Source organism: Falco cherrug, chromosome 4 (genome assembly GCF_023634085.1).
Source record: "Falco cherrug isolate bFalChe1 chromosome 4, bFalChe1.pri, whole genome shotgun sequence".
NCBI classification, from domain to species: Eukaryota; Metazoa; Chordata; class Aves; order Falconiformes; family Falconidae; genus Falco; species Falco cherrug.
Genome location: NC_073700.1, coordinates 111,339,921 through 111,628,278, shown reverse-complemented (window position 1 = coordinate 111,628,278; position 288,358 = coordinate 111,339,921). Strand labels below are relative to the sequence as shown.

The following is a 288,358-nucleotide window of genomic DNA, read 5'->3' as shown; positions in this document are numbered from 1 at the left end:
TCATGCATTTCTTGACAGCAAAGCACGACAAGAAAATCATCAGCACTTAAACCAAAGGAGCAGAACGCAGCCGCCAGCGCTGCCCGCAGATGCTCTCCTAGTCCCATGCTGGGTTATTCCAGCGTTCTCTCCTGTACCGCCCCTGTGGCAGTGCCAGCACTCAGGTGCCTCTCCAAGCAGGCAGAGGCACGAGTTTTCGGCAGCAGGAGGGAAGGGGCAGAACACTGTGGCACAAGCCCTGCCTGACAGACCCTGCCCTCGCAGTGGGGTGGGAGCCCCAGGAGCAGCGGTCACCTCCAAAAGCTCCCCCCTCCCCTCCCCCCCAGTAAGCTCTGGGCTGTGTGCCCCTCTCATTTTGTGCAGCTTCTTCATTCATTCAAAACTGCCTGTGGAGACGGGCAGAGGGGAAGCCCACCAGACATCTCGAACTGCTTTTAAGCTGCTGGTTTAGCCTCCCCTTCACCTCCTTTCCCACAGCTCGGCACAAAGTGTGCTTTCTGTGACGTGTTCCTCCTTTCAAGCAAGAAACAAAACTACCCCTCAGCACTTGTGCTGCGCGGTGCCTGCTCTTATTGGAGTAGGAATAATTACAGGGATTATGAATGTGGTACTGAATGTCAAAGAGTACTAGAGCTGTCCAATATGTCAAGACTGAATAAAGATTCTTCCAAGGCATTGCTTTTCTGCCTGAAATTCAGTTATGGCATCAAATACCTTATAAGTGGATCTATCTAGTAACCAATTTTATCAGCATATTTAAGACGTTACTCATCTCACCATTACCAGAATGAATCAAAACCCTTTGTGCTCGCAAGCATCACAGAGTTTTTTATCCAATACTGCTCCCAAGGTACAAAAACACCCTGTCATTCATCGAGAACGGAGCACACGTATCATGTGCAGCATGTATCACGCACGCCATGCTTTATGAGAAAGATGGATTATGCAGTGTGGGATCTCAGAGAAATGTATCGCTCAGTATTTTCTTCTTCAAGTTATTTCTCCACAAACACATTTTATTTTAGGTAACAATGCCAAAGCAGTAAACTAATCCATTTAGAAGCTGGACGAGAGGGTTTCAGGGGACGGGCAGCTGAAGCACTGCTTGGGCTCAACAAGGCCCAGTGTGAGCCTTCTGAAATTGCCTCTCCGGCCGGCCCTCTGGCCATGGACAGCCTCCTGCTATTCCACGCCACGGGAGGCTGCCCACGCAGGGGCAGAGACCCCAACAGCCCTCCGGCCGGTGGTCGCGCTTGCCCCTGCCCTCACCCCTACAGCTGCACCAGGAGCCAGCTGGCACAAGGCTGGTAGCGCTGCAGCAGATCTGGTGCCCGTCAGCAAACCTGGGCGACACCTGGGCAGGTGGTGGAAACATCTCCTCAGCCCTTCACCGAGCTGGGGTGGTGAAGGTGCAGCTGCTGAAACACATGCAGGTTCATGCTAGGTTCAAGGGCAATGCTTTCGTAGCACAGCTCCCTCCACTGACAGTGGGAAAAAGCAAGTTCTCCTGGAGAACCACAGCAGATTCAAGTTCTGATTTTCACGCAGCGTGCGAGGCAGCTGGGAAGCTCCTTCCCAGGCTGAACAGTTTTGCCTCAGATTTGTCAAGAGTATTCAGCTAGAGCCGAACAGATACTATCCAGTTGTAAAGAAGCTTTAAACAGCCTTGCCACTATTCTACCCTTAAATTCCAAAGCTGATAAAGCTATTACATACTTCTAAGTGCGACCCTGAAGCAAGGATGTCAGAAGCAGGAATGGTATCGGTATTTGTGCTCCAGTTCTTTCCTCCTTCCCCGCTTTAGACATTTAGAAATGCAACTACTTCATGATTACTCAAATAATCCAAACAGATGCAGTTTGAATCTTAAGTCCCAGCATCTGTCCACAGTATTTCAAGCTGATCTTCACATCCTGGCCAGCAGAACTACTAAACCAGATCTATTCTTCCCAGACATCTGCCTGCTTGTAAGGCCTTTAGTAAAAACAGGACAGCTGCTGACATTTAGAGCTATGCTGAAGCGACTGCTGCTATAGCTAAAGCTTATTTTGGCTTTACGCAGCAAGAAGGGGGATGTTCAGCAGGAAGCAGTAACGAAGCAGCAACGCTAATGCAGCTCAGGATGAGAAGGAAGCAAGAGATGGGATGAACACTTTTCAGGTATCAAAGAGGATATGCTGAACTGACAGAGCGCGTATCTGTCTCCAGTCAATACTGTGAGAGCCAAAATTAGCTGAATAGAAGTTGGATTCGTTTTCTTTAATGGCTGAAATGAGGAATATAAATCCCCATGATTTAACAAGTGAACACTCTTCTGGGGAATATTAATGATGTTACCTTGCAAAAGTCTTTCCACTTCGTGATTTATTATAGCAGATTTCTCAAACACCAACATTTTAGGGCAGGACAGTTGGCTGAAAGCTGACATTTGGTACGACAGTTGGCTTGCACTTGATTCCAAAACGTTATCATATATAATGTTATCTCAATTCAATTATTCAATCCAAATTACTAGCAAAGTCTGTAGGTTCTTAACAACAATGAAACCACAATGCATTTAAAAAAAAATAAAATATGAGCACTGATTTTTTTAAACATATTTAAGGAATAAGTGCAAGATCTTTTACCATTTATATTCAAATCCATTTACTCTTAGCAGATAACACCCCTAGGAAAACACAACAGTGACAGTACAACTTTTTAGGGCCTAGCTATGATTATTTTAGATGCTATCATAGGTTACTGACATCAGTGCTACTCGAGGTCTTTGCCAGCTCGAAGTCTCCCCAAGAGTTCTACAACCTCCATACCTTGACTAGCTGAAGAGGACACCATATATACGTGTGTATATATGTATAACATATATACATGCACACATATAACAGATACGGTTTTATATGTATGTTTTAAATGTGCCATTGTACTGTTCCTACTTTGATAAGAACCAAAGATGATATTCGGGTTTCACGCAAGACCCAAGTATCTTTTCAGAGAAAGCACCGAGCGTTTGTTCATTGTTTTGTTTTGGCAATACAAATAGTGAACTATCAGAAAAATCACACCCACACCGAGGACTCCTGGCAGTACTGGACACTCCATTTACTTTGTTGTGTGTTGTGAGGGCCAAACCTCCTCTGAAATCTATCCTCTCACACTGGAAGTCCAAACCAAGAAACTCTGTACTGAGGACTGCCAATATTAGCATCAATGATGAGAACAACTAGGTAGCTTGTCAGAAGTACGGTGCGACTCACACCAACTTCCTCAAGTCTTTCCGCACCATTACATTTCAGTATTGTCCCAACACATTTAGAGTAACGGATGATTAACCACCACCTCATTTTAGGAATCAAGTTAATGAAGCGAGCACCATGCAATGTAAAGGCTTGTTTCACAAAGGTTTCTTGAGTTACAGTGACGTTTTTCCCCACTATCCTTAATTAGCAGATGTATTTATTACCTGGCAGCTGTGGGCTGGGAGAAAACCCCCATACTGAAGTCATCTTTAATACCGAGCTAGATTAACATAGAACACGAAAAATAATTATCACAAGCTCAATGCAGGCAACCAGCTATAAAGTCCGTAGAAACAAATGTAATTTCTGTAACTCATTACTAATTGCTTGTAGTACCTTCAGACGTTCCTCCTGCGGTGAATAGTCCAGCAGGTTCCCAGACACTCCCGTGCTTCTGTAAGGGCTGTATTTTGGAGTACCATGCCTTTCTTTTGTACCCTTCCCTACTACATTTTGGGAAGAGAGGAGGTATTCAAATTCATGTTTTCTTTCACAAATCCAACAATTCCAACCTGAAAGGACGTAAGATCCCGTTCGAAGCACTGCTTTTCACCCGCAAATCTTAACACACTCACAGGACATCAAGTCTAATTTGTACCTTTTGGAAAAGGAAGATTTTAGCCTGTTCAAGTGAAATGTTAGGAATCTACAATCTCCTTTCTCACCCATTTGTATGAAGGGAAATTGAGTTTTGCACATCCAAAAGAACAGGTTAAAGATTGACATTTGAAAAAAATTTACAAATGCACAGTGAGATCTCCCACTGCTGCCATCTCCTACAGCTCTTCCATTCACTCAGGTTTCTGTACAGCATTGCGTCGGAAACTACATTTCAAGGGAAAAGGAAAGAAACGTTGAACAAAATGCAGGATCACAACCTGGCCGTACACAACAGAACTTGCTTTGTGCAGGGAATCTGCTCAGTAGAGCCCATGGCAGACCATCCTAGAGAGAAGGGCCCAGGAGATCCGGTTGACGTTCAAGAACCATCTCCTCCAGGCTCACGAATGGTCCATCCCAACACAGACACACAAACAAAACAAAACACAGAGGCAGAAGAACTGGACCCATGAATAAGGAGCTCTTTTGAACCTTGATATGAAAAAGCAGCATACAAGAGGTGGAAGCAAGAGCAGGGGACCTAGGGGGTTACAGATGCACTGTCCAAGCACACACAGATGGCGTTAGGAAAGCCAAAGCCCAAATGAAATGGAATTTGGCAAGGGCGGTGAAGGGTAACAAGAAAAACTTTGGCAGAGTTATCAGCATCAGGAAGACAAGGGAAAAACAGGGCTCCCCAGCTGAGTGGGGAAGAGGACCTGCTGGCAGGAGATACGGAAAAGGCCACGGTACTCGCTACCCGCCGTTGCTTCTCCCGTCTCCAGCAAGAGCAGCCCCCAGGAACCCACCCTCAGGAACCCCAGGCCTCCAGGCACAGAAAACTGCCACAGCTGCCAGGCCCAAAGGGCTGGGACCAGCGGCACGCGGCCCAGCTGGAGACCGGGCCTTACCCGTGCGCACCGGGAGGACGTACCCGCGCCGGGACGGTTTAAAATCTTCATGAATGGAGGCGGGTGAGGGGACAGAGCTCACCCTCAGCACGTTCGCAGGTAACGCAAGGCCGGGAGAGGTGGGTACCCCAGCGGGTGCGCTGCCACTCACAGGCCACCAACAGGCAGGGGACAGGAGCCCACACGCGACCCTCGGAAGTTCAAAGGGCAACGCCAGGTCCGGCTTCTGGGGCCAACCCACCCCAGGCACCAGCACACACAGGGGCCAGACAGCTGCCAGGCAGCTTTGCCAAAAAAGCCCGGCGGGTCTCCATGAGCAAGGGGAGCACGAGCCCGCCACGCCAGCCCCGCAGCAGATGCCAACAGCCCCAGATCACCACAGGTCACAGGAACACCGTGAAGCTTGCTGGACAGATGATCTAACAATAAAGACACGTAGAAAATAATGACTGTTACAAAGCACTGTTACATTAAGACCACCAAAACGACCAAGTTGCCCAAGCAATGCTACATTACTAACAGGACAGTCACCTGCTGCCATCAACCAGTTTACAACTCATCTGCTTGAACTCACCTGTCAGCGTTTCCCAGCAGAGCTGCACTTGAGAGCCTGCACTCTTTAAAATGGGTATTCAGCACATTTTAAGTAATGTGCTTAACCTTACTGCAGCTTCTAGATGCATGTAATGACAACTGAACAGATGTACTGCTACCCAATGTGTATTTCAACAAAGAGGTGGCAAAATCTTCTGCCGTACAAAGTATTTACAAAAGCACACAGCTTCAAAAAAAACCACAGTTTATTTCACTACTTAAATTATTAAACGCTAAACAAGACAACCTTGTAGTTTATACATTAGGAATGTAAGTTTTCACATATAATTAAGAGAACACTTTACTGTAAAAAAGGTGAAACACTGCATTACTAAAACACGGTGTCACACAAACTGAAGAGTATGAGAAGGTGTGGCACATTCATTTAAACTCAGGCTTTTAGGTGAAGACAGACATCTATAGACCGAGGCAGCTATTCCACAGACTTTGGTGAATATTAAAAAGTGTACACATTTAGTACTAGAAGTAGAATTATACAAATACAAAAGGCAATATATTACATACCTATATACAGCACTGTAAGCCTCAAACACTGACAAAAGAGATCCGACATAGTAATTGTTAGAAATTTCTATAATCCTTATAGAAATCAGGAGACCTCCTTAGAGAAGCGTGGCTAAAATAGCTACATATTTCTGTACCTGTCAAATCTGCCAGGTATTCAAGGCAATTCAAGCACATTTCACTCCCTTCAGAAAAGTCACTGCAGCTCTACAGAAAGTGGTTAGAGGCCATACACTTTTTGCACAAATGTTACAGTTTCTCACAACAGAAAGAATTCTCAGCTTCAACAGTTTTGAAAGTGTTGCTGTTCAAAGCTATCGTTGGGAACAGTGTGCTTTGATTTAAAACAGTAAGGTCAGTTATAAATGTCAGCATTAAAACAACTTCTCTTATTATAATTTGAGATGATTCACTCCTACATAACGTTTTTTCCTGCAGAACATTGCAGCCGTGTATGATGTATTCATCAGAACTACCCACTCCTGGGCAGACTACAATATGGGATGTCTTAATAGGCTTTCCTTACACTGTTAGAAGTCCTATACTTCTTTAATATACATTTTTCATTCATCAATCTAAACTGACCAGATAATGCTCAAAATCCGAGCCCTTGACAGTTTTAGAAATATTCCGAAAGAATTAATTTATCTGCTTCCTGCCCTACTTCCCCCTTTCCTCTCCTTCCGCCAAGTCCCACATCATGGATATTTGGACAACAAATAATTCTGTCCCATCTCTCCCCTATCTTGCCTTTTTTTTCTTTTTTTTTTCCATTTTCAAGAAAAGGAAGAAGCACAACTGACAGTTTTATTACTCACATCAGGAAAGAAATTCTTTAGTCTCGATCAGTGTCAAGATGTGATGTCAGTTCACAAAAACATGCTCATTGGGTAAGTTGCTCCAGAGACCCATACATACATACTCACCAGCAGATGTATAGAAACATATGTATGAACCCGCATATGTATAGAAACAGCAGCCTTTAGTATCAAGAACCTTTCCTTTTATCATTTTCTAAAAAAAGTACAAAGCTTTATATAATTTCAGTTGTACCAATACGAGCCTGTCTTGGGTTTAAACCGGAGCACAGTTAGAATAATCAGCTAAATAAAAGGATAAGCTAACTTTACTCAGTGTTAAAACTTGTAGCCAACAGTATTGTAAACATTATGTGACATATCCACATTTTATGGCATTTTCGATCCTTCTAATTTTAAATATTTATAGCTCACGTGACTAAATCTTCCCAGTATAACAAACAACTCTTACACCAAGACCAAGCTTGCAAGAGTGTCTACTGTGGAGATAATTACGAACTAAACGAAACAGAAAAAACCCAGCTGAATTACTTGAAAATTCTAGTCCCTTAACACAAACTCACAACTAAATACTGTCACAACAAACATTTGTCAATTGCAATTTTATTTATCTATTCTAGTTTATGTTTCAATTAAATTACTGTAAAGTGTTTCCAAAGCATATGTAAATGCTACACTGCAAGAGCAGAGCAGGAGGCAGCTCTACGTTCTCCAGGTTATTTCTTTGTAACATCTAGAACACATTTCAAGGAAAGGAAGAGCTCTGCCTTCCGTGTGTGTAGTGCCAGCCCATGTCTGCTACCAGCTGCCTAAACCCCTTCTAGCGCTTGTGGTTGTGCATGCTCCAGCCGCCACATGTATTAGTCAATCTGAAACAAATGTGCTGTCTAATGTGTATTGCGGAAAAACCTATAAAAAAGACAAAATTTTCTGCTGTACAAAGTATTCACAAAAACATACAACTTCAAAGAACCAGTTTATTTCACTGGCTAAAGTATTAAACACTGCACAGGACAAACTTGCAGTTCATACTTTAGGAATGTAAGTTTTCATGTACAATTAAGAAAACACTTCACGGTAAAAAGGTGAAATACTGCATTACTAGAACAGAACAGTGTCACACAACAAACAAGAATATGAGAAAGCGCAGCACGTTCATTTAAACTCAGGCTTTTAGGTGAAGACAAATATTTACAGACTGATGCAGCTACTCCACAGAGCTTGGTGAACATTAAGAAATTACACATGTAGCCTACAGTCTTAGAAGTAGAATTACACAACTTACTTGTCCCTATCAGCTATGTCTCCTCATCTCTTTTCATTAAATACCCAGCTTATTAATTGCTATAAACCTGAATAACATTAGCTGCTTACAAGTTATTTCTGCTTCAGTTTAAGTCAAAAATAGGCATGTAAACTCATCTCGGGGCAAACAGGGAAGTTACCAAAATTTTAGTGTTTGTTTCATTACAAGGTTCTTGGCAGTAAGGGAACACTAGCTGCAGAAATCTGGACAGGTGGGAATCACTACACCTTAGATCTTCATCCTATTTCTCCATCAATTATATCATCTGTTTATCAGCTAATCACTACTACTGGAGTGGTTTTGTCAGCTATTGCTTCTCCAAATTTCTGCACAAGAAGTTTGAACATCCCTTTTTAATTAAAAACTTAGCATTATAAAAGTTAGTATCAAACAAGGTCACGAAACTAACTGAAGGTTAAACGTTAGGTAACCTTGACCAGGCTGCTGTTTTAGAATTTCAAACTAGAAAAATAATAGATATCAAAGACTAGAAATTACAGTTCTAGTTATATTTACATTATAATTTCCCTTTGTGCTTGCAAGTTACTGGAAGTACGCATCCTTTGGTAGTATTCTTTTAGTCTCAAGTAAGAAGTTCATGTTAAATACATTTACACTCCTGATTTGCTTAAGTCAGTGCAAAGGGCTCATACCTTATTTCCTACATGACATTGTTACATAAGCGTATCTCTTCCCCATAAATAATAATACAGATGACAGCGACTTTTCAATGAGTAGCTTTGCGCCCTATATTTAAGGATCTGAAAGAAAGTCTATCACACAATTTCTAAGTCTAAAAAGTGACTACTATAGGAACTGGTAAGAACTCCCATCTACAAGGACTGCCGCTGTATGACTTCTGACCCAGTTTCAAAGACTTAAAGAAAAACCAAAACGCATCTGTAATTCAGACTCATATAGGCATGAGGAAGTACGAACACTGCAACGGGTACAACCGTTACAAAAACCACCGTAACATCGAACACTGAACAGATGCTTCTAGTCTGAGTCTTACATGTAAGCACAGCTGTCTCATGGCAAACGTAAGAGGATGCTTGTTGTTACAGTGCAGTTCCAAAATTTTATGCCGATACTGTGGGACTCCTCCTAAACAAAATAGGTACTTCCAGTTTCACCTATGCCAACCGGCAGTGAACAAGACTATGGGAAAGAGGCTCTATTTACTCCCATACTTTGCATTTGTAAAAAGCCACACATCTTGGTCAGTGGCTAACCAACCAATCCATGCTTATTAAATTGGTGAAGATGTAAGTCAGTAATCAGGTGTATAAACACAGTAAGTCAAAGAGGAACTTTTCAAGCTGCTAGAAGTTGACACAACATAATTAGAACTGTTGTCTACTCACTATTACTGTCAAATGAGAGTCAAACAAGAATTTATGGGGTTGAGGTTTAAGAAAGTAATGTACAGCATACTGAAGACCTTAATGCACCAACATCAGCATAAACCCTCAATATTTTGTTTTTCATACTTGCCAATTTAATATCAATCTGTTGACAAAGTTATGCTAATACTAGGGGGTCGCTGCTGATTAGGTTGTTTGCTTAAAACGGGAAGATCTGTTCTTTCTGTTCCATATATCAGTTTTTCCTCCTGAAGACTGCAAGCTGAAAACCTGTTTGCCTCTGTACCAGATACGCCACCACGATTATTTGTAACTGTGACACCACTGACCTGTTCAAAGGATTTACTAAACACAGTAGTGGTTGTTCTGGCTAGACTATGGCTGCCAGGCTTAGGCAGGGACTGGCTAGTTGTCAATGTCAGTCTCTTCAGAGAGACAAGCTCTAGATTCTCACTCATGGCTCTCTGAGTTTGTTTTCGTGACAAGTGTTCTCTGCAGCTTTCTCCTTCTTTTTCTTTTCCTCCAGCTTTGCTTCCTCCAGACCTTCGTTGGCTCTTCCCTAAAAGGTTCTTACTGCTCATGTTGTTGCTGTTAGATAGGGCAGACTGACTTGTACTAGAAGTAGCCCTAGAGTGAAACCCTTCATCAGTTTCAGATACTTCTATCAGTTCTTCTTGAATTGCTAAGTCAGTATTACCTGCATGGTAGAAAAAGAAATAAGGAATTAGCAATTTACTTTCTCACATTTCCTGATCTTTATGTATTGCTAGATTTTGATATTTAAAAGCATGAAGCCATTCAGCAACAGAACAGAGAACAGAAGACAACACACTTACCTATTCCATTACATTTTTGGAATTAAGGTTCATTAGGATATAAAGTTACAGCAAATAATGCTGCATTAACCAGATCAAAAAGCATGCCCACAATCTCATTTTGTAGTGATTTTGGAAAAATAAATGAAATGCAGTCTTGTTAATTCATGCAGGAGATTAGAAATTTATAGATTAGAAGATATCACACAGAACAAAAGCGTAAATCTTACTTTGAACAAGTGCTCCAATACATGATTTTGCAAAGTTTATTAATTATAAAGGTACGTGATCAATGCCCCAGGACACTCAACACGGCACCTGCACATTTAGCAACCCAAGAATGCTTTAGGACTGAAAGGTCACCTTCTGCATCACAGGTCTGGTGGTATGAGTTGGAAACTCAAGCACAACATGAGATCTCCAGTATACCGTGAAAAGTGGAATTTGGGAAATCTGAGGTACATAACGAGATACTTTTCACATCCATTTTGATGGATTCTTCATACCATTGATCACCAGATTTTGTAAACCCAATAAGTATGCTTAATAACTCAAAGGTAGGTTGAGCCTCACAGTGTATTTTCTCCAGATTAAATAAATCTACTAGTAAAGTATGTCAACGTTGTCTGTGGCACAGACAAAGCTGTGTGAAATACATGCATTTGTGTTATTACACATGCAAATATATTAACTGCATACTTTAATTCTCCAAACATGCAGCAGTGACCCTTTCAATCAACAGTGGTACCTTAGAGTGCAGCTACAAGTGCTCTGCTAAAACTGCACTCTGCCAGATGAGTTTATTCCATCCTCCATCATTTTTCTTACAGATTTTTGTCTCCTGATTTCTGGCATGCCTTTGCTGTCAGTTCTAGGATCTGTAGCTGTTTCCTGTACTCCCTGTAAATGCTGAACATCATTCTCTGCTAGTGCTCTGCTCTTTTCCCCATTCCCGGTCCTCTCTCCAGCCACACTTGTGACACTAATCTCAGGTATGATAAAGTTGCCCAATTCAGTAGCATCATTACCATTCTCTGGTTGTTCTAGAATTAAAGATGGATAAGAAAAAAAACAAAAAAAAAGTCTGAAACAAAACATGAAACAGAAGCCATAGATACAGATGACTAAAGCATTGTAAATTAAAGCAAGATGTTCACATATTAACCTCTTGTTAATTAGCAACATTAGCAAGTATGGAATTTTGCTTTATTTCTAAATTGCAGGTTTCAATCTTCCATTACTGGCCTGTACCCCCATACTGGAAAGCCCCATGCTTGATTTTTCAAAATTGAAATTTCTGCAAATCATGAAACAAATATTGAGAGATAATCAGAAGACAAAGAACTCTCCATATTTCACTTTTATGACTATACCTGTGTCACCAGGCTGAAGAGAAACATTTTTACAATGAAATGGCACATCAACTTCATGTGTTATCATGTAAGACTAGAAATCCTACACGTACATATCATGATGCTGCACAGTGGTCAGCCTGAAAACTAACAGTGAAACAACTAAACCAACTCAAACGCACTTTGACTTCCATTTCTTTCTTCATTTCAAAAAACTATTTTCAACTACAAAGATATTTACAAGTAGAAAAATTCTCCAGTTTCTAAAATCAAATTAATTCAGATAAAATCCATGGAGTTTTACTGCAATTTTTGCCATCTACTAATAATATAACATAAATGTTGATCTCCTCAGCCTTTTTAAGCTTCTTATATGAGCTTAAAACTGAATTAGTTTGCAATAAACTTATTTGTGTCACAAGTCAGTTACTAAGTACAATTGAGAAAACAGGGATTAAACTGAGGGGAGGGAAAACACACCTTTCTGCAGGTGGGGGAGCAGAAATTAAGGTAAAAACCAATGCAGCCTGGTTCTAAGATTACTACTTTTCATCTGGATGTCGCATCAACAGCAGGTACATGCACAAGTGTTCAGCCTGGCCAAAAAATTATTTCAAGATAGTCAAAGATTCCTGCAGATACAGCCAAATATCTCCAAGCAAACAGAAAATGCCACTGCTACTCGGAAGCGTGAGAATGATGGTTGTGTGTAAGCACTGGAGATTTATTAACGTTTTACTATTAATAATGATATTTAGTGATAAGAATGGAATAGCTCACACAAGGTCTTGGGAAAACAAATCCTAACTCAGAAGATGTCTGTCTACATTAAATGAAGACAGGTTTGAGAAGGATGAACTCTTGAAAGGAAAAAAAAAGTGAACAAACAAGTGGGAGTTGAAACTTTATGGATATTCCAAGTATATGCAACTAACAAGTTACAATCCTACAATCCTAGCAACCTGCCAGCTCCACAGTGTTTGAAGTATTCTCACTATCTGAAGGTCTTTTAAAGTATTCAGAATTGCTTATCAGCACTAGCTATACAACCAAAACCCTGCATTTAGATGACCTGGAGAAGGAAGAAAAATAAATAAATAAATAAAAAAAGAGAGAAGCCATCTACTACAGATAGTCACGTCACACCTTCCATGAAGATGTGCACACGGAAACACAAGTGAAGAAGAGCAAGAGCTACACTAAATGCTATGTAGTTATATATTCTACATGTGTTATATATGTATATTATATGCAAACACTATGTCCACAAACTTGACAAGACTAAATTGCACTACAAGCACAGCTCAGAATAAAGCTCAAGTGAATCCATATGTTTTATTCATAATGCAGATTTTCCAGAGCTAAGGATTAAGGAACACCCAGACTATACTGCCAGTTTGCTGCTGCACGTGACAGAAGCTGGCAGTACAGACATTGATGAAGCCCCAAACCTGAGGAATTTACAATGAGATGATTTCTCACAGCAGCAGCTCTAATGCTTTTTGGCTGGAGGGGATCCCCTCTTCCCCCCTGTCCCCACACTGGGGGCTCTTGTGCAGGCACAGTGTACGTCTAGGTGAAGCAGGCTATAGCACTGGGCTTTTTGCCAGCATTTGTGCTGCCTGCACTTCTAACAATGAAATAAAACCTCCAGAGCGAGAAGGTTATTCTGGCAGGAATGGACATCACTGACCCCAGGTATAAGAGCTATCCCTGATTTTACCTGCAAATGCTAAGTATCATGAGTCTTTCTAACTAGTCAACTACTAGTGAAAGTATATGCTTAACAAGTTGCACTATTAATAGGAAATGTCATTAATAATTGCTGCGATTAGCCACTACCTTCCTGATATTTGGCAGAAGTTAGAACTGTTTTCAAGTGTTACTCCCCCTAACAGCACTTTCTGCAAGTCTTGTATTGTCAGTAACAAAGATAACTGAGCACAGTGAACTGCAACAATAATAATAAATCACAATAATGATGATAATCAAGATGATGATAATAATACCACCATCATCAAATACAGCCTTTTTAATAAAAAGATAGGAGCAGAAAGGTTAGTGAGGGGCGAAGATCACCACTCTGAGTGGCCTCATTGCTCTGATTTTACTAGGGGGTGAGGTATCCGTGCCTCTCCTACGGCAATCTCCAAACTCCTTCCTGCTACTCCATCAGTGCAGCTCCAGGCACATTATTTCAGCAGAACTTTTTCTCAGGAGCCACTGATCTCCATGTGAAGAAATTGATTCTGCTATAAACTTCGGTTAGAGCCAGGACACGAAAGAGGAGAGGGCGGAACAGAGCTTACTGTCCATCCCTTCCCCACCAGCGGCAGAGAAGCACTGGTCAGCAGCATCCAGCTCCTAAGAAAGGAGACTCAGAGTAGACAGCAGAAATCAGAGGAGAGAGGAAGAATTTTTTTTGTTACAGGTTTTGTATAACAGCGCTACATGGTTATTGTTGTTTGGTAGTGTGCATTTCTAAATGTATTATCAGCACTTTACCCATCATTGCTGCATTCCCACAGCTGTGTACCCATTACCACAATGAACTGGGAAAAAAACGAAACCCATATTTTACTCAACATAATTATGACTGATCTTTTAGTTAAATGCTATTAACTGCTTTCAATGAAAGGGAATATACCTTTCTCAAAGTTTAACATTGAACTACAGGAGAAAATTAACAAAAAAAATGGGATACTGGTATCTCAACTCCTGTTAACACTGCCTACTGTAGCACCTACAGTCTTGTGGCAGGGGTAAGACTACACAACCCATATCCTTCATAGTAGCATCCCCTCCTTACTTTAAAAATTTTAAAACCACATAAAACAAACCTTTAGCTTTATAGTGCTTGGTTTTAAAGAAAATACTGCTTCAATCTGGACAGCTCTGGGGGGGTTCTACCCTTTGAGAAAGAGATATTAATACTCAGCGCACAAGGCAATGCAGCAAAAGAGAAAAAGCCCACTGCTAAGCAGTGTAGAGAGAAAACTGAGTAAGTATGCCCGTTTGAAAGGTATCACAATGCATACGCATAGCATATGAAGGAAAATGCATTTGGAGACATGTTTCTGACTGCTTTGAGTAGTACAGCCAATAAATTGATAAAATACATTTCATGGTTACTTGCTGCTAAGAATTAGTTTTTAAAATATTTCAATCACTGTCTACCTTACTATTACAGTTGCCCACATCATTTACCTCAGATTGCACAGGGAAACTGTCCATTTGGATTGTAATTCAATTTTAACCACCACAAGCTCAAGCTGCACTTCCTGCACAACAATGTTAGCATTTTGAATTATTCACAAAAGCATCAAGCTTATACCCCAAAATTAACATTCACTCTAGATTCCTAAAAGTTCTAACTCTTTCAGGAATTAATATTGTTTCAAAAAAAGTAAGAAAGTTCTCTCCACAGAGGTTCAAAGACTTCTAAGGATTTCTAAACCTTTTGTACCACATGAAAATCAATTTCTGCCATGGTAAAAAACCCCAACATCTTGCCTTTCACCTCTAGCTGATGCCTTTAGTTTTGTGTTATGTTGTATCTTACCAACATCTACTTATCTCTTCTTCCTCTGTCTGTTACATTAGATTATCTCTCTCACATGCATTCCCTTTACATACAGGAGTTTTTTCCTGAGCAACCCTTTTTTTTGTAGGACAGCTTAGCAGATTTTACATTAGCAAGGAAAGTGTTGCTAGGGCTTGCTTTATTTTTTTTCCTAGCTTCCATAAACGCTTAAATGAACAGTTGTTTATTTCCCTTACACACTGTATGATTTTTCTGGTTTTCCTCTATTTACGAATGGAAACAAAGATGCCACTCACTGTTTGTTTTTAAAACATGAATACTACAAAAACTATTGCTAGACAGAGGAGCTAATGCTCCTTTTCTTTAGGCTTTATGATTATATACAATCCAATTAAACAGAGCTAAATAATTTTTGACAAGTGATGGCTAGTTCAATTGACTCTGTAAATACTATCCATTTATGATTAGATGGATCCATTCTGCAAATGACCTTCACCTTTGGTACCTCTAAAGTATTTACCTTAGAAGTTCAAATTCACAATAGAAATTTGATTTTTTAAAAGTCCTTTTAAGTAACAGGTTTAATGGGTAAGTTGCAGGGTTGAGTATCACAGTAAGATGAAATGCTAAGTCTACTTTTTTTCAAAACTGTCTCCAATCTAGAGTTCTAGCAAAGGCTAGCAAGATACAATGTCTGAAAACTTTTAGGAGTAAACTGAATTTTTTAAGAGATAAAAAAAATAAAGCCCATGCTTCTCAGCTGGAAATGTGATTGGCTGTAACTCTTTTACTCAAATAGCTAGTGACTGAAAATTGCTGCCCTTGCTTCCTCCAAGGGATGCTTTGCTTCATCAGGTCTTCTGGTCTACGTAATGTATAAGGCCAAAGTATCTCTCAACTGTCTCCTCTAGCTTCCTAATCCATTTGTACAGCTCATTTTTATTATACTGAAACACAAAAATAAAACCGCTGAATATATTTTTTCCCCTTTTACACTGTGGGAGAAAGAATAATGGTCAGGAGGTATCAGGTTTGTCATCTGATTTCTGCCAATTCAGTCTTTAGTTTAATTCAAACAAGCATCTGTAAGCACAAGCCTTGTTATTCTTTCTGCATGCTGACCCTGAGGATCTATTCTGTATCTTTCTTTCATCAGGAATTGTGGGAAACCAAATTACACTCTTAGGAATTTTGAAATCAGGCAACTACCCACTCTGACTTAAAAAAAAAAACACCTTTAAGTCACAAACAACAGTTTTCTTAGTGTTTTATAATGAAAATTTGAGATCAGCTGAAGTCATATATGCATGGATCATATACCATTTAAAACAATCAGACAGTCAAAGATACCATAGACTCAGTTTTGGCCTTTAAACTAACTTCATGTTTACACTGTCTTCAAATTTACAACTACTCCCACAACCTGCTAGACAAGTTCCCCTCCACACCCGCCCTACCCTAAGTGATTTTCTTCCTCTTCATTAAATCCTGTACCATCAAGGCAAATTTGAAGTTTTCCCAATAATCCACATAAAATGTTGACAAGAGCTTTTTTGTAAAAAGTTCTTAGTCTTTATCCCTAAATGCTGACTGCTCCTCACTTGGGTCATACTAACTAGATTACCACTGTTTCTCTCAACTTTTCCTGCTTTATGAGACTCCCACAAAACACAGCATTCCTTCCCATTTCTGTGAGTCCTATTCTCATTTCCCTTTCACCTTACTGTTATCAGCTGCAGGGCACACTTGTCCCACCCATTTTTCCTTGAACTTCACTAAGCATCACCCCTGCAAGAAGGCAACTGTAAAAACTTCTGGATCTCTGTATTTGCTGAAAAATCTGCATTCTTATAAGGATGGTTCAAATACTGATTCTGTAACATTTTTATTTGATTTTTTGTGTAAACACAAAGCCAAAGGGAACGTTCATTTTAATACACTTCCAATTCCACTGAATGAACTAGCACTCAGTATCCCTATGTGCGTTCCCCTGCACCACCTCAACTGAACAAGCATCAGAACTACTAAAAGTAATAGCTAACAAAATTGCCAAGCTTCAGAGGGCATCTGTCTATTTATAAAGCTGAGCTATCATACAGTTTTCTTGCACCTGGTCAATAATCCCTGCTTAAGAACTGTAAGCCTGAAGAAAGGAAAATAAATAATAAAACTAAAATGGTTCTTAGCAGTCTTGACATTTCAGTTATGAATTGCTACTGGACTGCGCTCAAGGTAAAGACAGTAAAGATTTGCTCCTCAGCTTTGAGGGTTTTAAGCAGTTTTTGATCAACTGAAGTTTGGTCATTTCACCCTTCTTTGCCCCTCACCCCCTCTGGCAGCTTACTATTGGTACTAATACCACCAATGTGTACCATAAAGATAGGGCTTTCTGAGCAGTAATTTTTAAGTCATTTTCCACCAGCATATTTATATTTCAACACTTAGCTGAATTATCTCTCAATCCTTTATGACAAGTAACTTGGCAAATTTTTTTTCCTAACCAAACTGTCCTTATACTACAAAAGCTCGTAGAGTACACATCATACAGAAATTTTTGATACTACTTCAAAATCTTTACTGAACCTACTAAAAGAGCATTCTTATCTACACTCACTTGCTTAGCCTGTCATCAGAATTACAAGCCCAGCAGAATAAGCCATTGCCAATTTTGATTGCTGGTCCAGCTACTCTTCCCTCATCTGAGGATGGTAGAAGAATGCTTCTCCTTTTGCAATATGTTCAGCACCATTTTTTCTACTTCTCAGCCCAGATCTGTGCTTTACTTTATGGAAGCCTTTATATTAGTTTGCCCAAATGTGCCAACTTTAGCTGGGATAGAGTTAATTTTCTTCCTAGTGGCTTGTATGGGGCTATGCTTTGGAGTTGTGCTGAAAACAGTGTTGATAATTCAGGGATGTTTTTCTTACGGCCGAGCAGTGCTTACATGGAGCCAAGGCCTTTGCTGCTTCTCATACCATCCCGGCAGTGAGCAGGCTGGGGATGCACAAGAAGGTGGGAGGGGACATGGCCGGGACAGCTAACCCCAACTGACCAAAGGGATATCCCATACCATATGATGTCATGCTTGGTATATAAAGCTGGGGGAAGGAGGAAGTGGGGGCACATTCAGAGCGATGGCATCTGTCTTCCCAAGTAACTGTCATGAATGATGGAGCCCTGCTTTCCTGGAGTTGACTGAACACCTGCCTGCCGATGGGATGTGAACGAATTCCTTATTTTGCATTGCTTGCCTCTGCAGCTTTTGCTTCGTCTGGCTAATTGCCTATCTCAACCCATTATTTTTCTCACTTCTCCTCTTTCAATCCTCCCCCCATCTTACTGCAGGGGAGTGAGTAAGTGGCTGTGTGGTGCTTACTTGCAAGCCAGAGTTAAACCACAACACCAGAACTTAATAATTTATCCCTCTGTCCTTAAACCTGATTTTTATTTAATTAATTTAAAACAGATGAAGTTCTGCAGTTAAATACTTGCTTTGCTTCAGGTGCTATAAACCACTTTCCAAAAGAAACCAGACACTGGCCTCTTTAAAAGAGCAAATAACTTTGTCCAGCTCCCTTTAACAAGTTTTTTGGTTTGGTTTTTTTTTAAGCATGATTAAGGAAATAGAGAATATATTTCATGCGAACTGCATTAAGATTCCCATTCACCAGTCAAAAAACAGAAAACCTCCAAAATGCTGCTTGCTTACTAGCAATGAAGATATGCAATAACAAAATTTTCAGTATTATTTTAAACACATGTAAAAAGTTGAGAATTCATTATAAAATGTGTTTCTTACCATGCCTTTTCCACCTATGCCCTCTGATAGACATGCTAGTCACAGCATTTCTGGATATTCTGGATGAAGTAGGTGTAATTTCAACCTGAATGCATCTTGTACCTTCTTTACTAGATTTCATAGCACCCTGAGGCAGTGAAGCTTTTATTGCATTAGCAACCTAGAACAGAAAAGATGCAGTTAAACTCTTAACATGAAGATCCAAGTTTTGGAAGAATTCTGTCAGAGGATTCTTATTCCCAGTTTAAGGTCAAAGCAGCACACTGGCTTTTTGCAGAAATTGTAAAGAATGCTGTTTGCATTTATCTCTCAGAAGTAATACTTGCTACTTTTTAAGACGTAGTTTGCAGTTTAAAGATGGGGCTATTACTTCAGAGCGCTTCTGTGCCATCATCTAAGCTTTTAAAATGTGAAAGTGTTCAAATGACAATAGCTTGTTCACCAGGGAAGATGACAATATAACTAAGTACACTGAAAATACCTGTGCATGTGTGCATATACTTACAGGTGTAGCTATTCACACAAGCACAGCCACACAGACCTTGTGGGATTTGGGTTCCTGGTGTAATGTTCCATCAGAAGTGTTCACAGGAAGGCTTTCCTAGACTAAAAATTCTACTTAAAAAGATGTTGAAATACAATACCTACCAGCAGAGGTTCCGGATACAGCTCCAGCTGTGCTCTATACAAAATGTCATCCATAGCTTTACGAGCCAGATCCCATTCTCCATTATAACTACAAAGGTAAATATATACATAATGATAAGCATCTATATCAATAGATGAACCTTCTTGGGTCACATAACCTTCACCGATGTAGCGTTCCTTGAGAGCTCCATTTAGGAAAGTTGAACTATTTGTGTTCTCTAGCAGTAAGCCTGCTTATTTAGATAATTTGTTCTGGAGTAGCATCTACGGATACGAAGTTTTATTTTCATTGGCCACCCTGAGCAGTTTACAAATTATGTAATTAGGTACTTATCAGCTAGTCATGAAATATTCTGAAATTCAAACAGGATTGTTTTAATATTCCTCCACCTTTTGAGTATTCCTGTGTTACTAGTCTCTAATTACTTCAGTTAATGAGGCAGCTTCACACACTAACATGACTATTAAAGAACAGATGACATCAGCATTTCACTGAAAAAAACCCACTTTTTTCCTCAACTAGACTGATGTCAAACTTAAGCATGCAAAAATGCAGACAGCAGACGACAGTTAGAAAAGGCTTTTTAAAAAGATTTTTTCACATCAGCAGTTACACCTATTAAGTGCTATTCTAGCCCTCACTCCCCAATATGACATGGGTAACTTCAGCCACCTAGCTGGAGAATTATTTTCTCTTCCTGAGGAACCTACTGCTAGACACAGCATCTGTCCACTAGAAAACAAAACGTTTAAAAACTAGTATGCTGAAACAAGTGTAGAAATTAAGCTGACATTTCTTTATTTTGTACACATATTAAAAAAAACTCATGAAACTTACAAGGCATAATAAATCCCTGTCAGCATTTGCACCATGAATTCAGATGAAACTGGAATCCTACTGTTGACTCCCTTGTACTTTCTCACTTGTTGGCGAGGATATCCACAGACACAAATTCTAAAGAAATCATACATTTGTCATTAGCAAATAATCTACACCTTTCTATAGAACACTACAAAGCTAGGTGTTTAGTATGCATTTTAATTATACTAGACCCAAAGGAAGGTACCCATCAACAACCCTGTGCTGAAGCAGACTGTCTCAGTATGGAAGGGCTTGCCCTCTGCCGGCACAGTTCAAATCCTTCAAACAGAAACGTCCAAATCACTCCTGTTACATTTATACTACAACGCAACATGAAAGAAAACGGCCAGTGAAATCCATTCTGAACCCACACATTTGCTGCAAAACAAGTGAAAAATAAGTTAATAGCATTTAAACAAAGCAGCATAGCAACCATTGATATTAGAGACAAACATAAGCGTCATTGCACATAATATGGAAGCTGCACACAAGCTGTCAAAGAAGAAGACTAGAAATGTCACATTCATAAAATTATTTTAAAATCCAGTAAAAGTCAGCTTTAGAATTTAGTTCTGAACTAAATTTCACATCAGGTTCTGCAGTTAAAACATTTTTTAAATCAAAGATATTGGGTAGTTAAATATTCAATTAATTGGCTATTACTGGACTTCTGGAATGACCTTTAATGACATTAATCAAAGTATTTCATTCTTCAAAGCAGACACTAGAAGGTTTAGTCTCAAAAAGCTTCAATTCTTCCGCTTCAACAGTGGAAAGCTTGTAATCTACTTAAATCTCTTAAATCTACTTTTTTCCAGGAAAAAAATATTGAGTTAAGATTGTATTGTAGTACCTTTCAAATTACATCTGTAATAGAGATCTCAGGAGCTTTGTTATATTAATACTAACTTTACCACTAACCTACTGCACTTTTTTCCCCCTCTCCTTTATGCCACAACTCTTTGGCTACTAAAAAAACCCAAACACCTCACTCAAAAAAGCAGACAGCACCCCTAAGTTCTCTATGGTTCAGCAACTCTCCCAGTATATACTTCATACCCACTATGATCTAAATGTGACTCTTCACATCATTATCACCGTATCTCCAAATAAAAACAACAACAAAAAAAGATTTTATACACTTCATCAGGAAAGACAGGAAGCCACACTAGTGAGAACATGCAAAGAAACAAAAACATTGAGATGTTTATAAAGGAAGATTCATAGAACAGTTTGGGTTGGAAGGGACCTTTAAAGACCAACAATTTCTACCCCACCTGCCATGGGCAGGGACATCTCCCACTAGATGAGTTTGTTCAAAGCCCTGTCCAACCTGACCTTGAACAACTCCAAAGATGTGGCATCCACATCATCTCTGGACAACCTGCTCCAGTACCTCACCACTCTCATTGTAAAAAAACCTTCTTCCTCATGTCCAATCTAAACCAACTCCCTTTCAGTTTACAACTGTTGCCCCTTGTCCTGTCACTACAGATCCTGCTAAAAAGCCCCTCTCATCTTTTTTGTAAGCTTCCCTTACATTGAAGGGCTGCAATAAGGCCTCCCTGGAACCTTTTCTCCTCCAGCCTGAACCACCCCAACACTCTCAGCCTGTCTTTACAGCAGCAATGTTCCAGCCCCATGACCGATTGTTTTTGAGGCGCTCTGCTGGACCCGGAGGTCCACAGAACAGGTCCATGTCTGTCTTTTACTGGGGACCTCAGAACTGGATGCAGTACTCCAGGTGCGGTCTCACAAGAGATGAGTAGGGAGGTGATTCTCCCCCTCCCAGCCTGCTGGCCACACTCATTTTACGCAATCTAGGATACGATCAGCTTTCCGGGCTGCAAGTACACATTGCACTGCATCCCCAAGCCCTTCTCCACAGGGCTGCTCTCAATCCATTCATCCCTCAGTCTGTACTGATGTAGGATATCACCCCAACACAGGTGTAGGGTCTTGCACTTGGTCTTGCTGAACATCACAAGGTTAAGATACCTATAGGTAAGGTATAAGATACCCCCCCTCTATGCACTCCTCGAGTATTCCATAAAGCCTAGGCTTGTGCTGCCGCTTCATAGAACTGGTCAGCTGCTGCTCTGAGCACCAGTATTTAGTCATAATTCTCACTGAAATCTGCAACCCTAAATACAACCTTCTCAGACTGGCCTAAACCAAGATTTAAGTGACTGAATTCAACAACTCAAAATCATATTTCTAAAAAAAGAATTCATTTTGCTTAGCTTTGAATTTTGATTTTCAAGAGTAGCCAAACGTTAATTGTTAGCCAACTGCAAGTTTTCTCCTAAATTTGATATTGTTGTTGGCAAGAAGCACAGACTATTTAAGTATTGCCTGCTTATTCATTCAGATTCTAACTCTGATTTTATTGATAGGACTGTATTACTTCAGATTGCATTGTGATTTGTGTCTCACTATTCAAATTGCTTAAAACTCTAGATTTTTAGAAACCAGAATGCAAATAAATTTCTCTTAAAATACAGAGTTCACCTGTAAAATATATACATAGCTAGCTAAAACAAAAACCTTACTTCCAGTTAAGTGAATCAAATTGACTCTTCCATTAACTATGCTGAAGATGCTGGAACCAAACAAGTCCATCCTCTCATATTTCACTTTGTCCATACATGGTAAAAGTTAAAGCATGAAAGCTGTTTTTCTGACTCTTACCTAGTTCTAAACCACAAGAGCCAGTTACTGAAACTAAGTTGCATAACTCCCCCACAAAATTTCCATCCTATTTTCCCCTTCTTTATTCCCCACAAGAAGTTTTATTATGCAACTTGGGCAACAGTTCAGTTCCAGATAGTCCACAACTTCTACTAATGGTTTTGCTCAAAAATGACACATAATCCACTAATAAGCATTTCAGTCTTGTATATAAAGCCTGTGGGTGGTGCAGCAGCAGCAAGTGTCCAGTTTAAACAAAAATCCTAGTTTACATAAAACCCATCTAACCAGGTCAATTTTATGCTAATATATATGTTTAAGCATTTACTAGATACTACTGTATAGGAATACAGTAAGTATTTTTTTTTTTAAGTCGTGAACTCTCAGTAGGAATGTGATCAGTTAACACAGTTATATAGAGAAGACCTTAACAGCGACACTTAATTAATGCCTATACTGATTAGTTTTAAGAAGCCTTTACCCTAGTCCATGTTACTTCCTCTAAAAGGCTAGAATAACATCAGCAGAACTGCTTTGTTTTACATCAAAGTTATTAGCCTTGTGAGAAGAGACTTAGTAACTGAAGATGCCCAAATGTAAAAAAATCAGGGTTTACAACACTTGAGACAAGCACTTGAGACTGTCACATTTACAGTTCATGTTTGTAAGTAAGTAGTACTAGAAGCTTCTGCTTCTTTAGAAGTCATAAAAATTGAATTAAGACTTACTAGAAGAAAACACATTCATTGTAGAGTGCTTTCACATAGACCTTCCAAAACAAACCTAAATTCAACACTGCCCAAACTAATTAAAGGAGTTATTCTAGAGACTCTTCTGGGAATTTTGTCAGCACCACATCCAAACAGGATACTGAAAGATGTTCTGGTCTTCTGACACGTATTCCCTTGAATCCCTAAAATGCTGTCAGGGCAAGATTTCCAGTAAGCAATGAAACATGGATGCCAAAGCTAATAGGCAATTAAGAACTAAGACAAAAGTTGAATTGTATAGATTCAAATAATTTGGTATCCAAACGTTCAACATATTGAAGTAGGAAGACTTGCTTGCATCTGCTTGTAATTTGCTTGGGGTTTTTTGCTGGCCTCTTAAAAAAATATTTATCCCAAATACAAGCAGAATCTTATCAACCAAAATAAGCAACATCAGTCTCCTGTCCACAATCCTTAGCTTCTAAATATGTTCCACCTTCAGTTTTAGACCAGCATATCTATCAAAGATCTTGTAAAGACTCTTGTAAATACTGCCTAGTGCTCCAATGCTCGTTCTCCTCCTCTGGAGAAAGGATCTTACAGTCATCTATTACCACAGATGCTTGTTTGTGTGAGGAATCTTGGAACTCTGACTAGTAAATTACTGTAGTTGACTTGTAGGTCTCTCTCAGGTTTCCTGGGTTAACAAGAGCATTCTGATTTTTTCCTTAACCCAAAGTCTACTTTCAAAAAAATCTAGAGATAGACACATTTACAACCAGTTCTTCCTCTTTCAAAAAAGAAATGGATCAAAAATAGACACTAATAAAAGCTTATGTGTGTTTTGGGTTTGGGGTTTTTTTAGTTTCGTTTTTGAAGTAACAGCAGATGTTGGAAATACCCAAAGTATCTGTAAGAATGGATGTACAAGATCTACTATAATTTCAAGAAAATTTTAACTTGCACAGCATTTAAATACATTTAGTAAGCTTGCAGTACAAAATTTACTGAGATTTTCTCATTCTATTTAGTTAACACACCTACAACTACTTTGATTAAAAAACAAACAGGTCCCCCGATCTGATTTCTCCGCTTAACAGCGCTGTATATACACCAGGTCACTGCCTACCCATTTTGAGACCTCAGCCAAAGTTATGGAAGAGATACCTGAAAAGCAAATAAGGGAGCTGTAAATACTTACGAAAAGTAGTCAAGCTTACGAGAATAATTTGGGAACCTGAAGCTTTTAAAAAGAAAAGTTCAAACTGATTGCATTTCAAGTTGAAAACGCCATTTTAAGTGTAAATAACCTACAGAAATTACCTTGAACAAATCTGACACAACGACTGTAGAGAAACTGCAGGCATGTAGCTTAAGGCAGCATTGTAACAGAGAAGAAGGAAAGTCAGCACTTCAAACCTGGGTTTTACAAGAAACATTAGAATTACATTACCAATTTTGTTTTTGAAAAGACATTTACACAGAAATTTGCAAGTTATTTGAACTGATTTAGTATTTCGTTTCAATAAAATTGACAACTGAGTAGTTTGGTTCTGTAAGCTTTTCCTCTTCATTAATAATATGGATGGCTAGTCTTTCTGCATCTACATTTACACATTTAAAAACAAAAAAACCCACAAAACACAGCATACACTCACATCCACCTGCAGTCTGTAACTATATTAAAAATTATAAGAATTTAACATTCATCAGTGATTCTCAAATAAAATCTTATTACACAATGTCACCTGTTCTGTGCTGTTAACATCTCCCTCTGAGGATGAGGTCCACTGTACACAACCCTGGACAAACCATGCTGCGATAAAGCTCCTTCAGTGAGAGCCATGGAGCCAATGCTGGAAGGCTAAAGGAAAAAAAGGCCATTCAGAACCTGTTCACCTGAAGTCTTGCTATGATGCAAATGAAAATAGACAACGCCAGCATCACCGTATTTGTACAGAAATTTTCAGCAGGCTTAAGGTTATCTGACTGCTTAGCTGTCCTCGATTTGAGAAGTTATTTTACACCAGATATATGGCTTCAGAAAAGAAAAAAAAAAAGATATAGCTGGTGCAAGGATATTATAAAGTTATGACTATTCAGTCTTGAAGAGGCCTCAGAGACCAGTCAGTAGTACTCAGAAGACTGAGAAATATATTCCTATGTCATCATGCAACACATTAAAACTAGTTTTCATTTTTATTCTTAACAAACAAGTCTCCAAAGCATATTGCCTTTCTTGAGCAGTAACAACTTTACACTGTAGATGTCACTTACTTCATGATAGACTGAAGGTTTGGACAAAGATGGAATTGTGAAACTCAGCACTTTACTATGACCCTCTTTGTCAACTATCTCCTGAGAAAGACAAAAGATACCAATGGTTACACTGTACCACAGAAACCAGACATTCAAAAATGTTAAGTACTGGGTGGGGGTGAATGGATAAAGCAAGCCAACAAATTATTACAGGGACAATATAACAATCTGAGCCACAAGCTAGAAATTACCTCTGTGTTTGCCTTTTATCACAGTGCATTTGCTTTGTTTCTGAAAACTAGTCAAATGACTTAACAAAGGGCACACATATTTGTATACACAGCCCACCTTAAAAACACTAACTGGAAATCTCAATATGTTTAAACAGTGTTTTGTTTTTTTAATTATATACTATTTGCTAATTGTGAAGGTTAACACACTAATTCTGTTCTGAAAACTGAAAACTATCAAGTAATGACTCTACAAGTAATTTGGTTTGGAAATATTACAGCTCTGGAACGACTGCAGCTTCAAATGGTTTGATAGTAACAGACATCATAGTATTTGCAAAAGCCCAAGTCCGATAATTCCATAGAGAGAGTTAAAAGAAGCACAGATGCAAAGCTTTAGAGAAGCTACTTTCCTGCAAGATACCACCGCAGCAGTATGCTGGTAGACTTCTCACTCCTGTAAGTTAATGGAAGACTAATGGGCAAGGCAAAAAAAGATGTGCGTATGTATCACAGAAGAGCACTGAAGTACTTCAGATAAAAAGCTTCAGAAGTTCCAAAGCATACCTGACTGATAACCAACACCACACACACACAAAGTACTTCCCCTGCTCCTCCCCAAATTTCAGCAGATTTCATATATCCAGAGGTAGAAATCAGAAAAGAGCTTCAGTGCCTCTTCACATCCATACCTTGGAAGGCTGAAGGACTAACTTCACATAGTAATTATTAAAAGTCATTTCTTAAAGTAGAATAGGAAGTGGTAAAGGAAGACTGAGAAGCATCAAAAAGGCATACAGAGCTGTTTTGTCTGAAGTTACACAGCTCCTCCACTCTCCACATAAACCACTGGTATTTTTTTCAATATTGCTTCTGCATCAATGCGGAAAACAGTTTCCTCAATATATGGGAGGATAAGGGAATAAAGAAAATCTGGCTACATCCAAACTTTTAAAAACGAAAACCACCAGTATTTTGACTCTTCATTCTAATCAAATTTACAAGTAATTTTCAGGAATGCATTTCAAGATCTGAAGCATATTAGAACAAGCTGGTACCTACTGCCAGGAAAGCCAAAAATATCAACTGCATGCACCACCACTGTATGTCTTCAAGCTGAAGGTAGAACAAACCGATTCATGACCTCAAGTTCAGTCACAATAATTGCATACCCCCCAACAACACAGGGTATTCAAAATTACTCTGGGCAATACTTACTTTTTCAATTTCCTTCAGTAAGAGACTGAAGGATTCTGTTGAACATCTTAATTCCCTCAAGTTCCAAGACACCATCATACATATTTACAGAAGTATTTTACTATTTGTGTTAGTCTACGTCCCTCCCCTTGATTTTGAAAACAAAGTAGCTGGTTAAAGAGAAAATGAGTATCTAAGCAGGTCACCTACTACCTTTTCAGCCCTGTATACTGAAGAACAGTACCATCTTGATTGTTTAAGCTACAAATTTTATGACAACAGAGGGGAAGAAGTCAGTATCAGTAACATGCATTACTTTACCATAAGCAGTCATTGTGTCTTAAATCAAAAGGTGGGGAAAAAAGGCTTCCAAAAATCATATTGATCTACAGCTTCCTACAGAAGCTTGCTGTAAAATTCTTGTGACCCCAAGCAGCTGGAGATGGATGGCTACGTTACTAACTGAAGAAACTGTTCATAGCTAAAAGAACACATTACTGGACTGTTTTCAGGCGTAACTAATCTCTTCTAGGAGAATGACCAGTGATCATAGCCACAGCTGTCAACCGTTTTGGATGACTTCATCATGGAAATAAAGGAGTGAACTGATTTAAGGCAAAAGATACACCAAATGTTTTCCAGGAATGTTTTTCTTCTCAGATACAACTAAGCACACAGAATTCTAACACATGAAAGCTGTACTCTGCTTAAAGAGTTGAATATAAGGGCTCAGGTCCTTTTAAGTACACTCCTTGGTGAAAAAAAAGTTTTCAGTTGCTTAAGACACTTGACATTCTTTTTAGAGGAAGGATGGGAGATGCCTTCTCCAGATTTTCAGAATGGGAAGAGAAGACTTGAAGTTAATCGCCGTTTCACTTCCAGAAAGGCCTTTCTAAAACATCAAGAATGTACAAACTACACTGAAGAGAATCCCAATGGACATTAAGCTTTTTAGAACAGCCATAGAAAGACTAAAAGTATAACTAAAATATGGTACTCTTAAAGGTTCCTTCATAAATCTGTTCTTCAAGCAGTGACTTCATAACAAACAGTATCATTTAATACAAAATATGAAAAAAAAATGTCAAGGTTATTGCAAATGAAAAGAGACCTTTAATTTCTCAAAGCTAAGCAATCTGTTCAGCTTAGTACTCTGTCAAGTACTAAGAATTTGTTGAAAGTGATCTTTTGTGTTTTCTAGTCAGAATACCCCAGAAAATACATGCAAACACCTCAAAAATATTGCCTCTAAAAGCTCTCAAGCAGAATGTACGTTTAATCACCAAACCAAGAATTAAGTAACAAAAGAAACAAAGATGACTCCTTTGGCTCCTTCAGCCGTTGGTGCATTAACACTTTCCAGGAACCACAAAAAGAGCAGAGAAAATATTCACCAAAATAAAAGAAGTTCATGTTGTAGATTTCTTAACATGAACACTAAGTTGAAGAGTCAAAATTCAGACATTCAATCACCTCAATTTTGAAACAAAATTGTCAATTATTCCCCAGTAAAATATTCTATAGTACCCGCAAAAGCACATTTAATACTTTTAGGCCTGAGTAATTACATGTGAATACAAACCAAGTTATAAACTCCTAGGAGAAGAGCTTCTATGCATCCACTGCTCTGCAAATCTCTGCTGGCTGAGACAGCAAGATAGCACCACATCAATTCCGGTAGAAACTGCAGTGTAAATCGTAGCAACTGTTCCTCACCACTCCGATAAAACTCAAAGAGCTGATGGCAGACTGGCTCCAGAAGCTGAAATATAATTACAATTGTGAATGAATAGAACATTACAAGAGACCGCAGCTTTCTGTGGATCAATAATTTGGACAAAACTGTAAACTGGTAAGTGTTACATTTTAGTTATTAGGGAGTGACTGATGGAATAACAGCCCAAGTCACCTTACTTTTCATCCCTTATAACATACTTTCAGATGATAAAAGCAGAGGCTTCCATCCCGTGTGAAGAAAAAATTCCGATGGCTCCTTTCTCTCATTTTTTGCTCACCTCCTCCAGCCTCAAAGGCATAAACAGAGGACACTTGTTATCACCACACCTCGTACCATGCCCTCAATATTTTTAATCTACAGGAAAAGTACCTGAACAAAAGGTCTTGCTATTCTAGAGCTCCAAGAGTATACACACAAATTGCTAGAAGCCTTTACCCACCAAGTGAGAACAGCTGCAAAACACTCAAATTCAAAGCATTACAATAACTTAGTATACAGTAGAATTAGTTTACTTTTCCAATCATTAAAATCTTCTAGATAACTGATATATTCATAGGTTTGAGACAGAAATGGGAAGCTTCAAGACTACTTTTACAATCAAATTTGTTAAGCTGATATAAATTGAGGTAATATATCAAACTGAAAGTAATACATAGAAAAAGTTTTTTAAAAGACTTTAAACCAATTAAGCTAATCAGTTTGCACTGTGTTTCTGGATTTAATGTGCATTCTTGTGCTACCTCTGCTAGACGATGAAACAGTGTCAGCCATCATGTCAATGTACAAAATTACTTTTTTTTGTCACCTACATAGATTTCCTAAGCCAAGTGGAAAATACTGTCAAAACCAGCAGGCACCTTCAAAGCCAGCTGGAACTGGACACTGAACTCAAGCAAAACTCAAAAACAACTTTTTCGCAACAAACACAGCAAACTACTGAAAAAGAGTTTGGAACTGTAAAAGGATTTCTTCTAAATAAAAAAAAAAAGGAGTGGGGGAGGGAAAGGGGAAATGTGATTTTAAATTAAATCTTCTAAATCATTTATTTGCAAGTAACAAATAGGAGGATCCTATCACTTAAGAAACTACTCCCTGAAAAAGAATCCAGGCAGTTGATTGCTTTATAGTAGCAAACTTTACAAATTAAAATCCAAGATTCCAGTTATTTAGAATTAATTTTGTCAGCTCCAGCTATAATATAAAAAAGCATTACATAAAATGTGACATTCTCCAATTGCAAATCTCAAAGACAGGATTCAAATGTAACTTACCTAAAAGACTAGTTTTGCTACCTTGTTTCTTAGCTCCAAGATTTAGTTCTGAACAGTTCATCTACATGATTCACAGAAATAAGACTCTAAATTCATTTCAAAATCAGGAATGTTGAGGATAGTATTAAACCTTCACTGAAATGTATTCCTGCACAAAATCCCCCAAACCAGACATGCATTTTAGAGATCACACTGACAAAAGATACCATAATCATTACAATTGCCACTACACTTCAGTTCAGAAAGCAAAGTGTTATTCAACACCTTTGTGAAAATCCTTACAAGCTGGAATATAGATACATACTTTACTGTTCATAACAAGCAAATTATGTTTTCCATTTCATTCTAATTACAACACTCTTGTTCTTGTACTATTTGTCTAGGTTACACCTTCAGGTTTTTGATGGAGCAAGCTTTCAAAAAGGTAAGAAACCCATTCTTCTATATTTACCTCCCTTTATTGCAGCAAAGGAGGCACCACCACCAGAAGGCCATGCTAGAAAAAAATCTGCTTGCTTTCTTAAGTTTTTCCTCCTGAATACAGAGAAAGCTGAATCAACCTTTCTCACCTACCAAAGTTACTTCTCAACGCAGAAGATCTTAGCATGTTTTGGTTCTTTCTTAGTAGTAATTTGGAACAATCTACTCCATTCAAAAAAAAAAAAAAAAAAGAAGAATTTTTAACTTCTGACAGATACAGCTTTTCTTTGGAAAAATCTGTGAAAAATCTACAGCAAAGGCAAAATAAAAAAAAAAAAATCATGCCAAGCTAAACTAGTCATCAGTTTTAAGAGCAAGAATATCAAAGATCCTTCTAGAAAACTTTACCAGCACAAGTCCTTTCGATCTTCAGCTTACATATTTCACACAATTTGTGCGCTTCCTTCAATGAAGTATCGGTTCAGAATTACGCATCTGAACTTTAAAAGGCACATAAATAGCTATGACAGGTATACATGTTCACATCGTTATCTCAGTCGAGACAGCTTTGTATCTGCACACTTAAATGCATAACCAATACAAAACCAGACTTTCTTCCTCAAAATGCCACATCAAGACTGTTCTGAAAAATGTCTAGACTGAAACAATTTTTTAAACTGGAACAGAAGAAAGTCCAAGCAATTTGATCCCTCTTCCAAGTTGTATCCAAGTGTGTTAGACAATCCAAACACCTTCTATTTCCTAATGCAAATGCCTACATTGCTACTGTCTAAAGGGACAGCAATAGTATTTTAGATAGAAAGCAAAAACAAATATTGAATTTGTGAAGAAGCAAACCTCTTTTTTTTATGGTTGGATTCTTGAGTCAATTAAAAGTCCTTTAAATCTTCACATCTACTGAATATACTCCTTGTAATGAATTATATTTTTCATCTGTCAGTGGCCCAGGGAACACCAAAAGTAACTAACAAAGTCTCTATTAAGAAAGCTACTATGAATTGGGTATTTCTTTGCTATAGCAAAGAAGTAGTCCCTTTACCTCACATACTGATTATTAAGTTTTTGGAAAAGTTAACAGAAAACCCTTATGAAAAGCAAACACGAACCAGCACGAAAACGCAGTCACAGATGCAAATACACATGATCACTTTTCAAATGCTTAAAAAAAGAACACATCCATCTCTCAAAATGAGATTAATCACAGTTATAAGGTACAGTTAAATATTGTATTAGAAGTACATGTATTCAAAAGTATACAGATGGGGTGGTTTGTTTTTAATTTCAGCAGTATTTGTAGTGTTTACACATTAATCATTCCCCTTCGCATTACTTACATGAGATAAAGGACAGCACACATCCTACACTGTAAAACAAGTTGTCATTACACAATGCAGCTAACAGATTGCAAATAACAGTTGAAAGAAATTACTTGTCTTTTGAACTGCTAGTTTATAAGTATTTTCATAACATGGAAAGCTCCAAGTAGCCCTTTCCACATGACAGGCACTCAAAGAACGGTTCAAATAAAGATTTTAAGACTATTCTCCCAAGGCAGGACCACACTCAGTGTCAGCACTGGATTTTCATTTCAATTCAAAGTCTCACAGGGAAATCTTCAATACCTTGCCCCCAGAATTATCCCAACCACCAAGCAGAATTTTCAGGGCCTTGACCACCCTGCTACTAAGGTCCCTGAAAAACCTAGTGATAGCCAGAAGTAGTAAGAAATCAAAGAATATATTAAAGTATTAAATTGCCTATCAACAGCAAGACTCATCAGATTAACTTACATGTTGATATGCATTTGGGAGACCAGACAGGCTTGACTCAGTAGCTGGAATGACTCAGAATGCCTTTCTGAGTAGCTAAGTAAAATTACATTTCTTCTTTTCTGGACAACCTGGGAATTTCTCTATCAGAATTCTCTCTAAAAATGTATATACTGAAAGCACTTTATCCTCTGGCCACTACTCGCGTCATCTCTAACTTTGGAAAGGCTCCTTAAGCTGGGTCTTTTCAGAAAAGGAATTAAGGACTTGGTGCAATTTTAAAATAATACACACAAGATTTGCTGGACAGTAGAAAGCAAGACAATGCAATTAGAGACACAATTAAAACCAGCTCAGTGTGTTCCAAACTCACCTGGACACTTCAAAACAAGTGCAGCCACAGGGTATGGAACCATTCCTGGCACAGGTTCAGAGCTAGCTTACACCCCCTGCCCCCCAGGTTTGTTGGGGGTTTTTTTGCCATCATTTCAGCAAGGGTACATCCACTGTATAAATGCATGTATTTATAGTGCGTGTATTTAGAACAGGAACAAAAAAAATTCCAAAGCCTAAGCAATAACTTAAAAGGATTGCAAACCTATCTAACATTGCTCTCTTGGGTTGTAATAGACAAGCTTCTGATTGCTATATATTCTCATCTGAGTGATACTGAATTACAGAAAGAATTTTGTCAGTCTCAAACATCTTTCTATTCCTTAATATATTTCTCAATTCTATACCCAAGTCCTGAAGCCCATGAGTATGATCTGCAAGTTTAGTTATGATCAGTAGGTTACAAAACTTCCGAATTGTTTCCACGGTAGTATGCAATTGCTAAGAACAAGTATTTTGACTGAGACTCTTCAATGTAGTTCTGTGGTTCACATAGTTAGAACACAATTAACTAGCACACAAGGTCTTATTTTATTTTGTCAGTGTTATGTCAGACATTTTGTGCAAGTGATCCGATATACTCACTTCACTCTGTGGCTCCTGAATTACTTTGTAAAGAGATGAAATCAAAGCACTCTTGTCTTTCAAGTTTGTAGCATAACTAGATATGGATGCTTCTGGCAGTGTCTGAAATAAAAATATTTTAACGACTACAAAAAGCTATTTTTATCATTAAACTGTAACAGTTATTTCAACGATTTTCCATTACAAGCTACTGTCTATCGGAGTTTACTATAAAGTAAAACTTGTTTCACAAAGAAATCCTTACTGCAGAAATGAGCATGTTTTCAGGACAACAAAATTGCCAGAAGACACAGTGGATTTTATCATTTTGCAGACAGTTTGATACAGGATATGACAGCGGACGGAAATAGATAAAAGCCAAGAATTTCACAGGTGAAACCCCACTGAAATTTCAGTACTGTGAAACTTCGAAGCTTGCAGATCCATGCTTTAAGGAGTTCTCAAGACTGACTGTACACAGCTAATGAACATAGCATAAAGCATATACTCTGAAAGAACATATCAACTGGAATTTGTGAACAGTTCTTCTTTAACATTAAACGGATTTTCTGTCAGTACTTGAGCGTAAAAAATCCAATCTTTTTAACGAGCCTTTGGAAGCTGTACATTTAAACTTGTTATTCATAGCTCTTACAGTACTGCTTGTCTACAGTCCTTCAAAGGAGATCATACTCTGCTATACAGATAGGAAAACACATTCCCATTATATCTAAGTAGACCAGGAGTAAATCCTACAGTCTAGTCCGTACTCAAACCAACAAGACCATTCATCCCTGATAAACGTTTCACCGCTCTGTATCAGGAAGTACGTAGTCCCAAAGAGGACAAGGAAAAAAATCCTTTCAAGCAGACATTTGTATATAACACACTATCGCAGCAAAACCCAAATTTACTATTTTTCTTCATTTCTACAGCAATCAAGCACTCCCACATACTGCTCCAAGCAGTGATTCAACTACTACTGGCTAAATATCTGAGAGTATATTACCTTGAACTCTGATAACCACTCCTCCACAACCCCAGTATCCACAGCTAACATCTTCCAACATCCGTTCCAAAACCTTCAGCCTGAAAGAACAAGCAAACAGTTTGTGAAAACTGTGTAGTCACTGCACTAAACAGATGATGAAAATCAAGTCCCTGTGAATATTTAAAGAATCTTATGCTTTTACTTGTTAACATTTCACATGCTGACACTACTTTGAACTTTTATTCTACCTCACTTATGCAAGCTGCTGGGAGCATTAAGCATGGGAGTCTTCACATACTTGGAATTTATTAAACTGCTGTATGTATTGCGTGGGAAGCTAAGTCAAAGATCTGCAGAAATGGCATTTTGAAAACAGAAAATATTACCTTCTCAATTTAAATTTATTTTTCAGCTTACAGAACTCAAGAGAAAACTGTATGGGCTCACTAAAGAGAAATGACTGTTTAGGTTTTTTCCTAGTCAACTGCTATTCCTAACTTGGAAAAGGTCACTGAAACAAAGGCGGACTGAAAACCTTTCGGTCCTCCCCGATGGCAGCAACTGCAGGACAACGAGCCTGCTGCCTCTGCGTGTAGCCTGAGATGGACTCCCCTGACCAACATCCTGCACCATCTCAGACAGAGCAAGATCAACACAAGAGATGCAGAGTGGCCTTTGAAATCTCTGATTTCTCTTAATTTCTGAGAAAATGCTTAAAACCAACTGTCCCTTGGAACAACATACTCTGAAACAATGAGCAACATAGTATCTGTTAAGATACAGAACTATTAAAAAAGCATGCTGTGTGGGATACCCTAGGCATAGGTAAACTATTCAACAATACACATTAACTTATCAAAATTGTGACCATGGATTTCACATTTGGAAACAAGGAGGAAAGTACCTAAGTACGGTTTTACCTAAAGAGAAAGTGACCAAAATCTTTCAATGCATAGGAGGACATGGCTGTGACAAATGACTATTCAAACATGAATGGCAAAAGAAATAAAATTTAACAGTCTGTCCAGCAACTTCTTGGATCATTTCCATACACAATAGCAGCATAAACAACTAGAGATTCCCTCCCCTCCCCCCCAGCACTATCAACAAATAAATGACCTGGTCAGATGAAATCATGGGGAACCAGCTAAGGCAATCTCCTCTTACAACCCCAGAAAGACAAGCAAGTCTGCACAAAGCATACAAGAATAACCCTTTCTGGGGACAAAAGGGGAATTAAGAAGGGTGCTAAGGAATTATAAGCCACACAGGGCAAGACTTAATTTCTTGAGAAAACAGCAATACTACAGCTGTAAACACCTAGGAGGTACAGTGCAGCAGCAGTTCCACTAAAACGATTCCCCTGGCAGGTAGAAGGTTGGGGCAGCCCATAAGGATACCAGCAACATCGGGGGAGGCAGATGACAACCCAAAGCCAAGGGAGGAAGTGGCAGACTGAGCTGGCAAGCAAAGGATAAAGCGATACAGGCAAGAGACCTTGCAGAGCTAGCCAGGGACACACCTCAAACATAAGCACATACATAAAGCACTGCCTGCAGGACAGCACGACGAGGGAAGCTCTAATACCTTTTCTAGCAAATCAGCCCGACGGGGTGCCTCTGTGAAGTGCCCATACACCATCACACACACAGCATGGCAACCAAGCAGGAGGAATGAGTGGTCTGGGTGCAGCTGCAGGGCTGTGATCTCAACAAGATCACCGAGACACAGCAGCAGAGCTCATGTGACCAGACTGCTGCCATGGCTGGATACAGGCTTTTTAAGGACAGTCTGGGATAGTGAGGAAGGAAAGCTGCCCTTTATTTGGGAGAGCAGCAAGGATGCATGGAGCTCTGCCCTGTGATGGAGGATCAAACAGCTGAGAGCTTACGGGTCACAGATGAGAAGGCAGATCCACACGAGTAACATTGTAGCAGGTGTCTGCTACTCATCACCTGGCCAAGATGAAATGTATGAGACCCTGTTCCTACAACTGAAGAAGCCTCACATTTACAGGTACAAAGATCTCACACAGAACACAAACTATCCTGTTATCACCTGGAAAAGCAACACAGAAGGGAACAAGCAGCCCAGAAGGTTTTTGGAGTACACTGATCGTAACCTCTTTCAGGAATTATAGAGGAGCCAACAAGGGAAGGCATCATAGTTACAAACACGGAAAAACTCAGCAGTGATGTGAAGGTCAGGGCAGCCACAGTGGACCATGACAGCAGAGCATAGGATCCCAAGAGGAAGAAGGATCAAAGCAAGAAGGATCAGGAATGCTCCAGAACGGAAAATAACATCAGCATCAGGAAGACAAGGGAAAAACAGGGCTCCCCAGCTGAGTGGGGAAGAGGACCTGCTGGCAGGAGATACGGAAAAGGCCATGGTACTCGCTACCGCCGTTGCTTCTCCCGTCTCCAGCAAGAGCAGCCCCCAGGAACCCACCCTCAGGAACCCCAGGCCTCCAGGCACAGAAAACTGCCACAGCTGCCAGGCCCAAAGGGCTGGGACCAGCGGCACGCGGCCCAGCTGGAGACCGGGCCTTACCGGTGCGCACCGGGAGGACGTACCCGCGCCGGGACGGTTTAAAATCTTCATGAATGGAGGCGGGTGAGGGGACAGAGCTCACCCTCAGCACGTTCGCAGGTAACGCAAGGCCGGGAGAGGTGGGTACCCCAGCGGGTGCGCTGCCACTCACAGGCCACCAACAGGCAGGGGACAGGAGCCCACACGCGACCCTCGGAAGTTCAAAGGGCAACGCCAGGTCCGGCTTCTGGGGCCAACCCACCCCAGGCACCAGCACACACAGGGGCCAGACAGCTGCCAGGCAGCTTTGCCAAAAAAGCCTGGCGGGTCTCCATGAGCAAGGGGAGCACGAGCCCACCACGCCAGCCCCGCAGCAGACGCCAACAGCCCCAGATCACCACAGGTCGAGGTGATCCTTCCCTGTGCTTGGTGCCAGCGAGACACGTTTGGAGTGCTGAGCTCCCCAGCACAACAGACACATGGACATACTAGAATGAGTCTAGGAAAGGGCCACAAAACTGGTGGACAAACATCTTTCACAGAGTCCGAGAGAGCTGGGACCGTTAGGCCTAAAGAAAAGGCTCACAGGGATTTTATGAATGTAGATAATTACTTGAAGGGAGGAAGCAAAGATGACAGAGCCAGGCTCTTCTCATTGGTGTCCTGTGACAAGACAAGGGGCAAGGGGCACAAACTGAAGTACTCTAAAAAAGGGTTTAAGTGTAATTTCACATAAGGACTATTGAACACTGCAACAGGTTGCCCAGATTGGCTGAGGAGTCAATGGACAAGTTGGTTTCTGACTTGGAGATACTAAAGACTCAGTTGGACAAGATCCTGAGCAACCTGTTCCAATTTTCACTGCTTTGAGCAAAGGAGGTTAGACTTGATGATCTCCAAATGCCCATTCAAACCTCATCCATTCTGTCATGCTATATCAACAAAGAAATAGGAAGAACTGCCACGAAGGAAACTCATCCAGCTAAATACCAACTCTGACAACACTGATAGTCTCTAAATGTATAATGATGACACTATGGATTAGTGGCCTCTGAATGGTATAGGTTGTGTGTCAAAACCTGCTGTGAAGTGAGGCTTTTAAGGATAATATTGTGTGATAACAAACACAAAGGCTTCTACAATTATTAAAGCAACGATAGTTCCTACAGAACCACACAGTTCACTAGCTCTATTTTCATTCCTGTGAAGGTGGACAAAGGCTTTGGTGATGTCTCATGCTTCAGCAGTGTCAACAATAGTAACCATTCCCTACTGAGCCCCACTAATAACACAAATGCCTGCACTAATACTGCCTGTTCAAAGCAAGAAACCCGTGCTTTAGAAGTGTCCAGAAGAGTCCTGGATACTCCAAGTCCATAGTTGATACCACATTTATCCAAAGGATGCATTTTTTTTTTCACCTATTTCTACTGATCCATCAAGCACTATTTTCAGATTAGAGACTCCCAGAGAACACAGGATTCATTTGACCAGTAAAAACAGCAAGAGCATCCGTGGCTGGCATTATCATTTGGACTAAGGACAATACTTCAAGATTTTATGGCCGAGCATTTGAAGGCAGGTCTTTTTTTTTTTTTTTGGCAAATGCATGAATTCTGTAATCAAATCTATAAAAAGCTGAACTAAAAGAAATAGGACAAAGCTTTTGCTGATCAAGCCTTTAATTTTATAAGTAGCAGAGTCATTCCATTGAGAGTTAAGGCAGTTGAGATGCTCAGAAGGTAGACTGTCCTTACTTCACCTTCCCACGTTAAAAAAATGCATATACCCTTCTGAGCATACTGTTTAACCTCAGGCACATATGCATGCACCCACAGCGACACATATTTGAGTGTCACAAATAAGAAATCTGATTTCATAATTATTTTCCTTGAAGACAAAGATTATCTGTTAGACTGATGTCTCCCTAGAAGGAAAAAGCACCTCAACTCCACACATCAGGTGTGGGGAATCTCTGAAAACAGGCAAATGACCTACTATTTTGCTGACAGTTGCCACATTTTGTGCTAGTTCAAGAACAGGCCAAGTTGAGGTGCAACAATGTGTTCAACAATGAGCCGGCAAACCCAAAACTGTTCTAAAGGAAAGATTAACAAATTTCACTTAATACAATTTTTTTCTGAAGCCCACAGAAAGTTTACCAAATGTAACTCTCAAATGGAATATCTAACACAAAGTGGGCCAAAGTAAGGCCTAACTTGGAGCATCTGTTAACCTTTTACAGAAAAAATCCCAAAAGGAGTAAGAAAGTATGGCTTTATTACAGCTCCATTTCAGTGGATTCAACTGCAAGACACAGGGCATTGCGAGCATTAGATGCTCCAGTCACTATGGAATTAAAGCAACATAAAGTGGATAAAGTAAATACATTTTTTTAAATACATTATTTTAAAAAATGCTGTAAAATTCTATTGAGAATGTACTTTATAAATACCAAAACTGTAACAAAAATTCAAACAATACAGCAAGCACTACACAGCATTTCTCCCAAAAGAAGTCTTAAGGTACATCAGTGTGTAATTCCCTTTAAATAGATTTTTTTTTTTCCCTTGGTCTCTTCCTCTTAAGTCCCTGCAAAGAGTTTGGATGAGTGGAGTTTGATAATTCCTTTAAAAACAAATTGCTTTTGTCCTCACAAATCAAACAACACTTTGACTAAAACCAACAAGCAGCTTCAAATGTCCCCATGCTCCTCATCCCAAAAGATTTGGCAGTCATTTGGATGTCCTGATGGCAGATAGTTGCCGGAAAGAGGAAGAAGTCTCAAGGATTCAAATGATATCATAAAATCATTCGTGATACATCTCAGTAACAGTCAGGTTGCCCATCTCTGTGGAACTTTTATTAGTCACATGTATATCCTTAACTTACATCATGCATGAAGCAAAGCAACTTTAGGTGACACGCTTCCATTGCGGGTCTTTGCACCTTACTTCACATTTGCCACACGATGAAAGCATGCATAGCTACTGCAGCACAGCTAACACATGGCAAATTTAATGGTGTGTTTACGCCTTGTGAGTTAAAAGCACTTTGGAGCACTTTCCACAAGACTCTCAACTTGGATTAGCAGCAAGAAATAGGATTTACACCAAACAATTAACAAACTAGCTTTTCTTAATAAATATCCGTTTAAAGCAAGCATACATAAAGCCATAGAGTCCTTACTAATCCCTAACATTGGAACCTTAGGACATACGCAACTTGAGCTCAAATATCAACAAGAGGAGAGTAACTTCAATTTACATTCTATTCAAAATCTGCAATCCTTTTTGCTATAGCTTGACTGGTAAGGTAAGATCCAGAAGTAAGACTGTCATCTGGATCTGTTCCTAAGTAATAAGCAGCCTCCAAGAGCTGTAAATTGATCTTGATCTAACACTGTAATAACACTCCCCTTACATAGGCAGTACCAATTTTTGTTTTGTTTCGAATAGTGCAACTGCAATAAGACATCAAGCAAGTTTATCTGACAAAAGCAAGTCTTGTTTTGATACTTCTACAAAGTCTCTACAAAGACCATTCTTTTTTCCATTACAGCATAAATACACCAGAAACTTATTGAATTTACTATTTTAATTGAGGGAGGAGAAAAAGTTGCTATGGACTGAGCTTGTGGAGGGTGAGCCAAGATGAATTAATATGCAATGTGCATTCTCTGGCAAACTTACCAGTGAATTCATCTACTTAAACAGCTTCAGTTTTTCATACCTGTCACTTAAGGCTTTAATACAGTAATATCAAATTATAGCCTTGAATGAGATCACTGACAACGCATGCACAGGTTGTTCTTTAAAAAGAAATCCTCATAATAGGTGGCTTTCCTATTCTTTAAAGCTACACAGCCTTTGTAAACTTCATCCACAGATGGCATGCGTGAAAATGACATCTGGATTAAGCACAAGGAGAATGTACTTGGATGAAGAATGAACTTGAGTTCTGCAGAACTGACCTTCTGGAACCACAGTATTAGCTATTTGCTAGTGGAAGTCACAGAGCTGGAAAAAACAAAACCAGGAGCCAAAAACTGCTCAAGCCCCGTCCTCTGGGAATTGCTGGAAGAAGAGGGAAAGCATATGCTGCATCCTTACCTAATCTGAGAAGTATCTGCTTGGAATATTGTACTATTTGCTATGAAATAGAAATGAAAAAAGCCTAAGGGGAACAGAGCAGAAAGTTAAGGTTTTTATGAACCATCAGCCAAATCTGTCAACTCATCCCAGAAAAGGAACGAAGTAAATTTGTGAGCATTCTGTTAGCATGTACGAGACCCATAAGAGATCAAGTCCCCAGTACGTGTTGACCTTGTATTCTGTAGTAGTTTATACACAAAAGTAGGGAAAGGCAAATTAGGACTCAACTCTTCTTACCCTTTGAAGTGGCAGATTCAGTGGTAATGTTATTAAAAAGTTTTTAAATCAGCTCTACATCATTCATCAGGTTCACTTAAGAATTACAGTCTACACTTCACATTCGTGTTGCTGAACCCTCTTCTCTCCCGATTTGTTTCAGAGACAAAGAGAATCCTTGGTAAGCCTCAGAACAGGTAACAGCATGCGCTCAAGGGTACTCTTGAATAAACTGCCAAAGAAGAGAATGTGTTTTCCTGATGTTAATGTACAACTCACTCTAGTGATACAGGTATCTGTTCATTTACTATACAACTTCGAATACGGTCAAGCTATCCCGTTCCAACAAATACTTGTAGGTGCAGTAATGGGTAGAAAATCATTCAAAGTCTCTTGAGAAAACAAACTGATACTACTGTAGACTCCAAAAATCACCCTGGCAAGTTTCAGAAACCATAAAGGCCAGGTCTGATTTCTTGACATTTTTCGAACTTGCACAAAAGAACAAAAACTGCATTGCACTAAGCCTGAAACAGTCACATGCTCTATTCAAATACACAACGCAAGCAGTGCTCAAACACTCAGTATCAAATATTCTCTGATAATTGCCACCTTCAGTGTAAAGTCAGGCAGTGTCAACAACCATCAGTGACTCAGGCTCAAGCAAATTCCTAAAATGACAAGAGATGGCTGTTCAGCATCTTCTAGCTGAAGAGCTAACAAGTATTAGGTGAAACTATAGGTTCAGAAAGTTGAAGTCAGAAGTTGCTTCCCCAGAACGTTCTTCCAGCTTCCCCTATCAGTTCCTCTCTAGGCCTCTGTTAACAGCCACTTTTAGACAACAAGGTTTCAGAAATTCTGATCCGATTCAGTATGGTCATAACTACAGTCTTCTTCACAATATAATACTGAACCTACATAAAGATAACTGTTTCGAGCATGTTTGTTCGCAGTGGTTTGTAAAGGTTACTGAACCTTAGGAACTGAAATTGCAGTCAATTTGAATTTCATATTGCCAAGGGCATTTTTCAGTTTTGCTGCTTTCCCCTCCCCAGCCTTGCCAGCGCTAGATGCAATCACTTTATTTGGAGCTTACACTTTTGATCATGATGTGAAACATCAGCCTTGAAAAGTCAGGGGTCAACGGACTTTTCCACGATACAGATTTAAGTAAGATTCCCTGATCTTGGGCACATATGCTTCTTGAACAGCTTACACCTGGGATATGACAAAGTGATAGGTATTTGCCCATTAAATGGAAAAGTCCTCCTGAATGTTATCCATTACAACTTTTTTAACATCATAAGCCTAGTAATATTTGGTCACAGACAAGAGATTTCAACTAAGCTTTGCTGACAGCAAACAAGGAAAAAGAACAGTTACTCTAAAGAAAGAAAGCATACATTAACTAGACTGTATAGAAACTATAAATAACTGTCTTAAATGCAATTGTTTCTTGTGCAAAAGATCCAGCACCTGAGAATATTGATGCTTTTCAGCCCAGAAACCTACACATGAATACTTGGCATATCAAACTACAACTCAGCCTTCTACAACCTTTCAATTCTATCAACAGGAAAAAAAACCAAACCAAAGCCAAAACACCCCACACCTACAGCTGAGGCCATAAAATCATTTACAATGCTGGAAAACAGCCATATGAGCACACATGACCTAAAACATTCACAATGAAAGCTTTCTAAGAAGTCTTGAGCGGAAAGTAGGATCCCTTAGGCTTTTGAAGGTTTTAACCCCGATGTTTGACTCCTGGCGACTATATTTGCTCAACTTCAGATCAGCAAATAATTACAAACCACCTTTGTATGCAACTAATCTCCTACTTGCCCTTCACCAGCAAAGGGATAACTCTTTCAAGACAACTGAATGTCTCATGCCAGCTAAACAACTCACCAAGATAGAGGTAGGAGATTACACATGGATATACTTACTTGAATTTATACAAGCCATAGTAAGTCAGATTTATATTGTAAAAGCAGTCCTAGCAGTACAGTGCCAAACAAGTAAGATCAAGTAACTTCCACAGCTTCAATTATTCTTTTTTTTAAAAAAGATTTTAACAAAATCTTAATTTACTATTTCTTCCTTGCTGCCTTCTGCACAAAAATATGCTAAGTGCGACGGCCATACTGGTAACTGCAGTCAGTCAAAACTGACCATCTGTAAAACAACTTACTCTGGTTACATCTCATTCTCCAGCTTGCAGAAGCTGTACTCTCTTTCAGGCTATTTCATTTGCAGTGTATCTTCAAGTGTTCGCTTTTCTGTCATCTGTAATATACTGATACTTACATCTGTTATAGGAAAATAAGAGCTATTACTTTCTAAAGTTTTTCTTAGCAGCTGAAATATACTCACTTCCTCTTTTGTTTTACTCCATGCAAACACTATTGTTTACATCTTATTAAACCTTTAAAAAAGGATAGATATAAACAGTCTAGTCTTAGATAAGATATATGTAATTGAAAAAATCTTGTCTTCAAGTATGTTCTTACTCATTCTGGATTAATACAGTTACCAGTTTAACATACACAAAGAAAAATCAAGGTAGTAATGATATGCACCATAAGGATATAGAATTTAACATTAAAGTGAGTACGACAAGCTTAACCGAACATAACTGAAACAAAAACAAATCTGTAAAAGGGAACAGTGTGCTAATATTACAAAAGTGACCTAATCCACAAAAGTTTTCCAGTTTTTGCTTTAGCCACAGGAATTCCACAGTATTAAGGTATCTTTTTATGCTCTGATAAGAACTAACTAGAAAACTTCACAAACTATCTGTTCTCTATGTATCAGCACTCCTGTAACTTGTGTCAAGAGCATCTATGAGTAGGCAGTAGTGCAGCAGGTGACACAGTGCTCTTATAACTTCTGTAAGGGAAAGCAGTGCTGCCAAAGTTACCCACTTACAAGAAATATTCTCTACAGAATCCCAAGTACAGTAAACTTACTGTTCCCATGCGCCCTAGTTTCCCTAAGCCCAAAGCTACATCCCTGTGAAGTCAGGAAGTTTCCCCGAAACCCAAAATAATTTAAAATAGTGAAGCAGAATAACGGATGAAGAGAGAATAATTATGTTACAGATCTTGTTTCAGTGTTGCATACAAGTCTTGAACCAACCAGTAGTCTTTCCAAGAGCACAGAGCATTATTTTGGTAGCAGTGCTGCGACATCTAGTTCCTTACCTCCTCAAACTTCAGTGCTATTGTAGTGTACCTTTACTATCAGTGATTAGTCTAATCTAGCTGTTTGTGAAGTCTGCTGCAAGCCAATTTTCAAAACAAGTCTTCCCTCCTATGTGAAAATTGCAAGTCATCTCAAGTTAGAGTTCAGTTAGCCACGTATCAAAAAGGTGTCAGGTAATTCAGCTGTCACGAAGACTCTGTGTAAAGCATGCATAAGCAGATGCTACACAATAGCTTGAGTATGACCTAAAAAGCATGCAGAGAATGGAGCAGAGTCTGTACTTCATCTCTAGCATCAACTGTTAATGGCATAATTCCAACACCTCCTACCATTACAGCATGTAGTTCCAGCTAAAGCAATTGGAGCAGCATTCGTCTGACAAGCAGTTTAGCAGTGACATATCAGAAGGAAAAAGACTCAGCTCAGAGCAGGGACAGAAGTTTGAGCAGGCTCTTCACCTTCTGCTTTCTAGTAGCGACATTAAGAATGCAACACTTTTGGCCAAAACTTCCAAACTCCACTGGCTGGGAATGAGATTTCTGGAGATCTTATTTCTAACCTCGTTCTAGGTATCTGCACCTCATTTAATTTGAAAGGCAAAGATGCCCAACTGCAAGCCGGAGACTAACTTCAAAAGATAACTACAAAAGCCCCGAGGAAGAAATTTTGTAGCAGCTCTTGGGACTGCATTTCAGCTGAACCTTTCTTCTACCTCCACAAAATGCAAGGAGCTCCACAAACTGAGAATTAGGTTGCAGAACTTACATGTACTTCAGAAGTGACTTATTATTTGCCAAAAATTACTTGTTGTAAGTTCTAAAAACTTGTAAAAATAGTATTACTAGCATGAAAACCATTTAAAGAGAATTCTGTCTGCTTTGAATTCATACCCTCCTTCACCAGACAGTTGCACATGTCCTGTTAGAACTCCTCTCTACAACCTGGACTCCTACTCCGCAAACATTCCTAAGTTTTCATGTATGCACAAATATGAACTATCCTTTCAAAGCATTTCCACTCCTATCTAAGAAAGTCCAACACACTGCATTTGAAAAAAGCATGAAACTATGCTTTTGGCATAAATCCTAGGATAAGTCTGGATGTCCCAGAAATATTCTTTTAAGAGCATAATACACTGCAAGAGTAGCCATTATGGTGTGTCTACCCAGGCTGGATCTACAATATAGTGTAGTAACATCAGATGTGATCAAATATAACTGCAATGGAAGGGTTTGATTTTACTTTCACTCTAGAGCATTTATTTCAAATGAGTTCTGTGATAAATCCCATCATCCTAACTCTACCAACACAACAGCATTAGCATTCACGATAGCTTAATATTTGCACAATATTATCTCCAATATACCATTCTACCATTCCTCCACAGATCACAAGAGAAAAGCAGGAACCTTGCTATTAGAAATTCACCACAGATTTTGTGGGAAAAAGATGTTTATGGTGGCCTACTGATACATGTTTCAGTAGCTCACTGACAGAAAGAAGCTGTACAAAGGTGCATTTTGCACAGGAGGGGTACATCAATACTGAAAATAATCTCAGGATTTAGCTTGCTTGGAGTGGTTGATGATTGCTCTGTTAGGTTACAGAATTAAAATGATCCATCAATACATGCAGATAATGCTGTGTTAGACAGCTTCAGGAAAAACATGCTTTATCTCTCCATGTCAGTTTTCTCATTCTTCCTCATCCCTTCCCGCCCAGTCCCCGCCCCACCACACAACAGCCCTCTTGGCACAAGCCTGTTACTCTCACAAGACTGGACATGTTCAGTTGAAAAAAAATTCAGAGCACCTAAGAACAACTTTGTGGTTTTTTACTACTTTATAAGCAACAGAAGAAGATGATTCCTTTAACTTCTCATTCAGAAAAAGTTACATCCAACACATGAAACACTCTATTGCCACATATAATTCATATGCTGTAGTACAAAGGGTGCGCAACCTGAAGACTCAGGCAACTTACTACCCTGTATGTCTTGCTCTGTAATGTAATTAAAAAAAAAAAGTCAAATCCTAAAAGCATAATACTGGTAAAGCAGAAAAGAAAGGTATTAATTGTCTTACATTGTAGGGCATATTAATTTAGGCTGAATTAATATTAGATGAAAAAACTCCTCAAGTAAAAAGTTCCCACATCAGGAAAGTATCTAAAGCTCAGAATACTAGTCAAAGAAAAGAAATATAAATCTAATGAAACTCAAGTTAAAGAGGGTCTGGAGGGACTCTTATCTGAGCAACTCACATACAGATATCCAGGGTAAATGGTATCGCCTAGTTATCTGCCGTTATTCCAAAGCCGTAACAACAGAAAGTTTCTAATGAATTGATACGGAAATCACTTAGGTAGCAGAAAGCAGTTTAAGATTAAAAATAACAGAGCATGCATTCATTTTCCCTTCCTCTTTCTTTTATTTGCACTCTTATTAAATCTCAAGATGTCTTCTGCTCAAGACAGGCCTGGTTTCTAAGTGCATTCTTTAAGACCTACATACCTAGTATTTCTGGCATAAGCGAGCCATACTTCAATATTCAGTTACAAATTCACAGTCCTGGTTTAGAGCACAGACTTCATGATTTAGAGCCTGCCAAATATTTCTGTAGCCTAACAACAAAGTAGCCAAAATTTGTTTCTATAATAATCTGAAGTTTATGAATTTGGAACTTGATTTGGTGTATTCTGCTTACAAGCAGCAACTGAAAAGTCACTTGAATAGCAGATGCAATTATGACAGTACATGGAAACTGGTCATTGACTACACATGTATTTGGGACACAGTGGACTCAAACGAACCAAAGCTGAACAGTATCAATACAGCTTAATGACCCTAGGAAGCAACAGGTTATGTTTGTAAAAACTGTCATATCCATAGGGAAGAGGAGTGACAATGAACCAAGAACAAAGAAAGCTATTACCATATGAGAGGAAAAGACAAATATGACCTCAGTGAATAGCCACTTTTCAAAGGGTATGACGTTTGGGGGGTGGAGGTTCATTGCACAACACAAAGATCATACATCTATCATTTAAAATCAGGAGACACATTTAAGGAACCTCTTGAAGGGTAAATGTGGCATGATTTGGTTCCTGTTTCATCACTCAGTAAACTTCCTATTCACACTTTTGTCAGTTCCTCTGTTTACTGTACAAGCAGGGACCTTCTTTAAAGTGTTTCTTCTTCCCTTGACATCAAGTATACCCACATCCTACTGCTGCTGCTACTGAACTTATACAAGACTTGTGCTACCATACCGAAAGCAGCTGTAAATGGTTAAGGAAGTTAGTTAGCCCTCGTCACCATTTCACTGGACTGCTGCAACTCTGTGAACACAGAACTATCATCTGCTTCTTTGTGAGAATAGCGCAAAACATGTAAGATGCCTTTGAAACCACTAAAATGAGAACAAATCAAAGATTTTTCATTACTTAAGGACTGAATGAATGTATGCATTATACATGCAAAGAAACTGCATAATTTAGAGATCTTACTCTGATTATGTTAAGTTTCAGGTGGAAAATCCTTATCAGTTTTTCCTGTGCAGCCACAGCTTGCCAATAACAGTTTGGGATAAAGTATCACCGCACAAATAACCATTGCAGTCTAGTAAGAACTGCTGGTAACCAGTACAAATGCACATGCCCCAACCAGTCTTAAATTTTAGCGTAAGAAAGAGAATAATATTGAAAATACACATGCCAAGCAAAAGTTACTAAGGCAGCAAAAGTAGCAGAGACCACAAACTACTCTGCCAATCTCTAACACGATGCAGAAGTGCTGCAAGAGTAGCTCTGCTCTATTTGCACACATTACTAAAAATTCAACAAAACTTTAACCAATTCTAGCTGAAACAACAGAACCCTGATACTTCAAGCTACACAACAAGATACATATCACTAAGTACTCCGCATTCTCATGGTTGTGTTTCACTAAGTAACATGACAAATCTGATTTAGTGTCTCATCATTACACCACTGTGGTGAACATACTCATCATTTACAGTACTGACACAAAATGCTGCTGAGGAAATGGGGGGGGGGGGGGGGGGGAAGGGATAGAAACTTGAATGTTTTTCCCCAGCTTTACAATTAAATGTAAATCACATTCTTTCAAGACAGGCAGCAATTGGTAAGTACTATACCAGCACCGGGAAAGCTGCAGAACGCACATGTAAGTGGATGTGCAAAATTACTGTCAAAAGCCTCTCACCTGCTCCTCTGGCTGCTGCACTGGGAATTTATTTCAAAGCAGGACAAAAAAATGCAGGAGCCTATTAGTCTTTCTAGACCTGACATATGGAGTCAATATAATTAGTGAGAGAGTGGAAAGACTACAGCTTACTGAGCCTAAAAGCTGTAACTGAGTAAAAGCAGTAGCATGTCCACGCGTGTGACATGAAGCAAGGAGGTATTTTGGCACAACCTGAAGAAAATCAGTAAGAAAGGTGCTATTTTAACTGAGTAGGTAGTAATTTGTTCAGCCAGATGTGCCACTAAGAACAAACTGTAGAACACTCAATTTCACTGGCAAAACCCAGTGTAAAGTTACTGTAAGGAACATAAAATTGGTGCTTTAACACAAAGCACCAAGAGCTAAGTAATTTCCTAAAATCACTCTTCCCCATGTTTTCAAAAAAATTTCCTTTCATCAGCCTAACACAAAATATATGACATTGCAGTCTGACTTTGCAATCTACTTCAACTCTGGAAGAGTAACACAATTTCCTTCAGCCAGCAGACAGTGAGAAGCAGTGTTACTGGGGAAAAGGTCTTATTTTTGTACCTGAAGATCCTATAACCTGCTTCCTACTACACCCAACACATCTTACATGACAGACTGTTTGAACATATTCACAGTATCCCAAGTTTCAGATGGTAGCTGGTATTAAGAACCTCTTAAATGATTTTTTTTTCAGATTTATTAGGTCAACATAATGCTTTTATACATATTCCAGTCACTTCCTTTAATATAGCTCATACTGTAGGATTAAAATGCATTAAAAATACAAAACAACTGTCTTAACATATGAGAATGGGATTCAGGTACTGAAAAAAAACCCCACAATGATATAGTACAGCCTTGTCCATTAACCAGACACTCAGGAAGACCTTATATTATCCAGCAATAGCTTCTGTACAATACCCAGACTGCTAGACAGCTTAATTATTGAGTATTAGATTTAATTCTCTGTCACATATGTAAAGTGTAACGGGCTGCTTCTCCTCTTTCTACAAAAAAAAAAAGAAAAAAGAAAAAAGTATTGCAATAAAATATAGTAATAGTCCTGAATCGTGTTTAGTGTTAACAAAATCATTAAAGTTGTATGCGCTGTTCATCAGGTTGAAGGTAATGCCTTGCTGAAGCATAAATATTTATCCAGTGCAAACAGCAGGAAACCTTAGGAGACAGCATGGCTTTAACCACTGAAATGAGTTAATTAGCATCCAGCGCAGCTTCAGAGCATACTATGCTATTTTTAATTAAATGTTAGTTTTCAAATAGAAAAGAGTAACAAGATAGAAAGGATATCTTATCTCTTACCTAGGAGAGCTGTCTTTAAGAGCTATTGAAAGTGCCCAAACTATACAGTTTCTGTCACAAAGTTTATCAGCAGAGAATACACATAATTCGTGACTTCTGCTTCAGCAATAGGTGTTTTGCTACTTGGCTAGTATTGCTTTTATCTAAATTTCTTTGTTATGCTTTGATTGCTACACAGCATTTCAAATCATCAGAGGTTAGAGATGGAGGAATACAAACATACATCTGTTTTGGAAAGATAACCCATTTCCAGTCTTCCTCTCAAGAATCAGATGACTCTTCATCAATGCTGGTCATTAAAAATAAACTAAGAAGTATTTTCATGCACGCCCTCGCTTCTCATGACATTCTCCATACAGAAGAGTGATTAAGTATCTGTCCAAATTCCACATGCTTTATTGATTCCAGTTTGAATAAACACTCCTCCTAGTAACAACTGTTTATCGAACCCACTTGTATTAAATTTGTACGCCATTTAGAAGTTACACTGAAGCCTTATAAACAGAGCCCTTAACTCATCACACAAACAGATACACCAACATCCTCCCATTTCTAGAACTGCAATGACAAGAAAGGGTCACATTCAATTTCAGTACTCACTTGGGCTTTAAGTTACAGTGCTTTCGTTCACCTTTCCAGTTGTTACCAAAGCATGTAAGTTCATGTGGGGATGAGTCTAAAGAAATCACTGTAAATAACAGTCACCCTCCCAGACTAAGCTGACATTCTATTTTTATTCTGCTGCTCTTGAACATGGCCCTAATTAGGACAAAGGCTTCACAACAGTTTCATCAGAAGTACAAGAAAACACTTCATATCCTGCATTATTTTAGATGTGCTGTAAATTGAAAACTATTATAGTTGCTGGATCTTTTGGATGTTGTTTGTTTGTTTTTTAAATCTAATCCAGGAGTATTTGAGTTTTCATGCTAACGTTCCCGCACAAATTCTGTTAGAAATCTGATGATTTACAACAAGAACCAATACAGAAGCATTTCACCCCTCAGCCTCATGGGAAACTTTTTAAATTTCACCAATGTCTTCAAATAACTTCACATATTCTATGTGTCAGTTACTTATAAAGAAAATCTTGAGAGCAGGCAGAAGTACTTCAGCTTAAAAGTGTGTGCATACACTTACAGAGTATTGGAAAGATTCTGGTCAATGCAGGAACTAATAAAACATTTTAACAGCACGCAGAGCTTGAGCAGCCTACAAGCTTTAAACACAGCCTCACAGCAATATGTAGTTGCTACACATTCAAAACATTTTCATACTTTGGTGGTGCTTGTCTTTAACGACAATGATCTGACACAGATTTCAGTCCTTATCCTGACATCACTTTGTTACTGCCTTCCGAGATTACCTCAAGAAGCATTTCAAATCAATTAATCCAATTTAAGTTCCTAATTAACTGATGCTAATAAAAAAAATGCTTTAAATCCAACATACTCTCCGCTCCCAAATGTGTATTTAATATGCCACCATTTCAATTCTGGCAACTGAAGACAGCAAACTGCCAAAAGTGCCATTTTTTCTGGAAAAGAAAGAAAATGGATTTAAAGAAAAGATTTCATGCCTACAATTCTAATTAAGAGGGGGGTGTGGAGGTGGGCTGTTGTTGTGTTATACTTGCAGGAAAACTATCAGATTCCAGTAAACCACCAAATACTGTCAAGTACATTCTACCAATTACAAACCAACACACTGAAAACCCCTGCATATAAAATGCAGCTTTTAAGCACACTATTTTCATAATACCATGGAAGAAGTCAGAGAGATTATAGAGTCACTTCAGTCATCAAGCTATTATACCTCAGAAGATAACTACAAATTTGTAGTCTTCTGTTTTTCTAAAGTATAAGAGATTTGGACTCTAGTTCTCCCAACTTCGTAGAAGACAGCATTCTTATTTCCTATACAGCATGATAGGTTCTCCTGCTTAAACTTCACGCATATTGCTCCTGGAAGACTGGCTGGTAACACTGGACGTAACACACAAGTTCAGTGATTCATACATGTAATCTCCATTTATGCCCACAAAACTACCTGCACGAATCCTACGGCAGAATCAAGTATAAACTTTGTACCCAGGCTTGTATTTATGAGACAAAACGTACCAGGTTATGCAGAGAGCACATTTGCTTAAGTGAAGGCTCGGGAATGAAATCTGACCTGGTGATCCATCTAACGGATTTAAGTCTAAGCTGTTCCCAACGCAGGCTTTATAGGTTTGCAGAGCGCCCAGGTGATCTTTGTCAAGAGTCCAAGTGCACTGCATTTTAATATTCTCATCAACATAAACATTTAAGCCTCATGAAAGTTTCATTTGAAAGCCTCAAATATAGAAGTATTCCACAGGCTCTTAGTTCCAAAGAAAAGCCTGGGAACTGTGACCTTCCTCTTACAAATTATGCAGATTTCTCAAACTATGCATCTTCCACACAACCTGAAACAAAATGGTGTCATGTCAGGCCATAAAATAGATGTTTATTTTCTAATTAAGAGAGGCAGACATTAACCAACATTTGATAACTCATATATGAGTTTCCAGAATGAACAAGGTGATTTTCACGTCGCATGTGTTACAGTCAGTGACAGGTTAAGAGGGAGCCTAATACCTACCTTAAGGCAGGATTTAATTAAAGTGCATTTCCTGACATGAACACACAAAGAAGGTTCAAAATACCGGGGTTTTACACTAACATGTACTAAGAATTAGACTTGAACTCAGCGACTGTTAGGTTTGATACAGTCATACCATATGCATCAGTAAATGGGCTCTTCTCCCAGCTTACAGTCAGCCCCATTGTACTAAGTGAAATACAGATGACACATACCATTTGCAGTGCCTAGCCTTGCAATATCTCACGCATACACTTGTTCACAACACAAGTCCTTGCAAAATTAGAATCCAAGTGACTTAACTACCCAGCTATGCCTGTAGATGTCTACCATGAACACTCTCAAGCGAAAGAAAATCCTCCCATTCAGGAGGCTACAGCAGAAGTTCTGCCTGTGGAAAGCCTTTTTCCTTGTAAGAAGCATTCTGAATAAATTTAACTCCTACTTTTAAAACAGCTCAACACTGAATGGAAGTGAATTGCTACAGTTAATATGTCATCCAAAGTAATACTGAACTTCCAAAATTGCCACCTCTCTGATAACAGGCCTGTTAGAAGTACCTTGTCTCACAAAAAGATTATCACAGAAGAGAAGCAGACACGTTTTGCATTTCAAAAGCAGTATTTTCATATTGTCTTCTTACTCTGGAGGAAAAAAATATGTCCAAGAACAGTGCCAGATGGACCTAAAACTCAGCTTCAAAGTACATTACTCTTACCAAAAGTATTCCACTGACGAATTGGAAATTGGAAATTAATTTTACTAAGCTTTACAACACCACTTAATTTTCACAACATAAAAGAACTTGTTGGAAAGCAGAGAGAACAACAAAAGCAAGGCACAGAGTCATAGAAGAAGGCATTCTGTGAAAAGCACAAACTTCTGAAGAGACACTGTATTATCTAGCTACATTATTAGAGGGAAAAACTGCAGAAAAGCGTTTTAGACGCCATGAAAAGCAATTGCCAATGCCAGTCTACACTCTGCTACAGAAAAGTGCTTTTTGCTTCTTTGGAGTGTCGTTTGTTCAAGTTGCCTTTAAAAAAAAAGCAAACAAACCCACAACTAATCACCAAATCTGGATTTGCAGCTAACGAACAAAAGAGCAATCACTTCTTAGAAACTTCCATATTTTGCTCTTCTATAGTCATCTTCTCATGCACTAGTGGTGTATTATTAAAAATTATGAAAGACCAATGTTATCAAGACTTAAACCTTGAGTACACAAATCTTTTCCTTGTGAGCATAAGATTTCAGAAGCTTATTCAGGATAAAGTTCGAATTCAGCTGGATGGGAAACAAACGTGATGGCTTCCGGGATTACAGGGAACAAGCCATGTCCACGGCATTACTTCTGTTTTTACTATTACCTTTAAAACACAAACCACATGGAAGGTTACTTCAGTTCAACGCGTGTGAAGTTAAATCCCGAAGCCTACACAAGCACAGTCCCCTGCAGTCCACGGGTCTCCCTACTCGCGAACCTCAACCACAAACTCAGCAGCTGCAACTGTTGCTGCCCGCTCTCGCATCCCTACCCGCGGGCACCTCGGCCACCGCGACAGGGGTCAAAGCACCCACAAGGGACGGTCAGAATTACTGCATTTCACAGCGGGCCACTACCCGACGTCCCAAACCTCGCCAGGAGCCGGCGGGCACACGCGGAGCCGCTGCCAGGCGCGACGGGGCCGGCCCCGCTCCGGGGACACGGGCGGGCGCAGCTCTTTGTCTCGCCCGCAGCCGCCCGCCCGCACCCCCGGCTGCCTCCGCCGGGCCACACGAGTAACCTCTGCCCCGCCAGCCCCGGCCGGGCCGCCGCTGCCCCGCTCCGCCCTCCCCGGTCACCGCCCGGGAGCCGAGCGAGAGACGGGGCGCGGGAGGACCGCGGCGGGCGGGCGGGCGCGGCCGGGATGCCGGCGGCGCCCCGGGGGGACCCGCGGGAAGGGGGGAGGCGGCAGCCGGTGCCCGCAGCCGCCCCCCCAGCCCGCCCCGCGCCGGGGGCAGAGAGCGGCTCTACCCCGCCAGGCGGGAGGGGGCCCGCCGAGCCCGTCACAGCCCCCCGCCCTGCCCGTCCGCCGCCCGCCCCCTCCCGCGCACCGGCGCTTCCCCCGGCCCCGACGCGGCAACTCCGCCAGCCGCCCCCCGCGCCTCCACCCACCGCCGCCCCCTCCCTCCCGCGCGCGAGCCCGGCGGGTAACGGCCGCCCCAGCCGCGCGCCGCCGGTTGCCCCAGGGCACGGCAGGGCAGGGCGGGGCGGGGGAGCCCGCCACGGAGCCGCCGCGCCGCAGCCGCAGCCGGAGAGGCTCTCCTCAAGCCGGCCGTTAGTTGCCCAACGGCCGCAACCGTCCCGCCGGCGCAGGGGGCTGCCCCAACCCCGCGCGGGAAAAGTTGGCTCCGCGAGAACGACCGTTAGCCAGACTCACTCCTCCCGCCCGGCGGCTCCTCCGCCGCCTCGGCCGCTCACGGACTTACTCGCCCGCCGGGAGCCACAGCGGCGAGGGCGGGCAGCAACGGGCTGGCACCGCCCGACCCCGCCGCTGCCTGGCGGCGGCCGCAGCCAATGAGAGAGCGAAGCGCGGTCACGCCGGCCAATAGAGCGGCAGAGCGGACCGTGCGGCGCCCGCGCCCTCCTCTCCCCCAATGGGTGGTGCTGCCCCGCTCCGAGGGCGGGCGGCGGCGGCGCTGGGCGGGTGGCGGCCGGCGGGCTGTGAGGGCGCCCCGGGGGTGGCCAGCGCCGCGTCCCGCCGCCGCGGGCCCGGCAACGCGAGAGGCGGTGGCAGCCCCGCGGGGGAGCGCAAGTCATTGTTTCGCCGCCGGGGCTGGATCGGGAGCGCGACTCCTGCGCCGGGCAGCACCCCGCCGCGCCGCGGGGGGAGCCGACGCCGAGCGGGGCGCCGGGAGGGTCGTGCCCCGCGGGGAGATGCTCCCCCCGGGCGGCGGGCGGCGGCCGCTCCCGGAGGCGCCCCGCGAGCGCTGGCGGGAGCTGCCGCGCAGGGCGGGACGGGTGCGAGGGGCCGGTGTGGTGCCGCTGTCCGAGCCCCCTCCCCGCCGCCGCCCCCCCCGCCGCCGCCCGCGGCTACCGCCGCGTAGAGATAAACACGGGGCTGGCGATGGGCTGGCTGATGCACGGCGGTAACGCGAAATAAAGCCTTTAACTTCGCAGCCCTAACAAAGAGACGATTATACTGGCTGACAGCTCCACAAGGGATGTTTCCAGGCACATTAATGGGAATGCCTCATAATTGAACGCCTCTTAATTTTTATCAGGCGTGTCTTTATTATTATTTAGCTACCAGATTCTTATCAGCCTTCCCAAAGCAGAGCAATCACGACAACTCTTATTTCACAGCACTCTAAGGCCTTTTTCAATTACAAGTACTTTTTTCCCCGTTTTTTTTTTCCTGTCGGCCACATCATTGGATTGCTCCGAAGAATGATCTTGAAATAAAACCACATACCACCTAAGTAGCTACTTTTTGTTTTAATTAAATTTCAGTTTACATTACTTGTTAGGACCAGAGTTTCTTTGCAAGTATGCTTTGAGGATTAAGTTTTAATCCTCAGAAGCACATGCTTAAGGTAATCTTCAGGATTAATGAAGATTTAATTAATCAGTAATCTAATTGCTGCGTGGTGAAACCGGGGCAAGGAGGTGGTGATTTGGTCGGTGTCAAACACCACCTAATGATGACAAAGCCCGAATTAGGGCCACCAACGCCTGCTGTCACAAAGTGGTGTCCTGTACGATATCTCGCTAAAAAGCCATGCTTTTCTATACCTTACCAGTCTTAATTTCCTAGATGACTCTGTACAGGTAGATAACGTGTTCACAACTGTTTATTGACTGCCCCGGAGCCTTCAGCCTGAGAAAATGGCAGGTTCTGTGCATTCCTTCAAGATCTCCTGGCCATCCTGTGTACATATATTGTATCTTTCTGTCTCAGCTGTATCTAGACTTGCGCTACCGTACCATTCATTTCCATAGATATCTAGTATACCTTTTTAACTTATTGACAATAAAATGTATTTGTTATTTTCAAGGATCTTTTATAATACAAATTATAGTACATCAAACCTGCTTTTAGAATACAAATGTCTGTCTTACTAAGCCATTTGTCTTTAGAATACTCCCACTGTGTTATGGTCTAAATTCATTCCAGCATCAGTTTCTATGACACTGGATAAAATAGGTCTGTTTTCCTGAAAAGAAAGATTATATTAGTTCCAACAAAGGTGTAAAAGAGCTTTATGATTTGACTAAGATGAAGAAAGATAATCAAATGCCATAAACTTAGGAACAACCAAATGGAACTTTATGAGTGAGATAATAAATTTCTGCCTTAGAAACAACATACATCTGAATCACAGCCAGAACACTTAATGGTTTGGGGGGTTTTTAAGCTCTTTATCTGAATTTCTCTGCATTCCTGCCAACAGCAGTGCAGACATACATAGCTCCCATCACAATGTCTTTCCCACCTGCTGCCTTGTCCGTATTCCTGAAACCCTTCTGGGTTTTGTGACCCAAAACATGAAATCAATTCAGTTTGAAGAGAACTAAGTAGAAAAAACAAGGGTTTTTTAAAGACAATTCCGTTCCCTGAGCTGGTTTACTGCTTAGTCCTGCAGTTCTGAGAACAGCATGGACCGAAGAACAAGTGACAGAAGCAAAGATAAAGCAGTGCAGGAGGAGTTTGTTAGCCTGCATCCTCAGACCCAGTGTAAGGAGGGAGACTGGGTACCGATCTGGCTTGCAACACAGATCACATACAAAGTGACCCCAGTGATTGCGAAGAGATGTACTGAAATCATACTGTCATTAGTTATTAATTTTACTGTTATTAATGTATTATGACTTTAATGATTAGAAAAAGTAATGAATCATCCACAAACAAAAGGCAGGCGAATTCTTCACAAGCGGCGTATGACATGCATTAACAGTTCTGCAATGTCAGGTCACATTATCAAAAGAAAATAGTTCACCTTACATTACTTGCACAGATTTTAATAACCCCTGAAATATTCTAGTGTTTCAGGCATTCTTACCACATTAGCCTTAAATATTCTAAATGCACAAAACTGTATTCAATATATTTTATTTTTACTGCGTTTAAATTTCGGTGCATAGATGTGCCCTTCGCTTAAATGCCTTTTAGCCTTGTGTTTATGGCAGGGGTTTTGCTATTAGCAATCCATTTCAAATTGCTGTCTGAGAGGAGGGCTACAAAGAATCACAACTTTTGTTCCACTTCCCCAGCAGTCAGGGCTGGCCAGTGTTGTTTCAGAAACAATACTTCCAGAAGTTTCCTTCGGATTTCATAAAACATTCTTATTGCTCAGGAACATAATCTGGAACCTACAGATTCTGTCTACTTCATTATATTTGTTCGGTGCCTTTTCATTATAAGTTCTTATATTTAGATTGCGGACTATAATGGAGCTGTAAGCTTCTTTAAAAATAGAAATCCTTGATAAATAAATACGTAACAACCCTAATCTCTGTCATATGACCATGTTCTTAAAGCTCAATTCAACACACAGTCCATTTTTAAAAGACAGTACATCTGGACCTTTGGAAAAAAATTGCAGTTATTTCCAGTCATCTGATCTCATACCAAATCCGTAGCCTGTAAGACACTGAGAAGGGCACTGTTTAGGGAAAGAGACAGAACTCTAGAAGTGACATTTTGTTGGTCCTCTGTCCCAGTGCCAGCCTAGGCCAGGCTGGTTGTGACCGTAACTGCGCATGCTGCTAGATGGACAGTAACACCACTGTGGAGCAGTCCTCCTGTTTTTGTTAGGATGGAGTAACACTCACTGCAGAATTAAAAGCTGCCTGTAGTCTTGATTAGAAATTCAGCTAGCATTTTCAAAGACGCCCAGAATTCACATTGCTCTCTTACAGAGCCTTTGATAACTCCACTAATTGGGACTACGAAGAAGCATCCAGTCCTTCTTCAAGTCATCAGAGTTCCAAGAGCTTTGTTATCAAATGCAGAGGGCTCTGGAGACTTCTGGTCTGACATCCTCCATGAAAACAGTTTCAGTAACCAAAGCATGCAAAAACTCAGGGGCAAAAAAAGTAAGAAAGTCATGCTGACCTAGAAACAAAAACCAGATATTCTGAAATTTCCTTTCAAATAGAAATAAGTCAGCACTTTCTGCAAAAAACACAAATTCTGCAATTTTTATTTTGGGAGCACTGAAATGCCCAACAAGTAAAATATTGACAGTGTCAGATGTTTAGTTTTGACTTATGGTTTTCCTCTTAATATTCTAGTTTCAACCACAAATAAAATATTTTGCTAGCTTTCTCTTGAAAACATACATGAAACTGATGTTTTCCTACAAAAAGTTGTTTTATCAAATCCATGTTTTGACAGAAAATTGCTCTAACAGAAAGCTCTTGACCAGATCCTCCAGGAATGTGAGAAATGACCAACATCTGTTTGACTCTGAAACACCAGAGATCTCAGAGTCTCAGATTTCTCACATTATCACAAAACACATTTAAAGAAAATGTTCAAGAAAGGCGGCCTCTATAAACATTTTGTCAATTGATTGAATAAAGTCCTTTTAATAGAACTTCAAAATAAAGAAGAAATCGTACATTGGCATAGAACTATAAAAAACAAACATTTCCTTTACCTCATACTTTATGATAAATTTTATTTAATCTAAATATAGCTTTTATCTTATGCTTTTTACTGACCTGGAGATCTCCTGGCAACCTGGAAGAGCTCTCCTTACTTAGTTTTTCTTGGTAAAACTTACACAGAAGCATAACACCACTAGGCCTTGATTTGCCCATATTGCAAAGAAATATTTATTACAAAAATACTACAGTAGAATTAAAAACAAAACAGTTGATTTATCCTACTACTCAAAGGCTTTCCAAAAGTTTAAATTCACATAACTCAAATTTAAAACCAAGTTAGACTTGCTGTTGAAGGCCAGTTCTCTGAACAATAAGTTCCATATCAGTATTTTGCACTATGGGATGACGCTTGCAAGACTAGAAAATAAAATGTAATAGCTCCTGATTTTGAATAAATTCTAAGGAGAAGCTACTACGAGGCTTTGATAACAGAAAAAGCTTTTTCTTACTGTACCACTAATGTAAGGCAAAATTTAAAAAACGTAGCAACCAAATCATAATAAACATAGATCATGTGTAAGCTATCCTTACTACACGAGAGCTAGGAAATCCATTACTTCTTCCTCACACTTTAAAAGCACACGCGTAGGTTTGTGAGTGCGGCAGTTCACAAGATTAATTTGTTTGAGTGGAAAGACACAAACATTGCATCAAAGCCCATGCAGCCCAGGGTCCTGGAAACAAGCCCCCGAGGTGAGGGAGGGGGAAAGGAGAGCTACATGTAAGAAGTACAGTCAAACACAATATCGTGACAGAAACGGGAGCAGGAAAGGCAGTATTTGTTAGGGGGAGCTGGAAGAAGGTGACAGGGGTCTACCCCACCCCAGCACCTCCTGGGAGCCCTGTGGCACGCTCCCCCTGCAGCACTACAGCCCTCCCCGCTCAGTGAAGTACCAAAAGAAAAGCTGCTAACCACCAGGCCTTTTATGCAACATCCTTGCGCCGGTATTAGCAGCTCAATTAAAGTGTCACAGCTCTTTTAATTATCACAGCTGAGCTAGATTTCCTCTCCCTAACCACAACTGCTTGTGGTGCCTGACTGGGGGCTCCTCCTTCCTGTACAAACAAGGAGGAGCGGGGAGGGCCGGCGGGGTTGCTGTGAAAGTAAAAGGGAGAAAGATGAGGGGAAAAATTTATGTAAAGCCAATCTTTACATGTTTTTTACATTTCATGGTTCTCCAGATGCTCACTAATTGTTATCCCTCTCCTAGCCCACACGTGCCATGGACTGCAGGCGCCGAGCGGCCCAGCCTGCCCCAGAGCTGCAGGGTCTGTTCAGGAGATGCTTGGAGTGGCCAGCTGCCACTGTGAGCGGGCTACCCGGTGTCCCACCCTGGCTCCCAGGGCACCTGGGGGCTCCTGTCAGAAGCCCTGGGCTAGCAGCTGTGGCCAGGCTGAGCCGCTCGCTCAGCAGCCCCGGCGTGCTGGGCGTGCAGGAGGCTGAGCGTCGCGTCCTCCCTCAGCTGGTGACAGGGTGCGGCTGGGCGCAGAGCTACCAGCTGACGTGTCATCGCTGCTCACTCTGGGGTCAAGCTTGTCAGCTTTTCCTTGGAATCACCAGAGCTCGAAGCAGACGCACACGCTTTTATAGGGGAAGCCCTCCCTTCGGGTGTAATCCCATTAGCCCCCCAAAACCAGGGCATTAGATCCAAGCCTGCAAAGTGCATGTGTCTTCTGCTAGCCCAGAGGAGACACTTGATGTCCTGCTTGGACACCCCGACGGCCGGCCTGTGCTAGTAAGCCCTCAGCACATGTACCGTGGTTGGCTCCATACAGAACTGGTGGAAGCAGCTCTGAAAAGCAGCATCGGTGTGCCTTACAGCAACATCTTACTGGTCTGACCCAGCTGAACTGCCGTGGCCCCATCCTACTCCCAGCTGTAGTTCTGCCAGGGTATAGGAACCAGCACTGGTCTGAAGACTCCACATTTCAAGCAGTTCCCCTGGGGAAAATTAAGGCTTCAGCTGCATTACCAAGTCTCATAACACTGAGAGAGGATAATGTTTATTTTAAAGCAGATAGGGTGACAAATCACAGGGCTAAGCCGCAAGGGAGACAGAAAGTAAGCATTAGGAAGTACAGCTGTAACTGTACAGATAGCAGTACAACTGGAGCAGATCACTGGAAGAAAATGTGGAATTACCATCAACTCAGGGGTTTTAGGCATATTTGACCCTGCTTCAAGACAGATACAGAGAACTGAGTGATCTCTCTTCATGATTATCTTCTGGTATTCTGGGCTTTTATCAGCCGTGCTTACTCTCCCCTCTCAAAGTAATGAATTACAGACTGAGTATTTTAACACTTAACTGAAGTCAGAGTGCTAAATTACAGTGTTATGAAATGCTTTTAGAAGAAGTATGGGAACACTGTCAATGGCAACAGAAGTATTCTTAAATAGGAATATATGTGTAACAAAAAACCTCACGTATTTGAAGCAGAATCCAAAGCAAACACAAAGTAGGTAGTTATCTTTGTTACCTTTTCTGATAGATTATAGCTAAGTTTGTCTTCTGCTTTTACAGTTGACAGCTACATCTTCCCAATTCTTAAAACGTTACTGTGGGTTTTTTCAGTTTGTTTTAATTATTAACTTTAATAATATATAACACCCTAAATTTCCTGAGGGTAAAGACATGCTTTTTTCCCCTGTTTCTGTACTACTATGACAGTGCCCAGATGAGATGATAACTTGTAAACAAGTGCATTCTTAGCACCACTCTCATTACCCCATTTATTTTAACAGAATTTTAGGGGGGGGTTGATATTTTATCTAAGATGGTTTTGTTTACTCAGAACAGACAGACAGATGTCTGTTCTTGCTCTGACAAGAACATCAGCTGCTTTGTTTCGATTAAATACTTTGTTTTCCTGCCAGCAGAGAGCCTTTCTACGTAGTCAAGGACAAAACTTCAGCCATCTTTCTTTTAAGAATGTGAACAATGAAAGAAGTCTTGCCAATAAGACTTGCGTTCCTCTTAGTGTGGGAGGTCACAAATTTGGTCTAATCATTTGGCCGTTTTCCCTAAAACTTACCATGTTGATCGCAGAGACCGGCTCCAGTCTCAAGGACTGGACTAAGGAGGAGAAGCTGATTCTCAAGTTAATCAGGCCATTAGTGCTCTGCTTTCTTGCTATCTACTTCCCCAAAGCCTGACATTTTAAAGAAGAAAAACTTATTATTCATAGGGCTATTATCTAGACAAAAGAGAACACTCAAATTATGGACTTATTATTTGATATAGCTGCACCCCGTTGATTTTTAGAAAGTCACATTTCAGCTCAGCAGCTTGCTTCACTTGGCTCAGCTTGTGCTCTATTTTATCTGATGACAACTTACGTATCTTTCTATCATGAAGAACACAGGTGTAACACTAGCTGAATTAAAAAAGGACAACACGCGCTAGATATGTATCACATATTCGATCAAAGCTGTTGGGATTTCCAAGGTGGGAAAAGGTGTCTCATTTTTTTTTCCTAAACCAGAGCTTCATGATCTTGCCTGAGAAACTCAGATCAGATATTTAACTACAGTTAAACACATTTTCAACATGTTTTTCAAATACTTTTGTAGATGTGTATGTTGCAGCCTTGCAGCCCTTGTGCATGGCAAACTGCCAGTGACTGACTTGTCTCTTGCCTTCTCTGGGGGTTTGTTCTCTGAGAGATTAAGATTATACCTAGAAATAATGTAGAGTTGTGGATTTACTCACTACTCAATAACCATTGCTCACTCAGGCAGCTATGAGCCTTAAAACTGACTGGCTGCCCAGCAGCTCGGGTGCTGACAGGTGTGGAGAGATTCATTCTTGGTAAAAATGAAGTAGGAGGAGAAATTGGGAGAAATTACTTATGAAGGGGATTGGGGTGGGGGGGGGGAAGTATAACAGGAGGCGATGGCTTTGAGTAAGGGATGTCATACAAATGAAAACATATAGTTGGAAAAAAGAAAAAAAGCAGTTGACAAACCGAGTATTGCACATGCACATCTGTCCATATATACCTATATATTTATGGCTACCTTCAGAACATATTGACACCACTGCCATGGACCACAGCCCTTCACCTGGCTGGTAACTGTGTTTTAATAGTCACCATGTCTTTAAAAGCATTACAGAAATGAAAAGCTCTCTATAAAGGCTAAGCATTGAGGGAACTACCTTGTTTTGACAGAAACAAAGTCTATTACAGCAAAGCTTTTTTCCTGCCTTGGCACAGGAGGTCTCATCACCAATATCCCCAGCAGTATTCTCCATTGTCATGATGACATCTACTGGAGTAGTGTTGAACACAGATTTCTCTGTCCAAGCGTTAATGCTTCTAGTATCAGCAGGGTTGGTGCAAAATCACACACTGAGAACTACTACAGTATTGAAACGTGTGGAAAACAACGTGACACTGTTAGGGTTCTAGATACTTTAAATTACAACTCCCTCAAGAGACACATGATAAAAAGGATTAGAGGAAATGATTCAAACCTCACCTATTATGTGTAAGTAAAAAAGGGCCAGCCAGATAATTCAAATTGCATGAAAAGGAAAACTTGTTAAATATCTCTTGAAAGACACAAATAAGCATTAACTTTAGAAAAATAGGTATTATTGTGGCACTCCAAAGATACTCAAATCTGAAACACAGGTTTGTTAAAACAAATGAGATATTAGAAATCAGTTATGCAGAAGAGTGGAAACCAAAAAGAAAATATATGTAATGCTTCACATGCAAGGTTTTAAATTTTCTCCACAATAAAAATACCATATGCTTGCATGAAAAAATAGTGTACACTCTTGATACATTCTCACTTCATATTCGTAAATGCAAAGAGATCTTCACAATACCTGCAGAAAATGCTAAAATTAGTACGTTTGTTAAAGCACCACATCTACCTTCTTTTGTTGGAAATAAGTTTCTGCAATTTGCTCAAATTAAAATGGAGCCACCAACCATTTGAGATGCTTTCTCAAAACAAAATTTTGCAGGGAAGTACGTTTATTTTCCTTTAAGCCCATTCATCACTGCTAGACTATGGGCACACCTTGGCAGCCTCCTCCCAGCCTGAGGAGGTCCACTATGCCAACTCTATCTATCACCCTCCTGTTCACGCTGTTCCTTTTCAATGGGGAGGAGCAAAGAATAATGATGTAGGGCAAATGTTGCATGCTAGCAGATGATACCTACAGGCTTGGCCTGTCTGGGATGGAGAAGGTGCATAAGGCTGTTGCTTCTGAGTAAGTTTGTAGCAGTATTTTCCGGGAAAGAAATGCACACACCGGGACAGATTTTGCTATGAAAACAAACCAAACAAAACTCGTCCTGGTCAAGTAAACTTGCAGCTTAACATTGCACAAACCCAGACTCACCAGAAAAACCCAACAAAAAAAGGCTTTAATTTAACAGAAGGTTTGACTCCTGGTTGTTTGCCTCTTTCTTTCTTGTGCAGGAAAAGAAAGAACAACAGGTGCCTGCAGATGAACAGGTGGTCTGAAATTAATGAATTTCTTAGGAAAACGACAATATATGAAATCAAGAAATTTTTCCACACAAAGGAAATTCACTTGAATAACAGCGAAAGGTGAGGACAGAAGAATAACATGAATGAATCATTGCAGTTGGCTGGCATCAATGGTGTGATAAAGGTGGTGGAAATCAAGAGGAGAAGAAATGAGACTAGTGTGGGTATCACAGGGGTCTTCAATAGCAAGGCCCTGGATCTTAAACTTGGCAACAAGCAAAGATACACTGAAGGATTCAAACGGCAAAAAAAAGCTCTTGCTACTGACAGTGATGGGCGTTGATGCAGGACCAACTGGAAAGCAGCAACGTGGGAGGCCAACAAGGAAGAGCACCATGCATGATGTGCTGATCAGCTGTTCAGCCTACGAATGGGTAGGAAGCCTGATGTGCCTTTTGTCAAACTTCCTGAGCACACCTGACCTGGATTTCAAGCTGTCCAGAAATCAGAAAGGTATTGGCAAAACAATTTGGCAGCAGATGACTGCTGCTAAAAGCAGCCATCTACTGCCCAAGGTGTTAGGGTTGGCAGACTAGAAACATGCTGTCAGTGCCTGGCAGCTTAGAAACGTGCTGAAAGGTTCTAGTCACACCCCTGAAAGAAAACCACCACACCCCCCAGTAAGTAGCATGCCTCTATTAAAAAGAAAAAAAGATGCTTCAAAAGAATTTTACAAAAGGCTTCTTCAAACAACCTCACTTAGCCAACAATTAAGTTAAATCACACTTCTAGGAAATATTAGTGCCTTTTCTTTGAAGGACATCCCCCACACAGCTGGAGTAGTTACAAGAACTACTACTACATGCAACTATTTAACATCCCCATACATAAAATACTACCCTTAAGAGGATTGTATGTATCAAAAATGAGGAGACAGGAAAAGGTAGAATCAGAGATATTAAGTAGGAAGAAGACATGAAGGGAAAAACATACTCTTTTTTTTTTTTTTTTTTTTTTAAGGGCAGAAAGCTGCTTATTAGCGTTGCTATACTTGAAAAATACCTCTGACCTCGGTCTGAACAAGTTTGTTGCCACATCCCAAGCCTATAGCTATCATCTTTTTCTCTGTGTGTGATGCAATATCAAGATGCTTCTGCTTTCTGCTGGGGCCCTGTCTGCACTTTCCAGACTATTAATTATGATTCCCCAAGTCCTCCATACATAACTGTACTTCTGTCTTCTCTGGCATCACTGACAGACGTAATGAACGGCCAGCTTAAATCCTATTATGTTACTTGCATATGAAACATAAAGATATCTCTAAAAGCATGAAACTGTCCACACATACAGCTGTTAGACTTGCCATCCTCCTGGTCTAGCAAGGCTGGATGTATTTGAATTCTCTTTGCAATCTCTCTCCTGCCATCTCTACCAGCTTGTCTCCTCAGGGAGCTTCTGAAAGGTGATCTTCCCCTCCTGTGTCTTCTCGAAGGGTTTATAAGTGTTTTGACTCCTTTTGATCTTCAGGGTCTCAGACTGAAGTTTGTTTCTCCTTGGAGACTGCATGACAGGTCCCTGAATCCTGGTAGTTTCACTCACATTATCTTTTCAATGAACGCTTGTCCGTTCTTGTGGGGGAACAATTACATGTTCTTTGTTTGCTCTTCCCACAGCCTCAGGCTAAGGAAGACAAAGATGGGACACTCAAAATTCATCCTGTGCATAAAGTGTTTTCCCCTGGAGATTCAGACACATATCTTTCATCAAATTGTTGCATCTCAGTCCTAAGAATTTTATTACATCTCCTCATTTTTGTCAGTTACACACTGTAAGCATTCCAAATCGCTTTCATCCACACTGCTGGGATGAAAGATCAGCTTAAACATGACTGCACAAAGAATAGCATCAACAGATCCTGATTGCTGATGTTGTATTATACTCATATCAGCCTTAGAAAGTCCACCTTAGTAATCTGTAAATACTTCATTGTATAACTTAAACGAAGATTAGAACTGTGAACATTCTTACGCTATCAGAATTTCTTATTTACACAGCTGTCCATACAGAAACTTGTTTTGAGTAAACTAAAAGAAGCAACACGTTTTTTTCTCCTGAGAGATCCTGTTTACTAATCTACCATTTCAACATGGAGAATGCAAACTCCTGAGGCAGACACAACTTCAATAGGAGGAACTGGATGCAACTCCCATGCAGCTGCCCTGATTAGGGAGTAGGGTCAATACAGCCTGTTGTAGAAATAGTCTATCAGTAGTAATTTCTTGTGCCAAAGGTGAAGCAACTTGCTTAACTGTACTTTAGGCACAGCAGCGTTGGTATGCAAGCTGATGCTGAAGCCACTGGAGATCATTATGGCCTCCCAGCACTTTCTCCATTCCCATTTACTTCCCCTTCTTCTCAGAACAGAAAAAAAAAAAAGAGTCCTTGCAATCAGCAGTGACTGTCCTTAAGCTTGAACCTTGAACTTCTGCAGCGCTGGTTCTCTGCTTCACTTAGATCTCTAGTTCTATGTCAATGGGACTAATGTTTTTAGCCACTTTGCAAGATCAAGCCAGAGTGGACTGCATCTTGTAAGGTTAAGACTATTTTGAGCAGCCCTTTGAGCATTATAGTCATGCTTCTTGCTGGCAACGTAGGGCCTGCACCTCTCTACTATACTTCACAGTTCCTGCATTGTGGGATGTCATGTTTATTTGTATTTGAGATATAAAGCTTTATTCCTCTTTTTACAGTCTCATACATTTCCATGATGCTGCTATTTCATCCAGCCAGACTCAAATCTGCTTCATAAGGTAGAGCGCTGCAAGCATCACTTGTGTGGCACAAGCAGCTACTTGACAGCACACTTCAGCACTACAAAGGACAGGGGGAAACCCAGCCACCTAAAGAAAAACTAAGGAGAATTTTATATAGTTAGGATGCAATTGTTCCACTGAAATTCATCCAAAAAAACCACCACAAGCTCGATTCACTGTTTTCCTAAGTGGTTACAGCTCTGCTGACATTAGTGGATTTGCAGTTGTTCACAACATGAATTTGGCCTTGGGTCTAGCAATCTTGTTGTTTGCAGTGGGGGAAGAAAGAAGGGTTGTTTGTTTCAGATAGAAGTGGGTTGGTGATTGTGTCACATACTCACGGCCCAGTGGAAACCAATAAAGCCCCTATTATATCCCAGTTGCACATGTATTATTGGGGAGATACCAACACATTGCCACAGCTGAAGAAGTGAGGTATCGTAGGTCACTATGTAACAGGCACTTTGTTGTTAAAAAAAACCCAAAAAACAAAAACGAAAAACTGACCTTCACATACTTATAAAGACTTTCATTAATTTGGTTGAATTTCAGATTATTTTCTAAAGGGATAATACAATACGCTATTGAAAGCAGCCATACTATTTCCAGCATCCCTGCAACATGTACTCAGCACCCTCTGGGCTTGGACCCAGACAGATCTACTGCATCTCATAACCTCCTATCTAGTGCGTCTTTCAGCCCTCTCTCGGTCACACCCTCTGTCACCAGCCCTGGTATTCAGCTGTCTGTGCCAAGGTTCCGATCCGATCCGGCCCAGCTGCATAGCCTTGGCTCATACTTCCGAGAGAATCACTAGGTTGTGACCAAAAGCCATGAGAAAGTCCAGGCAAAATAAAGGAAGGGAAAATTACAGAGGTAGAATTGTTGAACAAGGGTAGTTAAGAGCTCCAAGAGGATCCAACAGGAAAAATACTAAAAAGGAAAGACATAAAATATTACAGGTAGGGAGATGCCACTGTCACTGGAGGACTCAGTGATAAGACAGCAATCCAGCAACCCTCATGACCTGCTCCAGAAAGCAGTTGCAATTGACTGCAGAACAGCTTCCTTTAATCATCATTAATTGTTTCTTTCAAAACCAGCTTCTTCCGACCCACAAAACAAATATGCAGTCAAACAGCATGACAAGTACATCAGTGTCATTCCAAGATGATTTCTCAAAGCTAGGTACTCCCTATAACACACACGTTACTAACACCAGTGATCACTACTACTTCAGCAGTTGTTCTGACTCCAGGCTGCTCCCAGTCTCAAGGTCTCCTACCTCTGTGCTAGAAAAAAACCTCCAGAAAGCTCAGCCTGGTGGGTGACTGGGGAGAGAATAGTTAGAGGGGCCAGGTATTTTATTTTATTCAAGTAAATGTGAAAAAGACAGAGCTTGTCTGTGTAGTACCTTTACATTTTTAACCAAACTGTTTTCTGGGTTCCTTATTTCTACCGCCCTTATTATTCACCCCAGGTCCTGTCAATTCTCTAGAGAGTGGGTGAAGTTTGGCTTATCATTTACTCTTGTGCTAGTTCCATATGGCATGTGCATGCTATCCCAGGAATGAAGACAGCAACAGGACTGATTCTAGTAGTAGAATGGAACAGCGGCAGTAACAGAGAAGTATTACAGCTAAGCAAGGAGACTGCTGGCCAGACGTATGGATTCCATACTCCCTGAATTTCATGCATCAGGTCACAAAAAATTATTTTGCTCCTCCTAAATAAGCCATACCATTTGTTTATAATTTGTGAGACTCTAGACTCGCCCCTGCAATGAGTAGGCTCTAACATATATTTAACTCTTCCCAAACCTTTCTCTCCTTGCATTAGTTCTCCCATCCCTCTCAGAGTGGAGAACTGAAAACTAGAGCCTAGGGCTTGAGAAACACAGCCAGCATTAAGCCCATATATGGCTGGAAATTTGTGAAAATCTATAATAGTATTTTCGTAATACAGAAGGGTACACAGAAAAAAACAATCCACACAAGTTTGTGAGTGCTGCTGTCTTATCCACCAAAATCCATAGTGAGTTCTCCATCCACCCTGAGGTTCCCATGAGAATTAACCTCAGAAAGTACCTTTTACATTCAGACATTCAAGTAAGTGTTTAACAAGGAGTAAAAGTTTTATGAGTCTTAAATGATCACAGGCTCATACTTCTTTTCTTAACATAATCCAGAACAAACTATCATTGAAATGGCATTTAAATCTTCATATGATGTTATTCTAACTCTTAACATCAACAACTCAACATTAATTCTTACTGTCATAAAAAAAACCAGTTTGCTTCTAAGGCCATGGGGCAATTATGTTAGTAACATAATACTGTTTATAATTGGATATTTTAGCTGGATGTACATGACTCTGTTCCAAAGGAGGTGCCCCAAATGCATGTCTCTTGAGGATGACTCATACACTGTTTCCTTGAAGGCATCCCATTCCAGGCAGCGTTTGGAATGGAAAAATATTATTTGTTTAAAAATGTATATATAGAACTATCACCATGTGTCTTGGCAGGGCACAGAGGCTACGAGTTCCTTTAAATGACAGTAGAATCCAGTATCACTATGAAGACAGTTCTGCTATTTCCTAGTGTGCTGCTACAACAAATTTAAAATTGTGCCCTGCTGAGGGTTTTCCCTACATGAGGGCAATGCTTTCTTCTCCTTTTATTTTGCCTTTGAACAAGAAGCAATTTATTGGCTTATTCAAGCAAAGGGTCTCAGGAATATCCCTTGTCCACCCTGGGAAATCAGTAAAAAGTTGTGAATCTGAACTGCTGATACCAACTTTTTCTGCTGATGAAATCCAACATTTGTGAGCCTTCATCAGTAGATGAGATGTCATACATTTTGCTCAACTGTTACTATTTTGCTCTTTTTCTGTACCTCAGTTTAGCTGTGGGTAAAGCTCACAGTGACACAGGTAATTCAGATAAACTCAGTCCCTAGCTTCACTATTCCTATGTTGTCCTATATATTCCTACTTAAAAAAAATAAAATGTAAAGCTACTAAGTTAAAAATTCATCTGGAAAATAGTCACATTCAAAGTGTTCAAATTCAGATTTTTACTGCAAGATCAGATAATGCTTATTATTTGGCTGAAAATAAATCTCTCAGCTGCTGAAACCTTAGTTGTAGAGAGACTGACGCTCTCCGTAACACAAGGCAGCAGTTTTACCCATCGATTTAGACTTTCGCACAGCCAGCTCTACTACTCGCTGGTCTTGTTTCCAGTTTGGAGGCTAACCTACTGTAAGCTTAAAAAAGTTCAGACACTTAAAGCACATACTGCCTGAATTCCCCTACTTAGCAAGTAGTATTAACAGAGAGCCATCCCCATAAGAGCTATTTAGCTGTAGGTAATAATTTTTCTGCTAGGTTTCTCCCAAGAAAATACTAGTTCTCAAGAGGAGAGGACAGCCATTGGAGGTGGCAGTGGTTGCTAAAACCCACAGAAGGGCAGAACATGCTGGAAGAAGACAGGCAATATCCTATTGTATGTTGTCACTTTAAGGTTATAGTATTTCAAACTCACTAAAAAAAACATGTTTTAAGATTTCAACAAGTTGATGCCTGGTAACTTTAAGCAATAAAAGAGGGATACTTTTTTTTTTTTTCCCCCAATTCATTCCCTTGTGGACTGAATTTTTTTAATCCTATGGTTATTATGACCCTGCTAAAAATCTCCCTTGCTAGGGCCGCTGCTCTTCCCTCCCACGGGCAAGGAAGCCTAGGGCTTTCACAGTATCCAGAAACTTGGCAGTAGGTTCAGGCTCCACCGGCCCAGCCCCTGGCAAGCTGCCACAGGTCAGCTCTGGAGGGCTGCAGCCTGTGCTCCTGGCAGACTGCGAAGCAGCCCCACATCCTTATCCTTCAGACCGGCTTGCTACGTTCGCCTGCTCTACTGCTATGTTGTTACAACCCATGCTATAGCAATTACTGAACTGGCTTGAAGACTTGTCAAATATTATTTTTTTTCCTTGAGGAAGGGGAAGAGAAGTGGGTTGGACTAGAAGTATTGTTAGACAGCCTAAATATCTATCATTCTTCAGGGCAGAAAAGCTAAATGAAGGAAAAGGTCTAGAACTAGTTCCAAAAAGTACCAAACCCCAGGAGATGTATTCAGCCTACAGCAGATGTTAATGACTTTGTGCAAGGCCTCCTGAAGCAAAATTAACTTCATCTGACCCACTGGCTGGGGTCAGCCAAACAGGGATGCAGGAAGTCATCTGCTTTCCTTGTCGTTTGCTTCATCTGTTCCTGAAAGGAGATTGTTTTCAGAGTATTTACATGCTTTATTTGTCACAGTTGCCTCCTTTGGCTGGCTCTGGTGATAAATCATTCCAAATAAAACTAAAATGGAACTGCCGGTGTGAAAAAGGACCACCGCCTGACAACAGACACGTACCAAACTGGGCTGCCAGGACAAAGCTGTACTTGCTTCTTAACCCATCATGTCCCAAGCCTCATCACTGAAATACAGATGAGTTCTATTACAACAAGAGTGCAATTAAACAACATGAAATTCGGTGTGGGAGAATGCAAGAGGTACACTTTCAAAATCAAATACATTAGGTGGTGTCTCGCTGGAAGAACCTCCCTAATCCAAACTGTTGGGGCCTTGAGTGCACAGGCAGACTGCAGTGTCCTGCCCACCCTTGCCCAGGCCCCCTGCCCACCGCCCAGGGGCCAGATCTCCTTGTCACCTCACCTCCTCTGATGGCCACTGGACCATCAGCAGGTCCTGTCGCATCCCCAGCCCTGTTCTGATGCGGGGGCCGGCACTCTACCCACAAGGGCACTGCCCTGCCAGGCTGGGGTCTCCTTGCAGCCAGCTCCCTCTGGGGCAGCTCCGCTCTTCCTGCTCCCCAGCACAAATGTGCTGTTTTCAGATAAGCATTACTGCTTGGGAGAACAAGCTGTAAAAATCAAACAGTGCACACAGCAGTTACACAGTGTGAAAAAGAATGACTTTGCCAGCTGGGGCTTCACTTGTAAATTATTTTGTGGTCTAGGGTTTCAAAGGTGACCTTAATCTTTAATGCAAAAAGCAAAAAACCTCCAAACTTACTTACATCATGAATAAGCAAATGAAGTGTAAATCCATTTTAGTTTCTCTTCCCTCTGCCTTTAAAGCTTTACTATAACTGACACATCCGTCAGAACAGAAAATTTGGGATGCCAGGGGATGCTCTAAGCCACAGTATCGTAAGAAAATGAGTCTCTCCTCCATTAGTACTGAAAGTCCAAGTCTAAAACATGAAAGGAAAAAAAAAAAAAGGAACAATTTCATTAGGAAAAAAGAAATCAAGCATGTGAAAAGGGTACTTGGACTCTAGAAACAAGCATTGAGAAAGCCTTAATTCAATGCATTAAAACAACTCTCCAAGCCAAAAAATCAGAAGGACCACTAGTATACTGTACAGGAGGGAGTATCTTGGAAATACTTCAAACACGAGGAAACTGTTCAAACCAGATTCCCCTCATGCTCTGGCACAGCTTAAAATGTACCAGTCAAAACCAGAATATTGATTTCAGGAAGTCAAAGTTCTCCCACTGCTCTTGAGAATACAAGGAAATAAACAGTTGTTAATGCATACACTGAGGCACCCTGGCTAACATGGTGATAAGCCCATTTTCTCCTTGAAGTTTATGCCTCCTGTGAGCATCAATGCTATGGCTTGTCCTAGAACTCCTTACATAACATGGGTAACATTTCTGTATGTAGCTGTATGGCAAAAAAAGGACTGGTCTGGGATAAATGAAGAACAGTCTTGAGGCCATTTTTTTAAAAGATTTTTAAAAAAAGGTGGGTTAAGAAGAAAAGAATCAGAAATATTACAATTTGGAAAGTATTCTGTCACTTTGTCAGATAATATACCCAAGACCCACACAGAGTCCACTTTAAAAAGTCAAACCTGCTGACAATTCCTGGTTTAATACTATCCCCAACTAAGCGTCTGTTTTCATCTTTGATGTCATATGTCCACTAATTCAGTAGTGTTTGATCTGAGTGCTTGTCATTGATCTTTTTGCCCTCTGCTGTGACACATTGGCTCATTTCTCTAATCCACTGAATATTAACTGACCACAAACTCAAGAGGAGAACTGGTTTTAAAAGCAGTGTCTGTTAAATATATAATAAGGGCCTCATCTGGGCCATCTTTAACGCTGAATGTGCCAACTCCTCTTCAGTCAATATTCACTGAACAAAGCCTGTTACCAATTCCAAGTCACAGGTTTCTGTTTGATTTCATTGCTTCACCTGGGTTGTCGGCTCTACTTGTGACAGCAGCACTGCTTGCACCTGTCAGTCATCCACGTCAGTGCAAGTGGAGGGCACCTGGCCTGCCACAGCAGCTGACCCAAGGCATTTGACTCTTCCACTATAGTACTGCCAGAAATAGGACTAAAATACCGCTTCATGTCACAATAACATTATATCTTTCTAAGAGGATCACTGTGCTTTTAAAGGGAGGTGACTTGGTGTGGGAAGGAGGGATTTCTCCTGATCTCTGTGGGAAGAGCACACGACTCCCTTGGGAGCCTTCCTTTCATGGCAAAAGCTGAACTGCAAGTTGGCATGAGATGTTCTCCAGAGTCCAGCACGACCCTCCCTTTCCACCTCATGTTCCTACTAGGACCCAGAACTCTCCTCAGCTTCCCCATCTTCCCAAACATGCACATGCTGCCTGCAAAAAGGCAGAGGCATTGCTGGCAAGAGGATGGGAAAGGAAAGAAGGGAGAGGCCTTGCGAGCAGCATTGCTTCATCTGAATGAAGAAGAGGCATGGTGAGATGGGTGAGTAGACCCAGGCTCAGGAGAACAAGACACAAAACTAGAATAACAGATGTATCCATATTGTGGCAGCAGTTTCCATACTGAGTTCATATCAATGCGACATAATGAGATAGCGCATATATTCACATTCAGAACTTCTGCTTTTTGTCTCACCTTGGAATCAGAAAAAACAAGACACAGGTGAACTCTTAACATTTATAGACAAAAGGGAATTAACCTCAGCCCAATGCCAAAGTAACTGAGGAGCATTCGTCCTGCCCAAAGAAACACATGCACCCCTGAGAGAAAAGGATGCTGTAAATATTCTGATCTTCGGTCCCAGGCCAGCATAAAGCGCTGGGCATGACCGGTACTCTGTGTCATTCTGAATGTGATTCTGAACCTGTACTGCAAAGCCAGGCCTTGCTAATCTTCTAAATTTCAGCATGCTACACTTATTACTTCATCTTCTTGATGGAAGCATCTCTACCACACACACTATGGATTAGAGATTATTGGATGAAGCAAACAATGTTCACTAAAATATTTCAGGATATCCAGCTGTCCTGCACCAGCCTGTTTAGCAGCTTTAGCCGATCACTCAAAATGTAATTTGATACACTTTCAAAACCACACTGGATATGATACTGTTTGTGCCAGACCAACGGTTCTGTCAAACTCAGAAACAAAATGAGCTTTAGAGAAGAAGATAATCCTTTTCTATTTTTAATTTTAACCTGTTTGTGAATTGAGGGATAAGATATCATTAAACTATTAATGTTTGTAGAGTGCTTTAAGAATAACATGTTTAGAAGAGACACAGCACATTACAATGCTTTCTTTTCTATTAAATCTATTACAATCTGCCCATTCATTTAAATAATTTGATTTTCTCAGATTGCACAAGGAGCTGACTCTTCTTTTCAATCATCATCTGAACATTTTGAGCAAGAGATTTTTGTCCCTGAGATTACAGTGTTTTCTGCCATCCCTCCAGGATTCTGATATCTTAGACCTGAAATCTAGGACTTTATATGTTTGGGTTTTTTTTTCATCTTGACATGTTCTTCCTGTGTGGCTTTGCTTAATTACACATGGCTGTGCATGTACACACACACATACATACACACATAAATGATAGCTGGTTTTCATCAAGAAGGAATATAGAATCTTAGCTAAAATGACATTTAATCTTAAAAGCATTAAAAATTAAAGTAAACCTAGAACTCTCTTACATAGCACACCAGCAGTTTGTTGGTGAGGCAACTGCTGCTCCCACCCGCCTTGGCATCACTCTGCTCTCGGCTCACCATCCCTTTCGGAGCAGCCAGCCCTCGCTGCTCCCCCACAAGCTGTTATTCTCCTACTGTGGCCTGAAGCAGTGAAAACTTCCTGAAAGAAACTGGCCTTGTGGTATGTTGCCCCTTACTAAGTACTGAGGTTCCCTGCATCACAGGTTACCCTCAGTCTGCAATCCCACTGAAACTGCTGGCAGGATTTGGGTATGTCTTGGCCCCTCATTTGAGCCTGCTCTGGATATGGACAACGTGTTAGCTGCCTGCCTGTGTTACAGGCACCTCCCTGGACATGTCCTCTAACGCTATGACTAATGCTACTATGCTATATGACTATGCTGTATGACTAATGCCTTACAATAATGCTAATCATTAGGTTAAGTAACCCTGCCCACCCCAGGGACAGTGCAGTACACAGGCAGGTAACACGAGCGGTATCAGTGTACTGAAGTGCTCCTGTGGTATCTGTCGGTGTAACAGGAGCCAGCGGTAAATTTTCTGCTTAAAAGCAGCTCCCCAGGAAAAGAAGGCACAGGACGTTGCTTCTAGCTTTCCTCAGCACACCTCTTATCAGCAAAGGAGCCGATCTTCGACTCAGCAAGCTGAACTCCTTAACTCGGCTGACTAAACTCCCAGAACAAGAGAATGCACTCAGGAGCTCAACACAGCTATTTTTGTGTATCCCATACACAAAGCAGGCATCTTATGATCCCTTTCAACCTGAAATTAAAACTCTACAGGTAAATTCCTTACATCATTGTGAAATCTGAAATTGGCCAGATGTACATTCCAGTTTTCTCAGGCTTTTATGGTGGCAAGACAGTTGTAGATTTCTAGTTTTTATGGTTATATAATAAAATATGGAAAGTAAAGCTGTAGCTGGGTGAGTGTTTCAACCACAGAATATCCAACAAAGTCCACCTTATTAAGGCTTATAAGGTACATGATATTAGAAACAAAGCTGCTCATTCCTTTAACAAAGCAAAACCTCACTTTATGTCATGCATGCATCTCTCTTCCTTCAAGTCACTGCATTAATCTGTTCAACACCTTGTACCTGCAGAATTAAAATTGGAAACACCACACAAATGTGCAAATGGCAAACTTCCACTAAACCGCAGCTTTGACTGTCACAACCCTGTTCAAAAAACAGGGACTGAGGCACCAAGTATCTTGGCCAATGTGTTATTTCTGGAAGAGATGCCACCGAGAAGGAAGCGGTTTCCCCTTAACCCACGTCAGGCTGGGCCCTGCTGCCACCTTGTCAAGGTAGGCCGAGGCCCTCCAGGCAGGAGCTGGTGGGGCCTGGCCGCCCCCTCCTCACGTACAAGGGCGGTGAAGGCCCCGCTTCCCCAGGGGCTGCCGGGCCCCGCCCCCCAGACCCCGCAGGATCTCTAAAAGCCTGCCCAGGCCTGCGCCTCGGGGCGCCCCTCCGGGGACAGGGCCCAGCGCTCCCCCAAAGGGCCCGCACAGGGTAGCGCGGGGGGGGGGGCGGGGCGGGGCGGGGCCGGCCCGGCCCCGCCAGCGCGCGCGCGCGCACACACACACACTCGCGCCCCCCCGCCCGCCCTGTGACGCGCCCAGGCCCCTCCGCTCTTTGTTTATCCCGCGTGGGGGCCGCGCGCCGGCCGATGGCGTCAGCGCGCCTCGCCCCGCCCCTCGCCCCAAGGCGGCTTCCGCCGCGGAGAGCGTCGCTGCGGTGTCGGCGGGGCGGCAGGGGCAGCGCCGGAGCGGGGCACGTCCCGGTCCCGCTAGCCCGCGCGCTACCCGGTGCCTAGCGGCGGGAGGTGCTGGTCGCCGCCCGGCAGCTGGCGGGCGTCGCCTCGGCGGCGCATGTGCCCCGCCAGGGGTGGCGGGCGGCCGCTGTCCGCGGCGGTGAGGGCAGGGGAGCATGGCCACCCCCGGGTCGGAGAAGAGCAGCAAGAAGAAAACGGAGAAGAAGCTCGCCGCACGCGAGGAGGCGAAGCTGCTGGCCAGCTTCATGGGAGTGATGAACACCATGCGCAAGCAGGTACGGCGGCGGCGGCTTCCCCCCGGCCCGGCGGCTCCATCGCGGGCCGCGGCGGGGGGCCCGGGGCTTGCGGCGGCCACCCGGCTCCGCCGCCTCGCAGGGCGCCCGCAGACACCGGTGTGAGCCCCGAGCCCCACCGTGCCGCCCGCCGGCAGGGTCAGCGCTGCCCTGCGGGCAGGGCCCGCCTGCCGAGCGAGGCTTTGCCCGGGGCTTCCGTCTGTCGGGCCTGGCTGCGGTGGGCAGCCCCGCCCCGGGCGCCCGGCGGGCCGGTGCCGCCGCGTCAGGCCGGCTGCGGGCCGGAGCCCCGGCCGACATGGCAGGCGTAACAAGTTCAGGTTTTACTTGCAGCAGCTTGTCGGTGCTGAAGGCGGCAGGCGCGGCGGATCGGCTGCCTTATCCTGTAGTATCTTGCCTGCAGTCGGGCAGAAGTTAAGCTGCAGTTGACGGCTGAGTTTCCCCACTCAGAGTATTCGCATAGCCCTTTCCAAACAGAAACCACAGAAACCTGAGGGGAGTTTGGTTTTTAAGCGTGGTGATCCAGCATTTTAACCAGGAGCTGTAAACAAATGGACTGTGTACCCCTGTGCGGAGTATGGGTGTAGTGAAGCTGCAGCCTGAGGAGAGGGATGGATGGAGCCATGGTTTGGTCTCGCAGGTAGCGCTTCTTGTGCTTCATGCTGAACACCAGGCAGCCAGTGGCACTGTAGGGGGCTGCTGGCCTCATCTTTACAAATTCTGAACTTCTGGGCTGATTGGCTTCTAGGTCAATAGTCAATGATTGTTAAAATATCACGCTTCCACTTACCAATAAAGCAAGAGTGGTAACTAAAATTACAATCATGCAAGTGTGTTTCAGTTAAGCTGTTCAAACTGAAAGAAGTGCTTTTTTTTCTTAAAAAGCTTCTGGTACAAGAGCAGAAAGATGATCCGTGTAGCTCCTTTCATACGAGGAAATCTTTCTCCTTGGAGGAGGAACTGGCTTGACTGTGGTACTGTGGTTCATTTAAAAACAGTGATGTGGAGCCAGAATTAAAGCTGACCCTGAAGCTAGGTGCTCGAGAACATTTGGGGGCTTTGTACTTGGCACTGTTGTGTGTTGGATCTTCTGGGGTTTAGCAGCTTGTCTCCCAGTGTTAGTCTTGCCAAAGGCTCAGTCCAGCTTTTAGTGCTTTGTTTATCAGCAGTCAGGGTCCTGGCCTAGCAAGTGATACCAGAGTGTTGATTCTGCTTCTCTAGCACTTCGGCCCTCTTCTTCTCTCACTAGTACGCCATCAGGTGTGTTGTCTGCATAAACCATTTCATGCATCTAAGCTCCTATGTTTAAAAAAACAAATCGGTTTCAGTGGCTTCAGGTAGGGAAAGGCTATGATCTGCTATTTCAGTGTAGGCTTTGTTTCTATTCTGATTGGGTAAACATATTCCAAAGTGTAGCTGAGATCAGAACTCTGCTCGTGACAGTTTAGCTCATACCTCTCTCTCCCCTTGTTACCAAGGGGATGCCAGATACAGTTACGGTTTGTAAGTAGGCAGAGGAAATATCGCCCTCCCTTACATATATGTACAGCCCCTTAGCACAGGCAAAAATAGCAGTGCTTTACTATGTCACTACTCCAGTGTAGCATCATATTGCTGGTCTGTGTAAGTACGTCGTCTTTCAGTATAGTATAGTGCCAACTATCATCTAGTTATAAGTTACTCTAAATAGGGAGAGGGAGGATCAGGATTAAATGCTGTGAAATCTGCGTGTGCGCTTCCAATTCAAATTTCAAAATCTGTTATGCCTGGGGAGGTACAACTGAGTTTTGCCTGCTGTCAAGAGTTCCTAGAAACATCTAATCTGACTGCAGGTGGTGGCTTTGCATATCCCAGCCAGTGCTGACTGGTCGAGAAATTCTTGTGTAATTCATGACACTCATGCTTTTTTAGGAGTTTGTAAGAGGAGGTTACCTATTACTGGGGGAGTGGTGTGGGGTGTGTGTGATTATGTAGGATAAAATTAGGAAGTCAGCAGGGGCCAGAGGAAAATGTACTAGTTCAGCTGATTAGTTGTGCTAAAGTTTAAGAGGATTTACAGGCAGCTCTTTCTTCTTTTATTTTGATAAGAACTATGCTGTGGTTATAAAACCTAAATACGATGAGAGTTAAGAATTTCTTGTGAGGGAACTAGCAAGATGCACGTGGAGCACTAGCTATTTATCTGCATTAGTTTAGTGTTGTAGGAAAATGGGCTGACTGGAAGGTACAGCCAATGTTAGAGGCTGCTTTGTGTGTGTGCTGGGATCTAGAGGCAGCATCTATAAAATCTATAGAGTTTAAACTATGGACACACCTGCATTTAGTACTGGTAAGACGTTGGGGGCAGGTGTGTTTAGTGTGTGGAGGACTTGCTCATCTCCAACACGAGATGGCCTACATCTTTTGGGGTTTTACAGAGCTATTCAACAGCATGTGCATAAATCCTTTGTTGAAACTTTGCAGCCGAGTGGAGGTTAGCCAAGAGTGAAATAATTGAGAATGAAGCTGGGACGGAGTTGCAAGGTCTTGGTGAACCTGTTATTTGGAAGATGAAGAGTCCTCATGCAAGCTTATGTTCGGGTGTGTCCTCTGGTTGGTGTGACACCAGTCATCTATTGCCTCATTGAGGTGACTCAGTGACACCTTCTGGAAAGAAGTACAGAAATCCTCAGAAGAGCATTAGTTGAAATGGAACAGTCACACCTAGAAACATCTGAGGGAAAGGAATTAAAATAATGGTCTGTTTTGGTTAACAAATATTTCTTCCTGCACCCAGAGAGGCTGTAGAATATCAGAGATGCTTCAGATGCTGAGCTGAGGCACTGAATGATTCTTAAAAATGCAATATGGAATTCAAGCAACAGTTGCAAGTCTTAGCATAAAATCCTGTGGCCAAGCTTTGCTATCTTGTACTGCTAGTTTCCAATGCTTGTTTTGAACCAGATGTACTAGGAATGACAATTTAAAAGGATTTCCTCTGAAACTTTTCTCAAATTCTCTCTTTTTTGTTGTTGTTGTCTCAATCCTAAATGGTTTAAAGCTACAGATGTGCAAAGGAAGCTGTATGTCACCCTTCCATCAGACTTCTAATTAGAACATTTTAAAAAAAATATTTTTTGTCCAATGCATGCTTCTGAATGTCCTTTCCTTCAAGAAACTAAAAAAATAGGTTTATGAGGCTGTATATATGGCTTATCAGTCTTGTGAGGTGTAACCTAGATAATATTGTCTCTATTTGGAAAACATTCTCACCCAGTTCTAAGCACATATGTACTTCCCACAGTAGAAATGGGTTTTTTCTGGGGTTAGTGTTGGGATGGGTGTAGGTAGGTGTTCCTGAAGGTAGCTCCATGAACATAAGGTGGTAGTCAAAAATGAATTCCTGTTTTTAGGAAGCAGTGCTGCTTGGTTTCTCTTTCCCAATTAAGAGGTTGGTATAATATGTTAACTGTAGTATGGTATGCATTTATTTCAGGCAGTATGTTCTTAGAAAGGATACTTTTTGAGAATATATTAAAATTATGTGGGTTTATCCCAATTCCACACTTTCCTCTTGTGTCTCCTGACAACTTTTATAATTCTGTCACTTTCCTTTCTCCTTCTAGTGTATGTGTAGGGGAGAAACTAACCGCTTACATACAAAGAGAAAACAAATGAGAAATAAAAATACTTTTTTGTCTGGAAGTTAGTCCCTTATCCAGTGTTACTGGTCAAATGCTTCCATAGAAGTGGTATTTTGGGGGATCCGTTTTCTTCAGAATGTTCCCTTGAATGCTTTGAACTTCCAAGTTTGCTCTGGTTGGGCAACATGATGGCTATCTCCAGATATGAGGTTCCTATGAGGTTTTTTTGAAAACCAACAGCAAAGTAGAGAAGAAAGCCACTGATGGATGAAAAGAGTGTAATATAAATGCAGCCCCTGATAGATGTTGCAGGGCCTATGTTATTGGATACTGATGTGAATGCCCCAGGAAAACCTTTAATCAGAGTTCATGTTGCCTGTGACCATCCTTAAGGTACAAGTTCATGGGTAAACCGAACTTTGCTAGTTTAGAGATTACTGAATTTAACTTTACTTTCAGAAAACCTTTTTATTACATAGTGCTCTTGTGTGGATTAAGAAAAGCAATGAATTTCCGTAAGCTGTTTTTAAAGAAATATTGTTGAAAGATTTTTGAAAATGCTGATTGTTGCATTTTTGTTCTGTTTTTTTCTCTGATTTAGAAAACGCTATGTGATGTCATTCTTATGGTTCAAGAAAGAAAGATCCCAGCTCACCGTGTTGTGCTTGCTTCAGCCAGTCATTTTTTTAACTTGATGTTTACTAGTAAGTCTCTTCAAAATTGTTTATAAGCTTTCCTGATGATGTCCTATTAGACTTGTGGCTGACAAGCTGTTTATTTTATGAAAGGGAGTAATTTCATGGATAAGTGAAAATTTCCTCATTTTGTGTTGTCCTTCCATTAATTTCCGTTCACGGTTCCCTTCGTTTTTGCTTTAACTACTTTTTGGTCAAGTCAAGTGTTACTTCATATGTAAGCTTTCTTACTAATTGGGGCCCATACACTGTATTGGTCTCCCTCCCTTAACTTGAAAATTGGGAGTTTTTACTCCCATGACAGAATCTGTCCGCCCCATTGCTTCCCGCTATTAGGCACTCCCACATATGAAACAGGCTTTCAGAAGTGTAAATATTCTTGCATTTATGCTGTCTTTACAAATTCAGTTATGTAGTATCTGTCTTACTTTTGTATGCCTTACCCCATGAACTGTAAAATTATTATGCTATAAAACACACATTAAAGTAGAGTAGAAGTAAAGTAACCATGCCTTCCAGTGGTCTGTTTGTAACCATTTGCGGGCAAACTTACAGTGCCGTGTCTGGATGTGGGGAGCTCGAAGCTGTCTCTATTGTTATCAGCTTGAATGTGGAAATAGCTTTCGACAGTGCAGTGTGTGCTTTCTGTTTCTAATAATGCTAACTTGGCAGTCTGCACTGCAGTCAACAGTATCTATGACCTTTTCTGTTGAATACAGCTTATCATAATTTACGTAATACAAGCATGTATACACAACGAGTTACCTTGTTTGTCTCGCTACCTCCTTTCTTTCCTGACTTGCTAATACTAGTAATCCTGGGAGAACCACAATCAACTGCAGTTTTTAGCAGGTTCCCACTTGGTATAATCACTTTACTTTCTACTGTTTGCAAAATGTACAATAACTAGAGTGGCTTATTGATGTAGTTTGTCTTTTAATCTATTTGCAGCAAATATGCTTGAATCAAAGTCCTTTGAAGTGGAGCTAAAAGATGCAGAACCTGACATTATTGAACAGCTCGTGGAGTTTGCTTATACTGCAAGGTAGTTTTGTTATGTAAAGCTGACACTTTCTAGAAAGTGTGCCACTTGTAATTGATAAAAATCTTAAAATAATGCTTTTTGCTTCATCAGTTTTGTTATCATTACAGTTCTTTACTTTGTTTAAAGCCTGATGTGACTAGACCCTCTACTTCCCTTTTCCTTTTTATTTAGTCATAGGAAGCCGTACAGTCTAAAGAGAGTGGTAGCCATATCCAGAATGCAATTCAAAGCACTTCAAGCTTTTGTCTTAAGTGTTGGAGTCAAATGGTATTTCCCATTGTTCTGAAATTCAGGCCTTTACTGATTATCAGCAGGGTTTCTCTTTATAGATGTGGTATCTATTGCACAGAATCATTTCCAGGAGTTAAGCCTTCATCTCAGGACAGGCAGGGTGGATAACTGTTCTGTGAACAGCATTTCCCTCCTGTCTCAGGTTGTCCATGTGTTTAGTGTTGTTTGGTTGTTTTTTTTTTAAACAGAGCTTGTGCAGTTGACTAGGATTGTAAACGGTACTTCGTGACTGATGGGTAGCAGGCCTTTCATCTTTGTACTAGTGGGATTAAGTCTCCTTAGGAAGGCTTTCTTCTTTCTTTGAGAGGAATCTTGCATGCTCCATCAGTGGTGAGAGAACAGTCAGTGTCAGCCCCCAGCCATATGGTTACTTCCCCTGGTGCCCAGGCTCTTGCTGTGGGCTCTGCCTTCTCTTGAAGCACTGCCAGACTGGCTGTTCTGCTTGTCTATTCTAGGTAAATCAGCCAGACCAGTCTCGACAATGAGTTTTGACAGATTTTGCTGATGCCTGTTTAGGACTAGGAGAAAAAAAGGTTCTGTTCATTTTCTGTTTTGTGAAAGTGGCTAATAACACAAATGAAAGCAATAGTATGGTACTGCAGAGGCTTGTTCTTCAGAATCCAAGACTGGTTACTTCTTGCCCGTCCTCAGTAAAGTAGGGCAGTTGAAAGAAATGTGGAGAGATCATGAACAGAGGTTGTGTCTTCAGACTGTATGTGAAAGATTCTTGGCTAAATAGCAGAGAAATAATTTTGCCTTTTATGTGAGTTGGTGTAAGTTGCTTTTTAGCTACAACAGCAGCTATTTTTAATGACGCTAATTTTTATACCTTCTGTTTTGCAGAATCTCAGTTAACAGCAATAATGTCCAGTCTCTACTAGATGCAGCAAACCAATATCAAATTGAACCTGTGAAGAAAATGTGTGTGGACTTCTTAAAAGAACAAGTTGATGCATCCAATTGTCTTGGTAAGAGAAATGCAGACTTAAATTTACTGGTTGGATGGTTTTTTAAATTTTGCTGTTCCTGAAAAATAGACAATATTGTGTAAAAGACAGTAATATTTGTCTAAATGCAGGCATGTAAAAATATTTTCACTCAATCTGAACCGTTGTTCCTTGCCATAGATAAAATAATCTGGCAGTTGTCTCACCAGAGTCAGGGTCCACTAACTGTGCTAGGTCTCACCCCAGCTTGGCAGCACCCTGGAGCTTCTTGTTGATTAGAGGACCTCAGCTGTTTAGTAAAGTGAAGCTTCCAGTTGTTACTGTACCTGGAGATTTGGCAGAGTTGTAATTTCTACAAAAGCAGCATATCTTCTAAAAATATGAACAGGATAAGTTTAGGTTACTTTTGGTTTTAGTTGCTCTTCATTTTGACTGAAATCCATGAATGTCATCTGGGGAGGATTAATACTTAGTGTATTCTGTAGCCCTAAAGTGAACTCAGTGTTATAAAAGGGTAAACAACAAGCAGAACTAAATGCTTTTTCATGCTTAAGATTTGGTGCACTTTATTTAATCGGAGAATAAATATAAACTTGTTTATAAGTTTTCTTATTGACATTTGTCACTTAATTCTGGTAACAACTGAATCATGTTACAGATGTTTATGATATCTGAAATGTTTTGCAGAATATCTGAATTACAATGATTCAACTGACACTGGTGCAGCACAGCTGTGGCTGTGATACAATTTCTGGAAGAAAGACTTTGCCTTCTAAGGAAAATGCCACTTAAACTTGCTTTGAGTCATATTCGCTCCTGTGTGGTTTTTGTTAACTAGGAAATTATTGTGGTCTCTTAACACTTGCAAGCTTTGTTGCTAATCTATAGCAAAAAGGGAGATAAAGATTAAATCAGTTTTTCCTCAAAGTTTTATCTACAAGTTGAAATGTGTTCTTTGTGGACTTGTAGGCAAGTCCACTGCTCACTTAAGAAAAAGTGTATTTGAAAGAAACCATGGCTTATTTTTAATATCTTGACATTTTGTCAAGAGGTTAGACACTTGGATTTTGTGTTTCTGGATTGTGTTTTATTACTTGGAACAGCTCAGACTAGTTGCAGCCCATGGGTTGGTGATTGCTTCTATCCCACCTGCCATCTCCTCCATAGGAGGAGGAAGACTGTAGCATGATGAGAAAAGTTGCTGCTGAAAAGCTCTGTGCCTACCTGGTTTCTAATGGGAAGGTTGGAAACGGTGCTTCTCAGTAGCATTTGCTATTTGTACCTTTATGCCAACCTTCTGACCTTGCAGCAGCATCAACTTTTTTTATGTTGGTCTGCAGCTGAGTGTGCTACCTGTATACAAAAGTCTCAGTTCACTGTGACTCTTGTAGGAAATTGGGCTTGGTTGGTGACTGCTGCTGCATGGGGAGGTCAGAAAGCCCAGATCCAGTTTTTCAAGCTGTTCCGGTTAGATTTTGTTGCTGCGGTATGGCTCGGACCTGGTTAAGGTACTGTTACCTGCTTTGTAATGGGGAAAGAAACAGTGAGGAAATAGTGCTGGAGAGATAGTTACTACAGCAAGTGCTGCCAGTCTGACTCCAATTAGCTTGCTAGGGATGGGGATCAGCAGCTTGTGCTTATCTTTGTCTTGAGTTGCAGATGAGTTATGACAGCAAGTGGTTTAAAGAGGAAGAAAAAGCAGAAAAGCAGCATGGTAATAAACATTAAACTGCGGTTGCAAGTATCACTGAAATTACAGTAATGGTATTCTATTTTAATACGTTAAAGATAATTGCAGTTCAGATTTGGAAGGGTCTTTTTTTCCTTAATTTTTCCTTCATAGGTATAAGTGTGTTAGCAGAATGCCTAGACTGTCCAGAACTGAAAGCCACTGCAGATGACTTTATCCATCAGCATTTCACTGAAGTTTACAAGACAGATGAGTTTCTTCAACTTGATGTCAAGCGCGTGACACATCTCTTGAACCAAGATACGTTGACAGTGAGAGCAGAAGACCAGGTGAGATCCCTGTTTCATACCAGCTAAGAGCATTGAACTTCACTTTTTTTAATCAAGAACTGGTTTAAAGGATCTCATTTCTGATGTTCCTACAGTATATGATGCACACCAACAGTGGCTGCTAAATTGTAGAATAAAAGGTGCATGCTAGCTTGGTCAAAACCAAATACTAATGAATATCCATATTTCAAGTGTGGCTATTGTATGTGTTGCTTCAGCAAGCTAGGAAGAAAAGTCATAAAGGGAGGAAGCAGAACGGTTTCCTCTGAGATAGCTGTAGAGCTTCTGATTCTATAGTATTTGAGCAGAAATAATTTGATGTATTGGAGCAGTTGCTCCTAGACTGGGGCTCGTGCTATCAGTGAGTGTGAACTACTTCAAAGTAGTAAGCAAACTGCACTGTTTGTCTGCATGTCTCTACCTGAGTATGGTCTTAGCCCATTTCAGAGAGGAGTTGCTTCTGATAGAAATGTATGCGTACACAAGTAAAGGTTGGAAAATTGAGGGGTTTGGAAGCAAGATGAACGAAACACTGATGCCTTGATGGTGATGGATTGGTGGAAGGCACTTATTTAGGGAGTGGACACAAAAAACCTTAGGTGGCTGAAAGGAGCCTGGAGTTTCACTCAGAAGTTGTAACCTGTGGTGGAAATGACATTCACAGCTATCCCATTTGGAAAACTTGATTCGGCTTATAGCACAACCCTGAATGCTTGTTTGCCAGCTTGTTCTTCCTGCTGCGGGAAACTAGGAGTATAGGTGTCTGCACTGCAGCCCGAAGAGGTGATTGCAAGATGTTTGTAGCTGCTGGGTCAAATCTGTTGAAAACAAACTGAAGTCTTGCCTTTCTAGCTATACTATTCTGGTGCTTGAACTAGGTAACTTAAGTTTGTTTGGGTATGTCATTATGAGTTGACTAATACCTTTGAAGTGTAACAGGGATCTCATAGCCAAGATGGTATATATATCCACTTAGAAATGGGTGTTTTCCTGACTGAAGTTTAGTTTTCAGAGAAGTAATGTTTTCTTCAATGTATCTGTTGCAGTAAAAAGCTTTGAAAATAAGAATTACGAAGGGTGGGGGATAATATCAGGTGATTGAATACGTTAGTTGGCTGGTTACAAGTACAAATATGAATTATGTCGAAATTCAGCGTTCTTGCCACATGCTGGGAGAAGTTCAGGTCGCAGGGTAACATTCCCAAAGCTGAAAGTATTGTTTAGCTTGCAGCCAAAATGACACTTTGGAATTTACATTCTTAAAGTTCTGTTGGTAAGGGAGGATGACATGCTTTAGCTTGGCAGCAGTGGTAGAAATGTTGTGTAGGCAGCATGGCATCATTAAAATTCCTTTAAGATAGTGGCAGCGTGCAGCATGAAACTGCAGAAGTTTGCCAGTGATACTATAGGAATTTTATTTCTCAGGAGTACTGCTAGAAAGTTGACATTTACACCAAAGAGTATAAGCATATTTACACTTAGCAAAAAAAGGAAGGTAGCTTTAATTACTAGCTGTCTTATTTTTCCTGTATGCAAGTCGTGTTTCTGTTGATGAAGGGATACAGTGTTCCTGTCCTCGTCATTCTGTTGAATTTCCTTAGCTGGTAGAATTGAGCCTTAAATTATTTTATTTTTTTTTTTATTTCTTTACTCTCCCTTGCTCCGTGGTCATTTTGCAGGATTATAACCGAAGTGGTTTAGCAGTGCTTCTGAATAACTCAAACTCTGACACTAAACATCTTTCCACATTATATCTTGGTCACTTACCACTGATAACTGTGATCAGTTTCAGCTACAGGAGTATGTCTGGACTGTGCTATCACTTGTAATGAAGTTAGTGCTGACTTGGAAGTGGCAGCATAGTAGATAAGCTTGCTATGTCTGAGCGCAGTATGGAAGTATCTTAGTACACAGGTAACACTGGATTTTCATTTCATTCCTTCCTGACCCAGAGGATAATCATAAATAGATCAGATTCTTCGTTACCTTCCTTGTTCTGTCCTTCCTGCCCCCGAAGAAAACCTATTATCTTTTCCTATAAAGGGAAAGAGAGAAGAGGCTCTCTGAATGGTAAATTTATGGTAGTCTGCAGCTAAAACCTTTAATTTAAATGGTCCCCAAGACACAGCTATAGCAATATATTTGGATCCCCAACACTATGATTTGATAACAGAAGTGGTTTGTCAGCTCGGGAGACTGCGTCAGTTAGATGCTATTTTGGCATTTCTGGTGAAGTATTACCTGTGTTATGTTATGGAACTCAAAGCTTATTAGACTTAACCTGGTACAGGGGTTATCCACATAAATGTGAATTGCAGATTCATGCTTTCCATTTGGAGGAGAAAAAAGTTAAATAGCAGTAGTAGTGTTTGGTTTTGTTGGTTTTGGGGTTTTTTTTTAAGTTTGTAGGTGCGTTTTGTTCTGTGGTTGTGCATTTGTTTTACTTTATTTCTGAGCACTGTCTTTTTTTGGGTTTGGTTAGTTTTGTTGGGTTTTTTTTTTTGAAGATGATGACGGATCTCCACGTATTTTAGTAGAAGTTAATCTCCAACAGGCAGAAGAATCAATTTGGAGCATTAAGGTTTAGTTATTTGTCTTACTGTGTGGTGATGTTCCTTATCCTTTTCTTTCCTTCTCTTTTAAGGTTTATGATGCAGCAGTCAGATGGCTGAAGTATGATGAGCCAAATCGCCAGCCATACATGGTTGATATTCTTGCTAAAGTCCGATTTCCTCTTATATCAAAGAACTTCTTAAGTAAAACAGTTCAGGCTGAACCACTTATTCAGGATAACCCAGAATGCCTTAAAATGGTGATCAGTAAGTTGACTTCTAGCTGAAATCTTTAATGTTCTGTGTAATTTAAAAACTGCTGTGGAATTTTTGAAGATTGTTTGCTTTAAAATGCTTTGGCAACATTTTAGTATTAAATTTGTCTGTGTTCCCTCTCAGATGCTGTGTTTAGTTGAAGTTGGATTAGCAGATTATCATGTAAATAAAACCCATTTTATGTAACAGACTATGACTTTAATTTCTTTTCTCCTAGCAAGTGACATGAACTCATGACAAGTAATGGAATGGAGATTTTGTCAATGAGTCATTAGGGTAATTGGAAGTGTTAGTGTGCCTTTGGGACAGAGTGGTAACTTTGATATTGTTCATATTTGTATGTGAATTAATAAAAAATATTGTATGTCAAAATTCTGATTACGATAAAGCTTTCCTAAGCAATTTAGAATGTTAAGCATGTGTTGTGCTATTTTTATCTCGTGATACATACTGACCATTGAGCCTACAGACAGTTGCATGCTCAAGGTGCAGATGAGGTAGGGAACGAGCTTCCCTTTTATTTTTAGACACCAACTGAGAAATTTTATCATGTAAGAAAGAAAAGCCTAGATGTTAATAAATATTCTAGAAAGATGTTTTTTAATTTGGTAGCAGTTAACTAGTTGGCTTCATTTTAGTGTAGATCTAAAAAACAGTAGACAACTGTTTTCCTTCAGTCTCAATGAGCAAGATTCAAATTAACTGTACGTTGGTAAGTATTTGCTGATCAACATCTCAGTCACATTTTGTGTGTGACATGGAGTTGGGTGGATTGCTTAAGAAATAAGGGGTTTTGTTTGTCTGGTTTTAGTGGCTTGTAATGTTACTGATATTTTTGCATTCTTTGCAGTGCTTAGGGGAATGCTTATTTTCTTATACCAATTGTAACTAATATTTTCACATTGTCAAGCTGAGAACAAAAGTGAGGGGATTTCACGAGGTACAATGTACTAGAGATGCCTTCCTTGTTAACCAGAAATTGAGGGGTGAGGAAGTTGACATGGCTGACTCCTCATTGGAATCAAATCCCTTCTTTAGTGTTGTCCGCTTTAGGCTCCTAGTCCTGCCATTCCTTTTCTTTAGGTTTGCTTTCTTTTGCCCGTTTCAATACAACAAATTGAGTTGCTTCTTAATATTGGCTAAGTGAGCTGATTGATCAATTGGTGTATAATGTGAGTCTATATCCATGTCCTGTTTTCACATGGAGCAGGCTGTTTGAAATAGGGTGTAAATTTGGGTGTATGCCTCCATCCTTATGTGCTGCTGTGCATTATTCCCTTTTAAATCAAAGCTGTATATGTGTAATGTAGAAACTTGGTTTCCCCCTCTTCCTTCCCTTCCTTCTCCCTCCCCATCTCCGCCTCTGAAACCTTCCTTTCCATGTATAAGCAGCACTGGATCTGCAACAGTTGTTGTCTTCCTTCCAGGTGGGATGCGATACCATCTACTTTCCCCAGAAGACAGAGAAGAATTAGTGGAAGGTACACGGCCAAGAAGAAAAAAACATGATTATCGCATTGCTCTGTTTGGAGGCTCACAGCCCCAGTCCTGCAGATATTTTAATCCAAAGGTAATCGTTACCTCAGAATGCATTAAGATTCACTGTTTGTGATCTTACGTGGTTTTTATTTGCTGATGATATTAACTAAGATGTAATGATCTACAAAATGGTATTAGGAAGGATGTATTCCCTGCCTCTTGGGTATGCAGTTGGAAGAGTATGGTCAATTTAGGTGTTCTCAGATCTGTGTACCGAGGTGTAATACTCCATTTTGAATAGAGTGATTATGTGTTTGTTTAGTGGCAACATTAGATACGGAGTTCTGATAAATTCATCTGAGTTGAGAATTGATTGGTATGTGCATCCCCCATCGGGAAATAAAAGGTCACTGAAACATCAAGCAATTAGTTAGGAATATATGAAACTCTGTATGCATGTGCATGCACGTATGTGTTCTGAGAATAACACAAAGCAATTTCTTTTTAGCACAAGTTAAATTATTGGCTGATATGTTAGCATAGAACCCAGTTTTAGAGTGCAAGGCGTTTTTTCAGTGCATTTATTATAAATATGCAACCACTTCTAAATCCCAATGGTTCACAATTTTGATCGTTCTTAATAAGGAGAAGAATTGGGACAAAGTATTACGTAAGTGGAAAAGAATGAGTTTCTACAACAAAAAACTTAGATGGCCAATTTACAGGAAGCAATAAAGCTTTGCCTGAAATTTGTTTCCATGTTCCCTGAATAAAGTCAAACCACAGGGATGGTGTATGTTTCAGCTGTGCAGACTAGATGGTCTAGAAACACCAGCTGCATGCATCCATACTCTGTTTTACCAGGCAAGCACATGCAGTTATACAGAAAAAAGTTGCTACATAAACATCAGGGCTCTTCAAGTTATGAGATCACAGACGTAATATTTTGTTGCAGAAAATGTGGTTGTTCTAACTGAGCATAGTAAATGCTTGTTATGACTTCAAACAGTTTTATGTGTTATCTGTATAAACTTTATAGCCAGTATGAGCCCTGTCAAACCAAATTTGGAATGAATGAGCCCTTGGGATGTGTTTTGAACTCAGCATTCCCATTCCCTTATGTAAGATAAACTTGAAGACACCTTCTTGAGCGCACCGCTCAAGTCTGGGGAAGAAAATACTACCAGTTTTGTATTTTTATTGGGAATTCCAAATTCCTAAATAATGACCACCTTTACTCCATATACATACTCAAGTAAGATACCCAGTACTCCAACTGGGGGCAAGGAGGTGAGGGGAACAGAACAGATAATTGTTTTTATTTCTGAGGTCTGAGTTGGGGAAGCCTTTGATCGGGGCATTCGTCCTTTTCAAAGAGTTACTTGTTCTTGGCATTTTAACAAGTTGTAATTCACCCGGTATGCTCTGGCCTTTATTTTATTAGAAGGAAATCAGATCAAAGTGTCTTTTCTTGTAATCTCCAGTTACTTAAGTTGGAACAAAGCTAATTTTAGGCAGGATGGAAACTAGCTTTGAGACTTATTGTCCCAGTCATTAATTGGCAGTGTATTATCAGCATACTGTGTGTGTGGTCTCTTTACCAACTTAACTGATAGGTTAAATTCCCTAAGTGCCTAACGTCATCAGTGGTCAGAACTCAAAAGACAGCGGTTGTTGCTTTATCAGTCTTTATAAATTAATATAACACACCACTCCAGTTGTCACTGTGTGTTTTCTGAAAACTTAATCCTGTTTGAAAACTAATAATCTCAGTGCATGCTGAGTGGGAGCGATAGGCAAAGACTTACATCTAAAAGGAAAATTATGTATATAGTTAGGTGATCTTCAGTCAGACGTAAACTATAATATTACAAAGAAATTTGTTTAGTGGACAAAAAGCCGTATCTATGTAAGTCTACATAAAGCATCAGATAAAGTAGCTTTTTTTTTTCATGGACTATTTGTCTAGCTGCAACACCAAAAAAGAATTGAGTTTGGAGAAAACTGCACGACTGCCTCTTGATCAAGCTTTATGACCTTGCATGTGGGTTAATGGGGGAGGGGGGGAAGGACAGGGAAGGAAAAGGAAAAAAGTGGGTAACTGGACATCTTGATTCTAACAAGCATGTCTTCCTTGAATGTTTTCCTAGTGCTTATATGCTTGCTTGAGTATTTTTAGCTAGCCTGACCTGTCTTGTTGAATAGCTCTTACTGACTTCACTTCCAACTCTAAGCTATTTAAAGGTCCCTTTCTGGATGTTTTGCTTGAGTATCTGAGTTTGATCTTTATTTAACTGTGACAGTAGCTTGTTAAATGCAACAACCAAGGATCCAGATCCCCTGTTGAATTAGCATCGTGTGCATGCAAAATAAGTGTGGTATGTAAGGCTCCATGCTGCAAGGGCTGTGTCACGTTTAACTTGCTTTAGTCTCATCACAAGGTGATAGGAGTGTCAGAGTAGAGAACTAAGGTTGTGTGTGTACTTTTGCAAGGTTGGGACCTTGGGAAAGAACTGAAATTGTGTCTGTTGAACTGATTGAATAGTGACCTAGTCTTTCACTTTTGATTTTAATTAAAGTAAATAATTCTTATGTCAGCAAAAGAAACAGCTTAAAACAAAAGTTAGGATTTTCATGAAAATATATATTCAGTTGTGATATAAATGTCAATAATTCTAATACTGTAAGTCTAGTGCAAAAAACCTCAATTTTCACTGATTGCTTTGCACACAAAATTAGTCTATTGTTGATCTTCATTTCCTTGTTGTCAAAAAGGGTTCTTTAAATACGAGTGGGCTGCATATAGTGTTATTTGTTGAGACTGTTAGCAGTATTATTTTAAGTCTATATTTGTTGTCTTTGCACTGTAACTGGTATTTCTATTGATGCATGTACTTCATCAAGAGAGCAAATTGATGCAACAGGACAGACACAGAGAGGCATGAAACCTGTGGAGCAATCTGGCACTGTTTTGAGTAGAAATGTTTGTTTTCCAAATACTACTAGAAATCCTAGATGTCCTATTAATGCTCATGGGAAGAATTTTCTTACTGAATTTTCCACAAAATGCTTTTTAAAAAGTTGAGTGTCATCCCCCCCTCCCCCCAAGCTGGGAATAAAATACTTCTTGTTTTAGGAATTCTTGATAAAAAATTATACATGACTCTGAGATTTTTGAGGCAGTAATAAGCTTATTCTTTTGAATTTGCTGTCTCTAGTGACCAGAAATGGCTGGAAGCTTTTAACTTTTTAACAGTGCAGAATTCAGCAATGACAAGTAAAAACAGATGCCTGGCAATGTTAGTTCTTGATGATTAAGGGAACCAGCATACCTTTTATAAAGTGATAGAGATGTAGTTAAGAAGCTATTAGTGGGGAGGCTGTCTATATTAGGCATGTCTGCTGCTTTCCCTGATAAAGTTGGAAGAGGAGGTATCAGCTGAAAATGAGGGAGAAAGTCTTTAAAGGAGGTACTTTTTCACATGGCCCATAATTACACATGCTGGTCTTGTCACAGGATGTTGTGGCTGCAGGAAGTTCAGATAGTGTTAATAAGTGATTAAATAAACTCATGAAAGAGAAACTCCTTTCAAAAGCTTTTAAATACAAAGGTACAGCTTCTGCCTCTGGTGTCCTGCATTCACAATTTGTTGAAAACAAAGATCAGCAGGGAAAGTGTCACCATGTACCTGTCTTGGTCTGTCTTTCCCTACTCAGACCCCCAAAAATGAGGCTTGCCACTGCCCGAGTCTGTGTACGTCTTGACTGTGGCATAAAGCAACTCTTCTGCCTAATTCTCAAATGTGTAAAATACATAAATGCATAAAGTGAAACCAATTCTACATGGTGCTGAGTAATGCTGAAGAGCATTACAAGAGAATGACCTAAACCGCCTTCTGCTGAAAGAGGATACTGCCGAGCATGCTCAGATTATGGCTTTTCATTTGATAAAGGTGTGGATTAAATGGTAGCTATGAACTGAAGCCATAAAAGTGTGTCCGATCACAGCCCTTTATAACAGTAAAGGAAAACAACAGGGGTTTTTGTAAAAGTGCCAGAAGTTTGAGCTAGAAAATATGTTGATCTTGCACAATGCAGTAAGACATTTTCTTAAGATTTATGCAGCTATTTATTTTGCCATGCTGTAGTATGGCTTTCCTTTCTAGGATGCCCCAGGACCTGTTTCTCACCATAAAGGGCCACATGCACCTGCCAGCTCTTCTTGATATGGGGGATGCTACAAGAAAAGATTGTAAGATGTTTTGGACTATAACATGCTCTGCCTCTCTTTCTTTGAACCCCCATGTAGGAGTCGCTGTTCTTCCTCACTGACCAAGGTGTTTGAAGTATGTCCTTGCTAAGAAAATGTAATGATGTAACGTCTTGTGTGAACCATTACAATGAAGGTTATTCAGCAGGTTGAGCTAGACCGTCCTGAGGTGGTACAGATAACAGTTAAGGTCCCATACTTTCCTGTTCAGTATAGGATACAAACTATGCTCATGGAATATGTCAGATGCTATTACTCAAGAAGTGTTTCTTGTGCTGTATGCTATCCTGGTCTGCCATCAGTTGCTGAGTTTGGTGTTCTTAAGGCTTTGGGTAGTGTTCCTGCCCATATTTGATACTTGCTGATTTTGCCAATCCATGCAAAATCAGTTTCTAGGCAACATGACTGCCAGTATTTGTGATGGAGCATTACCGTATTTCTCATGCTATCAACTGTGGATAGCTATAGATCATTTGTGTTTTGTAAATTCTGTAAATAAGCTTCTGGTTGTCATGGTAATAAAGTATGTATCAGAGCTTTTTAACTGAGTTGCTTGTCAATTTGGATATTACCTTCTTTTTCCATTGCCTTTGTTTGGTACCTTCTGTATTTTATTTTATTTTTTTAGAAAGAATCTGTTACAATGTGTAAGATGTCTTTTTCCATTCCTATAAAAGAAAATGCAGTCCTGCTTTATTGATCGCATGCATTGTTTCTGGCATGATAGCAGCAAGAGGTCAGTTCTGTTGGGGGAAAAGAAAACAAACTTTTTCAGGGAAGCTGTACTGGGTGCACACAGGGAATGAGGAAATAGAAATTCATGATGTCGTGGTTCATTGCAGCTAACTTTGTCTGTGTCTAAGACTTTTTCAAGAGTACGCCTGAGGAGTATTCTTCAACAAACAATATTCATGTTTATTTTGAAAAGGAACTTTAAAACTGACCATATCTAAATCTCTATGAAAAGCTCTGTTTGAAAAACACTCACTGTGCAGGTAAGTGTTATAATCTATTAGACATTACCTGTTCTTTGTAATGCAGGATTACAGCTGGACAGACATCCGATGTCCCTTTGAAAAGCGCAGGGATGCAGCTTGTGTCTTCTGGGACAACGTAGTTTATATTTTGGGTGGTTCCCAGCTCTTCCCTATAAAGCGAATGGACTGCTACAATGTGGTGAAGGATAGCTGGTATTCCAAGCTAGGACCTCCAACACCTCGAGATAGCCTTGCAGCCTGTGCTGCTGAGGGCAAAATTTATACATCTGGTGGTTCAGAAGTGGGTAAGACACTAAAAATCTTTAAAACAAACAAAAAAAAAGCGCAAACAAAGATACCTGGAAAGTTTTCTGTTTTTTGCATGACTGTTGAAAAGAAACTGCACGTTGCCATGTTAGCCTAATGAGTTTGTTTTCCTATATTTAGGATTTTATCTTCCCCACAATCCAACAACCAATTTGTTTCCTAAACTAAAATGGTTTCAATGATTGAAATGATTAATACTTATATTAACTGGAGCATAAAGTATGCTGCAGCTCTTAAGAGTTAACTAGGGACAAAGATACGTTTTGGGAGTCCCACGCTGCTCTTAATTTACTTCTATAAATCCACAGAACTTGAGTGATTTAAAATTTTCTGTGACGTATGGCCAGAATAGCTGCATTTGACAATGGCATTCCTTGAATACAACATATGTTGGCCCTAATGAGGTTTTTTGAGAAGGAAAAAAAAAGTGGAAGAGCTTTTGAAACTACTGCCAGGCCCTGTAAAGGAATCTGTCCAAATTTTCTGTCAAATGACAGAGGTTATCTTCTGTTAGCTTCTTATTCTGTTGGTTTGCTTCAGTAAATGGAGAAATACTACTTTCTTTAGGTGGTATTACTCATCATAGTTAAAAAAAAAAACCCACCATTGGGGTATGTTTTCTCTCAAAAAAAAATCTAGTGGGTGACATGCAACATTTTAGAATTTATTTTGTCTAAATCTGATACATCATCAACAAACCAAAAGTTGGAATGTAGGTATGTTATATCCATAAAAATACTGAGCTTTAGAAAAAGCTGTGTTCTGGGGGAAAAAACCCAAAACAAAACAGAAAAACCCCCGCCCCAAATCCTGTAGCCACGGAGAAATTCTCTAGATCTTTTTGAGTTCTGCCTTGGTGCGGAGGGAGGTGAGCACAGGGAAAAAAAGGGTCATAATCTGTGCTTAACATTCCTAAGTCACTTAATGGGAAGCTGTGACATTTAGATAACGTTCTTCGACTTCTAAAATATTTTCCGAAGTCGAAGGTAGCTGCAGATTAGACGGTTCCTGGCCGCCACCTGGTGGGTAAATATGAAATAGCACCTTTCCTGTTCCTTGAAATAGGCTTAACTAAGGCTGCATTGGGAAACTTGGAACACTACAAAATGTTGTAAATCTTCCTAGTTTCTCACGTGTCAGATCATGAGGTTGTGTGATACGAACATTGATTGTATAGTTTATTTTCTAATACATTGTAATTAGTTAACACAACTGTAAGGAAATTGTCATTTAGGGAGTTTTCTTTTAAATCTATCCTCACGTTACTGCCCAGTTTCACTTTGCTTTCCATAAATGTTAATCAGGACAGAATAGTAAAAGCTAAAAACTAATAAGAGTTTATTTTGCCTGTACTTTTTTCTTCTTTGGAATCCAGTGAACACTGCTTGTTTGGAAAAGTCTGTCTATTCTGAATCTAGCATTCTCTAATTAGAGCAGGCAATTACATGAAACCATTAACTGGAGAAAACGCTGTAGAGAAGTCTAAAATTGCATTGCTTTTTGCACAGATTGAAGAGATTTGGAAAACAAGTTACTATGCCAGTCCATTACAGAAAGCAGGGTTTTTTTCCCCTTTTTGAATTGATGGGAATACTGGTTGTTGGGTGTTTGTTTTTTTTTTTTCTTGCAGTAGCTAGCAGAGTTTGGAAGCTAAACATACTGAATACTTCCACTATCATTAGGTGCAGGAAAAATATTTGTTATACTGACAGCATACTGAAAACAGAAGCTTTTACCTTTTTTAAAAAAATTAAAGACAGTTCTACTGTATTTCCCATGGATGAGAATGTCTACAACTTCAAAGCAATAAGGATGTGTACTTACATCAAGGAAAAAATGTCCCACTATATACAGGTCTTTGTGATACTGAGAATTACGTGGTAGGCGTAAACAAATGTGTAGTTCATAGAATTCTGTTCCTGTATTTTGGGTCTGGAAGCATAGCACTGTTTTAGGGGTTCAAATGCCCCAGCTGGCAGTGAGTGCTGTTAGTGTGACACATTTGTTAGAAGCAAAAAGCCAAAGAAAAAGAGACACAAGAGAAGACACCTTTAACTCCTCTCGATGAATTTATCTATTGACACAAATGGGAAAAGGATGGATGGGAGAACTTTCTTTACTGAGGAAGTTGCATCCAGCTTTCTTTGCTTTGGCTATGGTTCAGCTAGTTACCTGAGCACAAATCTTTAAGCTGCCATCTATTTTCATTAGAAAAATCGCTTTTGAAATCAGTAATGGTATTACTGGCCCTTGAGGGAGGAGTACTTCCAGAAAACAAGTATCTGCCAGTCCCCAGGAAGAAAGTAAAATGGTGGGGGGCAGCTGCCTTGTATGTTATGGCATAATCAAGCTATCTAATCCCAAAGGCAACAAGTATTCTGGGAATTGGGCAAGTCACACTGCTTGGAGAAAAAGACTCGTGAACCTGTGCCAAGTTTACAAAGCTAGTTTCATCTTCACATCTGAAAGTTAAATATATTTCCAGGTAGTGAGAGTAGCATGAGATGATAATGTTATTGATAATTTATATACATCTCTGTTATTGCTGTGTGTCCCCCACCCAAAAAAAAAAAAAGAAATAGTATCTTCATAATTTGTTTTTGTTTTTAAACACAGATAGCAATTTTAGAAAGTTACTTACATAATTTGGAAGAAGAGTCAAAAGAATTAAAGTATGTACTTTCTGAATAGTCCCAAGCTTCAGGTTGGTTAGTTCTGCTTTGGAGGTGGGAAAGCAGCTTTCCCTTTACAACTAGCAAATAAAACATCAATTTGATAATTACTGTTAGACTCTTCTCTTGAAAGATAACCATAGAAGTTAATGCTACTTTGGTGGGTTTCTATTTTTTTTTAAGGAAATTCTGCACTGTATTTATTTGAATGCTATGACACAAGAACAGAAAGCTGGCACACAAAGCCTAGCATGCTGACTCAGCGATGCAGCCATGGAATGGTAGAAGCGAATGGTCTCATTTATGTATGCGGAGGAAGCCTGGGAAACAATGTTTCTGGAAGAGTCCTAAATTCCTGTGAAGTTTATGATCCAGCCACCGAAACGTAAGCATTGTATCAATTCTCATTCTTTTTGGTCACTTGTGGCTTTGCTCGCTCTGTAAGTAACTGAAGTGCAGATGAATAGGAAGGATTGTATGTCATAAAGAATTTTCCTGAGCTTAGCAGTAATAAACCAGTTATTTGTAGTTTTACTTAAAAGGCAGTTTGTCTTAAGCAGCTTTCTTCTGTTATTTCATTTTCCTAATGCTAGGAATCTTATACTTACTTTCTAGGAACTAAATAGTGAGTTTTCCTGTTTTGTTTGGTTTTTTCTTTTTCCCCAGGTGGACTGAGCTGTGTCCTATGATTGAAGCCAGAAAGAATCATGGGCTGGTGTTTGTAAAGGACAAAATATTTGCTGTGGGTGGACAAAACGGCTTAGGTACTTTGATTCTATTAATTCTCTAGCTGGTCACACAAATTTCATGGGGCCTTTTTTCTTTTGCAAATAACTAATTTTACTCTTTTCAGCTGAAAAACTTTGAGCAGCACCATAAAACATGTCAAGTTTTTGTCAAATTATTGTTGTCTTCCTCCTTTCACGTCCCCACTTCAGAGTTTGAAAAGTAAGATACTTTGTACTAACGACAGTACTGTCGAATTCAGATGTGCACCTGTACAGTAGCCCAGTTCTGCAAGAGTTAATATGGCTAAACCAGTCATCTGAGAAAAATAACTTTGTTTGTTACTTCAGTCTAAAGACTTAAAGCTAGTCGGCTATTTTTTAAAGTGGTGAAAAAATGAGCACTTTGACTGCCCTAGTTTTAAAATATGACTCACTGTCATAGGCAGGTCATTTACAATCTGCATGTGTCCTTGTCTTTAAAACTAGAATAATGAGTTTATTCTCATTCTTATCCAGGAAAACTGAATTTTAATTAACTGAATTCAGAATGGAGAATTCTCAGCTATGAGGTTTATTAATCGCTATTTATGGTAATTGGAATATTTGGTTTCAGATTAACGCTATTTTAGAATATAGCTTGTATTTCAATTAGCTACTAAAACTATTCCAGGATGATTGATTTCTAATACAAAAATGTCAGTAGATGCATTTTTTTGCACAAGCATTTTTATCAATCAGTTATAGCCAGGACTACCCCTTTGCAAAATGTTAATGTATTCACTGAATGCTCATTTCAGAAGTGTGTACTATTGAACCAGTAAGTTAAAGTATTATTTTGCTCTTCATATTCTTTAGCCTGACTGACTAATTGTTCTTATTGTAATACAGTGGGGAAGAGTTATACCTGGGGTGAAATATTTGTACCTCAACATTATATAAAGGTTTCTTAATCTCTCAGATCTAAGAATTCAGGATTGGAAGTGAAAAGTCTGTGACTCGTATTAAAATTGTTAAATAAGGATAACAGGATGTTTGTAGATGTTTTACAGTGCAATTACTAGCCTATTTTCTAAAGAAGCAAATCTTAGTCACAAAATCTGCGCTTCTCTAGTAACTTTTGATGCCCTTGGCCCCTTTTCAAGGGGACTTAGGCTTTCAAAGTTCAATGATTTTAAGATCCTAATGGAGAGACATCCTCTATCAGTAAATGACCAATTTAGGTGAAGGTACTCGGTGACCCCTGTAGAATAAAATGCCCATACTATAGGGAAGTTTCAGGTGGATTCCTGGGTTTTAGTCACTAGCTACAAATCCATAAGAAATCTGGCACTGTTAGTTCTTATGTTGATGAAGTAACATGTTAGAATGTCTAGAAAGTGTATAATGTGAAATTTTGTACAACACATCTCACTTCCAGTCTCCTTTTTACTTTTCTCTGTTTCTGTATTTATAAAAGGGCAAATGGCTAGTTTAGAAATCTGTGACCTTTTTTCATATTTGGTGGGTTTTTTTACTCTGATTACGTTTTAATCTAAACCTTGAAAATAAACTTAAGTTTAATGAAGCATGTGTATGCTCTAATTTAGTCCATACAGTATAATGTAATAAGCAGTTACCTATTTCATTGCTTTGTAGGTGGCCTTGATAACGTAGAATATTATGATATCAAGATGAATGAATGGAAGATGGTGTCTCCAATGCCATGGAAAGGTGTAACAGTGAAGTGTGCTGCTGTGGGATCTATAGTCTATGTCCTGGCTGGTTTTCAGGGTGTTGGTCGATTAGGGCACATTCTTGAATATAATACTGAAACAGATAAGTGGATAGCCAACTCCAAAGTCCGTGCTTTCCCAGTGACAAGTTGTTTAATCTGTGTTGTAGACACTTGTGGGGCAAATGAAGAAACTTTAGAGACCTGAAGACCAGTAGGAGATGCTGAGATGTTCTTCAAGGACTTGGGGAAAGATGGCTATTGGTGCTTTGCTTCCATGTTTTACTGAATCTTGTTAAACTGAGTAATAAGAAAAACAGATGCAGTCTTTCAATTTGTATATACAGCATATTATATAACATGGATTTAGTCATGCCCATTTTCTTGTCTGTTTTAAGAGATGGGGATGTGTTTCAAGAATCTGCTTACCTAGCTGAGATCATATGGCATCTTCCTCTAAAAGAACTTTGTGTGGCCTTGTCAAAAACAGACCCAATCCAATTATTTGAAAAAACTCAAAACATTTGATGAAGATGAAATGTCTGGTTAAATGACACTGTACTGAGCTTAAGATGCAGGGATTCTTCATTTAATAAAGGTGAGTAAATGCAGACTGGGTCATGAGAAATATGAGCAAAAAATATTCTCATTTGTACCTACCTGCAGAAATCTTACCAGAATGCAATGAAGATTCTTCCTCAGGAAAGAGCAAGGGCAGCAGTATGATAAAGGTTCCCATGGGGAATGGGTATAGGTTATACAGCTGCCTACATCATGATAGCTGCCCTCGTCCTGTGACTTTCTTCCATCATTTGCATGACTGCCTATCAGACCATAAATTTAAAACAGGCCATATAGAGAGATTACAGAAGCATTTTGCTAGTGACCTCTTTGCCATTTTGGGGAGCTTTCACAGGAAGACTTTCATTTTTTTTTTTTTATTATACTGAGGTTGGGGGATGGTTGGGGAAGTTCATGATAATTGTGCACTATAATTAGCAAGTTGGAAACTTGGGATTAATTTTCAATATATCTTCCCAGGCATCAGACTGTACATACTGTGGATGCCAAACCATTAGAAAAGAGTGGAAAGGGATGGAAAAGCGAAGTCAATACAACAAATGTATTGATTTTCTTCTTGAAAATGAGTGTTTTTAAAATGGCATGAACCAAGTCATTAAAGATACTTTATATAAGTCTTCTAAAGTTGCACATGGTTATTAATCTCTGGTTGATAAGCATATAGTTCTGTAAATGTTTCCAGCCAACATGATGGCAAATTTCTTCCAAGTAGTTCAGCTTGTCAAGCTATGGGTGTCAATACTGTGTACATCTTCTAACTGCTGGAAAACTATACAAACTATGTATGTATGCCTGTGCTGCGCCCATACTAGTTCATTGATGTCTTCATCCTAATGTTGTCACTTCTTTTCTAACTTGCTAATTTTTTCAGATCTGTTTCTATGAGACTATCGAGTTAACTTAAAAAGTTGGTGCTTACCTACCTGTACCTTGTGCGTTGCTGGTGGTGTGGATTTTTAGTCTTTTATTTCTGAACATCCTCAGAGTTCTCCTAAGCCGTATAAATTCCAGTTTCCAAAGTCAGTGCTTCTTTGTAGACTTCCTCCTGGTTTTCTCCTCATCTTAACAACTCTGCATGTACAGAAAGTAGTAGATGCACACATGGGCTTCACAGTGGTTCCTGCAACTCGGGATTTATTCGGTAGTAAGTGAATGCTGTAAAAGCTTTTTTGTTTCCCCTTTGCCTTTTCCTTTCTCTGAGCCATGAAACAAATGTGTCGCTGGTGTCTCCAATCCTTAATTCTACAATACGGTACAAACTGGAGCGAACTGTGCACTTTCTAGGGTTGTATGGGCCGTTTGACTTTATCTGCTTTTTAAAACTGTGAAGCACCATTTCTTAACTTTATTTTCAAGAGGTTAATAATTCATCTTAAGCTACCGAAAGACTTCTAAGTGTGAAGGAAGAAATGACGGCCACCGGCGCCATCTTAACACCTTTGCGCAAGGCAGCGCAGCTCGTGTTTCCGCGCAGCGGGTGGTAGTTCTTCCTCGACTTTCACCCGGCCGTGTTGCTTAGATCCGGTCGGGTATCTGAGCTGAACACGGTCCGGGGGGCGACACTCCCCGGGCCCTACCGTGCCGCCCAGCGCCCCCGGCCCCTCGCTGCGCGCCCCCCCGCGCCGCCGCCTCAGGGCTGCCCCGCCGCGCCTGCGCGCGCCGCCCCCTCCCCGCCCCGCGGCGCGGCGCCGGCCTGTGGCGTCACAGCTGCGGCGTTCGGCGGGGCGCCATGGCCATCTGTCAGTTCTTTCTGCAGGGCCGCTGCCGCTTCGGCGACAGGTGCTGGAACGAGCACCCCCGCGGCGGCGGGCGCTACGGGCCCGCGGCACCCCAGCACCAAGGTAGCGGCGGGCGGGAGGCGCTGGCGGAGCGCCGGGAGCGGGGCGGGGGGGGGGGGGCGGTGTGCCGGCCCGGCTCTTGTGTCCCTGGAGCGGGGCTCTGGTGAGGGGAGCGCGGCTTCTGCGAGCAGCCAGCAGGTTGCAGGCACCTGCGTGTTGTATCGTTTGGAGGTGGCCGTAGTTCTGCGGGGATGGGGGCCTGTGGGAGCGCTGGGTGGGCGAGGGAGGGGGGTAGGGAAGGGGCGGCCATGGGCACGGCGGGGCGGCAGCGGCTGCAGTCCCGGCTCTGTGGCGGCAGCGCGCACCGCTGCGGCCGGGGCCTTCAGGCTCAGCGCGGGAGGCCTTTGCTGTGCAGCAGAACCCCCGCTACAGCTCCGGAGGCGGGAGCCCCTGAGGTACATGTGCTGTGAGTTAAACTTAAGTTTGGTTTCTTGGTTTGTTTTTTTTCTGATGCGGTAAGGTGCTTTATGATACAATGTAAGCCAAACCGAAACAGCGCCACGAGTTGTTGGCATCCTCATGATGTGAGGAGGAGTTCGTGTTTCCCTCTGATTGCAGAACTGACTTGAGTAACTCACTAGGTTAAGCTCACTAAATAATTAGGCAAACTCATCAGGAAAAAAACCTACGTTGTCTTCTCAAACGTCTTATTGCCACCATAAGAATAATATACTTACAGGTTTTGTTGGTGTAGTATTGTTTAATATCTTAATGATTTAAATTTTCTGTCGTGCTCTTTTTTTTTTTTTTTCTTATTGGAAGGTACTAGCGGAGGAGGAGGAGCATGGGGTACCACTAACCAGAGATATACCAGTGTCATCCAGCCATCTACCTTTAAGTCTAATACGTGGGGTGGCAGCAGAGATCATGGAAGAGGATTTTTTGGCTCCCCTGATTTTGGATCATCAGGCAGCAGCAGCAGAAATACCAGCTTTTCGCAGAACAGATTCTCTGCATTAATGAACAGTCAAAACACGGCTGATGGCTATAAAGATGAAGAGGAGAGACTTTTGTAAGTTATAGTCCTGTCTCACTGAAACTGTTGAGAACGAGCTGTTCAAAAGCTTACAGACTTACAAGAGAGAATGCAGCAGACTTGATCATGAGTAGGAGGCTGGGATATGTAGTAAGAGCCATATAAAAACTACTGCATTTAGTTCCCTTGCGTTATGATGTCATGGGAGGAAAGTAGTCCTTGTTTTGAACCTGAGTTGGGCAGCTAGGCGACTGCAATATTACTAGGATAGTATGGTATTTAAGTTGTGGGTAGGCATGTAAGGATGGAAGCAAAGGTTTCAGTACTTGAGAATAAGGGATCAGAGCCCCTTGGACAGCATTTCAGTCACTCTAAAAAAAAAAAAAAAAATCCCCCTCCAAAAAAAGCCACCAAAAACCCAAGCTGTTTGAGAAAATGAACTATGTGACTTGGGTTTCCTGACATTTAAGATGATAAATTGTTCTGCCAATAGCAAAACTATTGAAACCTGGTTTCACATGTGTGTATCTTAGTCAGTTGAGACCAGCCAGGTTCAAGGTGATTGCAGGTGATGAGAAACAACAGGCAGTGTAATTTCCTGAAGAAGCAAGGTTTTAGAACCGTGTGTCACAAGCATTTTCTTAATGTAATCTTAAAATAATAAACAGCTTATTTATTCATCTTCTGAAATGTGAATGTATATTGTGTTACGAACATCTTAAATACTTAGAAACTGTGTTTGCTACTTTGCAGTGATCTGCTTGCGCACTTTATTTTTTACCCTTTCACTGTTTGTTTACATTTGGATTATTTTTGTTGATGTAGTTCTGTTTCTTTGCTTTTGCTATGTCTGGATTCTTCTGCTTTTGATTCTCTTCCAGAAACTTACATGGAACACTTATCTTTCTCCCTATTTTTTCTTTTTTCTGAATTTTGCCATTTAATACTGTGCATGTTCACTTGTAAAATCGTCTACTGTTGAGAAGATTTTGAATTGTATTGTGATCTACAGTCTCAGAGAAAATCCCATGACAACGTATGCCATACAAGGATTAAAAAATACTTTGTGTGTTTTGGGATTGATTTTGATTTACTTGCAGTTAGATGATAAATTAGATGCTCTGAAGGGACATTTATATATCTTGCCAAATGAGTGCATTTTTTCTACAGCGAACTGAGTACTTTTCTTGTTCATTCTGACTTGTGTCATGCTTCGTTAATTTTCATGGTAGCAGGTATTTGAATCTGACTTTGGCTTCAAACTAGGCAATTGCATCTGGTGGTTTTGTTTTGACAATATAATTTAACCTCCATATGTGGGTGTTTTTGTTTGTTTTCTAGCGAGTCTATAGTGAAAGACATGGAGATTTGGGAATCTTCAGGACAGTGGATATTTTCATCTTACTCACCAATGAAAGAAAAACCTAACGTCTCAGGTAGGTAATGTTTTCAGTGCTGCTGCATATTGCTGCTATTTAGGTTTCTTAAACTTGTCCACACTGTTGTACCTCTGTGGAACCATTAGCAAAGTGATGATTTGCCTTATGGTGCAACAGAAAGGAATACTGGGTTATGGCAAATTCATTTTGGACCTTCACATCTCTGAAGTTCTGTAATGAATCCTTTTTGTGTCTCCAGCTGTGACTGACTTCTTACAGGTAATGTACCAAGGCCCATTTCTTCATAACTATAGATGACAATTGGAAGTATTAATGTATTTTCTTGGAGGTTTTTGATTACTCCTCTCCTTACAGGCTTTCGAGACTTCTCACCAGAAGAATTGCATCTGGAGTATTACAACTGCACAGCAAACAATAACATTCAGAGCTATGTAAGTATTTTAAAAGCGCTGACTTAATGTGGGCACATTTTGGGATTAGGACTTGTTACTGTTCTTCAGGTGGCAGCTCTTGACTCAGGTAATTACCAAACTCCAGGATATTATCAGAATGCCAAAATATTTTTCAATTATTGTGCACCAAATAGAGTGCAAAAGTAGCTGCTAGTCTGTATGCTCTACCATAACTTGCTGTTTCAGTCAGAGGTCACGGGCTCAAACTGTCAGATCTGAGCTTCTAAAACTGGTGGCCTAATGTCTTGACACATCAGCTGCTACAAAGAGTGGTGGCAATAGACTTTTAGCTAGTCTCAGTTAAACATACGGTCTTTTCTCAATCTAAACACTCCTTGACTTAGTCTTGTCCCTGCCTTTTTGTGTTATTTGTAGAAGTTATTTGAATCCTGTCTCAAAAGTTTAATACTTCATATGCTATTGGTCAGTTTGATTGTTATAGCTGATTATATAGTGCTTTAGGTAGAACACTAGGGAAGTTTATTTGACCTTGTTCTTTTACATAGCTTTGCAAGGAATTAATGCTGAAAATAGCAGATACTTTTAAAGGAGTATATACATTTGCTAGAAAAAAAGACATACATGAGTTTTTATATAAATATATCTAAATTTATGTGTCTTGTGCCTCCCTCTTTGTTCTATCAATATCAAGGAAGCCAGCAGAATTTAACGTTATGCCAGGAAAGGAAGTAGGCTATTGGGTAGGTGCAGGTACAAACAAATTGCACTCTTTTTCCTCTTCTCCTTGGTTCTGTGTTACAGAAGGAATTGCTGTTGTCACCACTCTTGCTTCATGTGTTTAGAATTACCAGAACTGCATTTTCAGAGACAGGGGATACCTTTTTTTTTTTTTTTTTAAAAAAAATGTCAATTAAAAAAGACTGAAATGATTAAACAGTACACTATGCCTGGCTATTAAAAAAAGCATTTGTGGTCTCAATAAAGCTTGTGAGTGCAAGTTCATGAAAGTCTTAGTGTATAGGTGGTAACTGTATGACACAGTTCTCTCACAAAATGTTTAAGCGCAACAGGTCTTTCCAAAGCATGTTTCTCTTCTTAACCTGGGTCAAAATCCGAATTTTCCACTAAGTTGTATAAGAGGTGATACCAAGCAACATGATCTTCCAGCATGTGACTAGACACAAAAGAATTATTGATGTTTGTGATGTAAGACTCTTTTGAAAAATTAAGGAATTTATTTACAAAAAGGTTACTCGTTCCACTCTTACAGGCATTCAGGATATTATGTATTTTACTTGTGTAGTTTTTAAGGAAAATTCAGTTAGGCCAGGCTTTGCATAAGATGTGTGGATAAATATAGGAAATCCAGGTTTGAAATTCCTGAAAAATTATTTATAAAGATTTTCCGGTTTCTTGTTTAATACTTTTTAATCACAGTTATCAAGACACAGGTGCTACTTACTGCTGGCATATGTTCTGTGCAGTTATCCATTGGATCATGTTAAAGGGGCTGATTTAAATTAAAGAAGTTAATTTCTGCAAAGCTATATATTTTAGGATGGTACTGCTAAAGTGTTCTGAATTCCAGTGTTTTGAAAGTGGGCATTTTGTTTTTGAAAATGTAGGAGAAGCTAAGCAAGTCTTAGGACTTCAGCTTAATGAGTGAGCTCGTAAGTAGACAGGCGAGAAATAAAACAGGGATTGAAGAGTTTGTTCTCATATGCATAAAACTTTACATATCTTGTGTGTGGTTTAGTTTTGTCTTTTTTTTTTTCCTCAAGCACCTAATTTAGATAGTGATAGAACTTAGATTTAGAAAGTTTCAGGATTTTTTTTTTTATCTTACTGTTATGTGAAGTTGATTTAAGGGCAATAGTAAGAGATTTTAAAGAAATTCTGTGTTAATAAGAAAAATTTCAGGTCCTCACCATGAAGTTTCAGGAAAGGAAAAATCTTGTCTTCTTGGATTAATGAAATTTCTTTTCTTATTCTAGAAATCTTTCAGTTTAGTTATCAGATCACTCTTTTTTTCTGGGTTTTAAAGTCTTCACCAGTAATAAAAACCTGCTTTTCTTTTCCGCCTTTTTAGATAAATTCTGTCCAACAGTTAGCGAAACAATGGAAAGATCGGCTGCTTCAGTTAAAAACTTTAACTGCATCGACAAAAGCAGCTTTGGTAAGTGTTAATGAAAGGTAGAATATTCCTGATGTCATTTTTTTTATTAATCTTGGGCAAAGGTTTTTCTTGGATTCATGGTTTTTTAGACACATTCTACCAAACTTTCCTGCAAATGTCAGCGTTAATTTCTGTTACAAAGACTTCTCTTTTATTAAAAACACACAGGAAAAAAAAAAAATCTTGCAAATGTTCTATAGAAGCTTTAGCTGTTATCGAAGTATTTAACTACACTTCTACTACCTTTATATAAATAGGTGATAGGTATTGCTTCAAAGGTCCTGGTATACTATTTTACACCCAAATATACACGATTCTTTTAGGACATCCTTGTTTGCACCTAAATAGCTGAGACATGAAAATCTGAAATTCCTAGATTCATTGGCAATCTTATGGTCGATGTATGAACTGTTCTGAAAATGTCAACTACAATGAGTTACATTCTGGCACTGCAGCCCTGAAAAATATCTGGCATGAAAGTGTTTGTCTGACTGGCAGCGTGAAGACCTTGGCAGTAATCTTAGAACGCTCCTGGGAACATTAGAGCTAAAGTGTAAGGGTGTAGGGAGGAATTACGTAAGAGAATAATGATTGCAGTTTGAAAACTGCCCCATCTCTCCATCTGTGTGTTTTTTTATAGGCAGTAGAAGTGTGACTGGATATTCTAGCACTGCTTGAGTCAGGTGAACGTGAAAGTTTGCGAACACAGTTTTGGGTCTTAATCCACCTTTCTGTGGAATCATGAAATTGGTGAATTGGAAGTGGGTATTATAAAACCCTAACTAACGAAAACAGTGAATTTCCTTAACTAAGGAAAATAGTGAATCGAGATGGTTCCATGTTAGCAAGGCAGCAGCTGAATCCCAGGTTTGGAATGCTATCACTGGAAGCCATACGAAAGCAACCATAGCTTAAGGTTGGGATCTGGTTATGTATGTGTATAGTAAGAGGCCAATATCCACCCCACCTTTTTTTTCCCCATGCTGATGTTGACTCTTCCAAGGTATAATCAATCGGCCAGACCAGAATTGTCCTCCAGGCCATCTTAAGATAAACAGAGCGTTTTGGTAATGCCAGAACGAAAATTTGATAGATAGGTGGGAGAGAAACTGTTTGGATAAAACTTGAAGATCCAAAGAGTCATTGGTATGGGATGGTGATAAACACTTGTGACTCTAGATGTGTCAGAAGAGAATGCTGGAGTTAAATCCACTGTTAAATAATCAGGGAGACAGAGTAAGCTGATGTAAGTGGACTCTGCATGAAGTGCATTAGTTTTAGTAACATGATCACACCCCTTGGTATGTTCAGTACTGTAAGTGAAGAAGCAGGATTTGGGCTTTAGCACAGACTACACGTGCCAGGGTGAGAAAACAGAAAGTCAAAGCAGTGACATAGATGGGATCATAGAGCACTAACTGAAATAGGTAAGAGATGAGAACGAGAGTTCACAGAGGTGCTCAAGATCACTGAGTGACAGACAAAAATCTATAAACTGTAATATAGTTGTTGTTTTGGAGTGATTACAGAGAATAGTGTATAGCCTTAATGCATTTTGTTCATAGCTGTAAGAGCATGCAATTGTGATTAAAGTGATCAGTGTCTAACTTCATCTAAGCTGTATTAAATTGAACTGGTCAGCTATGTTTTTGCTTCAAGTATTTATTGAAGGACATTTCCTTGTCTTGGAATCTAGTTTTTATTTATGTATTTGGAATTTTTTAAGCTGTCTGAATTAAAGAACACGGTCACTCAACCATTGCCTGCCTTTGGATTTGGAGGACAGCAAACATCAAGCTTTGGGTTGTCAAGTAAGTTCCTGTGTTAACTAACGGTTGGACTTGATGATCTCAAAGGTCTTTTCCAACATAAATGATTCTATGATAAAAACTGTCAGTTAAACATTTTCTTGAGTTTTTCTTCTGCACTATTGGAATACAGCAGTGGTGTAGTATAACAGGTGTGCCCATTCTAAAATGTTTTTAATAAATTTTGTAATTGCAGGTTTTCCTGTGAGCAGCAATAGTAACAGTGCTAGCAGTTTCTCCTTTAAAACAAGTTCCAGTCTCATCAGCACATCATCTGGAAACACCCCTGCTTTTGGGAGCTCTTCCGCTGGTTGTAATCCTCCTCCATTTGGTGTGACGTCCTCTCCCAGCGTATCCCATTCTGTTGGTTTTGGCAGCCTGGCAGCTCCATCTGCAGCCTCCTTCTCATTTAAAACTTCTGAAACAACTAGTGGTTTTGGAACTTGTGGATTTTCAGGGTTTGGCAATTCTTCTGCTGTGAACTTTTCGGGCACCACTCTGCTTACAGCCCTTGGAGCCTCTAATGCAGCAGTAGGAACTTCTTCCTCAGATTCAAGCAGTACTTTATCTGGACAGACTGCCTCTAATGTAGCAGTGGGAACTTCTCCCTCAGATTCAAGCAGTACTTTATCTGGACAGACTGCCAGCGCCTCTGGACATAACATAACATCAGCATCTTCTGCAGTCACAAACAATACTACGTCGGAAAAGTTATTTACCCCAAAGAGTGAATTATCAGCTGAAGAGTTGAAACAATTTGAAGCAAAAAAGTTTACTATTGGAAAGATTCCTTTTAAGCCACCACCGTCAGAACTTTTAAATGTTTAGGACGTTTACATTTATTCTGTAATAACGTGTTATTTCAACTTCTCTGATACCTCAACTTACACAGTTTTGTGGTCGAATAATGAACTAAAATGCCTCTGTTTGAGTTAATTTTAGTTTAATCTCTTAAGTCTTCTGCAATAATAAAATCATGGGTATAAACATTTGAACATTGGATTTTAATATTTCTTGGTTGTTTTGGAATGGACCTTTTACATCGAAGAAATTACGAAAATAAAACTTAAAATTCTCTTTTATATTCTGTACTGTGAAATTCTGGGCAAAAACTGTATTAAGAAGGCTTTGTCAAAAGTAAGAATGCTTCGGTGAGGTATTCACAGCCTACTGTGAATAGGATGCTAGAAGTGGATGCAGTGCAAGACTCTTGTTGAGCCACCTTGTCTTTCACCTTTTAAATAAGGGGTTTGTGCGGTCTTTGACAATCGTGCTTGGAGATAGAGGGCTCCTGTGTGGTCTATACATGCTGCATGCCTCTCTCACCTGGAAGTCAGTTACCTCTCCCGGTTGATGCAGTTTGGCTTTTGTTAGTTGTTCTTCTGGAGGTCATAAAGCATTCCTTAATGTGATACAGCTGGGGGAAGACAACCTTGAAAGCATTCATCGCAAATATGGAGCTTGTAGCTCGCTGTTTTGACACATCTTGGATAAAACTTGGCAAGCAATTGCAAACTACCTACTACTTTTATGTGAATTGATAGAATTTTGTTGTTGGGTTCTCAAAACTTGCTGAGTACATATATTGGCAGTACCTTTTCTGAATTGATGATATTAGGATATATATTTTTTTGCCAAGATGCTATAAAGCAGGGGTCCAAGATCTAAAGGAAGTACTAGAGTCAGATGAAGAGAATGCTTGTTCTTGACTAGGCCCTCCCAGTTATGGTTTAATGTTACCAAACCTCATATTTAAGAGGAAAGCAAAAGTTTACTCTAAAATGTGCATAAATAAATTGACTGTTCCTTTAACGCTTTAAGATAATATTTCAGTTCTTGCTATGGACCCTATGGCCCTGCTTAAAACTTCACTGTAGCTGTGTTTCCTACCAAGGTCTGTAGCCTACTGGCTTGCTAAAGCAGTGTGAACAAATTTGGTGTTCAGGTTGATAGGCCATGGGTAGGCACTCGGCAGGCTTAATAGAAGAAATCCAGGTTCCTCAGTCCATGTGCTCAGTGTAGGTGTACCAGAAACTTGCATATGTTACGTTTTAGCACTGGGGTGCTTACATGGATTTTTCTGGTCGTTGTTTTGTAATTCAAATAAGGTGTGTCTGTTTTGTTATTGTTAATGACCTTGTGCAGGCTTCCTGTAATTTGCCAACAAAATACCGATACGTGTGCCCAGAGTTCCATTTAATTCTTACGACTTCTTTTTCCAAGTGGGGTCTCCAGAGCAGTACTAAGACTTGTACAAATTAAGACGTGTACATCAGTCAGGGGTCACTTAGCTCTGGTTCATTTATTCCAGTTACTCAGATTTTGACACAGAAACTGAAGAACGCACCAAAATCCATTACGCGACTGTAGTTGCAGAAATCCTGCATCTTTACAGAAGCTGTTAAACTTAACTTTACAAAACCTTGGTATTTAAAAACAAACACACAGAAAAGTGTTTGTGGCTTGTCAGATGAATTCTGTAACTGCCAGAGCTCATTCTATTACCTGGTATACTTTCCCGTATTTAATCTGCGAAGCCTTAGTGATTATCAAACCCAATTCTATCAGGAAACTACAAGTTTTCTTAAAATTTCCTATAATTTTAATAATTATTTGTATTACACTCTTGCCACATTAGAATGCTGCTTTATTTTGGGGTAAAGGTACAGAATTAAGTCCTACTGATAACCTTAAGGATCCTATGGCTTGTCTTAGAGGACTGTGGGTGGTTCTGTCTTACATTTAAAGTACCAAGTTTTGCAGTAACTGCTTTTTTCCTAATGCTTATCCTCTTAAACAACTACTTAACCAACTAACAAAAAAAATAAAAGGGAACATTTAACATTTGAAGTCACAGTTAAGGATAGGCTACCTCTGAAAAATGCCAGAGCTATCTTTAATAAGTTGAAGTGTCTCTATAAACAAAGCTACTGCAAGATTTTTGAGCTTCAGTGCCTCAGTGCTGCTGCTGTGCTGCATAAGAGCTTGAAGCAGCTTGCCTTTGAACTTAAGTGATGAGCTAAAACTTAGTCTTTCTTGGGAGTACCTCAGCATGCTGTCGCTGTAAAGGATCAAATGTGCACAAGCGTTTTTTTAAGTGGAAGTGCTTTTTCTAAAAAAAAAAAAAAAAAAAAAAGTTGTAGGGCCATGAAAAATCTGAATTATCTACTGTACGTTCCCAAAAGAACATTGGCTAGAAGTTCTTCAGCACCATAACCTACAGGGACCTAGGGGGAGAACCTTGCCATTAAGAAATAGAAAGGCTGAGGGAGCTATTCCTAAATCAGATAACAATAAATAAATACAAAAATCACGTGTGATCAAATTTTTTGAACAAATGTGTTTTTTCAGATCATCATCTTGCCCTCAAAGAAAAATAAAAGAATGACTAGTACAGAGATACTAAGACTTGGTGTTTCATCCCAAACGAGCATCTAAAAAGATGGCAGAGAGCAGTGTGGTACGAGTTAGCTAGCGTAGGCAAGCTGTGTATTTGGCTGCTGAAGTAGAGACAAGGACAGGATAGAAGGAAATAGTATTGCTCTAGGGGGCTTGCTAAAGTGCAGAAAATCGGCAACCATTTGTCAGTAGATCAAAGCAATCTTTCCCAACTTTTGCACATTTTGGGTTTTTTTTCTGTTCATCCTGTTCTGTTTTTGTTGTACTTGATATCAAAGTTGGTTGCAAGTGCAAAGGCAGTTAAATAATACATTCCTTTTAGTTACAATCCTTTTTTCTTAACTTTGCCTTTTGGCAACTGCAGGGTTTGGTTTTTGTGTGCATGTACTTCTCCAGAAAGTCATTCTATTGTGATCTGGCATATAGAACCAGGTACAGGGTGGCAGCAAACTTAAGATCTCGCTGTACCTCACAGAACAGGAAACATGAGGTGAAGGTCCAGGCAAAGAGGTGTCGCATGTCCTGATTAGCAGAAGAACTTGGTCTGTGAAATAGGCTAGAACGTTCAAGCTCCACGTGATACTTTCAAGTACTTCCCTCACTTTGAAATAACAGGATTTATGAGTCACTGAAATTCCCGTGGTGTGGTACAAACAACTAATCTGAAGAATGATTTGGTGTTTTGGTTTCCAAGAGATCGTGGATTAATCCTCAGAGAGCAGCACTTGAGACTGGCTGTACACAGGAGAAAAACCCTCCACTGCCCTAGCAGGGGAAGTAACCCAGCATCTAATAAATGGCATTTTCTCTGCCCTTTTCCCTTCAGGTGTTACCAGCAGCACTGGGAGCTCTCGAAATACGAGCTAGTAGCAGAGAAGGGGGGTGGGGGAATGAGCCTGAGAGCATTAGTACAATTTTGTCTTGGAAGTTCAGCATCGTCAAGGCCATGTGCTCTGTAGTTTCACTACGTGCAGTGGAAAGTGGCAAGGTAGCCTTGCACCGAGTGAGGGGAGATGGACTGCAAATGATCAACTGACTGGAGTTAAGCCTCAGAGAATAAAGCTAAGGGCATCAACAACAATAAATTAACAACAGTCAGAAGGATAAGGAAAGAAAAGCTTTCACAAACATGTCTGGAGGGAAAGGGATACAAAAGGCCTATTAATACAGGAGCACTGAAGTGAGATTGATAACTCTGAAATGGTGGGAATCTATTTAAAAAATACTTGAAATGAGGGACAGTTGAAAATCGATGAGAATGTAATGCAGTAACTGATAAAAGGCAAGTAAGAAAATATTTGTGAAAAGTGAGCTTACAGCAGCACAGCGGGAGTCCAGATAATTTGCTGTACTGCTCGCTAAGGGAATCGGCTAATGGACTTGCTACAGGTCTGATAATTATTCAGGTAAGTGCTAGAGCACTAGGGATGTGCTGGCAGGCTGGGGAAATAATACACCGTAGCAAGCAAAGGTGCTTATTTTGTTGATGGTTACAAATAATTTGAGGAGATTTTAAAGACGGGTCATTTGGCTTTTAGTAAGGTGTTTGATACAGGCATTTAAGAGGTGTTGGACATTTACGTACCAGTGATACGGGCTAGTGGTTAGTCAGAAACATTGACGAGCGAGTGAATGCTTTTTGTTTAGAGCTCACCTCCCACGTCCTAACGTAGAGGGTAGAGAGAAACTGCAACTTGATATTTACCTGCACAATAGTGGAGGAAGAAAGCCATAGGGTGTATTTAGAAAATTTAAGTAGATATCTAATTGTATTTGACCTAATATGAGCAAGCAGCTGAAAAGGAAAAAACCAGACAACTAGTATTCAGAAAGACAGAGGGAACTGTAGAGCTGAAAGGTACTGACAGTACGTGGGACACAAAGGCACAGCGGGTTAGGTCAGTAAAATGTTGGAATCTCCTACAGCTGCAGTCCTGCTGCGCCGGGGCCTGGGCATAAGCTGCTGCGTGATGAGCAGAAGATCCAGAGAGCGAGCAAAGCCGTTGGAAATGAGGATTTAGGAGGAAGCTTAAGAGCTGAGTAATTAGTGCTTGGTGAGAGCAGAGGCTGCGACATGGAATGACCATCTTCCTGAAAGGGTGCTCCCTCAGAAAGGAGGGGATGGGATTTTTAAGGCATCTTGAGCAACCGGAATATTGCGGAGCTTCCTCAGAGGTGGCTTCGACAGGAAGTTTCCCACCTGGGAAAGTCCTTTTCTTCCTCTGTGAATGTCTGGCCGAGCCAAAACCAAATCAAATCCCGACCTGTCAGGACTAACAGTACATGACTTCAGAGATGCAGCCGTCAGCTTAAAGAGACCTGATCCCCTGCCTTGGAACCAAAGTACGCCAGTACTTGTGAGGAGAGTGACACGAGCGCAACGCTAAACATTCAGGGCAGGCAGCTGTGTGTGCCTGCCACCTTTCCTGGGAGGTTTTAGGATTTAGGATTTAGATAGGGGGATTTAGGAGGCTGGCCATAAAAAGGGAACCTCTCCCCATTGAGTCTGAAGAGGCAGGTTAGCTCCCTAACGCTGGGGGTTAATACACCTCTTGGTCTTGAAAGTCTCACTTGCAATTGCCTCGTTTTCCTGTTAAGAATAACCAAGTAGAAAACCAGAGAGCAGGTCTCAGCAACTCAGCCTCAGGCAATATTCTTATTTCATCTGCAATGCTGTTGCAAGTTTTCAGTTTGGTCTGCAGAATAAAGCTCGACGCAGTCTTACAACACCATGTAATGCAACAGGCTCCTTGGTGGGACTTGCCCTCCTGCAAAAGAACAAAACCAGATCCTGAAATGGAGGGAAGAAGAGCAAGAAGAGCAACGCAATTTAAATGTCAGCAGGCTGATCAACATTGTTGTTCGAGTACGTGGATTACTTTCTCTTTCCTCCACAGGCAGTAGGGTTTGTTCTTACCTTGTCATATGAGGGATGTAAGAAACAGGTTTTACGTCTTAATCCTTCCAGCAGGCAGATCTGCTGTGTTGCATAGTAGTCATCAGAAAAGTGATCTGGTGGTTTTAAAGTACCTGCAGCAACTATATCCTGTTCCACCTGAATTTCCGTTTCACTATGGCAGTGCACTCTTAGCAAACTAAATGCTTTCTAGTCAACGTCGATTCGTGCTTCTGTAAGTTTTCCATGGAGCCTTATCTTTGCAAGTCACATGAAATGTGCCCATTGTATATGCCCCACAAAGTAAGTTGATCAGTTCTAATTATACAAAAAATATACAAAATAAACTCGCCCTCCTGTATGAATCAAACAAGCAACGTTTGCGTGTGTGCGTGTAAAACCACGTCCCATCACTTTTAAAGGGAGACGAATGGGGTACAGTTTTGATCTCGGATAGCTTAGCTTTTCTGTCTAACCAGTGCTGTTGCATTTTTTCTCGGCCTGACAACTATCTGTGCAGCTCTGGCTTGTGACGCGCTTCAATATTAAATACAACAATTTTGTTGTGGTGGTTTACTTCTGCAAGTATGGGTTCCTTTTGAAGTATCTGTAATGATGAAATAGAACTAAAATCATATAAAACATAGCAGTTTGTAAGCGTGGGTTGCATTTTTGGAAAAAGGCTGGTATCGCTTGCTCTTTCTGTATAATAAATGGGCAGTAGATAAGGTGGAGAAGAGCCCTCTGTACTCACTATACATTAACTCTTTGGGGCAGAAGGGAGCCTTCAGCATTCTCCCGTGGCCCGTGTGCTTGCTCAGCAGCTTCCACGAGGCTGGGGAACAACAGGCCCTTGCAAAGCGAAGCGCAGCTTGCACTTGGCTGCAGGAACTTGGCATGGCATAAAAGAGAGACCCAGCCTGCAGGCAGATCTACCTGCCCTGAGATAAGTCTGCTTCAAACTTCACTGTGGATCTCCTGCCTGGAGTCTGCTTCAGACATCTCTGTCTCTATCTAACTTCCTGGAGACTGGGGCCTTTACCCCCTGCCCTGCGTGCCTCCCACTCCCCCCAGCCTCCCTCGTCCCCTGCTTTTGCATAGTGTGGGGCCCCGGCCTCCCCGTGCAGGTTTTGCGGAGGGAAATGGCCACCAGAAAGCCCTCGTCTCCGGAGTCTGTGCCTCTTCCTAAAGGCTGTGTGGGAATTCACATGTGCATGGACGCTGATGACCCTGTCGGAACACTATTCATGAATTATTTGAGACACCTCCAAGCCCGCCGGAGAGCACAAGCAGAGCTGTACATCACAGGCAGATGCTGATACAGCTCGTCTTGCCAGCTGGTGCTCTTTCAAGCTTCTGTTCCATTAGGGCCCTTTCAAACACATTCAAACTCTTTATCATATAAGATTCCTTGCAAAATGCGTCCCTTTTAACCTTTAATCACCTTCTGTAACCAGTGGTCAACTCCTGCCTGTTCTTCCCAGACAGCTGCCTTTGTGGGCACTTCTCAGGACCACACCTCGGAACTCAGAGATACTAAAGCTTGGAGGACAAGAGTGCTTAGGGTTCTCCAGACACTTGCCTGAAACAGGTCGGAAGGTTTCTTTTCTTCTAAAACACACTGATCCAGTGACGTACCTTCCTGCCTGGCTCGTCCTCTAGCCCCCCAGCCCTCCAAGGAGGGAGCGTGCTACGGGGACAGTCGTGGTCCCAAGCTGTGCAGGGGAGGCAGAGGTGCCACCAGCGTTTTGTCATCCATCAGGTGCACACCCCAGGGAAGGAGGGAGCACCTCTGGGCCTCCAGTCAGTAATGACTGTGGTCTGCCTGCTAATTGCCTGCTAACAATCAGATTAACTTTCTCCTACTTTTCCCTTCCCAGTAATACTGTACAGAGGATGAGGAAAAGATGGAGGGAAAGAGGAGGGGCAGGGAGCACAAAGTACTCAGGCAAGCTTGCTGAAATGCATGATACTGCCAGGGCAAAAAGCCTGGACACCCTAACTTTTGGTTACGTGGTTGAAGCACAAGTCCATCCTTCTTTTCACAGTCAAACTACAGAGCAATGCCTATCAAAGCACACATGTTATACAAGTAACCCAAGCGAGATAAGTCAATCCTTGCAGCGGGAAATACATCTGGTTGCCATAATAGGTCTGTGCTGAGGCAGCCAAATTATGTCGGACATCCGACAACATACGCTGTCCTACCTGTGCTGAAAAAACAGGGGGCTCTCTCTGACCTTTTCTTCTCTCTTTATCTACTTTCTTTTTGGAAAAAAATGTTGGGTAACATTAAAGAGATTAGCAGAGTGTCTCGATATTAAATACAGTACTGGAAAACAAATAAATGCACACAAGACGCTTCTTGATCACAGCTGCAATAAACTGGTTCTGGCAGCAAAGAGGTTTCTCCTACTTAAGTGGTCACTGGACACATTCCATCCTTATGATGATCTACTTTGAGAGGATTTATTCTTCCAACAATAACATAACAGAAACAGTCACGAACAGAGGGAGTCCTATAAAGTAACTACAGAGTCCATGAGAACAGTATGTGGTGTTTTTTTGTTGTTTTTAGAAATCTGTTAGTGTGTGCGCAGCTGTAATTTATAGCTATGCATCCTCCATTATTTACTCAGGAGTCTGTATACGTTGCACTACTTGGTGTACAGGAAGAGGAAAGAAATTGCTTTTTACAGCATTCCCACCTCTGATGCTGGGTCTGTGATGATTCACACAGCCACGGAGGTCAGCCGGAGGACTCAAGAGCCAGGAAGCCCCAGTGCACGCTGTGCCTCTTGTGTGCCCTGCTCAGCTCTCACAGACCCTCAGTGTGGTCCCATCTCTAGAAGAGATGCCCCTGCCTCTTAGCCATCTAAAATTTTCCTTATGGAAGCAGGACTTCCAAATGGCAATTTAAGTTCCTGACACAGAGCACAGGAGCCAGAAAACTGTTGAGGTCCAATTCATGACGTTTCCTGGTTTGTATCCAAATTACTCAGTTTTAGCAGGTTTCCTAGGAAAATGACATGGTTTTGATTATACTGTCCGATCATGTCTGTAATTCCTTCTGCACCAGTCACCTTTTTTTAAGCCAATTTCCAGGCGCTTAAGTCTTGAAGATGAGTATATTCTCACAGCTGTAGTAAGAATTGGCAGCTGGATGAGGAAGGAGACCAAAATCAGTGTTGCAACTGAAAGAAAACCAGGCAAACCTCAGCTGCTATGAATACTGTGAGCAACGGGCTGACTGATCAGCACATGTGAAAATCTAGTATCTAGAGTAGTTTGCCAGACTTTCACCTCTTTGGGGTATTACAGAGGACAAAGGGCACCAATCTATAGGAAACTAAGTTTCATGCACACATTCTGTGAGTCAAACCCAGCTCGTTTCAAATATCAAAGCAAAATTCTTCCATGTTTGAACATGAAGCTAACCCAGGAACAAGGAGCGATGCTATGCAAGTTCAGATATAACAAAGAGTTGTATAACAAAGGCTCCTAACTTCACGCTGGATTGCTGACTTGCTGTCGATTTCATACTTCATTGAAATCAATGGAATTATCCATGATCCAAGACCCGCGCTGATGAACACAAAGCCTCATCATTCCTAGGATCCTGCCATTGTGGGATCTTCCAGGTTCCACTGAGGTGTGTGTCCTGGATCATCAAAGCATTACCCTAATCATACAAAAAAAGGTGTAACTATGCTACGTATTCTTTGCTGCCGCACTCTCTTCCTGCCTCCCAAGTGTTGTTACCTGTATTGGCCAGGCTGGAAGCCACCGACGATTACCTGCTAGTCCTGTGGCTACCACGAGAGCTTGAGTTAATACAAGAGCTACCTCTGCTTATGATCAATGACTTATACAGATAATAGGCAAGTAGGGTTGTGTTTACCCAGGGCACCAAAGCTGTTATGTAGAAGACAGGCTGAGCTGAGGCCATACCATAGAACCACAAGAGCACATGAAAACACTCCAGCAATACTGGTGCTTGGCTGTCTGGATGATCATTATATGGTCATGAAATACTTAGCACAAAGCAGTGACGGATGATTATGGCTGCTAAATACTGCTGGGGTACTAACGCTAAGTGCTTCCATTAGCAAGTTCATTTTGCCAGTTCTTAATCACAGAGAAACCTGGGAAGATATAAACATCAAAGGAACTCTTCTCCCTTCCCTAACCAGATAAGTCTTGTCTTTATTCCTATGACATTTTAAAATTCCTCACCCTACTCTGTTTGAAAACCTGCTGTAGGCGGTTAGGATTTTAATCAGTACATGCTTATTTGGAGACTTTGAAGGTAAATGAAAGGTTATGCAGACTGGTATGAAATTGCTTCCTTTCGTTTGCAGGTACATAAGAAACAGAATTACATACCCTTCTGGTCTCTCAGGCTGTCCACTGTAATCACAGAATGGTTTGGGTTGAAAGGGAGCTTAAAGATCATCTAGTTCCAGCTCCCTGCCATGGGACAGGGACACCTTCCACTAGACCAGGTTGCTCCAAGCCCCATCCAGCCTGGCCTTGGGCACTGCCAGGGATGGGGCAGCCACAGCTGCTCTGGGCAGCCTGTTCCAGTGTCTCACCACCCTCACAGTAAAGATTTTAGATTAGATATTAATCTAAATCTACCCTCTTTTAGTTTAAAACCATTACCCCTTGTCCTATCACAACAGGCCCTACTAAAAAGTCTGTCCCCATCTTTCTTTTAAGCCCCCTTCAAGTATTGAAAGGCAGCTGTAAGGTCTCCCTGGAGCCTCCTCTGCTCCAGGCTGGACAACCCCAACTCTCTCAGCCTGTCTTCATAGGAGAGGTGCTCCAGCCTCTGATCATCTTCGTGGCCCTCATCTGGACTTGCTCCAACAGGTCCACGTTCCCCAGGCCAGTAATGTTTTAACTGAATTTAAAAGGTCTCCATAAAGATTGCAATGTATCTTAAAGCACAGAGCTGCCTGCTCTCAGCACTATCTCTGTAAATTATTATTAGCAAAAAACTTGTATCCATCCACTCTTTCTCCACACAACTCTCTGCAAAGGCATTAGAGGACTGACCGAAGGAACTGAGATTCAGAAAGGAACTTAACCAAAGGTCACTGCTGGGAAACAGAACCTTACGGACATTACTACAACCCCTACAGCCATTGAAATGGCCCTAGATGGAGGTGTGGCAAAAGAAAAGGACCCATCCAACGAGAACGCAATGAGTAGGGATGGAGTCTCTTTTAAACTGCCTGCTTTGTCTTGGTCTATATTTGCTCTGATTTAAATAGTGAATAGTTCTCATTTACTTTCTAACTAGGTGTAGCTCTTGAGAACCAAAGCCTTTCTTGTGTATCAGGGATGCTTGTCTAGAGGCAAAGCCATCTCAAAGCTCAGGATGACTTGGTGGTCCCCACCCAACAGGAAATCATCTTTCTTCCTCAAACTTTTTTAAAATTTAAAAATAATGTCTTTTACAAATACATTATGAGAGAGAGTTCTGCATAATCTGAAAATACATGAAAAGCATTCAGATACTATAGGAATGAAAACTATAAAACTTGTTGCAGATAAATAAAAGACAGAGTTTGCAAGTCCCTCTGCTTTCAGTACAGAGTTGTGATGAAGAGGCAGGTTCTGAAATTTGAGCAAAAATTTCAAGATTATTGTATTTTCTGGGGCTTTTGACTCCCGTCTGCATGAACACACCATCTTGAAGCTTCCCAACAAATGTCACCTGATGCCCAAAGCATGTGACTATGAAACAGTATAAATGCCTTTCAAGATACTCAGATAGTGTCCTGAAGCCTGTCTACATTTGACTTCAAAAATTTCATATTGCAGTTTGTCCCTCACTTGTTTCATTTCTAGATGCTGTAATTCTAAAAGCCTTGAAAACCTGGCACTAAACTCTTAATGAAATACTTTGTGATTTTCATCCAGTTTTCTACTGAACTTAGAAAGCCAGAAACATTTTTAGCTGCTTAAACAGTGGAGCAATTGTCAGTGTAGTGGCCACCCGGGAAGAGACTGTGTTCGCTGCTGGGACGGCCATGGCTGGGTTATCCGGAGGGAAGGGGAGCTGTGCTATGATGTTTTGGTGGGCTGCTCCACCCAACCAAAATGTCACCTTCCATCACTTTCTCTCAGAACCTTCCCATTTCCCATGAATTCAAGAAAGAATCAAAGTTGCCTTCAAGCGTTTTCAATCACTGCAAAGTATGAGTCCTTAACCCAGTATTAGAAGTGCTGGGGTGTGTGTACGGATTCAGGACCACCTGAACGCCCCAGCACAGCGGGCAGAGTGCTGATGGTGGTTACTGCTAATGACATATACAGCTGCATGGGACTTCTACAGATTGTTATGCTTGCTGCCTTCATTTTGCTTAAAGTATTACTAACCCTCCCTTCGCTTGCTTTTCCTCCCTTACTTGTAGAAAGCAAAGTTACTTACCCAAAGAGCAGAGTGGCAGTGGAGTCTCCTTCTTCAGATCCATGCATCTTTCTCCCAGCTGCAAAAGATGTTTTGAACACCCACCTCAACATGCTTTTCCTCTTACAGACGCTCTGAAAAACACACCCAGGCAGTAGTGATGTTTTTAACTTCTTCTTTCTGAAAAATCTACCTTCTCTCCTCTGCATTTACCATGAAGCTTTTTATCTCGCTTCAGTTAGGCAGGGAGATATGCATCGTATCTGCAGTTTTGTGCTGTTAAGACACAAGCAAGAAATAAAAGCAAATGAACTGATCTCATTGTTCTGATGGTTCAGCTGTGGTTTAACGAGACAATTTTGAGACGTCGTACAATTAAAGACATCTACCAGAACCCAGAGCTAGATTTCTCCTGAGGTATTGGTAAAGAACAAATCCATGCAAAATGCTGATCTGAAAAGTGGCTGCTGCTGCCGGTGACACGGTGCCTCAGTGATGCTATTTACCCTTCTGATGCTGCTGCCAAGCAGCAACACCACTGCAGCTAACGGTGTTCTCACTGTGAGGTTAATTTGCTCTTTTTCACTGATCGGTGACCTCCAGCTGAGTTTTACCACTCACTAGATGATTTCTGCCTAAAAATGTAAACATTTGTATGTGCCAAGTACAGGGGCACAGAAGGGGAAGGGAACATAAATGCGTATCTGGGTGAAATCCAGTAATTCAGCTGCCAAAATAGGTAAGCAGCTTCATCAAGTTTGCTCCCAGCTTCAGATTTTTTTAATTTCATCCTAGACAACAACCACCATGACAAGGTAAAGAATCTCTGACTTCCCATTATATTCTGAATAAAATAAATATTGCCATTTGGGCTGTATACTACATTTCTTTACATTTGTCAATGTCTTGATTAAACTTCTTGACTTGAATAAAATTCAAGTACATGGAAATGTACTAGCAATTAATTAGTCTGTTCTCAGCACCCATCTGATGTAGTTTTCATTTGTTATCAGAACATCCACAGCAGCTGAACCGTTAAGAAAGTCACTCAGTGAAGAATGATTTACAGCTTGAGTTTCCTCGGTGCATATGTCTTAGAAGACACTGATTTTCCTTATACTCTTTTTCATTCTACAAAACACCATTTGATAACTGGTTTTTCTTGCGTAAAGTCCTTTTGTATTGTGTAATAATAAAAGAACTACTTGCTCAGAAATGTAGCAAACAATTGATAACTAAGAGATCAAATTATCTCTATTCTCTTTTTATCATTTTCTTCTTATTTCATGAAAACATAATTTTTTGCCCTCATCTGAACACCACTCACCACACCTGCAGCACAAAAAAATCAATCTAAACTTATAGAGGTCCATTTTCCATACATTCCATCCATTCCCAATACAATCCGTTTTCCTCCACTTACACTTCTCTTTTCCTTTATTTTCTTTTCTTCAAGACTGTTCCAGTTTTTATACTTTGATATCAAACACTTACAGTGAAGTATTAAATTCAGACTATTCCAATTGGATATAATGTCCTTTATGGAGAAGAACTGCAATTATTTTACATGGGATCTGAATTATTTTTTATAACTGTCCAACTTCATCCCATGTGCAGCAGAACCGAAGCATTTGCAGCGAAAATGTAACCCCCGTGTTAGGCATGGCAGCGCTCCCTCCTTCCTCCAGACCACTGGCGTGCTGCAATTAGGTAGCACGGCTGAGGGAACATTGGTTAAGCTATTTCGCTTCTTTAGGAAAGACAATCTAAACTATAGACCTAAGAACCAGATTTTTCTGTTATATGATGCACGTACGTTTTCTGCAATGCTTCTTATCAAGTCATAGTATTCCCCCTGCAGAGCTCGTAGCTCTGGTGATCCGTGCATTACACGTGCTAGACAGAGAGATTTTACCCTTAGTATTTGACTTAAGCCAGGGATTGCAAGTAGGCTGCTGTATTAAATCAATTTTTTTGGTTCTCATACAGTAACGCAATAAAGTCATGTTAGGTTTTCCAGTACTGGCAAAGAAAGTTGAAATAAAAAATCCATATTCCAATGCAGATTTAAAACAGAATCAATGCAAATTTACAGCTCCTATCACAGAGAATATAAATAAAGGATATTGGTGTTTAAGACAAACTGAGAAGACTAACTCCTATATATTTAATATATGTAAAGATATATTTCCCTGCCTACATGTGATCAGAACTGTTAAAGCTTATTATGTAATGAATTTGGGAGCAGGGCATTAAAAATACAATTTTCTCCCAGTGAACAAAACCCAGCAGCTCCTGTTAAAGTTTTTGCAAGCAGGAGCCTCTCCAGCCACACGTCACGGGGCTGGGGCAGTAACCCATGCTGACCTGGGGGCTGCACACCAGCCTGGACCCCCTCCCCTCCCCTGCCAGCCCCGTATTGCAGCATCAGGACCAGGTCCTGCCACCTGCTGCTCTGCAGCCGCCCACGTCGACGTGGTGATGAACGCGTGCGCGTGGGAATGGGCAAGTTTCCCCATTCACAACCGGGCTGCTCCTCCTGCCTCACCCGCTAACCCACGGCCCCAGCAAGCGGTGACCACTCTCTGCAAGTGGCAGCACGTAAACTTGGAAAAACTCAACCCAACCCAAAATCCATATGACTTTTTTTCCTTCTATTTCCCTCCGTGCCCCCGATGAGTCCTCCTCAATGCTGTCAGCCACAGAAGGAGGATCCAGGTGGATTTAAGTCCTAGGGTGACAGCCATATAGCACGAGGAGCACAACAGCTCCATTTGCTCAGAGTTTGACTTCCTTTTATGCCATAAATGTGACTAGCTAGAAAGCTGGTTGCTATTTAATATATTCATCCTTTTCCTCCCCTCTCCACTGCCTGTATATTCACTGCTGTGTCCAGCCTCTAAGAAAGAGGTTACTGTCTGAACTAATGCCACGAGTCAGTGGGAACACAGTCCAAAACATGCAGAATTTTGCCCATATTCTTGCTATTAACACATTAAAGGGTACGTTATCCTGACGTTCAGCTGCCAGCATTTTCATTTATTCTGACTCCTCTTCCAGGGAAGCGCTGGGGTTATTTCTCGAGCAGACAAGGCAATTTCACTGGACCACGAAACAACTGAGCTTCTGTGCTGAACTCTTATCCCCAGCTTGTAAGTGAAGCACAGCATATACAGGGAATAAGGTACAATTGAGTACTTTCAGTTTATATTGTTTCTTAGGAAAACTTTAAAGAAGCAGACTTTGGCTGAAAGACTACTTCTCCTTTGGTGTCCTCCCATCAAAATGACTACACAGCAGATGTTCTCATTAAGTATATTTTCCTTGATATGTCACCTTTTTGGTTGAGTTTTGCTGGTTTGGTTGTTCCTGGGGTTTTTTTCTTTTTTTTTTCTGGTGGTTTTTTTCCCCCTCTTTTTTTTCTCTTCTTCCTAGCCAAAATATCAATGAAGGTCTTTAATGAAAGCGGAACTTTTCAGCAATAATTTGGTTGCTCTCTCTTGAGCTGAATGACACAAATTCCATCTTTCAAAACCTCTTTGAGCCATAGGGAGGCCTGAATGGATTTCATTATAATACGACGTAAAAGTACGGGTCTCACACAATCATAATCATGCACTTTCACAGCACTCATCTGCTCTCCTGACTGGAAGAGAACTGTGCCTTGATGAATCGTTGTGAATATAAACCATGTAACTAGCAGTTCATTAAATCAGTATCAGAAAAGTAGTACAGCAAAACCAATGTCCGGACTGTGAATGAACTGTGGCAGCTTCAAAATTGAAAGTGGGTCAGCTGAGGTGCACACAGAGCAAGCCAGAAGCTTACAGAGGCCTTCAGAAGACCACGGGCTAAGCAGCAGAGCACTGGGATACCAGGATAGCTACACCTCCACCTTGCACTGACACCATAGTTTAAAAACCCAACAAACCTGCCTAGAGACATTGAACAAACTTGCTTTGTTTACAACCTTTAGAAGCAAGATGGGTGATGCGGTCTGGAGGGTCAGTATCTGTTATTGTGCTTTGTCTTCAGCTGCTGTTCGTCTGCACAAATCAGTGAGAGCTCCCATGGGCACGGAAGCCAAGTCCACCTGTGGGGGATGGGTGGATCGGGGCACTCTATGGTCTGAATTCATGAGGCTGAGTTCTCGTGAGGTTTTTCTAATGTCAAAGCACTGCAGACAATTCCTTAGGTTCTCCTACCTTCCCCACAAGCTGCTTTCATGAGGCTTTTTGGGGCACAGTCACATGGCTGTGACTGAGCAGTGAGTTTAACGTTTGTAGGAAGGGACAGAGAGACACCCTTAAAAAGGCGGGGAGCTGGCATGCTCATTTGATCCTCCACTCTAGAGGAAATCAGGCCAAAAAAGACTTTCATCACCAAAAAGTCTCCAGAACTATATAGAATCATAGAATCATTTAGGTCGGAAAAGACCTTTAAGATCATTGAGTCCAACCACAAACCTAACACTGCCAAGTCCACCACCAAGCTGTGACTCTAAGCACCACAGCTACAGTTTTACACACCTCCCAGGGATGGTGACCCAACCACTTCCCAGGGCAGCCTGTTCCAGTGCTTTGACCACCCTTTCGGTGGAGAACTTTTTCCTTATATCAAATCTAAACCTCCCTGGTGCAACTTGAGGCCATTTCCCCTTGTTACTTGGGAGGAGAGACCAACCCCCCTCACTACGGCCTCCTCTCAGGCAGCTGTAGAGAGCAGTAAGGTCCCCCCTGAGCCTCCTCCTCTCCAGGCTGAACCCCCCCAGCTCCCTCAGCCACTCCTCGTGCCGTGGTCACGCTGTGCTCCTGTGCTGTGGTCAAGTGCCAAGTTTGGAAAACATCAACCTCAAACCTTTTTTGCAGAAAAGTGTGACTGTAAGGGAAAAATGGTAAAATGCGTAGCTTTAGCTACCAGAGAAAGCAAAAAAACCATGATGCTGGAATTACTAAAAACCTGTTTGTCCAGTTGCAAGGGTTAATTCTCAGTCATAAACTGAGCTGAATGGTGCCATGAACTGATCAGGAGCTTTTGTAGAGCTTTTTTGGGCCCCGTACAAACAAGAAAGGACTGCCGACTGCTAACGTCGCTTTGTTTACATGTTTGGTTCGGTCAGTTGATGGCTGCTGCCCTGTGCGAAGTGAGACACAGACGATTTCTTTCCAGAAAGGGAACGTGTTCAGCCTTAAACAGAATTCCCTCGAGCGACCACTGGTAAGGGCAGACAGCATTTACCTAGAAGTACCTGGCTGCCAAAACAAGATCGTCTCATTTTCCTTTGCTGGCTTGGCCAAAAGCCAAGTTCATTCTTCAAATCCCTTCTTTTTTCTTTTTTCTTTTTTTTTTTTTTTTTTGAAAGTTTCTGTGAGCAGCGATTAACAATTCCTGTACTCATGTTGTGTCGATGGCGGTGTGATAGCGGTGCGAGCGTGTCAGCTCTGTCACAGTCTCGACATGCAGGTACACATGATGTGCTCACACCCTGTCATCTGACAGGCCTTCAGGTAGCAGAGATGTGTATCTCCTCGATGAGCTTTAATAACCGAGGCGCTAAAGCTGTTAAGTACCACGCGCTTTTTACCCACCCACTTCTTCATCAGATTAAGCCCAAAATCTCTCTGAATGTGTTTCTTTGCTGGGAGAACATTTAGGATATATTTTAAATCTTCTCTGTTTCACAGCTGCACAATTCAGTTCAGTTGTTTTAGCTGTGAAGCTGTTTCTCAGAGACCAAGAATAACAATGTAAAAACTATGGAGTCAATTTAAGATCTGGTGATGATGAGTTTCAAGCAACTCTTCAGAGGGACTCATTTTCAGACGCAGCCAGCTATGGCTGGGACACTTGGAGAAGTCAGCTCAGTTTTCGGATGCTCCCTTCAGTCTTCGCTTCTCATACTTCTCCTTGCCTTTTTTGTTCCGGATTCCTTTTACATCTCTCTTCCTCCTAGCTCTTCCTTCCCTCTTATACAGCTTTCTCCTCTCTTCTTTTCTTGCTAACATGGTCAACTGCAGCCACAGCACAAGCAGATGCAAATATTTTCTGTGTCAGCCCTCCAGGAACGTGCAGTCTAGGGCCGAAGAGCTGAGGAGGGAGAATGTGAAGGACCGGAGCGGCACAGTACAGACACCTTTTAGTCATTACCCCAGCTCTGGTGGGTTTGGATTCCTCTAACCACAGGCCTGATCCCCAGCGCCTCTGAAGTCTATTTACAACATGTTTAATAATTTCCACCAGCTGGCCCTTATTGAGAGTGTCACTCAATATTTATGTAACAATTTCATGTATCAAATAACACGGCAAAAAAACTCTGTCCTAACCAACTTTATTGTTTTTAGGCTGATAAATTTTTGTTTTTAATTAACAGGCATTTGTTGTCAGGAGTTTTCCTCTGGAGGTTCTCAAAACTCTGTTGGGAATGAGCATTCAAACCTCCTTTCTCCCCAGCAGACTTTGGATCAGGCCCCCAGTGCTGAAACACAGTGTTTGAAAGTCACTTTTCACTTCTAAGATCAACAACCTGGAAACAAAGGAGTGCAATTAAAACTAATGTCCCACGTGGTTTAAGAAATAATTGTGAATGGCTTCGAAACCTGACATTTCAACTGGGAATGTGGCTGATTTAATAATAACAAGAAAGCAACAATCATATGAGGACGCTGCAGTCATATGATTTTTTTGCATAGTCAGTCACAACTTTGACTTTCTGATTTATGCTCCCTCTCCTTTCTGCCAGATAATGAGGGCTTAGTTTAAACAAGCCTGGTATCCCCAAGGCTATTGCCTTCACCTTTTTCCTTGGCAGTAGGAGGGAGGGCTGGCTCCAGCCAGGAGGGAGCTGAAGCATGGAGTCTGCGTGTACAAGATGCACAGGACTGGACACCAGAGCCTGTGTTACCGAGAGAAATGCTGGCTGGGGTGCTCTGGGTAGTGACAATGACTTAAGACAGCTAAGAGAAAATGCTAGAAAAAGGGAAGAACAAAACTAAGAACAAATAATAAAAAAATAATAAATAGTCACAGTTCTAAAAATCTCCTTGCATTGGGTAATCTTTTCATTCTGCTAACAGTGCCTTCCACCTGCCCTGCCCAAAATAAAAATTGTTTACTGTTGCCCAACTTGCAGGTTTCTGGCTAGCCAGTGTCTCACTTGCCAGTGCTATACTTTGGGATCACTGAAACTACTAAGGAACTCCTGTCCTGAGGACCGTGCTTGCTCCTATGGCACGTTGTCTCCCCAAAGCTTGTTTTTCGCTGCAAACAAAAGCAAGAAATTTCACGAGGCTGCCAGGGCTGCAATGAAACCCAGTTGCTGCGTGGCCTGCAGAAGAACACCAGGGCTGGTGAAGCACGTTGAACCTGAATTTGAACCACTAAGCGCAGTGTTTGTCAATCTGCCTGTATTACACTACTCCTCTTGAGCCATCGGTTATTCCTCATTATTAGGTTGGGCAGCAAAGTCTATTTTTCCTTCATCTCTACATACCATGAAGTATATACAATTAAATACTTGTAGGTCATGGCAACTTGTGAAGTAGATATTGACTGGCCGTCAGTACATATGGTCTGTGATGGGCACATTGCATTGCACAACTATGGTCAGAGGGTACTTGTACGTGCCTACTAAATGTTGAAATAACAGTTTCCTTAACAATCAACTCTTTTGGATATAAGGACCTGGACATAAGGAACCAAATCCAGGGATGTGTTAGAATCAGTCAGTGTCAATTTAGTTTAAAGTTGTTGCCCAGCATGTGGGGAGAGACACATGGTTAAGTAGTGATGGGTCCATCAAATGCAGTGAGCTGTTGCAGTAACACTTGCAAATCAGGCTGGAGCAAGAGTTAATTTGGATTTCTGGGAATAAATGTTCCTAATTTAAAAACAAATTAGGTACAAAAATTGATCATAGTGCAAAACTAGTATAAAAATGCCTGCAGGGTAAATGGTGTGGCTCTAAACAGGTCTCTCAGAAATCTCAGGGAATGCTGAAAGCAAAGGGAGTGAGTCATAAGCACATGAGCTGAAAGAAGCTGAAGACAAAATCATGCATCTCTGCTTAATTCCATCACATGATGAGTCCTGGGGCCCTTCATTTAATCAGAGAGCAGAGCAGTGAACAAACTTCATTCTCACTTCTCAGCGGGGACCGGAGGAGTTACTGTGTGCAGGCACCGGGCGCTCTGCTCCTCTGCACACGCTGAGCCGACGCAGGGTCTCCAGCACCATGAGCAGTGTTCGCCACCACCTTGGATTCTTGCTCCTGGCTGAAGCGGTGCTGTGTGCTGCTGCCACACGTGAGTGCTTCCTTCACTCTATCTTCTCGCCCTGCCTCCGCAGGTTCAACATCCCAAGCCAGTGTGGTGGAAACGGCTGCTCCTTGCACGTGCAGCACTTGCTGGAGCTGTGCTTGGGAACCGGTAGGCAACAGCTAGCTCCACCTCAGCGTTGGCTGGCTCTGGGTAGGAATGTCGCCTGAGCTGGAGAAATACGCCAAGAGCTGTTCAGTTATCTATTTCCCGTGCTCCACAGATACACAGAGCTGACCGGAGCCAAGCCTTGGTTCATTTCAACAAACTTCTATTTCCCCAGCTCAAGCGTGGCTCAAAAGGCGGATGCAGAATGGACCTCTCCCAGTTTGCTTAGCAGTGGCTGGGAGAGGGCAGGTCGGAGGCAGTGCTCCCTACCGGGACACCCAGACCTGTGGATCCCCAGCCTGAGGGAGCCCAAACAAGGAATTAGATCCTTAAGCCATGGCGGGCAGGCACTGGGATGGTCTTCTGCTTCTTTCTGGGCTCACAGTTTGACTCAAGTCTTAGGCTGACTTCCTGAGCTCAGGGCTGGGAACCCAGAAATAGGGGTTTATGCTGAAATTCCAGAACCTACAATAAGGAAAGTGAACACCTTAAAAGCTGAGGGCCAGCTGAGCATCCATCTAGCCTTGTACCTGTCTCCAATGGGAAACAGTAATGTATAACTGGGCAAGCGTATACTGGTATTTTGCAACTACCAATGAGCACTGCATTCAGAACTGTAAAGCTACAAGTTCTCATTTCTGAGTGGCGATAACTAGTTTAGAGCCCCTCATTCTGTAAGTAAAGTTACATTTAACTATGCTGAATTTCATATAGTTTTATCCTTGAGTCACTGAGTCTCATACAGTCCTCCCCTCTACTACTTTAAGACGCTGTCTTCAGCAGATTAAAGAACTTCAGTGTTTACCTGTTTTCCAGACTATGAACATTTTAAATTATTTCAGTGATTGAGAAAACTGGCCACTTACTCATAACTTTTGGTTCGTATAGCCTAACCAATTATTTATTCATGTGAAATCCTTCATTCTTATCCCACGGTAACTTAGTTCCTTTACGTGCCTTTAGCGAGGGACCTCATCAAATGCCGCCTGGAACTCAAGCAGACGATAACAAGCAGGTCAGCCTTGTTCCCATGCTCTCTGGCTCCCTCAGAGAAACTGGAATATATTTGTGAGGAATGCACTCCTTTTATGGCATATCGAATTAATCCACCATATCTGGTAATTTTGTTCTTCACTGCTGGTTCTATCAGCTTCTTCAATTTCAGCCTCAAACTTTTTGCAGTCCTCCAAATCTTCCCTGGAAGTGTTTTTAAAAACTGTCATCACATTTGCCAACTTTTGTTTCTCGGCCACTGAAGCAGTTGTAAGCAAGATGTTACATGCTATGGTTAATAGCTCATTTATTTCGCTCTTGAATAGCTTCCATATTTTTTGAGCCATCCTAACTAGACAAATTCTTCATTTTGTTGATTTGTTCTATATTTTTTCTGTGCCAACACTTCGAGATAAATTCTCCATCATTGTAGCGGAAAATTCTAGCACAGAAATCTCTTATGTTCCTCCTTTGTGAATGAAAATGTAAATTAATGTATCTGATTTTCATGCTATCCCTTTATCTTCCCTGAATGCTTCTTTTTATCTACATCATCTTTTGGCCCTACAGACTTTCTGGCTAGCTTTTCACTACTTTCGTATTTGGAAAAAAAAAAGAAAAAAAAAAAGGATTAATCAGTAGGTTTTATGGTTTTGCAAGTTGTTCCTCAAATTCTTTTTTGTCCTGCTTTATTATGTTTCTATACGTAACTTTCAAAAGTTTACATTATTTTCTGTCTTATTAGCTTGGCCATAACATCAGCCTCTTTACTTCTAACACACTTTCATCCTCTTCAGCTGGGTCATCTTTTTATTGCTGTTGTTCTACCATCGGCTTTCATCCTCTCCTTCATGGCTAACACACTCTGACAGGAAATGCTGAACTTCTTGTCTTTGCTACATTTTTCACCAAAATGAAAAACAGAATAAGAAAGAAGAAAGTCAATCAGAGTGTAAGATCTTTTCTCCAATGATCACCTCACCAAAACTACTGCAGTAATCAGTTCCTTGGAGTGTAATATTACTCTATTTTGAACTGAATTGCTCCAATTTTGGTTATGACCAACATATGTTCTTGAGTGTTTTTCATTGTTAAAGAAGAAATATATTAAAACTTTTTTTGTTCCTTCAAATTCAGCAACTGAAAATCTTCAGTTCCATGTGCTAGAGAAACTAGGGCTGAAGTATTTGCTCATCTGAAAAAAAGTCTTTGTCTTGTCCTGAAGCTTGTGAAATGTTTTATATTCGATTGAAATAAACAAAGCACATGAGGGAGGCACAGAAATGCCTAAGGAGCTTGTGATTTAAAAGCAGTGACCACAGTTATTACCAAAGCTGGACAAGAAAATTACTTCAGAATTCGAGGATTGTTATTGAAAATTCAAAATTAAAAGCATTTATAAAATTAAAAGTGCTCCAGCTCTTTTTGATGAATGGAACATTGAGGGGGGCAGGGGGCAGGGGGGAACAATGATGGAAATGTTTTGATCTGACAAAATCAAAACATTTTTAGCCATTAAATAATTTTTAGGTAAAATCAAAGAGAATAGGAAAAAGAAATCAAGAAAAATCCCTAGCCACTTACTTTCAAATAAGATGATGCATCAATTTTATGACCTAAAATGTAATTGAACTTGAGAAGCCTTTGTGAAATACTTTTATAGCTGCTAATATGGTTTTTTCCTGAGAAAGGTTTCTGAAGGACATTCCTGAACTCTTCTTCTGACCAAGACTGAAAACAATACAGCATGTCATACAGGCCATTAAGTAAATACCAGTCACGACATTATGCTTTGCTCACATCAAAATATATTAAATCTGCAGGAAAGACACAATTCAAGTGATTCAAGTGAGACTGTGGGGAGTTCCTGTAGGGCAAAAGACCGTGGGAGGATATGTCTCTAAACGCAAAATCTGATCTTTTCGTCAGCCCTTTCAGTCCTCAGCACTGGGGAGAGAGCTGCCCGCATCAATTCAGAGTGACCGTTGAGACGGAACTGTCAGGGGATGTCCTTCCTGCCCAGCAGAAATCTCACTGGGCAATAAAACATCAGTAGGAAGCAGCTCCTGCCTCTTCTTCAGGGCTTTTTCTCTGGTTCTCCCTTGCAGTAAAATTAGGAGTCACATCTCCCTGAAGACAGTGTTTAGACTGGCTATAGCTGCTCTGCACCCTTTCCAAAAGTCGGAGGAATTCCAGTGCAGCCAGTTACGCTACAGTGCGCAGGGCCATTCTTGCCCTTCTAACAGGTCTCTGCGTTTTCCCTGAAGTCATCCAGCTCTTTGTTGGACTTGGGTATAAATCTCAGAAGCATTCAGCATCAGCTCCCTTTAAAATAAAGCCATGAAAAGCAGAAATCCTAACTCCTTGATGCTGTGACAGAATGGCACACCCAGCACTTACCTGATTAACAGGACGGAATTGTTTAAAGCCTCCAGGTTTTCATGGAGCTCTGCTTATAAGCCGACTTACATATTTTCATGGCAACCACATATGGGTTGACGTGTTCCTACAGGTTACTTGGATATTTACTTAGCTTTCCATTATGTGTAATTCGTGACAGAAAAAGGGATCCTAGAAGGCCTGGGAAAAGTTGGAGCCCACCATTTGTAGTAACGTGAGAAGAAAGGGGTTATTAAAGTTATTTAATATCTGAGCCATTTTAACGTAATAGGCATGAAGCTAACATGGTTTTGTTGTTATATTATAAACACATTGAATTTACTATGCAGCTCCGAATTTCCTTTTCTGGAAATACCAGCTTCTGTTACAATTGGTTCCACCCCTCCCACCCAAACCACCAGCCAACTCACCAAAGAAGCTTCACTGGGTCAAAATTAATTCCTGGCATAACTTCCACTAGAGCACAGCTTAAGACACAGGGTGAATTTATCTTGTTAGCCTCAGATAGATTTATTACCAGCCAAGCACAAAGCAGTCAGCAATCAAGCAACCTCTGTACAAGCCGGATTGTTGCAGGGTTAAGTCCATTCATACAAACAATTGCTCTGATATGGTCAAAATGTTGTAAACCCTTGCATTCTTTCTCTGGAAAGCTTGCAATAGTGCAAGCAGAAAAATATCAGGCTGTCAGTTGTGGAACTGTCTTTTTGTTCATTATCGTTGATGTAAGTGTTGATAGCTGTGATGATAAAATTCCGTAACTTTCTACTGGTGAAGAGTTTTCTAATCAGTACGAGAACATACTCATAATAAGAAGGCTGCTCAGCACAAGAGCAATGTCTTTATAGGGTGGTAGGGAAAATGCTATTACATTGCATGCTCATCTTTCTCCCTAGGGTTTCAAGATGTGCTGAGCCATGGAAGTACTTCTCCTGTCACATCCTACAAGATGCTACAAGGCTGGTCTAGTGATCAAAATAAATGGAATGAAAAGCTTTATCCTTTCTGGGAAGAAGGAGATCCCAGATGGAAGGACTGCTGGAAAGGTGATTGCGCATACGCATTTCAAAGACTCTGAGAAAACTGGCCAGAAAATCCACCTCCCTGAAGAATGCAGGTGCTATAGTGCTTTTTCATAGGGGCAATATCTACTGCTGCTGCAAGGAACAGCAAATTAGGAGATGATTGGCGTTGTTACCAGTCCCAGTACGTTGTCTGACGAAGAAGAACAGCGAGTTGTTACAGTAAAGGCTTTCCCATTACTCAGTCTCAGACATTAATACTTCTTAAGAAGTATCGATGGCCAGGGCTCCAGGACAATCCAGCATTTGAAACAGGCCCTAGAGGACAGGTAGCTTCAGCTGCTACCTCAGTAGGGCATTGTGGGCTCCCAGTTTGACAACTTCAGCTAAGACCTTGTTTATTGTCAGCTGGTCTGAGCTGAGCTCTAAAGGCTGTATCCCTGGGGAGAAACTGAAGTAGCCTCCTTGGGAATATATTGACCCCCATGGGTAAAACCCCCTATACTTGGCTCTAAGAGGGAAATTAATGACACACGTAAGTGACATGGGGGGATATGACGAGTCCCTCCGATTGTTCTGAGCTGGGGTTTTGATAAGACTGCAAGTGACTTAGGAGCAAAAACCCCCTTGGAAACAGAGGAATCAATAAAGCGTTTCTAACGTAAATGGTGCACAGCTAAAGGTAGCTGCTGCTTTGATACATCCTTTTTTGCACTGAAGACCAATTTTATTTTCTACAGGCGGAAGAGTGACAGCGAAATTGGACACTGATAGCCCAGCACTGGTGGGATCCAACATGACCTTTGTTGTGACTCTCCAGTTTCCCAGGTGCCAGAAAGAAGATAATGATGGCAACATAATATATGAGAGGAACTGTACCAAGGGTGGGTAACGGCAATCTCCCTGCACTATACATGTCTGACTCTGGTGCTGGTATGAGCATGTCATGAATCTTTGAAAACATCACAGGTGCGCCCTATGAACAATGGCCATGTTGCTTTTAACTGGTAACTACTGTGGTGCGTTGACCTTGGCTGGGTGCCAGGTGCCCACCAAGCCGCTCCTCAGCCAAACGGGGAGGGGAGAAAATAAGATGGAAAAAACTCCTTGTGGGACAAGATAAAGGCAGTTTAATGAATCAATAGCAATGGCTGTGTGCACGGAAGTGAAGGAAAACAAAAGATGTTATTCTCTACTTCCCATCAGCAGGCGATGATCGGGAAGCAGGGCTTCCGTACGTGTAGCGGTTGCTCCAGAAGACAAAACGTCATCAATAATGGATGACGCCCCTTCCTCCTCCTTTCTCTTAGGTTTTGTATCTGAGCAGACATCATATGGCATGGAATAACCCACCGGTCACTTTGGGGCAGCTGTCCTGGCTATGTCCCCTCCCCAAATCTTGCCCACCCCCAGCCTGTGGGGGAGGTGGGGGGAGGTTGGAGTGACAGCCCTGATGCTGTGTGTGCGCTGCTCAGCAGCAGTCAGAGCACTGGTGTGTTCTCAACACCTTTCCAGCTACCAACACAAGCACAGCACTGTGAGGGCTGCTGTGGGGCTCAGCCAGACCCAACACAACTACACGTGTGTCTGACCTGTGCACACCAGCTTCTTTCCTCAGATTACTGCAGTATTTTTACTGCTCTGCACCTGATATATATAATGGCCGGGTAATTCAAGATTTGCCTTCACTATAGAATTGCCTTCCCAAAACAGTGATGTTAATCTGGCTTCCTAACAAAACTGTTACTGCTTTTCAGCTCAGTCACAAGGTTGCACAGTCACCTTGTTTCCTTCCAAATCTATAAAGCTGTTGATTTACAAAATTGGTAGAGTTTTGGGTTTTTTTTCAATTAGGAATTGTAGAACTCACAAACCATCATCTGCATCTTGAAAAACCCTCATGAAACAGTAAATCTCACATTCCCACATTTTAGAATTAAAAAAATCCATAAAATAAATAATTCAAAAATCAAGCAATCTTTTCATCAGAGAATCACCTTTTCTTATTTACTGTTACATAGACCAAAAACCCGATCATAATTCAAATAATTCTGCTGGGTCTAGAGTGAAACAGGCTGTTGTACCTTCCTTTCTCTGAATTCGTAAATATTCAACAAATTTTTTTATTGATTGAAGTAATTTTCATTTCAAGACATATCAGCAAATTTTTTGTCAGCCTGAGTTCTACTTCTTGATTGTCTAATATTTTGTTAACTGCTGATATCCATTCTCTACTTAATATTTGTTGTGCTGCTTGGGGAAGGAAACTGTCTTTTTATTATCCAGAAAGGAACTGAAATTCATGTCTAAGTTATTTAAAGCTGCCATAGAAAACTCTTGTGACAAAACAAAGTCACTTCTTCACAGTGCTTCCATGGTTGCTATTTCTACCTAAAATTTTAGATTTTGCTTGCCAAGTGTTCAGGTAGCCCCATTAACTCCGGTAAAACGGTAGCATCCTGTGAGCCAGCAACAAGTTTTGGGCAAGCAATTTTAAATTGTGTTTGGCCCATGAGACAGTACAAATTTTTAAGCTTCTAAATAAAACAATGTCAAGCTAGAACAATTTGGTGTTTACATTAAAAATCAACCAAAGCCCAATCTTAGAAGAAAGGATAGTCAGTCTAAAACTACCCCGCTTAGCCTGTTGTTTAAGTGCAATAACTACTGTAACCTGGGGTGCCTGCCTCCTGTTTCCTGACTGTCTGCACATTTCTCAGTTGACCAAGAACACTGTCCTATTTCTACACTTAGATCCTCCAGCTTCCCAGGATCAGCAAGTCTATGTCTACAACTGGACTGAGTGGATCAACAACTGCAGCTGGGAAAACTGCACAAGCAACCACAGCCATAACGTATTCCCAGATGGGAGACTTTTTCCTCATTATCCTGGCTGGAGGAGAAGGAACTTTGTCTACATGTTTCACACGTTTGGTTAGTACTGCAAGACACCCTTTGTTCTGGCTGATGCTGGAAAGCTTATATTCACCCTGTACACTAATTCATTAGTAGAGTATGTTTTATTAAAAGTCCTTTAAAAAGGATTCCCCACTTTTGAATGGAGATCCCAAATTAATTCCCTGCTTTCCAGAAAGGCCATCAGCTGCTCAGTCTGGAAATCGTGGATTACCATGAGGTTCTCTTTAGATCTACATTCTTCTGTATCTGCATCTGTAGTACCACTGAAGAAAATTAATTTCCTTTCAGTAGTACTCAGGATCCTTTCCTAGGAAAACAGAAGGTCCAAGCAGGTCAGTTGGATGATTTGTTGGCTGCTCACTGCCACTTCAGATTCTTAAATTTAAGAGACCACAGCACTGTATACCTTCAGATCAGTTTAACGGTGCAGCACTTCTTGCCTCTGGGAAGGTGAAAACTGCCACTGCCGGTGTGGTACTGATCTGGCCACAGATGGTAACTCTGAATGTTTCCCACTCCTGAGTATGCAACGGTTGGGGCTATTCCTGCCGTTGGCTACATACTAAATCTTAGTATCCTAACTTAGCTGGACTAAATCAGTATTGTAATCAGTATCAGCATGAGCAATAATAATAATGTCCCACATTTTATGCAGAGGTAATACTATTTACCTACCTCACCCAGCTGTTACAAAGACAAATAAACAAAAGTGTACAAAGGGCTCTAGGGTATGAAGCAAGAGGTGTATCTTCCTGCTAAACTGAAAGCATACAAACATAAGACCATTAAAAGACCATCCACTACATTAACATGACAACTTAACGGAATGTAACTGTTTTGGAAAGATGTGGATGCCTTGGCAATTTTTTCTTAGATTAGTGAAATCTAGGACATCTTTCTGACACCTCCAAAACCCATAGAAATAATGGGAGTAAACACGTTGTAAAAGTATTCAGTCCTTAAAAAATAGATGCCAGATAACTGAGAGACAATTCTAAACTATTCATTTTGATTTAGATGATGCAAGATTTACAGAGATACTGCTCCTGTTAAACCAACTTGCAGCTAGGCTGAAGGGGAAAACATATCGTAAGTTCATGTTCTGTTTCAGGTCAGTACTACCAAATAACTGGACGATCTTCAGCAACATTTTCAGTCAACACAGCAAATATCACTCTTGGCAAACACGTGATGGCTGTATCCATTTACAGGAGAGGGCACTCAGCCTACGTTCCAATTGCAAGAGCCAGTGCCATCTACGTTGTAACAGGTGAGCGTGCTGGAATAAACTGTAATAAAATACTGGGGGTATTTGTTGTTTGGGCATTAAAAGAATTCCACACAAGCTCACCTGGTGTGAAAATAAGACATTGGCCTGAGAAAGGTTTTTAATATGATGTGGTAAATTGCCTTGAGTACTGTAATTTACCTTTGTATCTAGCTCAGTTGTGACGCCTCTGCTTTGTAATGAAAAATGATTTACAAGAGGAAATGCAATCTTCCACAGATGCCTGTGGTTCCTCATTCGTTCCCATACTTTTCTGGGTAACTGTTTCCTACTGACATTCACTCCTTAGATCAGTAAACAGAATTAAAGTAGAAACTCGCATTAAAGATATTAATGTCTCACATTCTGACTGTTGTTGTTCAGGGACTTTGGAGTTGTTTGTTCTTTGCAGCCAGGGATGTGTGTTTTATTTATTTACTTTTTTTTTTTTCCCCCTCCAGACAAAATTCCAATATTTGTGAGTATGTTCCAAAAACATGACCGCAACATCTCAGACTCCATTTTTATCAAAGACTCACCAATTACATTTGATGTGAAGATTCATGATCCCAGCTACTATCTTAATAATTCTGCCATCTCCTACAAGTGGAACTTTGGAGATGGAAGTGGCTTATTTGTAGCAAGCAGTCCCACTACATCTCACACCTATACTCTGCAAGGCAACTTCACTCTGAATTTAACTGTCCAAGCCATTATACCTGTACCTTGCAGACCAGTAACACCCACTGCACCACTGCCCACCTCAGAAGGTAAGAGTTTATTGAACAGCAGTGATATTAGGAGCCGTGCTAAAACTCCTAAATTCTGATATTTTAAGTTCATATCTTTAGAAGTTTTACTGTCATCAATGAAAGGGCTGAAAGGCTCTGCAAACCTTCTATAAATTGGTTTAGAGACAGAATCGATAAGCGTAAACCCTTCTTTGATTCTATGGTAGGCATCACTTGCACATTTAACACATTACACACCACAGTGACAACTTTATAGAGGTCTTCAGGTGCTCATGCAGTACATATAAATTTGGTTTTATACCCTCTACCACACCATGTTCGGTGGTTTTAGCCTTGCCTACTCAGGGTCATCTTCTGAGGTAAGATGTAAATTTTAAGTGAGAAAGAAGTATTTCAGAACACCCTTATAGCTGGTTCCTTTCTGGTTTGCATTAACTTCCACCCAAAATTAAATGAGATTGGATTGAGCTAGAAAAAAATTGCTCATATTCCAAAATATGGGATTTCCACATGGCATTAACCCAGAATGGCTTTTCCACTTTAAATTTATGCACTACCATATTTCAGAATAACTTTCATTATGTTCAGCATTGGTTTATCATCTCAGAGGGTTTTAAAGTTTGCAAAAGGCCTGCAGCTTCAGCCTAGGTAGTTGTAATACTACTATCATTAAACTGTAAATGTGGCTACATTTTTCAAATTTTGGAATTTTAATACTTGCTTTTACCAAAATGTTGAGTGAAAATGAAAAATGAAAGGGAAGATATAATTTTCACCACTTCCCCTCTTCATTTTTCCACTAGCTGTAACATAGAGCAATGGGAAAATACCTGCTTTATAAAAGAGCATTTTAAACCTTTTATTGGCCTCTGGATTTCTTCTATAATTGATTTGGGAATTTTAAAGAAGTGTTTAATTATACCAAACCTTGCAGTTTTGCTTTTATTTCACAGATATGAGTGACTAGCAAGGTGGCTTTTAGAACGAGGCTACCCAGGCCACTCCAGTGTTCCGCAGCTGGGCATGTGTGTTTTCTTTCAGGCTTATTTCCATGATCCCGTATAGATACAGACATACATGACTGCACAGCTGCAAACCAGAGTCACTAATGACCTATGTGATGAATGCAGCTGAAACATACGGTCGTGTTCAGAATACCTCTGAGCAGAACTTGTTCTAAAGCTGCATATCTATTCTTTCTCCCTCGTCCCAACAGTAACAACTGGAGCATCTTCTGATTCAGACTCCTCTACCGCTGTCGAGTTAATGGAAGATAATCCTGATGGAGGTTGCCATATTTACAGAAATGGATTCTACAGTACTGGTATCTCTGTCGTAGGTAAGGACATGGGTCAACACCTGAAGAGAGGAAGGAGATTAATAATGTACAACAATATATAGCAGAGAGAATGTTCATTTAGGCTCCCTTTTATCAAGCACGGGAGACCCACAAGATCCTTCTCTTGGACATAGCTGACATTTTTAAAGATTAAGGTACAGATGGCTAACTGGCTGACTTGGGTTTCCTTACACACCCTGCCAGGAGCTGGCAGCAAAGGTTCTGGCCCCTTGGTTTCCACCACGAGGCTGGGCCTTGGTCTGGATGCCTGCTGACAGCTGCCTCCGTGCTACACGTGGTGTCTCCAGGCACTTGGGCTGGAAAATGGCTGGTGGGGATGTGCACCATATTTCCACATCATCAGCTTCTGAACCTGCCACACCTGAATGAAGCTGAAGCATACTGGCCTGGGGGGCAGGGGGCAGGGTGGTGTCACATAAGGTTGACTTGACCTTGGCATGCACAGGAGTCACGGGTGGTGGGACAGGCAATTGATTTAGTAAAATAAGTAAATAATAATAATGGAAGAATAAAGCAGAGCAGAAAGGAGCAGCCTCACAGGGAAAGCACTGGAAAATTTCTCAGCTTTCCAACCCTTCAAGAGGAGTGCTAAGGGAGGGAGGAGGTCATGGAAAACAAGACCTGAACTGAACATCAGCCAAACACTTGAGGTTCTGTACACACAGACTTCAGAGCTTGTCATGTGTCCTGCCGTTGACATCTGTTTCCTTTCCCAGAGGGAATCCTTGAGGTAAATATTATTCAGATGACAGAAAGTCAAGCTGAAAACTCACTGGTTGACTTTGTTGTTACCTGCCAAGGGAGGTAAGTGTGTGAATGAAACTGTCAATCTTCCCTCTTTAAAAATAATTGTGCTGGAACGCTGTCTGCACTTAGATGCAGCTGCGTGAACAAAAGTTGGGAGCTGCAGTGTTTCTATTTCTTGATGGAAACTCAAGTTAATGCAAGTCTCATCTGTAAACGACGGCAACAGAGGTTACTGCCAGGCTTGTAGGATTCAGAACAAATGTCAAGCCTCAGTAAAAATAAGAGAACTAGCTCATGGGGGGAAACAATTCTGTATTTCCCTGGCCAAGACAAGATTTCAGCACTTACTGTAAAATGGGAAGCAGTCTACTGAAATTGGAAGAAACCCCTTTCTTTTTGGCCATCATTTTTTGGCACTTAAATGGGTGTGTCCCAGCAATCTCTTGTATAGGGAAACATTGCACTAATATTCTTAGCTCCTAGAACGGTATTAGAGGTGGGAAGACTGAGAAATACAAGAATCATTTTGGTAATGCAAATGGAAAACAATTAACCTCTCTTAGCGTTTACTGTTTTGGCACACGATACTACATATAAGAATCTGCATTCCTTTCCTAATGATGTATATTAAATAAATACTAAAGGTAACGGACTTCATAAGCTGATTTGAGGCAGGTAATTCTGTGATCACCGTAAAATGATAAAATATATGTAAAACAAGCAGTTCATTTTATTGATTGTCTATATGCGTTTTATACAAAATCCACATGTATGAATATATAAAATGTATAGGTATGCTAAAAAAAAAAAGTATTAATAAAACACTCTTGAATCACTGTAGTGCCACTGATTTCAGTAAACAGGCACCAGCATCAAACTGGGGCATCAGTGCAATGTGCCTATGAACTGGGCCAACAGGACTCCACAGATGCAATGTGTTCTCTCTTCCCATCCCAGTCTCCCCACAGATGCCTGCACAGTAGTTTCTGACCCCACGTGCCAGGTGTCCAAGAGCGTGGTATGTGACCCCATCATCGTCACTGATGAATGCTTACTCACCATCAGGAGAGCTTTTGAGGAACCTGGAACATACTGTATAAACATCACCCTGGGGGACGACACAAGTCAAGCCCTTGCCAGCGCGCTGATTTCCGTAAACGGAGGTGAGTCCACGCAGAGCAGATGCAGCTCATCTGTGAATAGCTTCTCCCTGTGGTCATTTCCCTGCAGGGGGAGAAGAGCACAGGAATTTATGTGGGGTTTTTATTATGCCTGGAGGCCTCAGCTTGTGCGAGAGTCCATGCAGACAAACAATTCTTTCCCTGCAGGAATTTTAGATGTTAGAACTCGGTTTGATTTATGTTTACGATCCAATGAGTACAGTAATTATACAAACCCGCAGTGTATTTTTCCACAGAATAACTCTGTTGGGCAAAAAAGCAGGTGGGGGACACGCCAGCCAGCCTACTCGACACATGGAGAAACAGGAGAAACCAAGGGGAATTCAGCTTACTTGAGACAGAATCCAAATCTGCAGCTGAGCTGGCTGCCCTGGGCCCCCTTTGTGGCCCAATGACCTTGACCAGGTTTCTGTTTCTACAGGAGGAAAGGTGAAACAGATTCTGGAAAGATCTTTGTTTGTAACATGCAACAAACATGTAACAAACACGTAACACTGTTTGACTACACGGGCTGCTCAGGGTAACTGTTTCAGATCAGGAAGCTCACCTTTGGTGGGATGAGCATCACTGTCTCTTGCTCACAGTTGTGCAAGCAGACTTCGGCAGAACCGGGCGTTCAGCTCGGCCTCAGTCAGAAGTCTGAACCATCATGCTGTCTCTCTGCTCCCACTCTGTTGCTCTCCTGACTTCCCTCCTATAATGTCCTATGATTCTTCTCAGCTCTTTACTTCCTATCAGCCAAGCAACTGACCCCTTGTGGCCATCTGCCACAGTATTTTTGGCTGATTTTCTTTAATCTAGGTACAAATTCAGATGTACCAAAATCAGTTTGTGAGGGCTAAGGCACAATGCCTGACTTGTAAGTGCGTTCTGTTTCCTAAAGATGAAAATAAGCATGCAGCAGGGTTTTTCAAATCTGTATTTACAGGGGCTAGCTTTAGCCCAGCAAGGCTGGTCTTCCTCAGTTTCCTCCAGAGGGCAAAGCCAAGTTGTACTTCGGGGCTTCCACTGTAATGAAAGCAGAATTAGAATCTAAAAGAGGTTGATGCTTTGAGTCACCCTGGAGCAGCCCATCTAACATTTGCAAACATTTCTCATATGCCACAATTTTCCACTCACTTCAAGAGAAGACAAGTAGTTATAAATTTCTGAAAATCCTATAATTTGGTGCCTGAGTATTTGGTGCCTAAACATCTGGCCCTTGGAATTTGGCAAGACTGTGCCTGGATTAAGTAGGCATTGCACAAAACATCCGCTGTTAACCTGCTTAAACTGCTGTTGAATGGGTTACAGTTCTATGATTTAGGCCCATCCCATCAGTACGTGTTGCTTTGCAAACTAGTCCAGGGACCTACCTTATTCATAAAATAAGGTAAATCCCTACAGTCTTGGCAAAAATATTGTGTCAACTAGGAATGAGGTCAAGCCTTCACAATTGTAACAACAACTGAGGAATATATGAGGCACATGTACCAAGTAAATGGTAAACCCTGATTTGATATCTCAGTTTTTATAGACAGCAATTACAACTTCATAGCTGGAAAGGTAACCCAACACGCACCTCTAAGTTACTTCATTGAATAAACACCGTTGTTAATATGAGGACCCAGAATGTGTCTCAGTGCCAGTAAACTCAATAAAGGTACAGCCTGTAGACTGCAAAATTAAGATATTTAACACATTTTTTTTAAAAATACTTGTAATGCTTTGGCTTCTTCCATCAGATATGGTGCAGTTAGGAGTAGATATGAGTGAAATGGTTAATGGCAAATCAGAGGGCAGAGTTCAGCGGCAGGCAGAGCTCTAAGCTGATTTCCCAGAATAAGCATGTTAAAAAAGCAGAGCCCTCAGACCTCGGGTAAGGCAAACAAGCCTAAGTCCATCAAGCTCTCAGCCACACTCTGCCATCTTAGCGTATGGGACTGCAACGATCAATAACATTTAAGAAACTCCTTTTTTATCCCCTATGCCCCAGCCACCATCCCTAAAAAAAAAAAAAGCTGAAGCGATTCTAACACTGAAGTTCATGAAGAGACTCCCAGTGTAAATGTTTCCCTAGCTTAGCAATTGGCAAGGAGCAAATTAGCCTCACCTCGTGGGATGCCAGCAAGACCCTCCATTCCCTTCCATGCTGGAAGGCAGCCATGTGTCTCAGGAGCATGGTTCATACCAGAAAACTGGCAAAGCCCACTTCACACTCTAGTGGAACTGAGAATTAAACCACTTAGGACGTGAAAGCACCACCTCTTGCCAAAGTCACTGATCTCCAGTGCTTAGCATATTAAGTGTACTTCAATCTGTACAGCAATCAAGCAGAAATGATGTTTTCTGTAGAAAATCTATTTCACTGTAAAACTGAGGCTAACTTTTAATCAAACTACTTTCCGAATTCTAGGATCGTCATCAGGAACAACAGAAGGTGTCTTTATCTTCCTTGGTTTGTTGGCAGTGTTTGCCACCATCGGGGCTTTTGTTCTTTACAAGTAAGTTACTAGTTTCTGGGATTAAAAACAGTACAAGGAACTGTCAAAAATATTCATTCGAATTAACAAACCCAACAACTTAAATTTGTATTAGCTATATTTTTGTTTCTTTTTTATTGTTGTTCACAAATATTCTGGCAAATAGTCAAGAAAATGAGATTACTGGCTTAAGCCACAAAACCATTGGAAAATATGCAAATATTAAAGCATATCAACTTTCATAGAAAATTACATTCTGTGCTCATAAGAACAAATAGTAATGCTGGAAGGCCTGGGAACTGCATGTAAACAGTAAGCAAACTCAAACTGCACGATGTGATTTATACACGCAGTGAAACCTAACAAACAGAAATTTAATTCAGCTCAAACTCTTACAAGAAGTGTTTGCGAATGACCGACAGATCAAGAATTAGTCATCTAAATTCTTCATTAAGTAACTGACAACTTCTTTGGGAGAAAGGTCCTGGGCATGCTGGAAAGTAATTAATAGAAGCAGATGTTACTGCATTATTATCTTGGACGTTTCTCATGAAACTTTAAGACTGCACCAAGACTCCTGAGTCAAGAGTATGCTCAACCTTCCCAGTCAGTGGTGAGAAAGAAACACCTCCACAGAGCAACGGTACTCTGCTAAGCCATGGAGCCTTTCCCATTAACCAGGCCTTAGTCACCACTACTGACCTACGGCTGTTAACCACATGGGACTGAAGAGGGAAGGGGGAGAGTTATAAATACATGATTAATTCTCTTACGTGCTGGTCACATGCTAAATGTAACTGTCATTTAAATGTCTTTCAGCAACTTACTGTGTACATTCCTTGCAGGAGATACAAGCAATACAAGCCTATTGAGAGAAGCACAGGACAAACAGAGAACCAGGAGGGACTAACTGCTTACTTCGGCAGCTTCAAAGCAATTTTCTTCCCTAGTAGCACTGAGAGAAATCCTCTGCTGAAAAGCAAACCAGGCATAGTTTAAACCTTTAGTCTAACACTGACTATTAGATTATGTACAGACTCATATCTGAGCTATACTTTATGGGGTTTTCTTGTTATAAAAAAACAGGGAGTAAGGCGAAAGGAAGTACAGATGGGATGGTAACCTTTGGGGGCTTGGTGCAATTAGAAATACTAAAATAGTCTGTTGTAGAAAATAATTAGGTATTTTTGAGCACTTGTTATTCTTGTTTGCAATCTAGGATACACTCTTCTGAACAGCTAACCCCCCCGAACCCCACCCCCCACCCCCCCTTTTATCTGAGTTTTCTTAAATCTAGGATAACTACCTGCAAAACTAAAGAGATTCATAATCTGGAGGGGGGGTGGGGGTGGGTTAATTTAAAAAAAACCAAACAAAACAAACCCCAAACCAACAACTTGTTAATACTTAGTCTTAAACAGACAGCATAGTATAGCTGCTTACTGCCTTAGCAGGATTCATGGCTTTGCTGGAAAGAAAGGCACAGGGGGCAGGCACATGTTGTCTGTGCAATGAAACGTGCCATGGCCCATTCCCAGGCATTGGCACTGAACCACTGACAGTTACACTGTTCAGGAGATCCTAGCACAGTCTTGCCCCAGGCAGGCTAGCTCCCCACCAAGCAAACCCCAGATTCTGGGAACCACCGGAGGCACTGTTCCCTACTGGGAGTTTGGCAACAGCCACCCTGTTTTGCGGAGTTCAATAGCATTGAAGCAGCTCATTACATGCCTGTCGGCCTCAGGGCCAGAAAACAGGGCTGGACACATTTAGTTTCCTACTGGACATGACTACCAGCGCACGAGTGTCACTATAAACTAGACCACAAACACCCAAGTAACAAGATGAGGCCCATCTGCTTGGCTCTCCCTGTTGAAACTTTTACTCTGAGTCTCATGTAAAGTCCTTAGCTGCAATTGCTGATGCTGTCTTTGCCTCCTTTGTTTCCGTTTGTCTTGAAACACTGGACTGGCACCACTGCTCCCCAGAGGGCAGATCATGTGTTCCGTGTACGAGAGTCAGCAGAACAGGGGTTCTAGCAGGAACAGGTAACATTCAACTTCCTTTCCCCCTTCTCTTTCCATTCTCTCCTGCTGCAAATATACATCAGCTTCTGCTTGCTCCTCCATCTCTCTCTTTGACCACTTAATGAAATAAATGAAACCCCCAGTATTAACTGGAGCACTATGCTCCAGCTGCTGCTTTTGCGTTATGCAACTTAAAAAGTGTAAACTTCTGCAACCTGAATATGCCTTCACTTGTTCACTCTAGCTGCAATTCTGTGTTAAGAAAATTCACGTTGAGGCCTTTCTCAAGTGATCTGGTCTTCTGGCCGTACATGCTCATCACTCTGCATTGTGGGGTTTCACAGTGCAAGACCAGAAGCAAACTACTGAAGGCTGGATTACTGGATGATGAGAAAAGGAGAGCATCTTATTTGTAGAAGGGAAAAGGTTGCTAAAAAGGTTCACTGAAATGAGAAAACAGACCAAAAATGCTTTAAATCATTTATTTTCCATTACAGCCTTGCTATTAATATTAAAGGTTATAATAAAAATGAAATAACTTTCAATTGGCGGCTGGCCAAATGACCTTACGCAATCCATTTCTAAACACCGGATACTTTGAAGATCTCTATTTCAATATCATTATGTACTGTTTCTTGGAAGACCCCTGATACATACTGTTCTCAGTTCCTGAGGTGATATATAAGCACAAACGTATTTTCCTGGTATCTTAGCAGACCTGTCAAATGCTCGTCATTTGTAATCTGAATCTAGTTGTCACCACCACTTCCCCAGTGTGCACAGACACCTCTAAATGACTTCAGGATATAAAAAAATGCAGATTCAAACATACCTGTGAGATTAGTTCTTTAGTTCTAAAATTTAACAGATTTTTTTTGTTTCAAGGTTCTCCAGTTATTTTCTTTTGTGGCCATTTCAGTTATATTATTAAAAGTGCCATATTTGCCATTGATCCATCTTCCTCATATGTAACATCCTATTGTCTGGGGCATCTAAAACTATTCCCTGATTTAAACAGAAAACACATTTCCTGCAAAAATTACTGCCTGAATGCTACGTCCTCTGTTATCAGTCAAACTGCTGACAGGAAGGACTGTAATTTGTACTTGTTGCTCTAGCCTGGGGCAGGACAGGGGTTTAGTGGAAAATTTAAGATGACCTGTAATGCAGCATGAAAAAATTAAATCTGCCACAGCTATAATGCTCAGGACCAGTGCTGATGCAGGCTACCACTGACCCAGGCTACATGCAGAAAGCGTCTTGCTTCAGCAAAACACTGAATGTTAGTTGCTCAGAGATACCTTAAGCTTTTGCACAGAAAACAGTTTTCAGGCATACTTCCCGAACTTTTTTATCCTTTAACCTAAGTATACAGAATAGCCTGCACTATCTTCCTTTAAATATCACGTCAGAATAATACATTTTAATAATTTGATTTTGCCTTTTCAGCTGTAACTTCTATTTCATATATCTTTACTTTTATACAATGGAATCTAACTGCTGCGCTGACAAATAAACAATTTAATGATTTTAAAGAGTACATTTTCTTTGTCTCAGATACTGTCAGATAAGCAACTTTGATGAGTTGGCTAATTACTGATCAAAGCAGTACCTACCTCCAGAAAACACAGCTGGATTTGCCTTAATCTTAGTTCACTTATGCACATCTGGCACTACCGCTGGTTATCGAGCCATTTTTGCAGCCTCCCTTCAAGTGTACTCAGAGCAATGGCACCACGAACTTGAGATGCAAAGAGACTTTCTTAACAACCAGATGACTGCTGAGGAACCCAGTTTCAGAACAGATCAGGATACAAATGGACTTTATGGCTTTCAAAGACAAGAACAGCTAACAAACAATAGATGTGTGAATGTCAGCAAATATTACATGTTTCAGGCATCCCCTTTGGAGAAATAACATCAAAAGAATGACATGAGACATAAATGTACATCACCTTTAGAAAGAACATCTTTTCAAAGGTCATCAAGAGAAATGGAAACATTAGTTGGGTAACAATTTGTTGCAAATTAAGAAGTTAAGTATTATTTCAAACCACTTGTTTTGTTCCTTTCCCCTTTTCTTCTTGAACAATTTTTATAGCACACAGTTAAGAGACTCATTAGATGCAGCATGTTTTTCCTCACAAAAAGTATTTCTAAGGTGAAACTAAGGCTAAAAACCACCAGTCCCTGAAGGAACTGTAGAGGAATAAACTAAACTTTGCAAGAGACAACCAGACACTGACCTGTTGCTGTTACCGACCACCCCCAGCCTTGCACAGAATAGTCAAATCTCCTTTAAAGCTAAAGCATTTATCACTGCAGGTCTTTACGTTCACACAAATCTGCTTTTGAAGTCTTAGTACCCTTGTTTTACCATCATACTTGGCGAGGGAGGGAAAAGTAGGCCGAAGAGTAATACTTCTATGTTACTGTCAGTGTAAATGGCAACATCTCCGCGGGAAGGGGATGAAGCGAAACAACTTTTACTCACAGTAAATACAAATGCTTGAACTTGTTTAGGTCATAACCTTTTACCCTTGACATATGACCTTTAGGTCATAACCTTTAACCCTGGACAACATTCTCCACTGCAAAACAAACAGCAAGACTACTGCCCTGCGCCCATTAACACTGTGGGAATTAGGTATAAAATACGCTTCCCCAAGAAAACTGTATTTGTTTCAAACCAGCTGCAGCTTTTCAGGCCAAACCATAGGCTTTAAAAGGGAGCACAAGATACGTGACCAGGGTTTGTGTGGCAGTGCCCGCACTCTGCGTCTGCTCCTTCCCAGCGAACCATCACAGCGGAGTGCGGGTCACCGGCCTCCGGGTCCCGTCCCTTCTACCGCCTGGTGGCTCGGACACCGCTCGGCAAACCCTGACGGGGAGCTCCGAACGGGGACGGGGAAGCCGAGGCCGAGCCGCGACGTCCGTCCCGCAAACCCAGCCCCCGCCCCGGGGCTCCGGCAGGGCAGCGGGGGCGCCCCGGGGCTGGGCCGCGCGGGGACTTCAGTCGGAGAGGAGCCGCTCCGGTAGGCGCCCGGCCCCGCGGGCCTCCCCGGGGCCCGGCACACAGCCGCCCGCCACCGGCGCGGCCGGGCACCGCCTACCGCGGACGCGCGGGGACGGCCCCCGCCGCCGCCTCGGGACGGCCGCTGCGCGCGCGCCCGCCGGCACCGCCCGCCCGCCGGCAGGACGCGCCAGTGAGGTGAGAGGGGCGTGGCCGCCAGTGGCCAATCGCGAGGCGGCGTGCGGGAGGGGCGGGCCGCGGGGGCGGCGGGGCGGCGGCGGGCATGTGGCGGGCGGTGGCGGGGGGGCGCCGGCTCTGGCGGCCTCTCTCCGCCGCGGCGGGGGGCGCCCTCCTGCCGGAGCCGCGGCCGCCGGGGCTCGGGACTCCCCGTGGGGGCGGCGCGGCGGCGCGGGGCGCGGGAGGCGGCGGAGCCGGGGCGCTGGGGGCGGCGGCGGAGCGGCGCCAGGCGGCAGGTAGGGCCCGGCGAAGGGCGGCCCAGCCGTGGGGGCAGAGCTGCCAGCGTGAGCCGGCGGGGCCTGTCGGAGCGCGACACCGCTCGCGGGCCTTTTGGCTTCCCGCCTGGTCCTTCGCGCTAGTTCTGTCGCGACTGGTAAGGCTGGTCGCTCTCGAGGTGGCCCCGAGGGCGCCGGCCGGCCCGCGGCCTCACAGCGGGTGAGGGAGCGCGTTGTGCGGAGCGGCCCGGCCAGCGAGGCGCCGCGCAAGGCCCGCAAGGCCTGGGGCTCCGCGGGCGCCAGGCGCTGGGCAACGGGGCGCGGCCTGGCGGGCCCGGCACGGCTGTGAGGCGGCGCGCCAAGGAGGCCGCGACCCTCGGGCCCTCGGCTCTGCCCTGCGCGGAGTGTAACGCCTCGGGAGGAAAGCGACTGTTGAGGACACGGGGAGTCGCGCTCCGCAGCTGCGGGAGGATCCTGCGCGACCGAATCGCCCTTATCTCGGCTGAGAGCACAGGCCTCACAGCCGTAACCGTGGTGCTGAACCAGCTTCCTAAGCCGTGCTCTGACGTGGGGAGTCAATGGCTAGTGCAGAACTTCTGTGAGGATACTGGTGCTGAGTTGGAGGCGTTTTTCTCATACACGCTTATTATAACAGAAAAACGTTTCCCTGTACAGATGCGTGCGCAGAGCTGGTTTGTTGTAGCTGTTCTGCAAATCTTCTCTAGCCTAGATCTGACAATGACGTTCAGCGTGGCAGAATGTGCCTGGGGTTGTTTAGACCATTCGTTCTCTTAAGTAGGCACTAGAGACTTCACATGTGGCTACCAGGCAAATATTTAACTTTTGTAACCGCTGTGTCTGGAGGAGCAGTGGCCACTGCTAATCTTCTGCATGTGTGACCACAGCAAAAGTTGAAAGAGTGCATGAGTCCCTAAGCTCAAAGGCTTTCATTTACAGAGATCTGATCCAATTTCACATCCCCATTCATGCATATAATTATATGTAGCTATTGTTCTTTTGCTTGCCTTTTTCTTTATATTGGTAAATATAAAGCTTGGCTCTGTGCTGATGCTCATTCTGCACTAACGCTCACTTTATAGTGGCAAGCATGCATTGCTGACAGATTCAAATTATGCCGTAAGTATGTACAAGTTGCATCTACCTAATTGTGGGCAATTCAAAATAAACTGATTTCATGGTGCGAACAGAAGGTAGTTGCACTAATTTACTAGTTTCTAAACTGACTTGCTTAAACTGTTGAAGGACTAAAGTCTTGTCTAGAATACAGTAGTCCTCTGTGGCAGAATAGGCTAGGGAAAAAGTGGCTTTACTGGGTGCAAAGATAAAAAGTACCTTCACGCTGCATCATGTCAGCTACATTTTCAATATATTGATTTCATCTAAAGATTTTAGAGTGATTTCATCACCATGTATTATCACAGACCTGTTGAAAAGCATTATTCTGAAATACTTTTAATTTTGTCATTTTAATAATGTCTGAAGTACTTAGGTTTCATTGATGATAATTGACAAGTATCTGATGATAGCATTGACTCTAAAGTACTAACAACAAGAAATAAGTTAGTTACCTGAAAGAAACTTTGATGTTTGCTGGCTGCTATATCTAGTGGTAGTGTTATTTACCAGAAGAGTGCTTAGTTCTCAACTTTGATGGTTTTAAAAATGATCTTTAAAAATCTGCAGTGCATGTTGCGTTGTCAGTATCAAACCAAACTCCACTGTGAGTGGCTATCTTAGGCAATAATTCAGCTCATTGCCATTTTATGTCATCTTAAGTGGTTGATTTTTGCAATTAAAAAGATAAATTACCACTGCATCATTTTTTCTGTCTGATCCAGATACTGTTCTTCCGAAGTTCAACATTGAATTTGTTGTAGCTCTGCTGAGGCAAGAAAATGCTAAAGACATCTGTGTCATCCAGCTACCTCCAGAAATTAAATACTCCAATTATTTTATAATTGTGAGCGGATCTTCAACACGACACCTCCATGCAATGGCACATTACATGCTGAAAATGGTAAGACAGTTCACGCTGTGCTCTCTGGGTTTTGGAGAACGGTTTTAAATGTTGTGAAAGGAATTCCCCCAGGATTGCATGTATGGGGGTGTACCAGGCAAGATGAAATTAATTATCCTTTGTTTAGTCCTGAATACATCTAGCGACTGACTGTAATTTTTGCGTTTAGCGGTACTACTCAAAATGTAGAGAATATATTTTAAAAACAGACTTCTCTGTATTTAGAACAGTGATAAAATAAGCACAGTTTGGTGGCAAAGATGATGTGAAATGGTGGTGGTGACCTGTGTGTCCACTTTTGTCTTCTGTCCAGCAAGCTTTATAGCTGTTCCCACTCATTCAAAACAGCTTAATCTGACTGTTGCCAAACCCTAATCCCTAAAATTTCCAGGTTCTCGGATGTATTGCAAGACCAGAAAAAAAGATGGCATATTATGAGGCACAGGGGTCCCCTCGCTGGCTTACTAAAATGAACTGCTAATTAATAGTCCCCACACTGTGCCTGTGTAGGAGGAGGGGAGAAGCAGCAGCAGCAGCCATTCTTGCACAGGAGTCTTGCACTGTTTGGCTTTGGCGGAATGTGAGCTTTTCAGTACAAAAATAGACATTGGAGTAAAACTGAATAGGTCCTTAGGGATAAGGACCAGACTGAAGGAGAGAGACATTTTATGGCCAGAAGAGAGCCAGCTGACTGTTAGAAGGCATGGTGTAAGGAATATGCCTAGTCCCCATCTCAACCAACTGTCTATACTCAACCTGCAGTTTGCCTTCTCTTCATGCACTTTCTTTCCCTGCCTGACCCCATTTTTTCTTTGGATCTTAGTTTTACTTTCTTCCTTCCAGTCCCACTGGTTTCAGCTGTGAGACTTGAAGGGAAGGAGTGGGGGAGACGGTCTTGCTTTTCGGTGCCTTTCTGAGCAGCTAAGGCGAGTTTCTTGTGTTCTCTGCAGGAACTGATGCATCTTTACAGGCTACAATTTTGCCTCAAGCTAGAAGTTGTGTTAGTGTGATTGAATGTCCTGTATTTAAGTGCTTAGTATGTACTCTATCACTTGCATAACTTGCTAGTCTGAAATCAACAGGTCTCCATCTCCCTCAGACCAGAAGAGATCAGTGACCACCACCCACCCTGCAAAAACATGCCTGTGCCACAACTGGCTACTCCTGGTGGCTGTAAGAGCAGAGCCTCTGGGGAGACATGGTGTCCTCCTGAGCATCCCGAGAAACCGCGAAGCCTGGCCAAGTACTCAGGAGCGGCTGAGCTTGCCTGGCATTGAAAGTTTTCAGGGCAAAAATAAAGTTGTCGTTTAAGATGTAAAGCAGAGCAGGTGTGCTCAGGAGTGCTGCTAAGCAGCTGGCAAAACGTTATGGTAATACGTGATTTACACTAAGTTGCAGAAGCGCTTGCGTAGCATGAGTCTTCCTGCTTTTCTTCCAGTAGCTTGTAAATGGCAAAGTCCCAACTACTGCTTACCCCTTCCTGTCTGGTTTCACGTGAGAGGAAGAAACTAACACTTGACTTTGTTATAACCTGTTTACCATTACACAGCCCTTAAAGACAAAGCTGAGGGAAACTTGCAGTGGAGATCAGCCTTTCCAGCCTCTGTTACATAGGTGGTGGCAGGGCATGCTGGGCTCTATAGTAATTTAAGCAGACTTTCAGAGAGTCTCTGAAAATCACCTGCTTTTGAGGATATCTCACAAGCTATCTTAAAGAAAGGAAGGTAGAACAGGTTGTGAATTACATTTTGAAAGTTCTCCATTCTGGTTTGCAAACTGGGGCCGCTGTCCAGCAGCTAGCGTTGTGTGGGAAAAACCAGGAACAGTTCCTTTGTAGCAATTGCTTTCCCAGTAAAGGGCTAGCCAGCCGTGCTGTTACAACTACTTGTTTTGTAGTTTGTCTTTTGTGGCAGAAAGGCCTGTTAAGAGCCATGCAGCTTCACTCTTAGTTTCCTTGTGGCCTTGTGCTGAAATAAATGTTGTTTAGTTTGGGTTTTAATTTCAGCTTGAAAAAGGTTTCTGTATTTTTTTGATTGACTGCTTCAAATAGAAATTTGAATAAAGAAGCTCTGTGAAGATGCACTTGACTTCATTTATCATTATTTTTTTTCTATTGATGCTTCTTGTAAAGAAACAAGTGGGTTGCGGCCAGGTCTGAAAGTGACAGTATGAGAGCCTCTAGTTGTCAGATCTCTTTGCTCTGGTGGGTGCTTAGATTCTTTGTGTGCTCGGTGGGGAGAGCCGAGCCTCTCAAGCTGGCATCTATGAAAGCCATCCTGTTGCACAGGGAACAAACTACCTTGCCCTAGCTGAGCGTTTGCAGCCATGCTCTGAGCTGCCCCCTCCCCTCTCTCACAGCGGTTCATAGCTTGGGAACCTGTGTGCTGCTTTGCTTTCCCCCCCCTCTTGCAGTGAGTGTTGAGAGCATGCACTGAACAGACAGGAGGCTTCTTGGAATGCCTTCCTTACGGCATGGGTTGAAGCTTGTTTTCTCCCCAACCCCTTCCCTCTGAGACGAGGATAAGCTTAGCATCTCCATTTCTGCATCCTTAACTAACCAACGAAAAACAACAATGAAAGAAACCTTAAAGGAAAATAAAACTTGGTGGTAATGGCAGCTACAGGAAACCGATAACTGAAAGACTATTTTAATGCTAAGCAATTGTATTCAATATTCGTTTTGAGAAAAAATGGACACCTATAAAATTCATGGGTAACTGTATGGGAATTATGAGCATTAGGATTCCAGATCTGATACTAAATCCCACCGAGTACTTTCTGGTGCTGCAAGTGTATACTTATTTTTGTGTGCAGACCCCAGAACCAATATGAAGTAATCTTGCCCATTTAAGATTTAAAACAACTCTAGGCAACTCAAAGTCCAGCTTATCTGTTAAGTTTCCATGCTTTTAAATATATGTATTTAAATATATAAAAGTATTTAGTTTTCTGCCACTGTTTCTTTTCTCAGTACAAGCACCACAAAGAAGAAAGTGATCCTCATACTCAAATTGAAGGGAAAGAGACAGATGACTGGCTGTGCATTGATTTTGGTAAGTGTTTGTGAATCTGAGAAATAGGAAGTTCTGCATGAGCTCTTTGTTCAAGGAAACATCTCACAGTGAACTCTGATTGCCGTGGAGAGTTTACAATATACTCTGCTGTTTTGGAATTCTAGTTACTGCTTGAAGTTGTTACTAAATACATCTTTACTAAAGATCGCTGGCACTGAGAAGAAAGCAATAACTTCAGTGGCTAAAAGAGGTCCTAATAAATTGAAGATAACAGTAGTGGAAAGAGAAAAGCTACTTCAGACAACTTTCTCAGGTGTATATAATCCTTTGTTGGGTGAGTGAGGGCTCTTTGTATGCGGCCTTAGTAGCAAACTGCTGAAAAGACTTCCACCATCCAGATCATACCATGACATGGGGTAAAACCTCAGTCCTAAGAAATTGAGTTTAATTCTTTATTTTACAAGTGTGAAACTCTACACAAACATAAAAGATTTTGCATTCAGAAAGCATTTCTCCTTCACTAGCTAGCTCTAGAATATCACCCTCTAACTTTGTGTTTTGGCTTAAAAGAGAGCACGGGTAGATGAGGAGCGCTGCAGCCAGTGATGTTAAGACTTGGATACTTCACTGTCAATGATTTTGATAGTTATAACTGAAAACAAATTAAAATTTAAAGGCGTAACTAGAAAAAAGTGCATGAGAAGTACACTGGAATTAACATTCCCTAGTATTGTTTGCACAGAATTAATTTCTGTAAGAAAAAACTTATATCAAAGTTTGGACCTGTTTCATTATAAAACCCACCTGGGAAATGTGAGCAACACACCAGAAGAAAATTACTTGGCTATAGCCGAGTATTGTTGGTAATACAGGAAAACTGAAAGTCCATCTGTAATCTAAGGGAGGTGACTCTCAGGTAAAATTTCTTTTGAATGACGTCCTTCTGACTCCTAGAAGTCGTAACTTCCTTGGTCTGGAGTCTTGTGATCGTGAGTATTGTCCCTCTCACTCTCCTGGCTGTAGTCTTAAGAGTCTGTTAAAGGACTGACCAAATCTTAACACTTTCAGGGACTCGAATCAGCAACTTAAAGAGACCTCCATCAGCTGACCCAGTGTATCGAGCCAGAATGGGGGTGGAAGACTTGAACGCTTTTGTGCAGCTGGAAGTGTAGCAGCGCTTTATAGTTCACATTAACGCATTGTGAATTTCTGTTCTGTGCAGGTAGCATAGTGGTGCATTTCATGCTGCCAGAGACACGAGAGGTTTATGAATTGGAGAAGCTATGGACTCTCGGTTCCTACGATGACCAGTTAGCCCAGATGACTCGACAGTTACTGCCAGAAGACTTTATATTTGGATTGACTCCTAACAGCAGTGATCCATCTCGAGACAAGAACTTAATGCAGCTGCTGAGTGGAAAGACAGATGAAAGAAACATAGAACCTTGATTTCTGACTCTGTGGCCACTGCAGTTGATCAGTACAATACAGTATTTATTGGATGTGCCTAGGAAAAGTTCTGAACAATCTACAAAAAGTGGTCATAATCATAGAATCTTTGCTGTTGGAAAAGACCCTTAAGATCAAATCCAACCATAAAAAGTCAAAGAACTCCTCCTATCATAAGGGAGCTTCCTGGGCAAGTCACTGTCTGAAGGGAGTTTGCAGTGAGAAGAGTGGGGCAAAGACACCTACTTACCCTGAAACTCATGCTCAGCCTCTACAGTAATTGTTTTTCTAGTATCTTTGGAAGACTTGCCTGCAGTGGCAGTGCAAAAGAGGCCTGAGTGCTGCAAGGAAAAACTATGTGAAATAGTAGAGTTTAGATGAGGCTTCTTGGATTAAGCCATTTGCTTCTGGTCACGATGAAGCAAGTCATGCTCAGAGTTGAAAGAGGAGGTAAAACTGGTGTTACTGAGCACATAAAAGCCAAAAGCAGCATAACGTAAGTGTGTGTTAACAGACAGTAAGTCAGTTTTTCAGCCAAGGCAAATCTCTTTTTAATAAATAAAAAAAAACCCTGAAGAGCTTCAATTCCTTGTCTTCACATTAAAACATTCAGCTCATTCTGAGAGTGCAGTTGGTGCCTCTCCTAGTTTTCCTCTCACCTGGTTTCTGGAAGAAGACACTGAGGCAACACACTGTGGCAGCTTCTCTGAGGCAGGCATAAGTGGTTCTAAAGGAATTCCTTAGTCCTTGAGCCTTACTTGCTGCTAACAGTCTGTTCAGCACTTTCAGAAGTGCTGTGTGTTCTTTGACTGCTGCACGGTCCCATAACCAGTTAGAAGAGCTTTCAAGATGGTTACAAAACTGTGTAAAACAAGATGCTTTTCTCCACTGTAGGACAGTGCTTTCATCGCTAGAACAGGATGTCTTCTGCAGAAGCTTGCTGTGCCATGCATCAGGAAGCAGGAACAGAAGCAGATCCTGAGGACGCTCACCTTTTTTACCTCATAGCCCCACAAAGTACTTCAAGCCCTGTCTGCATCTCTTCCCTGCACAGCAGCTGCTTGTTCAGGTGGAAATGGTGGTCACTTTTTTTTGAAAAAAAAAAACAAAAAAACCCCAAAACCAAAACCCACCCCTTCTTCCTCATTTCAGAGTGGTTGTGTTTTCTTGCTCTGTCTAGCCTGTTTTTTCAGGAGTGACTGCCTCTGAGCTCACCTGCTCTGTGACACGAGGCAGCAGATAGCTCTGCAAATTAAGCAAAAGGAACATTTATTGAATGTAGTTAAACTATGCAGATAAAACATCTTTGCCCATGAAATAAAGGTATTGGTGTTAAGCCTGACTGCAAAGAAAGGTTTTCAAAATGCTTTGCAATACTTGTCAGGAAGTAATCCACACGGGGGAAGATAACCTTGGCTGTCTTACAGCATGATGGGTTCTAAACCAGGCATTTCCTCCTAGGAGGGATGCGTGGGAGTAACTTTGGATCATTCCCTGAAACCATTTGCCTTTTGCTGCTGCTGAAGATAAGTAATACTAAATGAATAGAGGCAGGTTCAGCAAACATTACACTGTTACGTGAACCCACATTTAGTAACCAGAACTGCGTACAGTATATCCCATCTCAAAGAGCACAGCAGCAAAAGCAGCACCCAGAAAAAAACATCAAGAGCTCGGGAACAGCTTCTGTGTGAACAGACTAGGACTCTTACAGCTGGAAAGGGATAATAGCGTGCAAACCAAGACCAAAAAAAAAAAAATCAAATTAACCAAGGAGACAAAAATCAGTAAAATAAATGAAAAAGTATAACTGAATTTACTGCCAAAGCATGTTGTGGAACGGAGTTCTATTGAATATCCAGTGGCTGCTATTAAATCAGGACTGCCAGCTCAGGGAAAGAACTTCCTCATCCTGCATTTAACAGGAGCAGTCATAACCCGTGCTGAGCTACCGCGATGCCCCAGCCAGGTCACCTGCCTGACTTGGCAAGTCTTTGCCCTGACACTCTTAAAAGGTGGGATGCAGGAATTAATAAAGGCGGTCTGGATGGTCGGTACCGTGCAACACTAAACCCCTTTCAGAAGGGAAACGTTGGGGAATGGTTTCAGTTCCATTGATCAGGCGATTTCCATGTAAAATAAAAATACCGAGCAGCTTTTCCAATGAGTCCGTAGGCTCATCACTCAGTCCTGTGCAGGTTTGGCTGTCTGGGATCCCTTGATGATGGGATGAAGAGGAGAAACAATTACGAGGGTGGAACTTTTGTCATCATTTCATTAATTTCCTGCACTGCATCAAGGGACTTCATTATCGAGCAGTTGAGCTACCATCTCCGTTACAGACCAGCTCGAGTGCCTCCTCCGCGATTCCTCACGTTCATTTAAGAATCCCATGCCCTAGTACCATGCCAAGACCATGCTGTCCCGCACAGCACGCATGCTTCACTTAACAGAAACTAACACACAGAGCGCATGCCTTTGAAATTGCAGCTCAGAAATAAAAGCTTTGGAAGGTTAGAAGCAAATAAAAGCATCATGATTAAGCAAATGCTTAAAACAGTCAGGGGTTTAGCTGTCACAAATGCACCAGTGATACAGAGGAAGGCTTAACTTCTTACACGTTGCTCAAAGGGCATGGATGCTGGCTCTGAGAAAATAGCTCAATACCGGCATGGAAGAACAAGCTCAGAGTTCCCTGTGAAATGCAATTCCCTACGCAGTGTCTTTTACAGCCATCATTTCTTCAGTTCCCTCTTTCTGCTGGTTGGTCCCAGAAAATGAGCTGTGAAGACAAGTGGGAGGGTGCAAGGGCCTGGAAACCAAGTTTGGTTTTCCACTCCTCTTTAAGAGATAAAGAATTCTATTATTCATGGCACTCCTCCGTTCCCCAATCCCTCCCTCTCACTCTAAAGCATTTGGTTAAACGTCTAGTCTCATTTCTGTTCCAAACAGTGTTAACAAGGCTCCAAACTGAGAGGCAATACCACCGCACCAGCAAGTGGTGTGTGTTTGGGGGGGTGGGGTGGCAGGAGCAAGATGGGGGTTGCAGCCACGTTTGCTTGCTGGTGTGACTGCTCCTGCCTATCCGAGCTCCTAGGGCCACGTACATTACACAGCCTCATCATGCTGTGAGCACCAATGTAAGGACTGGGTAAAAAGCAGCTGAAAAAATTTTTTTTTAAAAAAAAAAAAAAAAAAGAACTGCAATTCAGATCTCACTTCAAACCTGTTCAAAAGATTCTTTCATGTTTGCCCTGTGTTGGGACTGTTGAGTGCACATCCCTTCCGCAGCAGATCAGCCTAGGTGAACTGCGTAAGACCGAATCCACAAACAAATCGGCCGTAATACAGACTGTACAGCATTCTTATATGAGGGGGGGAGAAGAGGAATTATAAGCCACAGAAGTCACTGCTTGTATTGGGAAGTGCAAACATTGTAACGTGGCTGCTGGGTGCCCTAGCAGCTACGGAACACCTGTGGGTGACTGTTCATCCTTATCCAGTAATTATTATGGACAGAAAACCAACTTGATTGAAGTACCACAAATACTTGGAACAGTCTGTCCCTATGCCTCATTAACTTACAAAAACACCACACAACTTTATCTGATGATAGGAGTTAAACTCTTTATTCCATTCAGAGGCATCTGGCAAGTGGAGCTGCATTGGGGGGCACATTACAGATGAAAAATGATCCATACTTTGTGAATATTGAAATCATTTACAGTATTTACTTTCTAGCTATTCCCAAATACTCCAAATTACCAAGTCTCAACTGAAAAGAAAAACATGATTTACCATACTAAGTCTAGAAATTTAAGAGAGATGACAGTATTTAAATCATCAGATGTAAATGCAGCGCCTATTTGTAAATAATTTTTATGGAAAATAATGAAGTCAAATCCTCCTCAAATGTTAAGAAAGGAACATCAGACTGACTTAAGCCTCAACGAAAATTAAAATGCTATGACTTTTCATACTTCAGTAATTTTAAATTCATTGTAAGAGAAAAAAATTATCCTAAAGGCTAGATGAAGGTCACTGTCAAAAAAGGAAAAGAAACTCATTTTTCTTTGCTAAAACTACAACATAAGTTTGTGGTTTTTAAACCAATTAGTAAAGAAGAGATGCAGGAAAACCACTTCAGACCATTTTCAAAATTATCTAATCTGTACAACAATGATCTTTGGGAAAATTATCTAGTCTATGTAGTAATGCCTCTATTTCAACATGAACCTAAGAGGTAGATAACAAAATGATGAAACAAATGTTTTTGCTCATTGTGCCCCTCAAATCAGTGCAGCATGGTGATTCTGATCATCTCATGCACAAAAAACATCACAAAAAAAAGGTTCAGAGGTAATAGCATGGCTCTGTCGACCACACACATACAGGCGCGCACGCGCACACACACACACACACAGCAGTCTTTATGCACCATGTGTTGCCACATTTTTTTTTTTCTTAAACTGAGGTAGACTGAAGTTTATTGTAGAAACTTGAATGTGTCACTATTACCACAATCATCATTCAAATTACATTCGGAAATTAAAAAATTTGGTAACTTTCCCGTTATCCCTGCCTTTTGACATTTTTTTTTTCCTCTAATGGTTGGTTGCAGAACGTGCATAAATCCTGCTGCATCTATTATAAGCCAGGCTAGAGAGGTTGTTGGTTTTTGTTTGTTTTTTTTTCCTTGTAATATTTTTAAACCTTCAAAGTGGCTTAGTGTGGCCCATAACAGCGGCTGGATATGTAAACTTAGCCTTTCATTATCTTTCAATGTGATCAAACACTGTTTGACCTTCCCCCATCGTGGTAACTGAAAGCAGTATGATGTGATCTGCAGGCAGCAGAGACCCTTGTGGCCTCCAATACACTCCAGCAGATCAAGTGTTCTATCAAACTGAAGATGAAGCTTGCTCTTTGAACAAAATGGCAAAGTCCAAATGGGCTGCAAATGGTTAAATGTAGCATTATTAGGTAGTGATGGTCAAAGGCACAAAGGGTTCATGCATTCAATCAAGTAGCACAAAAAAAAATTCAGCCTCTTGCAGCCTTCTAATTTTTTCCCCCAACCCCAGCCTCTTGCCATCACTTCCTTGTCCTGTTCCCAAAAAAGTACCGTCACAAACTTTTTCATCCCATCTTAAAAGAAAACTAAACGGCATTGCTGCTATCAGAATGTTGGCATCATTCACTATCTTTTGAACATTCACTGAATTTTTTTTTTTTTAAACAAATGATGGTGTTGAAGCCCTCAGAAAATCTGAGGCTATGTTTTTTTACCCACCTTACTCCCATCAGCCAGCAGCTAGAAGTGCTCTACTATATTTTTCCCCGATAAGTCTGTAGTACTCCTGGCTGGTGGCTGATCAAATTTTAATTTTTTTTAAAAAAATAAAATGCTCAAGAACTATTAGCTTTATAAAGTATACAAAATACCAAAAAAAAAAGCAAAAAAGGAACAATTTCTCATTGAGGTACTAAATGCCTGAGGTAGTTTAGTAAAATGCATATTTATCTTTTTATGCCCTGGCCAACACCATTCAACACTTCCCTTAGGTTATTCATGGCAGTGTTATGTAAAAATGCAACCAAATTCTTTTTAAAAAATGCCACTTGTTTCAACATTGGGACTAACACTTAAACTCTTGTCAATGCCCTTGCTCTAACCCTAGCCCACCCGCAATCCCACCCTCCAAATGTGTTTCTTCTTTTACAACTGGACCTATAAGAGCAATGCCTTTTTTTTGTTGGTTTTTTTTTTCTTTTTTTTCTTTTTTTTTTTTTAAACCAGTGAACTCAGAAGAGAAAGCTTCATTAAACCAAGTTCTAAAATTGTTGGGGAATAATAAGAACAATAAAAAAAGACTAACGAGTTTATGTTAAATTGTGAGAATAGAACAAAAGGGAAGTGAAGGGGTCCTTATTTTAAAGCTGGGTTTCAAAAGTTTGAGAGAGCCTAAAGAATACATTCTCAGAGACAGCGTTCAACGGTTGCCTGGTCCTCGAACAGGTGATTGGCTTGGTGGATCTTCTGCATATAGCTTCAACAGGTGCTCACCACCCGTCTCTGTCGCACAGTCTGTCTTTGGTCTGGCATCTGTCTCTGATGGGCCATTTCCTAAACCTTTATTTCCGTCTCGGCTGAGGCTGTCCGCTTTGCAATGTTTTTTGCTGTTGCTGCTGCCTTCTTACCTGAGCCAGTATTTCCTGAATTTTCCTCTGAGCAAGCTGGAGGACACAAGAAGAAACACCCCATCATGACGCCACGCTGCAGTGACTGCTGTTTACAAATCAACTGTAGATGCTACCGGGATTAAGAAAGTCTGGAATAACTAAATTCCTAGTACTGACAAGATTACTCATCAGTTAAAATACGCTTGGGTTAGTAACGATGTGCAATTTTTTGATTTTTCTTCCTTCCCCAATTACCACAGCTACCTGCACGGTCATCTGTACTACAGCACACACGAGCACAGGAAGATGACTAACAACATTAAGGCTGCTGAAGCTACGGGCTACTTTTGTTTTACTCCTCTGGAGATAATAATGTTTTACAAGAACCCACTGTGTATTTTAATAGAGTATGAACAATTTTTTTTTCTACAACAGGGAATCCAGAAGGCCAGACTTACAGGACTTAACCAGCCTTCCCATATCCTTCCTGAACTACAAGCCACCTGTAGCAAAGTGTCAAAAGAAACTGGACTGAACTAAAAGTTAAGTGAGGGAAGGAATCTTGTGATCCTTTTCTTTATGATACTAAATCAGATCGAGTGATGTAGACATGTTGCATATACAGAACCTGGCAAGAACTGCACCCTATGAGATGGCTTGTACCTCCCTTCCATCTGAATTTCAGTCCAATCACAACTTGGGCTTTCTTTCGATTTGAAAGTTTTAGCAGTGCCAGAGCCTACATATATCAATGAGAGAATTCAGGGAGATTGTTTTACCTATGTAACAGTGCAATATCGTTATAAATCTCTCTCACTGGCATGAGGAAAGTTTATTGCAGCAAGACAACTAGAGGAGCCTGGCAAGCAGTGCTTTCTGTATCCTGAGTAAAAGTCTTCCATCCCTTGGCTCTGCACATGGATATAAAAGACAGACCGTGGAAGCATCAAGATAATACAGAAATTCATTCCAGTCCTCCTACCTGGCATGCATAGAAGTGACCAGTTATTTTCACAACCACCTGATCATTTTCATCAGGTGTCTGGTCACGAGGAACTACAACTTCTGCACTTGTCAAGTTTTGAAGCTCATTTACCTGTAAATAGATAGTAGAAGTCAGAAAATCCTACGCAAGCAAATATCCCACAGCCACCAAGCCTCAAAGATACTGCTGACCACAGAAACATCATTGTCTAAGTTCCCTTTAAAAGAAGAAACCCATTAACAAAAAGCATCTTTGTGCAGCAGCGTGCACTCTGCGGGATTAGCCTTTCGTGTCTCCAACATAAAAGTTAGCACCAACTTCTCTGCGTTTGTAGAAGCATTTTAAAGACTAAATACAACGCACAGAAGGTGTTAAATACATGATTTTAAAAAGCAAAGATATGCTGCAGTGTTTACAGTCGAGTTTACATGTTTAAGGTCAGAAAACTCATACAATGTGTAATGTAGGGAGGAAAAAAGTCAATTTATACATTTTTCCTTGAAGAATCTCCACAAGATGAAAAACTCCAAACTGAATGATGAGAAGTGTCCAAATCATTTTCAATAGCCTTTCAGCTTCCATAACGTTAAGTAGAGGTAAGGTTAGAGTTTTGACCCATTTAGACTCATTTTATTTTAGAAATGCATAGCATTATTTAATCAGTAACGTTTCAGATGAACAACTTTTCAGAGATGTTTGTCCTTAAACTTCTTACCACCACAAGTAAGAAAAGAGGCCACGTTGCCTCCTAACACTTAACTTCAAGACCCCATTGCACTCAAGGGTGGAGACCCAGGACTGAACCATCTCTGCAAATATCAGCTAGCTCCTGACTTACAACCACGTGAAAATACCAGAGTACCAGCCCCTTTCCAGGATTGAAAAAAATCTCAGTAACTTGATTTTACGCAACAAACTGAGCCTAAGAATTGTCATCAATTAAGTTGAAACAAAAACAAGTGTAGTTTTTTGTAATACTGAGGTCTAAACATGTCTTAATTTCCTACTAATTTAGAAATCATGCTTTCACTCAGTATTGGCCAGAAATGCTACCTCTGGATACACTGGATTTGATTTTAATTAAGTGAGATTAGCGAAATCTGGCATAAACTAAAGTTCACAGAAGCAGGTCTTGAGTGGGAATGTATTCATTCCAAATGGAAGAACTGGATTTCTATTAATAAAGCCCTGCAAGATCTGACTGGGACTACCAATTTTTGTTAGACAATTTTTTAGATTAAATAAATCATTCTATGAGATTCACTTCTCATGCCTCTACTCTAAAAGAAATGAAAGCTTAACAAGTACAGCTAAGAAAACAGCACCTGCTTTAACATAACTTCAAAGAATTAGCTATTACTTAGCAAAATGTTTAAGACATACACATATACACAATTAAATAAAGAACATAACTGAACAACGCTAAAAGATTTATTTCAGCTACTTACTGTTTTGCCTCCTTTACCAATAACTCTACCAGCAGCATAGGATGGCACTTTTATATGAGCCTCAAGTTTCACTTCTTCTTTAGGTCCAAAGAAATTCTCCTCTTTAAGTTTTCCATAGATTCTCCCTTGAGCCTGCAAAAATGCTTTCAGTTAGAGAATGCACTTATTGAAATCTAGTTAATTTCAAGAAATTCCAGACAGAAGAATTCCCAGTACACAACCCTGACCAAGTGTTTTCACCAATAAATAAAATAACTATTTTTCTTAAAAGAAGTCCTTGTACCAAACTAAGCAGCACTGCTGTCCAACTTTAAAGTTTGCATGACGAACCAGGGAATCATGGAGCAATTTAACAGAGTTCATCATTATTCTGCTTTTCAGTAGGAATACTGCTTTTAAAATAAACCATTGCACGTCTGTAGAGGTACAGAGTGGTCAAGAGAAGAACTGTCTGGCTGAAGCATTTTATTACACCCAGAAGCACAGAATGCAATTAATTGGCTCAGAAACCAATTATTTTAAGGATGTTAAAATAAAATAATAAAAAAAAAGCGCGCCACAACCCACCACCGCCACATCATGGGATAAAGACAGACTCCAGTTAGAGCAATCAGCTTACTTTTACAATCCATTACAACATATTGTGTAAAAATAAATAAATAAATCTGACTTTCCTCAATTTTCTAAAGTGAAAAATCAAACTGCCTAGATCTAAACAGTAAAATAGCACCATGGGAACAGTATTACTCCAACCAGCACACAGTTCTTTTCTGGGGAGCACGCAAATGCCAGGTAGCAAGAAGAATTGTCTGCTGAGACTAAGCTCGTGAATCTTGTTGATTTTTAAATACATTTATTTCCTTATTCCCTGCTGTTCATCAGGGAATTCTTGAGAGATGGTAACCAGGTCTTCTGCTCTGCATCTCCTAGAGGCATCAAAAGAACACTTCTCTTGAGATACTGAAGAGAGATGCTCTGTAAAGGCCATAGACCTAGGACCACAAAGCCTTTCCAGTTCAGATTCTTTATCACCTTCAAATCACACGCAAGAGCCCTGTCACCGTGTACACGCTATATCAAACCATCTTACAGGCCACCACTCCAACGGAATACGAGAACTCCAAAGATTGCATGATGTGATAATTACTTTAAATAGTGGCAACTTACTTTATCTTATTTCTAGCTCATGTCCTAAACCCCTACTCAAGTTCATTCCACTCTAGAATGGGTAAGATGAAAGACATTTTGTGACCTTGGAGCTGAAAATACTCAGTATTTGGTCTAAGTCAGACTCAGGTTGCGGGATCCTGTCACAGAGGACAAAAGCTACCAGCTTTTCCAGTGACACAAAAGACTACAAAAAAAGCTGTACAAAACCTCAATATAACTACCATATTCTGGCACCATCAAAAGCCTCAGAGAATCAGAGATCCCTGCTCCAGGAAAACACTTCAAAAGGGTTTGCCAAGAGCAGATAAAATACTGTTCCCAGCCATCATCTTTTGACACATTTTGACACTATTCCCAAATTTGTTAGAGACAGACAGTAGCCAGTGGAGCTCTTTTAATTTCAGTAGCAATGCTTTTCATGTGCATAACACCTTGACAGCCTGCACAGGCTGCAGGGCTCGGTGGGAGAGGTACTACAGCAAAAAAGCACACATTACTGCTGAGTTATAAAGCACGGGGGGATGCTGACTTTTTAAGAGATAGATGATGTATTTCCAACATCCCAAATCCTTCAGCTCTTGGAAGAGTCTTTAAGGTAGGGAAACAACCTAACTGGGCTGCAGCTCCTTCAGAGTAAAGTAGTGGCTGAAATGTGGTCCTACACTAGATTCCACTTTGCTTGCACGTGTCGCGGACCCCAAGGCAACATGATCCTTCCTGAACATTGGTGTCACAGGTCTGCCTAAACTCTAGGGAGCACTGCAGCAGAGGCGGGAACAGTGGCATATTCTCCTCCCTTCGCCTTGCTGATTAATAGCCCTGCATGCTGCAACATCCTCAGGCCACTGCAGCTGAGGAAGGAAGGGGTGCAAGCCACCGCAGCCACCATGGACACGAATCGCGAGCAGCAGAACACAACGTAGTAGGGAAAGGATGCCCATCTCACAGGCTCTGGGATGACACCACCTCTCTGAGAGCTGGTTACTCATTTGAGCAGCAGCTATTCCCTCTTCAAGTTGTTGTACACCCAGATGACGTTCCCTGTGCCTAACAAGCAATAGCCTATGCCCAAAGATAAAGACGACCCTTCTTCAACAGAGCTTAAGGACAGCATTAATGAAGCTTGGCCCTGACTGTAAGGCGTGCTTCAGGCCAACAGTGGTGGTAAAAGAAAGGACTGAACTTTGCCTCTGCCCACGTTGGTCAAGAGGGCATTGCTCAGAGTAGTAAGAGATACGAGGACTGGAGCTGAAGGAAGCCCCAGGAGAGAACCCCCCTCCTTCACAAGACCAGCACACAAAGGAGCATCATCTGTGCTAGTACATTGATCCCTCTTCGCAAGCAGAAGCCCAAGGGTAGAGAAGTGACTGACTGATGTGGTTTTAACCAGTGTGTGGGGTGCAGAAAAGGGAGACTTTCTCCTTGCATTATCCAGGCTGGGGAGAAGAGCTGGCAAAAGAGCTCTGTGGGGCTTCAAGTCTGTCTTAGGGAGGAAACCCAAGGACAAGCCTTTGCCTACGTGAGGCGTTAGGATAAGGGACACCCAAATCTACTTTGGCCTGATACTCTTTGAGGGCAAGTTCACCAATATCTGACGGAAAAAAAAGGTAACCAGAATCTAAAATCCTGATCCCAGATCGCAAGAGCATGCCATCTGTGGAATAGGCCATGAGGCCAAGCCCACATGCACACAGAAAACCTCAAGGAGGCAGAGCTTCTAAATTATGCTTTGCCTTCAATACCTTTCTCAAACGTATATGGTAGCTGAGCAATAATTCCAAGTGCGTCTAAGTTCACTGTTACCACTGCAAAATACCTGCCCTGATACTTCTCCAAAACTCCTAAAGGCATTAATGAAACTGATTCTAGATATGCCTGAAGTTTGTACGCCACCTTCTTGCAAGATGCCCCGAAGCAAAAACACAAAGACAAAAACGAGAACAGGCAAGAGAACGATGCCAAGACACAAACGCTCAAGTGATTTTCTACCTGCTCTGGGCCTCATCTGTAACGAGGCCAGGTTGCTGCGCTGAGCTGCCTGCATCACTCCTAACGCAGTCAACTCCTTTTGGGGTAACTAGATTTATCCTTTGGCACTTAAGGCAGAAGGCTGCTCCAGAGCTCAATTTGAACAGAAATGGGATAAACAGGTTGACTATCTCCTTGTAGTTGTAGTGGAAATACAATTAGAAACCTTGCATTTATCTGTACAGCTACCCAAAAAGCATTTTCTAGTTGGCGCACAACAGCAACCTGGGAAGACTCAGTCTCTCGTCTTGTCAGCTTTGTTATTTCAACACAATAAACTGTTGCATGTAATAAGGCAAGCCAGAAACACTGCACTACTGTGCTTGTAGATAAAAGGGAAAGTCAGGAATGTAGTATGGCCATATTTTCATGCTACACTTGATTCTAACTTACATGAAACTCGCACCAGTTTTCAGGTGACCAGACACGGCCTCCGATAGTATTACTCCTATTCGTATGAGATACCTTTCAGCAAAAACCAAGCGTTTACTAAAATTCTGAATAAAATGGTGCTTGGAACCAAGTGTTTTGTTTTCAGTATTGTTCCTTACAGTCCAAAGGCCACTACGCACTGACAAGTTTTTATGTATTGTACCTTGAACTGAGCTTCTGGTGGTCCAGTGATGATAACCATTCTCAGCTTGGCATCTGGTCCTTCAGCAGGGGCAATCTGGAACGGATAAACATAGCTTTTTGGTAGCTGTCTTTTGAAGGAATAGTTTAAAGCCACCTCCTCCCCGTTTCAATCTCACATTCTGTTCAAGAGTGAAAAATTATTCGTTACAGCAGCAGCATTACACTTCAGTCATGACGGGGCTGTTCTCTTTAAAGTGCATTAATTAGCTATAATGAAATACGGAGAAATTGGCTAAGCCATAAGCAAATTTACTTCTGAAAATTCAAGGCATAGCTATTCAGCCACATATGGCAAAATCCCACAAGCCGTTTTCATGTGGCTGAGTGATGCAAGTCATGTAGCCTTTAAAAAGACAAGAATGGTTAAGACAGAGATTCTCATCCCTACCCGCTAACTTAAATAGTCTTTCTAACAAGTTTTGCTCATTGGCAAAAGTTTGCGTCCATCCCCCTGAGAACACGAGATCGCTTTACTGTTGTAACTAACACAGATCCAAAACCTTCCTCTATACTGGACAATGAGTTAGCAGTTTCCACGGGGCTTGTATCTACAGACACTTACTTGTGTGACCCAAATAAAAATTAAGCTCCACCAGACCAGAGACAGAGATGCCTGTAGGGTCTTTAGCAGTTCATGTCACCACAAAAGTAAGATTTCTGTGGGTGTTGTTCTCAGACTCCAGTGGCATTAAATAATTCAAACTAGCCTCTGACATTCTGGATTAATCTTTTGTTTATCACAACTGACATTTCCATTGTTGCATCTAGTATTACATAGCTGCTGTTGAATGGGCAATATATTAAACACTACAGGATTTCATCTTAGCTGTTGGCATAGGGATGTTATTCATATTTAACAGCTGTAGCTTATTTCAGACAAGTTACCAGTCACCATGCATCATTTTCACTGAAGAATTTTGCTTACGGAAGTTTATGTAATTGTTCATATTGTAACCTAAGATGGAGAAGACATTATATACCAGTTATCTGGTTTGCGTATTTATTTTTCATAGGATTTCTGCATTCCAGTTGGCTATATCTAAAAATACACATTCTTTTTACAGCCATACGTTCACATGACATGACATTGTGGTAAGGGCAAGCACAGACTAGATCAATTCATTCTTTGAAACACAGGTATTTTAGAGGGACAAATTTCTGAGGCACATTTGGAGGCAGCTGGCTGAACGGAGCTCAGCTTAATTGCCATTCAATTAAAATGGACATTGTAACTTGCCTCTCTGTCTCCTCATGCTTTCTTAGTGAACGCCATCACTTTTACTGACATTTTAGGAAAAATATTTTCCATCAAGCTTTAGTTACATCTTACATGTGTTTAAGTGTTCTGGGACATCTCTTGCTTTGCTTTTATCTCGGAATGTCCTGTTCTCAGCAGCTGGAGTAAAATGTGGCTGAGGGCTGTGAAAGAAACTAACATTTCTGTGGCCGAAGGGGCAACCTAGGAGACTTCAGTGTTAATTTTGCCTGTCTGCTCTTGGAAAGAGAACTTACGTACATACAAATAGTATCTAAGCGGTGATTTTTGACCTCCGAGAGAAGTGGCTTCACATTGGTTGTTTTCCAGTTACTAATCTTCCATACGCCAAATCACAACCTGACAACTTCATACACCCAAACCTACAACACTCATTCCAACTCCTTCAGAGACAGGAAGGGCTCCTCCGGGAATAAGCTATAACCAAGAAGATGCCAATGGTGCCCAACAGGTCCCAGCACTGTAGCACAGGGTGGGCAGCAGACAGCCCAGAAATCTCTGCCTGGCTGCTCTGCTGATGAATTCTGTCTGCTGGAGTCCCACGCCGAGCTTGTACTGCCCAGCAATGATCCCCGGCACAGGGACACAACCTGAGCTCATCCACAGCCACGTGCACCTCTGAAGCGATGGGCTGGACACGGCAGCCTTACGCAGAACCCTGATGCATCCGCAGTTTATTTAGTCTTACTTCATGGCTAACTAGTTTCATCAGACGTACAAAGCTCGACACGAGCACAGAGATGATGCACGGGGATGTAAAATGTTTTCACGTGTAACAATCTACAGCACAACTCAAAACAAGTGCAGTGTCATGCACAAAGACTTACTTCCTCCACAAAGTACGATTACTACAGTTCGGCAAGTTAAAAGTTACTCAAGAATCACTCCCTCCAACTCTTAGCTAAAAGCACGGATTCCTTGATGATTCACAATTTATTATTTTGTTCAAAAGTTATGATACAGGGCAGATGGTCAATAGGATGGAAATTTAGAAGTTCTGCATAAATTACTACTAACTGCCATATTTAACGCTTCCGCACAGAAGCAAGCATGCTGCTCCATATTGTTCTAGCAGATTACAGATGAAGTTACGTTTTTATTTTAATTGATAAGCATACATGCAACTTCCCAATATAGCAAGCATACCCTGTATCTGTACAGTTCTCAAGATTTAATCTTATTTCCACAAAGATTATTTTATTCCTACTGAAGGAACAAAAGACCAGAGCTTTAGCAAACTTTTAACTGAATTTCAATTAATACAGATATGTTAAATGTGTTGGGTAGAGGGGTGCCAGCCAGTAGAAGAAGCCTGAGGCTACTGTTACCCAGATGCGTGAGAAACACGGGAAACTCCCTTTCCATTACACTGTCTTCCAAGGGCCAACTAAAGAACTAGTTTGAACGGGTTCTTGGAAGTCCAGGTTCTTTCATATTTCTCTCTCCATCTAGCAGTACCTTCCAAACACCACTAATCTCAAACGATGGGAATGGAGACAGAAAGAGGAAATACGTGTGCTACATCACACCTCTCCATGCAAGACAGATTTGATAAAGAAAAAAAAAAAAAAAACAACACCTCCCACTTTCTTCTATTCCAATTTCCCCCCTAAAAATATGATTAGTGCTCTACTAATGTAGACCATCTGGGTAGTGTAACAACTATTTAATGTACTGCTTGATAAAGGACGGAATTGGGCAGCACGCCAGTAAATGGACTGGCACGTAAATGGATTGGCATTCAGCAAACCACACGCAAGGCTCATTCATCAGGGCTCCCCAATTTTTTAGCTCTGCACACTTAGATGAGCACCTTCCAAGCCAAGCCCAGCCGCACCGGCTTCACCAAGCTCAACTCAGCACAGCCAGCGCCTGCCCCTCTGCCCTGATCTTTGGCACATCCCTGCCACAGCACTCACTAAACAGGCCACAACTCCCGAGCAAAAAGAGAACTCGGAAGAAAACATTCGCTTAATCCATGCAGGAAAATGTCAATCTAACAGCACGTAACAAAGCTACATACTGTAATTTTTTAATAACTTTTTTCTTTTTTTGATTTAGGCCAAAACACTATCTTTACAGCGCAGAATAGCAATTTACAAGAAAAAAGCTCCAGCATTTTTAGAGAAGATACTTGTGGTTTCAACAGCATTAGCAGCAGAAACCCAAGGCCTTCCTACAACTGCAACTGGTGCTAACCTCTCTATACACAGCCAAGGAGGATTTCAACCAAACTGACTAAAATTCTACCTTAAGCTTCCATTAGGACAACCTCAGCAAACCATCTTGTTCTTAGCTGCACTGAGGCAGTCAGCACGCAAACAGCTGGCTGGTAAAGCAGGGTGCCACAGTAAATGGGATAGTAAAGAACTGACTGACCCCAGGAGCTTGGAGTACATGGGTGATTTTAAAACACGACCACTGAGGTGTGGAGACAGCGCAGACCAATCCAACTGGAGCAAAGCAAGAATGGCCGCAGCAGTAGGAGACTTCACCTGTGATGCTGTTTTTAGAAGGGGAATTTACCTCACCAATTTTGATTTTACCAAAAGCAACGAGAAAGCCTTTAAGCACTGCATCATTAAGATGTAAGCCTGTTTCTAAGAAATTGAGACCACCAAAGTAGTTTTCGTTGCAGCTTATATTTCACACCTCAGGAGACATTTGAAAACATGCTTCTAATTATCTTGTCTCAAGGAAGATTAAAAGATGATTTATAAACAAATGTACCATTTATCACATCACATTCTAAGCACGGAGTGGGGGAGGACATTCATGAAAACACTGCTTGTGCAAACTTGCTGAAAGTGTCACATAGAATAGACAGAAAGTTAGTCAGTATAATAATACCTTAATAGATGCGCCTGCAAAACGAGAAAGTTGTTTGATGTGCTGTCCCTGCTTGCCAATAATAGCTCCAACTGCCAAGGCTGGGATGAACAGATGAACAGTCTCAGACTCGGGCTGTTGCTGTGGGGAAGAAGGAAATATGCAGTGAATGTTTTTGAACATTACGAATCAGACTGACAGGAAAACGGGTATGGAACAGGCATGCATGGAAATGAGGGGGAATCTTACAATGCCCTGTGATGTCTGAGTATTAAGGGTCTGACTTTTTCTGGAATCACAAAATTCACGGAACATGAAAGAACAGTTTGAGCCAAAAGAGGATTCCATAGGTTTTTTTTATAAGATACTTGGCAATTTTAATGCTTAGAGTTTAAGAAAAAAAAAAAACCAAAAACAAACATACGATTCAGGTGCAGCTTCTTTGCAAGGCTTTCGTTCTTACCTGTCACTGTCTGGATTCTCTTCCACATGCAAGACTGCAGATGAGGCTCCTACAAGCAGAGGGACTACAGACCGAGCAGGCAAACTCTTTCTAGTTTTCCTAGTTATTTTTTTAATTTTAGATTGTGCTGAGAGCAGCACAAAAAGCCTCAGAGTTACATATATGCTACAATTTCCTTTGCGTGGGAGTGATCTGGAATGATAGCCAGCTTGAAAACTGCCAGCAATTCCTCCTGTGTAACATTATGCAACAGTTGGAGCCTTGGCAGCAGGCCCCACGCAGGCTAGTAAATTAAACACCAGATTAGGCGTTCTTAAAAGCTCGAGGACCCTAACATCGCGCCCACTGGGTATCAGGCACCGCTGCAGCTTCCTATTGCCTTCAAGCAGACGCCCCAGCTGGAGAGCACAACGTAACACTTGAGATCCTCTCTACGTGCTGCACAGCAATGATCGAACCGCGGGGTTACACATGACACAAGCTATAACTATTTTACCAGCCTCAGCAGAGGTCGTCTTGGACTAACAGAGCACCACCGAGGACCCACTACACCACCGTACCGTTAAGCCATCCATTTACGTCAGGGTTACTTCTTAAAAGCATTTCACACAAGCCTTTTCTTTGAACTAGGAGGTATTTCACACCCACCCACCCATTTCTTCCTCTGCGTAGCCCTCACGTACTTTCAAGATTTGTTTTGCTCATCCTCAACAGGACAAAGCCAACAAGCCCCTCTCCCACAAGGGTACTTGAAGACAACACAGCCATCCTCATCCTCACTTTCTCAGTGCCCACCACGCAGACCAGTCAGAGAACATGGGACAACCGTGCTCATTTAGCTTTGCTCACTTACGTATTTTGGTAGGGATACAGACCCACAATCCAGAAGGTCACCAGAGCAACTTTTTCTGTGATATTTTCAGAAAAAGATACCCTATATGTAATGCAAAGCAAAAAGCAGCTGCAATACTAAAAATAAAGATATCTCCACTTAGGTTTAAGTTTCAGTGACTTCTTTCAAGGAGAAGCAAAGTCCCAGTGCATTAACCATAAACAAATCAGAACGAAATGCTTGTTTCCAAGTTTTACCATTTTATTTTTGGTAAACACAAGTCAACTGTAACCCCAGGGGAAGCAAATTCCAGGCACAGCTCCACGTATCAGGTGAAGAACCCCCAAAATAGGATATTCAGAATAGAAACCCATTCTGCCAGTCACTTTAGGTGATCACAACAGTTGCACAGTTTACCCTGTGTTTTCACATGTACAAGTCATCAGGATTCACAGGTTATGCTGTTTCTGTTGGTTCAAGCCCACGTTTTCCCTGGACACAGGTTGCAGCCCTCCACACCCAGCCTCCCTGCTGCCCTGTGTGCTTCGTGGCCAGCAGGATCGCAGATCCAGCTGATTTTTAAGGGCAGGCAGTGGGTCCCTAACCCAAATAATCAGAGCACCTCACAAGTGGCAGTCCTGGAACAAGGGAGGAAGCAACAACGATTAGGTCAGGGCATGGGAAAAGGTGGGAGCACCCCTTTTAATCTGCCAACAGATCAGTTTAAAACAATCTCAAAGTTACGCCCTGAAACTACACATTTGTAATGAAAGATACCAGTCACTTCACTGTATATGTTAAACCACTTTCCAGAAGATTACTCATTTTCTCCTCCTATTATTACAAACATCCTGTGAGTGGAGTCACAGTAAGCCCTTTTATATGTTCACTATGAACGCAACAAGACTTCCAGTAATTCGGAAATGCTACTGGAGGTACTTGGTTGATCCCACTGCTTCAGAAAAATGTTCCTAAATGGATACACATTCATGAGGCATTTGGTTTTTCCCTGGTTTTGTTGCAAGTACCCATACTAACTGTACTGGGTGTAGAGGCATCTCTCCAATCCAGGTGCAGACAGCTCAGCCCCCCCTTGCTTGCTCATCTCCTTGACCCCTACTTTCAGCTGTCCACACATGCTCCAGCTCCTGCAAACTTCCACTGCCAAAGTTTTTCCCTCCCACATGCAACTCCAGCCACCCTCTTCCAGCTAAACTTTGAGCTAACACACACGAACCTTCCAGCTAATTCATACAGCGCTGCTATAAATCAAACATGTAACTTGACGTGGTTGTCAAGAATTTACACAGCTTCACCTAAACCCACCTCCAGATACATTTATCTACCATAATACCAAATCAAACTTCATTACTTTTGTTTGCAGATATTTCCTGCCTTCCCTCTGCTGCCCATCTGCCTGCAGCAGTTTTCCCCTCTTCTTCCCAAAGCTTGATTTCAAGCCACTCTCTTGGCTAGATTCAATTCACCACTGAAATTCCTTTCTGCTGCCTCACCCTTAAACCTGAAACATGGGCAGCAAAAGCAATGAAAGACACAAGATGTACATGTGTCTTTCCAACTGTACAGTCAGCTCACCAGCACACCCTCCCCACTCCTCCTCCTAATTTTGACTTGCAGATACATTTTGACTTCTTTCTTCCTAAAAGGACTTATTCTTTTTGCACGAGCAAGTGAGGTTTTTAACATTACATTTCCATTTTGTTGTAATATTACAAAATGTAATATGTTTAAGGAACAGTGGAGAATCTGTCAATACTGAACTGTTTATACGTTGTCATTTTTTGAATTCTTGTCTGCAGAAGCACATTGGCACATACATATAACCAAATTTATCTCCAGTATAACATCACACAGGATTTGGAGAAATTATGTCCGTTTCCTTACCCACACTGATTTTTAACCACTCAAAAAACCCATACTGTTCAATTTGTTTTAAAGAACAAACATCAAAAAAACAGCTCTTTTTTTTTATTTTTCCTCCTGGCAGAAATCAAGTCTAGCTAAGGCTTTTAAGAGAGTATCATAACACCAAGTTCAATTTATTATCTGTCCACCTCCTTACCCACAATAATTTTAAAATCCTTTTGTATTTACTGGAAGACTATCCTCCAAAAGAAACACATCAAAATGTAATGCAATGACTACACCACCCATCAATCTTACAGATGCTTCTGGGGATCTTAGGATGGAAGAAAATCAACTATAATTTAATCTTCCCCATGCCATGCCACATAAGTCATAGAGCTTTCCAGGAACTTCTAGCATGAGTTATATCAGAATTAGATTCCTAGATCTTAAACATATGTTAGAAGCACTAAATTTAGGGAACTAATTTCCCACTGTGCGGAATCTGAGCTTCAATGTTCACTCCTTTAACAAGGCCAAGTTTGCTTAAGCATATACTTCAAATTTAAGAACTAAAATATATGTGCGTGTGTATATATATATCTCTGAGAATATCTGTCTGTAGCGACTCTAAAGAACATCCTGCAGTTCATCTTTTTTACTTCATAATTTTATATACTGTTGAGGCCCTTAAATTTGAATACTTTTCAGTCTAAGTGTTAAAGTAGTGCGCATTTGTTACTGAAGTTGTAAAGTTCATTAAGTCATAGAATTAATCATCAACTTTTTTTTGACAACAGTAAGGTCTCCTGTACATGGTTAATTCCATGCAAGTTTCTCCTCTTCCCCATTCACTAATTCCATGCCCCCTAAGAAAATAGTTTATTCAAGACCTGCCTAGTCCTGGGAACTGACAAGTGGGGGGGGGGGGGGGGGGGGGGAATCTTTTAAAATAGTAACCTAGGTTCTCCAAGATGTATGGCCCATACATCCATCCTAATTCGTGAGTAACTGTCTCAGGTCTGCGATGCACAGACCGCCTCTCCTGCCCTAGCAATATTTGTGGGACGGGCTCAGGACCGGTCCCCCCTAAGGCTGAACAGCTTCAAGCAGTATAAAGCAAGCTGCGTGTACTTGTGGGTGGTGGGACAGGAGACCCGCACACACTTGAGGACTATGGCTTTGGGGAGAGAAATCAGTCTCGCATAGCTGGGGCACACAGGTAGACAACACCAGGCTGTTCACTCAGATGGAGAACTTAGGTTTTTTAGAATAAAACAAAAACAACAACAAACAAAACAAAAAACAAACCCACACCAAACCAAGAGCTCCAGAAACCAAGATCTGTTAGTTCTAAGAAACAGATTCTTCAAGAGCATGGTGGCCAGAAACAATTAACAGTTCATAAACAGCTGATAATATTTGCTTTGTTTCTAAATCAGTATGCTTTAGATACAAAACAGGCTTGATAAGGAATTTTCATCTATATCCAGCACATTTAACTAATGAAAACAATTTTAAATGCTGGTTTTGTTCATTAATTGGATTCCAATTTCCATCCAAATGTAGCCTGATGAAAATCAGAAGTGAAAATTAATCAAACAAATAAGAAAAGCACCATTCATCATTTTTAACAGAAAATGCAAAAAAAACCACATTAACCAAAGCAAATGGTAACTGCCTACTTGTTTAAATAGAAAGACACACTCACTATGTTAGCAAAGGGTAGCAGGGGTGGTACAGACTACACTAAGGCTTTCAGAAAGGTAACTAAGTACAGATGTAAAACTAAGTCAACTTAAATCAGATTTCCTGCTTGCTCATTTAAATCATAATTGAAAAGTGATTAACACAGAGATGTAAATTAATCTACCCCACCGGATGAAGCTAAGCAACTGTTTCTGCATACCAGTAGCTCTAATATTTTAGACTAGTCCAACTTTTTGTCCTGGAGCAGCTTGGATACACTTCCTTCCAGACCTCCTGCAAGTCCCTGAACACCAGCCATCTGTCCCTAGCCTTACAGCCCATACCAGCTATTCCTTATCTTAAAAAAAAATATTTCTTTTTTTAATTCCCACCACCTCCATTCAAAATTTAGCCTAATCTGCTCCTAAATCCTGTAATCCCTGGCTGCTTCCCCATTCCACCGGGCTTGACTGGAGCTCTTGCACTGCAGGTACCATCAGGACGGTCCCCTTCATTCCAGCCAGACTCTGTAGCCCTACAGAAGATTTTTCCAGGAGAATCATTTCTCTGCTGCCATCCTTACCACATTATGTAGTTTACTCCTAGCAAACTAGCTTAGCAGAGCAGTCATTTCTTAGTTTCCAGACACTGTTCCCCTTCTTGGTATACTGCTCCACAGCAGAGCTAGAAGCTGAGGACTCTCAGCCAAGAAAATCTGCAGATTCACTCTTCCTCCTGCAACTCTTGCTTGCAGAGCTAGGAAAAAAAATCTGTAAAGCCCTACAGGCTACCCTTGGGATAAGCTTACTGTAATACTTCTGCCAAGGCCTGGCGTATCAGTCCTACAAACTGCCCGAAATCCCACACGAGGAGGACAGCTTTTCCCTTACCTGACAGACCATCAGAAAGACAAGCACGCCTCCTCATCTTGCACTTTCATAACAGCCAAAGTACGGCCAGGCAAGGATGAAAACTCAGAAAAATAAAGCTATGATTCTTCAGATAGATGGTGGTAGGTAGAAAAGTCGGTCCCAAACCACCAGAGCTGGGGGAGTGGACATTGTATTTGGGGAATAGTATTTTAAAAAAACAAACAAAGAGACCCACAAAACCAAAGCCACCAAAACCTAAACGTCACCCCAAAAAAAACCCTGGAGTTTCGCCTCCTTGGTTCTTCCTCAGAATGAACTTCCTGCTCTTGCTTTCAGCTGACACTGCTGCTGGTCCATCGACACCTCCCTTAGTCAGTAGGAGCGTGATCCCACCCATGGCAGGGGTAGCAAGGTTTGTTATTGTGCCCCTCATGTTGAGCATCAATCTCAATCTTTTTCTGCAAGCCTGCCAACAGCACAAAAATTTTTCCAGTCATGTCTTCATGGACCACTTGCTCCATCAAATGTGTGTGGTTGGTAAATCCATGGCAACGTTTGGGATAAGGTTGAAAATCTTCAGAAATACTGTATCCACTGAAGTAAACAGGATTTTGTGCCAGACATCAATGGGAGCAGAAACAGATCTTTGCTGGTTTCTAAACCCATTATGCATCTCCACTACATGTTTTCATTTACTCTAAACGTGTTGTAAGTGAATTACCTTAGGATGAGACATTTATTTTAAGTCACAAAGTCGCGTTATCCATTTCTAGCCAGCTAGAAATGTTCTTTAAGCTATGAGGGAAAGAATTAAAAATTATTTTAAGACTGCACAGAACAGTCTTGCAGCCAATGTTTGGCTGCCACCTAGGCTAGTGGATTATTGGTGTTTTTTGGTTTTGAATAGTAAACAAATCCGCTTTGTCAAGTAAAAAAAAATACAACCAGTAGATAACTGCATTATAAAGTTGTCTTTTGCCATTCTCCCCCTTCCTAACTGATAACTCACTTGGTCTTCAGAATACCCTAAGCTTTGTCAGGAAGCGAGGCATCGTTTTATTGAAACTCTCTACAAGACCCAAAGCCAAGATCTAAACCATGTTTTTGCAACACACTGTGAAGAGTTATCCTGGCCTACAGCACTACTAAATGCTTTTATTTATTTGGTAATAAAAAATTGCAGCAAGGGGAAAACAACATTAAGTCAAGTATCCTTGAAGACATTCCAGCAGGATTCAATGCATTAACAAAAAAAGCTTTTGACACCAGTGGAAGAAATCCTAGTGTGCTCATTTTCCAACACTAAAAAGTTCAAACCTTTGCTGGAAACAAGAGGCTCACTAAGGAAAACTTATTTAAAGTCTTTGTAGGATAGGTCTAACATGGTCCACAGTTTTACAACATCCTTGCAAATACCTCTTAGGTCATAGTCTTGTACATCAGCTCAAACGGTGCTGCAAGTGTACGTTAACCAACTGAAGCCTGAGCTCCTTGCCACCCTCCAAGCTTTTCCAGGTTTATTTAGAACAGATTTAAGCCCATGCTGTGAGTCTAAAAACTTTCCGCCGTGTTCATTACCTGAAAAGCCAGGCTACGCTCAGGAAGTAACAGGTTCTTCACTGCTGAATTCAGTCAGTCAAGAGCTAGCAAAACATATAAAAGCAGCAACGTGTATTTTTAACTTCTCTCCAGACATCCTGAAGTATCACCCATTTTCCCATGCACAAACTGTACTGCCTTCATCCACCCAGGGCTTCATCTTCATAGGAACCCCTGACTGATGCAGGAGGGGTTTCCAAGCACAAGGAACTTCCCCACAGCAGCTGCAACATCAGGCTTGCAGCAACCTTCTAGTATGGCCAGGACCTCCACCACCCCCTTCTACCATCCAGATCTCTCAAGCTCGCTCCCCTTACCCCGCAAACATTACTGCTGCGTCATCTAAGAAACACTTGGGTCGCCTGATGAACCAAGAGCATGACCCCTTCTGAAGCAATCGGCCTGGGCAAGGCCACGCAGTGCTGCCTTCTCTCCCCATCAGTGCTGGACACCCAGAAAGTATGCCGTGCAGGTGGGAGCCCCGTGTCCAGCTAGCTGAGCTGGCCCACTTCTCTGGATTGAAAACCCAAGCAATAACCCCTGTTTCATTTCCAGTTTAAATACCACTGCATTTCAACACCTTAAACTCAAACACAGCTGGTTATTACACAACGGTCAGTACCCCAAGTGAGATACTATTGAAACCATCTCACTTAGTACTACTCACTCCACTTCTTGGCCCTCAACTTGAGTACTTTTCATCACCAGAGTCTTCTACCTGGCAAGCCTTGGGGATCTCCTCAGACTACTAGAAGTCACTATCAGGACCACACCTATCAGAACTGTTTCCAACATGAAAACCCAGCCAGGAACGAGGGGGTAGAAATCACAGAAGCAGAGAAAGAACGCTTTCTGGCAGGCTGGTTGTAAGGCATTTCACAAGCAGGAACAGGTCTGACATATTTCTGAACATGGCATAAACTTTTTGTTTTTGCAAAATCTGATTGGCCACAATGCCAAAAAAAGCAATCTGCCACCTTTCATTCTGAATAGACAGCCAAAAGCAGAAATCAACATAAGGAACAGATTGTGAAACTACGTAAGCAGGAATTTTGCTGGTCATTCACAAGCAGCAAACATAGGTATTTGGTGTTGCAACACTGCATGCCCACCAAAAGAAAAGCGATTATGTATAGAAACACTTCCACTTCAGAAATCATGGCTGTGACACACACCAGCCGCACAGATACTCCAGACTCTTAGAAGCTGCCCATTAAATCTGTGGCTTTGAAAAACACAGGTACTCATCGGCTCTGGTTTACAAAGACACTCTCAGATTCCTTGGCAGCTGCAAGAAAAACAGGTTGTGAAAACAGAAAGGTCACTTATTTTTTCATCGTGTGTAACAAACAAACCAGAGATGGAGCCAGCTACACACCAGAATGAGGACTTGACCTATTTTTGCTTTTGGCCTGAAGGAGCTCAGCACACTCTAGGGACAAAATAAAATATTATTTGGCACCTTAAAGAATTAAATTTCCCATTTAGTTTAACATTCAGAAGATGCTGAGCCTGGTACTTAGCGCAAGTCTGAGATGTTTAAGGGAATACCAGTTAAACCTTCCCATGACAAGAATCTGGAAGCAGAGGTCCGACACAAATTCTCATCTCTTGTCCCAGGGAACTACAAATATCACTACAAGTATTCAAAACCTGCAGTGAGGAAGAAGCCATTTTTATTTTTAAAAGTGTACATTACTAGTCAGCAAGTGATGCTATTTGCATTATGTCAATCTCAGAACTGTAAAAAGAGCTATTAACTGGAGGCTTCAACACCTCCGAAAAAATACCAACTGTCAGCTTGCCAGATCTTTGTACATCACGCAGTGCCAAGTGCATTTTTACTTCCCTCACTGGGGGCCAGTCCATCTCCAGAGGCAGAACAGTTTCTGATTACTCCGGACATGGGTCCCTGCCAACACAGCATGGAGAAAAGTCTCAAAGGAGACTCTGAGGTGGTGGAAGAACCAACCATTTTCTCCACAGGGCAGAACAATCCCACAATATTATGCACCACAGAACAAATTTCTTAGTTGTCAAAAATGCATCATTACTGAATTTAAGAAACTAAGCAGCAGAAAAGGTGTATTCAAGGCACTGAGGTTACAATATTTTAAAAAAAAAGTCTAATTAGCTGGTAGTGGTTTTTCCAGACAATGCTGCTGTTCTGTAGTGCCCTCCTCAAGACTGCATGTGCTGCACATGTATGGTTTCCATTTCACTGACATAAAGCCATTTTGTAAAAACACTGGCAAATCCTTCTTCACCCCCCAAAAACCACATCCTCTTTTGGCTGTACGACAGCTCCTCACAAAATCATCTACTGCTTAACAAGCTAGCCAAATTAAGGCAAAGCCACTTACAGCTACATTATAGATTTACATACATTACTGCCCCTGGGTAGTTTAGACAATAACAGTTGCACAAGCTAATCCTATCAAACCCAGACATCCAAAGGAGCCCAACTCCACGAAGTAAGAGTCAAAGTACCTGGAAACATAGGACAGTTTTTCCTCTTCCTTGTCTCTCATCTATGCTCAGGGCATCAAATGAAGGCCCTCAATGAAGCAATTTTTCATTTTAAATTACTTTTCTTTCCTGCCAAAAGCACAATACAGTTATTTCTTCTCTTACGTCTATGCGATATAGAAGATCTCTTCTTTACTATTGTCAAGAAAATTACTGGAGGATAAAGAAGGAATCTCTCTCTTGACCACAACATCTTCTAAGGAGAAAATTTTCCATTGGCATGTTCCTCACCTGCAACAAAAAGCTTCAAGAGATGGCAAAAAGAATAAAGGAGAGCAACCTATCAGTCTAGCTGTACAAGACTTTTTTTGACAACAGAAAAAGGTGGTTTGATTTCTTGGTGTTGTTTACTGTAGGAAGCTACCTTTTTTTTTTTTTCTTCTTTCCTAGAAGCCTCTATGCGTATTACATAACCTGAAAAGTAATGGTGAAGCTAAAGAAAAGGTTAGAAAGAGCACTTTTAGAGGGTAGAACTTCAAGAAGCTACAAAAGGTGTGCAAAAAGACCAGTAGAGAAAGCAGTCCTACTGCAAGCAGAAAGGCATCTCTTCACCTTGGGTAACTTTCACACAGCAGAAGTTCAGCTGTCTCTCACAGGACCTTAAAGATGCAGGAGAGCAGCTGGCATGAATTCCTCTTGTGGAGGAAAGCTGTCTACTTCTCACCTTCCTAGATGTTTTGAGTCCATCTGCCATGTGACAGAGAAAGAATTAATTCTACTGCACTGTTTCAGGACATTCAAGGGCAGGATGAGCCCTCCACAGGTTAGCCCTCCATCTCCCACACCCTCAGGATGCCAAATGTCAAACCCAAAGGCTACAAAAGAAATGCAGTCAGATATACGATTAAACATGCAAAGTTGCAATTATAAAAGGAAGGGTGCAACCCACTTAACCCCAGTAGATAGGCCAGGTGTATTTAATTGCATGACTGTACAAAGTTGAACCTTAAGACAAAGATTTCTTGTTTGTTTGGAGCTTTAAAATCATCAGCGTTGCATGAGAACAAACTCCTGTTCTTGAGAGACAAGTATGCGCATATTCTCCCCCAAAGTTCAGAAGCAACAACATCAAAACAGCTTTGATCGGCACAACACTACATCTGAAGCAGTTTGGCTGGGATACTTTCTAAAACTTTTTTTTTTTTTTGTGGCAACGTATCTTCTGGAAAACATAAGCACAGGGCATATTCACTTTTGCAGAATCTTACTCTCCTCACACAAATCCCAATTCTTTGTGCAGGTGCTCAGGTCATGACATTCATTACGAGCGACAGTGGGCAGCCTAACAAAACAAATTCTGACACAATTGCAAATTAAGTGCAGAGTTAAGAAGAAACACTTAAGGGTAAGCAGAAAGCGGTTGTTCTTCAGGCCCAAAAGTAGCTGGACAAGACATCAGCTACAAATAGGCACAGAAAGGCCACCGGTCCTTAGTATGGTCAACAGAAGGACATATGTTCAAAAAAGCCCATGAGTTTTAGTATATCACCAGGATAATAAGAGTAAAATCATACCCTTTTGACAGTAAAAAGAATTTTAAACTCCTAATATTCTTAACTGAGACATTTCTTATGTCCTGTTTTTTCCTCAAACCTTAGAACATTTCAACAATTACCACACATTCTGATTTACTTGTCTTTTAGGAGGCCAGAGAAAAGTCTACAAATCTTGGATTTTTTCGAAGAGAGACGGGAAAATTCAAGAATCAAACCAACATGCATTCCAATGCATCCCTTTTAAATGACTACACAAAATGAATGCTTTAAACAAGCAAACAGAGCTTGGGATTTGCAAATGAATTATACAGTTGCAATATCAAGAACTGTTGCTAGTGATAGGTAAATACATTAAAAAAAAGAATGGTTAGCCTGCACTGGACACGGTGCTCGGGCACTGGTCAGCCACACGCAGTGGACATGTGCACACACCTGTTTATACATCTGTAACCAGACAGGTACCCAAGGACGGCCTATGCCTTCCCGTATGGACTCTGCTGCCAAGACAAAAGGTAAAGCAACAACTGGATTCTTAATGAGAGAGAAACTGCATTTCATTAGATTAAATCATAGATTAAATTAGATGAGGTTCTATGCAATAAGACCTTTGGTGTTCTACACCAGCGTGATATCCATCATGGAAACAGACCATAAGGAATGAAGTATCTCAGTCACGTGGAAATTGTTCTCCTGAATGTGGCCCAGTCCAAGGAGCTAAATGCAAACCAGTCTTTGACAATACCGCCACCTCCAAAGTTTGTGACACCCGACTATTCCTGAAGCTCTTGTCAAATGTGCCTTAAAGTTTTGGATGCAGAGGGAGAGAATGAACCATCACAAAGCTCACACTAACACAGCTAAACTTATCCAATTACTCAGTCTCAAGCTCCTGAATACTCAGTTTTAGGAATACTTGGCTACAGCTGTTATAAATGGGTGTTCACACCTGTCACTTTAAGCTCTGGCAACAAAAAACCTAGATCTGTTCACTATGCAGATTTTTCTCTTTCCACCCATACAAAAAACCGTCAGAAAGGTGACAGACACTTGTTTCAGTAATTAGGATGACACCTTAGTTTATTTGGGAACAAGTCCTACACAAGGGGTCACAGCAACACTGACGCTAGAAAACAGTACATATGAAGGATCAGCTCCACATGGAAACTTCTGCAAATGCCCAAAGCTCACCCACCTACTTCTTCTAACCCAAGGGAGAGCCACTTGTGAGTCCATGCCACAACAAGGTGAAGAAAGGGTCCGTACAAAGATATTGAAATAAAAACTTCATAACCCTCAGGCACATCGTAGTGGGGTCCCAAGGCTCACTCCATGGTTTGTGAGCACACATTCACAGGTCTTCAGTGACTTCAGACGCTAAGAGGCCCTGATGATGGTAAAGCTGAAGCTGCTGAGGACCGACCTTTGCTCAGTCAAACAAAGAGGAAACAGGGAAGAGTCACCCATGTCCAGCCCTAAGCAGAAGGCAGAATCTGCACTGACAAAAACAAGCAAGACAGCAGCAGGATACCCTTCTTATACCCTGATGCCAGCAGTGTTTTCGGAAAGGGATATCCTCATTGCCACCTAATCAGTGCTCCCAAGAATACCAGGACATCCACTCAAAACAAGCCAAAGGGACTCGAGTTGCCCAAACGCTTTTGCCAAAACCAGGAACTTAGGTAAATGGACATGAAGTCTCCCTGCGATTCCTTCATTAATGCTTCCAAGACCTTCATTCCCTGAAGCCTCTGTTACTCACACAGATTTTTCTTTTGTTGTTTAAACCCTCACAAGCTCTCCTAGATCCTGCTCTAGGATCCTAGTTACCTTTAGCCTTTCAAATTGCTTCCATTTCTTCTTCATAGTATAGCTAGCCCTTTTCTTCTGCTCTTTCTACTTCTACATGCCCCAATACACTAATCAGTCTTAAAAATTGTTCTACTAGAGAAAAAAAAAAAGGAGTAAGACTCAGAAGTTACAGAAACTAATTTCACGCACAAGATTTAAAAGTCTTTGTCCAATAAAGTTTTAAAAAAAATTTAAAAGGGAACCCTTGTTTTCCGAAAAAACTGCATCCAATAAAAGATAAAGTCAGTTTTCCTTATTTTCCTCTCCCCAGAGAGGGGCAGCTACTCCAAGTAATACAAGGGGCTGACTTGCCTGAAGCCCACAGAACCACCTGTTCCTTTCCAGATAAGGTCACACATAAGTAAGAAAAGGTGAGATAGTTTCATTTGTTTTAGTATCAGGTTCAGGGGCTGCTTTGGAAGCATCCCCAAACTCTGCAAATGCCATCAGAGTTTATCTTCTGAATCTGTGAGTTTATCCCTTCTTTTTGCATGTTGGCTTGACGTATCTAAAAATATATGGAACAAGAACTCATTTAGAGGACTGAGCAAATAGCATGAACAGGAACAAGAGAGTGCGGACAGTATGGTCCTTCCAGCTGCGAAGCATCTACACTTTTACACAATGACACTTGTTTCTTAATGCCTTTTTCCAGATGTTGCCACTATCTCTAATTCCAGAAACCTGGAAACTGCCAGAGATCCTAGCAGACCAAAAAAGGTACATCTGGCAAGGGGATAAAGGTGCACTAGCAACAGAGGGACAGACAGGAATAAGATTTAAATCATGAACTTCAGTGCTGTTTAGGTGCATATTTAAAGCAAAAGCAAGAAAAAACCACAACAAAAAATGTGGGGAAAGTGAAAATAAACTAAGCGAGGCAAAGAACTGTAGGCTTACAGTATGAATCTCAAGACTAACAAAATAGTTTGCAAATCTGGAGTAAAAAGAAAAACCTACGTTTTTCATTACCACTAAAGAAAGTTACATACTATTAACAAAGCACCTCTTGTTTGTCTTAAAAAAGAAGAAATAAATAGAGGCAATCCATTACCATTAGATGGCTTTTTATACAATGCAATGAAGCAGAAATCTGAATTTTTTAGATTAGTCTGCCACTCGAAGCGCAGAGGGACTGGGCTCAGGGGGGACAGAATTTGCCACAGAGGAACTGCTATTAGCAGTAAAACAGAGTAAAAACGTATTCCCATTGTAGTTTTCATTGGAGCAATTCTTCCTGATAAAGCCACTATTACACCCGCTATAGTTTGCAATACATTCCTAACACCCAAGTTGTTCATTCCCACAAACAATCCTATGAGTGTGGAATTTTTCCTGTTCCGTGCAGCGACATCTTCTTGGCTTCTTCCTCTGGGGAAAATACTTAGGCAACAACTACCCTTTAGTGCAATATATATATATATAGAGAGAGAGGGAGAGAGAGAGACACCCATTGGAGTTATTTGATAAAGTTCAGTGTGCTGTGCTGCGTTTTCTAGTTCATGGAGAGCCTCAGACCTGGCTCTCTAGATGTCACTGTTGAGCAAAGAAGGGCCAAGACAGCCACGTCAGAGCTTGGAAAGCTCCATCATCCACTCTACAGTTACAAGTTCATTTTGAAAATCCATCTTCCATTGAGTTGCTAACAACAAACAACAACGGGGAAAAGAGAGATGAAAAATCACCTCCTCTGTGTAATGAGGTTTTCTTTTCTTGAATTGCACAGCACCATCTCTTTCCAGAAAGGCTCTGGAGCTTTCCAATACAACAAATTATCCTCTGCTCCACAGCAGAAGACCACACATTTATGATTACTGCTCAGTACTGGATTTGAGTAAGATTCTATTAAACCTTTGCATGTGTTTCTTCGAAAGCAATGTAGCAAGCAAACCACAGCTTTCTGGAGGTTAATCCATCTAATTTAAATCCTATATATTTAGCAATGCTGCATTTCAACAGGGCTTGCACATTTATAAAACTACTACATTCAAACAATCATTTTAGCTACATATAGATCCCCGCTTTATGACAAGAGACCATTTTTTTTTCCTTCCATATCAACAGGAATACAGTTGTAGACTAGCATTATTAATTGCAAATCCCAGCAATTTTAAAATTCCATTTTATAAGACATATCTTTCTGTAATAATTCAAGTTGTCTAGAAAATAGGATCTAACACTTAAGAAACACCATTTTCTGGTTTCACTGACCGGCTCCCAACCACAGCCACATGAAATATTTTCAGTGTGCAAGCAGGAAGACAGACAACATTTAGAAAACTGACAGAACACAGCTAGTAAACACTGGTCCCAGATCTTTCAGGTATTTGAGCAAAAATACAGCAAGCTGATTAGTTCTGAACAGAGCATTGTACGGATTAGTATCACCATCCACTAACCATCCAAAAATCAGAGATTTCCCTTACCCCAAATGGTGGATATGAAGCAGCAGCAGCAGCGGAGGCAACACTCACTGCGGGAGGTGGTATTCCTGAAGAAGAAGGTGGGAACAGACCCAAGGCATTCAGATTTAATCCAGGAATTAAATGTGCTTGAAGCTGCAATGGCAGAAGAGTTAAGATTTATAATCCTGGTTATTAACTTTAATCAAAATCCTAGTTGTCATAGGCTATTAACCTTTTGAGAATATGTCAGTATGTTATTTTAAAAAGTTTTCATCTCTGTTTCCCCAAGGACTCTGCTTCAAACCTATTTCCCAGGCATACGCACAGACCAATGACATTAAGAACACATAGCAGGAAAGACAGCTGGGAATCACTTGCTGCAACTAAATCAGTGAAACATACGACAAACTTTAGAGCAAGAAATTCAGGCAATAGTACAATTTACTTTCAGATTGAACACAATTATCAGAGAAACGATGTAATAATAATTTTGGCTTTATACTAAAAAGACAACCCTGTAGAAACTGAGAAAGCCCACGCACAAGTCCTGATTTTTCATACACTGGGGGTATATGCCACAGCATAACCACATCCTCCCTCCCATACCCTTTCCCCCCCATGCCTTGCAAAAGGTGAAATAAGATACCCCCCAGCATTTGCTGTGAAACCATCAGCTATGCCTGTCCCTTACTTATGCCTGAAAAAAGTGGCAGCGTCATGTGGTAGGAAGCATTTGTTGCCCATGATACAAAACCTGTCAGTACCCTTTTTCACTTTTCCAGACTGTCGTACAGCAATGTGACTATACTTTAGAAATACCTCAGCTAGAGACAGACACCATCTCAGACTTCACCAACTAAAAAAACCTACCTAATAATCACTACAAACTAAACTTGAAGGGCATCTAGTAACAGAGGTAGTTTTCTGCTTACCACACCTTTGCCAAACAGCAGAGCAGCCTCAAGCTTCCCCACATTCCTGATCACTGTATGAAGCAAAAATGCGCCACTACAAAATACTTTGTGTCCTCATGTGTAGTTTGTGTCCCGCAATTTGCTTACAGTATGGGAGGGAAGGGAAAAAGCAAGTGGAATATTCTCTCCAGCCAGTAGGGAAACCATGAAGAGCAGCCATTTCTAGAAAATCAGACTACTGTAAACTGAAAAAAACACTTCCAGTCTGATTCTAGACCAAAAGATTTGGATACAAACACAAAAAGCTCTTCAAAGCTGATAAAAAAAAAACTCAATCATTTCTCAACATGCATTAGTAATACTTTGGCAAACTAATGAGGTGTGTTTTTTGTTATATGATCGCCAATCATCTTTGAATAATTGAATGCCTTTGTCATCTATATCAAGAAAAGCCTTAATAAAGCCTTCTTAAATAACTGAAAGCAGGAGAGATCCTTTTCTATATTTTGTTATGCTTTTAACATGAAGGTACTTGGAATCACTACTGTGAAGAAACATACACAGACTCCAGCACAGAAACCACAGCAGTACATAAACACACATTTCTTTAGGTTTCTGCAACAACAAACCAGAAAGCACCTTCATTAAAATAGCACACAGATAACTAAATACTAAAAAGCCAAGCCCCATGAATTAATACAAGAGGCAGAGAGGCTGCAACAGGGAAATTCTGTTGTGATATTAGGAAAGGAATTTTCACCATGAGAGCAGTGAGACAGGGGCACAGGCTGCCCAGACTGTGGACCTTCTACCCAAGGAGACGTCCAAGAGGGGACAAGCCCCCATACAACTTCATTGAACTTTGAAGCAGACCCTCTACTGGGCCAGGTGACCTCCAGAGGTACCTCACACCTAAATCTTCCCTTGGTTCTAGTTCCAGAAAGGGCCCATGCCACAAGACAACTCACATTCATAGCAGCAATATCATTTTCATAGGACTCCCTGATTTTCTTCATAATTTCTTCCTCAGCCTTGGCACAAGTTTCAATACTGCCTTTAACTGTAATGGTCCTTTCCGGATTATAGAGTGTCAAGTCCTGCAATCTGCATATGAAACAGAAGCATAGTTAATTAGTAAACAGCAGAGGGTAATCCAGGTTTATCATTCGAGTGCGATGACATCCGAGCGTGTCCAGTTTGCCCTCCAAAGAGCACAGTATCAATTCATAACAGGGCTCAAACAGTTCTCAGAGAATCTGGAGAAACTCTGTCCTCACAGCAAACAACAAAAACCACTGCAGCAAGGTTTGGCATCAGAGGATTGAAATGTGTTTAGGTGCAACACAAGATGGAAACCATCATGCTCTGTAGGAACAAGCTGCAGAGCAGTAGAGCACCACTCTGGTTCAAACTCCACTCCAGCCCTACCAACAGAGAGAGGGCTTCAGCCATTTTAGACATCCCAGAAACACAGACCATAAGAAACTTTTATTTCCTTGAGAGCAACAGTGGATTCCTTAAGGAGGGGAAAAAAAGCCCAACCCTCAGTGAAACTGCAGGAGAGCCTCCAAATCCTCATAACAGGAAAACCAAAAGCTGTGTGCAAGTCAACATTTGCTGCGAAACACTAGTAATTTCTCAGGGAAAATTAAAAGTTTTACAGCATTAAACTAGTGCTTTGTTAGGTAACAAATGCTGACTTACTATGGTAAAAATGGAAGAAATCAACTGGGAAGCCATGGCATATCCATGTAATGAAACAAGGTGAGTTGAAGGGGTGAAGACAGAAACAAAAAAAAAACCAAAAGAAAAGGTCAGAGCAGGATGCAGGAGGGGTGAGGAAGCCCATGGCATGTAGGAGAGAGGAAAGAGCATGCAAGGCTTGCTTTCTTGCACAGCAGGCAGTGTGGCAACCTGCGCATCTCAGTTAAGCAGCGGCAAGCACGAAATTCATCCACAAAGCAATCTTTGAGTTTCCAGTGTGCGAGCACTGAGTTACTGCCTCAGGAAGTAAAGTGGTGGAAAACACCCCAAAGGAGAGGAAACTTTCCCAGACCAGCTGCCTTACTTTAACTTTATGGACAAGTTTACCAAAAGGCCTAAATGAAGAGATCAGGAGAAAGACTAATTAGACAAAGCAGAATCAATGGGCATATACGCTCTCATGTTCCGACTAAACCAGGCAACTTCATGGGGCTGTTTCAGGCATAGCATGACAAGTATAATCTCGAGGCCAAGATTTTAATGCAAATAAACCATTAACTTGCTAAAATAAAAAACACTCTGCGAGTGTTTACAGACAATGTGTTATTTGTGTCATCATCGGTAAAGACAAGTTGGTTTCACAAAATGAAGACCATTATCCCATTTACCCTGTACATATTTTTTTCCTTTAAGAGCTAGCATTAACAGTCTGTGCACTGTTTGAAAACAAAATGTTTATGCCAACACATTTAAAAGAGCATGCTGGCCTTACTAAAGCTATTCTTGAAACAGACTTATTCAGGTGCTTTTTCTCCAACTAATTCACTTCTCTTCCTCAGACTAATTCCATAAACATTTACATACCTTCAGGAAGGTCTTGGATTCTTTCACCCAATTTTGCATTTCCTCTTTTTGAGGAACCTCATTCACTCTTAGCTTCCTTGCCTTCATTTGAGCTATTTTCTGCAGTTCTCTCTTTTTTTTTTTCTTTTTTTTTTTGTGGTCTCCTGCACTGTTCAGACCTCTTCGCACACCCTCCTATGTCATCCAAGCTCTCTCCCTTTCCTGCAGCCTATAAGCCTTACTCTCACCCTTTCTGGCTAAAGCGTAAGTCCAGGATGCGCTCAGTGCTTGAAAGTTCATGCCAGAGTATTTGTTATTCAGAACAAAAGGTTCTCTGAAGATATTACTCCAGGGTAAAACTACTATTAACAGTCAAGCTTCTACAAAGAAGCAAAGAAATGCTGATCTAATCAGCGATTTGCAGATTTCCAGTGAAGGTGAAAACTCCTGTTTAATCTCAGCTAAATCTGAATAGGTCTCAGTTACCTTCACAAACTCACAGACCAAAAGCTATTAGTTTGAAGCAGACTAGCCAATGCATTCTGGTTTGGCTACTAGTGGCCGAGAGGGACAGAACCACTACTAAAATTCTTCTTTTCAGTATTCATTTGTTTTATTTCCCTCCCTCTTGTGCAAAAATTTGATCTGTACCAGAAACTAAAACGTCACTAATTTCACTCATCTTCACACATAGCTCAGAACTGATCCAGGCTTACAGTTTCAAACACTCGTCATTACATATGGTATAATATGTTAAAAACAACCGACACTTAAAATATAAGTCTAACACTGGCTCCACATAGCCTATGTTATTTTTAGGCTTGCTCTTGACTGAGTTTACAATGAAGACTCACTGTTTATATTAAATTTAACTGAGCTTAAGTAACAGTTTAATCCACATTACAGAAAGGCCTCCAAAAGGCTGTTACCTCAGCCTTCAAAACACACGTATTTTTGTAAAGAACTCTGTACCTGAATGTACCGTAGAGGCATTGCTGTTATTTGAGACATCTCACCAAAAGATTAGGCCACTGAAAACTTACGGAGATATCGTGATTTTAGTATCTGTGTCCTGTTCAATTTTCTTCAGGTTTCTTCCTTCTTTGCCAATAAGTCGGCCAACAAAGTTGTTATGTGCCAGTATCTTCAAGGGAATTTCTTCTGTACTGTAATGGAGATTATACCCAGTGAGACTTCTGGAGACCAGAATGCAAATTTTTATGCATGTTATGGGTAAATATTTTTTTTTTCATAGAAATGTATACAACTCCATTCACTTACACGTGTTTATACTAGATGCAGAACAAGTCCGAGGGGAATGCATGTTTCAGCACTATCATCTATAGCTTCATTGTAACATACCTGCTACATAAAGCTCAGACTGAAGGAGCAAGAGCTGTTGGGAAGGAAGAAATAGACCTTAAAGCTTTTAGTGAGAACTCACAACTTGTTATGCTCACTCTGATTAAAAGCTAATAGTTGGTCAAGAAACTTCAGTATTTGCTCCAGTTCACCTCAAAATCACAGCCAGACAATGGCTGAAAACGTAGATGTGTGGTGGGGCTAATTAAGCAAGCGGACTGTCCTGAAAGGAGAAAAAGTCTTAGTTCCTTTACCTACTTAAATATGGATAACGGCAACTAAGATTCACTTATTAACAGTTTTTAAAGACTACATCTTAAAATGGACTTGACAAGAATTCAGAATTTTTAATGCTTCCACAATGAAATGCCTTTTACTCACAATTTAGTATCTTGAGCTTCCTTTTGCATGATCTCCATAATAATTTTACAAGCCGTTGAGCAGCCTTCAGGAGTCGAGTGGATGGTAATTGGTTTCTCAGCAGCACCTGCATTCTCTTTACGATGAATATCAATTCTTGAAAGAAAAACACTAACTGTAACCATGTACTGTATGGTAAGCCTTGCATATTTCCAACTCTCATAAACCTGATTTATTTTGAGCTAACACTAACTACATTTAAGTGGTTTAATTCTGAAAAATACACAACTACTTAAACATCTGCTAACTACTATTTTTGTGTTATAAAGGGCCTCCCCTATCCTGATTTTACCAGCTAAACCCCATCTTCACGGACACTGGGATCGCCTTCCCTTCATCAAGGTATTCAGGGGAGTCGTTAGACAATCTGTGGAAAACTGCTGAAGACAACATTTCATCAAGCTTTCCCAGTACTCTACCACCAGCCCCAATACTCCACCAATGACTGTGCAGCTACAGTACAGTCAGGCCTTGTCCCATCTTGTCTTTTTAATGACCTCAGCAGCAGAGTTTCCTACCACTTCTCTGCTAGCAAGTAGTATCATAGTACTTGTACTTATCCTCAAGATTGCTTTTTAAGCCTAAAGTTTGTCCTGACATTACCTTTCCTCTAGATCCACTCTCTATCACTCTAAAACTACTAGCCTTAGTCTACACCATGGTTTATGTAGCTCTAGGAATTAAACAAAAATTAATTATGACTTTCATCAAGATAATGCCTTAGATATTATTTGTCCTCTGCTAGTAACCGCAGGTCACATACTCTCTCCATCTCTGCTTCCTCCCCTCCACTCCCCCCAAATCACAGTTGTTTCCAAACTGAAACAACCAAGCTGCTTTTCAATAAGTTCTTTCTGACAATGAAAATTTATTTCGTTTCGTAATGCAGCATCTTCTAAGAAGCCCATGGCCATCCTTGGTGTAACAGGAAGTAAATGTCATTTGTTTTTTTTATCCCCAAAGCAACGAAGGCACCGTTCTTGAAGTCATGTATCTGTAAAGTTAGCAACCTGCAATTATTTCCGTTTTATCCAGCCTTCTTAAGAGATAAAAACTTCCCTTATACCAGTCTTCCAGGATTCTTATAGTCCAGGAATTAGACACCACAAATCTCTTTAACCTGTGTTGTTAAACACAGCAAATAGTGTCCTGGGTTACAACATGCTAATGGGAGGTTGGAAGGAGCATCATGGTAATCCTGGGTCTGGCGGTGGGGGGGGGTAGGTGGGTGCTGTTTGTTGGGAGTGGAGTGGGGGTATAATTAGAGAGGAGTGTTATCCTCATCGGCTGCTCTCAAAACTGAAGCCACCCACCCTCATACCCCTCACATACAGCTCATTTTCAGGTCCTGCCTGCTGTAACTACAGAGCTGGGGCCTCACACCAGTGCACTGCTGAAAGCAGCATCTTTCGCTCTCTGCTCTTAGGGGTAAGCTGGAAAAATTCTTTGACTACAATCCCCACCTCCTCTTGCATCTGTGCTGAGCTTTTCCTTGTGGGTAGGGATTTAACATGCACTGAAAACAATCTCCTTCAGCGCCTCTAGACCCTAGTGCTCTTAAGCTTCTTAGGTCACTTAGCAGCTTGCTTTTTGCCTCCCGTGCATTTCTTTAATCTGTGTTTTGGTGTGGTATGCAACTTCATAGCTACAAATGTATCCACCAGAAATACATGGGAGTGAGGTGTAACCAGTCGTGAGGGGGCGTGGGAAGGTTTTTGTTTTGGTTCCCTCTCCGCCCCTTGAATTGAAAATATTTATAGATCCTAAGAATGCCCTAAATTAAACTAAAGCTAGAATAAAGACTTCGATAGGTCACCACACCAGCTTTACGTCCCACAGAACAACATACAACAGCTCTTTCAGCTGCGTTTTCTGTGCCAGAACCGTATTAGCACATCTGTAAGCAAGCTCTCCAGCAACATGCGCCATCCTACTAACACTGCCTAATTTCATTTCTTTAAAAAGGGAGAAACAAGTCAGCTAGTATTTGAGCACGTGTCAAGGACTGAATCCAGTCCTTAAATAAACCTTGCAAAAGATTTCCTATTCATTGTTATCTTCATTTGCTCTCTGACCACACAGGTTAGTTGTGAAGTTTTAGAAGTTTTCCTTTACAGAAGACATAAGGACACGATGTTAAAGTTTACAATTACAGTTTTGTAAAATAACTTACTTGGACTGTGTCTGCTTTGTAATGTTTCTGATTGTTGCTCCTTCTTTCCCGATAATGGCTCCTACGAACTGCGTGGGAACCAGCATCCGCAGAGGAACGTCTGACTGTGGTTTCTGCCTTGTGGTTGCACCGGGTGACCCTTGCCTTGGAGGACCCCTCTGTCCAAATCCACGTCTTCCCTGGGGATGCTGCTGTGGAGGTTGCTGGGCTGCCATTTCATCAGGGATGTATGCAACTTTCAAGGAATAGTTTTCAAGCTGAAACCCGTTCAGTTTTTCTATTGCTCTGTTTATTTGCAAAGGGGAGGAGAGAGGAGGGGGGGGAAAAAACCAAACAAACCACAATCACATGCAGGGCCTTATGAAATGACAAGTCACTCAGATATAGACTTCTGCTCTTTCTAAATCATGTGACAAAGCCATAAACCAGTTCCAAGAATCCAAGAAGAAAAGTTACATTCAAAATTCTTCAGTCAAGATCTTGAATAGACAACCTTTTTTTTTTTTTTCCCCTTTTTCTTTTTTTCACTTTTTTTAAGTCACCATATTAAGGACTACAAGTTAGTTCTTGCTTGCTCTGGGCTTCTGTGCACTTTAAAGGTTTTGCTGGTGCAACCCTATCAGCAAAACCTCACAGGAGACAGAGCTTATACGCTCAAAAGCATTCTTTTGCCTGATTTAATTTAAATCAGTTTCCCAAATAGAATTAAAGCTGCACCAGAGGGAAAACTTTTTAGCTGCTATCGCAGCACCTTCGTTAGGGTTTTTGCCAGCACAGCTATTTGGCTGGAGTTTTTGTAATAACTGACATAGCTATGACAAAAAAAAAAAAAAAAAAAAAAAAAAAAGAGTAAAGAACGCTATGAAAGACAGCTCCTGGTTCACTCTCAGCAGGAAAGAAAGCATTCAAAGCCAGTCAATAGCATTTGAAACACCACTTAGCAGACCACAACAACACCTTGCAACTTATAAACTAGTCATGTTGTAAGCAGGTTTAAAAGTTGACCAGGAAATTCAAGCCAATGCATCTGTTAAATTCTCCACAGATGCAAAGGTGTTAGAAGGCATTTAAATGGCATTTCAAGTTCTCTTGTGCTTTTAGGCAAAGCAGAACCCTGTCTCAAATAGCACAGAGGGATACTGCCCAAATGCACACAACGTGCTCTCACCGTGGCCCATCACACTGAATAACCACCCGCTCAGCTCTCCCTCTGCCCAGCCCCTCTTTCTAACCAAGGTGGGGCCAAGTTTGCAAATCAACCTGACCTGCTGGTCTCCTCTTCACAGAGAGAGCACAACTGAACTTAAAATTTACAGATTTCTGGAGAGTCAAGGATCTACCACTCACAAAGTAGTCAATACAATTAAAGGGCCAGGAAACAGTAGGCTTAACTAAGCTACACGCAACACACTAATAAGCTAGCAGTATAAAATTAACATGTTTGCCCAAGAAAGATATTTCAAGTTTTGCTACAGAAGGCGTATTATTCAGATTATCAGCAATATATTGTTTATCAATGAAACGTGCATCGATTTGGCCTAGTTTCTAAGTGCCAGGCTTAATCTTGGACTAAAGATTACTGATAAATTTTGTTTAAAGACTAAATTTAAATCAAAAACAGTAATGGGAGGGAGGAGGTTTCCATCTCATATTAAAGAACCCACCAACATTTTTGTTGAAAAGCTCCAGTAACTGTATGCTCTGGAGCAAGGCCTCACATTCAGAAACTAAACCTAGCCCCTCCATTCACGCACGCTGGCAGGTGTTTACTGCCAGTTTACCAAATGCTAACCTCAGCAACATTTTTATTCCTGCCTCTACTGCAGAGATAAAGGATGATGCCAGCCAATCACTTAAATTGTCAAAGGCAGCCAGTGAAAAGTACTATTCACCTCCTGGGTGACCCCTCGGACAGTCTGGGTGTCAAGCAGCAGCCCTGCAGGTAAGAAGCGGTATATGGATGCTGAGGATAACATGCCCCTCATCTCCCAGTTGAGCCAGCACCCTCAAAATACTCCAGCTAGACAGTAAAGAATTTATGAAAAAACAAGTAAATTGTGTCTTTGAAGCAGTGTTTAATAAGGGCTGGTAATAAATAAGGCCCAAGGCAACACCAATGAACATCAAGGAAAGCAAAATATTGAGTAACTGATCACTGCTCATTAAATACTTCTGTTCATCAAATGAGACACGGGCCCTTTGGGAACAGGGCAGGAGTGTAATTGCTTCCGTAACAGAAGGATCTCTTACAGCATATGTCAAGAGAGCTGGATTAATATTTGCTGAGGCCATTTCAAAGCTGACATTTCTTAACTTTTACTCCACAGACTTGGAAGAGCATTATACTACACAGAAATCCATGTTTACAAACTAGTAAGGGCAGTGAGCAGCCAGACCAGTGAAACTTGTGTTCCTATGGATTTGTCTCTCCAGTTTTAATTTCTGTGTAGATTTCCGATACCCAAAAGGCCTTTCACTGAAGTGTCTCTCCATGGACATCCTATCTGGGAAAGGGGTCTGGAGCCTTTCCTTTTTAGGCAACCTAAACATACTAAGCTCCTGTTGGTTGTGACAAGAGACCTCTATTTCTGGACTACATCTTCCTAAAATCAGCCAAAAAGCTGAATTAGTACCAGGGAGGGAAATGGCACCACCAGCCAGTGTAGTTGCACAAGATCTGTTTCTTTTGGAATCAAACCTCAAGATGTTAGAGAGATGAGTACCAACGATTTCACGGATATGCTGGTAGGCTCTAGATTGACATCTATCCCAATTCATTCCCTTCCATGCATTCATTCAACAAGTTCAGACATTGCTTCTTTCCCAAAATGCTTCAATTTCCCCTGGCTTTAAAACATTAGACCAGAATCCCAGCACTGATACAAAACCTTACGTTAAATCAGTGCATGAGATTTCTCACTCTTCAGAAGTGGTAGGGGAGGAAAAGACCAGGCTTTTTGTTTGCAACCAAGCTACATACCTATATGCCTTCAGAACAAACATCATTCAGCAACAACTGGCATACATACATGCCATACTTTTCCTGGAAAGACGGTTGGAACTTTTTTTTTAAAAAAATTGCCAAATGGTTCTATATGACTGTAGAGTACCTTAAATTCAAAGCAAACTGAGAAAAGTTCATTTGCCATTGTGGAAAATCAATTCTGTCAGCCAGCGGTGAACAACTCCTGGCCACCAAAGCCATATGACACGGAAAAATAACACACTAAAAAAACAGTGGACACATTTTTGAGCAAGTTATTTGAAGGCAAACCTGCTTCAGAGTCCACTTCTCTAGTTAGATGATAGAGATACTACAGTACCTGCAGTACTGTGTACTGGAGAATCCAGTACACTAGAGATAATACAGTAGTATCACTTGTTTAAGTTAGTCTATATATTTATGGAGAAAACTTTAAAATAACTAACATCCTCCGAGTCAGAGATCTCCATATCTTATAGGCTGACTTGTTTTATAATTTGACTTGTTCAAGTGATAAGAAGTCAGAAGAGTCAATAACTAAATGCTGCTCTCTCAAGTCTTTTGTGGAATTGACATTTCCTAGGTAAGTGGTCCCACATTCTGTACCAATTTAGGCACCCACAGCGGAATGCCATGATAACTAATTTTCAGTAATGCAGCAAATACACAGTTTTGGTGCATTTCTTACAGAAGACACAGCCCAAAGCTTTTGATACTTTGGCTGTTGAGCCAGGCCTTCGCATTTCAACATTTGACAGTTTGCATTAGGTTTTTTAAGGCATTGTCATACACCTTTATTTAACTGTTCTGAACTAATTTTTATCAGTTTTGTGGCACGAAACATAGGGCTGGAATCAGGCAAGGTGATAGCTCTCAGTAGTCCTTCAGCACCATAAGAAGCCTAAAGTTCTAGAGGAATCTAGGCACTGCTTCAGGAAAGAGGGGGTTGCGGGGAGAAACCAAGAGCAATGAGTGATTAAGCACTGCCTTCTAGATGGAAGAAAAATTCCTGTAAAACAGCATTTAGGACAGCACTTCCTATGAGGAGAGCCGTCCCCGCTCCCTGGGAAAGCCTGAGCCTCAGAGGAAAGCAAGTGACTGGTTCTTCACAGTGCTAGTGGCACCCGTTTTGGTCAAGGTTATCACCACTGTTGCAGTCCACCAAAACCACGTTAAATCCAGCTCCTTTTGTAAAACACACTCACGTTGACTGACCACCTTGGAAACTTAAGTCCAAACCACAGCAACACCACCTCTGTCTTTCCTCAAAGACTTCTGCCTTCCCAAACAGAGCCGAGGGTCTCCTTCCACAGCCACAAATTAAAGGCCACGCAGGTTACCTCTGTCTGAGTGCACCACTGGTACCTACTGAAACAATCCACAAACCACCTTTTACACAAGGGCTAAAAGCTTTAGAGTCACTTAATGAGGATAAAGAAGGAGAAAGATTCAGTAAACTTCCTCATTAGGAGGTGCTCTCCTCCCCCAAATCTTCTTTAAAAATTAATTAATATTTAGTGGAAATGGAAAATGCTTCCATTTCATATACCAGCAAGAGCTGGTACAGAGGAATCTCATAGTGTAGTTCAGAATTTTTTTATAAAACAAATTCTTTAAGAGACTGCAGCGACTACTGCTTATGCTCTGCTAAGATGTATAGCAGCCTGGCTTATGTTCACATGACACCTGCTCAGAAGTAAGAGGAGCCCTACATAAAAATGAAACCTTTAAACAAATATTTTGTGAATTAGTCACCTGAGATTTTCCCATCAAAATGACATCTCATGGCTGTCCTCTCATGAGCTCCCTACGAGAGCATGTTTGCCCAGCCTTCTCCCTTCTGATGCTAGTGGAGGTTAAACGTCCTAGATAAATGAGTACAGTAAAAGCACCGAGTCTTGTGCTGGAAATCATTCATCCATTGATAGCGCGATGACACTAAGTACTAGATGGAGAACATATTTCACTCCCACATGCAGCTTGTACATACACCACCTTTCGTTTTTCCTCCCTGAACAGATACATTTGCATACCGAGAAGACAGATACACATGGTAATTTTTCTTTGGCATAATATTTTTTTTTGCCTTAAATAAAAAAAGTTTCATTAGTATTTCTGAAAATAAAAACAAAGCAAAAAATAAAGCTAAGCTTATAATCATACACCACTGAATTTTCAGTATTACCGTTCCTATGGCAACATTAGCCCTGACCCATGATGGCATGTAAAAGTATTAGTTACGTGAACTCTTATTCATTCATCAAGCATACATGTTGTGTGCATACACATAGCTTTGTACTTCATTGAAAGGGTAAAAAACCTGTTTCTTTTTTTACAAGTATCCCAATTAAAAGGTGACCACTAGTGTCTTAACACTCAAAGTAATATACCTACTTATACCTGCAAAGATGCAGATCCTGAGCTCCTCGCGTTGCAGCCCGCATGTAAAATACACCATCAGTTACAAACACAGCCAGCACATGTACCTCACTCCTGAGCTAAAAAACAAGATAAAAAATAAACACCTAACCCTATACTAAAACAATATACAACCACTTCATATATGCAAGGTCAGCTTTGCACAAAATCTTCCTTCCAAAATCCTGGATAGAGCTAAATCCTGTAGCACCCACTAGACACCTATACAGTAGAACATTCTGGGGAGGGAAAGAGAAGGCAGTGTAACTTTTGAAGGTAACAGCCATAATTTAGGTGGCAGCACGTCACAAGGACACAGTCAGCGTGCCCTGCCAGTTGCAGTCAGGGATTGATACTGTGAGAAGAGGGACCTGCTTGCCAAAGGACACCCCCGAGTTGCCTCAGTGCCTACGTGCAGCTGGTTGGTTCTTCAAACTGACCCATGCCCTCTGAACTCCTCTCTTCCAGATATTCCATAACCCACCGTGACGTTCAGCAATTGCACGTGCCACAGCAGCACACACATGCCTTGTAAGGTCCCCTCCAGTTTCTGGGAAGCAAAAGCAGTTTTGGAGTTGAAACAAATCCCTCCTCCTCCCAAGCACTTGCAGGACAGGAGGGCAGGGATGGGGTCACAGAGACGCTCTGGCAATCCCAGCCTTCTCCTCGCCACCCGAAGAGCAAAGTGTGGTATTCCCAGGCCCGCACATAACTCTGTGCTTGCTCTACACCTCTCCACAAACCTACCAGGCTTCCCACAAGTACCTGATCTGCCACACTAGCTCCCCTGCTCTGGCCACATCAAGACAAGGAGCAGCATCCTGTTTTTTCTGCCAGGACCACCTCATACCTGTCCAGCTAGGAAAGAGAGGCATCTCCACAACAGGTCAAAGCCATAGCCCTCCGTTCCAACTAGAAGTCAATAACTGTGTGCATCTCACATTTTAGGTGCTGTGTGCTCTCTTGTCCAAGACTTGTTTCTCATGAGGACTGCATTCTTCACAAATTTCAGTTCGCAAGTCAGATTTGCATGCAGCCCTGTATTGATTATGCTGCAACTGTAGCACTAGCCCAGGCAAAAAAAAAAAAAAAAAAAAAAACAACACACAAAAAACAAAACAAAAAAAAAAAAACAACACAAAACACCAAACAATCCTCTGCCGCTACAATTGGATTTGCAAGACAGAAGAAGGCTCAGTTTCCCAGCTGGGTGGAACCAAAGTTTTGTTCAAAACTAACATCCTCCAAGCAATGCATACCACACTCATTTAGAACTGCTTGTCAAAAATATCTCTAGACTGTGTTACAGCACCTTCACTGCTGTGGCATTGCTGGTACACACTGCAACAGGCACAACAATGCCACACCAGTGGGGAAGCAGCCAACTTTGCGTGTTTTGTCAGCCAGCACTAACTGTGAGGGTAGGACGTGTTACAAGAAGTGCAGAACAGAAATCAGAACTGGGCACCCACTGTATGCGGCAGCATAGAAAACTTCATGCCACAGTGTTCGCTCCAAAAGTCATGGCTAAGAGCATCGTTTGCCATAAACAGCTAAATTTCAAAATACAAAGCTTGTTACCAGCTGCTGATTCTCAACAACTCTAAACAGCCTTTGATAAAGTCAGTTCTTGTTATCCCTTGTACTGCACAGGCCGACCAACACTGCCTTTTATCAGTTATCAGCACTCGTATACTGCTGTCCACCACAGCCAGTTACCAGAAGCAAAGCTAGGTCGTGTCTGGGAAAACCATTCAAATGAAACACCGCCACAGTCACACAGAAAAGCCACACATGCACAGCTTCTGTAGTGAATCTTCACTGTAATTCCTCACAGTTTTTTTCCTAGGAAAACCTCTATCCAGCCACTTCTGTTAAAGGTTTCTAAACGGTTGCAAGGCTGCATCCTGAACCCAGACAATCTGAGCTAATATTTTCTGTACAGAAAACGGATTCATCCCCTTAGAAAACCCTGTGCCTGTATCAAACAATTCACAAACGTAAATCACACTACTCCACCTGCCCTACCTGTTCAAGGCAACCAAATTCTGTGTCATCATTCAACCTGTATCTCTTCAGGTCCTCCTCCAACACGATGGACACTAAATTCACCTGCTTCAGACTCAAGATGCTTTCAGTTATTGTCATGTGATCTCTCATGCAAAACAAAATTTTATCTCAGACACTTGTGCATAGTTTTAGCTTATCTCAGCATTTCCTCAGAATTGACCTTAAAATTTAACAAGTACAGTTTGAGGGGGGAAAAGCTGTACACTGTTGTTTTCAACTTCAGAAGGGAGTGCACAAGGCCAGGAACAGACATTACAGATGACAGACAGCTCAAAAATATATCATTCTTCTTTCCATGGTATTTTAGCTACTTCTCTCTTACATTTTCAAAGAAGGAACTGGCACACGTAGCATTTATTTTTAACATTGCACCATAGGTTTCTTCAGAACTAGAAATTCAACATTTTTCTTAAATACTGCACAACAGAATTAACAACAGAAGAACCTAAAGAACTTGAACAATTCAGGGTTTGAGAGATGTTAAAGAGCGAATTCAAGAAAACATTGTTTCCTTCAGCTCCAGTGTACACAGGAGATGCCACTGACACGAGTTTCCCATCACATTTGTTTAGTATACACTAACAAATAACCTAACACTTTGAAAGATTGAATACATGTGTTGCATTCAAGTTACACAGAAGTCATAATTACTTAATTATATGTACAAGTATTATTTAATTTGTAATTTGAATTAATGCATTCCATAAGCATACTCTGCATCTTAAGTGCTGAATTTAGCTAGCCACAAGGTGGCAGAAATTTCAAAGTTAAAAAGATCATTGTAGGCTACTTCATAGGTTTGGTTTTGTTTAACCTGCTATGGCTAGAAAGAGAAGGAAAAAAATGCTTATGTCACCAGATTAAAAATTAAGGAACACAAGTCGTTTTTCTATCTGTGGTGGAAAAGCAAAATTAAACCTGTAGTATGCTATAAAATATCAGTAAGTATTTAAAGGAAAATTATATACAACCATTAAGTAAGGCATTATGGCTATTACTTTTAATATGCAGGTTAAAAGTGATCAATTACTGAAGACGTAAGCAAGCATAAAATTCCTAAAAAGAATAAAAAGCATTAAAAGGCCTAAAGTACAAAAAGCCCAAACAATTTATTTTGGGTATTCAGACTACAAACTTTTGTGTGTTTGAAAGCAGCATTAAGTTTTCTAATTTAAAAAAAAAAAAAAATCTTAGGGGAAAATCATTGCACAATAACAGAAACAAACAGAAGAATGTAGCTGCTAACCAGAAGACAGACACAGAACAACCGACACTGTAAAAGGGCATCACAAAGCTTTTTTTAAAACACAGCTAAAAATAATTGAGAACAACTCCCATCCTCTGTCATCAGCAAATCACTAACTTTCTGCCCTCCTCACTCAAATAATTTTACCCAAATTTTCAATTTTTAAAATTATTAATTGAAGTGTGGGAAAAGTTGATAAAACCCAGCAAATTAAGGTAGAGCACACAAGACCTGGCAAGGGGAAGACAGAAATACTTTCTTAAAAGTTAACGCTTACATGATCATTTTATTGATAAATTAATCAGAAGCAAAAGTTGCATATAAAATCACAGCAACATAAATTCCAAAATGCAAGTTAGATGACAGTAACAAGTAAATAAGATACTTACTGTCTAGCCTGGTCCTTATTGCCATACGTTACATTTACAACTGCAGTCTCCGTGTCAGTGTTCACTAGAGAGAAAAACACAACGCACAGAGGTTACATTCAGCGTGCACTCACTTCCCACTACAAATCTAAACGCAATTTTAAGAGTAGAGCCATACCTTGCTCACAGTTCTCCACTGTTCCATACTGAGCTAACAAACTATCCAGCACCTATCAAAAGGTAAAAGAAATTACAGATTTCAATTTCAAAACAGAATAACAAAACAAAAAAGCATGTAAAAGCACTAAAATTTGTAATAATCTCATCAGAACGCAGAGCATTCAATATATCCACACCAATAATCAAGAAATGTTAACTATTTTGGGAAGAACACATTGCTCATTTTCTTTCTCACATCAGAAAATCTGCGTTTAAAACCTCATGGATGTGAAAATACAGAATATAACTCACAGTGAGTGCAGTGTGACTTTTTGGAAGTTCCAAACTCTAAAAATAAACCAAGTCACCTGTTCCCAGAGTGGGCTAAAGCAAAGGCAGGAAAAATTAAAGAGCAAATCTGGAATAAAATCTTTCCATGTATCTCAAGTACATATATGCAACTTTGTCACTCACTGGGGGTTCTGCACCCCCACCCCCCCAGTAGGTCATACATAAAAATGTTATTCTCTTTACTTAGTGGGGACCTGTCTACATGAAGTAGTTAACCAGAATAACCAGCACATCAAAAGCTGTTCCACAATTCTTTTGACATTTTCCAAAAAAACTATTCCAGGGGAAGCACTCGCAACAGTATCTGCACAATTATTTGAAAGTCACAATTAATTTGTCCTTCGGTAGAAAGCTAGGGAGGAATAGGTGAAAACATATGGCAAGGGGTAAAAGAAATCCAAATAATAGTTCTATTTGGCACAATTTGTCTTATTCTAGTCAAATGCAGAATGATGAAGAAAGGACAAGAAACAAGACTTTTAGGAAAATCAAGGCGTCAGAATGTTCTGGTAAAACATTAAAATACCCACTGTTGTATCACTTCTAGAATTCATATAGTATATATTTTGCTTTTTTCCTGGTGAGAAATATCATTCCAGAAAACCATGACTGTGGCAGTAACTAGCACAGAAGACAAGTACATCATTGTGGGTTACTGCATCCTAATGTTTTGTCTCAAGAGTTAAGACGGTGCTGGAAAAGTTCACACAAATTACATCAAGAAGTAAAAAAGTGAACTTGAAATCTCCTCTGTAACCAAAGTGCCATTCTTCACTTCTGTTAGTCTCTTAAAGCGAAATGTCATTATGAGAGGGAAGAAACTCTTTTTGGGAAAGGAAGAGAACCAGGACAGAAGGGGAGCAGTAGACATAAAAACACATCTGTGCAGCTTCTTCTTGCAGTGTGCTTCCACTCGCTGTAACCAGCAACCGAGTGTGCACAAAACCCTAGTCCCTAAAAGGGTAAAATTCAGAGTATCTACATCTTCACGAGATTAAGGTTTCAAAATTATAATTTATTCATGTACTGTATACTTTTACTACAATATAAAAGACATTTTTAAGATAAATCACAGTTTATATGTCCAAACTTGACGACAACTTGCATCAGTATAATTTTCAGTCTTTACCACCTACTAAAATTGAAATTGCACACAGACACCCAAAGGTAAAATTTCAAACCAGGTATTCAAAAGGCAAAACTCACCAAGTTTGAGCAATGCATTATTCCTTCTAACTGCAGAATTTCCCTATCCTTCTTGTATAGGGTCTAATAAGTTTTCTTGGCAACTGTTTTATTTTCACAGACAAGTAGAGATTAGCCTAGTCAGAGTTTGCCTTTTCAATACCCTAAAATATAATTTTTCTGCCACTCCTCACCTCTGACAATTTGAAACTATCTAAGGAGAAGTTTGCTAAATATTACTGAAGCAGAGATGCTCCAAGGGATTAAAATAAATTAGAAGTCTGTGGTAGATCCTTTTAAATGTTGGCACAGACAAGTGGGAGAGTTGGGAGGTCTTGCGTGTCTGTGGACATACTTCCACACATGCCAGGAGAGTTACCACACGTGATTAAGGGGTAACTGTGCTTCCACTGAAATCTGTGGGTGAAGAGAATCTCAGGCGGGGTCAGTGTTTTAAAACAAGAGCAGCAAAGCAAGACACTGGCTTAGAGATCCATTCCGAGGCGTTTACTTGAAATAGGATGCTGAAGAATTCATTAGTCTGATAAAACAATTTCTTTGTCCCTACAGTATGTCAACACCCATGCTGTATTACACAGCAGACCATAGTACAATGTGAGCTAATGTCTTTAGCAAGACAAATTGTTATTATATTTGAACTGTGCGGACCACCAGCTCATAGGCACTCTGCCCCAAAGCTGCATCACCTCAAAATCACAGAACTGCATTTTCATCCTTAATCATACAGGAAGAAAGCAAAGCTGGAATGCCAAAGGTACCACAAGAATTCGCTGGATAATAATTAATCGACATTTTGTAAGCTATTTCCATAATACATTTATATTCTAGGCTAAGCATACCTTTACATTAAGACCAATGTATTAAAGTCACTAGCTTCACCAAGAAAATAAAAGCTTTAAAGCTGAATCCACACAACTTTTTAAAGATACTACATTCTCTCTAAAAACTACTTTCATTATGTTTCTGATCAGCCATCAAAAACCACTCAACGCTCTAGTCTTGCATCTCCTTCAAGAAGCCTAAGAACCAAAAGTCTCCTCTGCTGTTAATGCTGAGGAATAGCCCAGGATGGCACATTCAGCATCCCACCGCTTTCCACCAGGAGTTCTCCACTTACGCTGCTCCTTAATCCTCTTCTGAGCCATTTCAGTCAGAGACAGTGTCCATCTGGGCTTTAATCCAAGTGATTTGAGTTCCCGTGTTCCTAGAAGAGTTGCTTTACTGAACAGATGTATGAGAATCTTCCTCAAAAGGATTGGAGCTTTCTTCAACCAAAATGGGAAACAATCCTCTTGGGTCAAAGACACTTGTGCTCCACAGCACTGCCCTCAGTAGACACTTAGATTTCCAGCACTGTCAGTCTCACGCAGCAAGGTTTTAAGTGAGATCAACACCACAGGGATAGCCCGTTAACCAGACTGTATTTAAAAGGCACTAGTAAAAAAGATTCAGCAGCAGTTGGGGGGTGTGCGTGTGTGTGTGTGTGTGTGTGAGAGGAGCAACCTTCATGGGTGAGAACACTTAACTGAAACAGCTGATCCAGCTGGGAGAAATCATCACAACTGCAAAGCCAGATCCTCTATCGTAACTCATTTTCAAAACACACTACTCAACTCTTGCATGTGTTTCTTGCTTCACATGTATTTACAGAAACAGCCAGTTTCTATCCACATCCTTCATTTTTTCATATTTCTCTTCACACTGCCTTTTCCCTCTCCCCAAATTTTTTTCTCTCTAGCCCAAAGCCTGTAGTTCTGCTGCAAAACAAACATGTTTTGTTTAAGCTGCTCTTCCGTAACACTCTCCGTGTACAGCCTTGTTGGGCAATCGGAACAAAATTCAAAGCCAAGTTGGTGGTGCAGCAGCAATTCTGATGAGCAGCCGAAAAGAAAAGTTTATTTGTACAAATATTTAATCTAAGCTAGAAAAAAAGTCTTTCCTTTTCTTGAGCTCTCCTTCTAACAGTTGTCTAAATTGGGTCTCCTGCTCGTTATAGCACAGATGTCTCTCTCACAAAAAGCTGCAGTCTTATACTGTGGACTTTCATTCATCAGGCTCTAAAAGCCAATTCTGACTTCATTATAAACAGCATTATTACCCTACACCAAGCCCCACAAATTGAGGCTGCTTTACAAGGAAAAAACAAGGAAACGTTACTCTTCAGTAGAGCCAAGAGCTCAAAGCACACATTAAAAATATCCCAGTTCTGAACAATTTCACAGGTTTAGAAGTAGCACCTTTGAACAAACCAGAGCAGTTGTTTTCTGCACTTTCAGAACAGACTATTTGATACACATCATCTTATGGTGCTGCAGGATTTCTGCCCTACACCATAAGCAAATTAGTCTCAAGACATCTGGTCCATAAGCACAGTTACCCATGTTGTTTCTCTCACACATGCACTTAGCGATGGGAACTTGACAGTGGTGCTGTATAACCTGAAGTCATTTCCTCCACTCATGCAGAGCCATTAGACCACCACTCCTGCTTCCATGACTCCTGTCCTGTTGACTGGGAGTTAAAATTAGACAACAGAATGGAAATCACACATAGCAGAGAGAGAAAAATTAGACAGGAGGATTAGCGTCATTCAGTAAAAGACCACGTGGAAATTTCTGGCTGTAAAGGCTTTGAGTGTTCTGGGTGATATAATTAAAAAAAAAAAAAGGAGGCGGGTAGCATGGATAGAGAGCATCAGTCAACAATATGAGGTGAGAGAAGTTGTTAGTGCAAGTGGCTTTTTGATTTAGAAGAGGAAAGGTAGAAAGAAAGGAAACAAAAAAAGCCAGGTATGGAAAGGAGTTTTCATCATTTACACCAAAAAGGTTAGAGCGTGTCGGTCCCTTGTAAAGGCAGAGCAGCATGGACATGGAGTACCCAAACCAGCACAGGGCCTGCCAGGGCAAAGTTGTTCCTCCAGAACCTTGTGAGGGCATTTGGATAGGCAAAGCCAGTTTGCAATGGCTCAACTCATTGCAGCGTGTGGTGATGGCGTTTTTCATCTTGTAGGCCCTCCAATACCCAGTTTACTGTTTCACGAAACCATGACCATAGTCTGGAAGAATCAGAAAAATAAGTCTGGAAGCTGCTGAAGTCATTGTTTGCACACACCAGAAAGGCAGCGCCTGAAAACAATAACTCTGGCTTATTTACCACATCCCATACAAACCCTGGAGTGAATTCTTCTCCTGGGAACTTACAGTTATATCCAAATGTTCAAAACTATTAATAAGTTTACCCTATAATACAATTCTGTTTAGGTGGCATTACCAGGGTTTTAAGAATGTAAAGCTGAACCACAGAGAACAAAGACAAAATTGTCAAAGGAACTACTAATTGAATGACCAATTTGGACACCGAGGGCTTGATTTTCCACAGCGCTCAGCATGTCTGTGTGTTCAAAGTGCAGCTTCAAAGCCACTTTCGGAAGCAAGGAGAACACGGCACTTCTGCAAGAGACCTGAGGCTCGTCACAAGACAGGGCACACTGTTAGCAAGTAATAGTAACTTCTGCTCAAATAGTTTGCACAACACCAGAGACCAGAACGTCCAGATTTCAGTTTGTCATGGCAGCATTCAATTCCCCTAACCAAAGGGGTCTGTCTTCCTGAAAGTCTTCGACTTGCTGCAAAATTAATAAAGTGTGTGGTGAGTAACTGGGGCACAACTCTTACAAGACCAGTCACCTTCACTGCACACACTGGATTTCCTAGCTGACAGCAGAGCCATGCTCCAGCCTGAGCCAATGTCCCTCCCAACTGCGCTAAGAGCAAACACCAGGTCCCCGTTTACTGTGTTCTCATTAGGGAAATCTGAAATGCTCAATTAAAAAAAATAAGGAGGTAAGAGATGAGGTGGACTATTTCAACGTCAGTGTTTCAAATTACGCAAAAGACATAAAGCAACCGAAAATAGGTCTCAGCATCACATGCAGCCATGACTACAACTACTATAACCAACTCCATACACCACATGTGTTTATACATATTTCCAGGTAATACTGCTGGGCCATTTAAAAAAAGCAAACATATAGACATACACACTCCGAGGTCTATAAAACAAAGAGGTAAAGAGAGAGAGCAAATGCTTTAAAACCACACTAGTATTCAAGAACAACATTTAAAAGGACCTGCCTTAAATCTGCTTAGTCAAAAATCACGTGAAGTATAATTAGCATAATTTACAGATAGAAAAAGGTTAGGTTCTAAAGAAAAGATTAAGAGGAATCCAACAAGTGTCAAGCATTACAGATGAAGATCAGCTTCAGAACTCCCTCTTTTTTTAAATGAAAATTCATATGATGGAAAAATTCACTGAGAAAGTATTCTAATGAAGCTCTGACCATAGAAGAAATTGCAAAAGAAATTTTTGGGCTACAAAGTTAGCCCAGGTACTGAACGCGGCAGGCAAAATTATCTTGTGTGCTTTTGTGTTCCCACATTAAACCCTAAGCTGGAAATAGTCTCTTGAACGTGTGATAGGGAGGAAAGATTAGTGTGCATTACACTAAGGAGGTACGGGATGCACAAAACCCTCTCATAGTATCAAGGCTCACAAATGGCATTAATGGTCTCCAAGGTTAAAAAAGTACTTGAGAAATGTTTAGAGAAAGGCCAAAAAAAAAAATCTACCACCTTATTAGTTGCATGGGTGGCCTCCTTCACAAAGAGATTAAAGGGAGCGGGATAATTCAGTTTGGAAAGGAGCGAGAGGGAATATGATACAGGTATTATGAAATAACGAATCATGTAGAGATGGCCAAATTGGCAGCTCCTCTCCACCCTTCATCTAAATTAAATGAAAACAAGTTTGAAAACACAGAGAAATAAGTATTTATGCAACATTATCTGAATGCAATTAAGCACTGCACAGTATCTGCTACAATACTTTATTAAACTCCCCGCTCCTGACACTAAAGGTGGAACTTCAAGACCAGTTTTTAGATAACATCAGAGCTTATGAACCAGGTTAGCATTAACGTCAACACTCCTCCTTCAGTACCCATCCTGATTTCCAGAAAATTAAAAAGCACCCTCATGCAGCTCAGTCCTTTGGGAAAGCAATGGCTGTTTTACACAGCTAATCCCCATTCCCAGGATCTCCTCGTGGGCACTGCTGCCCCCCTCCCCCCCCAGGCAGACAGGCTACCAGGACATTTCTGCGGCTGGGCATGCGGGAAGGATCACATGCCGGGCTGGCAGATGGGTGTTGTGAAACGTAGTAGGAAGCAGCAGCAACACTAGCTCGTGTTCATCTGCCTCCTCTCGCATCAAGGAGGCCAGTTTAAGTGGAAACACTCCCCACTACTTCTACAATCTGATTTGTAGTTTGCCAAAGGGAAGGAAAATAAAAAAAGCTATAAAAGCATTACTATCCAGTGAGCACCCATTGCCCAACGTTGATTAAATGATAGACTACACAAAAGCAAGGGAGCCAGCATATTTTACAAGAATGTTTGGAGAATACGTTGGGATAAAGGATGAATTTTCTGCTTTACTCAGAGCATTATACTGTAATACAATTGGTGTTTTATTGTCTGTTTCGACACCTTCCTGTGGAGGCATCCAGCACTGCTCTCTGTCAGAAGACTGCTGCTCAGCCCCACAGTGCAAGTTGCAACGTCCTGCTCAGTGCCATGAAAATCAGAAAGGGAGCTTGTTTTCCCTTTCCCCCTCCTCAACCTTTCAGTCCTTCCAATTACATTAACTCTATATCATTACAGAAAATGTGTTCTTTTTAATTGAAAGATTTATCAGGGAGAACTGTATTTCTCCTATACATTTTACTCTTTTTCTCTGTGTGTGCACACATGCGTGTGTGAAAAAGGCACTTTCGAAAGCTATTTTCTGTAGCTATTAAAAAGTCTCGATGCCACTTCATTACTGCTCTGCAAGACCGGCGCTAATCTGATATTTTTAGTTTCAGCATAATAATAGTTCTTTTTAAAAAAGCCTTCTGTAAAGTTGGAAACCTGCAACTATTACAGAAATCTGTCAGACTAAAAAAAATCAATTTTTGAATCATCTTTTGGAACCTATCAACAATTACACATTCCAAGAAATCTCTTGACAAAAGCTCAGGGATATTTTCATGAAGAGGCCGCCACGCAAGGAAAACTGCTCCTTCTGGTACAGGTATGCTGGCGCATTGTGGAAACAGAGCCAAGTCAGTGCTTGATAGGAGGGAAATCTTCATGGGAAGGACTGTCCCATATTCAAGTATTAAGCATTTCCTCTAGGATCTGCTTGTAACTATCTAAAAATGATAGAGGGAATCATAAAGGAAAATCCTGTAAAATGGATTTAGTTCACAGATTAGTGCAGATAAAAATAAAGTATATTAGAGCTCAGATGGCGATCACTTCTGAGACATCCCCTCTACTGAGCACAAGACTCAAGATGACAAGCTTTCAGGAAAAAGATAAATCCTCAACAACTACTTCATGAATACCTTAGATACCTTTATAACCAGGAAAAGCTATAAAAAGATTGAAGCATTTTACCCGAGTTACATTTACAGGATTCCCCTTCCTCCTTTTTAAATTGGCCATCCATAAGATGCAGGTCATGTCTTTGGCTTCCCAGCAGTCCTACTAAGGGACAGCACTGCTGTGGACCAGACATTTCAGAGAAGGCTTAGTTTCTAAATTAACAAGTCTCTCAAATACAAGAGACTGCTGAAGGGAAGGAATTGTTACCTGCATTTACTGAGATTTACAGACACATGGGCTGGGTTGCTGGATACTCTCATACAAAACTTTCCCTGAAGCTGTCAGTGCATGTCACCTACCTCACCTCCCCAGTAATTTTGCTGGCATGGCAAAACTCCTATACCTGAATGCAGATCACCAATAGCAGTCTCCTAACATATGGGGCAGCTCAGTCACTTGAATAGTTGCAACAGCTATACCCAAAATTGCTAGTCATCCCAACAACTAGAGAATACAAGTTTTTCTTAACCCACCTCTCCTAGTTTGTATGGCTGTTTGCAGGGGAACTGGGCACTGAAAGAAGTAGAGGAGGTTGGAGGGGGACTCAAGAATTCAGCCCGAAGTCAGACAAAAATACAAGTTATATCCACTTTACAGGAGGAAGGAAAAATCTTGGTAGAGCAAGACTACTTTCAAGTATTTTATTTACTTTGTGCTGCAGAATTGGATTAAAATAAGATCTACAGTAAAGGTCTCTACATTGCTAACAGAGATGAGCTTTGCAAAACAACAACAATTAAGTGCTGTCAAAGCCTTCAAGCTGCAGAAACATGAACCTTAGAGCAAAGGGGAATCATCAGATTTTGGAGTGTAGAAAATTTCTGTGGTAAAACACATTATCTAGCAGCTACCTAATAATTCAGATAGTCATAAAAGTGCACATATTTTAAACACTCAAAAGCAAGTTATCAAAAAACCCTAAAAGTTAAAGAGATATTATCATAAAGTTCTGTTAAACAAACATTTACCAAGATCTATGAGATTTCCAAGTCTAGCTTAAAGTATGCCAGAATTACAGCCAGCTCATGCACTAATCTGAAAGGTAAGGCTTAAGATGATGTTTACAAAAAAGCCACAAACTTTTGAATGAGATTATCTAAACTAGAAACTAAGACTGCAAGACACGCACTACTCTAATACCACTGGACCTATACATACCCAAACAAAACAATTCAGTGTGAACTCTAAGCGCTAGCTGACAGCTTGCAAACTATAGATTACTTTGAAGCACCAATTCTGAAGGAGCAATCAAATGACAAGTAAGATGACTGGAACAAGTCGAGGAGAACAGCCATAGCTAAATGAGTTAACTAAGCCTAACGTGGTTCAAGAGTGATCTCTGCTCCTGTCTACTTGCATTCAGGGCCTTTACAAAAGAGAGATGGAAAACCTTCCACTCACAGCCCTGAAGGATGTGTTCAGTCACCAGCAAGCTTTCAAACAATGAGGTTTATTGCACAGCCTCATTATTAATAAAATTAGAACATGTTTTGCCATCTTATAAATGGAAAAAGAATAGAGATGCAATCACGAAGGAGGCAAGTTCACACCATTCCCCTCACTTTGCAGTAATTAATACTCTATAGTTGCACAGATCTGAAAACTGAAACAGCCTTATTCCTTACAAGTTGTGGAATTCATATAGGAACGGGAATACCAACTCACATGGATGATACATGCTTTTGGGTTGTATAATGTTCTTTTATTCAAAGAGAACTGCTTGCCTAGAACATAATCACCTGCTACTCCTCAGGCCTACTTATGAAAAGCACAAGAAAACAAACACAACACAGCAGAGGTCTTTTCTATTCTTACTGGCTCCAGTGGCCCCACAGTAAACTTTAGACCTAAGTCTCTGCCTTATATTTTACAGCCAAGTTTTCAATTCCACTAAATCACCTCTGCCCAAGACATCAGGCTTTAGCAGCTAAAAAAGCCATTAGAGCTGTCCGTTGCAGAAGTCACATTTGTGCAAGCATCTGAGCAGTTTGGTAACACCAGGTGCTAGAGTGATACGCTTTGGTTTAAAAAACAAAACCAAAAAACAACACACATTTTCCAGAAACCTGGACACTCAATTTAATTTTGATGCAGATTTTTCCTTATGCTTTCAAACAGGCACTGCAAGTATTTGGGTAAGTGGCTCCAGTCCTGTTTCGCTGCTGCTCCATGAGTAGCTGCACACACTATCCTCCAGTAAAAGTACTTTAACTCTCTACAGCAATATTCCCTTGCACATGAATCAAAAATATCTGCAGTAGTAATAAATTAAGAATAAAGGTGAACAATACTGCAGGGCACCAAGGAGCTGCACGTCATTTGCCAGTTTCACATTTACTCTACAATAAACTATCTCCTCTTGTCAAAACAACTCATTCTCCTTAAAAAGCTTAAAATTTTAATTTTGACATTTAAAAAGCCAGCACTATTTAAAATAAGGGAAGTGGGAGTGTAAATCCCCAGTATATGCCTGTGTGAATGTACACTTCATTCTGATTTTTCACTGATTCATAGCAAAATATTCAGCCCAACAGAAGGGGAACTAGATTTTTAGGCACAGAGGGAAAGAGTACTTCAGTGCTTTGCTATTGACATGGGAAAAAAAGAGGAGGCGGTGTAAGAGGAACTAAGAAATCTTGGGTTATTCGCCTGCTGAATATTTAGGGAGCCACAGCTCTTAAATCCCTGCTCATGGCATCTGGATGAGAATGAAACATGCTATTCAGAGCCAAGCATAGCAAGAAGATGCAGGGCAGTAGTAGAGGACTGCTAGAGCAGGGGAAAATTTATTTCAAGCCATTAATGGCGCACACCTCTTGCATTAAACAGCGGCTGTGCATAACAAAAGCAGCAACAAACCAGGGTAGCCCCTGCCTCAAAGAGCTTGCAACGTGTATGCAATGGGTGCAACAGCTACACAGGGAAGTACTGGGGGTGGGAGCAGGGGGAAGAAATGGAAAAAAATGGGAACATCCACCTCATCTTTTGGTTGAGCTTCAAGGCTGTCCTCAGCCAGCAGGCCCTCCTCACTGCCTGGCCATAGAAATGAAGAATAGGCAGCTCTATGCTGAAGGAAGCATAGGGAGGTCATGGCAGTGACCCAAAGACTGATGACCCAGCTGCTGCCTGGCTTTTGGGGATGGTGGTAAAGTGTGAGGCAGAAGCATCCCAGTAAAGATTCCACAGGGAACTGGATCTACACCATGTAGGAAAGGACATCAAGGAAATGACCAGCTACGGTGGAAGTAATAAGTATTGGGGGTGCTTCCAAAATACAAGGGACATCGTGAATGAAAGCTCTCCAAGAAACCTGGACAATAGAGTTTACAAGCTGCATCATAAGCAGGCCAGAGAAGGGATCAGATAGGAGTATCAGGATCCCAGGTCAGTGGCCATGCAAGAGCAGCTTCTGGGTGTGAGGGAGCATAGGATGAACGTAGACAAGAGAGATGGAGACAAGCAGTAGCAGAAGCCTCAGAAGTCAACTAATACACTTTATTGTAATCACATACCATCACACACACCCCCAATGCTCAGTTTCAGGGAGATGCAAACAGCTCAGCATACAGAAGCAGTCACATACAAGAAGCCTTGAAGCCAGAAGGCATGAGACAAAACACTGATGATGTGATTTTCATTGTCCAGATACCCAAAAAGAGGAAAGAAAAAAAAATAATATCAGAAGCATGACAGACAAGGCCTTCTAACAAAGCATGGCAGAGCTGTACTCAGCACAGATACTCCAAGATGCTTTTCAGACAAGAGTCAACTGAATAAAGATGGGCCCATTGCACATGTTCTACTATAAAGACCCGTTCTTAAATCATGAATAACGGCCACAAGACACATACAAGACAGCATCTCAGGAGAGACATATATATATTTAAAAAGCTACGAAAACAAACACGAAAACCCAAGCCACCCTCTCCCCCCATGAAACTAGAAGCAAGCCTCCCAATAAGCACCGAGAATGTGTCAGAAGCTCTAAATAAAATATGGACACTAAGCGTGAAGAAAAGGCATTTGCACTAGCACAGCTCTTGGAAGCACTACAAATGGCACCTTTCTGCAGACTTACTGCTCCTAACTGCAAGAAGGGACCAGAAACTGAGGACATCGCATTTTCAGATGCCTTTTTTTTTTTTTAAACTTTCTATTTCAAAGTGTCCTACTGCTTTGGAGACGTTTTACCAACATTTTTTAAGGTCTTTGACTTCAAATGGATTTGAGAAGTTCAGAATAAGAGGCTGCCATATTGTCCCCTCCAGGACATCACAACATTCCTGGCAGCAGGGCTGACAACACTAGAAGAGCTGGTGCCAGCCACAGAGGCTGGCTTAGAAACCTGAACACCCTTGGCTAGAATTTAAAGTATAAACACACTGTACCACCCCAAAAATACATGCAAGCATTTGGCCATTCTTCCACATAGCAACAGTAAAATTACTTTTCCCTCTGCTTACCCGAGAGCACACTTAACTTTCAAACTAGCATAAATAGTAAGCTCAGCTATGGCAGGAAAAAAAAAAATTTATGGGTTGGGGTAACATGGCTGAGTGTGCTGTGGCAGCCTGTGGAAAGCAATACCCCATGAGGTCTGGCAGCAGATCAAGGGCAGTCACTTCTGTTGCTTTTCAGATTATATAGCTTTGTGAAATTATTTTGGTAATATTCAACCTTCTAAAAACCTCTCTATGGAAAGCAGTCTTTTCCAGTCCCTTATTGTTGAGCTCTTACCCACTAGCGCACAATGTGCTACTGTAGTTGTGCTGGCTACCATGCCAGCAGCACTGTAGTAGTACATGCTGTTGAACCAATGAGACCAACCCAGAACACGAGGAATGTCTCCCTTTCCAGCCTCCTCTTTAATTTTAGCGCGCACACGGCTCTGCTGCCAGGGCAGGCCATGCCAGGCCAGTATTTGATTCGTAAACAGACACTCCAAAATGCTCATCTTAGCTGCGGGCTCCAAGTTAGCTGCAGTTACTCCCAACTGGCATGCAGGAAGACTTCTGCATGTAACCTTATCCGCCACAGTGAGCTTTCACAAGAAAGTAGCAGATAGTTAAATATATGTTGCTGATTATATTAGCTTTTCCTAGAAGAAGGAGGGGTGGGGGGAGGGGAAAACAATCCAGATATTCCCTTTGCCACCCTCCAGCCCAGGTTGGGGGAGGTTCAGGAACAAAAGCGCAATTAAGGCAGACACATTTTGCCTCTGCACACTACAACATGCACAGGGTGTGTCCTCTTTAGCTTTAATAAAAGTTATCATGCTTTCCAATACAATAAAGGAACTGCCCCAGGGTTAACGCTCTGAGAATACGAATAGATAGTGACAAGGAGACATACTGGCTTCACTCCTTGCATTGTCTCCCACCAGTACAACGCAGGGCGCCCTGTATCAGCAGTGGGTATCACAGAGCAGCTCCCAAAGTACACACCAGGCATCATCACAGAAACTTAACTTTCAAAAATTAAGCTTGGACCCTCCTTTTTTCTGGTAGCCACCTGGATACACAGTCTTTGATAACCAATTTCAGTCAGTTGGAGTTTTCTGAGGTTAAACTTATAAAAAGTGTTCATTTTATGTTCATTTGTGTGTGCTCAGAGACAAAGAGATTTTGCTTTCAGTTTGTCTGAGAATTTTTTCTTGCCCCTTTCAGAATAAGCATCACAGGGATGGACACGGAAAAACTGCAGCAACCTACTTCTAGGTGGGAAAAAGACCAGCCTTCTGGACTGACTCCACTCCAGCAATCACTTCCTTGAACTTGGAACTTACCTCAGTACTAACTGCAGTACTTTTTTTTGTTTGTTCATGGTTCTTGTTTTCATTTTGTGAATCTTGCCTAAAACTTAAGCTAGCTTTTTCTTCAGTACATTTACAGGAAGAACAGGGGAGAGTACTCGCATGGATCTAATGAGAGATAACCAAGCAATAACGAGCAGCTCAAAAGGTAGCTATTGGCTTTCCAGGGACCAGGGGGGTGGATGCTGATCAGGAATCACTCACCCCTCTCCTCTCCCTCTTCTTTTTTTTTTTTTAAAGTAAAAAACCAAGTTAACTCAATAAGTTAGGGAGGTTTTTTTCCATACCTAGCTAGATAATTAAGAAATGTTCACATGCCACTAATAGAGAACTTGAGTCTCCAAACAGCGACGCCTGCATGAGATTATGTTTCTCACTCTTTTGGCTGCACTAAAACTACCATTAAAAGCTTCAGTGCTCGTAGTATTTTTATACCTTCAGACAAGGAATTAGGAAACAATAACCCAAGAGATCTGAAGTTCAAATTCTGGAAAAAGCCTGATTTATCTGCACTTTGACTACATGTTACATAAATAGCCAGTCCTTAATTAAAAAAAAAAAAACAAGACACACACACACACCCCAACAAACAAGCATTACCCACTTCCTCTCATCTGCTTCTCATTAAGGTACAGGTACCAGTGTCTTCAGCAGGATTTTCATCATAAGACAAATGCTAAAAGCAGACTTTAAACAAGAAGAATATGAAGATAGTGGTTTGCTCACCTCCAGTTGTACCATGTGAGAATGAAAACATAAATACTTCACAAGTACAAATAATACTTGTCATATTAACCACATTAGTACATCCTCCTAGAAACCTCTTTGGAAAAAATATCCAAGCTGGTTTCTGCAGTTGACAGACATAAATCTTAGTAAACTCATCCTCAGGGTGATTTAAAATATTTGTTCACAAAGGTGGCCCAGCCCCCCATTTCTCTTCACAGTCCTACATAGGTCTTCCCTCTGCTGCCATAGATGTGGATTATAGCTTCTTGTGCTTGAAAATATGTAGCCAACTACTACTTTTTCTAAAGTTTGAATACCTTTCCTTTGCATATATTTCTGTGTACATATGCATGTATACACACACACAACATACATATTCATTCATATTGCACCCACTAGCAGGACAGCAGGACTCAGCATGGAAGAGCAAGCTGATATGAGAAGCTGCTTCAGGCATAAAAATATAGGTTGTGGGATGTGTGCACAGCACAGACATCTCAAGGAACTCTTGTGTAGCATTAGCGTAAGATGAATAATGTTCACTTCACTCACAATTGGCTCATTTAAAAGTGACATCTCAAAGTCTGGTAGGACATATGGAACATTGTTTACTGAATTCGACATCTCTTCATAGGCTTAAACTATTTGATAAATACAGCTCAAGCTGGCCTCCTAAAGATACTCAAAATTAAATACTCTTCAGCCAAAGTGGAAAAAACATGACTAGAACTCACATCAGCAGTTGAAAGCAGGTCTACCAGGAAAAGTTTTACAACACGACAGAAAGACCAAGAAAGACTAGTTTGGAAACAGATGTACAGTAGCCCCATGCACTGGGCAGGCTTCATTACATCCTATTGTAAGAGACAGAACCCTGTACTTTGTACATGTACATACCCCGTGCATGTGTTCCCTCATCCTAACATTCAGGCACCTGTGGTGTTTCTCCCACAGACACTACTTCAAAGAGGACAATGTCAATACACACACACTGAAAGTTGCATGTGAAGAGCACTGACTTAAAGTTCAAGTGCTTTTAATGACCTTCTGTGTCTGCTGAAGTACAGCGGATCCAACCACCAGGGTTCACACCACAGTAAGACTGCAGCTGGAAGACCAGGTCTAGAACTCGTCCCATGACAGTCGCAGCTACCTGGTTTTCAAAATCAAGGATCTAATTAATTAGACAAATCTTAACTGAAGTGGGGTTTGACTTTTGGTGTGTCTCCCCAAATTGTGAAGACAGACAGCTATATGAATCGCCATCACCAGAGCTATTCAAGATCTAACCAAATCATTTTATCCAGCATAAGGTACAATCAGCTAGACCTCAGTAATGTCAACCCAGCGTTTGAATCTGTACCACTGACGATTTTTTTAAAGTATGGATGACTTTTAGACACTCACCACTAGAGACACCCTTCCCATGTCACTGCAGATTTTATACTTCAGACCTCACATTTCACTTGTCCACGACAGATATTAAAACATTTTATGCATCTGAAGACTTTCATCTTCACAGAAGACAGTGGAAAGACTTAATGACCTCAGATCTTCCTTGGAAGTCATGTGCTAGTTGGGTTTTACTTCCTCTGCTGGAGATGCCCTCAAAGCAGTCCACATACTTCTTACAATGGCACATGAAGAGCAAACCCAGGGCTCCAGAGAGACATTTGGCTGAAGAGGCTAACGTGACAGGACTACCCGAGAAGAGGCTGTCCATCTCAAAGGAAGCAGCAGCATGAAGCAAAGGGAAATACCTACAACCATTCCACTCAGCACTGGGAAAATACCGTCTGCTAAAACTCTTGTCTCCACAAACATGATGTGATATACCAGTAACTGGTTTAGAGTAAGCCTATATCCACCAAATCCTTGAATAAATTTCACTTTAAAAATCATCCAAGATACTTCAGAAAGTGCATGTTTAGACTCTGCACTTCACACTATTGCTTTAGATACAGTACTAAGGTGTTTGCAAGCTCCTCAGTTTCACTCCCAGTTTGAGCCAACTATGAAATGCACGTTATGCAGCTTTAAAAGAGAGAAACTGGGTTGTAAAGCAAAACATGACTTGTTAATATAAAACTGTATATAAGTGCATAGCCACAAAACATCACCATCCATCTACGACACAGTTCACATACTGAGGGAGCAACCATGCACGTGAATGCAGACTGCTTTACAAACACACTTGCAGTTAAAATATAAAATATGTAAGGAAAAAAGCAATGTTACAAGTTAGACATTTTTCTTCCCTTTAGTTTTTTAAAATTACTTCCAATTTCACTCCTAAATGGAAATGAAAAGCACTGCAAAAGAAGTATCAAGTAGGTATGCAGTGGTTTGAAGAAAAAGGGGAAACAAAGCTTCAGATCTGGTGAATGCTAAGGTTACACAGAGCTTACCACAATTGTAAATAGCAAAGGATAGTGAGGTTTGGATTTGGGGTCTGGGCATTGGCGCTTTTTTGCATTTAAATTAAATTTTTGCCACCAATTTTTTTTCCCCCAAGTCTATAACTATGGCAATTGGAATTGATCATACAAAGCTTAGCACTCTGAGCACTGCAGAAAAGCAAGTAGCAACATGAGAACACCTTACCACTTCAGACAACACCATGAATGCGACAACCTGAGTTTATAACAGAAGTGCACTGAGGTACTACAGGGGAAACAGCAGGGATTACAAAATACCTTATGCTTAACTGTAATCAGCTTTGAAAAATAAAGTTATTACTAAATTTGCTTAGAAAAGTCTGTGGAAAACTTGCAATTTCAGCTTTAAAGCTAAAAAAAAAAGCTTGAACTGAAATATATAGGCACACACCACCAGCTCATCATCCCCAAGAAGTGCTATGAGCGTACCACACAGGAAACTATCTGTGTGTTTGTCCTTCATTTGTTACAGCATGAGGAAAGAGCAGACATTGGTCACTATAAAACATTCAATTAAACACTCATTTTCTAACCATTAGAGAGAAGACAAATGGTTCAAGTTCTGGAGTTACCAACTGCAAGCTTAACTAGAACCATAATTACAAAATTCCAACTGGTAAATTATGTGTGGAGAGGATGAAATATTATGTTTTCTCATCTAAAATACAATCACCTCTTCACACTGGCCAATAATAATAAAAACTGAATAAATGCTCCATTGTGTGTACTTCGAAACTACCCCATGCAAGTATAAGTTGCGCTGTAACAGTGGTTACAAACCACCAACTATCAGATAAAAAAATGCATAGTTCTCCAACTTGGACGTCAAAAGTTAAATTCCTTAATCCAGAAAAAGTCACCAGCAGAGCTCAGCACCTCTGCCCCTCTCAGCAGAAACAGCAAATGCTCCAGATCCTCAAGAGTGGGTCCACTCTCACTTTTATTTGGCTTTAGAAAAACCAAAGCCCCCCAACAAGTATATTGGAGTTTTTTTCAAGTGTCAGCTGCTAGATAAAGCTGCTCTCTACTAGGCGCTACGAAAAAGAACTGTATCTGTGTAACCTTTAAATATGCAGGCAACTACACAAACACCACTTGCACACAGCTCCAAGTCTAATAATGAATACGCAGTTGTAAATCTGGTATGAAACAGACCACGTGAGGATACGGCCATCTGTATAACGACTGCAATGCACATTACTGGTGTAGCATGTAATGTTCTTCTCTCATTAAAAACACCAGCCCAAAACCATATATGTGAAGCACATGCCTGTTTACGACAGTAACTTCCCCAGAAAAGCTAGAAAGACCACAAAGCTGGCGACCAGATACAGCAACGGAGTCTCGCGCAGCTGTGTGAAGAAGTGTCATGAAAATGAGCTCATACCCTGCAACGTTCATCCGTGCAGAGAAGACTGTGCTCACAGCACACGAGAGCTAAAACAGACCTCGAGGCTTCCCACGCAGAATCTCATGGTAGCAGCGGCCAGGCAGAGCTTCGTTTTGCCCACGCACCTTGGAGCGAAGCGGCCAGCAGGCACGTGAGCAGCAAGACAGGAGAGGCTGCCTTGCAACTGGGCAAGAGGAGAGGGGAAAGTTGGAGGCGGGAGCCAGACATGCGCCTCCAGCTCCACCAGCAGCAGCCCATGCTCTCCGGCACCGTGGCTCCACTCTGCAGCTCCAGCTGAGCCCACGGTGGCAGATGCCAAGAGCCATGGCAGACTGTGACCTTGGGGCAAGCAGCTAGAGGGGGTAGCTGGCCAAGCCTCACCACATCAGCCCTACCACCACTTACAAAGCAGCTATGCAGCCACCCCAGCAGGGGTGTCAACCCGTTGGTCTCCCAACAGAGGAAGTCCTTTTGCCTACAGACTTTTTTTTTAAAAAGCTGTGTTTCTTCTCCTTTTAGATTGTTGCTTATGAACTGTGAAAGAGCACAGCAAAATATATTTTTTCATGCACCGCAAGTCACACTCTTCTTCCCCTTTTCTTTGTCCCAGCCATACACCATTTCAATATCAAAACAGGGGCATGTGCTTCTCTCATACACCGGGGTTTTCAGAATCATTCATGATTTAGAAATGCACAGCTTAATTTGGACTGCTTTACAGCCTAGTCTCCGTCTTTTAATGCTGTGTAACTTGTACTTTATAGTGGCTCAAGCTGGGAAGGAAACTAAGCGCAGCTTGCAAACTCCTCAGCTCCGCTTCTAAAGCAATAGAGAATGATGAAGTACTGAGACTAAACATTCATTTTTCTCAAGGATCTTGGATTATTTTAAAGTGAAATTCACTCAAGAGTTTGATGGATATAGGTGTCAAGGAATCCTGTGCGACACTAATGGTTGGTGTAAGGCAGGATACAGTGCAAGCACTGAGAGCTATTTTGTTTGCAGGGGCGATCACCTTGGAATAAACCATGTTATACTTGCAGAGACGAGACTCTCTGCAAATGCAGCTTTCCAGCGCCAACCTGCCATGGCTCTTCCCTCTCCCTGGCTAGTCCACCTGGGTCTTCCCCCACAGCCCTGGTTGCTCACCATGTACCACCACTTGAAGAAACACACAAACTGCTTTGAAGGCACCTGCAGTAGAGGAGCAAGAGCCCTCCAAAGCCCACAACATGACCTCCAAGAAACAACTGAGACAGCTGCGGTCATACCAGCTGCGAAAGAGAAGCCTAAGGGAACTCTTAAGCCTGCTTAGGCACACGAAGAAGCAGAGGCGGGGGGAGCACAGGGAATTTCTCCACTGCAAACAGGCAACAACTGGTGCAAGCAAGGGGACAGGACGCTGAACAGCAGGGCAACACGAGGGGGGACACAAGAGCCCCACCACTGGTCTCTTACCAGCAAGAACAGCACCAACCAAGCAAAACGAAGCCCTGCTCCACCACAACTAGCGCTTGCTCTCATTTCCCCATGCTTCCCGACCCCGGCCCTGGCCCATGGACGCCACTGCTCAGCCTGGCCCCCTCCCCACACACCACGTTTCCGCTGCCTCCAAGGCCCCGCGCCTGCCAGGTCACCGCGCTTCCCCCCCGCAGGCCGGGGGCCGCCGGCAGAGGCCTTGCTCGGCTCCTGGCACAGCCACAGCCCCCGCGCCCCACATGTGCCATCCAGGCACCACTGCCACGCCACGTGTCACAGGCGCCCCAGGGACGGTTTGGGGCAAAAACACTTACCCGTTCTGAGCAGCACCAATAGCTTCCCAAACAGCCACACAGACACTGTGTACTCTTGCCATAAAGGTAAAGCAGCGGGCAAAGGAAGCAAGGAAGGAAGCAAGCTACATAAAGCTTGCAGTTAGTTAAAACAAATGTCTCTTCCCCTCCCCTTCCCTCAGGCCAGCTCCAAACATCCCCCTTCCCACTCTGAGCTCTGGTTCAGGCTCCAAGATGGGCTTCATACCTCAGCCCACCCAGGAGGTATGGCGGCCTTCAGGTGAAACACAGTGTCACACCAGTAAAACGCAGCACCAAAGGCTTTCCTGGGCTTAACTAGTTCAGCTCTTTTGGAAGAAAGGTGTGTCAAAAGCACAGTCCTAAAAATAGACAGCCTTTGGCTAATAGAACCGATTATTCTACTAATCAGGTCTCAACCACATCTGAAGTAGTTTCAATAACAGTGACAATAACTGGCATGAAAGACCACAATGTGACTTCACAAGCGGAATAACAGCGCTCAAAAACGCTCAGAAAAGCGCCAACATCATACAGAAAGAGCACAGATGCCTTAGAAAGACTGAAACCCACCTCTGCTCTCTCCAAGTGAGATTATAAAAAGTTACTGAGAGCGTTATGAACAGATATGCCACCTAACTTCATATTTTGAAGAAATAAGTTCAGGAGCTTTATGTATAAGAGTCGAATACAAAAAAACACAGAATACCTCCGAGTACTTTAGAGTATTTACTCACTGTCAGGAAAAAAAAAATTAAAAGGTGCCCATTCAAATGATTGCTTAAATAGGGGAGCATCTTTTTAGATAACTAGGAAGCCTGCAAGTGTGTAGCGATGCCAAACTGCCCTATTTTTAGCATTGTGTGTCAAGGGCACATGCCTAGAAAGCGCTTTCACTGCTTCAGCAGTTTACAGGAAAAACAAGGTAGACGAGCACATGCTTATTTACAGATAGATGAGCCTGAATCTCGTGTGTGAATAATCGCATGGGACTGTTTCGGTTTTGTGGGGTGACTCACCGGGGCAGCATCAGCGTTCCTGACACAGCCACAGAGTTCAACACTACTCCGATGGTATCAGGAGGAAATGCCTGCATAGCACTCAAATCCTTAAGCAGCATAAGAGGGCTGGGGCAGTACAAACTGAAAGCAAATGGACTAAATTAATTTCTTTCAAGTGAAAAAATAAATATTTCAGATAGGGAAGAATGATAAAAGGTCTGCAAAATTTAAAAAAAAAGTGAACCACTGTTAAAAGCCTTGCATTCCCCACATGTTTTCTATTTTAGGTTCCAGATATGACTTTTCTAAACTTTTCAGTACCTCTGTCATCAGCTGTTCCAAAAAACCCAGAAAAAAATCTTTCTTCTATGGATGAAAGTCTGTACAGAGTCATCTAAAGGAAGCAAGAAGTCTTATCACCTCAGCCACCATTTCCAATGCTATTTGACACTTCCAAAACTAGACTACACCACATAACACTGTAAAGTCATGCATTAACTGGTAGCTCTCATTTGTTAATAGAAATAGTTACCAAACAACAAAGGTTTTACCAATACCTACTAAGCTTAACCTTCTGCTTTCAGAAATATCTATACACCCACAACGATCTCTAATCACTCTCCCAGACAAGTTCACTGCATTTTTCCCTAGGAAGTGTCCTTTATTTGAAGTCTCATTTGAATAGTTTCAAGCAAACCCTTTACCGTGGGGCACTGATGGACTCATTTGAGTATTCTTACACTTGGCTAATAAGCTATGCAGTGAGGCAGACAACACAGACTAACTAAAAGATGCACAAGGCTACTATGAAAGTAGAAAAACCCAAATATAAATTCATTCTTCCTCCTTTCCAGCAGCACAGAGGTGCCAAGAAGAGTTGTGCTTAGGCCATCTACATTCAGTTAGAGACGTTTTGGGCAGAGGCAAGGTCAGATAGCCAAAAGCTCACTGATTGAATTAAAAAGCTAACAAAAGGATGTGCCATAGATAAATGAACAGAAAAACTGTGAAGCACTAAGCCACCTGAAACATGACCATAAACAAACAAATACAAAAATAAGATTTTAATATGACAAAGGTACAAGCTAGAAAAGCAGCATTCTACCTAAGCTTACTAAAGGGTTTCTGTACCCAAAAGTTGGGTTATTGAAGTTGCATCAGTGCCTATTCCACCAAGAAACGTTACAATTTGATAAGTGTATGGCTTGCAGCATCTTCAATATGTTTGCAAGGAACAGAAATACCAGAGCAGGTAATTAATAGCCCGTGGTATACTCTGCTCATTCTGAACACAAAGATCAAATTAGCAGCTCTCAAGTTTAGCTAACACATGTTTTCCAGAGCCCCAATGGAAGAAGTTGTTCAGCTGTTATGAGGACTAAAGTCAGAAGATAGAATTTGAAGAAAAAACCTAACTAGTTAGTGTACTTGAATTTTCTACTGGTGTAGAAACTCTTCACAACTACGCTGACTTCATCAACCGTTTTCACTAACTTGAGATACTAAGTTTTGTTTTAGGAAACTTTACACAGGACTTTGAAGAATATCTTTACCATTTTTTTTCTTTTTAAACTCCAGTAGATAATGAATCATTTCAGTGTTGTGTGCTGACCATCACAGCCCCCAGACTACAGCTAACCCAACAGCAGGCACCTGTGATAACTACATCCAGTGCTATATATACAAAGATCAGGAAAGATGCCCAGGTTAACAAGCAAACAGGTTGGAAGTGGACAGCACAAGATGCAGGCAGACATGGCTCCAAAGGATTACCAGAATGACAGTGTTGCTTAACAGTTTCATCTGGCCTTGTTTACTGTGACTTACCTGCATACTCTGCTGCAATTCGGACGGTAAACAGGGACAGCACAGGAACCAGTGCGTAAAATTACTGTTGCCAGCAAAGAGAACAAACACACACAAACTGCAGGGGGGGGAAGAGTAGAGAGATATTTCCATCTCCTTTTTGGCTGCATTAGTAAATAAGCTGCTCAGCAACATAAATCCCATTAATTTTCATAGGAACAGATGTTTGCCTAACAACACCTCAGTTTCAACAGTCACTCATAGAGAATGTGTCACACAGAACATGCTGCTAAAAGAATACAAGAAAACAGAACAAAAACCAGTTCTAAGTTATGAGATATTGCTGGGCCTGTTTAAACAAAGTGGGATGTAGGCCTAATCCCCATACTACTGCTTCTCTCCCAAGATACCTAAATGTAACTGTACTCCTTTGCCATGACTCAGGTGATCTATACAAATCGCAGGTTAATTTCAACAAACTAGTTCAGCATGGCTGCTTTACGAGTATCCACACGGCTGCAGTTTGGAGACTTCAACTCTAAGGTTTTGGATGTCCTACTGGTGAAAAAACACCCAGCTAAGTCCTACAACCCGGGGGTGAGAGGCATGGGTAATCTGCCCTCCCAGCTCAAGCAGGTAGTAACCACATGGCTGCATGTTGACCTAAAAACCTTGCTCTCGAGCATTGCATGTGGTTACCTTTTCCCTTCTCCCCCAGCCTCTCCCAGTCATGCAAAGGGTATAATAGTTGCATAAACCTGGAAGAATCAAAGTTACACTCAGTCATTTTTCCACTTAGCCTCTAACTTTTAAGCAATTCAAAAAAGCAAATTCTTAATTCTGAATTAATTTGCCTAGAAAAAAGCAAATATTGACTTCAAAGGACCACCTGCCTCAATACAAAATGCACCAACTTTTCAGTGGCATCCATTAAAACTATGTCAAATGGACCGAGTGTCCCACAAGTCAATAGCTTGCTTCTAAATCATGGCCCAGTGTTTGTAATCTGACAGCAGTTAAATATTATACACTGTTATACAAGGCAAGTGTTTCATTTTAAAACCACTTAATAATCTAAATGTTCATTGGAAGTGCTCTGAAAAAGTGGTTAGATTTTTCACATGAGCAGAGGGTATGACAGAAGGCTCACCCAAAACCATTTACATTTTTTGGATAATGGAAAAGCACTATGGATTTCAAGACCTAATTATATGCACATGAAGAGGCAAGGCTGAGAAAAGCAGCCTGGTTTAGAACCTCCCACGAGTCACTGAATTTGGAGTTCCCGTTACTCTAAGCCCAGCCTAAACTCCTATCTTTAGAATTAAGTTGTGTTAATTGGAAGATGAAGGCAACAATGTTCCTAAGAGATACACTGCTTGAATGCAGAACCCAGCCTCCCTTAAATGTTTTTCCTGCAACTCCATGCATAGACAAGCCTTTGTAGAAGAACGGACAGGTAGTGACACTCCTCTAAAATTTAACTATATTAATTTTTTATCAGTGTAACTTAGTTCCTGTATTGATGCAAATTTTAGACGATACACATACTGCTTTCAGGTCCAGTACTCTCAGTAAAGTGCCAAATAAAACAGAGCGATTTACATAACTGATCATAAAAAGAAGCCTCGCTCTGAAGAACTGGTATTACAGCAAATACAAGAAAAGATGCAGAGCTTTAACTCTTTTTTTCTTAAGCTTAATGACAACATAACCTTTTCTTGTTAAGATTACTACCAATGTTCGGGGAGAAAAATTTTCCTGCATATAGTGGAACTGGTCAGCCAAGGATCACTGAAATGTAAAGGGAAGGAAAACTATATGTGTCAGGCAAGGCAACGTCACTCACCGAGATTACATACAAGAAGTTAGAATTATAGTGGGTTTTAATCATTACTTCAATACAATAAGAGAATATGATCCAATACTGCCATAACAAAAGTTACCACAATCTTAAAACCAGCTTCATTCTAGCCCTTTAAGCTGTACATTCACCCAAACTTTACTTTCCTGACATCAACATTTCCCAGTTTGCTGCTACTCATTAAAGGCAAAGAAAACCAGCGAGGAAGGCAATCACGGTCACAAGGTAGAGAACAGTCAGAAGGATCCCACTGAAAGTAACTCCTAAAATAATTTTTGAGGGGGGGAACAAAAAATAAACAAACAACAAGACACACTCTCAAAAATAGCTCTCACACAAACAACCAAGTTTCATTTTTACTACACTGCTTTTAAACCATTAATGAGTCATCTCTTAAATCACTGGCTATATTTATAAGGAATTATTCACACAGTAAACTAGACTTAATAAAATGAAACTGTATACATTTCCAATGCAAACTATTTCCCTGCCCTTAAACTCATTAGAGCCACACAGGAATCCACTGATTTAAGGTTTTTTGGGCATTGTTTGTTTTCTGGGTTTTTTTCATTCTTTTAAATATTTGCTCACTGATGACAATTTTAAAGTAGATTTACCATAGAGGTTTTGTTTCACCTCATAGCAAAAACTTAATGTCTCCTGCTTACTTACTACACAAAATTTTCCTTTTTACCAGAAGGGCTTTCCACCAAAATAAATGAGACTAAGAGAGACCGTGGTGTAGCAGCAGAACATAAAAAGCAATTAGTGGTAAAGTTTTTGTAGGTTGTGTCATTTCATATTCTTTCCATGCCTTCATGGGGCAGCAAAGACTTCATTAGAACAAACTCCAAGCAAAGACCGACTCCTGCAATCACTGCCCACTTTGATTAGTCTTAATCTTAGTGGAAGCACAGCAATTTTCACTGATTGCTTGTTTGAGGGACACACGATTTGCGCAATGTTTATTTTGGGCAGTCACTGAGGGAGGGACGTTGCCAAATGGGCAGTTTCCCAATCCAGATCACACAAAATACAGCATTTGCACTCTAGGAACATCTTAGCCTCGGCCAAATCCAGGGAGCTTGCCCACATCAGGGAGGGTTGCACGCCTCAAGACCCACCCAGAGGACTCCTGCAAGATGGAAACCACATCTCTACACCCTGGCAAGCCCCACCAACTGCAGCACCACCCAGAGAAAGCAGAAAAGGATGACACAGGCAACCTTTGTAATGAAATGTCACAGGTTACAAAGCATGGAGAGCAGATACCACTCAAGTGTTGTAGGAGGAGCTATGAAGAGCTACAAAACAGAAGGTGGACTCTTCATAAGCAAGGGAGGACACTTCCAGGAATCTCTAAATGCACAACACTTCAGAATTTTTTTAAAAAAAAATCTTATTCCTTAAACTAGAAAACCAAAACAACAAATACTTACACTTACAGAGGAGTCTCACATAAACACACAACCCTAAATTCCAGTAAAAACACTGTAATATCACACTTTTGCGCATTACTGAGAAAATGCCCCGCTCCTTCAAATGACTCTTTGATGATCCCAAAACAGACTTAAGGTGGATCGCACTGCTTTAGTGCAAGCTGTATGCACCACTGCATCTGCAGCCTACGGAGTGCTGGCTCTGTGGGTCATGTGTTTTGGTGATAGCGCAGGTACTCACAGTACTCTGGGATCATTTTGATGAAGTAACCATTAGGAGTAAGAAACAAATTTAATATTCATATGCACCCCAAAGTTACTGTATACAACCTATGCCCCAAGAAAACAAAGAAGGAAGTTTTGTTTTAGTTTCCCACAGTTTCTCTCCCATCTTTTGTCCTCTTGCTCCCAGCAGTAAAGCTCTCCTCGGTGATAAGCTGCAATGGGGTGGGCTGCTTAACAGATACACAACAGAGTAGACAATAGCTACAATAGCACAGGGCAGCAGAAAGGAGCTAAGACCATGTTAATGATCCCCTTATAGCTGCAGCTGGAGTCAAGCTGCAGGATTTCCTTAGTGTTGCTACATCTGGATCACTCTCAGAAGGAAATTAAAAGCAACACTTTTGCAAGATATGCCACCAGATATGCCAAAGCCACAAAAGCATGCAAGAGGCAGCTATGAGATGAATTAAATTGCTAGCAAAAATCAAGCAGAAGCAAAGTTAATGCACATTAGCACAATAGTTAACATCTGTTCCGGTGATCACCATACCTTGGCAAAACAAGCATCACAAACGCACTGATCACTAGAAATTAGTTACAATCAGCTGATGGGTAAGTAAGCAACAACACATGCAGTAGGGTGAGAAAAGTTTTATGAACACAACAGGGTAGACCTTGAAAAGCATAAACAAGGAAACATTACTTGTGCTTTTTCTGAACAGACAAGTAATCTGCAGAACTGCAAGAAATCCCTCACGAGTTTGATTCCCAAAGCGGTTTGCAGAATGATGTAACCCACAACGCGTTCTGCAGGAAGCATTTGTAGTGATGATAAAAATTTTTTTCCCACCAGAATTCAACTGATATTCTTCTAAAACCATAGGACAGTATGACTTGATAGTAATGGATAGGGAAATAGGAACTGTAAGCTTACTTATGGTCACTTACCTCCTCTATATTCATTTTTGTAGATTTTTGCATTCTTGATGCACCACGAACACTTCATGGAGGCTGAGTATTATAGAGGTTATAGCTTTATTCACAAGACAGTCACAACATATCAAGTCTTAATAATTTAGGAACTTGTGTGCTTCTGATAAACATGCTGACATTTATCAGAAACGCAAGGATTCCTGTTGTGGGTTAGCACAGAATATAAAGGCTTTGTATTAAGAACACCTCCTTTGACCAGCACAATATAAAACTTCCATGCACTTGTGGTTATATAGAAAATATTTTGTTGCATTCAGAAACTTAATTCCAGTTTTCCTTAAAAAAGAAACAGAAGCAGGAATTTTAGACTCAACTCACAAAACACATCCACAAAGTTGCTAGCGAAGCAGTAGTCTATTAAGTCTAAAGTAATATTTGCAACATTGCCCATAATTATTTCTTATGCCTGCAAACAACTACCATGTTTCTATAACTAAGTCATATTCTTAACAGACCAAGAGACCAAAGGGATCTGAAAAAACTACCTATTTTTATGGAATAAATCCTCACAATTATGTGGTTCTGGCTACTAATCCCTCATACTTCCAAAAAGGAATAGGTTTAAGACTTCCCACCCCATTGCTACCTTCAGGCACTGCTGGTACGGTAACTGTCTATGCATCCTCATTGCTTTCTGCTATCAGATGATTTGGAAAACACTATACCTTTGGAATAAGGTTATCACAAAAACTGAAATATACACACACAGATCCAAAGTTCTTTAGATCAAGCGTTTTCCCCATACCAATGTGACCAGACACTGATCCCTGGCAAAGAGGGCAAGGGTAAGAGGTGTCCTCTGCCCCCACCCCTGCTGTAGTCTTTGATGGAAGCAAGAGCCCCAGGAAAGCTGCATGCCCTACAAATCCCAGGAGGCTCTCTAGCATAGTCTGACAAGCTGAAACCGAGCATCGTGTGGCTTATAGCTATTTTGTAAATACAACCACACTTCCATGTTAAAGCAGGTCAACGTATTTCATTAATCAGGTAAGGATGTTACTTTGAGAGCCCTTCTACCTGTTTCACAAAGACAGAAGTTACTTTCATAACATACGGCCACACAAAACAATCACTAACACGCATTTCTACAGAGCCCAAAAGCATCACTGGACATTGGCTTAGACCAGAAGTTAAGCCATGTAGCAAAGTGGTGGAAGTCATGGGCACTTGTCTCTAACACTTAGCAATGACACCAGATTGGGGGTGGGGGGTGGTGTCCTTCTCTCAACTCCTGAGCTAGCAAAAGTTCATGTTCTTCTGACATATTTTGTAGTTCCTCCAGCCTCTTCCTAGATTCCGTGATCAATTTCACAGCCAGCAAGCTGTGGATCTCAGAGTTCCGAGGGCTGGCTGTAGTGGGTATACGCAGCATAGCTAAGAGAAGCTCCTGCCTGCTATACGACCATCTGCATAGAATCATAGAATGGTTTGGGTTGAAAGGGACCTTAAAGATCATCTAGTTCCAACTCCCTGCCATGGGACAGGGACACCTTCCACTAGACCAGGTTGCTCAAAGCCCCATCCAACATGCCCTTGAACACTTCCAGGGATGGGGCATCCACAACTTCTCTGGGCAACCTGTCCCAGTGCCTCACCACCCTCACAGTAAAGAATTTCTTCCCAATACCTGATCTAAATCTACCCTCTTTCAGTTTAAAGCCGTTGCCCCTCGTCCTATCAGCACATGGCCTTGTAAGAAGTCCCTCTCCGGCTCTCTTGTAGGCCCCCTTTAGGTCCTGGAAAGCTTCTGTAAGGTCTCCCTGGAGCCTCCTCTGCTCCAGGCTGAACAACCCCAACTCTCCCAGCCTGTCTTCATGATCAGAGGCTGGAGTACCTCTCCTATCTTCGTGGCCCTTCTCTGGACTCATTCCAACAGGTCCACGTCCTTGTTATGTTGGGGGCCTTAGAGCTGGAATGCAGTACTCCAGGTGGGGTCTCACAGAAGTGGAGTAGAGGGGGAGAATCATCTCCCTCAGCAGCCTGCTGGTTACGCTGCTTTTGATGCAGCGCAGGATACAGTTGGTGGGCTGCAGGCACATATTTCTGGATCACATAGAGCTTCTCATCCACCAACACCCCCGAGTCTTTCTCCTCAGGGCTGTTTTCAATCCATTCTCCACCCAGCCTGTATTTATGCTTGGGATAAAAAAAGTTTCTAAAAGGTGGTTGTAGGCCATCACAGCTCACTGGAGATGACACAGTTGGAAGAATCCCAGTAACTTAATCTATCGCAGTCCCCTCTGCATACTGCAACTACAGCCCCAGACACGAGGCTGCTGCAAGTCTTCAGTATCCCCACCACCACCGCACTATTTCTTCTACTACATGCTTTAAAAACAGGTTATCACCAGGAACAAATGCCTCCTGAGTATGAAAACCAAACTTTCTGATGGATGACAACACAATTACTGAATATTAGCAAGAGGCCAATATGAAGGGGCAATACAGAAGTTTCCTATAAATATGCAGTCACTCAAGTACCTAACAAGTCATCCCAGCTTGCAATAGTAGCCTAAACCAGCAACCATTTCGGGTGCAACAACCAATACCTACAAATCAAAGTCAGGGATCCACAGAAGTCTGCATGGTCCAGTCTACAGGTCCACAGAAGCCCCATACTTAAAAATGAAAAGGAAAAACAGAAGTCCTGTAGTTAAGCATCACTTCAATGTAAGCTCGCATTAATGGCTCCTATAGATTTCTATGTATTTGGACAGAGAAACAATTAACAGAAAACAATGTGTCAAGAAAGAGGAAAGGTATGCTGAGAAGGTAGCATGTGAGTTTTCTAGACCAAAAGCCTGCTGAAACTACAGAAGGACACCAGCACACACTAACATGGACAGTAGCTTCATAACTTAGATCACATCCAAAAGGGCAGCAGCTGCTATATGCAGTCAAATGAAGGCTACAGATTTAATTATACATCCAATGCAACAAAGGACTGAAGAACACCTACCTAGAAGCCACTGGCACATTATTATAACTCTACACACTCCAGACTACATAGTTGAGGTTGGCCTCCTGGTTGCTGCTCACACTGGGCAACTATGAGTTCAGTAAGAGAACTATGTGAGCAAATAAGTGAAAGTGTTGCATGAATAGCTATCTACTCCTCACATAAAACCAGCCTGACTCTATTACTAAGAAGAAAAAAACCCCACCCAACACCTAATAAAAGGTGTCCCAAGAAATGTTGATTTGGATTCGTTTCTTACACATGCATTCAATCCCCTATTAGGCTTTATAACAAGGCAACTGCTTGCAAGGATAGTTTTAATATATCTTTCCTCCTCCCCCCCCAAGTTAATGGTGGGCTACAGTTTTCAGAGTGATTTCCTGTTTGCATTATATTCTAAAAACCCTGCTCATTTGCTCCACTAAGAGGCATGTGCTTGGAAGTGGTTTTGATGGCTTTTAGTCACATCCCCCTTTTGATTGCCACAACACCCAAAGCATCTGAAAATAAGTGAGCTATTTCAAGTTACATTCCCTTCCTTCCCTGCCCACATGTACTTGGCTACCAGTTTGGGACACAAGATCAGAGGGAGCTTCAGGCTTCAGAATACTACAAAACACTTAAAGAAAACACATTAACACAACTTCATCTTCCTTCCCCTTGCTTAGCAAATTTTATCTGTTGGTGTTCACCTACGTCTTAAAAGGTCTCCTACCTATTTTTCATGTCCTCATTGCCACTTTCCAAGGCCTCAACCCAGCAGTCAGTACCTGACCCACCACTGCATCCAGACTCTTGGAGCGAGCACTAGCCACTGGATGAAATGGCAGCACGCAGGTGCAGATTGTGTTGGCATCTTTTGCCTTCCCATAAGGCTGTCTCGTTTCCCCTTGCTTGGTACAACAGCTTCACTGCTTGCCTCTGTCATCTGTCTCCTCCCTGCAAGGGATTCTACAGCTGAGCTCATGTTGCTCCTTTTCCCCAGGCACCCAATAACTCAAAACTTTTCTGTAGCACTAGATGAGCACAAGTAGAAGCTGCAAGAAGAGACACTGATGGGGCCTCAGTCTTGCATGGCCGGGTTCAAGGCTGCAACCAAAAACAGTCGCTGTGGGAGGGGAACACAGAGGCCGTGAAGCAGCACGCTTGCAGTAGAGGTTTGTGGCAGTAAGCAGCATCACAGCCTTTGCAACATTCTCAGGCTTGCTCATCAGAGCAATAGCCTAAGAGCCACTTTCTACTTGTCTAGTGAACAAGACAAAAAAATCCCACACACCTAAGCGAGTTCGAGGAGAGATGTGTTGAGTACCATTGCTTTATAAAAATCAGCTGGGCTGGAACTAGCCAGCCCCTTGGAAATAAGCACATTTTGTTTCCCTCCCTCCACACAAGAGCCAGTTGCATAAAGTTGGGTCAACATGTGGTACGCATATGATTCAAATGTAACATTTCCTTGAAACCAGCAGCAAGCCCAGAGGATGATCTGCACTGCTGATAATGTCAATTTTTTCCCCATGGCTGTCATAAAAAAACCCAGAAAGTCTGCTGATCTCGTGAGACATAAAGAGCAAACCTCATTCTACTGATTAGCTTTCCACAAGTTTCACCGAAGCAGGTGGTTTGGGGGTTTTTTCCCACTAAAAAAAAAAGTAAAACCCAAGACATACACAAAGGTCTCTGACAGCAACTATCCTCATGAAATAACCTAAAATGAATGACATAACTGTGTGCAGATTCAGTCCTTCATCTCCAAATCACTTAGTAGAATTTCCAAGAATCAGACAAAGACAATCAAAGGATGGTGAACAGCTTCCACACAAAAACAACTAAGCAGGCTACGCTCTTCAGTCTGGAAAAAAAGTGGCTAAGAAATAAAGGTCCTTAAAATAATAAGGAAAACAGAGGGTGAAAAAGGTCATGGAGCTACTATGATTCACCATTCCCTCCAATACTGGAGCCGGGAGGCAGGCAGAGGTTGAAAGCATGTGAGATGAGATGGTTCTTCACGCAACATGCCCTAAAATAGCACACCTCTTCACAGCAGTGTATTGTGGATGCTAGGAGTTTTACACTGGTTTGTTCAGCATGTTCACAGAAACTCTGGATTAATTTCTCAAGTACAAAAGCACCATTTCTGTGTCAGTAGGTTACAGGGCTGCGAAATGCTGCAAGCCGGGAGACTGTTCTGGTGCACTGTCACTACATCCTTGCCCTCATTCCTGTACTCCTCCCAAGGCACTGGACCACACATACACCTTTCTCCCAACCCAGTGCTGCTGGTTTTACGTTCTTTATGCATAAACTAAGCGGATTGAGAAAAGAATCATTAAGACCACTTCAAGTTAACATTTTTCTATTCCTTTGCCTACCATGAACAAAAGCTCATAACATCTCTCCTATTATTGCCTGAGGAACAACTCATTTATGCTTTTCCTTCAATTCTTCTCCAATACAACTGGTAAATCTGAAGAGGCAAATCTCTGCTAGTGACACCTTTCAAGGCTGGTGACTGAAATTAGTTCAGAACTTCTCCAAGAACAGGACTAAAGTAACTAGTTTCTTATCCACATTACTTTTATAACATGTGAAGGGCTGTTTATAAAAGCCTGGAGCTTTACAACTTCATACATGACAACAAAAAAGGTACTGACATCTAATTTCAGCAGGAATTTTGGGCTGCACTCCCAGCATCTAAAGCTGGCACTTCCACAGAAGGCCCAACACCAGTAAGAACTACTCATTTCATAAAGAAAAACTAAAGTGAGAAAGACTTAAGATATCAGGCAGCATGAATAATTAATGAGGCGAGACTAAATTTACATGCAAAAGACACTCAAAAGCTACACCAATAGCTTTGGCAGGGATAAGAGTACCTTTTTTTAATGAAAAAAAAAAAATCTTTCATAGGTCAAAAACATACTTTGCGATTTCTATTACTTCCTAAACTGAGGTTACATTCAAAATGAAAAGTTTTCAGAAGCCGCAGTTTTCACCAAGCAGTCCCTTGGCAGTGGGGTTTTTATTTAGACTATCAGTGAGGAACAAGATCGTGCAATTACATGTGAAACGAAGAAAGCAGCAGCGTGTTGGTGCTCCGTATTTCACTTCAGGGCTGGTGGTTTGAACAATGGGTTAATCTATCATTGTGCTTTGAGTAAGTTCAGCCACACTGGCATGCGGCCTAAGTTCTACCTGCAGAGATACAATACCATTCCCAGACGCGGCTCCCCTCCCACACGTGCAGGCGACAGACTTCCAAAGATTCCACATCCAGTTTACTTTCCAGTAATAATGCTGTAATGAATAACAGCTGGGCTCAGAGGACAGTACTCTACCTGGCCACACTTTACACCTGGAGGCCAGTGACAAGTGCTTTGTCCTAGGGCCTGTCCTGCTTGACTGTGTTGTCAGTGACCTGGAGGAGGTGTTGCAGCACACCCTCCTCCAGTCTGAGGATGAGACCCACCTGAGGGCATCCGCCAACATGCCAGAGGGCAGGGCTGCCACCCACAGAGACCTAGGCAGGGTAGAGGAACTGGCCGACAGCAACCTGAGGAATTTTAACAAGCACAAATAGTCCTGTACCAGGGAAGGAATAATTCCCTGCACACCGGTACAGCCTAAGGACCGCCTGGTTGGAGAGCGGCTCTGCTGAAAAAAAACATGCATGGACAGCAAGTTGAACATGAACATGACCCAGCAAAGGTCAACAGCAACCTGAGCTGCATTAACAGGAGCACAAGCAGTGGATGGAGGAAAGTTAATGAGTGCTGAGTAGAAGAGGATAAACAATCACATGGAGATACTGCATCCAGTTCTGGGAGCTCCAGTACAAGACAGACATCGAGAACCTGGAATGAGTTCAGTGAAGGGCCACCAAGATGGTTGAGGGCTGAAGTACCTCTCTCTCCAGTGAGAAGGGGCTGAGGGAGCTGGCCATGTTGAGCCCAAGAACAGACAGCTTTGAGGGAGACATAGCAGCAGCCTGTCCCAGAGGTCATTGAGAAGACAGAGCCAGGCTCTTCCCTGAGGTGCAGGGTGGGAAAACAGGAGACAAGCAGCTTAAATTGATACAACAGATGTCCTCACCAGGTGTAAGCAAAACAATTCTCACTAACAGAATAATTAATCCTTAGAACCAGTCACCTGGAGAGGCTGCACAAACCACATTCCTAGAGGTTTCCAAGACTAGACAAAACCCTAAACAATGTGGTTTGAATTCAAGAGACCTTGCTTTGAGCAGAAAGCTAGACTATAGACCGCTTGAGACCCCTTCCAACCTGAATGGTTTTGTAATTCTGTGAAAGGGCACATCACAACACTGGATAAAGAGGTTGCACCATGATTAAAATGACTCCTTAAGTAAAAATTATAGCTGAGGGGTGCCAGACTTTGGCAACTGAGTGCTTGGAAAAAGGTCTTCAGACACCTTTCTAGAACTGCAAATAAAGAGATTTGGTGGCTGGTTCCCAAAAAAGTGTTTTGAACCAAGCAAGCTTTGTGTGTCTTGTAAGATTTCACAAGTTTTGGTGTCATTGTTAGCGACAGGGTCAACAACCCATACTATTCTAGGCTGGTGAGCAACACGTTCTAACAGTGCCATACAACCTCATGGTGACAATACCAAATTTCTTGCACACTAACAGCTGGTTTAAGTATTAGAACATTTCTGAAAATGTTAAGGGATCACAGATTGTGCCTTCCTCTATCCTACAAGATCAAAACCTAGATATAAACCCAGATTTTTTTCTAATCTCAGTCACAGGACAACGGAACAAATTTGGATGAGGGCAAAAGTTTGGAGCAAACATTTGTACTGATCAGATAGTTGCACCGAATCTTTTCATTTTTTTTAACCCTTCACTTAGTTATTTCTCCCACTGAATATTGAAGGAAAATAAGATATAGGCCCATAAAGACAGTCTCCAAAGACAGAAAGGTTCTGTATGTCTTAGTTGGAATGGCCACGTTTAACACTTAAAACTCACTGGGTTTCTATACGTCGGCATTAGAGCCCATCACAGCCAAAAGCAGTCCATACTCCAACACAGAGATCTAGACAACTCACTGAATCAAAGCTGTGTGCCTCAGATGAGACAACATATTAAAAGTCTCGGGTCCGAGTGGATGCTTCCCTCCACTCCTCATCCTGCCCCCTCCACAGGAGGATTAGCCAACAGCTCGCAAACCGTGCCCTGAAGTCACTGCAACCTACTACTCAGCACGTTCAGAAAAGCCAGCAGTTATTCCAGCTTGCTTCGTATTCCAGACAAAAAGCTGTGGCACTTTAGCACCTTTTTCAAACATTGCTCAGCCAACCTTCCTGCCTCTGCCATACGAGCCAAAGAACCACCACCCAACACCACCTTTCCTGAGCAACACCTTCCCTGCAGCACAAGCCCAAAACCTTCCACTTCCTCCAGGTGGCCAAGGTGGTAAGTTGAAAGAACAAGAGGAGCAGCAACTTTCACACCCCTGAACTGCGTCAGTCAAGCCAGCTCTGACCTGGTAAGTCTTCTGATTTCTCTGAAACAAGAGTACTGACATTATGTCTAGTTCTCGTGGTTGGAAGACCACCTTCCATACCCTTTATGTGCTTACCACAACAGAGCTCTGACCTCACCGCCAACATCTCTATTCCCTACTCAACCTACTGCAATACAAGCTTCCTAAAGAAAAAAAGCTGTGTTCACTAACGCAATGTTACTTTTCTAAGCCTACAACTATAATAAAAGCACAGTATCTTCAGCAGGGACATCTGGATATTAACTCTTACATTTTTATCAACATTTTTTATTTTTTGATATTTTTAAAAAATAATCATTAATCAAAAAATTGATAAAAGCATCACTATCAACTACTTTTAACAAGATCCCAATTTAAAGTAAAAAAAATGCTGTAGTATAACTCTCAAATAAAATTACTTACCCCGTTAGATTTTCCCCCTTGTTTATAACAACCTGAAGATGCTTATCAGCACTGCTGTAGCTAACACTCATATGAGTAAATCATTCCAAGTGAGAAATATGCTTATTGCATGTTTATCCAAGGACCTTTACTCCCACACCCTGTATTTTAAACACCTGCAAAAGGTGTTTATTACCACATATATACCTGTAAATATCACCCCCTATAAATCACAACATAAGCCAGTAGGTCATCTTAAGTGGATGCATCTGCATTGCCCCGGCAGCTGCTCTACCCTCTATCCCATAGTTAGAAATCAAAAGCAGCAGGTACTCAACATTCAACCTTTGTTTGCTGTGCATAATTCTTGATAAATCTCTCCATTTCTCATTGCAACAGAATTAACAGTCTATGCATGTGTGGGAATCTCTCTTCAGAAGGCTTCTGACACTGTCCTCCTGGTTTAAGCTGTGAGAAAGTTAATTTTCTTCTTCGGAGCTGGTACAGTGCTGTGTTTTGGATTTAGTATGAGAATAATATTGATAACACACTGATGTAAGCATTACTTAGCAACAAGTCAAGGACTTTTCAGTTTCCCATGCTCTGCCAGTGAGCAGGTGCACAAGCAGCTGGGGGGGAGCACAGCCAGGACAGCTGATCCGAACTAGCCAAAGGGATATTCCATACCATAGAACGTTACGGTCAGTATATAAACAGGGGGGAGCTGGCCGGGAGGTGCCAATTGCTGATCAGGGACTGGCTGGGCACTGGTCAGCAGGTGGTGAGAGCTGTATTGTGCATCACTTGTTTATCTTGGGTTTTAGTCCTCTCTTTTTATCTTCCTTTTCATTACTACTATTATGTTTTACTTTATTTCAATTATTAAACTGTTCTTACCTCAACTCACTGGTTTCACCTTTTTCCAGTTCTCCTCCCCATCCCACCAGCGAGAGGAGCAAGTGAGCAGCTGTGTGGTACTTAGTTGCTGGCTGGGGTTAAACAACAACATCCCTACAACTGATTCATAAGGTAACTACAACCAATACTACAACAGCAAGTGAGAAGTTGACCTTGCTATCTCTGCCAGGTAACAGTAATTACCAACCTACTGTCAAACTAAAGAGCTTTATTTCATAGGGTTTGCAGGGACCACCACATCTAGCATTGCATCACCTTTGTGTTTATTAAATTTGAAGACAGCACAAGGCTGAAATGGAGGGCAAACATATCAGAGGACGTAACAAGAGCTCAAAGGGACCTTAAGCTACAGAAACTAGTCTGGAGAAGCCTCATGGGACATTCCCAGGTGAGACTTAAGAACAACTAATTTCCTAGAAATAAGAGTCTTGAGAGGAACTTAAAACTCTCTCCTTAACCCTCCCTAAAGGTCATGGGTCTTCAAATACATAAAAGACTGCTGCAGAGAACAGACTAACATGTTCTCCATTCTCCTGCCAAGTAGGACTAGTAATAATTAGTGAAAAGTACAGCTTAGGGCTTGATGTGGCACATTGAGAAGGCAACAGAAAACAAAGATCCCTACCAGATATTCCAACACCTAGCAGGCAGCAGATAATTTGTGCATGCTTAGCATTCTGCTAGCATTTTTACAGCTATACGTTATTTTTATGGCATTACAGTAAGCTAGGATTCTTGGAGGAGGCTTGAGGTGAAAGATCATATTTCAATACATTTTAAACCTCTTTACCGTTGATTCATCTTTCTCCTAGAATCCTTTTCACTGTAGCTCAGCTCAGTCCTGGATCTCCCTTTTACATCTTGCTTTCTAAGAAGTATCTGCTTAGTATAATCCTAATTTATTCCTAATTGCAATTGTGTCATGTTTTTCTTCTCCTTTCTTAAAACGCACAAGCTCCCCACCTGTCCTCTTCATATCCTTGGTATTCTAGAATAAGCTGCATCATAAACAGGTACCACTCAGCATGACTGGCTTTTACACTGCACCTCTAGTTCGGAAAAACACACACAACAAATAAACAAAAAACCACCACAGGCAACCTGCCCGTTTTAATCAAAGACACAACACAAGCTACTACAGATCCTCAAAACAGTTATGTGCACAGTAAGATTTACTAATATTTACCCACAATGAGAATCAGTCTCAATTCTTTTAAAGAGACTGAAAGTTGTTTTACAAAATATGCAGATGGGTAGAGATGGTTCAAACCTTTCTTGCATTGACAGAAGTTTCAGTGCAGAACCTGCACTCACATTGCAACCGATCCAGAAATCCTTTTCCATTACTACTTGTGCTTCGAGAACCTAAAACATCTGAGGTCTCAGCGTAACTATGAGACTTTGGTTTTCATTTCCATGAAAAGGCAAGGAAAAGCAACCCTAGTTTAGTAACATCCTTTTGCCTTTGGAAGAGCTAAATCAGACCTCCCTTCCCACGCATTTCTGTCCTCAAAAGCAGCTTTCAAGTCACACACATTCACAACGTTTTTCTTGCTTCTCTGCTCACTCAACAGGTTCACACTCCACAGGCTAGGCTTTTAGTCTACCTTTTCTGTTACAAAGTTCATCAACACTCTATCTGTTTATCTGCTCCATACAAACCGATAAGGAAATAAGCCCACAGAAGATAAGTAGGAACTCTTCAACAGCTACCTTTCTGCTGAGCCAGCAAGTGCTGTTTCTGGCACCATCTGTGTCCTGAAAGTCTGTTCTCTAGTGCTTTATTCACTAAACATGGAAAAAATGTTTGGAAAGAAAGTATCTTGAAGCATCTTCTACACTGAGGAAGCTAGTTTTAAAATGTTTTTAGTTTTCAAATGTTTAAAAAAAAAAGAAAGAAAAAAAAGGGTGACATTTCACATAACAGCTCCTTCTCAGAAGAACTCTAAAATAAAATCTGATCATGCACATGTCCTTCATATTACTGAATTGATATAATAACATCTATATGCAATTTATGTGCGAGCAGAATAAACTGAAGATGCATTCCAGAAGTGATGATGCTTTTATGGAACTTGGGCACTCATCCAGAGTCCTCAAACCCAGACAGTCCAGTGAGGGAAGGGAGAAAATCCAAAATTACCTCGTGGATGAGTTAGAGAACATTATCCTGGATAAACCCCTACTGGTCCAGACTCCAGTTTCAGTCTGAGGCAAGTCGTAAATTTTCTTAGTTCAGATGCTGCCTTCCCTCCACCTCCAGTTCCTCCTAATTGGGCAAGAAGTCTAAGAGTACCCAACCCACAGGTACAGAAACCTGCAGAACCTTGCCAAAAACGTTCTTGTGAAGTTAAAATTAATTAGCAAGCAAGTTTTGTACAAACTTAACCTTGAATGCCTTGGAATACATTAGAATTTTGAATTTTATCTTTTACAGCTGCACTTTTAAGAGTCAGCTCTTCAGGATAGCAACCCTGTGGTTTTGTTTCAATATTTGTTTCAATAACTCAGCAGATTATAGCAGGTCATTATCTGCCTCTTTGCTACCGCTTAGCCCTGAATGTGGTCTAAAAGGGTTATCTTCCCTTTTTTACTTATACCATTATGATCTGATAAGTACACAGAGAACTCTAAGATTACCCAAAGGACGCAATTACAAGTCCAATTGCTATGGCAGGTTGTAAAAGTCAGTATTTTGGTTCAGTAGCTTCAACCTATGTGAAGGAGAAATCTAATTGGAACATTTTTCTCCAAAAAGGCAGACAGAAAAGGAAATAGTAAACCTGAGTTTGTGTACTTGGTTTACGCAAAGTCTTATTAATAAATGCTTGTTACGCTGTGCCCATTTACACCCACTGTTTAATTCCCAATCTAGATGGAATAACTATGGGTCAAGTGTCCTACCTCACATGCATCTTCCAAGGGTTTCCTTAACACTGAAGTTCAATGTATTCTCTTTTCCACGTTACTAAAGGCACTAGGACTTTACCAAACAGGCAGATATGCCACTTAGAAAGATAAGAGGGTACACCAATGAAACAGTTTCAGGGTTTTCACAGGAAACTCATTTACTCCGGCATTTCATGAATCTTAAGAGCCAGCTCCCATCTGCATGGAGAGCAAAGCACATGTATCACCAGTGGTGCACCTTCCTCAGCTGACGTATTGCAAAACGTTCTCAATTCAGATTAAACTTCAATTTATTCCCCGAATGTTTTTCTGGTTTTGAAAACCAGGAGGTAATACTATACTCTGGGGTGCTCCAGAGTAGGAGCTACTACCAAACTCTGTTAGGCTTCACACACAAACACTTCAGCTACATTACTGTGGGATCAGCATCCCTACCGCTCTTTCCAGACCTGCTTTCCCCAAACCCTACGAGCTGCATTTGAGAATATTATGGATGCCTTCCTTATAATAAAGGGGTTTCGTGGGCAATTTGTTATAAGCCAGAGACCATCTCTGTTGGGTATGGATGTTCACAGAGACACTTGCTAAGTCCCAGTCCCACATGGCCCAAGATTACAGGTACCACTGCGTGACACCAGCAACAAGAACAGCTTCAAAGCACTGAACTAGAGGCACACACACAAACTGTCATGGGCATGCCCGTAGGCTGTATAAAATTCTTGTTTTCTATAAAGAACAAAATTAAAACACAACAATTATTTCAACAGAGCTTAAGAAAACACTTTTGCAAAGAATGACAAGGTAACTTTCCTAATAATGCTTATACTGGGGGGGGGGAAATTTCAGAAGAACACTAATCTTCTGTTCTTTTCACGTATCCTCATGTCACTGTAAAAAAAGGTGTCATAGAGTACTAAGTGTGTTTTGTATTTCAGTATCAAATATACACAAGGGCTGATACACTGAACTAACCTACAGACCGCTTTTACCAGTAGTTTTTGGTTTGGTTTTAAGGATTTCACACCCATTAGAAGTAGTCAGTCTTGATTCAAGCAATTAACAAAGTAGTGATGAGGCACACAGATTGGCACAGAGGGACTATAAGAAACAATTTAAGTAAAAATGCTCCAGCTGCCATACACACATACCACCCCCTCAGAAAACATTATGCAAGAACACTGCTTCAATATAAATCCTTCCCTGTATGCGCAAACCTTAACTCTCCCTACCGAGCAACTGGTTGCAAGAAAGACATGTTTTAAAGAAGAATCATCCAAAACTTTCTTAATAGCTCAAAGGAAGCTTCTGCAAGGTCTTTTAGCGTCAACAACAACAACAAAAGATACCAGATCCCAAGGTAAGCCTGACAAAAGACAAATTCCCCCATTAATTTAATCATCAGTTGCTGGTTTTTGTCATTAGCATTCTTTTGAGAGCATACAAAACTTACCTGCGCAGTGCAGAAGTGACAGACCACCCGCACTTACAAAGAAAAACTTTAGGAAGTTTGTGGACAAACCATACTCTGCAAGCAGCCCTGATATCACAAGAGAATACAAAAGTATTGCAGAAGTTATTTTGGGGCCTCCAAATTCTGTGACCAAAGGTTCAGGTCTGTACAAGCAGCTTCAGGACATCTAGGCAAGGCTGAGATTATGTTAACAGGGACAATTTTAACTCTTCCTTGGCAACATTAAGACACCAGTGTTTTAAAAACATGGGCCAGAGGGAACATCTGTCTGAGACCAGATGTCACCACAAACTGCAGCAACAAAAAATCAGGAAGCAGATGCAGATACATGTATGTAGCTATTAATGCTTGTATGTTACAGGTAAGGAGGGATGAGCAGGTAAAAATTTTGGTGTACTCCACTCAACAGTGCTCACACCCATGTTTATTTACATCTTACTGAATCATGTGCCTCTGATCTGATATTCACTATTCCTACACAAAATCCTCAGAGGCATTTTGTACCAAAAAATAAGTTAATCCTCAAATCGGTCACCCACCCTCAACCATTTCTACTACTACTCTTCCCAAAAGCTTGACAAAAAAGCAGTTCCGAATTTGAAATAAAGGGTATCAGATGGATACAGTTCAACTGAGGGGAGCACAAGGTTTGGGAAGTGCGGAGAAAATGCTTATACGGAGTGCAGAGACACAAGGACAGACCGAAGCCATGAGGGGTGGTGTGTGCTGATGTCTTACAGAAGCCCTGCGGTTGACAGCCGAGGTTGGACAGAGCAATGCCTCCGCTCTTCTCCAAAGCTAGGAAGCAATCGGGCCGTGCAAACAAAGAAGTAGCTGCAGATGGAAAGTCAGATGAAGGCAGCAGACCAAACCTGCTCAGAGAACAACGCTACCCAAACCTGAGCTTTATCCTCTCAAACCCTCTACCCTTTAATCTCCCCCAGGCAATAGGATGAATTACTACTAGTAAAATGCAAAGACAACATTTTAAACACATACAAAGTAGAAAAACAATACAGAAAACAGATCCATTCTCACAGTAGCCCATCTACTGCAAAAATTAAAACACTATTTGTGGAGTGTAAACAGCAAGTATACAATATAAAAGTGAGAGCCAATAATTGTAATAGCATGAGCAATTTGCCATAATGCCACCACTACAGAGGAGCAAGGAAAAACAAACAACCAAGACAATATCAAAGAAGGAGGATCAGCGTTAAATTTCTGCTTTTGTGAAGGTCTTGGCCAAGCATTTAAATACAAACTTGTATTAAGTTTACCAAACTCATACACCAGACACCAGCAAGGTCCAAAATGGACACGCTTTCAGTCGAAGAGAGTGACTGCATCAGGAAGTCAGCATTCACCAAGGAATCCATTTCAACATTTTTTATGGTTAACTCTGAGAGCAGAAATGAAGGCAGTTATCTGAATTGCTTAGAAGGCTCTATTGTTCCCTCTTCCAAAGGATTTTTCCCCAGAACAGAATGGGTGGTGTCTGCGCAAAGCAAGTGAAAGGTGGGGGAAGGGGAAAAGAGTCTTGTGGATAAAGAGAGAAACAGAAATACAGTTTTAAGCACAGATACCAATTTTTAAAGTAACTTCCTACCTCCCACTGCAAGTGAGGCGGGATATTTCTGATCTGAAGCTTCCGACTCCTGCAGATAAAGAAAATAGTTAAAAAAAAAAACAGAAAGAAAACATTATTGCAAGATAGACCATACATAGCAGCGTCATACATTTAAGCATCTGTCGTACTAAGAGGGGCAAAACCAAATACATAATTCAAAAAAATCCCAACAGATCGCTGGGGGGGAATGTCAGGTCAAAACCATTTCAAGTCCAAAGAGCTGTTACAGAAATACTTGTTACACATTTGACAGCTGTTACATTTCATGAAGTCTCCACTTTTCTTGAAGACTATTTCTATTTCAGCTTTAAGGCCTTCAGTATCTAATTCTCTCCACTATAAATGGGTGTGATAATCCCGTGTATTTGTACTGGGTTCCCCTCCACACAATTTAATTTATTTTTTTTTTTTTTAATTCACCAAGATGATACTTCAGGATTCTACATCCCCTGGAGGAAAAAAAAAAAAATCTAAATTTGAATTAATACATTTGCTTTGATACTAAGCTTTTCATTAGCCTAATAACAGACTGGGCTGATGTTCTCCATCCCTGATCCGGAGGAGGGGGTAAGAATGAGTAAATTCATTGCATTTTCACCCCAAATTTACATCGGTTTTCACTTATCTAGTAAACAAAACGTTCACTTTGAAGTGCTACTGCAAAGCCTGTTAGTGTGCTGGCTGCCTTCACAGCCAAGTCCTTTGTCTCCTCCCTTCCCCCAAAGTGAGAGAACAAATAAATGCCAGAGATGCCACAAAACCCTTGGGATTTACAAGAATGTGTAGATTAACACAGTTTCAGCTGGGCTCAGGTAGGGTGTGCTGGCTGGGTCAGCCTGGCTAGCCTGAGAAGATCTGGGGAAGGGAGAGGGGACAGCACGCAGAGCGGTCCAGCCTAAAAGGTCTCAACTACATTTTGGTTCACCACTGCAGCTAGACTAAGTGTCTTGTGTTCAAACACTCCGGTTTTGTGTAGTGTTTTAATTGCTCGATACTGACCTCTCAGAAAAACGCTTCACCTTTTAAGAACTTCTTAACAAAAGTTTGTTAAAATTATAGAGACCAACAAAAATCTTGCAACAAAACAAGTTTTAGAGATGTTCCCGTCTAGCAATAAAATCAAAAGCTTTAATTTCCCCCCTCAGATACTTTTAAAATACGCTCCTCTCCCTAATACCCCCAACCCCCCATCCACACAGGTCTGCAGTGAGTGTTTTACATCCCTGGAAATGCTCTTCTCTCCACAGGCTTTGTCCAGGGCACAGCTGGAGCTCACAGCACAAAGCCACCTTTCCCAAACTTCTCCTCACATGGAGATGTCCGTCACACCCAACTCTATGGCGACCATGAGATCAAGGGACAAGCTCCCCCCCTCCAGAAAAGCCGAACAGGGCTCTGTTATGCAGCATTTCTCAGCTGTTTTCACTCCCTCTCAAACAAGTAAGAGCAGATTTCAGCATTCGTTCACGTAAATAGGCAAGGAAGGGAGAACAAAAACTGAAACCGCACACAACCCTATTTAAACTTTCATTTCCAATAAGCAGAGAGTCAGGAGCTGCTTCACTGGAATTGGGAGGGGGGAGTTTCCTTGAAGTCTGCAGATTTCCTCGAATTGTATCTCAGGTAGCGACACTGCTATGAAACATCCCCCTGAAGTAGTGATACACTGCTCCAAAATACCAAAATAATCTCAGACAGCAACCTGAAACTTGAAAGTTGGGACCTAAAGTAGAACATAAAAGGGGGATGTTCATTCAGTATTAAAAATCCCAAGCCACAAAATTGGCAGCCAATACGCTAAGCAGTGTGCTTCAAACTGTGCTGTGCCATTAGTCTCTCACACTTGTAGATTCAAATTAAAATTCACGTAGCAAGGAGTGCCACTTGCAGAAGGATCCAAGCACACAACAGCCCAGCCAGCACACCAGCAGGTCTCCCCCCAGCTCCACACCAAGCTGGGCAACAAATGCTCACGCCGAGCTGTGGACGTCCACGGTGAGAAGCAGAGGGGGAAAAGTCCTTTCCAGAAGCCCATATACAACTGACTCCACAACTGCCACCTCACATTTTTTAATTTCAGAAGGAAAGCCTACGTATCCTCTCCCTTTAATGCCCAACACCTGAGAGAGAGACAAAAAAGTGATCTCTATGTTTACTCAGTAAAGGACATAACACAAGGTTTGGAGGGATTTTTTCTTCCCACAACTTGAGGAACTGAGAAGTTTGATGCCACGTAAAACTTCTGCCAGCCAACATTTGTAGCTGTCCTGGTTTCAGCTGGGATAGAGTTAATTTCCTTCTTAGTACAGTGTTGTGTTTTGGCTCTGATGTGAGAAAAATATTGATAGGACACTGATGTTTTTAGTTGTTGCTCGGTAATGTGTCATATCAGGACAGTAGCACAGAAATAACTTGAACATCCTGAAAGGGAGGAGGAGGAAGGGAGAGAAGCAAGGAAGAAGTGCCACCTTAAAATTACCAGTTCCTCTACCACATTCATAAAGAGCCAAAGGAAATGGCAAGCCAAGTACAAAATGGGTACAGTCCCGCTGTGCACCTCCGTTTATGGCAATAGTGAGACACCTATTGTACAAAACTGAAAGGTCACTTCAAAAATACAAAAATAGCTATATGAACCATTTAATTTGAAACTATTTACACCTTCATCAGTTGCTTGACTGCATTGCAAGTAATTTTAACTTGTCACCCATTGCACAAGTTTGAAAACTGGTGTTTATTGATGCATGTGAAAATTTAAATTTTTTACATTGTTATATCAATTAGCAACAGGAAAAACAATTTCATAAAGCTTTGTGCAGCCTAGAGAGGAATCACACAGAATCAGTGTGATATAAAAGATCACAAGCACCTTTGAGACTTCTCCATTTCAGTTACTAACAGCTCCTATTAAAAAAAAACAGCTAAATTTCTTAACATTGCCTAAAAATACACAAAGCTTGTCACCCCTTTCCCCCTCTGCCCTTCTCCCCACACAGAAAGAATAGACAGAAATGATAAGCGAAATATTTGTGTTCCCAGGACCAGCACAAGCACTGAGCTAGCTGTGAGCAGACAGAGAATCCCCCACGCGCTGCAATAACCTGCGCAGCTCCTGCTCAGAAAGATCTCGCTCCTCCTGCCCTTCCCCGCATGCCGGCAGCCCCGTACAGCTCTTTGCTGCAGGGTGGCATCAGCGATGTGCAGCCACCTCTGCTGCGTGCACGTGAACCCACGGAGAATCAGCTCTCAGCTTCCTCAAGAAAATTCCCAAACCAAATGCAAACGTATAGCAAAGAGTAAGGAACAAAGCTGGGTTTGACTGAATTTACTGGAGTAGCAACAGCTTCTGTGAGGATGGGTTCTGACTTCAGAAAGCATGCTTATGCACAGGGACATAACTCTACGGGTGAGGAAAGAGAAAAACACGGGAGCACCTTCTTGGAAATACTCTCCCGTATCTCAGACGTCAGGTCTTTCGGGGTGCTTTCCATCTTCCTCATAACACTCTTCTCAGCAAAGCATGGTATTTGCAAAGCTCCTACAGCTATCACATCCCAGGTAACATAAACCTACAGAGGGTATAGTTTTATGTTGAAATAATCTTGGTTTGTTACTTTACAACTACTTGCGGTTACACTGGGTGTGTAAGACAAAAAAATAGTCTTTTGAAATTCCATGAAGGCATTTTATTACAATAGTTTCATTTACCATATAGCTTACCTAGTCTTAATAAATCCTTAGTAAAACACTGCCATCATCTCTCATCAATGTGACTCATGTAAGCCTTGTATATACACTTTTTCCAGTTTAAGCAGATTTCTGAATTCATTTCTTCCATTCTAAATAGGCACTGCAAGCACATGTCAACTAAAAAAAAAAAGTCTGGGAAAATTATGTTTGTGCTCTGTATCAAAGGTTTTTGAAAGCTACCTATAGTTCACAGCATGTGAACAGGTATTCCCCCTTGTTTCTCTTTTTCAAAGACACCTAACACCTCTTATTGGCCAAGAACAAAACAGACTTCTCTGATTTCTGTGTAAGGTTAGTCCATTAGCAATTACTCTGCAATAATTTACTTTTCTTAAGAGGAATTGCACGCATTTCAATTTGTATTTCCAGGTGATACGCAGATAACTAGATTCAGTTACCTCACGCCACCGACGACCACGCGCCTACGTCAACATATTCATTCTTGGGGTGTTGAGACATGGAGTCTTGTGTTTGGGGGACATTAATCTCTGCAACACTGAAAGCAGGTAAAACAAAAAGACATCATTGTGTCCCTTTCACAAGGAAAGCAGCACATTTGTGCTACATGCGTGCGCATACACAGCAAGAGGGAAGTACCATAAAGATGGATAATTTACTAAAAGCCATCTTAAGTGATCTCTGAAGGGGTCATCTCTCATACGCAAATACAGAGAGCACATGGCACAGGGACACCCAGTGCTCTCAACCCACAGGAACCCTCCATACATATGCAACAATACTAAACATGTCTTAGAGAAAACGTGGTGGGAGGAGGGAAGAAGAAAACCCACAGTTTCTGCATTCTTTCTTTTGTACATACTCTTTCCTTCTCTCTCTGCCCTCCCTGTATACTTCACTTTTCCCTTCAACCTATCAAAACCCTCTTGGGTAAGAAAGGTCTCAAAAATTGTCCATTTTTGCATCCCTACATTAAATAAAATCTCACTATATGCCTTCACTCACTAATACAACCTCACTGTATGCTTTGTGATATTTAGCAAAGGCAAATCATGTAAGATCCATACCTCCCCTTAAGGGACAATAATGTTAAAAGAGAGACGACAGAAAATTATAAAGCATAGAACTATGAAGTATCATGCTTTTGCTCACAGTCCCTATTTTTATATCCCATAGGCGTGCCAAAATTTTACCATTTAAAGGGAAGCACATACACAAGTATCAAAGCAACCGCACTTCCACACTGTTGTTGCACCCATACTCTTACCAAACCCCTCTCACCATCCTCCCACCCCCCAGAGACCTGCTGCCTCCTGCTCTTTAATTCCCATTTCCAACAATAACGCCACGTAATAGTCTCTTATTTCAGCTGCCATACGAACTACACACAACATTAATGCCTTAAACCTGCACAGCACAAACCTACTCTTTTTAAACAAGCATGGGGGGGCGGGGAGTTAATCACATTTGAAAGGAGATCAAGTGAACATCGACAATGTTAGTTGGTTCAATTGTTTCAACTCAATACCTATGGGATGGAAAGTAAATGGTCTACCTTTTCCACTCTTAGGAACATGGAAAGAGCAAGCGCTTACTCATTCCATCCGCTCTAGGTAGGTACCACCAAACAGGTTACCTGGAAAAAGTCTCGGCACCTCACACCTACAGCACAGATGAAGGGTATGCCAATACCCACCAGCACCAAGTGCTGTTACTCCCTAGTGCTGCCTCCGAGTTCACGGTCCCCCAGCTCTGACAGCTATGCGTGATGCCCCTGCAAACCCACTCACTGAAACAATGCTTTCTCTCCCTGAGCTCCAAAGACCTGCATGAAGACAGAAATTAAAAAAAAGTCACTTCTCAAGCTTACTTCACTGACAACACAAACTTAACAGACAGCTGGAGATGAAATATTAAAGAAAAAACCCACACCACACAAGAAAAAACCTGCTAAGGGCTGTGGCTAATGCCATATGGTAAGAAACAACTTCCACAAAAGTCATCCTGACACGAACAGCCATAGAAACAAAGTTAGCAACTCCTACAGCCAAATGGAAAACTGCTGGTGATCTGCTGAATTTATAGGGGAGAAAGGGAAGAGGTGTCTTACTGTTTACTCTGCAACGAGCAAAACAAAAACAGGCAAGAAAAACCCAGCCCTGAAAGCTACCCCCACACACAGAGTTTATTAGTTTCTCCCACTCAGGTTGCTCCAAGTAGCTGATGCTTGATCACGGAGTGAATCAGTGTTTTTAATGCTCTTCTAGTGGGAAAGAAAAAAGGGGGGGAGGGGCAGGCACAGGTTTAGAGGATGAAATAAAAAAAACCTTAACTCTCAATTCATGTTAGTGTGGTTGGGGGAAAAAAAAGCAGAAGCAGGGGGTTTGGTTACAAGGTGAGGGAGGGGGGTTCTCCTTTTCTTCGTAGTAAATGTAGGTAATAGTACAGGTTAAGCCACTGCAGTAGCTTGTCCTGTAAGCGGTGCTTCATAAACCTCATGGGTTTAAACAGTCTTTTTGGTCTCTAAGTTGCTCACATTTGATTCCTGGAAGCACCTTACAAACAATAGTAAGTCCACTGAAATAAAAGCTTACTGAATGTGCATTCTAACCCATTTTTATATACATATGAAATTTTGTATGTGTACACACACAATTATACATCTTAATTTGCTTATTCCTAACACGTAATTCTGATAAATACAAAAGCAAAGGGTCAGACTCCTTACCTAAAAAGAAGGTATACTGAATTTCTCTTAAAAACCCACTCAGATTCAATAAAGCGACAGAGGTTTGCCTATCATTTCTGTTAAAAGGGAATTAATTTATAGTGTATGTTACAAGGCACACTGATGACACAGTTACTGTATTTGATCAAATCAAGCCATTAGCTTGTGAACCAGAACGTTATCTCAATGCCTTACCTATAGAAGAAAAAGAAAAATGGTTTCAAATACTGACTTGTTAACAAACACCACCAGGGGGGTTTTTTTGTTGGTTTTTTGGTTGGTTATTTTTTTTAAACACTCATCTGGACAGCAGAATACTTGAAGAGGAAATGTTACTGCGCCAATTTCAGACCTAAATCAGCAGTTCAAGCAGAGAAAGCTTGACTAAGCCACAGGCAAACTGCAGCAGTATTCTCTTTGGGTTGCCTTATTATTTAATCCCAGACCTGGATTTAAAAGCACTCTATACTACCACTCAGAATAAGGATTTTTCATGAAATTTAGACACGATTTTTTTCTCAAGGCTCATGCAAGACATAACGGTTGGCTCCTAACTACACTTTTCCCCTTTCATCTTGGTACATACAGCCCAAAGTAGCTGCTTTGGAGAGGTGTATCATCCCAGCATTCAGGATGAAAATCTGGCTGTTAATTACCTCCCAGATCCCTCTGTGCTGATGATCAAATTTCCTACCACTGCCTGCAAAACATCAGATTTGCTAACTACTTTCCACTGGGACAAACAATCGGAAAGCTGGCCATGGGGACAGGACACCACGTAACTCCTCTGCCCAAAGCCACCAGCCAAACGACGGGGCACAGGGCTGCACTCTCCGTGCAGAATAAACTCCAGCACTCTGGAAGAGACTGGATATTTGTGGGCAGGATAGGATAGCTCAGGAAGCACAACCAGAAGATTTATACTGGCACATCTGAGTTACATCATACAAAATAGGTAAATCAACCAACGTAAGGCTGACTGTAGTTCTTATGTTTATGTCGATCAGCCAGAGAGAAGGCTTTCGCTCATTACCATTCACTTCAGGATTTCAGTTCAACAATTCTTCACATCACTAATTAGACTAAAAGCTTATATTCATTATTTGTAAATTCCCCTGAGTGGTCCATAAAGACATTTTAAAAAGAAAATTCTAAAGATTCTGCCATTACCATATTAATGTTGAACTTCTCCTTTAAAAAAAAACTTTCATTTTCCAGGTGCTGCTAAGGAGAGAAGGCTGGTTTTCTTTTAATTAAAGAATTAAACATTGCTTTAAATTTAATGGGAAGTTCCAGTATCCTTTAGGAAAGTGGGCTTTCATCTACCTTTGTGGCTTCTACCATTTCAGGCCTTACCTCTTCCCTCATACCGAAACTTTCGAGAAACTGAAATAGATTTTCTCTTTTTTTTTTTGTTTGGGTTGATTTTGGGGTTTTGGGGTTTGGTGGTTTGGGGTTTTCTCTTGTTTTTTGGGGGAAGGGTACATTTTAGAGGGGGAGACGTGTTTATAATGCCACAGTTTCTCCTTCTCTCCTCCTCAGAGCAGGGGTCTGTATTCCTCAAACAATTACACTACTGAGACGATTTTGTTGACCAAACATTTTAGAGCTCTGGTCACCTGCCATTTATTCTCACACCCGACCACTAAATTGTACTTAACTGGGATGCAGATAACAGTGAAAACACTCCAGAGGTATATGAAAGACTGAAAATAACATCTTTCAACGCAGAAGTTCTTCTAAACATGCAAAAGACTTGTCTACTCCAGACCCTAACCAGTATGAACTATTAATCCCCTAATGATGGGACACAATGCCCATCTTTTATCTTTTTCCTCTCCACCCCTCCTCTCCTTCAACCACCAAAATAGCTAAAGGCTTCTTCTCTCCCTTCACATGTTTTCCCAGTGCCCACAGGGGCTGCCAGTTGAAACAGCCAATATTACCATCATGAGCTAACTAACTGTAAAGCTCTACATCAGCTGTAAGAAGCAGCTCTAGACTGAAACTTGCATATGATGTCCCTGCAATACATGGCCAAGTTAGGGGCCGGGGAGCACTAGATTAGATAATTTTAAAATTCCTTCTTCTCAATTTTCAGGGAATTCAGCTCCATTTAAAGAGCCCAGTGAGGAGAAAAAAAAAAAAAAAATGGTGCAGGATACTTCAGTGTCATTTCTGCAGCAAAAAAAGGGTGCAAAGACTGGAATAATTAAAAAAGCCAACAAGATACTTTGTTCCATGAAACAGCTGCTGGATGTACCCTCACAGTGCTTTTATTTTGCATGTCTTCCCTGCTACCATTACTTACACCACAGAAGTTTGCACATCAATTAGAAACCCAAAGGAAATAAGTGATAAGTGACACAGATATAACATATGATGTAAAACTCTGGGCAATGTTTTTTTGGTACAGGAGGTACGGCACCAGATTAGATCTTGTCTTAACAATAGCTCAATGATTCAACCTTCTCAGATCGAAATATCTAAATGAAGTTAGCAGCATCCGTAGCCACCATGCTGCTGAGACCAACTTGTACAACCACAGGCTGAGAACATCGGACACGTTATCCAGATTCCTTACGCCACAGCTATAGACAGGCAGCCTAACCCATTTTGTTCTCTTTCAGGTCAGGCTCAAGTGAAACGCTGGCTGCTCATACTCAGCAGAACATACCAAGTTTACTGTGTGCTCGAGATTAACCAGTCAAATTCTGTTCTGGTTTTGGGGGGTAGAGGGGAAACAAAATGATTGAAGTAAAATAGCAAGAATTGCTCTGCCTACACGCTTATAGCATGTAATCAATCGCAAGGCTTCTGTTACATAAGCTCAGAGAGCAGGGAACCTCTTATTTGCCACTTTCTTGCTATTAAATATTTGATTTAAACCTTTCAGGCTAAGAGCAAGCTACTTTAGAGCTTAAGCTGAGCGAGGTGTTAGGGTAGTTCAGGGACTCATCCCAGCGCATACTTCTCTGCTGCCACCGATTCACCACACACACAGACTTTCTAAAGAAAAACCCGTTTGCTGCCTCTCAGGATACTTTACCCAAAAAATGGCAGAAATTAATGTCCAATTCCTAAAATTATCTCAGTAAATGAAGATTCCTATGGGGGAAACACACTGAAACACTCACGCTGCTGAAAAACACCATCTAACTTCAAGAAGCTTATATGCTATAACTAGAAAAATTGAAAAATCTTGCTTGGTCTGCTTTTAAGTGTATCTATAAACTTCAGCTGACAAACATATTTACTGGCCTTTTCAAGTGTCTCCCATGATATAAAAGGATATTAACGAGGGCAAACTACTTCATTTAGGCAACTGTCTATATAATATCTAAAAATACGAATAAAGTCCCAGTGCTTAAAAGAGCAAAAACTAAAAGCAAGAGTTCAAAAGAGCACAGAGTTTGAACATAGAGCCACTCCTAAAGAATGTAGTGCATGTGTATGTGTACAAGCACATGCACGTGTGGCTTCCCACTCTGCACCTATCCTGGACAAAGCTTCCACATTTTTTTTTTCATAAATACATATATTATTCAACTTTGCAAGAGGACAGCTTTATACTGACATAATAATTGAGCATTTAAAACATATACTATGTTCATCATCTGATGTTCCAACAAAGCCTAACAATGCTCTCACATGGCTAAGTTGTTGTGTTTTTTAATTTAAACAAACAAATCTATTTTCTCATTACTGCTTTCCACACTTCAATCTCAAGACAAACCAAGAAAAGTTTAAAGAGCACCGGCAAGACAAATAGCTTCTTTTAAACCTTCTAGACCACACTAACAGGAATAGATTAAGTAGAATACTTCACCAGTTTTACAACAGAAATGTCAAATTTACCATACATTTCCTATTATTTTTGCTTTAAAATAAGTTCTTCCATATCAAAGAATTAATTAAAATAAGCCTTATTCACAGAAGTTTTAAAAAAACAGAAACTTTTCCAAGTATAAACTGATGCACACGATAACTAAGACACTGCACAGATACCAATTGTCTCTTTGATGCTCTAGTAATTATTTTACTAGTGCACTTTGTTGAACTAATTGAATACCAACAAGAAGAAATAGCACTCAAGTGCTGGCCCTTACTAATGGTAATTCCACGTGGTCTTAAACTGATTAAGCGACCTAAAGCAGATGAGGTATAACACCTCTACCAGAGGATTGCTAGAATGTGTGGGTTTTGCACTATCACCACCAAATAGTTTTCCTTCCTTTCTCTTGCCCTGTCAAAGCCCAAAAGCCATAGGAAGTGACTACTCTGCTGTTTGGCTTTGTCATTTTTATGCTGAACGTAACCAGATGCAGAATTTTAAAAAGAGTTATTGCTTTTTCTATACTTAAAATTACTTGCAAAGAGAAACAAATTACGCTTATGGTTTCCAGACATTATGGTCATTTCTTTTAATTAATTTTCTCTGAAGAGTTCTCCCCAAAAAATGGAATCCTATTCAGTTACACAAAAAATTGTGGGGACAGAACAGCACCAAATAAAATTACTTCATAGCTGTACTTGCAGCAAAAAGCTACACGTTATTTAGAACAACTGCATACTTGTATTCTCCCCTCAATAAATTTTATATCCTCGAAGCGCAGAATGCACAGTCTTTCTGCTGGGATGTAGCGCTAAATAATACACACACTTTGCACACACTATTTAATATATTAAGTTTTGATCTAACAACAGGTTACTGGACAAAATCTAACTTTTTAATTAACGTGTTTTAAAAAGTTAAATTTATAAAGTAATAACAACCATGCTAAGTTTTCTATTGTCTGCAAAGCTTATTTTCTCTTTTTTATAGGGCAGTAATTTTGGTCAGGGTAAATACATCTACACTAGTAACTCCATATTCTCAGTAAATATTTTGTACTGGCGTAGTTAAAGCATCACAGTTTATGTGTAAAGAGGGTTTTTTCCCATTTTTTTATGTTTACTTAATAGAAATAATGTTAATCATATATGCATTAAACTTCATTTTTAATAATTGACTTGCTTTTGTCACAGCAGCTTAGATTAGTGCACACAGCCTTACATAGTACATACAACATATGAAAGCAATCCCTGAGCTTTCATACCAGGCCTTCATGGAAGCCTTAGGAGTATCATTTCATTCTGTTCAACCAGAGAAGTCAACAACTAAAATTCAATTGTTCACAAATTCTAAGTTACGCAGCATTTTAATTTTAGAAATTTTCAAAGGCAAGTTACATTGAAAAATCAATTGTATAAGAGGCCTAAGTGGATTTCCATTAGTAAACTAAGTTAATACTAAATAATTTCCCCCGCTTTCATAATATTATTAAAAAACTGCCATGACTTTAAGAAGTGGCATATAAAGCAATTACAGGATGGCCACTATCACCTTTTAAATAACTCCATTGTTTTTCATTTTATTTTTCACAGAAAACACAGAATATAGTGCATGTTTTGAGGTTGAAGATCAGAGAGCATAGACTTTTTCACCGTCACTGTAGATTTAAATATATTGTTATGATCAGAGAACAAATTTCTGCACTGAAAACCACACTCTTTACACAGGGTAGCATTTAACATTTACACTATTTCAGTTCATTTTGTATTTAACTGAATAAAATTGTAAATTTGAATCAGTTTCAAAGCAGAGAAAAGGCCTATATTGTGCTACAGCTAACCAGCTGATTCATAATCTACGAGTTAATCGTCATTAACGTTGAGGTTATTTCCATTTAGTAACTTGCAGTTTTTCAAAGGCACAGCATTTTGCTAGATATTTAAATCAAGATTAGGCACAAAGTTCATATGAATTATGATGAATATTTCGACTAAGTTTAATAAATTATTTAGCAGTTAATTACTTCAAATTTAGTTTGTATACAGATATGCAAACTTATTATCACACCAAGGCAGTGATACTATCTCTTTTTTACAATTGTACAGTACTGATTTGTTAGCAGATACCTAAATAAGGTGGTACCTGCACCCACTAGTAGATCAAGTTGCATTTACCTCAGAGCTAGCTTAGTATAGTTTAAATACGCCTTTCAAAGCTTTGAAATTCAACTGCTCCATCTGCATATAGATGTGCCCAACAACTGAGGATTTAAAAAGAGCATTTTAAAGAAATAAAGAGCAGGAGAAAGCTAAAAATACCGAATTACACACACACAAAAAAAAAACACACACCACCAAAATCAGCATCAGGAAGACTATGATGTTATACGATAAATATTCAACCACAGAAAGAAATCATCCTTCTTTAGAGGTTACTGATCATCATCTGCTAACACTACTGTTCGTATGCCTTCCTCACTCATCTCCCCCACCACCAACCCCCCAAAATTCAGCTCATTTCAAACCACACTGACATCAGCCTTGTGCCTAGTACTGGACTGCACAACAAGACACAACTACCAGCGACAACCAGAACCAGAGCTACCAAAAGCCTCAGAACAAAGCAATCGCCCCCTCCCTCTCCACCCCCAAACCTCAGAGACATGCTTCAATAGTTTGTAACCACACGCATGGTATCCGCAGAGTGCAAGGGAAGTTCACAGATCTGGATGTTAGAGGGAAAAGAAACAGGTCAGGGCACCTGCTCAGCCCCCCAAACCAGGCACTGCTCTCCTGGTCCAAGTCTCATCAGGTAGAGCAGGCACCACAGCCACCGCCAGAAAAGTCACTGCTCAAGCGTCATTTCTCATTTGAGAACTTGCAGGGCTTCATCGTGGTGAAACATGACTAAGTTCTGGACAGACTTTTCCATGCCTTGCCTTTTTTTCCCTTCCCTCCCCCCCCCCCCCTTTTTTTTTTTTTTGAAGTGTACCACCCAAAATGATACACCCAGTGACACAAGTCAAAACTACGTCAAAGAGCTGCTTTCTGCAATACAGAACCACATGTGATTTCCACCAACACTCCACAGCTAAAAAGTTAAGATAGCTTGAACTTTCATTTGAAAAGCCATTTTGAAGAGCTGCAGCACAAAACACAGCACTGCAATACAGCGGGAGCCTGACGTAACCACACGTGCAGTGCTGGATCTGTGCTGCCGTTCATGCATTCACAAGTAGCGTTTTCATGTCAAGATGCTGAACTTAATCCAACATATGCAAAACCAGTAACAGTCGTAGTAAGTGAACTATGGGGGTCAGGTGATGAGAGTGAAATGGCCAGTTAGAAAAGCAACATACATAAGCTTATTATTTGCCACAGAGGCAAGCAAAAGCCAACCATGGCAAGCGAATGCAATTTTGTGATTTTACTGAATCTAGTTCAGCACGTAGGTAAAGCAAATCTTTAACTCAATCTAAAAGCTCAAAGGACTCTACAAATTATGATGATAAATCTTTTAAGTCTCTTCCTGAGATTACTTGCAAGGAGTGATGGGTAGCTTAAACTTTATACGGGCTAAGCACATGGTACGTATGGAAAAAGGTAGTTTAGCTCACGATTTGAGTTTAATTGAATAATTGTCACCAAGCCCAGCTGTACAAAGGAAAGGGTGTGCGCTCCACAACTTCAGGGAACAGTTTACAGTTCTATATTAGATGCAGAACTTGGGATATATTTACATGCCAACAGTCATTTCTTGTTTAAGAGCGCAGACAGGGTAAAAATCATATTATTTATAAAAACTTCTGCTCACCAGCATAACAGAAAAAATGAAAACTTCCAAATAGAGATATAAAACTCACTCAAAGCCAACACACCTGTAATGCAAACAAAATAGGCAGCAACACAAAGCAAGTTACCAAATAGAACAGGACCCCACCATTTGCTATTAGCACTCAGACCATCATTGAGAATAAAAATTTTGTATTTCTTAAGTAAATGAAAGGTCACCTTCTTTCTAACTATAACTTAACCTAGAGTGTTCGGATGTTGGTGCTTTGGGGTTGTTTTCTTGGAGGGGGTGAGGCAGGTGTTTTTGTTTTTAAGAAAAATAGTTTAATAGAACAAGCATTCTGGTGCACCTTTGAATGAACTAGTATCAGCAGTATAAGAACAATTTTACACCACTGCTACTGAGCACCGACAGTGCTGAAAAGAGCATTCTCTGTTAAATCTGAAAAAAGATTTAACAATGAGTACGTAGTATTTATCTCTGCTCTGACTTTAAGAGCTGTCCATTTCTCACTTCTTTTGCACAGGTTATTAGGAACAACTGAAATCCCTGTGCTGTACCCTAGGATCTTCCAATTCTTTCATGAAGGTAAACCTACAGACCACATGTTAAACTACATGCTTACTATCCGTCTCTTAGTATGTATTTGAAATTGAAAGAGAATCTGAATTTGTAGACAGTTCTAAATGCCTATCATCCTTGAAAGCTGCACATTTATTAGAAGTATCCTACATTAAAACTTTCTGTGCAGGTGCAAAGTTCATACAATCAGGTAACACGCAAGTATTGAGATACACCAGCACTTCTGTTAGGGTCAAACCAAGCACCTCCTGGTTCACAACGGCAGCTTTCAGCTCCCTGCACCACGTTACGCTGCTGCCCACCTCCACCTACCACCCACTTAAATAACCGAACCTCTATCGAACGCTTGTCGCTGATCAGCAGCAGCACCCACTGCGATCAATACCACTAAAAGACACTTAGCATTGAACCCCTCTCACTTGACCCTGGCGAATAGCTCCCTCTGCACACCAGAGTGCTGGTTTTCCCACAGAGAAAGTTGTGGTTCATTCAGGGATCCAGTTCCCTGGGTAGGAAAGACCCATGTGCGCATCCCAGCACAGCAGGGCGCATCTGTAACAGGTCAGCGCCTCGATGGCAAGGGAAACCCCTGCAAGCTGGTATACAATTGGCAAACTGATCTGGAAAAATATTTCCAAATTGGAAACAATCTTCCAAATTTTTTAAAGGGTACCACCCAAATAACAGACAAATTGTGAATTTTTTTTTCTAGCTATTACCTGTTTAAGGTTGCCACAAAACTTTCACTGGAAAAATAATTTTATCAGAATTTTAATTCACATCAGGAAGAAGACAAGACACGGTTTACACTGTAGAGTGCAGCCTATTAACTTGGCTTAAACTACTACCTAAATTCCTCAAACATCCTACAGATTATGTTTTTCAAGTACTGTCCTAAAAAGACATGGTTTTGCAATTTTTTCTCTAGCTGTAGGAGGAAAAATTGAACTATTCTTCCATGATAATCATGAAGCCACCATCACATACAGAATCTCCCCTACATGTATAAACCAAATAATACACTCTCAACCAAATACGCTCTATCACCGAAAATAAAACAGTTACAGAGCAGATAATCCAGAAATTTAAAACTACCATTTAAAAAAACCCAAACTTGTATCTTTTGCCTTTGGTAATGATATATGCGTTTTTCGTGTCCAAGACAACCCTCTCACAAACTCTGTTTCCCTGAGAGCCTCCTCGAAGCACGCTGAGTCCTTCCTCCCAGGGCAGGGGAGAAGGGGCAGAGAGCACACAGGATCAGGCCCCAGCATGAAGGCTGTGTGGGGCAATGGCATAGTACAAGCCACAGGATGTTTTGTGGGGGTTCCCCCCCCTTTCTCACAGCTAGCCCCTCTGCCCTGCTTATTCCTAGAAAATTAGAGTCCCACCATGATCCACGCATGCCGAGTATTTAACAGATAACTCCAAATTCAAACACGACAAGCTTTTTACTCCATCCCTAACCACTATTTAACCTGAAGTTTCAGGAAAACAGGTAATTGTGAACCCAACTAATAACTTAGGATTATTCCACCACCACCAGAATATTTTTTTTCAGAGACTAGAGTTCCTCCTATCTGGAATTTTGATTTCTGCGCTACAATATTTATTGCTTCATTAAGGTGAGGTGAGCTCCATTTTTGAGAGAAAACCTACAGGACCTGTGCACGTAACATTTAAAACTAGAAATCAATTAACCAAAACAATAGAGCACTGCTATCTTCAAAAAGGAAAAATGTATAACACACAAGGTATCGACTACATATTTTAAAATAGCATTCCTGAAGTTCAGCTGAGCATGAAAGTTAATCTTTCAAAAGCGAACATTCAGCTCCAGTTTTGTTCAAGTGTACTAGCACTAGCAAAAAACCTTCAACTTTACTATTTTTATAAATTCTCCATATATTTTTACCTGATCTCTTCTTGAGCTGCAAATGATTTTATGGTAATATAATCTTAAAATGCATATATATGTGTGTGTATATACATACACACAGTCACACACACACACGCTCTCTCTCTGAGACACTTCTCTGCAGCCACAAAATGATCAAGACAGCAAAAAAATTAAAATGGAGCAAGGACCTTGCCAGCTGAAGACCCTTCATTTCAAGACTGTTTCATTTCAACACCTAGTCCCATATTCAAGAAGAGTCAGATCCCTCTTTGACTCATTGTTATCTGCTTTTATCCAAATTTTAACTTAATTAAAAATACAGAATGCCTCATTTTACCTGTTACAGGCAGTTTTCCATCCATTCAGATTTGCAAAAGGACAGTTTTAGATTATGATAATTCCACTGTACCATGAAGAGGCAGGCAACAGGGGAGGCACACTGCTGCTGAGGTTCCTTTGCACAAGAGGTGTTTCATACTACAGGTTTTTCTTGTGCCAGTTGTCATGATAGTACACTTCAGCAAAATAACAATTAAAATTACAATTTAATATAATTTTCCATTTTGAAATTTCAGCACTCTTGCAGAAAAAAACCCTGGAAAACACCAATTTTTTTGGCCCCACTCATTGTCATTACATGTGCACTATTTTTACATTTACCCTAATATTGACCCTAGTAACACACTTTATTCGCTAAGTATCTAACTACAGACATCAAGATTCTCTTCTTGGTTAAATGTATGCATCTTTCAACACACTCACAAATCAATATTGCAGATCTGGAAAGGAGCAAAGCCAGGAGAGAATACAATAATATAATTTTTTTTGTTAATTAGCTAAACATGCCCAAACACACAGGGCCTCTTGCTCCCTTACAGAAACTTTTCAAAGCCAAATTACTTATTCCGGGGGATGAGAAGGAACAACTGCCAGTGAGGTACCCACACAGATAAATGTGCCCAGAGGGGCTGGGTAGCACCAGTAAGCACTGGGCTTACTGATCTCCCCAAATCCAGACACCCGGGGAGATTTTTTAGATAGCATATTCACCGATATTTTCTTTGTTTGTACAGCAAATGTAAGACACATACAGCAGAGATGCAGGATAGCAAGGCATACAAGTGCATACACTCAACATGCCGGGGGAGGGGGGAGGGGAACGGGATGGGAGAGAAAAAAAGATAAGGATGGAAGCCTCAGACTAAAACTATAAAATATGCACAAGTATTTCTGGTAACAATTTCACATTTCTAGATGAAATAAGGAAAAGTTATGGTTTTATCTTAGCTTTCAACAGTAATTAGCACAGAACTCAACATATAATTCTATGCTCTGCATCATTTGAGATAAAGAACGGACTGAGGCAGATAAACATTTTGCGTATGAAAACAAAATGAGAGAACACACATTAAAAGAGAATCATATTGAAGCACTCTGGAACTACATAAAGCACCTCAACACTGCCAAGTGCATCAATCCTATTCAAACTTCTCCACTTATCCCTCTCCTTCTATGAAACATGAAGTTATCCTCCTTACTTAGATTTTACAGCATTTAAATTTTGTACCCATTCTTCATCTATTTACTGATTCTGAATAATCAAATTCCAATAATAAATTTGGCTCTTAAATTACAAGGGGAAAAAAAAAATCCCACATCAATATATCGCCCTGTGCCTGCCTCGCCAGGCTCACAGAAGAATGAAACCACTAGAAGAGTGTCTTCAGCTGTGCTCCATGGCACCATGTATTTGTTACCAAATTCCCAGGAGTATAAAAACCTAAAAGCTAAGATGACATTAAGGAGAGGGACAGGTTTAAGAAGCCAAGAATCTTTTCTGCGAGGCTCCCTGAAGGGCTAGCCCCATCCGTGGTTAGTATTAGGTGTATTTTAATTCTGCCTGGGTCCCTCTCTCACAGCCATTATGGGAAGCTTCACATTTTATGTTACATAGGTAAGTCCCAGGCCATTTTAAGAATTTTTCAGGTCAAAACTAAGCATTTGAAGTCCACCCAGTAGCTAGCCAGAAGCCATAAAAGGACTCCAGCACTGCAGAGTCCTATGCTCTGCACTTAAAAGAGCAACTGAAATGAACACAGCCCCATTTTACAAAAATACCACCTTCAAGGTCTAAAAATGTGGAAAATGTTGTTACCCCATGCTTGAGGAGGGGGGAAAAAAAGGGGAGTAGAAATAAAAAAAAAATACTTAAATGTTTCCTGATTATATTTTACTACTCGTGAATTATACTTCCAAAATGTTATTTTTTTTTATTCTACCCCTTCAAAATTTACTGTATCTACGCAACATTTAAGGTCCGCTACAAGTATGTTCTCAGAGTACTGCCTGTAAAGGGAAGGCAGCAAAAAGAGAGCAGGACCACCCTTCCAGGATATGCATTTAGAGCTGTGTTTCATGTATTCTAGCTTATTTGTAAAAACTGCAACAAGAAGTTGTTTTTTTTTTTTAATTAATGATCAAACGGTATGAAGAGTTATAAAAATTAAACTTCCAACAACGTAACAGTTAGCACTGTCAGTGAAGAGTTATCTCTTCTTGTCAAAAACGACCCGCTATGTAGGAATCACAACTATCCAGGTTTATTTCCACTCTAATTGTAAGGTTTCAAAGATTTGGAAAAAAAAAATATTAAATTTCCTGTTCACACCTGCAAAAATAAATGTGGAAACAGAGAATGAAAACCCAAAATCACTATGCAAAGTTTTGGCCCTTCACTCTCAAAAACATTCTGGTTTGGGCCCAGGCGTGGTCCTCCGCCTTCTTCTGCGGAAAAGAGCACAGATACGGCCAATAAATGACATATTTTCTATCACGTCTTCTTACACACAGCATGTTTCTCCCTGCTTGATACTTACAGAAGCAAAACTAAAAATCAATGCCACTACATTTTTATTTTTTTTTATTTATTTTTTTTTTAGCAATTTCGACCACTGTAGCCTCTATACATACTCCAGCCTTGCAAAGCTATTTCCCCGCTGCCTTGCCCGCATAAGATACAAACCCTCATTATACTGAAAATTAGCAACACAATCTGATGCCCACCCAACAGCGCTGGCCCCTGGAACAGAGAGCCTGGGGGATTTTGGGCCTCTTTTCCTCAAATCAGCCTTCAGGTACTGCAGCACTAGAGGTGAAGCACAGCTGGCAGGCCATTGTGCTCCCCATAGCACAGCTCCTTACCCACAAGATGCCCCTTCGCTACCCTCTTCTCCTGCTCCTCTCCTAAAGGAACCCCGCAGAAGAGACACAGTGAATTTATTTTCTCAACAAAGGGCCCAAGGGGTGGGGGAGGGATTAACCCTCTAATTGGGAAAACACCTCATCGTTACCACAATTGAGATTTTGTGAGCATTTTAGGCACCTGAAGGCCCCAGGAACAGGCATGGTGGACCGTGCCCGGGTGGGAAGCCCACCTGGACACAGGAGCCAGGACCAGGAGGCTGCACTGGGCACATCCCCGGGTGCCCAGAGTTAGCACCCGCCCTCCCCCCTCATCACGCACAAGTGACATCAGGGCCATTTGAATAATCAGATTGCAGTACATCGCCTTGTGAGATACCAGCTGCTCTTGGATTGCGCGAGGTAGTACCCAGAGCCTCGCGCCACAAGTTTCATGGGCATGGGCGCACGTACACTATGGGGTGCCACCATCCCCCTCCCACATCACAGCTTTGTGAGAAGAAAACCCACCTCAGTGGCGATAGCGACCAACAGTGTCCTGCCTCCCCTCGCAGAGGGCGACCAGCAGTCAGAATTGTTACAATGCCTTCTTCAACTTTTGCATAAAATGACCTAAACTTTAAATATTGCAATAGCCTTCCTCCACACCGAGGGGTCTGAATGCAGAAATGCTGCATTCCTTTGGCATTCCCTTGAGATTTCAATAGTAAGTCAGGAATCTACTCCGAGCTTATTAAATACTTTGCACCTCCCCCAAAATAATTCTCCGCCCTTCCATCAAGGAAACCTTGACCAGGCCCCTTCTTTCAACCGCAGCAGATCCCCTTGTCTGTTTTTAAATGCTTCCAGGGGGGGAGGGGAGGGAGAAAGCCCCACCAAGCCCTCTCCTTCCTTCCGCAGAAGGTAGGAAGGTGATTTTGCAAACGTGGGTGTGCCCACTTCAAATCTGAAGATCCAGCAAGGGCTGGAATGCAGTGACTACTGGGTCCAAGAATTTCACCCTGAATAACAAGCCAGGCACACTCCACCGTCTTCTGGATTCAGCTCAACTTTATGGCAACCCCAGCTGACATCACCTCCTGACCTTCCTTTATGTGACAAGGATATGGATTACCAAACCCTTACCCTTTCCTCCCATGCACCTCAGCCACCTCTGGAGAAAGACACCCACCAGCTACCCTTGTGAGTGATAATATACACACTCTGCTAAAAAAAAAAACAAAAAACCAACCAACCAAAAAACAACACTAACCAAAAACACTAAGCAAAAATCATAATTAAGGATGTTGCGGGGAGGGGAGCTGACTCTCTCCATGGAGCAGCCTCACAGCAGCAGAGGTCAATACAATGTATCGAATAATTTCAGTGCACTACTTCATAAGAGCAAAATTTGTTTTGTAATCATTTGACCAAACTATTAATTGAACGCTCGTGCTGAAAGACTGACTTGACACATGCACCTTTTTTTTTTTAAATGGCGTCACTTCTGTGACCGTATGTGGCATGCTGGGGAGCGCAGGGCTCAGGAAAGCGCTCCCAGCCTGCAAACACACTGGGTGGGCCTGGGCAGCAACACCCCCCACCCCCGCTGCATCTCTCCCTTGAGTAATCAAGTAAGTTACTTTGAAAGCACCAGTTTCACCAAAACACTCAACATGTAAAAACTGTGTTTTTACGCATACCTACCAATTCTAAATACGCGCCCAGTAAGCAATGTTTAGAGAGACATGGAAAAAATCCCCAACTTTTTAAACCCCCCCCAAAAAAAAAGTATTAGACATCCATAACAGGAACAAGAGAGTCACTTTTACACATGGAGGCCTCTGAATGAATTTTAAGTGGGTTTCTATATTTGATTTTGGGAGAGGAGGAGTGGAGACAAAGGGGAAGGAAGTGCAGCTATGAGAAATGCAATTTAATTTTCTGTTAAACAGAAGTATAAATCTGAACTATACCTAATACATTCCACTATGATACTACAGGATGAAACTGTTTTAACAGATAAAGGCTTTGGGAGAAGTAATACAGGTATGCTGATACATTTGCAATTTTTTCAGTATGCCTGTATGTAGGCAACGCATGCCTAGAAAAGCGCTTAAGTTCAGTGCAGAATTCTTTGCAACAAGTTACAGACAGATGTATGTTTCTGATAATTGCTAATTCACAGACAAATAGGAAGACATGCTACCCAATATGAAGAATGGATTGTTACACCATTTCAGCTGACAGCTGAAAGAACAGGAAAATACTTTTAAACACGTTAAACAATGATTAAAAAAAGCTGAGGGGGCACCAGTGATTTTAAATTTACCTTATGATTGAAATGATTTTTTTTTAATAGCATAAATAGAACGCTACTTGTGCAAGCTTAAGATTAGTAAGCATGACAATAAATTTATTTATTACAGGAAATTATCAATTCTTGGAATTTTCCTCTTAAACCTAAAAAAATATTCCCCTTACAATAGTATTTTTATATACAAAAGATCTAAAATGTAGGCTACTGTAAATCAAAGCCATATACCTTGCACATTAAATGCAGAAGAGCACATACAGCATACTAATTTCCATTGAAAAGTATCAAATAGAACCATACAGATTAACATACTATGAATTGGTCCAGAGAGGGGTTCCCCCCCCTTAACTAGAGCAAAAATCCATACTTTCTCAAGTGAAGCTTTCCTCTACCACTAAACAGTGATTAAACTTGTAATGCTCAAAATACCAATATGCAATGCCCATCAAGACAGCCAATTCACCTTTTTAAAACAGTTGATTTGAAAAGACTGTACTTTTAAAAATAACCCTGAAATAGTAGAAGCCCCTTTTGACAAAGTTACACAGACAGACATACTTCCCAGATTGAATAATGGAGTACAGGAACAAGCACGTGGAAAGTTTGATCTATTTTGTGTTACTCTCTGGTGCACGCCAGGTTTTCTATAATCTAAATATTTGTGAAAGAAGCAGGCTGAATTGCTATAGGCAATATAAAAATACTACCCTGCTTTATTACGAGTATTGCTTCTTTACATGAGGCCCAACAAAATTACTGCCTTGCAAAAATTAAACATACATTTAGAAATTAAAGATGCATAAATTCTGTCCTTACTAGGAACAAGTCATTCTCGTGCTGCTTCTATAGACCAGCTCAAAATAGTGATGAAAAAATCCTCTCAAATACAGATGAGATTTCTACTACATGCCTATAAAATGCTGCAGACTCCAACATGGCAGGATAAAAAAAAAAAATGTATATCAGTATATTTACAAGATGCTTTTTCTTGCTGGAGCAAACCTCATGTGCTTGCTGGTTATACAGTTCACACCACATTTCATTTCCTGCTAACACACGGATTTTAACTCTTCTCACGGAACTTTAAATTTTAAAATCTTCACAACCATTAGCTATCAGACCATAATAACTTGCTTCTCCTACAAAAAGGCTTTTTTTTTTTTTTAAATAAATTAAAATACTACCACTGTTGCCCAGCCAAGACACTACATTATAAAGAAATACACGGGGTGATTTCTAGAAAACCTCTAGGACAGCACCGAGTGCACGCCTCTGGGTTTAAGAAAGCGGTCCATTTATCCACAGGGAAGAGAAATACAAACCTAAGCATTTTTCAAATTGCTTCTCGCTGGGTAGCTGAGGGCAAAGGGGGCGGGTGGGACCGGAATAAAAATTAATTACCTTTGTCTTTTAGGGACCGAATGTTCAACTTCTATGAGTTTCCCATGCAGCTCCACTTTACCTGCAGAGATAAAGGAGAAAATACTGGAGCGCGGCAGTGGTCCCCCGCGTCCCCGGCGCGGGCCCGCAGGGTGGGAAGGCAGGGAACGGCAGCGCAACACGTTGGCCCGTTCACCGGCAACCGGGCACCGGCGCAAGGCGGACCCGGCGCGGCGGCACAGCCCGAGGCCGAGCCGGGGCCGCCCGCAGCGGGGCCCCTTCCTCCGAGATGAAACCGACCCGCGAAACGCCGCCTGCGGGAGCGGGGCTCGGCCCCGGCCCCGCCGAGCCCCCTGCACCGGGGAGGGGGAGCGGGGGCTCCGCCGCCCCCCGCGCCGCCGCCGGGTCCCCAACTTCGGGCGGTTCGCTGCGGGAGGCGGGCGGGGAGGCAGCCGAAACGCGGCGCCGAGCGCAGCCCGAGCCCATCTTCTCCGAGGGAGCCTCTCCCAGCAGACCTCCGCAAAGCCGCTTCGCGCGAAAAAGAATTTATTTCTGTAATATTTTTTTTTTTTTTTTAAGCACACAAAAACAGGATGTCGGGGCCAGGAGCCGGCGCGCTGCTGGAGGCGGTGATGGGTGCGTGAGAGCAGCGAAAAGAAACCGAAATAAATAGCAGGGCAGCGCGGGGGGGGCCGGCTGGGCTCCCCCCCTCCGAGTTCGGGGCAAGGGGGCGGCTCGCCCCCAGCCCCGCGGCCTGCGCCAAGCCCCGGGAAACCCCAGCCCGCTCCGGGGGGCGGCCCCCCGCGGGGCTGCGGGGGGGCAGCTGTGCCCAAGCAGGGGTGCGCAGCCGCTGCCCCGCGGAGCCGCGCCGAGCTCCGCGCCCGCAGCCCGCCCCCGCCTCACCGCCCCCGCCGCCACCCCCCCGCGCTGCGAGGGCCCCCGGCCGGGCAGGGCTGGCCGCGGGGTTCGGAAAAACATGGGAGCCGCCGCGCCGCGGGTCCGCGGGCCCAGGCTGCCGCCCCTCCCCGGCCCCACTCCCCGCCACGCTGGGCCGCCGCCGCCCGGGGAGCCGCCGCCGCGCAAAGCCTCCGCGGGAAGGCCGGGCGGCTCCGGCCGCGCTGGGAAAACAACAGTTCGCACCTCACCTGGGGGCGAGGGACACGGGGGCGACGGACACCCCCCCCGCCCCCCGCTCCAGACCGGCGGCGCGGCCCAGCCCGCCGCTGCAGCTGCTCCGCGACCGCGGAGGAGCGGGCGGCGGGAGCCGTCGGGGCTGCGGGGGTGTGGGGGGGGGGTGGGGGGGTGGAAAGGGCCGCTCACCTGAAAGTGCCTCGATGGCCTTCATGGCCCAGCTCTCGTCGGGGCAGTCCACGAAGGCGTACCCCGTCTTCACCAGGAACTGGCCCGAGAAAGGGATCTTGGAGTCCTTAAAGAGACTTTCCAGGTCGAGGGGGCTGACGTTCTCGCCGAGGTTGCCGATGTAGAGCTTGTTCATCTTCCTGGCGGCTCGGGGAGGCGCGCACCGCGGGCTGCAACCCTCGTCTTGCGAGAGGAGGTGGGGAGGAAGGGGAAAATAAAACAAAATGCGATGGAGGAAGGCGAGAGAGCGAGAGAGAGGACAGGGAAGGGAAAAAAAAAAATCAGATCGGCAGCTTGTGTCCCTCCCTCTCTCTCAAGGGGTAAAAAAAAAAAAAAAAAAAAAAAAAAAAAAAAAAAAAAGCGTAGCCAAACGGGAGCCCTAAGTGCCTGCCGTGCTACCCGGGCGCATGGGGGGCGCGGGGGAAACACCCAGCGCCGGGGCCGCGGATGGCGGGCTGAGGAGAGGAAAAGAAGGAGGGGAAGGGAAAAAAAAAAAAACAACTACTTTTTTTGTCTTGCCCCCAAGCCCCTTTGGCAGCAGCAGGCGGACTATGAAAATGTCACACTACGTGCGTGCAGGCGCCGCCTCTCAGCATAAAAAAAAGGGGGGGGGGGGGGGGGAAGAAGGGGAGGGGGTTGGGAAAGAGGGGAGGGAGAGAGAAGAAAAAAAAAATTACTTGAATATTCCGGCTTTTTGAATGAGCCACGTGTTCAAACTACAAATCAACTTCTCACGTGAGGAATCCCAGCTCTTCAATTAGCGAGTGGATGGGGCGCACACACACTCAGGAGGAGGAGGAGGGCCGGGGTGAAGGACGGGGGGCGGCCGGCCAGGACAAGTTTAGAGAGGGAAGGGGGAAGCGGAGTTGGGTGGGCTTCGGCCTGCTCTGCCGCTGCCCTTCCGCCGGGGGAGTCCGCTCCGCGCGCCCCCGCCGCCCAAAAACGGCTGGGCGGGCGCACCTCCCCCCGCCAGCGGGTGTGATCCCGGGGAGGGAGGGGAGAAGGCACCGCAATGCCCGCCCCCCGCCCCGCTCCTCCCCCGCCGGGCGGTGGGGATTATTCACCGGGGTCGTGCCTGGGCGATCCCGCTCCCCGGCACCGTGGGCCGGCGGGGGGAGGAGGAGGAAGAGGGGGGAAGAAGAAGGAGAAGAGGGGGCGCGGGGGGGCGGCGGCGGCGGGGGAGAGCGGGGATCCGCTCCCGCGCAGCGCCGCCGCGGCTGCGTGCTGGGGGGCTGCGCGGGGCGGGGGCGGAGGGTCTCTCCAGCCTCGGAGGAGCCCCATATGGTAATGTTCCTGCATTACTCGCAGTGCCCCTTGCGCTGAGCCTTACGGAAAGCGCGCGGGAGGGGCGGGGGGGGGGGAGAAGACAAAGGGGTGGAGGAGAGTTGGGGGATGATGATGATGAAGACGGGGGGAGTCCTGGGGCGAGGAGCCGCGCTCCGGCGCTGCCCGGCCCGGGAAGGGCGGGGGGGCACCACGCTCCCCCTCAGCTGGGTAATGGTGGACAGCGCGGGGGAAAACGCGAAGGCACCGTTGCCCCCGGCTGGTAACGGCACACAAAGGGATTTGGCGACCCCCCTCCTCCCCCCGCCCCTCGGCCCGGTCTAAGGAACCATTCATAATTCTCCACATTCGTACAGATACAATGGTGGGCTTGTGGGGGAGGGGTTTGGGGGTGTGGAGCCTTTCCAGTGCAAACAAAACGTTGCCTGAAGATGAAGAAAGGATACGGAAATGAAAGCCAGCACTGTGTTTAATATAGCGATCTAGCAGGTTTTGCTTAATAATTCAACGCACTTTAGCCGAAGGTTTCATTTATTCCGTGGTAGGCTTCTCGCGGTACGTTTTAATAGGTATATCCATGGAAAACGGTTAAATACTTTTATTAGCGAGCACTGAATGGATTTCCACATGTCCTGTAGTACGCTTGGAAATCCGTAGTAAACAGGAACGCTTCGTAGTTCCGTGCCTAAACTTGTAACAAGTACACTATTAAAGAGGGGGGATTTAAACGTGCCCGGAGCCGTGCGAGGGGCGGCTGCTGCCCGCGCCCGGGCGCTGCGGCGGCGGCGGCGGGCGGGGGGCGCGGGGGAGGGGGCAGCCGCTGAGGGTTTCGCTGGCGGCGGTGGTGTGATGCAAGGAGCCATGTCTCACCGTGGGGGCTGCAGCCCCAGACCGTTGTGAGATGAGCCGGGGCTGGGGTGAGTGCTGCAGTAAGTTGGAAATACGGCCCTTTTGTTGTGCGCATCCAAGCTCCTGGCGCACCGAAAAGCTAGTATTGGTCATTTCAACCCATTGTTTAATCTCCGTGTCATTTTAATGAACTTTTAATTGTCAGCTTGTGATTGAGGAAAGTGAGCGGTTGGTGTTGCAGTCATCGGAATTTAATCACAACTCCCATTTTGTAAAAAATTAGTAAGTAATTATCTTGGGGGTCGAGAGAAATTTTTTTTTCCTACGGTATTAACCTGTTTATGGCTTTTCAGCGCTGGATTGGCAATTTTTCTAAATGAATTTGCATTTCATAACCATGTCCTGTGTGGTCTGGCTAAAATAAACAATTGCCTGTCCAAGTTAAAAACAGCCCCCTCCAAACTACTGACTTCTTAGTCAAACTTGTGAAAGGAATTAGTCACTGTTCTTGCAGATTAATTGCATTCTTTATAAATTTGATTTGCACTGAACTGAAGCTATAAGGCAGTCTGCATGTGCTCATTTCTACATGCTTGGTCTGTAGCATTATCTGTTATTTCCTCTTAAAACGGTTAAAACATGGTGCATATATTTCATTTAATATTCCAGTTTGGTAATCTGTTTTTCTGAAAGGTTGGGGTTTTTTTTCTTTTTGAAGAAATGAAGATTGAGAGTTCATGATAACAATATGCATCAGTTGTCCAATAACATCATAAACCGCTTTGTAATCAGATGGTTGGGAAAAAAAACCTACCAAAACACCACCCTTGCTTATTAGCAATCCCTTTTTTTGATACTCTGAAAACATCTTGCTAATAAGCTGAAATATTTTCTGTAAAGCTAAATAATGTATAGCTTTGTTTGTCAATAAGTGTGGGTTGGTTAGTGGTTTCAAGAGTAAATCTGAATCTTGAATGCCAAAAAAATGCAAATAGACAACAAAAACTTGCTCAAGCAGCCTGACGGACCTGCACTGCCCTGTGTGGATGAACACAGTTCAGATCGGTTGGGCACCCCCAAACCTTAACGTTACAGAGAATATAATTTTACAATTTGAGATGTAATTTATTGTGGCAGTCACAAATCAAATGCATGAGCATGCATTAGAGCATTCTCACAGTTAACGTATTTTTTGAGCCACCTCTGCAAGAAAAGGCATTATAAAAAATACGATTTATTTTTCTGTATTTCAAATGTTTATGCTTATCACCCACACAAACCGAGAAGTAGTTAAAATACTTACATAAATATTCTACACGAGGAAGCAAAGCCAATCTTTAATTAGGAAGGGCTTTTACGACAGTCTGCCATTTAGAATTAAAACTCAACCATGTGCTTCTTCCCCCGCTCCGGGGGCGACGCGGGAAGGCTGCGCCCTGCCCGGCCGCCCCCTCTCCCCCGGGCGGGGCGCTCCCTCCCCAGGCCAGAAGCCCCCCCCGCTCCCGCCGGGCTCCCCCCTCCCCCGCGGCGGGTAGCGCGTGGGACCGCCCGCAGCCCCAGCGGTTCCTACGGAATGACTTTTTTTAATTTTATTTTTGCGGGCTGCGGCCGCCCACGGAAGCTCCCGCGTGGGTCGGGGGCCGAGGCGCAGCCGCCTGCGCGGTGGGCGGCGGGGGCCGTGCAGCCACCGCGGGGCGCAGGGGCGGCGGGCGCCTCCCGCGCTGCCGCGGGGCCTAACGGCTGCCGGGCGGCCACCCGCCGGGCTCCCGGCCTCCGCTACGACGGCGGGGGCGCCGCCGCCGGTCCTGCTTCCTCGCGGAGCCGCGGCTTCTGGCGGGGCGGGCGGCCCCGACCGACGGGACGGGAGGGGACGGAACGCGACGGCCGCGCCGAGCCCCCCGGCCCGCGCCCCGCCGCGGGGCGGCCGCGCCCCCTCCGTCTCCTGCGCCGCGGCCGCCAGGCGCCGCCAGCCCCGGGGGCGCGGAGCCGCCCCGCGCGCCCGGCCGCGGGCGGCCATAGTAACTCGTAGTAAGCGGCGCGGGCCGTGGCGCGGCGCCGCCTCCCATTGGCTGCGCCCTGCGCCTACCAGCACCGCCCGCCGCCGCGGCGCGGGCGCCCATTGGCTTCCGCGCCGGCCCCTGAGGCGCGTGGCGCGAAAGCGGCGGCGGCCGCGCGGCGGGGGGCGGGGCGCGGCGGGCGGAGGGGTGGGGGCGGCGGGCGGGGGGCGCGGCGCCACCGGCCAGGGCAGGGCCGGGCCGGGCGAGGCAGAGGTAGAGGCAGAGGCACCGGCACCGGCCGCCCGCCCGCGCCCGCCCGCCTCTCGCCCTCCCTCCCTCCTTTCCTCCCGGCGGCGGGCCGGGCTTTGTAAGGTGGTAAGTGGGTGCCACGCCGCAGAGGTGCCGGTTCCGGGGGTCTCTGGCGGAGCGGCGGGGCCGGGCGCCGCGGCCGAGCCGGTAGGGCGGCGAACAAAGGAGCGGCGCCGGGCGTGAGGGGGGAGCGCGGCCGGCTCCGCGGGGCGCCCGGGCCCGGGCAGCCGCGGGATGGCGGCGGGCCTCCGGGGTCTGCAGAGCGGCGGCCGGCCGCCCCGCGGGGCCGGAGCGGTGCTGGCGGCGGGGCCGGCCGCCCTGCCCGAAGTGCCCACGGCCCGGGCGTCGCGGGGAGGCGGCGGTGGTTCCCGGGGTTGGAGCGGGCTCGGCTCCCGGCGGCGGCTGAGGCTGCCCGGGCGGGCGAGGCGCTCGCCGGGGCGCGGGGACCCGCTCCGCTCGCGGCCGGCTCGGAGCCGGGGCGGCGCCGCGCTGCCAGCCCGGGAGCCGGGAGCCCCGTGCGGGCTGTGCCGCTGCCCAGCGCAGCACACGCGTCCCGTGGCGGCATCGCCGGTTTCAGGGCTTGAGGTGGAACCTTGTAGCCAGCTCTGTTCCGAGTCTGCTGGTTTGGGGTTTTTTTTTTTCTTCCCAATAAAAAGAATTACAAAGCGGCTAGCTGTCTGTGCTGTTTTGCTCACCGGGAAGTTACAGGAACTCTTTATTTTGCAATGCCATGTTGTCACGGTGCTGTTGTGTTAAAATAATACAAACAATTTCTAAATAACTATTCCGGTATATAAAACGTTGCGACTGTGGCTTAGAACGAATCTCCTCTGCGTGCTGATCTGAAAGTAAGTATTCCCCCCCTCCCCCCATTTTGTCCAGGGATCTCTTTACCCGAGTACCCATTGCTCGGTTTATCATATTTCCAGCTTTCAAACATTCGCTAACAGATCTTGCCCAACAAATCATCTGATCGTCCACGTTTAAATTTCGTGAAAATGGCTTTACAGGCTCTTTTGAATACACATAAACTCTTCATCAGTGTTCACTTTGCTTGTCACAGCTGGATTTCAAATGGGACTTTTTAAAATGGAACTTACTGTATTTCAGTTTGATATCTGTGCAGTGGTGGTGGGAAGAGAATGTAGAGGAAATATAAAGATATCATGTGTAATACGACCAGATAAATTCAGAAGTTTATTTGATCAAGTGACAGGAAGAATTGCCAATATGGCTTCCTCTAACTACGAAATATTCTGTGGGGCTTTTACAAGGAGTGAAGAACTGAAAATGAAGGCATTATTTCAGAAGTAAAAGTGTTTCTCACTAGTGAAGTGTATGTTAACTCGGTTCAGATGGTTTTTTGTTCTGTTTTTGTTTTCTTACTTTTTAGCAAAATAAGAATGTATTTCTTGTTTGCTCCTCCTTTGATCAAGGAAATCTTGTGCCAAGGGGGGGAAAAAATATCAAGTAAGGGAGTAAAATGGGGCAGCAGCCCAAGCATGAAATCCCTTTGGCGAGAACAATGAGACCTTCCTCTCCAGAATCTGTTTTGCCTTACTGGTGCGATAGTGGTCTTTTCAGCTGGCAGTATCATAGGTCTGTGGTGAATTCAACCCCAGGACCTTCCCTATCTTAAAGTTACAGAGAAGGAGTATGAAATTTGTTTTGTAATACCTGGTACTGGTTAGATTTTGATGCCCAGAGTTCCTTGCCAGTAGCCACTATTTATTAATAAGAAAAAAAAAAATCTCCATATCTTTTTCTCTAAAAGTTCTGATGTAATGCTGGCCTTGGAAGGAACTCTGCAACATTTTGGTTTTAGTATTAGGAAAAATCTTATTTTGGATATAAATTAGTTAATTTATTATATTAAAGCAAAATTGGAGATGCTAATTGCTGAAGTTTTGTAGGTGACAATTTTTGTTTGTTTGTTTGTTTTAATTTGGTTGAATATGTTAAAACACATTCATTCTGTTGCCTGAGGTTGATAAGAATTCATTGTTTTCCAGTTCAGGCAATAGTTTGGTTTAGATTTTGGTTATGTCTTACGAATTTCATCAGGAGCAAGTGTTACAATTTCAATGTAACATTCATGAAAATGGCTGTTTAAATTGGCCATTAATACATGTATCGTTTGAAAAATGTGGTCATGAACGTTTATATTTAAAATGTGTTTTCCCAACACTGTATATTTTATCATTTGCTACTTATTGTTTTTCTCAAGATCAGAAAATAGCCTAGTGTTAAATACAGTCGAGTTTTTGTTTCCGCTCTGTTTCTTAAGGAAGCTGAGTAGTTGAGTCTGTGAATTATAGAGTAAATGGCAATTTTTTAAACTACCTTCGAGGCTGAAGGCTGAGCTGCAGGATAGTTGGCTCCTCCTGCAGACATTAGTGCTTATATCTGAATAATTTCATTAGGTCGTTCCAGTTATTCTTTATCTGGTCTTTTGTGTTCCTCGTGAAAGCCATATCATATGCTGTTTCCTTTGCAACGACTTACCTTAGTATGTGGTGCATATTTTTAGGTATAAAATGTTAGGGTACTTTGATTGCAAGAGATCTGTTTGGGTAGGTATTGTCAGTAGAAAATGGCTGGCTCAATCTTTTTACATAAGGAAATACCTATATTTTTTTCCCTTAAGTTATGGTTCTCTGGCAAGCCAATGAAGTTTGACCCTATTTTTTTCTAAAATGTTTTATGTACAGCCTGGTTATTGCCAAAAGTAGCTAAGTCAAGTAACGAAAACTTCTACAAAAGTAAGCATTTAAGTAAGAGAAAAGAGATCTGTAAAATAAGAATACCCTGCACCCCCATAAGGCATAGCCTGTGAAAATAAATACGAGTCTTAATCTGACAAAATTAAGGTCCATACATACAGCGTTACTTTCATGCTAATTAAGTTCTGGTTTAAAGCTCAATTTACATCTCAATTGAGCAATCCTTGATACAACTGGAGGCACACAAATATATCTTAGACTAAGCAGTAGTTTCTACAAAATTCACAGTCAAGTTTTTTTGAAGAAATGTTTTTGGGTTCTGTAAAGTTTTGCAACGGTAAACGGTTTATCTGAGCTTTTAAATGCTTTTAAAGTACTACTTAAATCGAAGTTAGAAAACGGAGTAGGAAAGCATGAAACAAATTATATATTTAGGTAAATCTAAGTCTGCAAGTCTAGTTTGAAGCTACGTTTTGCAAGTGTGTTTTAAGTCCATTGTCTGAGCATATAGTGGAGCTGTAGGAGCGAGGCTGAGCTCGCAGACTGCACACTAACAAAGTACCATAATAGGGTCACAGAGGCCAGAGAAAAAATTCAGCTTTCTTGCATCAGACCTGTGATAAAGCCCCAGCCTATATGTAAACAGCCAGTGAAACATTCTCACAGGCAACAGCTAGAGGCAAGGTTAATACCCATCTTACTTGCCATAAGTTAACAATGTAAAAATATAGTCAAAGCTGTGTTAGCAAAGAAATGCAAAAATTTGTTTATTTTCGTTCTTTGGGAAAAAAAAAAAAACACCAAACCTGCACACTTCAATCTACTTTCTTGCATTAAATGATGAATCCAGGAAAACTCAGAAGTGTTCTGTATCCCTTTGTTTTAGCTTTGTGTGTTTTTCTAATATTAATACTCAATGCTGAAACCCTGATTTTGAATTGAAATATGGTTCTAGTCAAAATATGATCTTAATTTTTTTCAAAACAAAAAAAGTCCAAATATCAGTTCTGATGGCAATGAAACATGGATATAAAGTAACCTAATTGAGTTGACTGTTCAAGTTGCTTAATTTAAACCCTGAAATTCCGGAAATTCTAGTTAAATTTCCGGCAGCGCTAGCAAGTTAGTAAAAATAGAGCTTTCTCTCTTAAAGTTAAAAAAAAAAAAAATCAAAAAAATTAAATCTGTATTTCTAAGTTGCTAAGAATAAATGGGGATGTTTCATATCAGTAGTATAGTCTGATTATTTGATGGAATATAACGTTTTTGATATCCTGACTTTTTAATTGCGTACTTTTAATGCTGCCTTAAGCTTTAGGAAGCGAAAACTTGCCCAAATACTACTAGTTCTGAACGTGCAGGTGTTTTCAGCAAGTTGTGGTTATTTGCTTTGAGAAAGAGAAAAGTGAGGGCAGGGGGAGTTAAGGAGTGGAAAAAATAAGGCAAAAGTGGTTTCTGGCTCTGCAAAGTCAAAGGCCAACAGGTGCCTGCTCTGTTTCTTAGCCTGTCTGTCCCTGGCCTGGCTGAAAGGTTATGCCCATGAGCTGCAAACAGGATTTTCAAATACTGGCTTTTGAAGAAACAGAACAAACTCCATCAGTGTTCTGGATGCAAATGCTGTCAACCTAATTTATGGTTTTCCCTACATCCTGGAAGTAACTTGCAGAAGTTCAAAACGAACTTCCAAGTGCTTCATGGGTGTGTTCCAACGAGAAGCAGCGAAATGTCAAGTCTTCAAGTTCAGTTGTCTTAATAATTAGGAAAGAGGGAACAAACCTTTCTTATCCAATTAAAAAAATAATAATAAATTTTGCCCCATACATGCTTCCAGACAGCTTAGAAACTGTTTTGAGCAGGAAGGAAAAAAAAAAAACCTTGAAAACTGTAGCCTCAGGGAAGATACTGTTTTCCCTATAACTTATGAGTGAAAAGAGGAGTGAAAAAGATAGGAGGTTTTATACCTGAAATCCCCACAAGAACCCTATTGTACAGACACATACTGTTTCCATCTGCTGGAAATAAAGTTGCAATTGATTAGTTTTATTCTTGTACAAAATGTTTGGATTTGTTTCTTTTTTTATTACTTTTTAAATGTTGGACATCTTACTACAAACCTACAGCACAAGACATTGTATCTGTGAATGCATAGTCTCACCTTAAAACTTCTGCAGAGCCTGGTGAAGAGGCAAAACAAGCCAGGACTTGCTTTGCAGTTCTGAAGTTGTAGGTCAAGCAGTGGAAAGCTCTAAACACCTTTGAGATCTGGTTATCAAATGACTATTTCTAGTTGTAAACATCACACGTGTAGAACACACGCTCAAAATTTAAGAATATATACTAAATCCAGGGTTGGGTGGTTTTTTTCCCCCAAACTGTTGAATTTCTAAATAAAGCTAGTATTTTCTTCTGTGTCTGCATTATATTTTGCAAGTGTGGTTTTTTTCTCCTGTATTCATTTGTTCTCGCTAGTGTTAATTTACTAATACCTTTTGCTAACAAATTTTCTGATAAGCTTTTTTAATTCTATAATCTCAAAACCAACTTTGTAAATCGTATCTTTATTATTCATCTCCTTTTTCCACACTTTAAGGATACAAGCATTCTTAAATCCTGACAAGTGTATCTAAAATTAAGAAATAATCTAAAAAAATCAAGAAATAATAACAACAGAGTAAAATAAGAGGGGTGTTTTGTTGTTTTGTGTGAGAGGTGAAGCATTTCTTGCAGTTAAATACCAAATACAGCACTTGGTCTCTCCAGGAAATCCATTGTTTTCCACAACTCTTTTTACATGATCCCCCAAAATAAATCGGGAGCAAGTTTTGCCGTACCTACAGTGCTGTACTCCTGGCTGTGCTAGAAATCCCCACCGACAGCTAATCAAGTGACAGGTGAAACCCTTCCCTTGCCTTGGAGTAAGACCCTGCATTATGGTTAGTTGCTATTTTACACTGATCTACCTGTAATTAAATTAAATGGAAAACAGCACTGAAAGAGAACATGTTAACACAAAACCTTAAACCTCTTTCGGCAGTGGCCAGTGTTCTCTCTCAACAGTAAGCAGTTGTCCTACAATAAGAACGGGTTCCCCTCTAGCAAATTTCTTTTTTTTTTTTTTTTTGGAGAAGTTCAGCAATTCTCAGGAGAAAAAAAAAAAAAAAGCTCAGCAGCATAATGTCGTGAGAAATAGGCTGGGTAGATGTGGTGGGGCTGCCTTTGACTGGAGCCACCAAGTCCTAGAGGAAAAATAGAGCAGGAGTGGCCAGTGCAGCTCATCAGCATCACTGATGGAACGCTGCCTTTTCTTCCACACATCCCAAAACACCTAGGAATGCCCTTTGGGAATGGAGGAAACCATCCTTTTTCCACTGGCCATGTAGTATTTTTCCAAAAAGCTCAGCCACATCCCACCGACGGAGTCCAATCGGTGCTGGTCCGTGGGTGGTAGGTGGCTGCAGATGACACCATTTTAACTCCAAAATGTAAATTTTCCTGTTCCACTATGGAAGCCCCTGAATGGAAGCTGGACAGAAACATGCGCTACCTGCTAAAACCCAGCAGATTTAATGGCATTTACAAGCCCATAAAAGAGGTTTTGCGGACACGCGGCCAATCTGACAGATAATTTCGGGGCAGCGGTGGAACTTGGCTTTATGTCGCACCGTCCCCCGGGCGTTCGGACAGAAACTCTTGGGGACGGGCTGCGTGCGCCCGACGCCCAGCTGAGCCGATGGGGGCCAAGGACCCCGCAATCCACCCCGGAGAAAGGAGCGCAGAGGCTTCTTGCGGTTGGTAGGTGCGGCTTTCCGCCCTCTGCTGCCTGACCATGAATTCGGAAGGCGGCCCGGGCGCTGGGGAGCGCAGCTGGGCAGGGGAGGCACCCGCGGCCCGGGCAGGGCACGGCGGGGCCGCGGCGGCGGGGCTGCGGGCGGCCTGGTGGCGCCGGGGTAGCCGGACACCCCTCGCCTCCCGTCCCCTCCGACGGCCGCTTCGGTCGGGGGCTGCGTGCGGCGGGGCTGGGGCAGCGAGGGACGGGAGCGGTGCGCTCCGCCCGCGGGCGGGGGGCGGCTGAGCGGGAGCCCCGCACGGCCGGGGCCGGGGAGCCCCGCACGGGCAGGGAGCCCCGCACGGGCAGGGAGCCCCGCACGGCCGGGGCCGGGGAGCCCCGCACGGGCAGGGAGCCCCGCACGGCCGGGGCCGGGGAGCCCCGCACGGACAGGGAGCCCCGCCGCCGCCTCACGCCCGCACGGCCGGGGAGCGCGGGGCGCGCCGCCCTCCCGGCGCCCACCCAGACAAAGCCGAGGGAGCCCGCCCTTCAAAAAATGGCCGGTGGGGCTTCGTGTGGCCCCCGGCGGCTGCTGCCCGGCCGGCCGGCCCTGCCCGAGGGGCAGCGGCTGCGCCTGGCGCGGGGACCCCCCCGGGCCGCGCCAGCGTGGCCCCCCTCGCCCCCCGCCGCCCCCCCTTCCCCGCTGCCGGCGGCTCTCCCATCCCCCTCGCCGCCGGTGTCCCCTCGCCCCGCCGGCGGGCTGCCCCAGCCCCTGCCCCCGCGGCAGCCGGGCCCCCGGGATGCGGCTGGAAAAGGGCCGGGGGGGCAGGAGCCGCCGGAGAACGGGTGCCCGGTGCCTTCTGGACGATGCTCCTTTGCAGTAGCCACAAAAGACCGGGAATAAAAACAACGGAGATCCGGGTTTCAGAAGCAGCGGGAGAAGGGAAGGCACCAATATTTTCCTTTGCCTTGACCTCATGGAAGGTGCCCTGACCCCGCCGCCAAGGGGAAGCCAAACCACCCCAAAATGATTTAGCATGTGCGTGCTTTACATTAACAATTCACAATTGGCTCTATACATATTTAAACAGGGACGTTATTAAGCTTGTCCCTATTCAGACATATGCCCCTAGCAGGGGTGCTGGCTTCCCTTCTTTTCTTTGGCTGTGGTCTGGAAGAGAAGATAGCAGAGCCAGAGGAAGAGCGTGTACACGTGTGATTCCCAAGAAAGTGGATTTTACATCCCTGCGTAGATAAACCACACCATCTGCCCCAAGTGCTGTAGGTGAGTCTGATCTCAGGAAGACCGACGTCCCAGGCAATGATTTTCAGAGCGTTTCCTTTTCCTCCAGGAAAAGCCAGAGGGAAAAGGGTAGCAAGCACTAAAACAGAGAACAAGTCACCCGGTGGGAGCCGTACCCCACAAACAGGCTGGATTCGACTCACCC

At 41.8% G+C, this 288,358-nt stretch overlaps 6 protein-coding genes across 14 annotated transcripts; 4 read left to right on the top strand and 2 right to left on the bottom strand.

Moving 5' to 3' along the window:
- Positions 1–5,593: 5,593 nt before the first annotated feature.
- HYCC1 (hyccin PI4KA lipid kinase complex subunit 1) lies at positions 5,594–55,532 on the bottom strand. 7 transcript variants are annotated; one of them, XM_055707557.1, is made up of 12 exons: positions 55,409–55,532; positions 34,710–34,789; positions 33,722–33,823; positions 29,107–29,286; positions 26,116–26,196; positions 25,587–25,702; positions 25,162–25,257; positions 20,414–20,530; positions 19,576–19,663; positions 18,928–19,087; positions 11,261–11,275; positions 5,594–10,114 (listed from the first exon to the last, which is right to left on the bottom strand). In XM_055707557.1, the coding sequence occupies exons 2-12, from the start codon at positions 34,758–34,760 to the stop codon at positions 9,558–9,560; spliced, it is 1,563 nt and encodes a 520-aa protein (XP_055563532.1). In that variant the 5' UTR covers positions 34,761–34,789; positions 55,409–55,532; the 3' UTR covers positions 5,594–9,557. The 7 variants fall into 7 exon arrangements, with proteins under 7 accessions (XP_055563532.1, XP_055563533.1, XP_027670530.1 ...); XM_055707558.1 differs by having other exon boundaries at positions 55,458–55,518; XM_027814729.2 differs by lacking the exon at positions 55,409–55,532 and adding an exon at positions 54,201–54,329.
- A 22,135-nt stretch (positions 55,533–77,667) lies between these two features.
- Positions 77,668–102,829, top strand: KLHL7 (kelch like family member 7). The gene is made up of 11 exons (XM_055706602.1): positions 77,668–78,006; positions 82,246–82,348; positions 83,291–83,384; positions 84,519–84,643; positions 86,466–86,641; positions 89,286–89,460; positions 90,897–91,039; positions 96,260–96,500; positions 99,378–99,579; positions 99,861–99,958; positions 101,558–102,829. Exons 1-11 carry the CDS (start codon positions 77,887–77,889, stop codon positions 101,839–101,841), a joined length of 1,761 nt encoding a protein of 586 aa, XP_055562577.1. The 5' UTR covers positions 77,668–77,886; the 3' UTR covers positions 101,842–102,829.
- A 1,050-nt stretch (positions 102,830–103,879) lies between these two features.
- On the top strand, positions 103,880–111,908 carry NUP42 (nucleoporin 42). Of its 2 annotated transcripts, XM_055706604.1 has the most exons (7): positions 103,890–104,056; positions 104,816–105,065; positions 106,371–106,465; positions 106,784–106,860; positions 108,932–109,018; positions 110,745–110,829; positions 111,023–111,908. In XM_055706604.1, the coding sequence occupies exons 1-7, from the start codon at positions 103,945–103,947 to the stop codon at positions 111,652–111,654; spliced, it is 1,338 nt and encodes a 445-aa protein (XP_055562579.1). In that variant the 5' UTR covers positions 103,890–103,944; the 3' UTR covers positions 111,655–111,908. The 2 variants fall into 2 exon arrangements, with proteins under 2 accessions (XP_055562580.1, XP_055562579.1); XM_055706605.1 differs by lacking the exon at positions 110,745–110,829 and having other exon boundaries at positions 103,880–104,056; positions 111,023–111,167.
- Positions 111,909–131,675: 19,767 nt separating this feature from the next.
- Positions 131,676–152,150, top strand: GPNMB (glycoprotein nmb). The gene is made up of 11 exons (XM_005445804.3): positions 131,676–131,842; positions 136,252–136,401; positions 137,118–137,261; positions 139,132–139,311; positions 140,408–140,566; positions 141,025–141,333; positions 142,532–142,654; positions 143,392–143,479; positions 144,380–144,585; positions 146,999–147,086; positions 147,911–152,150. The coding sequence occupies exons 1-11, from the start codon at positions 131,773–131,775 to the stop codon at positions 148,062–148,064; spliced, it is 1,671 nt and encodes a 556-aa protein (XP_005445861.2). The 5' UTR covers positions 131,676–131,772; the 3' UTR covers positions 148,065–152,150.
- A 212-nt stretch (positions 152,151–152,362) lies between these two features.
- On the top strand, positions 152,363–159,643 carry MALSU1 (mitochondrial assembly of ribosomal large subunit 1). The gene is made up of 4 exons (XM_055706608.1): positions 152,363–152,578; positions 154,417–154,595; positions 157,567–157,648; positions 158,832–159,643. The coding sequence occupies exons 1-4, from the start codon at positions 152,389–152,391 to the stop codon at positions 159,056–159,058; spliced, it is 678 nt and encodes a 225-aa protein (XP_055562583.1). The 5' UTR covers positions 152,363–152,388; the 3' UTR covers positions 159,059–159,643.
- Positions 159,644–162,671: 3,028 nt separating this feature from the next.
- On the bottom strand, positions 162,672–276,915 carry IGF2BP3 (insulin like growth factor 2 mRNA binding protein 3). 2 transcript variants are annotated; one of them, XM_055706603.1, is made up of 16 exons: positions 276,660–276,915; positions 275,944–276,165; positions 274,645–274,705; positions 251,181–251,229; positions 207,892–207,943; positions 207,735–207,798; positions 198,629–198,913; positions 196,417–196,551; positions 195,717–195,839; positions 193,095–193,230; positions 191,234–191,365; positions 175,635–175,754; positions 171,468–171,542; positions 167,675–167,806; positions 166,224–166,337; positions 162,672–165,295 (listed from the first exon to the last, which is right to left on the bottom strand). In XM_055706603.1, the coding sequence occupies exons 2-16, from the start codon at positions 276,116–276,118 to the stop codon at positions 165,194–165,196; spliced, it is 1,755 nt and encodes a 584-aa protein (XP_055562578.1). In that variant the 5' UTR covers positions 276,119–276,165; positions 276,660–276,915; the 3' UTR covers positions 162,672–165,193. The 2 variants fall into 2 exon arrangements, with proteins under 2 accessions (XP_055562578.1, XP_005445862.1); XM_005445805.4 differs by lacking the exon at positions 276,660–276,915 and having other exon boundaries at positions 275,944–276,442.
- Positions 276,916–288,358: the final 11,443 nt, after the last annotated feature.

Coding starts and splice junctions, on each gene's coding strand:
- MALSU1 (XM_055706608.1), top strand. CDS start 152,389: ATGTGGCGGGCGGTGGCGGGGGGGCGCCGGCTCTGGCGGCCTCTCTCC. Junction 152,579..154,416: donor GGAGCGGCGCCAGGCGGCAG/GTAGGGCCCGGC, acceptor TGTCTGATCCAG/ATACTGTTCTTCCGAAGTTC. Junction 157,649..158,831: donor CTGGCTGTGCATTGATTTTG/GTAAGTGTTTGT, acceptor TGTTCTGTGCAG/GTAGCATAGTGGTGCATTTC.
- IGF2BP3 (XM_055706603.1), bottom strand. CDS start 276,118: ATGAACAAGCTCTACATCGGCAACCTCGGCGAGAACGTCAGCCCCCTC. Junction 274,706..275,943: donor GGCCATCGAGGCACTTTCAG/GTGAGCGGCCCT, acceptor TTATCTCTGCAG/GTAAAGTGGAGCTGCATGGG. Junction 195,840..196,416: donor GAAGCTCAAGATACTAAATT/GTGAGTAAAAGG, acceptor TCTCCATTACAG/TACAGAAGAAATTCCCTTGA.
- NUP42 (XM_055706604.1), top strand. CDS start 103,945: ATGGCCATCTGTCAGTTCTTTCTGCAGGGCCGCTGCCGCTTCGGCGAC. Junction 106,466..106,783: donor AGAAAAACCTAACGTCTCAG/GTAGGTAATGTT, acceptor CTCTCCTTACAG/GCTTTCGAGACTTCTCACCA. Junction 109,019..110,744: donor CATCGACAAAAGCAGCTTTG/GTAAGTGTTAAT, acceptor GAATTTTTTAAG/CTGTCTGAATTAAAGAACAC.
- GPNMB (XM_005445804.3), top strand. CDS start 131,773: ATGAGCAGTGTTCGCCACCACCTTGGATTCTTGCTCCTGGCTGAAGCG. Junction 139,312..140,407: donor CTACATGTTTCACACGTTTG/GTTAGTACTGCA, acceptor GTTCTGTTTCAG/GTCAGTACTACCAAATAACT. Junction 147,087..147,910: donor GGGGCTTTTGTTCTTTACAA/GTAAGTTACTAG, acceptor CATTCCTTGCAG/GAGATACAAGCAATACAAGC.
- HYCC1 (XM_055707557.1), bottom strand. CDS start 34,760: ATGTTAGCTGTGGATACTGGGGTTGTGGAGGAGTGGTTATCAGAGTTC. Junction 26,197..29,106: donor TCCTAGGAGTTTATAACTTG/GTTTGTATTCAC, acceptor TGTCTTTCTCAG/GAGATAGTTGACAAAGAGGG. Junction 25,703..26,115: donor AACCTTCAGTCTATCATGAA/GTAAGTGACATC, acceptor TTTTTCCTTTAG/CCTTCCAGCATTGGCTCCAT.
- KLHL7 (XM_055706602.1), top strand. CDS start 77,887: ATGGCCACCCCCGGGTCGGAGAAGAGCAGCAAGAAGAAAACGGAGAAG. Junction 82,349..83,290: donor TTTTAACTTGATGTTTACTA/GTAAGTCTCTTC, acceptor ATCTATTTGCAG/CAAATATGCTTGAATCAAAG. Junction 86,642..89,285: donor CAGTGAGAGCAGAAGACCAG/GTGAGATCCCTG, acceptor TTCTCTTTTAAG/GTTTATGATGCAGCAGTCAG.